Source organism: Crinia signifera, chromosome 5, assembly GCF_055691185.1.
Source record: "Crinia signifera chromosome 5, ASM5569118v1, whole genome shotgun sequence".
NCBI classification, from domain to species: domain Eukaryota; kingdom Metazoa; phylum Chordata; class Amphibia; order Anura; family Myobatrachidae; genus Crinia; species Crinia signifera.
In genome coordinates, this window is record NC_139221.1 from 200,090,837 (window position 1) to 200,379,194 (window position 288,358).

At 43.6% G+C, this 288,358-nt stretch overlaps 1 protein-coding gene across 2 annotated transcripts; it reads right to left on the bottom strand.

Annotated features, from left to right (window-relative positions):
- Nucleotides 1-10,047: 10,047 nt before the first annotated feature.
- Nucleotides 10,048-225,003, bottom strand: CTNNAL1 (catenin alpha like 1). 2 transcript variants are annotated; one of them, XM_083188427.1, is made up of 19 exons: nt 224,655-225,003; nt 134,314-134,503; nt 100,122-100,309; nt 95,413-95,532; nt 95,048-95,137; nt 92,023-92,193; nt 88,889-89,089; nt 77,134-77,220; nt 55,302-55,460; nt 54,626-54,718; nt 40,280-40,430; nt 36,944-36,981; nt 23,893-23,943; nt 21,377-21,531; nt 19,860-19,908; nt 19,096-19,152; nt 17,821-17,940; nt 14,761-14,844; nt 10,048-11,102 (listed from the first exon to the last, which is right to left on the bottom strand). In XM_083188427.1, the coding sequence occupies exons 1-19, from the start codon at nt 224,778-224,780 to the stop codon at nt 10,938-10,940; spliced, it is 2,295 nt and encodes a 764-aa protein (XP_083044553.1). In that variant the 5' UTR covers nt 224,781-225,003; the 3' UTR covers nt 10,048-10,937. The 2 variants fall into 2 exon arrangements, with proteins under 2 accessions (XP_083044553.1, XP_083044554.1); XM_083188428.1 differs by lacking the exon at nt 224,655-225,003 and adding an exon at nt 191,827-191,936.
- Between the last annotated feature and the right edge of the window lie 63,355 nt (nt 225,004-288,358).

Genomic DNA, 288,358 nt, shown 5'->3' on the forward strand with positions numbered 1-288,358 from the left:
TATTGTCGACAATACGGATGTTGACATCCAAGTATTGGACCTCATTGGAGCTTATGTTAAAGGTAAACTTAACCGGAGATGGAGACAAGTTATGTTTTTCCAGTAAGGAGACCAGTTGCTCCGGTGGACCAGACCAACATACAAGGAGGTCGTCTATATATCTAGTATACAGTAATAGCGAACCTCGGGTCACAGGGTCACAGAAAAATAGTTGCTTTTCAATCAGAAATATAAAAGAATTAGCGAACGATGGGGCCACTGAGGACCCCATCGCACAGCCACGGAGTTGCAAAAAATATTTGTTATTGAACAGAAAATAATTCCTTTTTAGAGTGAGATTTAACAACTGCAAGAAAAAAGGGATTTCTGGACCTGTGTAAAGGATATTATCCTGAATAAGGGTATGAACTGCCGCAATGCCAAGATCATGCGGGATACAAGTATACAAACTTGTGACATCAATGGTACTCAGTACACATTGGTCAGGTACCATCGCTATGTTGGATGATTTGGCCAACAGGGAATTTGTGTCTTTCAGATACGTGTCATTGGCTTGGACACATGGCTATAAAAAGTGATCAAGATAGATTGATACACACTGGTATAGCGAGCCCCGGGCCGAAATTATCGGTCGACCGGGGGGATGCTGAGCATTTTTGTGTACCTTAGGTAATGCATATAATACTGGTGTTATAGGAAACTTGGTACATAATGCATCACCAGTATTTTTATCAATAATTTTATTCACCACAGCACACTTAATGATATTGTCCAGTTCCATTTTGTAGGTATTGGTCGGATCGTTAGGGAGGTGAGCATAGGTCTCAACATCAGCTAGTTGACCTTCTAGTTCGGCGACATAGTCTGATGTATTCAGTACTACTATGCCGCCGCCCTTGTCTGCTGGGCGAATAGTAATGGAGTTGTCCTCTCTCAATGATTTGACCGCTGCCCATTCTGCCGAAGAGAAATTGGAATGTCCAATATGGTGTTTAGAAAGAATAGTTCTGGAATCTTGTTCCAATAATCTCCCAAAGGTTTTAATCGACGGGTTCAATGATGGGGGGTCAAATTTCGATTTTGGTTTAATTTTTGCAGGTATAGTATTGGGGGTTGCTTCAACTTGATTAGTTTGTTTGTCTTGAAAAAACTCTCTGAGTTTCAGTTGGCGTACTAATTTGAGCTGTTCAATCTTGACCTGTAGAGGGTCTGGTTTTGTCGTAGGGACAAAATTTAGTCCTTTAATGAGAACTTGTGTCTCTACTGCAGAAAGTGAACGACTAGACAAGTTAAATATTACTTCCTTGGATTGCGAGCCGGTTGGTATCTCGTTTTTGTGCCTCGACCTTTGGTTCTGGCCCCCACGTCTTGTGAACTGCCTCCTGGGTTTGAATTTGTAATCCTGGGGCGACCACCTAAAGGGGGTAATTGATGTGAGATATTCTCTCCTTCTCTTTCACTATTGGAGGATGCTTCATCTCTTGAAGATTCCGACTCCATACCAAAACGATTGGGGCGAAAGAGAGGTCGTCGTCGGGCTGGTTTACCACGAGAAATTTCACCACCGGTTAGCCATGGATACACAAGATGTTTGTGGTAACCCATGTTAACACGGTCTTTTTTATTTTTTTTGAAAGCTATGAGATCTTTCCTGTATTTGTCGACCTGTGTTGACAGTTTAGTAAGCCAATCTGTGGAAGTATCAGTCACCAAGGAGGCTTTATATGTGCCTTCAAATTCAGAGAGTTTAATGCGAATAGTTGCCAGTTCTTTGGTCACCTCCTCGATCACTGCTACCATTAAATCAAATGAGCATTTGTTAAGGATCGATGTCCAAGTCTTACAGAAAGGTATGCTATAACGGCCAATAGTTGGAACATTTTTAACTCTAAAACCACGTGGAATTTTTCTCTCCCTTACGTAGTCAGATAGGGTTGTGCCATGAAAGTGCAAGTCCGTCTCCTTACGTTTCAGGTTTAACCAATCATGGTATAATTGCACATTGTCAGGGGTCTCTGTCACCACAGTGGAATCTTCACTGAAGAGTAGTCTATCGTAGTCAGTATCAGAATAACTGAAGATCGCACCCAGCGTTAGTTCAACCCTTGTCTGCGAGGTTGAAGCGCCACTGTCAGCTGCAAGATTGGACTGCATCATAATATGGTAGGCTGGTCACTTAAGGTGTGCAAGGTGTACTCCAAATATTTGCATATAGCAAGAGTATATGCTCCACCTGAAGAGTGCAAGTGCAGGAAAGAGGTTTAAAACGTCTCTCAGAGTCCAAATAAGGTCCAATAAGGACTGAGTGGCTAAGGGTGCCTTCCAATGTGTGTAACTTCGATGTTGCACACAGCAATATAGATCCTGGAGGCGGCACTCCAAACAAACCAATTTCGCCAGCAAGGCTGATAATGACACTTGAAATAACTGGTGCCCTCCGGTAAGCTGGTTGTTTGGACGCAGCTAAATGTAGAAGTCAGACGGTGGCACTCAGAACAAAATGACACACAGGCTGGTTATTGCCAACGTTTCAAGGCCATTTGGCCCCTTTATCAAGGAAGAGAGATGAACATCGGACGCAGCCCTCTTTTGTGAAGGCACCGGGCGTATACCTGTTTTGGAACGAGTGCCAGCTACCCCCCAATTTGTATATATATATATATATATATATATATATATATATATGATGGGAAAAATCCCAATAAGGGCACTCACCAGGATTCACGTAGTGACAATTTCTTTATTGGTAATCCATTACCAGTTAGGTTATGTAGGTCTACGTTTCGGCCACTAGAGGGCCTTTCTCAAGACACCACAACTTTTGACGTCCACACAGCTCAGAGGTCAGGATACACTGACTCTGTTCCTCCAGCTCCCTTATATAGCACTAGTAGATAGTAGAATCTGATGCAGCTGTGTATGGAGGTGACGGAAGCCCCACAGTTACATATTAGGTATATCACATGGTATTCAGGGCACCTCTGATAGGTTAGATAAGCCGAGCTAAAATATCCAAAATGGCCGTGCGTTCCACCGGGTAAAACAATGGTGTATAGTTGTTTCAGGACGCTCTACACCACAGACATTGGTGGTGGATATAGCGCTTCCCCTCTGAGCATAATAGCTAGGGGTTTATTGTAATATAAATCACTGCATGGAATTCGGACACCAGGTGGCATCTATAAAATCAATGCTGATCGACCACATCCCTCTACCCCCAAGGGGTGGTGACAGAGTAAAGGGTCTGAAACAAAGGGAAGCCCAGTGGATCTATAACCTAGACACTGTGGCCCCAAGGGGTCTAAACGAAAATAACCCCCTAAACTGTTTTCTATGAGACGATCTATACAAAGATCCTTGCCGCAGATCATAAAGAACCTGTGAAAAATTCCTTCCTCAACATTTTCTGCCCCATTTTTTCGAGGATTATTGACCGTTTGGTGATCGCTTAAAATGAATGTGACTCGGAGGTACCGGTCCATGGTACATCTCCCAGGGTTGATAGAGTAATATTGCTTCTGATAATGCCTTTCCTAATTATCTTGCACTGTTTCCCTTCTCACCCCAATTCTGTGTATACATAAATTCTTTGTCTTGTGACTGCTACATGATTATATAGAGAATTACACCAACGCAATAGTAACCTAGGTGGACTGTACAGTCAATATAAGTAAGATTGGAGCAAAAATAAGGTCACATAGACCTCTGAGCTGTGTGGACGTCAAAAGTTGTGGTATCTTGAGAAAGGCCCTCTAGTGGCCGAAACGTAGACCTACATAACCTAACTGGTAATGGATTATCAATAAAGAAATTGTCACTACGTGAATCCTGGTGAGTGCCTTTATTGGGATTTTTCCCATCCTATATATTATTGGGACACATTGTGTTGCCTTAAAGGAGGCACCCCCTCAATTTTCAAAAGTTGGCCGTGAGTGCAGAATCTACAAAGATTATATATATATATATATATATATATATATATATATATATATATATATATATATAGCTTGTGGGGTTGTGGCCTGGCACTCTCCGATCCCTTAAGAGCTGCCCCGATGCATTCACATGTCATGAATAACAAAGAAATAATTGCCGGCACTCAGAGGTCTTTTTAAACATGTATTTGAGCAGGAAAAAGCTTGACGTTTCGGAGCTTGCGCTCCTTTTTCAAAAGCGTGTGGGTCTCACCCACACGCTTTTGAAAAAGGAGCGCAAGCTCCGAAATGTCAAGCTTTTTCCTGCTCAAATACACGTTTGAAAAGACCTCTGAGTGCCGCCAATTATTTATTTGTTGTATATATATATATTTATATATATATATGTCAATAAGGTGGTGGTACTAGCGCCAAGTGGTTCCTTATTTTTGTAAAAGAGTCCGTGTGGACTTTATCTGTCTGTTTTTTATGTGTAAAAGGCCCAGTTCCTCTTTCTTCTTTATAGAGTGGCTGCTCCTCTCCTGTTGGTTCCTGTTGAAGGGAACCTTATAATGAAGATCTAGAAAAGAGAGTGAGAGGGCGCCTACTGGTGCAGTATGTTATTAGTTATAAGCGGGTCCCTTCACATTTAGTTAGAATCACCCCAATTTGTACATAAGTACCGTTTTTAGTGGTCTCCAAACCACTCTTAATTAAGCTCAATTCGCAATATGTCCCCATGTTACTGGAATGTTGGGTCCCTCTTAGGCCCACAGATTTTCCACCAATCAACATGCCAAGTGTTAGCTCACCGCCTCCATGTGCTTATAGTAGTAGGTAAGGCTGAAAAAAGACTTGCGTCCATCTAGTTCAACCTGGTATAGATATCCATTGCTGATTTGGTAGGTTCTGGTATTTTACAGACAAATTATATTTCTTATTTGTACCCATGGATGTTTTTCTCCAGTAAATGTTTGTCCAACTTTGCCTTGAACGCATTTAATGAGCCAGCCGTTACCACCTCTCTGGGAAGAGAGTTCCAGAGTTTGACTGTTCTGACCGTAAAGAAATTCTTTCTACTAGCTGAATGAAATCTTTTTTCTTCTAATCTATACTCATGCCCTCGCGTACTAGTAGAAAAGAGGGTATGTGACAGTTCCTTATATTGGCCCTTGATATACTTGTACATGTTGAGCATGTCCCCCCTTAAACGTCTCTTTTCTAATGTAAATAGTCCCAAATTGCTTAATCTCTCCCCGTAGCTTAAATTCTCCATTCCCCTAATAAGCTTTGTTGCTCGCCTTTGGACTTTTTCTAATTCTATGATGTCCTTTTTATAGTGTGGGGCCCAGAACTGTACTCCGTACTCTAGGTGAGGTCTCACCAATGCTTTATATAGTGGCATAATTACCCTTGAGTCCCTAGTTTCCATTCCCCTCTTAATACATGCCAGAATTTTGTTGGCCTTTTTTGTAGCTACATTACAATGGGCACTACATCCTAGTTTGCTGTCTATTTGGACTCCTAGATCCTTTTCAAGTATGGAATTACCCAGTTCCTCTCCGCTAAGGTTGTAACTTACACACTGGTTGTGTCTCCCAAGGTGCATAACCTTACATTTATCTACATTGAACCTCATCTTCCATTTTTTTGCCCACTCATCTAGAATTGCAAGATCATTTTGAAGCATGGTGACATCTTCTGATGATTTGATGACTTTGCTAAGTTTTGTATCGTCCGCAAAGATGGATACATTGCTGAGTAACCCTATCCCAATATCGTTAATAAAAATGTTAAACAAAATGGGCCCCAAAACCGAACCCTGGGGCACTCCACTTAGTACCGGTATCATATCTGATACGGCACCATTCACAACCACTCTTTGTTCTCTATTACATAGCCAATTCCCTACCCATCTGCAGATATTTTCACCCAATCCTAGGTTCTCCATTTTATTAATCAATCTCTTGTGTGGGACAGTATCAAATGCTTTAGCGAAATCTAGGAAAATCACATCTACAGCATTTCCATTATCGAGGTTTTTACTAACCTCTTCATAGAACCCTAGTAGATTAGTTTGGCATGAACGATTTTTCACAAACCCATGTTGGTTAGCACTGAGTAGACTGTGATGATCTAAATATTTCTGGATACCATCCCTTAAAAATCCTTCAAATAGTTTACCCACAATTGATGTTAAACTAACGGGTCTGTAATTAGCGGGATCTTCCTTTTTTCCTTTTTTGAATATTGGCACTACCTCTGCTATTCTCCAATCTTTTGGTACTATACCTGACGATAGTGACTTGCTAAAGATATAATGTAGGGGGGTAGCTAGTTCATCCCTTAATTCCATTAATACCCTTGGATGAATCCCATCTGGCCCTGGTGATTTATTTGTTTTGAGTTTGCTTAGCCTCAGTATTATTTCCTTCGGCGTGAAATCCACAATGAGATCTGGCTTATTTGTCCCGTTTGTGGTAAATGTTCGTTCCACAGTCTGCTCTCCCTTAGTAAATACTGATGAGAAGAACTCATTTAACAGTTTTGCTTTTCCCTTGTCCTCAGTAACACTTTTTCCACTAGTATCAGTTATTGGGCCTTATTCCAACCTTAACTAAAATTTGCAATCTCTCTCTTGCTACTGGTACTTTTCCTTCTCTGCTCAAACATGCAGTGATTACTCCCATTCTAAAAAAAACACAATTCTGACCCTAACTCTCTCTCTATCGTCCTATCTCTCAGCTACCATGCCTCTCCAAGCTACTGGAGAGACTTGTCTACTCTCGCCTCACAAACTTTCTTAACTCTCACACCCTATTACACCCGCTTCAGTCAGGCTTTCGCTCTCAACACTCCACTGAGACAGCACTGACTAAAGTGGTGAATGATCTGGTAACTGCTAAGTCTAAAGGCCATTACTTACTACTTATTCTTCTAGATCTTTCTGCTGCGTTTGACACTGTGGATCACACTCTTCTCTTACAAACACTTCACTCCCTAGGTCTTAATGATACAGGCTTTTCCTGGTTCACATCTTACTTTTCTGATTGCTCTTTCAGTGTTCGCTTCTCTGACTCTACTTCCTCTTCACTACCTCTATCAGTCTTAGGTCCTCTGCTTTTCTCAATCTATACTTCCTCTCTTGGCAAACTAATCAGCTCTTTTGGATTTCAGTATCACTTATATGCGGATGATACTCAAATCTATCTATCAACCCCAGAGCTGTCACCGGTGGTTTTGGGCCGAGTCTCTTAATGTCTCTCTGCCATCTCATCTTGGATGTCTTCTCGCCAACTCAAACTCAATATTTCCAAAACAGAATTACTTATATTCCCGCCAACTAAGAACAGTTACCATCCTGACATCTCCATCGCTGTTGACAAATCGACAATCTACCCTACCCCACATGCTCCTTGCTTATTGGTCATCCTCGACTCTGAACGGTCCTTTCTTTCCCACATTCAATCTGTCTCCAAATCATGTTACATGCATCTAAAAAACATATCCAAAATACGACCCTATCTCACAAAAGACACTACCAAATCTCCTATCCATGCACTCATTATATCCCGCATTGATTACTGCAATAGTCTCCTAACTGGTCTTCCCAAGAACAGACTCTCACGACTGCAATCCATTTTAAGTGCTGCTGCTAGTCTGATCTTCCTTGCAAGACACTCATCATCTGCTGATCCGCTCTGTCAGTCCCTTCATTGGTTGCCTGTATCTTACCGTATTCAATATAAAACACTTCTACTCGCATATAAAGCTATTAACCATACTGCACCAGCATATATCTCTTTACTTATCACAAAATATCTCCCATCTGGACCACTCCGCTCTGCACAAGATCTGCGTCTCTCTTCTGCACGGATCACTAGCTCCCATTCACTATTACAAGACTTTCATCGGGCTGCTCCCATCCTATGGAATGCCCTTTCACGCACAATAAGACTCTCCACTAGCCTCCAAACTTTCAAGTGTTCCCTGAAAACTCACATCTTCAGGCAAGCCTATCATATTTAAGTTCTACACGCATAACCCTCTGAGGCACTTATATATTATATAGCTTCCCTTCTGGACTTGTAACTTGGTGGGACTGCTATAATATTATTGATGCCTGTCCTTGTGTTTCCCTCCTATATGCCTATAGATTGTAAGCTTGCAGCAGGGCCCTCTAACCTCCAAGTCTGTCTGTTGTTACCCAGTTTGTTTTAACACTGTCTACTATTGTAAAGCGCATCGGAATCTGCTGCGCTATATAAGAAACTGTAAATAATAAATAAATAAAATAGTAGTATTTGTATTAAATCAGAGCAAACATATTAAAAGTGGGTCGTTAACGTCGACAGTTTCGGGGTGTATACCCCTTCATCAGGATATATATATACATTCATTCTATCTAAAACAATATGGTTCTATTTTAGGTAACTCCTAAAGAAAAAATTATTGTACTTTCCCTTTAGAGTAATAATGTGTCTTGTATCCTGCAGGTGTCACTATAAGCACTTGTCTATGAGCATGGTATTCTTATTGGTCGCACTAACAAATTAGGGACCTCGGTAAACTCTAAATCAGTTATGTCAAACTCATGGCCCTTCAGCTGTTGTGGAACTTCACATCCCAGCATGCCCTGCCACAGATTTTATATAATGGCATGCTAGGACGTGTAGTTCCACAACAGCTGGAGGGCCTTGAGTTTGACACCACTGCTCTAAATAAAGATGCAATGTAACATATCTGTTATTGTAGTAACATTTCCTAAATTAAAAAAAAAAAAAAAATGAAGGAACTTATGTAATATCTGGGCTCCCCTTTTTCTTATGAGACCGTTTCCACTCGCGGGGCTCGCCAGGCTTCAGACACGGTGGCTGGCTGCGCTCGCCACACTATATAAAATCAACTCCATGCGTAGTTGGATAGTAGCGGTATGAAATTTTTTTACATGCATTTAACATGGGAGCCCAGATCATACATAAGTACCAAAATGAATTACTAAGTAGTTATAATGCATTATTTTAAAATAATTATGCTTCAAGGAGACTTTAACATAAAAGTACAATCCTTTAGTTAAACATATTCGGTACTTGTGTACTAGCACGGCGCCCATCGCATCGCAGACCATAAGGCATGCGATGGTATGCAATGCGATGTTATACAATTTTAAATTGTATACCATCGAATTGTATGGCATTGTATGCCATTCTATTGCATATACAATGGTATGCGATTTAAAATGGTATAAGCACCCTAATGGGGGCTTACAATGTTAAATGCACCCCCACTATGAACGTGAACCCGAAGCGTGGCGAGAGCAGCACTACCCCCACTATCCACGTCGGCATGGAGTTGATTTTATATAGTGTGGCGAGCGCAGCGAGCCACCGAGCCCGAAGCATGGCGAGCGCAGCGAGTCCCGCGAGGGGACGCGGAATACATGTAAAGTAATACGCGTCCCCTTGCGGGGCTCCGTGCGCTTGCCACGCTTCGGGCTCGGTGGCTCGCCACACTATATAAAATCAACTCCACGCCGATGTGGATAGTGGGGGTATGAAAAGGTCGTAGGGCGCGTACCGTCGCCCCTCGTGGCCTCGCTGCGCTCGCCACGCTTCGGGTTCACGTTCATAGTGGGGGTGCATTTAACATTGTAAGGGGGCTAATTAAACATCGTATAGGGGGCTTATACAATTTTTAATCGCATTGCATCGGGTGTATGCCATGCCATGTGATGCAATTATCGGGGGCGCGTGCTAGTACACAAGTGCCACATATTCTTTTTACTAAAAAATAATGTATACTTTTTAATGTAGGACACCCTCATTATAATACCAGTATCAGACTCTATGGGGGGAATCACAGATTAGGCCTAATTACCCATGGCAGTCAATTCAATTAACCTGTGTTACACATGTTAAAAAACAAAAAACGGTTTACCACACAAGGGTTAATTGAATAGCTCTGGGCATGATTGCTTGACCTATTCCCTGTACAGCAAACAGTGTAGATACTTGGATTCCCTTATATATTAATGTAAAATATATATCTATTCCTGAAAAAAAAATACACACTCAAAAGATTCATTCAAATTTTATTTTAAAAATAGAATCTTACATTGTAAATGTTAAATGTAAAAAAAACTACAATTTCCATGAAACTTAAATATGGTATACATTCTAAGATACATTTTTCTTTTACATGCATCTTAAATTCTACAAGTAAGAGTTAAAACTAATGGTGAGCTTAGCGACTCTACAAGATTGACAACACAAACCAGGGAAAACCTTCAATAAAAGTTCCACCTAGCCGCCATCCCCAGCAGCTAACTTTTCAGGAAGAACTATCTTCAAATCAGAAATCTTTATACATAACCAAATTAAAATCAGAAAATAGTTATCTGATAAAATTGTCTCCAATAAATTTAAACATTCCAGCAGCAAATTTACAGTTAAAACACGTTTATATTAAAACAGTCAAGAAACAGAGGTGCAGGTGGTAATAGTGGATAAATGTGCTGTTTATTCTGCATTGTGAATAGAACATAACGTCAGCCCATAAGACATTAGCTGATCAGTGCTTTTGACCACAAAACACGCCCCTGCTACAGGTAAACAAATACAACAAAACTGAGAAAAGCAAACCAGCAAGGATGACAAAACGTTGACAGCAAATTCAGAACATGGCAAATATAAATCTGAAATTTGCTTCTGCATATTACACGTGTACAAACCATAGCAGCATCTTTGGGTTAAGGTTTCCATTAAGACATTCACAACAGAGCTTGCTTCTGAAGACTATATAACAGTGCGGTGAGTGGAATAAAATGCAAACATTCACATTGACTTATTCCAACCTGACATAGCAAATTTGTATCAAGTACAATGGTACCGATAAAATGTTGAGCAAAAACACAAAAATATATACTTTATGTTGAGTTCATTGTTTATGTTTTTGAAAGATTTTGGGATATCAATGCATCCAACTTCCTTTTCTTTCATTTCTTCTGGTTAATACTGTGCATTGCTAGTTGCTCTCTAAAAATGTCAGATTTGCTACATGATGTTCCAGAGACTTCACCCCAAATGCTTCTACTGCTTTTCCTGCTAGACCATCTTCATTTGAAACATTCTGTATGCGGTTTTCCCTCCACGATGGAGGAGTTCTGTAGCATCCATTGCCTTCTTTACACTGCAAAATAAAGTGATCTTCCTTTAATATGGACTATTTTTGTAAAATGTTAAAACCAAAATCTTTAGAAGGAGGGCAAACCCTGTAATAGAAGTTTATCTTTATTGTACTATAATGAGTGTTTTAAAAGGAAAAAACATAGTATGTAATCCTCGGTTTCGGGGCCAGTATTCCCACCAGAGAACACTAGCCCTGACTAGCGCTAGCGCTGTGTGCTGAGCGATCATGCTGAAGCATTCTGAGCAATCTAGCATCGCTCGGAACACTGCAGTATCTCCCTGTGTGTAGGCCCCTTAAGAACTACATTAGAAAATGATTTGTTTATATTTTAATAGGGAAGGCTAGTGTTGACATTTTGTAACAGACTTATTAAAAAAGATAACATGTGAATTATAAATTCATCTGCATGGCCATTTGTGCCTAGGTTAAAGTGGGCAGATGTAAGTCTGTAGCCAATCAGATTGGCTGACCGTAATTAAGAGGATGAGTATGCTGACCTTATGACCGTCACACATATCAACTTGTAAATATGAAAGCGGGAAAGGTCTGCATGTGACAGGAGCAATGGGGCAGATCTATTAAGCCTGGTGAAGAGATAAACTGGAGATAAAGTGGAAGGAGATAACGCACCAGCCAATCAGATCACAACTGTCATATTTTAAACACAGCTGATTGGCTGGTGCGTTATCTCTTCCATGTTCTCTCCACTTTATCTCCAGTTTATCTCTTCTCCAGGCTTAATACATCTGCCCCAGTGTCACAATGTGAGGAGGGGAATGGAGGTAGAGAGGAAGACCTTGACCATTGCAGGAAAGAATAACTGCAGTTTTTGTTTTATATAGATTGTGATAAAATAAGTTTATCTGATGTTTAAATTGTCATAATATAAAGTAGCTATAAAGAAGCAATCCTCTGAAGATGCATCACTCTGCATGACTATCAATCACCCAAGTAACCTTCAGGTTCAGCCAAGGTCGGCAATCTGCATCATTAGACAGAATTACTGACTTCGGCACTCCCAGAAAATAGAGATCCCCACCCTCAATTGCCCTGAGCCTGTCAATCAGGCTGGGGCTTAGAGGGCACTGCATGTGTGGACGCAGAATGGGTCACCACCCACAGACTTGTATGCTAACCATTAAGTTAGTGTACAGTACAAGTATGAATAAGGCCCTATACCGTGGCAAGTACAGTACTTCTGTATCTTTGGATATTTACTTTAGAGTATGGTATGGAGAGACTGTCCAATGTTTCAATTCAGTTGTTTTAGGCGGGGGGGGGGGTAATTTGTTTTTAATTTTAACCTTATTTTTGAGCACAGAAATATATATATATATATATACAAAAAAAGACATACTATTAGTCCCGATAATTTTTTTGACAAAAAAAAAATTAGGTTAATATCACTATTCAAGCCTGATGGCAAGTATCAGGCTACCCGATTACAGATGGTTTTCTTTGTCCCAAAAATTTGCCACAATCTCCCAACAACACAGGATAATTTTTCATAACCATGTGTTATCATGGGTCTTAGGGGCTGCCTATTGGTAAGTGCCAGCATCAGAGTATCAGGACACTCACATTGGGACTAATAGAATAACCCACAGTGAACTCATGGTGTCAACCAATGCAATTGTTCGCTGAAGCCAATTAAGAAAATGAGAAATTCCAATGTAATAAACCAGGAATGCTTCCAAACTTCCTACAATGCATTCTCTTCCGTTAGTTTGTATAGACTATTAGAGAGATAACATTTTATACAATAACAAAAAATATTAGAAATCCAGCAAAATATGGAAATATTCTTTGAATTAAAATGTGTTATACTAATGTTATTAAGCTGCTGGAGTCCATACGTGGAGAAGTACATTAAAATCTACACAGTATGGTTATTACACATATAGCATGCATATTATATTTACTTACACAAAATTGATCAGTGAGTCTGGACTTTCTTTCGGCCATATTGGTGTTTAACGAATCTGCTTTAGCGCTGTTCTGCAGTTTGTTGTATAAAAGGTTATACTGTATACCTGACTTTAACAATCTGGTACCAAAGGTGTCACCACACTGGTACATGAATACTACTTTAATAGGTAAAGTTCATAACAAAAAATATCAACTTTTTGAATTGAAGAGATGGTTTATATCCAACTGCAAAATTCCTCAGAACTGGTTGCTTTTATGTGGTTAAAAAAATGCTTACATTTGAATACAATATTTTTTGTACAAATGTATAGATTGGATTACATATAATTACACACTTACTGTACATATAATTCCTTAAAAAGTGTATAGTAACCACAATAAGAACTAGATGTTCAGCAACCTTCTGTCTCACCCAGGTCAATACCCAGTCACTATAAGATATCCCTTTACCATTTGACTTCTACCCCTTTTACACCAAAAACGCCGCACCCAGGTTTTTGATCCCTGGTTCAAGCTGGGTGCGACCCGGCGTTTGGTCCATTTACACCGACCGCAGCCCCCCGCCGCTTGGAGATGACGTCATCTCCAAGCGCCGATCGCCACCGCCGGGACCCATACCACTGCGCTGGGGGAAAGCCCAGCACTAAGGTAATCTGCTGGGCTGCCCCCAGCCCTTGACCGGGAGGTGAATGGCTCCCGCACAGAGGCATCCATTTACCTCCTCCACTGCCACTGCTGCTTTCTGCAGCTTATAGCAGATAGCAGACAGCAGCGCAGGCTGTGTGTGCCCCCCCATCCAACCTGCGGACTCTGCGGTCCGCACTTTGCACGTCCCCCATTGATGTAAATGGGAGCCGGGTCGGATGACCCGGCTTCCCATTTACACCGCCCTCTACCCAGGTCCTAGCCGTGTTCTACCCAGGTCAGGACCTGGGTAGTAGTCCCATGTAAAGGGACATGGCGGGTCCCATTTACACCGCTGCTGACCCGGGTCTGACCGGCCAAAGACCAGGAGTTTTGCGGCGGTGTAAACGGGAAATTATTTAGGTGTGTATCTTCCATATAAAAGTTTACAGAATTATTGGGATATAAAAGTTATAAAGGTGATTTCACAGTTCCAGATTAATCCAGCATAAAAGCCACCAGATCTGCGGTTTGCTATTGCAAATACTGTACACCATCTCTTCTATCCTTAGTGAGGGTATCCTATTAGCAGCTGTACTTCACCGATGCTAACCGGGGGGATATCCTATAAGCCCCGATGCCAGGGTCCTTTCCAACAGATACCCGCTGTTATCAGGTATATTGCACACAAAGCATATTATTCAATAAGCAGCTGTCTGAACTTATCCCATGTGTTTTCGTTTGACTGCGGGTTTATAAAAATGGCAGCTTATTGAATACATCGATATTGACCAGTCAATCACCCATTTTTAGCGTCCAAGACGGCATTAGGGCTTATAGGATATCACCCTGCCTAGGGCCTATAAGTTGATTTATAGATTTCTAACAAGAATTCATTAAAGTATTTTTGGTTATGAACTTTTATCTATTTGAGTAGTATTGTTGTACCAGGGTGTGGACTATAAATCTACCCAGTAAAGCAAATGTTTTGAGCAGATTTATGGATGCATGCATACTAAATGACTACTGCAACTTTAAAGGGAAATCACTTGCTGCACTTATTTATTTATAAGATGTGAATATGATTTTTATATAAAATACTCACCTTCCGTAGCAGCTTGCAGCATATTGGAAGAACCTGGGATAAGATCACCATGATTGCCTTTGATTTCTGAATACATGTGTCAACCTGCATTTTAAAGCAGAATACATTGGAAAAGGCAAGTTATATTTACAGGTAATCAATCCCTGCTTCAACATTCTAAAACTATTTTAATATTGATCTGTCCTTATAGACCAGGGCTGGGCAACACCGGCCCTCCAGATGTTAATGAACTACACATCCCAGGATGCTTTGCATCAGTTTTGCTATGTGGCCATGCTGAAACTGATGCAAGGCATGCTGGGATGTGTAGTTCATCAACATCTGGAGGGCCGGTGTTGCCCAGCCCTGTTTATAGACAATACGCCAACAAACATATCCATATCAACAGTATCAAATAATAAAAACCTGCACTTGAGTAAATATAGCCCTGTAGGTGATGGCTGTAACTGCCTAGAGCTTAACACTTCGAGTGCCAAGTGAATTTGTCAAAAGGTGTGAAAATCAGCAAGCAAACATTTTTATTCATCTTAATGACCTGCATTGTTTACCTTATATAGGAAATATAATTTTTTTTTTTTTTTACAAAACATTTTTAATTTGAATTTATATAACAATTATGAGCAACGCTGGCATTTTTAGTGGATATGTTGTAAATTTCTCACAGAGATGTTGGCACTTAAAAGGGTTAAGTAGGTTGTTGTAGTGAATAAGAGGGCATCACAGGAAAAGTGTGAATGAAGAGTACTTTGGTGTGTAATTTTGTTTTAGGCAGTAGAATATCACTGTGTGTACATTATTCCACATACAGTCATTTGTTACATAGTTCAATAATGGTACAAAGGCACAAGACCACAGGCAGAGCTTTTATATAGATCAGAAACCTTCAAAGCAGATTTTAATATAATCTATATATATGTCTAATGTCCATTTGTGTGTCTCTAAAACACTGCCATCTGTTGGCAGCGAGTGAAACTATATATCTCTCACAGAGGCAACTAACTTTCAAAGCTTTTGATTTGAGTGGGCTTACTAGTTTATTATAATGTACAACACGTTATATTCCTTATAATCCACGTCTTAATAAAATATTAACATCAGAATCCACTGATTACACAGATATTATTTACAGAAAAAGTATAAATATATTTAGTGTTCCCGCTAGGCTTTTTTAGCGGGGCGCTGCGCCCTGCCCGATTTTTAAAGGGCAAAATGCGCCCTGCCCGTCTCGCAGCGCTCCGCTAAAACAGCCTCACGAGGAAGCCCAGCGTCGCCGTTGACGGCGATGCCTGGCGCTTCCCCGGCAGCACAGTGGATTCGGAGGGGCCGGGCCCGCCCCCTTTGATGACTGTAGCGGCCAGGCCCGCCCCCTTTGATGACATCGGCGGCCCAAGCACGCCTCTTTCATTGCGGTGGCGGCCCAGGCACGCCCCCTTCATGACGTCGGCGGCCCGGGCACGCCCCCAGCTGTGACGTCGGTGTGCCCGGTCCGCCCCCCAGCGCCCTGCCCGGTGTCACTCCTAGAGTGAACACTATTATTGTCATTTTTGTAGAAGATTCAGCAAACTTTAAATCTGCATTCAATATGGAAACTCAGTGTGCTTGATTCAGATCCCGAGGCAGTGGCACATAGGATGGAAAGTACCCAATGTTTGGTACTTTGCCCATGCACCCACCTTGTACTGCTCACTGGCCTCAATGACAGCTAAAGCAGCCAGTCTCTGTGACCTCAGGGTTCACTCAGCTAGTTGAGGATGTCACAGTTTATCGGACGTGGCACCCTGGATGGATGCAGCACAGATCACACATGCAGGCTGGAGGTGTCTACTTATCTCAGACACCTCATACTACATCACCATATAGAAACATTGCTGCTACTTACACAAAAGCAGCAAGAATGCTAAATCCATCCACATCTGATTCACGCCCCCTCCCCCCCCCAGGGACTCAATGGTAATTTCCAATATTCATAGTAATTTACTGATCAGTGGGGCAGATGTATTAAGCCTGGTAAAGTGATAAAGCAGTGATAAAGTGGAATATAATATTGCACCAGACAATCAGCTGTGTTTTAAAAATGACAGTTAGTAGTTGATTGGCTTGTGCATTATCACCTTCCACTTTATAACTTTAATAGGCTTAATACAGATGTAGTGGGGGGTTCCTGCACGAGGGTCCAAGAGAAAGACTGATTGTGTCTTTTAATACAGATGTAGCCCCTGCCATCCTTGGCCGGGGCTCGCCAGACCCTCCCCGCTGTCGGCAGGGGCTACACTGTCTCACGCGCGTCCCAGTCTCTCGGCGGGGACGCTGCATGTCCCTGCCCGTCTCAGCTTCAGGGAGACGGGCAGGGTTAGGGGGCGCTCTGGGTGGCAAAGGGGTACCTGCGGCGAAGGCGGGGGAGGCGGCGGGGTCTGAAAGCAGGCTCCGTTGCCAGGGGGCCCGCGAGCGGCTCGTGCGCATGCGCCCCCTGGCGGCAATGGCGGGGCTGGCGTTAGAAATGCCAGCCCTGCAAAGATGGGCCAAGCCCCATCTGTACATCTGCCCCAGGGTGCCTTATTACTATGAATATACAAGTTTTATACATACAGTTTTGGAATCATTTTTGTGTAATACAAAAATAATTGTGTCACTAGAGTAAAATCCGTACTATCCTGTAATCTACATATATTTGTAAATGTAACCATGATTCCGTATTTTTTTTTTTTATCCACATTCCTCTAAAATCTAGTAATTATTTATTTTCCTTTTTTAAATAAAGTTTTTTTATTATTATTATTAAATAATCAGCATCTTATGAACCAGCAGAACATATAGCCATTATTTACTAACCGTTTCTTAAGTAGCTCTTGATCTTTGAATTTTCGGTTATGAATTGTTACAATAAATCATAACAATTTTATGTTCTACAGTCTACACAACTACTTTAGATCAACACTTCAGTCTTCACCCATCTACTATATACTACTTATGAGTACTTCTAATAAAATAGTCATACTGATGTGTGCAGGTATTTAGATCACTGGCCCATGATTACACTGCCAGCATGGTACAGTAGCATACCTTGGTGAAAGTGGCTGTTTTACCCTGCACAGGAGTTCTGGATGTGATCTGAAGCTGCTGGCTCAGTGGAACAAGCTTCTCAATTTCCAGTAGGAGTAAAGGTTTGTCGTCATCTTCAAGCTGTGACAAATTGCAGAGGTTACAGATATTAAAGGAAAAATCCAGCAAATACAGCATATGAAATACTACTTCATTTTCAAACAAACAATATATAAGTATATGTGGAAATAAATAAAATAAAAAACTTATCCACCCAATACTTTTCAGATTATGGTGTCATTTCTCAAGGCAATTTGACTTCTTCCTCTGAAGCTTTATAAGCCCCAAAATGCAAAACAAAGTTTGTAACCTTCGTACATAGTGAATTTAGAAATATCCCTAGAAAGAGTCTTGCCTATGTCCCTGTAATTAACAAATTTAAATAAAATGTGCACATCAAAATAACAAAATCATGTACAAAATGATACACAGTATTTCAACTGTTGAGTAAAATCACTTGAGATATTTTACACAGTGTATGTCATAGGTCGTACAAACATAAGCAATTAGTATTGCAAAGGACAGCAAGGGGGGGGGGGGGTGCTGGGAGGCATCCAATTGGTTCCCCCATAGAGCACAGTATGGAAATACATTTATTGGCTTCCATAGGGTAACGCCAGCTGTACCTATTTTACCTCTATTACCGTATATCCCAACCATAGTGTGATGCTATATAAAAGAACATTGTACAACTTATGGCAGTCTATAAAATTGTATACTGCTGGCACTGTTGCTCCCGGGCTCCTACAAATGAATCTTAGGACATAATGTTCATTCTGCTAGTCTACAAGGACAATAATAAGATGTGTGGCATGTAGCATTTCTCACAGTCAATAAATAGACAATATGGTGGGGTTTTTCCCAGAAAAAGACTGATAGGTAATTAATTGTTATATCGCACCTGATCTCCCATCTAAATGATGGTAGAATGTAGGGCGATCTATTTCTTTGTGCGGATCCCACTCATTATGGTAAGGTTTAGCCACGTATTTGCACATTTCGGCTTACCACACCTGGGGATAGCAAGCTGAAATGCTGGTGAAAACCAATTGAATACTGCCCTAAGTGTCAAAACGTAGGTTCCTGGAGATGCACGTAGGGACATACCAGAAGCCTCCAGCTGCATAGCTTAGGTAAGAAATACCAAAGAAAATAATGTTTGTAACACCGCACTCTCTCAACTATTAGTTACTGTAGGTGTCCTGTATGTGTGCTGTCATTTTTCTAGTGACTTACCTGATTTGAAAACGCATGAAGAATGGATGAAAGCTTTAACCCAGAACCTGCAAAAACCTAAGAATGAAAAACACAGAATAAGGAAAACATTCCTTAAAAAATACCTTAAAGGCCAGGGGAACTTAAAATATCAAAAGTAACCAGTTATTTGAATGTGGCTATGATATTTTACCTTGGCTTAATGTCTCCCTGATGAGTTGAAGAAGGGCGTTCAAACGCTTAAGAATTAAAATAAAGAGATGGGTGCATGGCAAATTCTAATTTGGGCACATTTCCTATCTCTTCTTAGATGGTGCAAGGTACAATTAAATAGACTGTCTATGCCAGGGATAGCCAACTCCAGTCCTCGAGAGCTACCAACAGTTAACGTTTTCCATGTCTCCTCACAGAATCACAAGTGAAGTAATTAGCTCCACCTGTGAATCTTTTAAAATGTGTTAGTGAGTAATGAGTGCACCTGTGCAGCAGCTAGGTTGTCTGGAAAATGTGAACTGTTGGTAGCTCTCGAGGACTGGAGTTGGCTACCACTGGTCTATGCTATAGAAATATACAGCAAATAACATGTATATGTTGCATTTAAAGGCTGTCAAAGTGTACTCTTGCTATTCCTCTCAAATACACTGAGGCTTTCTATTGTTATTCATCAAATTGTTCAGGACAGGTCTTTCTTTTTATAATGTTGTGTTAGAGGTTCAATTGTTTGTGCAGCAAGGTGACTAATCCTGCAGTTCTTATTGTAATGCCAGAGACTAGGACAGACTTACCTCTGCTTGGTGAAATAAATCTTGAGTAGTCTTGAGCAAGCCTTCACCCCTGTAGAGGGAAGAACAAATATGATCAATGTTCAATATATACAGTCGATTTCTTGTCACATCTCCAAATGCAGTTCTTTTAAGCGTACAAATAAAACCAAAATCAGATAAGAAATTCTGGAGTCCAAGAGAACAGAATTGTGTTTTATGCCAACGGACCTAATACATTAAAAATCTTTAGTAATTGTGTTTTAACAGTAATTATTGAAATCCCTTAATCACATTTATTAGTGCATGAGGACAAATGTTCAAAAGAGAGGGTGTGACAGCAATGCTATTTCTGGTCTAAACAATACGGTGGCTGTGGCTTTTGTCCATGCCAACTTCTGATGTTCTTCATATATAGATTTGTACTATGGGCCTGATTCAGACCTGATCGCTGCTGTGCGAGCCCTGTAATCAGATAACCGCCACCTAGACAGCGTGAAATTCCACCCCATGCAATTCTGTGAATGAATTGCTGATCTGCAAATCCATTCACAACTCACCATCAAATGATTTTCCCAGTTTATGCAAGTATGTGCAACTCTGACCCTTCCACACCTCTGCGACAGACAGGCCGATCGAGGCCAGAGCTGATGTCACAGACCCTCTCTTAAAACGCCTATTCACACCTGCATTTTTGTCTGACCCTCCCAGTAAATGGCAGGTTACCACCCCTGAAACCCCAGCTTCCTGTCAGTCAAGTTGCGAGGGGATAAAGAAAAAAGTAATCACTGATTTTTGTAGCTGTTTGGCACCGCCTATGCGCGCTACGACCCATACATGTGAAGTCATTCGATAATTTGGACAGCAGCAATTAGGTCTGAGTTACCCCCTAAGTTGCACACAAATATACAAGTGTCCCTTATCAAATGAATCTGTGCAGTCTCATGAAGGTGCACATTTACCGTAAAGATGCTTGGAGATGCTGCCTCAAGCTGTATGGTGTATTGGGGCGAGGTATACAAGGACAAATCTATTTAGTCAGTTATATATGCACAAATTCTTCAAATTACGCCGTCTCAAGTCTGAATTTAAATAAAGTTTGTTCAAAAAAGGCCTATAATTTAGGCAGCTATCCGGACAATTTCACATTCTACATGTGCTTGGGTGGGTGCTCCGACAATTCAACATGTTGAAAATCCTTAAAGCGAAATTCGGGTCCAAAAACTCCTTGAGACTGCAGTGCCGCAGCTTTTCAACTTGCTGTATTTTGCCTATAACCCACAAGATTCGATCATAGATCCAAGTTGTCTGAGAATCAGAACTGGCATTGATAATTGCATGGATTTGAGGCTCAGGTGTATGGTTCGCATTAGCCCTTAGAGTCATTTTTCAAAGGAGAAAATAATTTTAAAATAATTACTACAGATAATATACAGCTCAATATTCCACGTTTACAACAAACTGGGCTCCTTCGAAATAAAAAAAAAATGTCTACCCAATCCTCTTTAGTATTAACATTAAGTTTATGTTGAGCAAGATACCTTGTAAACAAGTACATTGTGTAGGCCATGCTGGACATGGTTTGTCCATGCCTGACCAGCTCATTCTCTTGATCTTCCCATTTTTCAGTTTCAGAGTCCACATCTGATGTGAGCAAACGCAGCTCTAATCCTAATTTGGCAATTTTAGCTTGTTCCTGTAAGAAATACAATGGTTTAGCGAAATCAGTGTACAGCAGGGGACAGGGGACTTATTTGCCTTTTAGCCCAAAATATATTTAGATACACCAATGTTACCCCCTTCATTCGAAAGGAAGGAAATCTTAATTATAATACATACTGTACCCCCAGAAATTGATGATCTATGCTGCTAGTATGGTACACAGCCTAGCAGCAATTGATTATGATAATGATGATGATGATTACCATGTATGGCTGTGTGTAGCACAAAAATTGTACCACACACAGCTATACATGGTAATCATTATCATCAACAATGGCTGCCAGGCTGTGTGTGGTATAGCCATTGATAATGTGATGTCCAGACAACTTTTAGTGTAAGTATTTCAAGATGATATAGTGACAATCTGTGCAATTTAATTTCTCTGCAGCAGCAGTGCAGACTGCACGCTGCACATATGGCGCAGCAATTATTTGACTCTACTTAAGAAGTGGGCGGACTTGGAGGCGGGGCCCGGGGCATCATGCAGGGAAGTTAATTATACACAAGGGCCTGACGCACTGCGTCAGGTCCTAGTACACTACAGTACTGTAATACACACAGCTGGGCAGGCATGTATAATCTATATATAGATTCCATATGCATTGAAATTAAATTCCTGGGGGTAATGGACGTCTGCGCTGCCAAAACACAGCCGGGCATGCATATAGATTCATTTGCATGAACGGCTGTGTCTTGGCAGCGGGACCATCATTACCCCCAGGAATTTCATTTTTACCCCATTTGGGGTACAGTAATTACAAGACAAATGCTGGAATGCAGACTCGATGGCTTGTCCAGGAACCCCACAGTGAAGCTCCAAATCCCGAGTCAATACTTGCTTGCCAGCCAAGCTAGTTACTCTCAGTGTTTCAAACATCCTGTAAATGACGCTGCAGTGTAATACCCAAAGGAACAGGTAAGTTATCTACTGATGTGGATGCAGTATAATGCAAAATACAAAGTTAGGAGGTAAGAGAACCCAATACTAAACATGGAGGGGGTTGTATGAGAAAATAAAAGAAAAGATGAATAGTCCCTTCACCAGCGCTTAGGAAAAAAGAAGATACTTATGACTCTCCTTTTGGATCTTCCCAGATGAAGGAACTCCAGTACCCTTCCAACCATTCCACAATGGATTTGATTATGCAGGGAAAATTAGCAGTGCCTCCTCTTTAAAAGCCATAAGGTAGTTGGCAGGTGACAAATTTATTAAGAGGTGCGTTGGCTGATGTGCAGGACAAGGGAGTGCTGAAGGACGCGATCGCGGTCTTGGATTGGGACACCAGTAAACCTGCCCAGGAAGCTGCCGCCTGGTATTTCCATCCACCCAAGCCTACTTTGAACTGTTTTTCCTTACAGTTCAATTATATATGGTAAACACGCACTTTGCACTTTACTCTGCCTGTGAAAGTTTTAAGAAGTTTTATGTGGATCACGTACTGATTTTTATGTACACTATGTTATTCCGTTCTTTTCTCCTGCAAATTTTCCCTGCATAATCGAATCCATTGTGGAATGGTTGGAAGGGTAACTGGAGTTCCTTAATCTGGGGATATCCAAAAGGAGAGTCATAACTATCTTCTTTTTTCCTAAGCGCTGGTGAAGGGACTATTCATCTTTTCTTTCATTCTATACATGGGATTATAGAGGACAGTCCCTAGAATAGTCTCTGTCTGGCTGCTGGGTGCACACCAGTGTGATATTTTTATCTTTGTTTCTAAGTGTATGAGGAAATGTACAAGAAAGAGACAGGGGTAGTAGCTGGTAAACTTTTAGTAGTGTACATTCTAGCACCCGCCAACTTTGAAAACCCATGTAGTTCCTCTTCCCTGCCTGGGGTGTCACTGTCTGCTGTGGTGTTTCTAGCACAGGTCTGGTTTGCATATCATTGCTGATATACAGACCACACTGTGCTAGAAGCACTACAGCAGACAGCGACACCCCAGGCAGGGAAGAGGAACTACATGAGTTTTCAAAGTTGGCGGGTGCTAGAATGAACACTACTTTTAACACAAACTGCAAGCTCAATTCAAGCGGTTCTTGTTGAATACCCTCCTTAGTGTGGCACAAACTGTGACAGGTCCAATGGAGATCTACTTTCATATTAATACAGAAGATCTTATCATATAATCACCTATTGGGTTTTATAAGTATCAAAGCTATTTTTCGGACCAGACAATAAATTGCTCCTGGAGTCACAGTTGTAGTAATAAAAAATAAAGTACAAACACACAACTGAGACCTTGCATATGCATTCGTTTTTATTTATCACAACTTAATAAAAAATAAAAAAACGTAATATTTGGTGAAAACAGATTTATCATAACTGGCTTACCTCCCCATCAAGCTTCACTGGCTTTAACGTTTTCAAATTCCCACTATGTTTCTGAAAAGAGAATAATATTATTACATTCAAAAATGTTGTGTGCATTATTTCCAAAGATAAAAATGGTCGCTCGAAAAGAATTTTGCCCAAAAACAAATAAAAAATTGATTCCGGTTTTATTCAAATCAGCACTTTAAACAAAGTGATATCTACTGCACATAAGGAAGGTACAGGAATATTAGCTGAACAGCAAAATCAAAAGGTTTCTGCTGGGCATAACTCGTATCCAAGTCTAGCTCCAGTAGCTGCATGGGGCCTACTTCAAGATTGTGGTGATTTTAAGCTGCAATACTTTAAAAGCCAAAACCAATCTAGCTTTGACTTCGAATACATTTACACTTTAAATCTAGCAGCGATATCAACATATTGTCACAGACTACATGGTATCAATTAAATGCTGTTTGTAATTAAGCGCTATAATGTCTTCTCCATATTGAACATTAAATAGTAGGATATAACATCAACGTTAAGCATTTGTTCATCGTGATAGGTACAGTATGATATAGGACACTGCCTGCTCACGTCATGACACGACATCGCAGAAGAAGTGCCGTGAGCAGACAGATGATTGCCAATATCTTTTAAGAATGCTCTCTATGCTTTCCAGGTTCCCCACATGCTGGAATAGGCTGCAGTCAGTGCCGCACTCTCAGCTCTGTATTCCGGGCAGTGGCACCAGTTGCACACCCCTTATTACCACCCTAAGGAAGATTACCTGTTGTATTTGACATTATTGTTGGATTATTTATGAATAAGGGTCTGAGTCTTAATTGTCACAGAAATGTAGCGTGGGTATGCAGCTTGGTAGCGGAGCGATCACATGGTCAGAGGCAGTGTTGGAGACTTTCCCTGCTCATAGCTTGTCAGCACCCCCATTTAGAGTACACATTATGTTATACATGACTGTATGTGTCATATATAGGCTTCTCTTTATCCACAGGGAGTGCAGCTCTAGTACTGGTATATATGCTACACCCACCTGACCTCTGCTCCGCCTCCCCAGCATGTGATCACTTCTTTCTACATCTTCTTCTTGCATGCTTCATTTTTCCATTTTAAAGAACCTCTGCATCACCCACTTTTACTCCTCTCTTCAGTAACTCCCCACTTCCTTGTGCATTTTTACATGCATTTGCCCCCCATGCTAGCCATGACCCTTCCACTTGCACACTGTAGAATTGGAGAGGTAGCTTGCAATTGCTCTGGATGTTATACCTCTATGCCTGGCTGGCATAGAGGTATATATTTAGGAGGATGAATGTCACTTTTCTCATTGGGATTTTCAAAGCAGCAGATCTTTTTCCGTACCTCTCCCCAGATTTGTGCCTCGAGACAACACTGTCTCAGATATCTACAGACAATTCCTTTGACTTCATGCTTGGTTTCTGCTCTGACACGCACTACCAAGTGTGGGACCTTATATACACAGGTGTGTGGCTTTCCAAATCATACCCAATCCAATTAATTTACAAAGTTGGTCTTCAACTAAGCTGTAGGAACATCACAATGAAAGTTGAAACAGGATGCACCTGAGTTAAATTTTGAGCTTCATAGCAAAGGCCGTGAATACTTATGTACATGTGATTTCTTAGGTTTTTTTTTTTTTTAATACATTTGCAAAACTCTCCAAAAACTTTTTTCCGTGTGGTCATTATGGGGCATTGTGTGTAGAATTTTGAGGGGAAAAAATGGATTTACTCCATTTTTGGAATCAGGCTGTAACATAAAATGTGGAACAAGTGTAGCGCTGTGAATACTTTCCAGATACACTGTAAATTCATATAAAGATAGCCCTGAGCAATCCACAGTTGACCTACAAACTGCTTATTCATGCTACTGTAGAACCTTGCCACACTCAACATGGCATAATGTTTTGCAGGCCATTGCCCATTGTTTTCGGTCAATAAGGTGACAACACCATGTACAGTCAGAGCAGACACAATCCCAGGAAAGGATGAACACATGTTTGCATGCATAGCTGGACATGAAATATTTCACATGGTCTATGTCCTTGATATTTAGCACAGTCTGAGCTAGTTTTCTTGGTTACCATCCATTACACTCACGGAAAAGATCATTCACAAACCACAATGCAAATCCAAAGCACAAGCTCTTTATGTGCCATGCTCCTGCAGATTCACAAGCATTATACATTTTTGCACATGATGTTCTTCTCATAGATGGCAGATCCTACACAAGCCAGTAAATTTGTTGGTTTATGTATGTTCCTACAGATTCATTTGAAATGCACATAAAGCTATCTGAGCAGCATTTTCTAAGGAAAGAGTGTAAATAAATAACCCGGGTGGCCCTAACTGTTTAATGGCTTGAACTTTAATCTGGTGCAATCCTGTTCCTCCCCTTAACTGCAGTAAACATATATTGCTTTTTTTTTTTTAAATACGTCTGCAAATTTGCAATTGGCCCTTGGAGACCATACGGCTATTTTGTTCTTCAACAGGGTTAAAATTAGCAACTATACACAGTACTTAAAAAAAAAAACAACAACACAAAAACAACAACTCCATTGTAATGTGGTTAAACATTTGGTCGACAATATTACTTTAATTGTTCAGAAAGTGTCCTGTCTGAGTGCAGAATATCAATCGTAGAACATCATAAACTATGGATTTTATGTTCTGAAGATATCGGACACTGATTTTCTCCCACAACCACCGCAGTATGATTGATAAATAGGGCAGGAATTCCTCAGAGCGCAATGAATTAATGACAGTGATGTGCTTGGCTGGAATTGGAGTGGTCTACCATGAATCAGGATGATCTGCTTGTCACAAAAGTGCTAAGTTTAGTACTTTAAACTACAGTATTTAAATTGCTCAACATGAAATGCACCCAGTACAAAATGCATTATAAATTGATCTATATCAATGCATTCCACATAATGAAATCTGGGACAAATGAACTGTTAGGAGTACATACAAATGAACATTATGAACATGAATCTATTATCCGTGGTGAATTGTCTGTAGCTATACAGATATCCCCCCTATAACTGCATTTGCTAGATTTACTTGGAGATTTACTCCAAGTTTAACAAACACAGCAGTGGTCAATGGACTTGGAAAAATAATTGAAACACCAGCAGTAGTAACAGAATTGTTGAAGTGCGCTCAAATTAGTAAACACTAAATATAAATACTAGGGAGGCAAAGTCAACACAGCAGATGAATAGATGCTGTGCACATGCACACGGCATCTGTTCAGAGAGCAGGGAGAGCCTGGGGCAGCCAAAGTGATTCAAAGTGAGTATTGGACATGCCCCCAAAGTGATTCAAATGCTACAAGACTACACCCTTTCCACATGGCATAAAACATAAAATGTAAAATAAAACACTGTGCTTGCCTGTAAGGGAAAAAAGGGGGATTAGTAATAAAATGTTTACAGCTCCTTTTAGGAGTGGGTTTTTGTTTGTTGGTTTTGCGGATGGTTTCCGGGGATCACGCTTAAGACTAAGCACCTACACTGTCCCTACCAATACCTCTCCTTCTAGCAGGTTCAGTGCGGTGTTCGTCTTGATGTTATGCGGCGTATCCGTCTCCCGGTCCTCCGTCCGTCCGGCTCGTACTACCGGAAGTTCGGGGTAGCGTGTTTCCGGCTCACGCTCCCAGCAGCCAACGCGTTTCGAGCGGGTCACTCTTTGTCAAGGATCCTTTGTCAAGTACGAGCCGGACGGACGGAGGACCGGGAGACGGATACGCTGCATAACATCAAGACGAACACCGCACTGAACCTACCTAGGTATTGGTAGGGACAGTGTAGGTGCTTAGTCTCAAGCGTGATCCCCGGAAACCATCCGCAAAACCAACAAAAAAAAGCACAGTGTTTTATTTTACATTTTATGTTTTATGTCTTAACCCCTATCCCGCCACAAGCGCCTTAAATACCCTAATTAACTACCTAAAATTCCAATTAAGGCCGCTAACATATGCGAGCGCAGTTACCTAACCCTATTCCACCCTTTCCACATGGCCACACCTCTTTTGGGCAAAATCTTGAATTTGCACTATAAAATATGAGTAAGAGAATGCTTAGAATACTGCAATATATGGAAAGAGAATGGACTAATGTATAAATTGTATCAAGAAAAAGCAGGGACAATGAAAATAAAATAGTTAACATTTGCTGGATAATAAGAATTATGTCACAATGCCAGCTATTTCTCCTCCATTGTCCACACAAAGATTCTGAACATAAAGACTGCAAATAACACTGGATATTACCACAGAGATACAGCTGCTGGATCATCTAACTCGCCTCCTTAAAAAACTTTTATTTTTACAATTTCATCAAAACAGAATTTAAAACTATGGAGTTGAAAATGAACTGTTACAGTAACACTGCTTATTTTTACTTAGGTCATCATTTCAAGAGCAGAGTGTAGCTTACAATGACTTAAAATTAAAAAGTGAGCGTTTTAGGTACTGAGTCAGCATATACAATGGGCAGTATTCAATGAGAATACTGACGACGTGCAGCGAATCCTGTTTAGGATTCGCTGCACATTCGCCACTGCTCGCTGCGTTCCGGAGCCTCGCCGGCTCCAGTATTCAACGAGTCAGGGGCTCACTGCCCCTGACTGTCAAATTTTAACTCCTGCGGCGATGCCGCAGGGAGCCCGAGGACGGTGGCAGGCAGGGAGATGGAAGTCTCCCTGCCTTCCTCAGAACGTTTGTGGGGGAGAGGTGGGCTCCCCGGGTGCCAGGCAGCACAGGCTGCCCCCCGGGGGTGCCAGCAGGGGACCGGGTATATTCACTACACCCGATCATGCATATGTAATGATCGGGTGCAGTGAATATATGAATATCTAATGAGCGGCTCGGCTCCGGCCCCCTGCTGGCTGGTCTGTGTAAAAAAAAAAAAATATATATATATATATATATATTGTGAAAAAAAGCGTCACTCCAGGTACTAGTACAAAATGATGAGTTTACTGTAGGTCAACAGTGTTTCGGGCCGGAGCCCGTCTTCAGGACATAAACGTCCTGAAGACGGGCTCCGGCCCGAAACACTGTTGACCTACAGTAAACTCATCATTTTGTACTAGTACCTGGAGTGACGCTTTTTTTCACAATATCGATACAAGCGCTGGCAACGCCAGCACACAGCGGGCACCCAGGCCAAGCTATTTGAGTGGAGCAGGGGCAGGTGAGGAGTGCCGGACCTCCGAGTATATATATATATATATATACATATATATATTTTTTTTATTAAATATATATTCATGTGCTTACAGCACATGAATAAAAATAGCATTCCCCTCCTCAGAATAAAATTCCTGATTTTTTAAAACCAAATGTAAAAAACAAAACACTTTATGTTATTAAAAGTTCACATTCCACTTCACCATAAAAAGATAGCGATTGCTACTCGGTGAATCATGGTGAAAAAAACTTGAAATGTATTCGCCATCTGGTCATTGAATAGGGTGATTCACCGGTTTAGTCAAAAATTCGCCTTACAGCACAAAATCGTCATAAAAACATGGCGAATCAGCCTCATTGAATACCGCCCAATAAATCATGCTTATACACAGGGCCGCCGACAGGGGGGTGCCCTGGGTACAGCTGTCCCGGGCTTTGGCTTTGGAGGGGCCCGGGCAGCTGCCCAAAGGAGTCCAACATTCAAGACTGCACACTTCAGCTTGGCACTATGAGGGTAAGTCCTACTATACATATATGCTGAGTGTTAGTCTGTGGGACTGTGTTTGGGACGCAAGGCTCTTTGGGCTGCTGTTGCTGGGCTGTTCCATGGCATCATATCGTACCCTTTCCATAACCCCTTTAGTTTGTTTAGTAGATATGTAGCACCCTTCACATTTATTATTACCTCTTACTTAGGTAAGTCTTATCACATATAATTTCCCTTATCCCTTTTACTATTACTTTAATTTCACACCAATGTGATGCCATGGGCTGGTTCTGCTGGGCTGGCCTGGGGGGTCCTGTGCCCTGGACCGGTCTCAGAGTAGTGTTAGGGACTTGTCCTATTGAGGTAACCTGGAGCTCATAATAATGGCCATCATTATGCTAAGAACCTCAGAAATTCAATATAGCAATGATATTAAAAGGTCTAGCATTTATATTTAGTGTGCACCTGCAAATTCCTCCTCCTGCTTGCTGCACTACAGGTCTCAGCAGGTAGCACCTCATATGTCAGGGTGTACAGTTTAGGGCCCCTCCTCCTATGTGTCTAAAGGAGACAGCCAAAGAAAACCGTTCCATATTTGGGATTGCTAATCCTCCTTCTTCTCGTTTTAACTGTCATTTATTTAATGCAATTCTTGTTTTCTTTCCTGACCACAAGAATTTTGAGAAGGCCCTGTTGCAACTTTGGATATCTCCCTTTGAAATCCTCATAGGGAGCATCTGAATCAGATAGGATAACTTAGGGAATATCACTGATTGTATTACTGCAGCACGACCCAAAAGATATAAGGGAATATTATTCCAATCATCTAATTTTGTAACTATTTGTTTAATCACAGGGGAGAAATAGTTTTTATATACATCTGTTGTTTTTGGAGTGATTTTCAAACCCAGATATCTCATTGTCTTTGACACATACTTAAATTGTGAGTAGGACTTTTGGAATAGCTGTCCCTCCTAAGCTTAATATCTCTGATTTGTTTTGGTTGACCTTATAGCCCGCGAAGGCCTCAAACTGTATATATTTGGCAGGGAGACATCTGGGTCCGAAATAAAAAGTAATAAATCGGCAAACAATGAGATTTTGACTTTGTGGTTGTCTCATGTGTTTCTAATATACAGGATACTGGAACTATTCAGACATGACAAAACATGTAGACCTAAGGGGTTATAGAAATGCAATAGGAGGACCACCTTGAAAATTTGTCAGTGGCCTCCAAGCCTCTAGTTATGTCACTGCACACAAGATACAGTACAATCTGCTAACATACATATGTTCATCGCAACATCATCTCCTTGCTGTGAACTTCAGCTACAGTATGTATTTTTACTGTTATGTGGATCAAATATCATAAAAAAAACACCTTAAATCAAATCTTAAGGGTTAAAGATAAATGAATAATAATAATAAAAAAAAATCTCCATTCTCTACAGGTTCCATAGGCAATTACAGCAAACTTCCAGTGCTTACACTTCTAACAAGATTAAGTTGCAATGAGTAATATTTAATTTCCGTTGCATCTAGTTATCAGTCTTCCCCTTGGCAAGGATTAATATGCTCTCTAGCTTGTGCCGTAATCAGAGCTGACAAATGCATGTGTTTCCAGATGGCCTGGTTAACACTTGAAATCAACATTCCCCGTTGTTGTAATACACACATTTTTGCAACATGTCAAAGGACAAGCAAGTCTGCTGCTAGAAGCGCAGCGAGGAATATTCTGTTTGAAGTTATACAAAATAGTCACTTCAAAATTAAAAGGCTTGTTAGTGCATGAAAGCAATATTCAGTCTGCAATATTTCCGATTACAGAAAACTTGCTCTGAGGAAACAGGAGATATTGTATTAGGCCTGAGGTATACTTTATATCGTCAACAGCTTCATAAGGCTCTAGCTGGCAGAAGTGACTACTTTTCCCATACAGTGCCATGGTAGGAATAAACCTATTTGCCTTAAGTGATTCAGGGGCCTTTTTCGCCATCTTTTATGGGCAGTGACACATCAGGAAACACATGTTGAGGTGCCTCCTATGAGAAGTAGGTCCAGGAATGTGAAGTGATCCCGCCACCACCTCTGTGCTATGGGCCTCATTCAGATGTGCTTGTAAGTACGCCCTGATGTGCAAAGTACCCATGTTCAGTACTTTACGCAAAGAGGTCCTGCAGCACACAACATAGGGCTGGCTTCAACTGGCAGTGATTGGCAGTTTGCTGCCATTTGTGGGTGAGGAAGGAGTGGTGAAGGGCTCCATTTGTGAAAACTGAGTTGTGTGGCCTTGTATAGGTGGCGGGAAGAGGCTGGGTATCCCAGTTGTTGCACAGAGATTTGCTGAGCTCTGTAACAGGTGACTTGCAAATCTCCAAAGCTTGTGCTGGAGAGGATCCGATCAGAAACGCAGTAGGTGGTGTGACGCCATCTGCTGCATTACCATATGAAAGCTATCACTGCTACTTCTATGTAGGCAGCAGCAATAGCAACCCCAACCACAGTGGGGGAAGCTGCTTTTCAAAGCATTGGAACAATACTGAATTGTTTCGGTAGCTCAGTATCCTCCTCCTTTAAGTTCATATACTTAATGTATATTTCCCCTTAATTGGAGTAGCATTGTGTGGTTTATCAATATTTGTTTAAATTGGGACCTAGGTCATACTTGTCTACTTTTGAAAGAGCATTTTGGGGAGATAGTGAAAATAACACATATAAAGTGTAGATGTGCACTGCTGCATCTGAGGCGTCTCATAAACATGACATACATCCAAATGTGAATCAGCCCCAAAGCAGTTAGTAAGATCTACTGTTGACGAAAAGACATTGATACGTGTCAGCGCTTGCTTGTGTATTGTGATTCCATATACAGTAAGTGGCTAATAGAAACCTTATTTAAAATGCATGTGTCCATAGAAATCCCATTGTACCTTAAAACCAATGCATGGAAATGGCACTACTGATCCTATTGAAGTGTATATACGCTATCTCTAATTTAATTTTTCCCCAAGAATATAACCGCTACATACTGCAATCAGGGAGATTGTTAGACTCTTTATGGAGTCAGGAAGATTGCTGCCATTTCTGAGAGTCTCTCATAGTCAGGGAGAGATAGCATGTATGAACTAGGCTCTGGTCTACATGGCAGATTGGATTACAATGCATAAAGTAACAAAAGCATTCACAGTATAACTCATACTTACCTACTTTTGAAAGCTACTGTAGAATAAAGGCCCCCATACACCAGAACAAGATTGTACCCAAGCGTACAATCTTGATGGGTTGTATGATGGATTGCATGCAGATTGTGTGCACACAATTGTGCAATGCACAGTCCCGCAGGTCGAATGGTTTGTCCTCTGATCAGACAGTCGTAATTGTGACCAGATTACATGTGTTTTTAAGCACATGCAAGCGGTCATTTGATGGGTTCGACGCCTTCCCCACTGCCGCACTCCTCCGTCCTCCGCCTCCTTCCCCCACCCACCACACTCCTCTGCCTTGGAGGAGACAGATGTTAGAGATCATATTTGACCTCTACCGTCTGACATGGAGGACAGTGCTATGTGCCCCTGGCACTTCCGGGTAACTTGCAGCGCTGTGCTCCCTTGTCAGACACTAGAGGTCAAATATGATTTCCAATGTCTGTCTCCTCCGAGGCTCCAAGACTCGTTAGCAACGAGCATTTACCCCTTCGCAATGAGCATTCACCCTTGGTAACGAGCATTAACCCCTGGCATCAAGCACTGACCCCTTGGTTGTATTCAGCAACTGAATTCTACGATGGATTGTGTGCACATTTTGAGTACATTGTGTCCAAAAACCACCAATTTTGCAGGGGAGTTGAAGGGAAATCTGGACACAATCATAACTGTGAGCATGTCGTTCTGATGCATGGCCAGATTAAAGGAGATTACAGTAGGCCATTGTTTATGGTAAACATCCATTTGCAATGCGGCAGAGATATTTGGACGGTGGAGGGGCGTTAAATGGCCGATAAGCAGTGATTTATTTTCGCTGCTTAGCGAGTCAACCACAATGCTATTTGACATTAAATTAATTCTTCCCTAAGAATTTAATATTTAATATTTTTGGTGTATTAAATGTTATTTTATATTGAACACTGGATATCTGCAACCTATATTTATTGGATGTGCAGTTTTGTATTAAAGCTTCAGCCAAATCATTATGGACGCTAAATACTCTAACTAAACAAATGTGTTTGATGAAAGAAAGATTACTAGCAATAAATCTTAACCTCAATCACTCACTAGTAGCAGAAGCAGCAGCCTATGTGTCAGTGCACACCAGCACGGGAGACCCTGTGTGATCATGTGTGGTCTCTCTCCTGTTATGGGTTCCCACAAGGGGGATAATTGGAGCTGTCAGCAGAAACTATTAAGCAGCTACAGAAAATCACTGTCCTTGAAAAGAAACTCCTTAGTGGCACCCCTTGCAGAATCTGAAGAATCTGAAAGATTAGGAGGGCAATGCAGGGCAGCAAAAGATTTATGACTGAAACAGGTGCCTGCTGAAAGATCCAAGTGGGTAGGCAACTATGATATAACTACATACACCTTATATGTGGGGGTGATAAACATATTTGATTGTTTTGCAGCATTGCTGCCAATGTTTTCATAAAATGACAGTTCTCAACTACAACTTACAAAGACCAGCAGACATACAGTACATGTCAGTCATAACTACTTAACATAACCGCAGATTTATGCGGTTAACTTAATAAGTGGATAAAAGGAATGCAAACCTGTACTAAAAAGGGTTCCATCATAAACACAAATGTTTTTTAAAACATTCAGCTAAACAACAAATAATGATGACTGCATAAACACAAACATGGTAGTTATTAGGAATAAACACACACAAAAACACCAAAAAGAATGTCTAAATTGTGTTCCAGTCCACGCTTTATGGAATTTTGATATTGGCTCCACAACAAACTGTGACCGTAATAAGGGAGGCTTCGGGATGTATATTACATCATACGATACTGGACATTTCAGATACTGGGTTTATCCAGAGTTGATCGCTGTTTTGAGAATTCCCAATGCTATCGATAACTAAATGACTGCGCATGCGTACAGAATAGTGAGACTATCTAATCACAATCCCCTCGTAATTTGACCGAAAGGAAGCTTGCGTTTATGGGCGGTAACTTGCTGTTTTCTGGGAGAGTCAGAAAAAACACAGGCATGCTCAGGTGTTTTAAGGGAGAGTCTGTGACGTCTGATTCAGTCACAGAGTTGTGGACGGGTCAAAGTTACTCACATTTGCACAGACTGGAAAAATCATTAGATGGCGAGTGAATGGAATATGGAATTGCAGATGATAGGGAATGATGATAGGAGGCTATCTATTCACAGTTTTGCAAATTTGCAGCTTTGCGATCAACTCAGAAATAAGGCCCACTGGTCACTTATAAGAAAACTAGGTGATTCATCGCGCCCTACGGGGGCTCTTCACATCGGCGTAAGGGGCTGCGCCCACTTAATTTGTGAACTTTTGTATTGTGAGAAATATGGTTACAATTGTATGAAAGATGCCCTGTATTGCAACTTGAGCTATAGGTAAAATGTGTTAAATAGAGAGCATGTGATTTGGAAGGGGTGTGTATTGTTTTGTTTAATTAAAAAGCGGTTACAGAGTAAGATGTACATTGATATTGTGGAGGGTACAGTGACATTTGTGTGTGTGTGTGTGGGGGGGGGGGGTGCGTGTTGTTGAGGTGTGTGTGTGCAATAGTATAGTAGGGTGTTTTTGAGTCAGCGGCTCCTCACTGGTGGAGGTCACGACACAGGAAAACAGGAGGCTGGGTAGTGATAGGGGTGTGTGGGCATAAGGGGGACTAAAGAGGAGGGTGGGGGACACTGCAGCTTCTGCCAGTTGGTGAGGGTCCAGCATGCCAGCGCAGGAGTACAGGACGGTGTCCCTGAGTCAGTGTCTCATATTACTGGGTGGGGGTTAGGGTGTATGAGAGCAGAAGGCTGGGCGGTAAAGCATGATAGGGGAATGTGGGCAACACAGGGTGAGCGGATCCCCACTGGTGGATCCCCACTGATGGGGCAGGAGAACAGGAGACAGGGCAGTGATAGGGTTGTGTGAGCATGAGGGGTAGTAAAGGTTTTTGGCTGTTGCAGAGTAGGGATGGCCATTGGTGCAGATGCCATCAATGGTTGGCATTGATGGTGATTTTGCACCCTGCCATCGATCGTAGTAAAATGATACTTGGGGGGGGGGGGGGGGATGCTCCGTGTCCCAGCACCTTCAAAAAATTTGAAACTTGATCGGTTCTCCTTTGCCATCGATGTAGGGAAACCATCTGGTCCTCCCACATCGATGGCAAAATTATTCAACATTGGCCATAAACCATCGATGATTTGAAATCATTGATGGTCTATGGGCATCCCTAGAACTGGAGGAGGGTGGGAGACAGTATGCAGCTCCCGGCAGTGGGTGAGTCATTAATAAGACACTCACTTGATCAGATGCAAGTTCAAATTGTGGCATAATAAATCACAAGTGCCGTTCTGACAATGTACATAGCTTTTTTTCTTTAAATAAAGAATGTTTTAAAAAGTATACAGATCAGCTTAATAATACATGGTAGCATTCATGAAATATTAACATTTATAAAACCAGTTATCTTACATCGATCTGTGATATTTTACGTTTAAAAAAAATTGCTTCTGGTGAGGCATAACTTGCCTCTGTGATACCCGGTGTGGCAGCAGAAGCTAATACGCACACTAATCAGGATATGGTTCTGTCAAGATGAGACGTGGCCTCACATCCTAATCCCCATGTTAGTCATTTTGAAAGTTTGGGAGGTGCATCTGCCCCTGATTGCAGGGGAGGCAGTCATTTCGACTCCTACAATGTGGCAAAAGCCAGTTGCCTCATGAAATGTTACAGTGCAGCACTCCTGTCTTTGAGCATGGGGAATAGTTCTTAAGGTTACTGCCAGATGGCTGTGCCAATGTAACTTACAGATGGCACCAATGCCAGCTGGTCTCTCTAAAGCCAAAGTCTCCTTCACATGCCACAAGCATTAGATCATACATGTCAGTTGTATAACCTTTGCACATGGGCAGTATGACTGGCACTTCCCTGAGTGTCCATACACGTGTGTTTAGCAGAATTACAAGGGGAGCTACATGTGTATTAGCTTAGGGCACCTGGAACCTTTTCAGATGGCAGATGACACTTGGGTGTGGCCTGCACCCCTCTTGTTATGCCACAGCCTCTGGTCTAAACTTTCCTATGCAATCACCAGAGATAGGTTTACATGAATGTACTTAGGTTTGTAAGCCAAGACAAAATTATCTGACTTACCCCTGGTCTTGGAAGTGAAAGATAGGCACGTTTCTCTCCTAATAGAAAAAAAAATCCATGTCAGTGGATAAATCACGAAGCAGTAAAATACGTTATGCTTTGCATTCAACTATTCTTTACAACTTACCTATGGGACATCATAGAATGATATCAATACTTTAGGTCTGGATTTAATGTCAGCAATCCACTACACCCAATTAGACATGCAAAGGGCATACTTAACAAAAGGGCAAAATGGTTCCCCTCATCTCTAGGGCAAAATGGTTCCCCTCATTAGGGCCACATTCACACAATATATTTTCTTACATTTTTTAAGGTGGTTTCTAGAAATGTTCAAAAAGTGCTAACACATAACTGATGTCTCCTGGTTGTACCACATCTTTATTGAAGTGCATTATGAAGTGAAGAAGTGGACCAGTGTCCATGTTGCTCATATCTACCAATAAACTTCATTCTATAATTTTTATTGAATGAAGTTGAGAAATGCTACCTCAAACTGGACTGGTTGCTATGGTTATCTTCCTCAGTTGTCCGCTTGATATATCCACCCCTTAGCACCTCCACCTGGCTGCCGCTACCAAGGAAGATTTTCCTCCTTTCTGTGCCAATGCATACTGCATGCATAATGCGTAGTGCATCTCCCAGCAGAGAACAGGAAGGGATATAACTGCGCTAAAAATAACAGAGCTGAATAAAAAAAAATCTAATCATTTGTTGAATACAATATATATTTAATTTGAGATAAATAGTTAGAAACTATGGTGTATACAAGGATAAATTAATTGGAAAGTCAACTACTGCATCCACCAGTGCTAGGGAAATCCATGCTATTTCCTTATTATGGAGTATGGATAGGTATTGATAGTCCGCTCCCACTTTTTTCCCTGTTAACCGGGCCTTTAAGGAGGTGGCGTTCCTCATGAAGTATTCTTGCCGCAGTGAAGTGAATGGGGTCCTTGATGGTGAAAGCAAAATTGCGGTATGAGTGAACAGTAATCCTGTAGAGCATCCTCGGGTGGGTAGTGTGAGCTTTTTCAAAGCTGCAGAAGCAGAAAATCTCGTACAGTGTTTGCTGTAAAGTTTTTGCCAATATGGATTACCCACTCACACACCACCTCGTTAAAGGTGTGGTTAACAGGTAAATGAATTGGGAGTGGACTATAAATACCTATCCATCGGACTCCCATTACTCCATTATGAGGAAATAGCATTAACTTTCCCAGTACTGATGGACGCAGTGGGTGAATATCCAATTCATTAATACTTGTGCACACCATAATTTTTAACTATTTATCTGAAATTAATTATATACTGTATTAAACAAATTTTTAGATTCTAATTGCTGCATCTCTGATATTTTTTTAGCGCAGTTATACCCCTTCCTATTCTCTTTTGTACACTTATTGGGAGTGACTCACACACACTCATATTAAGGATTCAGTACTGAATCCTGGCGGTCGGGATCCCGGCGTTCAGAATCCCGACAGCCGAAATGCCGACAAGGGGGGACGTGGATCGCCCCCCCCCCTTGCGGGCTCGCTGCGCTCGCCACGCAGTGGGTCCGGTGCCTCGCTACGCTCGGCACACTAATTTATTCTCCCTCCAGGGGTGTCGTGGACACCCACGGAGGGAGAATGTGTCGGATTTCGGCGGTCGGGATTCCGGCGTCGGGATTCTGAACGCCGGGATCCCGACCGCCGGGATTTTAACTGCATCCCCATATTAAGCGCCTTACCTCTTTTAGTGCAGGATGTTCTAACATCCGCAGCCCAGCTCCGCCCCCCTTAACATACATAATTATCGCATATGCTCTAAAACATGCAATAATTATGGCAAAGGACATCTCTTGCGTTAAGAGCTGTCCTTTGCGGTGAGTCAGCGGGTCCCATCAGGTCTCGGCGGCTTCCCGCTCCCTCCCTTACCCGGCACTGCTGCTGCTGCAGCGCCAGGCTCTCCTCCTCCCTGCAACCGGAAGAGGATCAAAGTGCAGGGAGGAGAAAGTCACAGGTCCGGGCAGCACAGCTCTCTGCTGCCTGAACACAGATGAGGGGGGTCGGTGCGGGGCGGAGGTGGGTCACTGTAGAAGCCCATAGGCTTCTATGGGGCATTTTCAGATTTTTCTGGTGATGCCCCCCGTCACGGTAACCTGGCGGGGGTGCACAGTCTTGCAGCTGCCAGAGGGGGCATGGCCTTGTATTCACAAGGCCATGCCCCCTCTGGCAGCTGCAAGACTGCACCCAGCCTCTCCCAACACAAAATGAATATTGCGCAGCATTCATTCACCGCAGTGGTGATAGAGTGTCTGCCAAACTTATCCCTGCAAGACTGTGGTCCATTATTATTATTATTATAATTTTATTTATAAGGCGCCACAAGTGTTTCGCAGCGCCGTACAAAGGAACAATACAGGGAGACAAAGCTTGGCATAACACTGAATAAATAACAAGAATACAGTACAAATAAAGAGCGCCACAGTTCAATACACATTACAGCTTGGATATAAGTAGTGAGGACTCAATCAACATACAACTAGAGGCTATATGCCAATGATGGAGATGAGTATGCGGACAAAGATGGTCACTGAGTGTTGGAGTATAGGAGAGCTGTGAGTGACATGTGAAGAGAAGAGGGCTTTGACAACAGGAGGGAAGAGGGCCCTACTCGGAGGAGTTTACAATCTAGTAGGAAGGGGAGACAGACAGATTACAAGAGGTGCAAGCAAGTGGGTGGTGGTTAGATAGCAGGATGAAACAGGCAAGGGGTCGGAGAACCAGCTGGTTTATGCAGTGGAAGGGTACGCTTTGATGAATAGGTGAGTTTTCAGTCCATGGGTGGAGCAACTGGTCCATAGGTGGAGCAACCCATGAGTTGGTCCATGGGTGGAGCAACTGGACAGTGCCAGAAAATGTAAACAGTTCCACCCAAATCAGTACAATTGGGGGGAGGAGGGATAATGCTCATTGCAAAAGGTCCTTATCCAGAGTCCAATAATGATTGAGGATTACTTTCCTTCAGATTTACACATTACCAGTTATGCTTCATGCTCTGAGAAATCACTTATTGTTACCAAATGGGAAAGTGTGGTAGATCAATGTAAGATTTGTAAACATGAAAGTGAGGCTAAAGTATAACACAGAATTGGCTCTAAACTCCTGAGAGTAAAACTAAATATTTGTTTCGATATTTGCAGGCAATATGCCAGATTACACAGGAGTATGCTCAAAGTAATTAGTGCATGGAATAGGCAGACAAAATATTCTAATGTTGTACGTGAATCAAAGTTCTTCTCCAAATATTTAGTGGTTAATAGTTGTTTGAAAATAACATCTTTCTTACCTCGTCTTCCCTCAAACACATCATTAATTTCACGCACCAAAATGGACATGTCACTCAATTGTGACTCCCAGGCTTCACAAAAAACATCCAAGTTTTCTTTAGCAATCTTACTGGTTGGATGTAGAGCTAATGTTTCTGCTGCTGACATGATCTGGAAGTAACAGAATAACATTACAGGGTGAACAACGTTAACGTTAGCAAAATTTTTGTAACCGAAAACAAACCATTTCAATTTTCTCTACTACATATGACAATCTTCAGGCTACATAGATGATTTTAGTATAAATAATAAAAACTTAATTAGGAGAACAAAATGCTTTTAAAAATGTTTTGTATCTATAGCAGTGGTCCTCAAACTCGGTCCTCAGGACCCCCACTCCGTTCACGTTTTCCAGGTCACCCGACAGGCGCACTCATTACTAATCCACAGGTGGAGTGAATTATTTAACTTGATTCTGTGAGGGGACCTGAAAAACACACACGGTGTGGGGTCCTGAGGACCGAGGTTTAGAACCTGTGACCTATAGTATAGCAATCAGGAAACAACTGCAATGTCATGTGTTTTCAGGAGCGTTACAACAGCGTTGCCGTTTCCTGATACAGTAGTTGCCTAATTTAGTAAGTACAAGTTAAACACAGTAAGAACAATGGAGTGAATTCTGATGATTTACCAAACACGAATAACACAGCTACATTTTTATTTATTAACAGTTTCTTATATAGCGCAGAATATTCCGTTGCTCTTTACAATGGAGACAGTGATACAACAAACTGGGTATTTACAGACAGTCAAATGTATGAGGGCCCTGCTCGCAAGCTTACAATCTATATGTACAATCAAATTGCATTTCAAATGCATTTCACTAGTGTGGCTACCCCACCTAACAATTTCTCAAGACACAAAGGTATAGGACCGAGTTACAGTATGTAACAAACTTAGGGCAAGTGTGGCAGGTGTCCTGGACACTGCTGTACAGTGAAAACCGATCTGGGATCCAACCAGTCCAGAAAAAAGCTGTGAAGTTGTGCCTGAATCTCTGCTGTACCCAGCTCCTAGCAGCAGCTCTGCTGTACCCAGCTCCTAGTAATATAGTTTCAGAGGAGCCGTAACTCAGCAGAATAGCTGTGATTGTGTTACAGTGTATCCTAAATACACACCCCTACATATCCTAAAAACTTAAAAATGTTTTAAAATGTCCCCACTCATTGCACCATCACCCTGAGGGGTTTATTTACTAAGATGGGAGTTCTATTGAAGATGGGATGTTGCTATTGGCAACCAATCAGATTATATGATCTTCTAGAAAATGCTAAATAAATAAGTAGAATCTGATTGGTTGCCCATATCAAAATGCCATCTTTAATAGATCTCCCATTTTAGAAGAAGGCAAGCCACAATTGGTTGGTCAGCAGAGAAAGAGAAAGATGGCTCCATTTACCAGCTTTGGTCCTGATCGAGAGCATGTACATTAGTGAGTAAAAATGGTCTGTTGCATCATTTGCTAGCTCTGGATCTTCTTGTTTTGCAGGTAAAAAAAATAAATAAAGACAGGTGATGGGTTAGGAACTGTGCAACTAACAGAAATGCAGAACAAAATGTAAAAAAGGTTTCTGTTTTCTCTTTCTCTCTCTCTCTCTCTCAGGGGCGGATTTAGGGATGAGGGCGCCCCTAGGCACAACAATAATGTTCGCACCCCCCCCCCCTGCCTAATTGTATTCTTTTTATTGATCACTTATAAGCCCTCATTTGATAACAGCCAATATAATGGATTTATAAAAAAAAAGCCACTAACTGTGACATGTTCTTTTATTATGAATACATATTTACTAAGTAGGACAGGTTACACGGGCAGTATCTGCATGTCCCATCCATTTACACTCTATTTAAGATGGACTATAGTACAGTATAGTGGATATTTTGCCTAATGGGAAATTCGGCTCTGCTCTCTCTAATATATATATATATATATATATATATATATATATATATATATATATATATATATATATATATATACATACATACATAGAGTGTAAGGAAACAAACAGCGGCACTCGCAGGGAACTTTTCAAAACGTGTAATAAAGCATAAAAACCAATCCAACGTTTCGGGGCTACAGAGGCCCCTTTGTCAAGGTGTGGGTAACAACAGTGTACAAACATAGTGCTTACCTTATATGCAATACAAAATAAGTGCCAAATCAAAAACCACGCTGTATGCTCGCGCCGGGTCCGGGGCTGCCGGAAGTGCTGTGGCCGGAAGTGTCCCTCTCGGTGGAGTCTCCGTGTGTGAGCCGCATCGGGCTCTGCTCTGATGGTTTCCTAGGTTACCGGACGCTTGCGGTTCATAGCAATCTATGACACCGCTGCTGTAATGGGAAGCTGGCAGTTCCCCGGTCCGCGGCGTCTGCATGCTGCGTGTAACAAAAAAATGTGCAAATTACCTTCATATACATATATATAGCAAATACATGTGGATTAATGTGTGGGCAAAACTCCAGTACATGGTGGATATTGAAGTCCGTTATCACACGGCAATTCAGTGCGTGGGAACATCGGTCTGATAAGTGGTCAGCCTGCTCCCAAATACATTTATCAGTGAATATAATTAGTGTAATATAATAAAGGTGCTAAGCACGGGGGTGGGAATTAAAAAAGGTGAGCCCGTGTGGGGGACACAGTACTTTAGATCAGTTATGGATAAATGTCGACAATCTTATATGTCGACTGCTAGACTGTAAACAGGTTAGGGGCATAAGCAGGTTAGCATGCACCACGGGGTCTAAAAAGACCACAGGACGTCCCAGGGACCATCAATGTCCGGGTTGTAACTCACATATCAATAAGAAAATGTAAAGGGATAGCAAGAATTAAAGTCAAGAAGAACAAAAAAGAACACCAGTCTGTCGCCTGACAATCAGTCTCTATATCATAAGTCACAATGGGCATAGTAATGTTAGCTCCAATCAACTAGCTATAATTTTAGTGACTTGAGTGGAGTAAAGTACTAATCTATGATAAGAAAATGTAAAGGGATAGCGAGAATAAAAGCGGAGGAGAAGAAAAAGCACACCAGTCTGTCGCATGACAATCAGTATTAATATCATGGGTCCCAATGGTCATAGTAATGTTAACTCCCATCAAATGGCTATAATTTAAGTAACATAAGTGGAATGAAGTACTAACCCATAATAAGAAGATATAAAGGGATAGCGAGAATAAAAGCGGAGAAGAAGAAAAAGCACACGATTCAAAGATGATGGGCCCTCACATGGTAATGAACGCTGATTTGTATCCAGCATCCGTTAGTTGTGAGATGGGCCATCATACTGAAAGCTTACATACAATATCACAATCAGAAAAAATGTAAAGGGATAGCAAGAATAAAGCAGAGAGAAGGAAAAGCACACAATATATTGTCTCTAGACATGTCCGTTCAGCATGGGCTGTAATTTCTTTTTCGTTGAGCACCTTGTAAGTACTATCAGGGAAAGATACGGCCATCCTGGATGGATATAGAACCAACCTCTTGGGGTTGTCCGGACGGGGTCTGTCCCGTGCAGTCAAACCCTGGTGACCAGGGTATATACTACACATTGGACTAGACACATGTTCCGGTTATATCCACAATCTCTCGGAATGATTTATAAGAGAATGTTCAGAGACATCTTTTCATTCAGTCCGTGGGGGTTCATTGTATTCAGGCGATGTATCCACACAGCTTCTCGTTTTAACAATTTGCCATCTCGATCTCCTCTCCTCAAGCTGTCCGGGACATGGTCGATTATCATATGTCCCAGGTCTGAAAGTTTGTGTCCTTTTTGGGCGAAGTGCCTGGCCACCGGTTGATCGTTTTCTTTATTTCCTCTATTTGCTGCCAATGCTTTAGAGATAGCCGACCTGTGAAGGGCCATTCTGACTCTTAGGGTCTTAATCGTCTTCCCCACGTACAGGAGCTGGCATGGACACTGTATGACATATACCACATGTGTCGTGGTACATGTGAGGACATGTCTGATGGGGAAACTTTTATCAAGGCCCGGATGGTGGAAGGCTGGACCTGTAAGCATATATTGGCAGGTAGTGCACTTAATGCATTTATAGCAGCCGTTGCCCCTCCCCAAAAACCTATGGGGGTCATGTGTGATGGAAGTGAACCCAGTGATGTCGTTGTGGACAATATGATCACGTATATTTCTTCCTCGTGTATGGCAAATCATGGGCATTTTGTTGGCAAAGCATGGGAGATCTTTGTCGCTCTTTACTATAGGCCACAGAGCCCTGGATGCTCTGGGTAGTACATGGCTAGAGATGTTATATTTGGTGACAAACGGTAGGGCACTTTCTTTCTTTGCAATGTCCTTTACAGTCAACTTCCGTGGACCCAAAAGGGAGTCCCTCGGAATTTGCAGGGTCTCTTCTTTTTGTTTAAGTAGCAGTTTCTTGTCGTAACCCCTCTGCAGGAATTTCTCGACCATCTCGTCTAAAACTTGAGGCAGCGTGTCGGTCTCGCTCACTATTCTTGCTGCCCTAGTCATTTGAGATTTTGGTAGTGCTTTTTTCAATGGGATAGGGTGAAAGCTATTGGCTTTCAGGATATTATTTTTGTCCGTAGGTTTGGTAAAAAGTCGAGTGCTGATCTTTCCTTCCTCCATTACCACTAGGACATCCAGGTAACTGATACTGCTTGAGGATGATTGATATGTAAACTTAATAGGCGACTCTTCCAAGTTGATGTTATTCATCAGGAGTTCAAATTCCTCTGTGGTGCCAGCCCAAAGCATAAACAAATCGTCTATGTAGCGTGTGAACGCCACTATTTTCTCACGGACTTCCGGTTTCTCAAAAAACATCCTCTTCTCCTCCCTGAACATATAAACATTGGCAAAAGAAGGGGAGACATTGCTACCCATTGAACATCCGGAGAGCTGTTTAAAAAATTTTCCATTGAATAGGAAATAATTTTTAGTCAACGTCAGTCGTAACAAATCGATGAATAACCCCACATCCAGGGTTTGCATTCTGTTGCTGGTTAGAAATTCTTCCATTGCTGACAGACCCCCTTCATGGGGAATTGACGTGTACAAACTCTTGACGTCCATCACGCACATAATGGTGCCGGGTGGAAGGATGGTGATGTTTTTCAATATGTTCAGGAAGTCTGTAGTGTCTTTTATATAAGTCGCCTGTATTTTGATGATTGGCTGTAGGATGCTATCTAGAAACTGCGATATTGGCTGGAAGATTGAGTTTTGGGCGGCAATGATAGGACGGCCGGGGGGGTTTTCAAGGTCCTTGTGTATCTTCGGCAAGGTGAAGAATATGGGGACCACCGGGTGGTCCTGTGTGAGCGCTACTCTTAAATTCTCAGAGATGTGCCCCTGGTTCCGAGCCATTAGGAGTCTAATATCCAGCTCATTCTTGTATGTCAAGGTCGGGTCACTGGGTAGCAGCTCATACACTGAAGAGTCCGAAAGTTGTCGATTACATTCGGTCACATAAGCCGTCAGGTCCTGTATGACCAACCCACCACCTTTATCCGCTGCCCGGAAGATGACATCGCGGTACTTACTAAGTTGAGTCAGAGCTCTCTGCTGGCTCCGGGTCAAATTGTGGTGATTGGGATGGGGAGCAGCATTGTATCGAGCTATCGAGGTGTCCAGTAGCCGGGAATAGGTAGCAATAGAAGGGTTTTGCGATGTAGGATCAAAGTTCGATTTCTTCTTTGTCCTGATGAAGCTATGGTGGGGATCAACAATGGGAGTCTCAGGGCGATGCTGGAAGTACTCTTTCAGCCTTAAATTCCTGGTGTGTCTATGGAGGTCGGTCTTCCATAGGAGGTCATCAAAGGGTGTTGTAGGTACAAATGCGAGGCCTAGTTCAAGTACCTTTAATTCCTGTTCACTGAATTGTCTTTTGGATAGATTGTACACGAGAGTGGTTACTGGTTGGCAGGTTTTTTTGAGCCTCGAGTTTTGTCCGCCCCTGCGGGTGGTCTTCCTACTCTTCTTTTTGTAGTTATGATTGGAGTTTCTTTTGCGGGGGTCCCTAAAGGGATCAGTTGTTCCGGTGTGTCTGACTCAACTGCGAAGTCACTGTCGCTGTTGGAGGAGGCTTGTGGCTTTCGTTGGTTGGGATTCCGTGCCCTTCTGAACGGTCTCTGTCTTTGTGTATTGCCAGACTGGCGACCGTCAGGATCATTACCTGATAACCACCGATACACTCTATTATTATCATAGTCATCCTTCACAGTGAAATATTTATTGCGCTTGAACTTGATTAAGTCCCTTTGATAGTTATCAACTTGGGTCTGTATTTTAGTGATCCAATCTTGAGAGGGGTCATTCGCAAAGTCCTGCTTGTATTTGGATTCAAAGTCAGCCACTAGGGTTTTTGCTGCCTTCAATTCAATGCCCGCTTCTTCAATCACTAGAAGAACTAAGTCTTGGCTACACTTATTCAGTATGCCAATCCAGCGACGGCAGAAGTTGGGACTGTGGCGTCCTATGGTGGGTGTATTTCTCACCCTGAAGCCACGGGGAATCATCTTCTCTCTATGATATTCTGAGAGAGATACTCCGTGTAGCAGGTAATCTACCTCTCTTTTCTAAAGGCGATACCATTGCCTGTAGAGGACCTCCAAGTTTGGGTGGTCTTCCATCAAGTGGAGTCTCTGCTTAAAGTAAAGTTTCTCTGTGTCGTCTTCGGAAAAACTAAAGAACTCGCCTCTGTCGACCGTAATCCCATGGTAGCCCGGGGTGTCCTGTGCGGAGGATATTAGCCCATCTGCTTCAATGCGAGCAGTTGCTCCTTTAGCTTGCATATCTGGGTTGATAACCAGCAAATGAAGCAATCGAGAATCAAATAGCAGCAAAGTGTAGCTTGTGTCGACCTTCGGGGATCACCTTGCACTTGTAGGTAAACACCACACAAATAGTGGGGGTGCCTTGGCTCCTGAGGACACTGGAGTGTCACAATGGAATACTTCTTGTGGCGGCCCGGCACTCTCCTGACTTCACAACTGCCCCGGTGCCTTCTGGAGGCTAGATATAGAGTGTAAGGAAACAAACAGCGGCACTCGCAGGGAACTTTTCAAAACGTGTAATAAAGCATAAAAACCAATCCAACGTTTCGGGGCTACAGAGGCCCCTTTGTCAAGGTGTGGGTAACAACAGTGTACAAACATAGTGCTTAGTGCTGGTTATCAACCCAGATATGCAAGCTAAAGGAGCAACTGCTCGCATTGAAGCAGATGGGCTAATATCCTCCGCACAGGACACCCCGGGCTACCATGGGATTACGGTCGACAGAGGCGAGTTCTTTAGTTTTTCCGAAGACGACACAGAGAAACTTTACTTTAAGCAGAGACTCCACTTGATGGAAGACCACCCAAACTTGGAGGTCCTCTACAGGCAATGGTATCGCCTTAAGAAAAGAGAGGTAGATTACCTGCTACACGGAGTATCTCTCTCAGAATATCATAGAGAGAAGATGATTCCCCGTGGCTTCAGGGTGAGAAATACACCCACCATAGGACGCCACAGTCCCAACTTCTGCCGTCGCTGGATTGGCATACTGAATAAGTGTAGCCAAGACTTAGTTCTTCTAGTGATTGAAGAAGCGGGCATTGAATTGAAGGCAGCAAAAACCCTAGTGGCTGACTTTGAATCCAAATACAAGCAGGACTTTGCGAATGACCCCTCTCAAGATTGGATCACTAAAATACAGACCCAAGTTGATAACTATCAAAGGGACTTAATCAAGTTCAAGCGCAATAAATATTTCACTGTGAAGGATGACTATGATAATAATAGAGTGTATCGGTGGTTATCAGGTAATGATCCTGACGGTCGCCAGTCTGGCAATACACAAAGACAGAGACCGTTCAGAAGGGCACGGAATCCCAACCAACGAAAGCCACAAGCCTCCTCCAACAGCGACAGTGACTTCGCAGTTGAGTCAGACACACCGGAACAACTGATCCCTTTAGGGACCCCCGCAAAAGAAACTCCAATCATAACTACAAAAAGAAGAGTAGGAAGACCACCCGCAGGGGCGGACAAAACTCGAGGCTCAAAAAAACCTGCCAACCAGTAACCACTCTCGTGTACAATCTATCCAAAAGACAATTCAGTGAACAGGAATTAAAGGTACTTGAACTAGGCCTCGCATTTGTACCTACAACACCCTTTGATGACCTCCTATGGAAGACCGACCTCCATAGACACACCAGGAATTTAAGGCTGAAAGAGTACTTCCAGCATCGCCCTGAGACTCCCATTGTTGATCCCCACCATAGCTTCATCAGGACAAAGAAGAAATCGAACTTTGATCCTACATCGCAAAACCCTTCTATTGCTACCTATTCCCGGCTACTGGACACCTCGATAGCTCGATACAATGCTGCTCCCCATCCCAATCACCACAATTTGACCCGGAGCCAGCAGAGAGCTCTGACTCAACTTAGTAAGTACCGCGATGTCATCTTCCGGGCAGCGGATAAAGGTGGTGGGTTGGTCATACAGGACCTGACGGCTTATGTGACCGAATGTAATCGACAACTTTCGGACTCTTCAGTGTATGAGCTGCTACCCAGTGACCCGACCTTGACATACAAGAATGAGCTGGATATTAGACTCCTAATGGCTCGGAACCAGGGGCACATCTCTGAGAATTTAAGAGTAGCGCTCACACAGGACCACCCGGTGGTCCCCATATTCTTCACCTTGCCGAAGATACACAAGGACCTTGAAAACCCCCCCGGCCGTCCTATCATTGCCGCCCAAAACTCAATCTTCCAGCCAATATCGCAGTTTCTAGATAGCATCCTACAGCCAATCATCAAAATACAGGCGACTTATATAAAAGACACTACAGACTTCCTGAACATATTGAAAAACATCACCATCCTTCCACCCGGCACCATTATGTGCGTGATGGACGTCAAGAGTTTGTACACGTCAATTCCCCATGAAGGGGGTCTGTCAGCAATGGAAGAATTTCTAACCAGCAACAGAATGCAAACCCTGGATGTGGGGTTATTCATCGATTTGTTACGACTGACGTTGACTAAAAATTATTTCCTATTCAATGGAAAATTTTTTAAACAGCTCTCCGGATGTTCAATGGGTAGCAATGTCTCCCCTTCTTTTGCCAATGTTTATATGTTCAGGGAGGAGAAGAGGATGTTTTTTGAGAAACCGGAAGTCCGTGAGAAAATAGTGGCGTTCACACGCTACATAGACGATTTGTTTATGCTTTGGGCTGGCACCACAGAGGAATTTGAACTCCTGATGAATAACATCAACTTGGAAGAGTCGCCTATTAAGTTTACATATCAATCATCCTCAAGCAGTATCAGTTACCTGGATGTCCTAGTGGTAATGGAGGAAGGAAAGATCAGCACTCGACTTTTTACCAAACCTACGGACAAAAATAATATCCTGAAAGCCAATAGCTTTCACCCTATCCCATTGAAAAAAGCACTACCAAAATCTCAAATGACTAGGGCAGCAAGAATAGTGAGCGAGACCGACACGCTGCCTCAAGTTTTAGACGAGATGGTCGAGAAATTCCTGCAGAGGGGTTACGACAAGAAACTGCTACTTAAACAAAAAGAAGAGACCCTGCAAATTCCGAGGGACTCCCTTTTGGGTCCACGGAAGTTGACTGTAAAGGACATTGCAAAGAAAGAAAGTGCCCTACCGTTTGTCACCAAATATAACATCTCTAGCCATGTACTACCCAGAGCATCCAGGGCTCTGTGGCCTATAGTAAAGAGCGACAAAGATCTCCCATGCTTTGCCAACAAAATGCCCATGATTTGCCATACACGAGGAAGAAATATACGTGATCATATTGTCCACAACGACATCACTGGGTTCACTTCCATCACACATGACCCCCATAGGTTTTTGGGGAGGGGCAACGGCTGCTATAAATGCATTAAGTGCACTACCTGCCAATATATGCTTACAGGTCCAGCCTTCCACCATCCGGGCCTTGATAAAAGTTTCCCCATCAGACATGTCCTCACATGTACCACGACACATGTGGTATATGTCATACAGTGTCCATGCCAGCTCCTGTACGTGGGGAAGACGATTAAGACCCTAAGAGTCAGAATGGCCCTTCACAGGTCGGCTATCTCTAAAGCATTGGCAGCAAATAGAGGAAATAAAGAAAACGATCAACCGGTGGCCAGGCACTTCGCCCAAAAAGGACACAAACTTTCAGACCTGGGACATATGATAATCGACCATGTCCCGGACAGCTTGAGGAGAGGAGATCGAGATGGCAAATTGTTAAAACGAGAAGCTGTGTGGATACATCGCCTGAATACAATGAACCCCCACGGACTGAATGAAAAGATGTCTCTGAACATTCTCTTATAAATCATTCCGAGAGATTGTGGATATAACCGGAACATGTGTCTAGTCCAATGTGTAGTATATACCCTGGTCACCAGGGTTTGACTGCACGGGACAGACCCCGTCCGGACAACCCCAAGAGGTTGGTTCTATATCCATCCAGGATGGCCGTATCTTTCCCTGATAGTACTTACAAGGTGCTCAACGAAAAAGAAATTACAGCCCATGCTGAACGGACATGTCTAGAGACAATATATTGTGTGCTTTTCCTTCTCTCTGCTTTATTCTCGCTATCCCTTTACATTTTTTCTGATTGTGATATTGTATGTAAGCTTTCAGTATGATGGCCCATCTCACAACTAACGGATGCTGGATACAAATCAGCGTTCATTACCATGTGAGGGCCCATCATCTTTGAATCGTGTGCTTTTTCTTCTTCTCCGCTTTTATTCTCGCTATCCCTTTATATCTTCTTATTATGGGTTAGTACTTCATTCCACTTATGTTACTTAAATTATAGCCATTTGATGGGAGTTAACATTACTATGACCATTGGGACCCATGATATTAATACTGATTGTCATGCGACAGACTGGTGTGCTTTTTCTTCTCCTCCGCTTTTATTCTCGCTATCCCTTTACATTTTCTTATCATAGATTAGTACTTTACTCCACTCAAGTCACTAAAATTATAGCTAGTTGATTGGAGCTAACATTACTATGCCCATTGTGACTTATGATATAGAGACTGATTGTCAGGCGACAGACTGGTGTTCTTTTTTGTTCTTCTTGACTTTAATTCTTGCTATCCCTTTACATTTTCTTATTGATATGTGAGTTACAACCCGGACATTGATGGTCCCTGGGACGTCCTGTGGTCTTTTTAGACCCCGTGGTGCATGCTAACCTGCTTATGCCCCTAACCTGTTTACAGTCTAGCAGTCGACATATAAGATTGTCGACATTTATCCATAACTGATCTAAAGTACTGTGTCCCCCACACGGGCTCACCTTTTTTAATTCCCACCCCCGTGCTTAGCACCTTTATTATATTACACTAATTATATTCACTGATAAATGTATTTGGGAGCAGGCTGACCACTTATCAGACCGATGTTCCCACGCACTGAATTGCCGTGTGATAACGGACTTCAATATCCACCATGTACTGGAGTTTTGCCCACACATTAATCCACATGTATTTGCTATATATATGTATATGAAGGTAATTTGCACATTTTTTTGTTACACGCAGCATGCAGACGCCGCGGACCGGGGAACTGCCAGCTTCCCATTACAGCAGCGGTGTCATAGATTGCTATGAACCGCAAGCGTCCGGTAACCTAGGAAACCATCAGAGCAGAGCCCGATGCGGCTCACACACGGAGACTCCACCGAGAGGGACACTTCCGGCCACAGCACTTCCGGCAGCCCCGGACCCGGCGCGAGCATACAGCGTGGTTTTTGATTTGGCACTTATTTTGTATTGCATATAAGGTAAGCACTATGTTTGTACACTGTTGTTACCCACACCTTGACAAAGGGGCCTCTGTAGCCCCGAAACGTTGGATTGGTTTTTATGCTTTATTACACGTTTTGAAAAGTTCCCTGCGAGTGCCGCTGTTTGTTTCCTTACACTCTATATCTAGCCTCCAGAAGGCACCGGGGCAGTTGTGAAGTCAGGAGAGTGCCGGGCCGCCACAAGAAGTATATACATACATACATATACTTGTGGTACGGTCCGGCACTCCGTCTTCAGGGGCAACTGCCCCGGTGCCCGTCTCGGTGGACAGTAGAGGTGAAGAAAAAGACTGGCACTCGTGGGTCTTTTTAGAGATTGTATTAAACAAACAGTGGAACAACCAACGTTTCGGGGCTGCGCCCCTTTGTCAAGGTGTGTATATACACACACACACACACACGCACAATAACCCTTTACAGCAGCCCACTTACATTATTATTATTTATTATTAACAGTTTCTTATATAGCGCATACATATTCTGCAGCGCTTTACAGAGTATAGTTGAACATTCACATCAGTCCCTGCCCCAGTGGAGCTTACAATGTATATTCCCTACCACATATACACGCACAGACATTCTAGGGTTAATTTTTGTTGGAAGCCAATTGACCTACCAGTATGTTTTTGGATTGTGGGAGGAACCGGAGTACCCGGAGTAAACCCACTCAAACACTGGGAGACTATACAAACTCCGCACAGTTAATGTAACACTTAAAGAAATGAGTGAATGTATAAGGTGCGCACTAGCTGCAAGGGTGGTTATATCCCTAGGGTGTTTCTCTGGCACCCAAAAAACAATAGTGTAGGAAAGTGGGATTAACCTCCACCAGCGCTATAAAGATAGAGAAATTACTTCCCTTGTTATATGTCAGATTCCTCCTTGCGGGGTACCGGTAACACAGCTGTATCCTTCAGCTCTCAATACATGTGGAGAGAATACATAATCCACATAGTGTATACCAGTATTTAATCACAACATATAAGTACATCAACACGAAAAATACAATAAAATCAATGTATGCACACAATTTAAAATCCAAAGTGCAAGTGCAGAGTGGCAAGATACATGAAGGGAATTACCAGATGTAATGTGAACCATATGAAATATAGTTCAATCTGCGCATGTGTATAGTCACCAAATGGCCCGGGCACCAACAGGATCAAAACACAGGAGTAGGTAAGCGTCCTCCACGATCTGTCCAGTCCCCCTTGCTTGGCCGACGCGTTTCGGACCCTGTCTGGGTCCTTTTTCAAGGCCTTGAAAAAGGACCCAGACAGGGTCCGAAACGCGTCGGCCAAGCAAGGGGGACTGGACAGATCGTGGAGGACGCTTACCTACTCCTGTGTTTTGATCCTGTTGGTGCCCGGGCCATTTGGTGACTATACACATGCGCAGATTGAACTATATTTCATATGGTTCACATTACATCTGGTAATTCCCTTCATGTATCTTGCCACTCTGCACTTGCACTTTGGATTTTAAATTGTGTGCATACATTGATTTTATTGTATTTTTCGTGTTGATGTACTTATATGTTGTGATTAAATACTGGTATACACTATGTGGATTATGTATTCTCTCCACATGTATTGAGAGCTGAAGGATACAGCTGTGTTACCGGTACCCCGCAAGGAGGAATCTGACATATAACAAGGGAAGTAATTTCTCTATCTTTATAGCGCTGGTGGAGGTTAATCCCACTTTCTTTCTGCACAGTTAATGCCATGGTGGGTATCGAACCTATGACCTTAGTGCTGTGAGGCAGTAATGCTAACCATCACACCGTCCGTGATGCTATCAGTGCAGCCCATATTTTATTTATAAATAGGTTGATTGTATTCTATACTCCTATTCAATGAACAGTTTTTTTCAGTTCCTGTGACATCTTTCACCCCATTATAACTACTTCAGTTATAGTTTTTAGGTGGGTATTCAGATAAGTACCCTTTTTAACCATGCCTCTTCACTCTTTTTTTTTGGGGGGGGGGGGGGGGGGCGGGCGGCAAAATTCATCAAAAATGCCTGTAAGTTCTACAAAAAGTGCTACAAAAATGTGGGTCGGCGGCCGATCCACCTTGTTTTCTCCCTTGCTGGATTTTTCGACTAGACCAAAAATCAGCATGGGCATTTGATAGAGTAAATTTCAATACACCCTAAAAAGGCAGAACATTTATGATTGTTCCCCTGGGGAATAATCTGTCAATAATTGAATACCCTCCTTAGACAATTTGGCAGCAACGTTGTGCTGTAAAATTCTTAGTTATAATTGGGTCTGTAAAATCTCTTTTATTTACAGTCCAGTTGCTATATACTTCACAAAAAGGTTTTGTTTTTGCAGTTTATTTTTTAGTTATTATTACTATAGTTCTTATTCATCACAAATGTCACCTACTGTAAGCAGAGCGTTTTTTTTCTGGCTTCCACATAAAGTAACAGAAATTGGATTTACATACCTGAGGGCCAGTCACCTGAAACGTGTCTTCTGCATGAATACATGTAATTTCCAGAGGTTCTGTCCCCGAAACATGTCTCAACAACCGACACGTCTGCAAGCAACATTGTAAGTTCCTTAGTAATGAAATGGCACCACCATAACAAAATATTTCTACATGGTTATATTGTGATTCGGTACATTTAGATAAGATCAAAAACAGGGAAATTGTTTAGTTGTAGGTGGTGGTAATGCTAGTGTTCTTCTGAGGAGGTATCTTCAAATGTGACAGAAACAATATTATTTCATGCACAGCCTCCAAATGCCATTTCATAAAGAATGGTACAGATATCTCCTCCTACATCTTGCTGCAGTCACATTAAACAGCCCTTCAAATCACGCCATTCTGTAGCACTGAGAATCTTTTGTGTAACCTTTTCCTGTTATAATCTGTTTTATTTCCTTTGCTATGAAAACAGGATGTACAATACAAATAGATTTATTAGAACTACAGGAGTTGTCCTGGCCAATCTACTTCTGTCCTATACTTCTTACTGATGTCTCATGGACTGTGGGCATTTAACCACTTGGCCTGTGTTTGGCATGGATGCCAGTGAAGTCATCAAAGTGTCTGCTCTTCATCTTCCAACTACCTTACAACACATTATCAACAGACAACACAACAGCATTTTGCTCACTTCCACAAGTTGCTCCTTTTGTTCTGACAACTTGCACGTATATTCTGCCACCGTTTCCAGGTTTCCTTCCGCTCCAGCTATTTTCAGTGATTTTAGCACAATGTGATCGCCATGGAATTTTAGTAAGTCTGTTGCCAGTGTTGTTGCCGCATTATGTAGCTAAAGAGACATTAGAGACAAACATCACTACAGGATCAGCAAAAGAAAAATACATTTCAGAGTACAGTGATACAGTGCCAATCTTACCTTCTCAAAACATCATCATCAACTAGAATACTTTTGGCTTACAAACATTTAGTCCACAGCAGTTGGCTTTTAATGCAAGTACAACTTTGGGAGCTACCCTTATGTATTTTCGGCTGATAAAAATGGCTGGATTTCACAATTAGTGACCAATGGTCATTATCGTAGTATCCAATTAGTGACCGAAAATATATCAAGCGAAAACACATGGGATCAGGGAAAAGTCCCCAATCCTATGTGTTATCACGGGTCCCATCAGCTACTTATCAGGTATTATGCTTTATGTGCCTACACGGTAATAGTGGGTATCAGGGCCAAGGGACGCTGGTATCAGAGCTAATAGGATATCCCCCAGCAAACCCTTTAGTAGCAATAAAGACATGTAAAGGAAAAAACAAGTACAAAATACTTCTATATAAGGCACTATCCATCTACAGCAGTTCTGTAGTTTTGGAGCTTTCTGCCTTTATACGGTATCTGTTACTGTATTTTTCCTGAACCATAAAAGCTGTACAAGTGCATATGGTAGATTGCTTATACACAGAGAAGTCATTCTAGGAGTTGTTAACCTATATTTTTAGCATTCATCCAATAAAAAACAGTGGTCAATCAGAAAAACTGATAAACGTACAAACATTACTACAATGCTTTGTATTAGAATGCAGATAAAGATCCTATAAATTAGATTTCTGTATCCCAAAATATCCTATAAGAATTCATTTTATGAACTAGTTATCCAAAACAGATTTCGCAGACTAGACAAATAACCATTTCTGTAAATATTTGCTTTGATGTAGTTCTTGGTATAAAATACATTATTTTGATAAATAAGCTTTCAAATTCTCAAATTGTACTACTACAGCATCATACCTCCCAACAGTCCCGATTACAGTGGGAATGTCCCGGTTTTTGGGGACATTCCCACGTCCTTCCCGTGGCCGGCAGTGTCCCACAGCAGGGGGGGGGGGCTGTTGGGAGTCCCGCACAGTGTCTATTCCCGCAGCCAGGGGGGCTGGGGGCATGGCTAGAGACTCACAGAGCCTCTGGGTCATGCCCCCTTAGCGGCAAAATGGGGGGACGTGGCCTCACAGGGGAGCTGCAAGTATAGACCACGCCACCTTTTATTAGGCCACACCCCCTAAATTTTCACTGCGCCGGAGGTGCGAATCATTGTCCCTCCTCCGTCTCCCTTCAAGTTGGGAGGTGTGCAACATAGTTATTTCAAATAATAAAAATATCACAAATCCAGTTGTAAAAGTCTCATTTAACATATGAAAATATCTTAATAATAATAATAATTGTATTTATATGGTGTTCTTCAAAAGGCACTTAGGACAACTGAATTAATGTACTGTTTTTGCATCACTTCAACTTATCAAAAACAACTGCCAAAGGACAACTGCCTCATAATTGCCCTCCACTTTTCAAGATCAATTTTTGAGGTTATGGATCTGAAGGAAAGCTGTAAAAAAGAAAACTAAAGAGCATTCCAAAGAATTAACATATAAAGTGATGCAAATGTATAAAGGAGGAAAATATGCAAAACAATAGTGAAGTTTTGGATGCCACAGGGAGTACATCAAACTACCTGAATACTGCCCTGGAAATGCTCTACCTTAAGAACACTCTGTACAAAGGAGGAGAACTTGTAATGTAAACTGCAAAAAGACATCAGACACTTTCAGTGTGAGATGTACTGAAGCAATCAAATCATTTCCATTATGTCACAAAATATACTTTATATTATAATTGATAGCTACAAGTCAGTTGGTTGGTATGGGTAATCTGTTCCATTTAAGTCCCATTCACACTAGAGTTTATAGTAAAAGATATTGCTCAGAAAGAGCTTATCTTTTACTATATTTTCTGGTGTATACACTCAATATCTTTCATGAAGCATGCTCCGGTGCACCATTAATGACCCCTGCTGTCTTCTGAACATGCAGGCTATATAGCAATGACCTGCATGCTAAGCGTGTCCCAGTGATGTCACTGAAGGATATCATTTACTCATATTGTTCAGTGTGTAAACACAATATCGATCACCCGTGGACGCAGATTATATTGTTAACCATAATTGGCCACGGCCATCATCACCTAGTGTGTATGGGGCTTTAGAAGGTGTGATAGAGCTTTCGCTTAGTTCAGTACCAGAAACTGGCATAACAATATTAAGAGCTCGGTCTAATACTACTCGATGGAAGGGTGTGAGCTTTCTCCCAAAATATAGCAAGAGGCATTGGTTGGTGAAGAAGGATCACAGTGAAGATGAGGAGCACTGAAAGGGGCAGTTTGACCCTCCCAAACATTTTAGAGAGCTGCTAGTTGCCATGATCAATATAGCACCAAGTGAGTGATCCACATATTCCTTTAACCAAGTACACATTTGCAGCTCACATGCAGCCACACAACAGCCAGGTTCCACTACTTCCATCCTCAACAAACATATAAAAAAAAGCCTTCCTTCTGGCTTCACCAAACTCATTGGGAACAGTGCAGCGCAGAACTCAGAAGTGCAGCAAGAGACTGTGAGGAGAGAAAATATGACTGCACAGCACATAAATAATCCTAGGAGAGACCATGGGAGATGAACTTATCTTGAAAAATAGCGATTAGGAACATGGAATATCACACTGTATTTGCCCACACTCCCAAAGATCTGGTGACTCTTTCAGCCCCCAGAAGAGAGGGCAAGTCTCCTGGCCAGCCACCACCTGCCTGCTTTATGATGGGATTTGCAGTGAATCACGTCACCCTGACCCCGCCCTCCTGCCTCACAATGCCTGCCATCTGTGATGATGTGATTTTGCAGACACAAACCTCAAACCACCCAATACCTAACAGAACTCTCCTCTGCCACACCCCCAGTATGCCTCATACCATGCCAAACTGGATTATGCTGATGGAATAATGAATAATTTTAGCATGCATTATCCATAATATATATATATATATATATATATATTTTTTTTTTTTTTCTATTTTAAGTTGCCTTCACATTGGCCATGATATATTAGGATATGTACTACATACAGTAATAAAAAGGTTTTCTCTTTTTTAATTTTGCTTCGTTAAGCACAGCACATTTAGCACACACGCTAAACTGATCAAAGACATTATGACTATGAACCTTTGGCGTCAAATCATAAATTGTCATGGATACAATTGCATGTCACTGGGAGACTGGATGTCTGTTCTAATTCTGTCACAGGTTCCATCTGACCTTGGAGTGTTAAGGCTGCACTGTGTCATATTTCAACTTACTTAGCCAAAAAAGACAGGCTTGAATTGGTGGCCCTACTTACTTGCTGAAAAGAAATATAGTAGAATGGTATTTTGCCTGAATCAGCATAGAATCCTACATTACAATAATATTTATGGCAAAGTAAAATAAAAAAAACAGCAAAAATAACATTTACAGTACCATGAACTATTACATTTATAAAACCATTAAAATTGTTTCACACAGCGGGGCCCTGCAAAAGAGAGTTGTTTCCAATTTGTAGCAATGCTATTAAAATCCAAAAGTAATTTAATATTCCTTCCACAAAAAGAATCTTAAAAAGAAAGGTTTATAATAAATATGTAGTGCATGTGTATCATTGTGCATTAATTGCAGTGTGCAGTGAACACAAGCTTTTGATAAATGTACTAGTATCTGAACTATTGATCTGCTTTTGAACAGCGTATAAACATTGTTCTCATTATGTATGCTATATAATGAATAGATAAGCAACTAGGGAGCCCACAAACAGCACTGCTCGTACGTGCCTGTATTATATAGAGAAGCATTAGAAGATAAGGCCTTTGCACACTTGCCTTCTTTATGTGAGTCATAATCCAGGCATTGAGGGGGACAAAAGAAGCTGGGGAATGGAAGTGGGAATTGCATCATAGTAGGTAGCTCTGCTTCTATAATTATGCCACAGGGGGCAAGACATATGATACACAGAAAAACACATAGTTATGGGGGACCACTTCATTGGAGAAGTGTGCTGGAAACAGGAGAAATTCTGGCATCTTGCAGTTATTCTGGGAGAGTAGGAAAGTATGGGATATTGGGATGGGAATGATCATTTAACCCCTTCACTGCAGAAATGTGGAGGGCTCTGTCGGGTTGGGATCATTTGGTCTATTGCATTATGGTCGAAAGTCATTAGGTCGAATCCATTAGGTCGACATGCTAAAAGGTCGACATGACTCTAGGTCGACATGGGAAAAGGTCGACATGATTCTAGGTCGAAAGGTCATTAGTTCGACAGGTCATTAGTTCGACAAGGTCATTAGTTCGACATTGTCTATGTCGACATTCACAAGGTCGACATGGGGTTTTTCACTGTTTTTTTACCTGAATGTCAACACAGTCAACATGGACACAGTTTAAAGTGCACTGCATCCCCTCGCATCGCTCGCTGCGCTCGCTATGCGTCGGGCACGGTGCCTCGCTACACTCGGCACACTATTTTATTCTCCCACCACGCCCTAGTGGATGGTAGGGCATGAAATACCGCCTGTCGGCACATGTTGGCTCAAAAAACAGTGAAAAACTCCATGTCGACCTTGTGAATGTCGACATAGACAATGTCGAACTAATGACCTTGTCGAACTAATGACCTGTCGAACTAATGACCTTTCGAACTAGAATCATGTCGACCTTTTCCCATGTCGACCTAGAGTCATGTCGACCTTTTAGCATGTCGACCTAATGACTGTCGACCATAATGCAGTAGACCAAATGACCGCATCCCGCTCTGTCATAGGTGAATATATAACGGATGCTGGGTGTGTGTTGCTGTTGCATACAGTGCAAACCCCTATACCCATACATTATACTTAGCATTCCAGTGTCAGGTGCCTGCACTACAGAATCCACTGGGAAAATGGCACAATCAGCATTTTTCTACAGATTTGTATATGCACAGTAGAGAAGTCACTGTGAACATGGCATCGGTGTATGCCGCAACTGGGCTGGAGAAAGAGGAGACGCCCACATGGAGGCGGCACATGACCACCTCTTCTCTTAAACCACCCACTGGATGTCTCATTGTTATATATTTAAACAGTGGAATATTAGTTCCATTTATTACAACTTTAGGAAAATTAAGACCTTACCTCATGCCCAGCGGTGTAGCTAGGCGCCACGGTGCCCGGAGCAAGGGCATGCTGTGCACGCCCCCTTCCCCCCACGCCTGGGGCAAACAAGTAATTTGGTGCCCTGCTCTCTCTCTCTATGCTCCCCTTCCCCACACACACATAAAAAAAAAACCTGTTAACAGCTCTTAATAGATCCTGTTTGGAAATAAAGCTTGCCCATAAAACTACATATGGTGCAACATTCCCAGGACACTGCATATGCTGGGACATGTAGTTCTTCATGTTAAAACACATATACTGTATGAACACTGCCACCCCTATTTCAAAGGTGACTCTCATACAAATGTAAAATAAATATCCACTCATTTGATGGCTCCATCTCCCCCCCCCCGTGCAATCGTGTGGGGGTGCCATTAGGAGGTGCCTGTGCACCACTGGCACCCCCCGTGCGCATGCCTATGTACTAACTACTGCCGCCGCGGAAAGTGTCTTTCTCCGGATTTTCTCTTTGTGTTTGCATACCTTACCGCCTCCCCACTGCCCGCGCTGACCATCTGCATGTCCTCTATAGTCAAGGCAGTGTCTCTGCTACCGCCTCCTCTCCGCAGCGGGCCAGTCTGCTGCTGCCGTGCGCGATGTGACATGTCTGGCGCACGAGAGGGATCTAGTCCATGTCAAGCGCCGGGCCAGAGTGTGCATGTCTGGAGTTCAGGATGTCTACACATGCGGCCCACACGCTACATGGCGGCAGCAGACTGGCCCGCTGCGGAGAGGAGGCGGTAGTAGCAGAGATGCTGCCGTGACTATAGAGGACCTGCAGACGGTCAGCACGGTGGGGAGGAGGTGGTAAGGTATGCAAATGATCGCAGAGAAGGACACTTTCCGCGGCGGCAGTAGTTAGTAAATCTAGCCTTAAGCTGGCCACAGCAAACAGTTGGCGCCCGGAGCACAAGCTCCGCCGGCGCCACCCTAGCTACGCCTCTGCTCATCCCCACCAATAATATAGGGGATGGGAAGGGAGACTGTGAGCCCCTTATGTCTCAAACCCTGTCCTCAAGAAAGATGTCCACATATCATTCATTTACTAAGATGTGTATTCTACTTCACATGTGATGTTGCTATGGGCAACCAATCAGATCCTGTCTACTATCTTCTAGAGCAGGGGTCCTCAAACTACAGCATGCGGCCCGCTGAGGACATTTATATAGCCCGCCGGACTTCCTGCGCCTTTAAATACAAACACAGCCGCTGCCCATTTTATTTCACCAAAAATATGGCCACGGCTGCGCGCATGCCCGACTGCACGCAGTTCCTCCTATGGACCTTTTTCTCCTGTCCATGGGCAGGACTGCCCACCTGCGTGTGGTGTGTCGGGCTGCAGCAGGAGGCAGGGAAACAGCTCCTGCATCTGTTCCTGCCATACACAAGGCTACGCAGCCGAGCATCCCCGACGCTGGGCTGTATGTCTGGCGGGCTGCAGCAGGAGGTAAGAAGGGAGAAAGCTCCCATCTCCCTGACCCCCCATCATGAAGATGCGCTGATATATAGAAGTCGAGGAATGGTGCGCGGCCACATAAAAAAATTGCACACCAATTCCTCACTGCATCGGCGCAACCCCTCCCTCATGTTCTCCAGTGGCCACTGGCTGCTGCTGGCCTGGGTAGCCTTGGCAGAACAGCGCCAGGCTGGTAGTATGTGCTGGCGTGTTTTCCTCCGTGCTGTGGGCAGGTGAGGCAGAAAGGTCTGCGACTGTGGCGGGTGAGCTGTGTAACTAACTAGAGATGGTACACGCAGCTCCCGGCCACCGCTTGTGATCCTAGACATGAGCAAGTGCTGGGGTGGGAGAATGGGGCAAGGAGGCAGCAGTGCTGTTTCTGCTGGGAATGCAATGACCTGTCACTGAAACCGATGTGATTGGGCACTGGGCAGCAGATTCAGCACTGACAGTGACTGCATCCTGCTGTCTCTGTTAGTGCTGTATAGGCATTTAGCTTAGCTGCGGGGCCACTCGTACTTGCACTCAGCCCCGCCGCAATTAACTTTTACCCGATGGCAGGGCCTGCCAAACCATCACGCTGGTCCCGGACGCGTTGATCGCCACACTGGAAGGCGCAGAAAAGCTTCCACGCTGCCGCATTACAATTGCCGGGGAACCGGCTGCGAGTCAAACTTTGGCAGTGTGTGGCCCGGCTCCTTCTCTATGGTCTCTCCGGCTCCGCCCCCTGGCCCCTGGGGGGGGGGGTGCTGGACCGGAGCTAGACTCGCAGGGGGGTGGGGGTTGCGGGTGCCTAGCCAGGTGCCTCATCAGCTGCTGACCCCACTGCACACCACTAGTGGGCAGTGGTGCCGATAATATATACATTGCTGGCCTGTGCCAGCAATGTATATATTACTGGCTAATAAATACAGTAAGTAATCATTGGTGGGCAGTGGTACCAGTACTATATACATTGCTGGCATGTGCCAGCAATGTATATACTACTGGCTTATGGCATAAGCATATCATTGGTGCCCAGTGGTGCCCGTAATATATACATTGCTGGCTTGTGCCAGCAATGTATATACTACTGGCTTATGGCATAAGCATATCATTGGTGCCCAGTGGTGCCCGTAATATATACATTGCTGGCATGTGCCAACAATGTATATATTACTGGCTTATGGCATATGAATATCACTGGTGCCCAGTGGTGACAGTAATATATACATTGCTGGCACATGCCAGCATTGTATATATTACTGGCTTAAAACAAGAAACATTGGTGGCCAGTGGTGCTCACTGCTCCGTGTGGAGCAGGACGGAGGGAGGCGGGGGAGCAGGGCGGAGGGGGCGGGGCGTCAGCTGCAAGCCCCGGGCAGCTGAACATGGAGCCGGAGGACGGAGGGGGCGTCAGCTGCTAGCACCGTGCGGCTGAACATGGAGCAGTGGGGAAGGTGCTGGGGGACCAGTGCGGTGGACGGCGGGGTGAGTATGAAGCAGGCTGGGGCGGAGGGGGAGGGAGCGGGGTGGTCCGCTTGGTTGAAAGTGGCTAATCTTTCAGCCCGGCGGCCGTACACACACAGCGATGATGGATGAAATACCATTCATCATCGCTGCATCTGCTGGTAAAACCAGCAGATGAACCACCTTACTAGCGATGATGCGGGAGCGCGCATCATCGATAGTCGGGGATCGCTGACCCATACACACTGGGCGATTTTCAGCTGAAAATCGGTCAAAACGGCTGTTTTGACCGATTTTCAGCTGAAAATCGTCAAGTGTGTATGGGCCTTTAGTAAAATCCCCCCTCTGTCTAATGCTGCCCGAGTATTTTGGGTATTTTTACAACAAAGTTATGTGTGCCAGCTTGCAAAAGTAAAATAAAAAATATATATACATACACAAACATATTAATATAAAAACAATACAGTAGAAGAAAATTGAAATACTCCTGATCAGGAAGTGAGGTACCAGGCTCTGCATATGGTACACTGTAGCCATAGACGCTAGGGTTGACATCTGTTACAGAAGCCGGTCAGCGCATTCACACAGGATGCAGCCATGTATACATTATACACTATCTTTACCGCTTTCCAAAAAAAAAGAGGTTTCTTTACCATGCTATGTAAAGAGTAGCATTAACCACTACTGTATGTTGGAGCCTTTGATTTACAGTACAAAAGTCTGGCATTTGTGTGTAAGGCAAGCAGAAAATGATGCCTGGGGCTTGTAGAATATCATCATATACGCAATATTATTGTAATAAAAAGGGACCTGTATTTAATGTAATGTGCAATGCTTGCCTGGCATTGGTACATATAGTACATTACCTTTATGTGTACTGTACATTATATTCTGTAGTGCCATATACATCCAAACTTGTAGTTTTCATTAGAGAAGCAATTGCCACCCAGTGGTGAAGCAGTGTAATTACATGCTATGGAACATCTTATGACTTAACATGACATTCTTATGGCATGCCAGGGCATCTGGATGGCACGACTGGCACATGGCTGCATCTGTATGAATCTGGGATTAAATGGCAGCACATAGTGTTGCTATGTAGCAAAGGATTGATAAACTTTCAGTTCCTGTTCCAGCGTAGTCCCAACCCACTTAATTCTGAAGAGATAGAAAACCTTAACCATAAAAAGGTAGGAAGAGGAGGGTCAGGATGCAACCATAAAAGTGCCGCCACACTAACTGCCAGCAACAGCCTCCTGCAGCCCCAAGTTATATGAAAGCCCCATGGGAGGAATCCAAAATGTTCCCATTCCGGTGTTCTTGGTAAATAGCTGGATCTGTAATTTCCACTAATTACCCCTTTACTGCACAGATGGTGGGAGAAGGGGGCATTGGGCTGAATGAAGGGGCCCTGATACATTATTTCCAAGGTGGTAGAGGATGTTTAATATGCAGACGAGGGGTGTATAGTGGAGTGGGCTTATTATTCATAATTGTCTGGGGGGAGGACAGCTTGCTTGACTCCCGGAAATAGATTTCTTAGATTTTAATGGAATTAAAAACTAGAGAATCCCACCTACCAAATGGTATTGGGACTAGGGAATCAGAGTTCGGGAGGCAGAGGAATCTGCCAACGAAAATATAAAACAACATACCAGGTGTGTGGAGCTGGAGCAGTAACCAGCTACTAGAAGGCTGATATCTCTGGTTCTAGGAACAGTAGAGACAAGATACTAGTCTCCTTCAAAGGGGGGCAAGTCCCAGCTTTTGGAATATACCCTCAGAAAAACTCTACGTCAGACAGAACCTGAAAATTCTGACTGGGAAGAGCAATTAACAGGCTTGCATGTGGACCACTGATTTGAAGTCAGATATCTCCAGTTCCCAAGGGTCGATTTTTAAAATTCTTGTACCCATGGAAAAAGAGGACCCTCAGCTTTCAGACTAGGGCCCTTAGACTCCTGGGGGGGAGGGTTTATAGGTACTCAGAAACCCCCCTGCATGTGCCACTGCAGTTAGCAATAGTGATGCACGGCCCCGTGTGTCACTATCACCTGGCGTAATCCTGCTGAATCGTTCTGAGCTATCTAGCATGACTATGTGTGTAGGCCCCTTTAGATTTGGGTGGGGTGTGTTTAAACTGTAATCTAAATTGCAGTGTAAAAATAAAGCAGACGGTATATATCCAGAAACAAAATAACTCACCCAAATCTAACTCTCTGCACATATTAAATTTACCCCACCTGCAGTGCACATGGTTTTTCCAATTTTAAGAACAAATATAGAATGTAAGCTCTCACAAGCAGGGCCCTCTCTCCTCATGTGCCATTCTTAGAATATATAAACCACTGCCACCCTGATGATTGCTTCAGTGTCCTGTCCCCTGATGCAACTATCCATATTTACCATGTACTTGTCCTTAACGGTCTTGTACTGTAATTCGGTATGTGTTTTTGCTCATAACTACTCTCTGTATAGCGCTGCGGAATATGTGTGTGCTATATAAGAACCTGTAAATAAATAAATATGTCCCGGTCTGCATTAGGCCCTAAGTGCATTAGATCTGCATGAGGTGCACCACATTTAAAACATACTGTAGGTGGAAGATGGAGAGTCAAGTCAAAAACCTACTGTGCAGAAAGAGGTATGTTTAGAAACCTCTCCATATACATTTGTAACCCCAACTAAGGGTTAAACATTTATACTTCTGTACAAATATATGTGTGTAAATTGTATATGTAAATGTTAAGCTATTATATATTAACATTATAATTTGGATGTAAATTGGTGGCAGTGATTATAGGGTTATTTTCATGTATATATGCACATTGGTGGCCAGTGCTGACAGAAGGATCTAGAAGCCTCACGTGCCCTCAGCAGCTGACAATATAAACAGCTGCAGCTCGAGACAGAGGCGGGAAAGCTGACCCCTTTCTCACTGGGCCGTAGAGGTCACATGCTGAATGGAGAGGGCTATATAAGAGCTGTCAGCAGCAGCTGACGGGTAGTCTGGAGATCCCTTCCTCCAGTGCTCCTCCCCTGTGCCTGGCCTGCCGGAGCTGTAAACATCTGAGCTGTAGACAGGCGGCCAGGCACATGGGGGGAGGAGTCAGAGAGGGAGCTGGGATCGCAGCAGGAGCTGTGAGTCCCCAGCGCTGTGTGGGCAACAGTTCCGGCCAGCATGAAGTCCCCTGCTGGCGCTTACCTCCAGGTCTCCCTTGCTGTCCTTGGGGAGCAGCGGCAAAAGTGGGCGGAGCCATCTGCAAAAGTGGGCGGAGCCAGTGGGAAAAGTTTGTGGAGCCGCGACAGACGTGGGCGGAGCCAACTACACCGTGGGCAGGTGATATTCATTGGTGGTGGCTGCTCCACTGTTGACTTTCTGGACAGAGGTGAGCTGTGACATGGCAGCTGAGAGAAGTAGCTGGGGTACTTCTGCAATAGCACAGCCTGGATACACTGCCCACCAAAATAGAGACATTGAGGGAGGAGTCAGGGAAGTGGGCAGTCAATTGTCTTGAGGACTGGCTGAAGACTACAGGAGAGGTCTGTAATGAACAGTTCACACGACAGAGTGCAGACAGACACACCCCTCCCAAGTAACATGCAGGGAGCAATAGTCTGAAGCTGCAGCTTCAACCTGACTGTATATACACAGCCCTTAGCATAAATGTCATAAAGCCAGCATCGACTTGCAGCCCTCGTTAAACAGTGACTTAGCTGTAGATTGTGTATCTATTCTACATTTATCAGCTATACACAGCTCTATTTTTGTGACGGAACGCTCCGGAACGCCGTTCCTGAAGCTCTGATGAAAAATGACCTCATCAGGAACGGCGTTTTTGAAGTTCTAAATAGCGGCAGAATAACTCGGCTTACTCCACTAAAGTCGGGTTCTGGTGACCAGCCCGTCTACCTCCTACTCCATGGATGCATGCACATGATGTCACTGTGCAGTGCGCATCCATGGTGACACCCAGGCACGGCACCTGAGACGCGTGCAGGGGCGGATTGGGCCACCGCGAGAAATCCCGCTTGGCCAGCCCAATCCGCCCTCTGTCGGGCCGGCTGGTCATGTCTGGCGGCCGGCCTGGTTACTCAGTGGTCAGTCCGGCCGCCAGCAGTGCTTCCAAGGAGTCCTAACCCCTCTGGCCAGCTCACAGTGGCAGTGCTCCTGCTGCAACCCAGTCGGAACTAAGCTGCCTTACCGCGCGCCGCACGGCGCTCACAGCTGTATTCTGATGTGCCGTGCAGAGCCTAAGCCGTCTCAGAGCAGTCCGTCTGAGTCGCAGGCTCGGCCAGCATTAGGAGAGAGCCGCTGCGGGATAGGAGAAAAACATCAGCGGTGGGCATGGCTTCATTCCCACGCCACACACCAGGTCCACAGCAGCCTGGCCCTGCCGCCCCCAAGAGAGCAGGGAGCCGCCGACCCGCATCTTGGAGGAGCAGAAAGGACATTGATTGAGACATACAGTAGTATTTTTCAGGGGGAGGGAGGGGAAATATTTTCATATGCAGTGTGTATGTGTGTGTATGGGGGGGGGGGGGGGGGGTGTCTGTGTGCATATTTATAAAGTATGTGTGTGTGTGGGAAGGTTCATATACAGTTTATGTGTTTTGTGTGTGTGTGGGGGGGGGTATATGTGTGCATATAAAGTATATGTGTGTGTGTGTGGGGGGGGGATGTGTGCATATTCAGTATGTGTGTCTGGGGGGTGTTCATATACAGTGTGTGCACAGGGGGATGTGTGCGGTTACACTGTGTGTGGGGGTGTTCATATACAGTATGTGTGTATATAGTATGTGTGTGTGGGGGGGATGTGTGCTTATACAGTGTGTGTATGTGTTCATATACAGTATTTTTGTGTGTATATAGTATGTGTGTGGGGGATGTGTGCATATACAGTGTGTGTATGTGGGTGTTCATATACAGTATGTGTGTATATAGTATGTGTGTGTGGGGGGGATGTGTGCGTATACAGTGTGTGTATGTGTTCATATACAGTATTTTTGTGTGTATATAGTATGTGTGTGGGGGATGTGTGCATATACAGTGTGTGTATGTGGGTGTTCATATACAGTATGTGTGTGTATATAGTATGTGTGTGTGAGGGATGTGTGCGTATACAGTGTGTGTGTTCATATACAGTATATATGTGTGTATATAGTATGTGTGTGGGGAATGTGTACGTATACAGTGTGTGTGTTCATATACAGTATATATGTGTGTATATAGTATGTGTGTGTGGGGGATGTGTGCATTTACAGTATGTGTGTGAGGGATGTGTACGTATACAGTGTGTGTGTGTATGGGTGTTCATATACAGTATGTGTGTATATAGTATGTGTGTGTGGGGGATGTGTGTGCATACAGTGTGTGTGTTCATATACAGTATATATTTGTGTATATAGTATGTGTGTGGGGGGGATGTGTGCATTTACAGTATGTGTGTGTGTGAGGGATCTGTGCGTATACAGTGTGTGTGTTGTGTTCATATACAGTATATGTGTGAGAGGGATGTGTGCATAAACAAATATTTGTGGGGGATGTGCGTGTGTGTATATAGTATGTGTGTGTCGGATGGGGGGGTTGGTGTATAATATATACAGTATGTCTGCGTGTGGGGAACGCTAAGCAGAAGTGCCCAGCTCACTATTTTTGCTGTGCTGTGTCTCCAGGCTTCCTTGTCTTCCGCCGCCGTGTCCATGTCTGCCGTGCTGTCCGCCAGGGATGTTACTGGGAGAAGTGCTTGGATATCCGGGACAGATTAGCGCATCTGCTGTAAGGGACTCCTTGCCACATGATGAAACTCAAGCAGGTGCAAAGGGCAAGGTTAGTACACTACACAACACTACACTACATCGCCCCTGACAGCCCAAACCATATACCCCACAGCCTAACCCTAACCATACACCCCCCAGGCAGGTTAACCCTAACCATACACCCCACCCAGGCAGCCTAATCCTAACCATACCACTCCCCATAGCCTAACCATAACACCCCCACACAGCCTAACCCTAACCTTACACCTCCCCACACACACAGCCTTACTCTACCCATACATGCACACAGTCACAGCCTAACTCTAACCATACACAGTCACAGCCTAACTCTAACCATACACAGTCACAGCCTAACTGTAACAATACATACACTCCCGCAGCCTAACTCTACCCATACACACACTCCCGCAACCTAACTCTGCATATACAGACACTCCCTGCAGCCTAAAGCTGGCCACACATCTACAGATAGATTGTCAGATCTGGCTGGTTGGAACAAAATCCTGGTAATGGATGAGAGTAAATGACAGTTGACCATTTGCTTTGAAATGCTGGAATACTGACAAACCGTTATTCAGATATTACCAGGTTTTTGTTCTAACCAGCCCAACCTGACAATCGATCTGTAGATGTATGGCCAGCTTCATGCTATCCATAAACACACTCCAGCATCCTAACTCTAACCATACACACTCCCCGCAGCCTAACTCTAACCATACACACACCTCCACAGCCTAACACTGAATACTGACCATACACACTTTTTAAGTGTTAGATTAGAAAGAAAAGTAGAACTGTAATGTAGAATTAGTTTAGAAATATACAGTATTACATAGAATAAGGGAAGTACTGTTGCAAAATACATACTGTATTCTAGTGTAAATGTATCTAGTACAGGATATATGAAGAGGGAGTATACCCCCTGGCCACGCCTCCTCACGAGATCCTGCCGCCAAAGGGCTGCTTTAAGAAATTTCCCGGGCTGGTTTGAAATCCCAATCCGCCCCTGGACGCGTGCTCTGACTCGCTCCCGCCCGCCTGCCTGACCTGAGGAGCACACTCTCCTGACTGACTGCCTGCCTGACCTGAGAGGACGCGCTTCCCCGTCTGCCTTAGCCTGTGGAACCTTTCATCTTGCGCTGGATTCTCAGCCCTGCCTGTCTGGTACAGTGAGAAACAATTCAAATTCAATTTTTTTTTTCTCACTGCTGTAGTTGCCCGAAATAGTCTGGGTCCATTGATAGTCTGGGATGTTTAATTGGTTGCAGAAAAGACTGCTCCATTTCAAATATATGTGTGTATTTTTTTTTTTCACCATCCCTTTATTTCAACACCTATCTGCTAATCGCAATATGATAATGAGATTAACTATAGTAGATACGATGGGTGCCATTCATATGGGGCACAGAGGTTAGTGGGTTTACCTAAGTCTCTTATAATGGGCATCTCAGTGTGTGGCATATGTATAATGGGCATCTTGGTGTGTGGCATATCTATAATGGGCATTGCTGTGTGTGGCATATGTATAATGGGCATCTCGGTGTGGGTCATATGTATAATGGACATCACCGTGTGTGGCATATAGATAATGGGCATCACGGTGTGCGGCATATGTATAATGGGCATCATGGTGTATGGCATATGTATAATGGACATCACCGTGTGTGGCATATAGATAATGGGCATCTCGGTGTGTGGCATATGCATAATGAATGTCACGGTGTGTGGCATATGTATAATGAACGTCACGGTGTGTGGCATATGTATAATGAACGTCACGGTGTGTGGCATATGTATAATGAACGTCACGGTGTGTGGCATATGTATAATGAACGTCACGGTGTGTGGCATATGTATAATGGAGCATCACGGTGTGTGGCATATGTATAATGAACGTCACGGTGTGTGGCATATGTATAATGAGCATCACGGTGTGCAGCATATGTACAATGGGCATCACGGTGTGTGGCATATGCATAATGGCATCTCGGTGTGGGGCATATGTATAATGAGCATCACGGTGTGTGGCATATGTATAATGGGCATCACGGTGTGTGGCATATGTATAGTGGGCATCTCGGTGTGGGACATATGTATAATGGGCATCACAGTGTGTGGCATATGTATAATGGGCATCTCGGTGTGCGGCATATGTATAATGGGCATCACGGACTGCATTATTGGGGTCATATGTGTATCATGCCCCCATTTTCATTGGCCAGGCCTCATGTGGCATATGGTAACACCCAACACACAGTACCATCAGGTATTATTTTACACTTGCACCACTGGCTGGGCGGCATTGTTTATCTGGACTTACTGGGTGTATTGGGGGCATTGTGTAACTGGCACTGCTGGTGGCCTGTGTATATATGGCATTACTGGTGGCATTGTGCATTTATGGCACTGCTGGGGGCATTATGTGCTAAATAAAAAAGATTTTGCATGAATTGATGCCCCGCCCCTTTGGTAGCTCCACCCACATCACTGCCCACTTCTGCCCCGCCCACAGTTCCTGAACCTATTTTCCTACAAAAATAGCACTGGCTATACATGTAAAGAAAAAAATACATGCTACAAAAAGGCTAATAGACTTAAAAAGGAGAGAGCACTTATGATTGATTATCATAGGAGTACAAAGCAACAATCCTGCCCTTAGGATAAAATAACTACAGTAAAATGAGAATTGTAATACTATGAATTGAATAGCAGACTGAATGGAAACATATGTAACTACAGTACGTGTTGGAAATAGGATACAGAGTAATAAGCTAGGAAACAGTTCAAACAGGTAATCAAACCACAGCTAATATAAAGAGCACCAATAAGTATATTTCTGTTACAGGAACTATTCATATACAGCAGGGGTGTCAAACTCAAATTCATTGGGGGCCGCATCAGCAGTTTGTTCACCCTCAAAGGGCCGGTTGTATCTGTAGGACTATGTGTCCACTCTTTATTATCATAAATTATACCCCTTTTACACCGCTGAAAAATCCGGGTCAGTGGCGTGTCAGACCCGGACCTTCGGCGGTGTAAATGGGGTCAAGCCGTGTCCATTTACACGGGTCCTCTACCCAGGTCCTGACCTGGGTAGAACACGGTTAGGACCCGTGTAGAGGCCGGTGTAAATGTTCCCGCTGCGGGTCCAGGCACCCGCAGCGGGTCCGTGCACGGCATGCAGCGCTGGGGAAGCTGTCCCCAGCTGCTGCAGGAGGAGAGGGGTGTCTGCGGCTGCTAAGGGCCTGGGGTGAACTGTCAGGCTGCTGAGGGGGGGAGATGGAGGGGATGCTCCCCGCTGCTGTAACTCCCCCCTGCAGCCGCGGGGCCGGGAGTGGAGGCAGCGGGAATCAGCAGTGCAGGTGGGCAGGGGACATCATCACCTGTAGAATCATATCATCACCCCCCCAGCGCGGGGTCCAGCCTCCAGGCAGCGGGGTCCGGCAGTACAGGCGGGGGATCCATTCAGCGTATACGAAGTTGCCGGCGGGGTCCCTCCAGCGTATGGGAAGTAACCAGCGAGCGTCCCTGCGGCGGCTGGGAACTGCCGCTACTAGTTCCCATACACTGGGGGGACCCCGCCGGCAACTTCGTATACGCTGAATGGATCCCCCGCCTGCACTGCCGGACCCCGCTGCCTGGAGGCTGGACCCCGCGCTGGGGGGGTGATGATATGATTCTACAGTTGATGATGTCCCCTGCCCACCTGCACTGCTGATTCCCGCTGCCTCCACTCCCGGCCCCGCGGCTGCAGGGGGGAGTTACAGCAGCGGGGAGCATCCCCTCCGTCTCCCCCCTCAGCAGCCTGTGATTTGATGCTGCAGGGGGGTCATAAGGTGCAGGGGGTGATGCTGCTTCAGGGGGTGTGTGATTTGATGCTGCTTCAGGGGGGTGATGATGTGCAGGGGGGGGGGGGGGTGATTTGATGTTGCAGGGGGGTGATAATGTACAGGTGGGGGGGGGGGGGTGCTGCTGCTGCTAGGGGGGGGTGATGATGTGCAGGGGGGGATTGATGTGATGCTGCAGGGGGGGGGGTGATGATGTGCAGGGGGTGATGTGCTGCTGCTGCAGGCCATTTGTAATGACAAGGCAGGGCTGACCCAGGTCCAGTGTAAATGGTGCAGACCCTGGTCCGACCCAGGTCGAAGTGCTGTGTAAATGCAGTATAAAGCAGGGTCAGACCCTGGAAACTCCAGCGTTCAAAGACCAGGGTCGGACCAGGGTTTTTGGTGTAAAAGGGGTATAATTGTCACTGCATTCAATTATTGTATACTCAGCAGTAGCATTTCCCTCCTGCTATTGCTGTGAACTGCAGTGCATTAGGGCACACGCTGCCTGCACAGGGGCGCAGCACTCAGTCTTAGGGCATATGTCCTGCTTATTATCATGGGACACGGCAATTAATGATGGGCTGCAATGTGCCAGTGCACACACACACACACACACACACACACACACATAGGCAGAGAGTTTGACACTTACCCGCTCTGATTCGTCCACTCCAGTCTGAGCTGCTCCACCACCAAGGACACAGCTGCGCTCTCACACAGGCGCATTTCCCCCTCCCTCCTGTGAGTAGCACTCCTCGCATTATCTATCCTGGAGTGGGGGGCAGCGTGCTCCCGGTCACTGTGCAGTGCACACTCAGCAGTAAGTGACCTGGAGCGCACAGCAGCAGCAGCACCATTCACCACGACGGACCTGCTCTTTCCTCTCTCTGGCTCCTATACAGCAGGTGGGAGCGGAGGAGGGGTTGACGACCGGCGGCACTGCGCTAGAGGGCAGACGTTCTCTGGCTTGAAGGCTGCTGCGCATGCGCTGAAGAGGCGGCTTTCTTGTTTAAAAAAAAATAAAAATCGAGAATAAAAGGTGAAGGCTGGCGGCGGCTGCGGGGGCCACATGAAGAGGTCTGGCGGGCCGGATTTGGCCCGCGGGCCTTGTGTTTGACACCCCTGTATGACCCGGAAGGATTGATATGGAGGACGATTATTTAATATTGCTACAGTCTTCCTGTATTCTTTATAACAGATATACGCACCTGCACTATGGGTAGCTGGAGGGTTCATCAATTATATGGAGCTATAGGATGTAAGATATATCGTTGCTATGGACAGTTACGGCAGATTTCTTCTACACATTCTATAGCATTTATATTTGCCGGAGAACTCTGATTCTTTAATCAATTAATATATGTCTTTACATATACTTATTTTATGCTTATGGAGCCAAGCAAATACAGAAGGAAACATGATGTTTATAATATACAGTGCAGTTCATCCTACCTCAGCTACTAAATGTAACTACTTTAAAAGGGCCCCAACGTGTGCACTAGTAATAATACTGCAGTACGGCTTAGAACAATTAATACCCCGGTATTATTTTTATGGTTTTATTATATAGTATAGATAATTACTATAATTAATTCACTGTTATAATATACTGTATGTTACTTTGGGAAAATGTCATTAAAGTACAATTACTTTTCTTGTCAATAAGTGTCCCAAGATAATTTCTTAATGGAACCAGGAGGATGACTAGGAAGGCAGGTGTTTGAGTATTGTATTAGGGTGACCGCTATACACTAACTCCATATGTATATTGGCAAATTTACTAGATTATTCAATAGGCATCCCCAAGTAGGCCTACGGTTAATCCATACTTGGGTGGAGGCACTGATGATATTCAATAGGCACACCCCTTTAACAGCAGGTTAAGGGTGTGTTTACATTTTTTATAAGGTTATTGGTAACCTAAAGTCCCTTTAATTGTTAAAGGGTGGGCTACACATTGTTAAAGAAAAGGATTGGCATGACCTCAGATGAGCTTTAAGTAAGTCCTTAGTTTGTAAACCTGGACGCTATGAAGGTCAAACTGCAAGTATCTTTTGGGATTTAGGGTTTCATTCTAACATGGACATTTATGTAAATGAATGAGATTGCTCCTTTGCCAAGCGGCTGCTGCTGTAGCGGCGATTCAAGCGGGTTTTTGACAATCATTCGGGGAAATCTGTCTGGTAGCTAAGCAAAAATGTACTTTTATATGCCCAAAGCCTTCATCATTGTTTTTCATGACACAATAACACAGCTTTTAAACTTGGTTTAGAAGAATCTGGTAATAATCTATATTTTTTAGGCTTCTGCTGAAACCCTGTAGGTTCACCCATCAATCCATTTACATCTTCGCAAACTGAAAAGCAATCTTGCATGTCATAGAAACATTTAAGATTTTCACATTTTCTAAACACAGAAATACTTGAATACTTGAAACACGTTCATAGCGGCACCTATTTGAAGTATTTCAGCCTGTTGCTTTGAAAGTTTCCAATCTAAGTAACACATCTTTGTTTAAGTAAGAATCTTTATTTTGTCATGTTAGTGACTAACTGGAATCGCAGAATGTTGGGGGACCAACAGTGGGAACAGACAACTGTAGCTCTTATTCTGGAATGGAGCGTTCCTCCTAGTTAGATGGAGGAGCAGCAATTGGGAGTTCATGTGTATGTGGCACTAGTCTTATATTCAATGTTACCTTTTCTTTGAACATTCCTTAGTTTTAGTGTTCATCATGAAGACTATAGATGTTAGAAATAGTACAGACAGATGACAGCCACAAACAGACCAAAACTTTGCTAAATAAACAAATAAGATGTCGCAATTTCATAAGAATTTCACATGCATTAAAACCTCTACTAAAGTCTACCTTCAGTAAATGGGATTTTGCATCATACTTTGATACAGTCCACAGAACGGAAAAGACAAATGTGGGGTGCGTTATTATCAGCAGCTGGCTGGGGGGTTGTCAATCCCCTAATTAGCAAGAAGAGAAATATATATGGTAAGCCAGCGCTGGCTGAATTGTTTCAGACGGTAAAAAATTATAAATATTTATTAACTCTAATCATACAAAATGTAAGTCATGGGAAAGCTATACAGCAGCAATTAAGAAGATTTATGTTTAGTAATTGATACAAATGCTACCGTGTATTTTATGGCAGTTGTCGGGGAACCAGGTTAAATTACCCCAAATGTGGTAAAAATGAAATTACTGGGGATAATGGATGGTCACACTGCCGAGACACAGCCTGGCATGCATATGAATCTATATGCATGCCAGGCTGTGTCTCGGCAGTGCGACCATCCCGGCCCTACTTCCGCTCATCTGCATAATGTATATGAAATGAGCGGCTGGCAGGCGGGATGTCAAGCCGTCGCTCAAATATGCACAGGAGGTAGAGCACAAAGTATGTTGGGGCAGGACGAGTCTGATGATGCCCGAAGCCCACCATTACCACTCCTGGATGACTGGGACATTTAGTTTGGGCTTTGGAGACCTGCCGCTGCCCACTTCATCAATAAAAGCTTTTTATTTTATACTAACAGTAAAGTAAGCAGAAAATGTTCAAAGATGTTTCTGCCCCAGTCCCCAGATAAAGTGTACATATGTATATAAACAATATGTAACAAATATGAGTGCTGCTAATATATGGTTTCTCTCCTTTCAAATCAAGGAGGCAACGTCGGCGTATCTAAATATATTTTGGGTTAAAAGGTCAAAAAAAGTCCCTAGACCCCTGTTTTATGGTGTATTTAATTCCACTGTAATGTTTTTCAATACATGGAATTGTCTATGTTTTTGTTAAATTAACCCAGCCCCCTCCAAACACCCCTCCAAACAGTATAAAAGCAATATACAAATGTTCTATCCACTTTTGTGATTAACTTGTGTCAAAAACCCAATAAATTAAACTATACAGTAATAGCATCAACTTACTTCTCGTTTCAGTTCAGTAATGCATTGACATGTTTTCAGTATAGCCAACTCCAAATCTTCCACAACATCTTTTGTCTTTTGGGCTTGCTGCAGGAAAATAAAAAAAATATTTTTGTTAACACTCCAATCTTATTTATTTTAAAGTTAACAAATAAAGGCGGATATGTATCAAACCTTGTGAAAAATATGGTACTAACCAACTCCAATAGTTTTTCAGTCTTTAAAGGATATGTGGAGATAGATAAAGTGCCAGCTAATCTGCTCCTAAACGCATGTTACAGGCTTTGTTTGAAAAGGGACAGGATTGGTTGGTTGTTTAGCTCTCTCCACCTTTATGTAAAAAAGAAAAAAATTCCCACAAGTCCCACATAAATATTACCCCTGCACCCACAGCCTAGGAATGCTGTGGGTGAAGCTTGGAGGGACCTTTATTGGGGGGTCCTTACTCCCCCTGGGACCCCAACCAGGGCTGACTAGCCAAGGTGATAATACTTTGGGCAGGGGGACGGTGTATAACAAGTGTCCCCCGGCTGTGGCATTACACCACTGGCTGTTGGAGCCCAGTGTTGGTTCCAAAATACTGGGGACCCCTAGTCTTTTTGTCCCCTGTATTTTTGGAAACAGGAGTGGTCGAAGAGCCTGGGGATGGTTTCTTAAATAAGAGGAGACCCCAACACTTTGTTCCCCTGTTGGGGGGGGGGGGTGGGGGGGATCCCACCACAATGCTTTTTAATTGTTTTTTTTTTTTGGGGGGGGGGGGGTTTAATTTACACACTGTTTAGGACAGAAGCCGGTCTATTTCTTTGTAATTATTGGTATTGTTTAGTATTGAAATTGAACACCCTATTACATGGCACCCATTATGACTCTCAAGCCTCACAAGACGACAGCCTCTACTGCTATTATCATTAATGATATTGGCGGTAATTCCAGGCAAATGGTATTGTGCACACACACTGAACATTATCTGTAAATTATCTCATTGGTGATGTCACCCGCCGCACGCAGCAATGATGGTGTGCGGGGAGGGGGGGGGGTGTACTGTTAAGGATGTGCAGGTGCATGCATCATTAATAATATTGAGCATACACGCTAGAGATCACTCAGAAGGCCCGAAATGTGTCATGTATTTTAAAAAACAACAACTATCCAGTGTGTACAATATGGGGCTTTAGAAGGAGAGTGTTTATTACTTGGCACCACTTATAAGTTTCTGCTTAGCTCACATCTATTTATAGTGAGATTTTATCCAAGGAAATATCTCTCACTCTATATGGTGAAAGCTTACAAATTCACAAATGGAATCTACATTCTTTATAATGTTACAGCACAGAACACAGTAGTAATGTTTGAGAACTTCCATTAGAACGCAGATGCATCATTTATGGTCCTCCAGAACAGCTTCACTCTAAATATTGACGACCTGGTTCATGATAAGTAAAGCAAAAAAAAAAAAACAAAAAAAAAAAACCCAGTAATGTATCTTGAACAAACCATGTATCGCAATATAAGTGAAGCAAATACATTTGGATTTTTTCTGTGCATCATAAACACTGGCTGCTTCTGCATGTAGCCCTGAAATGTTAAGCCCAGTACACTTTGTGCTGTGCTAAGCAGATCGCTATAAACACACACACACACACACACACACACACACACATGCTATGTGCCAGAGAGGTTTGCTGAGCGATCTGTGCTAACCAGTGCTTTTTTTAGTACATGCAGATGATCTATTTAGATCTTGACTTCATGTGCAAAAGATCTGAATGGGTGGTGGCGACGCATGGGACTGCACATCTCCATCGGGCATGCCGCGATGTGTGCTTCATTTCTAAGCAATCTAGACAGATCACTTCGAAAATAAGGAAAATGACCCTGTGTGTACAGTATGCCCCCTTAAGCAGCTTTATTTTTAGATTGAAATTTAGATTTCAGTTTGAACACACCTAACCGAAATCTTGTTTTTTTTTGCTTTACTTACAAACATGAATCAGACCCAGAGTTACCAGATGAAAAAATTAAATTATTTATCACAGACCCTTATATTAAGAAATAAGCAGTAAAGGGGAAACCCCATACTATTACCATAAAGTGGGAATTATTTGCGGTAGCAATATGACTACCCATCACTGAAATAGAGTGGCCCATCAACTACGTGGTGTAATAACTTGCAAACTTATTTTAATGGAAAATAAAAATTGTGGCATAGTTGAATGTAAATTGTGTAGTGTCATTTTTTTTAAAAAAAAACAGCACACAAAAAATGCCACATTTAGGGCACATCGACTACGTAATAGCGAATACAGTAAGTGCCAGTATCTCACAAGACTGCATAAACATCCATATGCTTTTCACACGAGACACACTGCAAACTGCCACCAGTACACACTATGCATTAACCCCTGACAGTATGACCTGTTATATTACACCCCTCGCCATTATTATATCCAACTTTATAAAATGTTCTCTTACTGGGCAGGATATATTAATATACATCGCCGCCCGGCCGCCGCGATGCTAGCGCATATGTATTTACATATGCGTCTGGCATCGCACTGCGGTGACGGAGGCCCACTGCGATACCTGTAATGTGGTGTGTGGGGGGGGGGGGTCTCCGTCATCTCCCTTCCGCATGCCTCTCCCCTCATGCCGGGGACACCTAAGCAGGCTGTCCCCAACACCTCCTCCTTCTTTCCCCTGCAGCCGGAAGGACGTCCGGCTGCCTTTCTAGGGGGTGGAGGGGTTTACCTTGTGGGTCCAGGAGGACCTGGACCATGTAAGCCAGAGGGAGGAGGAGAGGGGGGGGGGTCGGCGGAGGCGGCGAGTTTGTATCTGGCGGCGATAGAAGCCCATAAGCTTCTATACCCGGCCACCGCGTCACTGCATAACAGGGTACCGCCAACTGCTATGCAGTGACGTGGCGGCCGGGTTTGCATACATTAGAAAATGCGTTAAAAACCAGAAAATGGGGGTTTTACCACATTTTCAGCTTAGTACATCCCGCCCACTGAGTAAGTTAGTTATAAATAACCAGGGCTTAAAGTGGTCATGCAGAGGTGGGGAACTTATTTCTCTATTCCCCCTCCTTCCCCTATTAGGCAGAGACAGGGCTAGTGGTAGGGTTTTTGGCATCCCCTGCAAACTGGAAAGCTTTTCTGCAAGAATTACTGGGTAAATGTGGAGGTTAAAATGTTGCACCTCACCATTACAGGTGGTGGAACCCAGTTCCACCCCATCCCCCCTCACTTTAACCTCTGTAAATATCTAAAGGGAAGGGAAGCCATAAACTGTGGAAAGGATTACATTAGGTTTGACATTTTCTTCAGCCAAGAAGTCCTAATGACCAGGTTTTTATAGATGGAAATAGTAAAGTTAACATGTATAATTAAGGCAAGCAACTTGCATTTTTATAGCAGGATATAACAATCCTGCTGTCAACCTTTACCTAGCCAAAAATATTTGTACAGAGGAAAATTTGTCATTTGGTTCTCCCAATCAAAGGGAACGGTTAGGTTAATCAGACTGCAGCTTTCTGTACAACTACAAGGTGATCATACTTCCTCAACACTTCTGTGAAGATGAGAAATATACCCAATGACATTTTTCTGCCTCCTCTGAGAGAGTCCAGGAGGGAACAAAACCTCTTTAATGGGTGGGGGCATGTTACACTGTTCTCGTCATTGTAGTCCCATATCCATTATTTAACGTTGCTATTCTCTGCATTTTACAGTATTAGATTGTGCCCGGATTATTCATACTCCTGGCCACCTGATTAAATAGCGTTAATTATAATTAAATAGGTCTCTAAAACTACAAGTAATGGAAAACAGGTATTGCTTGGTTTACAAAACTACTATATAATATATACAAGTGTATCATATTTTCAAATTTTTCCCCAGAGATGGAAAATGCATGTCGGTACTTATGTATTATCTGGGCTCCCATGTTAAATGCACCCCATTTTTTCATACCCCTACTATCCAACTACGCATGGAGTTGATTTTATATAGTGTGGCGAGCGCAGCGAGCCACCGTGCCCGAAGCGTGGTGAGCACAGCGAGCTCCGCGAGGGGACACGGTCTCATAAGTAAAACGGGAGTCCAGATATTACATAAGTACCTGCATTTGTAAGGGCTTACTGTGCAGTAATGCAGACAGTCAGCCAGATGCACTAAGCTTCAAAAGTGTGGCTCCCCCCTCCCTCCCTTAACCGGCGCTGCTGCTGCTGCTGAGCCGAGCTCTCCTCCTCACTGCACCCGGAAGAGGCTCATAGTGCAGGGAGGAGGTAATCACAGGTCCAGGCAGCACAGCTCTGTGCTGCCCGAACACAGGTGAGGTGAGGGGGGGGGGGGGTGTCTGTGCGGGGCGGCAGTGGGTCGCGGTAGAAGCCCATAGGCTTCTATGGGGCATCGCAAGATTTTTCTGGCGATAATTTTCACCATTTATTCTTTAGAACTCTCATAGTATACAGCAAGAATAATAAGAGTAACAAGGTTCATGAATATTGCACCTGACAATGATTATTTTAATTTAAGCATCAGATGATACAATTAACCAGAGTATTATATTCGTTGCATTAAAAAAAAAAATTAATGGATGTAAATTCTATTTTTATATCTTGTAGGCCTCATATAGCAAATTTGTATATTATGTTGGCTTTATTTTATTGCAACAAAAAAAAGCAAATATTTGTATAATAAATCACTGAGAATTTACATACAAATTAGGAACAAAGTATTTATCGTACATAACAAACAAGCAACACTGCATCATTACCATAAAAGAATGCTAATATGGCTTATGCAGGTCAATTCAAGAAACCATTTTTCTGCTTAAGCATGCAGTGAAAAGAAAGCACGTTAAGTATTATTATCCACATTTTGCATATTTTATTGCTTCGTACTAGTTACAGCATAATAATTATTTCAGTTTACAAATAGATTTGGGGCCTGATTCATTTACCCAAGTGCTGCCGTAGGCTGTGTCTATGTAATGGATTCCTCATGTTTATCAGATCCTGTGCCCTACACTATATGCTATTTTATAGAGAACTAAAAGTTGTACCACTGCTTGAGGCATATTCCCAGATCTACAACATGCTTCAAAGTTACCAAGTCAGAATAATTACTGAATATATGGATGGGTGATACACACTTACAGACTATCTATCTGGCAGTAGGCACAAGTAAGGACATGGAATCATCCTGAGTGGGCGTGCAGGGGCGTGTATGCTCAATCAGGTCATCAAGCCACCCCATCCCTTCAATGATGACATTGTAAAGCGTGTTGGGGGGGGGGGGGGGGGGGGTGTGCACTTTGACAGACGCTGTAGGGTTAACAGATGTATAACCCAGTTCTTGGGGCCCAGGTGAGCCAGGAGCAGTCATGACCGCTAGATGTTGTTTCATTTTATGAGGAACATGCTCTAATATTCAGACTGCCTTTTAATTTATCAGAAACCAAAATAGTGTGATATAGTGGTAACCTCAGTTAAAATACCTCCAACTGTATTAGTCACACCATAGAGAGTGGTCAACCATGCATAACATACTGTGTACCCTGTATCATTTCCATAGAACTGACTGATAGCTTAATTACATCTCCTACTTCATAAAAATGTTCATGCAAAGAACTTCAGCAAATCCCAGGCACTCCAGCTATTGCGAAACTAAAAGTCCCAGCATGCTGTGCAACAGTTTTAGCATTTTAGCACCCCCTAATAGCAAAACTGTGGCAAAGCATGCTGGGACTTGTAGTTTCACAACAGCTAGAGAGCCACAGGTTACCTATGCCTGGAATATTACAAACGTATCTGTACACTATAATTCCAAGTGTGGTGTTAATTTCCCTACAACAAAGTATAAATATAAACCCATTATGGGAATATATCTGGATTGCCCAATAAGGACTGAAAATAATGAAATGCCATAAAAACCACTACAAGAAAGAAAAAAGAACATTATATTGTCAAAAAACACATTTGCAAAGCATTTCAGCAAACACAACAAAGACCATGCAGTGACTGAATCAAATTACCTACAGTATGCTTGATATCACTCTGTTTTCCTTAATGTCTGTGCCAGTGGCGGAACTACTGTAAGGCAGCCCCAGCAGCCACTTGGGGGAGCAAGCAGCAGCAGGGTCTGTGTGGGCGCCGGCACCCTTTTGACGCTCAGACATGCTGCTGTCTGCCCACTGACTGAGCACTAGAGGCGAGTCAGCATTAGCGCGGGTGGGGCCATGGCAGAGATGACAAATTCCCCCACTTATTCAATTGACTGTACACAGAGCCGGCTATTGGCTACTGTGTACAGGATGGGCGTGCTAGGACGGCTTGGGATGCATCAGTGTATGCTGGTCTCTCTTCCTCTCTCCTTCTTCAGCTTCTCCTTTATGCATGTGACGTCATCACATCACACGCTGGGGAAACATGCTGAAGAGGAGCCTGGAGGAGGGGGGGGGGGGTTCGCCACACACTTTTTGGCAGGGGGGTGCAAAATTTATAGTTCCGCTACTGGTCTGTTTGCTAAGTACAAAAGTCTAGTGACTCCAGAGAGTGACGACGCATGATCTCCTGCTGGGCTACACTTTGTATATGTGCACATTGTGAAGATAGTAGAAGCCCTGTTATGTAGTAGAGATGACTTATTACAGGACATTTACAATATACTCCTGTCGTCAACAGTGTGAACAGTGATGCCAATTGGCAAACACAAGTCAGGAGTGTGCACCGCATGTACTTGGTTCATCTAAGGACATTTTCTAAGACACTAACAAAGTAGCCAAGTATGAGTTCATGTAATGTTCCAGTCATTAATAGAAAGCTAACTGTTTTAGTTAAAATGGTGATTACAAAACAACAAAGTATCTTTCATCTGGTTACATTCGGTCTAGGTTTAACGTTGTCCAGCTTCTTCAATTGCATCTTCTTGTTACATTTATAGTATATTAATATATAACATTGTATTGCATATTACATCATCTCATCAACTATCGCATACATTTGTGTTTCTTTTACTAAATAATAAATACCATTGTTCAGACATCGCATCCAAATGGGATTATTGAAAAGTAAAGGTGGTTATACGGTTAGGTTTGAATTTGCCAAAGTGGCTTAATAAGAGGCTGAACAGGAGTGCTGCTAATGAATTCACCTCTCATCAAACGAGGTCACTATTTGAATAATAGAACTTAGGTTAGGCCCAGTGATGTTATTATGGGTCAGTTCAGGAGTCTGATCAGCCACAATCTTTTCTATATGCACATGCACCTGGTTTGCATCTAACATGCACCCTGATGTTATTCCTACAGAGTTGCAGTACAAATGTAGATGCATAGCAGTAGAAAGGTAAGCACTCCTGGATGGTAACCGGGACCGGCTAATAAGATGCTCTGAGACTGCATTTTATAGAGTGCCAAGTGTGTAGATAAAAGCAGTTGTATACAAGGATGTACAACTGCTGGCATAGGTGACCATTTTCAGATGGAGAACATGCACCTACTATAGGCCTGCTGCACATTTCCATAGGTAGTGTAAAGATGCACCAGATGGTAATGTGGCATCAATGGACACACAAGATGTACACCAGGGAAGGAAAAAAATGAAATAATTTAAACTCCTTCCATTTGTCTAAGAAGGGAAGTCCGATTTCTATGTATGTGTCACCAAAGTGATCCTTTACTTACACATTCTCAAGATCAACAGTTATAAATAAATAAACCAAAAACATATATAATGCTGATCCCGGCGCTGAGCTGCAATGGTCCTACAGTATGTTTAAATCACATATATAAAATATAGCATACACATCAGAGGGTGTTTACATGGTTTGTACCAACTAGGGAGGCCAATCCCGGGATCGGGATCGGCGGGATCCCGGGATTTAGGCCTAAAATCGTCAGGATTTGAATCCCGGGATTGAAGGTTTCAATCCCGGGATTTCGGGATTAGTATCCCAGTGCTAAATGTACTTTTTTTTCAAAGCTGGGCAGCGCTGAGCACTTTAGAATGGCTCAGATGCTGCCCGGCTGTCTGCTCCGTACCCCCCCCGGTGGCCGATTGGTCCGCTCTCCGCTGTGTGCAGGTGCTTTGTGATGACAGGCATGAAGGCGCCCAGGCTGCGCAGCGTGACCCCTGACATCATGCCACGCTGCGCAGCCCGTCCACCGCCATGCCTGTCAGTGCACTAAATTCAGCACAAGCACACAATCGCTCAGCCGCCCACCCGCCCCGCCGCTGGATGGATGGAGGAACATCGCTCCTGCTGCTGCCTGTCACCACTACCTCTGTAAGTGACAGCGCAGGGCAGGGGGATGGGGAAGAGTGGCGGGCGGGCAGGCGGGGCGAAGTAAGAGGGCATTAATATTGATATTTGGGGGGCGGGTCATTTTTTTTTTTTTTATTAGGGAGGCCAATCCCGGGATTCCCGGGATTGAGCATTTTTCAATCCCGAATCCCGGGATTGAAAAAATGCCCCGGGATTGGCCTCCCTAGTACCAACTGACCAAATCCGTTGTGTAGTGCAATGTTATTTTCCTAACACATATCAAACAAGACTGCAGTTTACATGCTTTGGTAACCATTGCTTCCACATGCCTTTGGGGGAAAGGCGGATCACTTGCAGGGAATACGAGTTAATAGCTCATTCGGTATCCAGAGACAGCGCTATACTGCCAATGTCGCCATCCGCAGATGCTTGGGAGTTAGAGGAAACTGGAACAAAAAACATTCCACCACCATGTATATTTACATACTTTTCTTGGCATTAATATGCTAATTAAATAATACTTGCCAATCCTTCCACAATGCCAGGGGGTCACCACACACTGCAGCAAGCAATGTTGGCAGCTGTGATTATTAACCTGCAGGTGCCCATGTTACTCAATTACTCTCTAATATAAGAAAATAAGCTGCCAGCAGCCTCCTTAACCAACCAAACCCCCCCCCCACACGCACATGCACACATGCACACACACACACCGAGACACAATGCCATGTGTCACCTCCTCCTAAGACTCATTTTTGCCAGCTGTGACTATTACCCTTCTGGTGCCCATGTTAATCCATAACTGCTCTTAGTACTACAATTGGGTAGAACTAGACACACCTTTGGGTGGAGCATGATACCCCCTCAATAACGCAGCACATTCTACTACCAACTATAATCAACCTCGCCAGCATGCTTAAAGCATAGATTAGGATATGAGTGGGTAAAGGGACAACATTTACGGTACTTGTGTAATATCTGGGCGCCCGATTTTTCATTGTATTACATCGCATCGCATGCAATATAGTGGCATACAATTCATGCGATGCGATTTTTCATTGTAAAGACCCAATTTTTAATTGTATAGTCACCCATGGGTGATTTCATACCCCCACTATCCAACTACGTATGGAGTTGATTTTATGTAGTGTGGCGAGCCCGAAGCGTGGCAAGCCCTGCGAGGGAACGCAGAATACATGTAAATTAATCCGTGTCCCCTCGCCATGCTTCGGGCTCGATGGCTCGCTGCGCTCGCCACACTATATAATGTCTACTCCATGCTTAGTTGGATAGTGGGGATATGAAATCACCCATGGGTGACTATACAATTAAAAATCGGGTCTTTACAATGAAAAATCGCATCGCATGCCTTAAGTAGTGGCATGAGATGAGAAAATCGAGATAATACACAAGTACCAACATTTACCAATTATCTTAAAATAAGGCTATGGAGCTTAAAGAAATTTATAACAGACAAATGAAACACTATCCACCAATAAGCATGCTGATTGGCATATATGTATGTATGTGTTCCAGCTACAGTGATAATTTTCAGGTGGAATGCATATAAGCTCCCGCTAGATTGACGGTATTTTGGGGATGCATGAACATACAAACGTAATTATCCATCACACAATGATCATGAAAACAATGAGCTATAAACAAGGACTTAAACAAACAGTGCTGTAAACAACTGCAAACTAGGGATTTCAAGATTATCAATGTTAATCATAATGTAATAGAACAAATTATTTTGGCATAAAAGCTACTGAAAAGCTGTTAGGAGACTGCAGAACTGGTCTTATATCTTGAAGTGCTATTCAAAGTATCACATTACCCAAATGTGCCTTCATGCCTTGGTCTTTTGTTATGGTGATTGCAGACTCATCATCATAAAGTGTCACAGACCATAACTTGTCTCACGCTAACAGCCGAATCACTTTCATATGGTAATAGAACTGGTCACTCTTCAGTGGTGTCAGGATGAGCAAACTGTACTACTATAAGGATCAGCACAAAGACACTGCAGACAATAGGCCACTAATCTAAAAGGACAAAAGCGTAGACAACATGTACAGAAGAAGGGTTGTGCAAACCAACTTGCAGGATCACTAAATCCAGCCAGGATTCCAAGTAACTGATCCACTTTTCTTTTTCTACAAACATTTCTCATTATATTTGATGTTAATAATTCATACGGACAACAGAATAATATTGTTTAGCTCAAAGATTTCTATTGTGTAAGTTGTATTGGGTATTAGAGTCAGTATCATAATATTACAACAGTAACTTTCCACAACAACCATAATATTACAACAGTAACTTTCCACAACAACCATAATATTACAACAGTAACTTTCCACAACAACCATAATATTACAACAGTAACTTTCCACAACAACCATAATATTACAACAGTAACTTTCCACAACAACCACTATATTTTTTAAATGGGACATCTAACCAGTGACGTGCGGTGAGATCATTGCCTGGGGAGCCCCTGTCATTGCGGCACCAGTATAAGTGCCGCTTCCCCATTCATTTTCAATGGGCTTTTACAGCCCATTGCTGCACCCTGCCTCCTGCCCACCCCCCTGCCCGGAGTTTTAATGATAACAGCGAGAGGCACCTCTCCAGCTGCCTCCCACCCTCACATGCAGCAGTGTAAGAGGGTGGGAGGCAGCGGGAGAGGTAGAAATGATGAAAATAATAAAAGATATATAAATATCTTTTTTTTATTATTTTCATCATTAGGACAGGGGAGGCTCTGCATCTAACCCATAATCCTACCCCAGCCATTGGTTTTAAACACTCATACATCTCTTAAACCCCATACACACTACACAATAATAAAAAAAAATCTCTCAGAATTAGTCAAGGTGCTATGAAATGGGATTGACAAATGTAGATGGATGACTCTCAGAAATGGTTGCACTACTGTTTTACTACAGCTACATTTTTACTGAAGGTAAAATATGTTATCTGGTCATCTACCATAAACCCTGGAGGATACAGAGTCTTGTATTTAAAAGATCATCTGCTGGTTGCGGCAGAAGAAAAGATTACACTAGTCCATGTCCCTCACATAGCAAATTATTGCAGAGGATATAAGCATGTGCTTGATAGAATTATAATAACCAGTCAATTGTCCCCTCAGTAATACACAGCATTTGATATATGTTAAAATGAAATACTTCACTATACTAGAGAAGACAGCTTACTAAAAGGGGATATGTTTCAAACACTGTAAAAAAGATGAAGTGGAGAGAAATATAGTACCAACCAATCAGCTACAGTACTGTCATTACACAGGATGTGTTAGAAAAAGGACATCTCTCTCTCCACGGTTTGATACAAAACCCTCAAATCACCTTTAATTCTTCACTCAAAGAAACACCAGTTTTCCGGAAAATACAAACAATTGTAAATAGAATAGAAGGAGGATTTGGCAGAATATAAAAAGAATTACTTTGTTAAAAAGCTCTTACAGCTTGCATCCACATTGAAACCAGCTGTTCTAGCTCCATCTTGGCTTGGTTAGACAATTCCAGAATACGTTCTCTGTTCTCGTGGCTGGTGTATGCCGAGTCAGTAAAGTCTTCTGTATGCTCCAATATAACTTCTAACATAGTGGAAACATTCTCCTTGGAGAGGAAATACAGGTTATCTCTAAGTCCTTCAACTTTACTCTGCAAAATTAAAAAGGGAAAAAACTCATGTAGAATTTAAAGAACTCCAAGTACACTACATATAGGAACATACATATAGGAAATGTTTCAGGAAAGAAAAAGTTGATAATATTTGATATAAAAGATTTGTTTTGTGAATAAATAATTTTCGCTGCTTATTAGAATACGGCTTTGCAGTGCTATTAAGCTCTATACACACTATAGGATATACAGTAGAGATACAAGATATTGCTCAGAAAGGGCTTCTGAGTTAAATCTTTTACTATATCTTCTAGCATGTACACTCAATATTATTAGCGATGCGTGCTCCTACGCATTGTAAACGACAATTGTGTTCTGCTGAACATGCAGGTCAATTTGGGTATAATGATTGATATGTTCATTGGGTCCAGGGTAGGGTGGCAAATACCGGGATTGGGATCGGCTAGATCCCGGGATTTGACCCTAAAAACACGGGGATTTGTTGCTAATCCCAGGATTCCGGGATTGCCTGCGCATGGACAAATCTAATGCCGGGCAGCGCTGAGAGACCAGCTCAGACGCTGCGTGGCTGATTCTGATCCCGGCACGCTGCCATACATAGCGTGACCTGATGGCAGAGATCACGCTGCGCAGCGCACCTGCAGATCCGCACACAACCGCCCAGCGCCCGACCTCCTCACCTCCGCCCGGCACCCGTCCTCCTCACTGCCGCCCCATGCGATCCGGACACTCCCGCGACCGTGCATCCCGGACACCGCCGAAGGGCCCGGGCCTCCTGGACACCGCCACCCCATGCATCCCAGACACTGCCTCCCTTACACCGCCACCCGGGTACTGTGACAATGGTTTGGGGGGGGACAAAGTTTGTTATGAAATTGACAAACTCAATCTCGGGTATCCTGGCAATCCCAGGATTAGGCATTTTTCAATCCAGATTTCTGGGATTGAAAAAAATGCCCCAGGATGCGCATCCCTTGTCCAGGGTGATGTCAATGAACTATACCTTGTACCGATATCATTCAGTGTATACAAGTCAATATCAGTGACCCACTGCCAATATTATTAACTAGATCAGTGGCAGCCAGGGTCATCTAGTTTGTATGTGGCATTAGAAAGGCAGTCCAAGGAACAACAAACGCTTAATTATTAGCCAAATCTGTATTTAACGGATTAAAAACCAGTCCAACTAAAAGCCTAACATTAATGATTCAATTGTATTAAGGTGTCTACTTAAATCTAAAGGCTGAACAGAAACACGGTGTATAATTTTGCAGAGCATGTCACAGGCTCCATTTTGCCAGTCTGAGATCTCAGAGCAATGATACGCAGCAGCAGGCATCTCTATAGCGCATTCAACCTTCCAGACCTTGACTTGTGACTAAATCTCCTACCTGCTTTGTTGTCATTTTGGTTCTCTGGTAAAACTGTTAAAATGTCTACTAATAGGTTACTACAGATTGAGGTTTCATTAATTAAGTGATTTACTAATACAGGGTTTAAGAGAATTTGGAAGGATAGTGGGCCATCCAAAGTAGTTCCATGTAATAGGTTGTCTGTCACTGCACCTTATATCCACGACCTGAAAGTAATTTGCTGTGCATTAAACAAAGTTTGTGTACATTGAATCATCAGAAAGCAAAGGTGTCACTATTCAGTCAGGCTAAAAATATTCCCTCTATATAGATGATCGGCTATGTCCTGGAAGTACTGAACAGGTGCAGGCAGGCAAATCAGTGTGGGATTACAATGCCCTCACAATACAGTTTTGTTCCCAAACATTCCTCATGTAAATGGAGTAGGGTACTTATACAGGAGTCTCTGGAAGTTCTGAAATAGGGAATTTTTCGAGCCTGACTGAATAGTGACACCTTCGCTTTCTGATGATTCAATATACACAAATTTTATTTAATGCACAGCATTATTTAAAAAAAAAATTACTTTCACGTTGTGGGTATAAGGTGCAGTGACAGAATGTATTACTTTGAACTACAAAAAAAAAATTACTTTCATGTTGTGGGTATAAGGTGCAGTGACAGAATGTATTACTTTGAACTACATTGGATGGCCCACTATCTTTCAGAAGGGGCTGAACATTCTCTTAAACCCTGTATTAGTGAATCAACCCTGACAATGCAGTGAAATACTCCTGAAATGCTTTCGTCCTGGGTATGGTACACAAACATTATTATGTGGATTATGCTGCTTTCCCACTGCAGACCAGTTTAAAGTACTGGTAATCTTAAATGGTATTTAAAACGGTATTAGCATTCCCACTGCAGCAGATTACCGTTTTAAATACCATTTAAGTACCATTCCCATTGCAGTGAACAGTGTAAAATGTAGAGTGCCTAACCCCCCCCCCCAGTGTAAAGAGTGCCTAATCCCTCCCCCCCCACCCCAAGTGTAAAGAGTGCCTAACACCCCCCCCGTACCTGCCCTGTGCCCCCACCTCCCCTCCCCTTGCACTTACCTGCACGGGGATGCAGGGCAGTGGGGAGGCAGCGGGGGTCCATGCAGGGTGCAGGCAGTCCCAGTGCCTGATGAGAACGAATAGTTCTCACTTTGCGCATATGTAATGAGTGCACGTGCATACTAATGAGCCGCTCATTACATATGCGCATATGTAATGAGCGGCTCTTTATTATGCACGTGCACTCATTACACATGCACAAAGTGAGAACTACTAGGTGTCATCAGGCACTGGGACTGCCTGGAGGCTAAATAACGTTTAAGAGGCATTCCCACTGCCTCTTAAACAATATTTTAACGTGTAGGACTCTGCTTTAAAAACGGGTTGAAATACCATTTAGCTTTAAACGGTATTTCAACTCTGGCACTTTCCCACTGCAGCCTTAAACAGTAAATTGCACTGAAAATCTGCAATTTACCATTTTTTAGCTGCAGTGGGAAAGGGGCATTAATCTTCAGCAAGAAAGTTAATATTTACTCACCTTAAATTCTTTGATTCCAGTGTAAATACTGATCGGTGCAATTTCAGCATCCCCATTTGGTCTTGTGTCTGTTACAATTTCAATGACCTGCTCCAATGCCACTCTCATTCTTTGGAAGACGCCCTCTTTGTTATTACGTGCGGACTCACAATCAGGGTGCCTTAGGCAAGTCTGCACAGAAATAAAACACATTTCTAACTATTTTGCGCCATAAACGTGAATTCATTTGATCAGAAAATACATTTAAAAAAAGTTTATTTAGGGGTTGTGATGTTCCTGGGTAATAGTTTCAAAGATCACATTGGTGTAGAGATTGCAGTATGGCTAGGTTTCTTTAGATAGAAGATGAAAAATTATTTCTAATTACTAAACATATACATTTGGAACAAAGCTAAAAAACAGGACTGATAACACACCAGGACTACATGACAATGTTGGGAATTGTGTAAGGTTATTTGTTAATGGTTATTTACATATCTGTAATTCTAAATGAATATGTAAACTTATTGAGTTTTGGTTTTGTGAGACAATGCAATTTATTTGCAGAGAGCAGATGAAAGCCCTTTACTGGTTACCATAGACCGATACAAAACTGAAGCTTACTGGCAATAAAGTTTCAAGCAGATAAATACCCTTTCAAGTACAGGGTATTTACCGAGAGAAAAAGGAAGCTCACGTCCCTTTGAGAGGCTATTCATTTGCTTTAAAGTAATTTCATGCAATAGTTATTTAAAGTTCCTTACACAGTGGGCGATCACTCATTATATCGGCCAGTGTGTACTCACCTGCCGATGGATAATGTCTGCTCCTCGCTCCATCATCTGTGCACGTACAGACAAGGGAGCATATTGCTAAGCGTGTATGCACCTTTAATGATAACTAAAAACTCCAAATAATGGGTCTGATTCGGAGACGCACACAAAAGAACAGAGCAGCATGTATTAGCGGTCACATGTCTGCAAGTTTATTCAAATGTTGCTTCAAATTTGGTATACATCCATGCAGCGGAATGTGCAAGGTCTAAGAGGCCCACTTTACATGGCTCTGCATGCTGTAACACAGCGTGGTGCATTTTTATAAGCTACTATTGGTCGCACCATTGAAAATGACAGCAACACTTTGTCAGGTGCAGTTTTTCCATTGACCACAGCTTCCTACTGTTGTGCCTGTGCTTCTATTGTGCAGTCCCCAACACCCCCATAATATGCCTACTGAACAGACCATTTTTATGTGCACTACTTACCAACCCCAGGAACACCCACCACTTTTATGGCACCTTTCCGATCTTATGAATTGATAACAGCAGCGCCTTTATAGGCATGCATCGGAGGGGTTGGCAGAACATGCTGTCACGTGCAATCACTCAAATGTGTGTAAATCAGAATCAGAAGTATTCTATATAGTGTGTCACCTACTGTAAAGATTAGAACCATTTTTCCTCTACAATGTTATAGTAGAACTTCTAAAACCAAAGAAACATTTGCTCACATGACACTGAAAACATTATTATAACATCCCAATAATGTCTCTGCTGATTTCAGTTGTGTGACCTCTACAGGCATTAAGTGCATTCAATGAAATATACTAAAGTGTGCAGTCTTCATTTTAGATACACAGATCTCAACAAATGTGTTTTATTTAAAACAGTGGTTAATAAGGACCTTATTCAGAGATGGAGGCAATTTGCGTGAAAGTACAAACATAAAACACAAAGGAGGGATCCCATTTTGCCCATGGTCAGAAATTTTAGCTACACCTACTGTAACTCTGCATGGGTAGAAAATTGCACCCCTTCCTCACCCATGCAAGTAACAGCAGGGCCGCTGGCGGGGGCCCTGCTCCGACCTCCCCCTTTCTCCTCTGTCCCAGGTAGCAGCAGCACACACCTCTACAGCATGTGCTGTGCTGACAGAAGGCTCAGCATGAGCGGCTCATTGACAGCGTTAGAGCTCATACAGAGCCTGCTGTCAGCACAGAACATCCTGTAGGTGCGTGCTGCTGCTGAGGGGTGGAATAATAACACCCCCCTCGACTTTAGAGTGTTTTTTCAGCCCCCTCTAAAAATTTTGGGGGCATGGCCTAATCGCGGGAGGTGGCCATGCCCCGCTATTAGGCCATGCCCCCCAAATTTTTCCCGGGCCTGGCATACCTCTCGGCGGCCCTGAGTAAACAATAGCAAGTGTATCAGGAATGCAAGAGGAGGTGAGTTAGGCTTCACTCATAGCATCTTTTTCAAACACAGTAGGAAATATGTTTTCATTTTCAAAACTAAGTGCTCAGTCCATTGTAATGCTGCTATCGGATTGCACCAGCAGTATTTATATGACATGTACATAATTAGGTGCTTCTTATGGCAAATCAGATAAACTCAGCAGCAATCAGCATCATCGCACACAACTCAAATTAAGGCTGGTTAATCTGCAAGACTTCCCCATCCCTTGACCTCCACCTTGGGACATTTCTTTACTTTACTTTGGCTGCCCTCTTCAACCCACAAACCAGCCCACTTGGTACAGGGAGCCATAAGTGGAAAATACAGAAAATATGCCAGAGCAAAAGATGCCCATAGCAAAATGACGAGTATGCACACTGAGAAAAACAAAAGTTGCTTGGCCTAAGTAGAAGGGGGAGTTGAAACTTGTTTACAGCCAACTCTGTCCTATACTAGTTGTATACATTGCATTTATACAGTATAATGTACAAATCTAGTAAATATTAATCTAGTAAGCAAATAAAGTTAGCCTTTAATGCAACCTCTGACTAAGGAGGCAATCCTAACAGCGTCAATGCGAGATCAAGCACGTTACGTTTTTTAGCCACCGAGATCAATCCTTGGACTGAAATCCTTAACATATGTAGACTACACACTAGAAGGGAAATTTTACATTTCCCTGTATATTACAAACACATGTTTATCGGCAAAATAGCAAACTTCTGCATATCATTGTAAACTTTTGATGAAATAATAAATTTGCTTTATTTCACTAAATAATAAGATTTTTGGTTACAAATACAAAAGTCTTACCTTGGAAGCTGTGAGCAACATCATGGTACATTTCTCCAGCACAGCTCTTGCCGCTGCCATCCTTGCTTTTTTCTTCTCGCTCTTTAAGTCCTAGCAAAATTTATTAAAATCGTGATTTTCTGCACTGAGAAGCTTTCAGAATTAAGTAGGTTAAAATGGTGACTGGAATTTAGTTTTGCTACTGCTGCAAATGCACAAATAAGCGATTTCTCACATGCCACCCAAATTTCCACAGATCTCTTTAAAATCTTATTATGGTTCAAAATCCCACACAGATCAAGTCTGGGAGGTTTGCTAATCACTATGCGCCGTGAGCTGGTTCCCACGGCCAGTATAAATACTAATCTATTTTATACAGTACGTACATTTTGACGATCTCCGGTGAGATGAGCAAACTCCACCATTTCATTGCCAAACTGGCTGAATATCTGAACAAATTCTTGAAAACTGCTAACTTTCTCGAGGTGTTCCATAGTTGCAAGCACCTGAGGGAAAATATGAAGCACTTTATTGAGTTTCAAAAAATCCTAATTACAGACTATTCACACTGAAGATGCCTCATTAAGAGACACTGCTATTTTCACTTTTTAATCCATAGCATTGGAACATTTTGCTCACAAAACAGAGGCTAACACTTCTTAAAACACAATGGGGGAAATTTACTAAGAAATACGAATAAGGCCGATGCCAGGAATGAATTCATACGACCGGCATTGGCCCGTATTTTAGGAAAACTACAATTCGTAAATAGGGCAGATTTACTAATCTGTTGTATTTACTGGATTCATATTTTCTGATGTGTAGACGGCCATATTTATGGCTATTTGTATTTGGTGGTTGTATATATGGCCGACAAATACAAATACGAATCAGCAGCCTGCATGGATCAGTCAGAGCTGTGCAGGCTTCCCTGTAAAAAAATAGGAAAAGTATCTAGAACCATGACCAGTTCTTTGAACCCGGGGCTGGTTATAGCCATGGCGAGGGAGGGACGGAGGTGGGGTTGGTACACACCTTTTTTTTTTTTTTACACTGAATCCTGAACAGATCTGACTGATCTGTGCAGACTAAAGCCAAATTCACCTGGAAAATGAGAAAAAAATTTCTAGGCGTATTTTCGGCTCATTATTGGCCCTATATTACAGGCTGGTGGTTAGTCAATTAGTAATCACCATTCGCCAGAATGGTGATTCCTATTCATATTCTATCAATGGAAAATGCATTCATATTTTGAAATACGAATACAAATACGCCTGGAATACTAATGTATAAATCGGCAATAGAAAATTCTAAAAATACGTATTTACGGCTAGAAATGGCTACGAATAGGCGTATTCGTAGCCATTTCTTCTTAGTAAATTTCCCCTAATATATACAAGGTGCATACTAGCATATGCTTTCAAAACAGAGGTTTTTTTTTGGCCGGTTCCAGTTAACAGATCTATAGTAACTAGAGGTACATTCAATAGGACTACCCCAAAAAGTCAACATGCAATAAGACAACAGGGTGAAAAGGTCGACATGAAAAAGGATTGACAACATCAAAATGTCATACAGTATATATAGTGACAGATGATCAATTAGTTTAGTGATATCACTCCGTTGCATAAAAGGGATGGGCAATACTAAGTAAGAGAAAAATACGTTATTTCCCCCCGCACATTGAGGGCCTGATCAGAACTGTTCGCTAGGCTGCATATACTGCGCAGCCTAGCAAACAGGTAAATGCCGCTGCTGCCCTGAAAAATGCCTGCCCCCCCCCCACCGCGCTGCCCGGAGTCCACTCGCTAGCATGCAAGTGGATGTGTTTGCATACTCACGTGTGGGCGAACGGAAGAGAAATTATTCGATGGTCGCCCACAAATCACATGATTTCTCTTCAGTTAGCTAATAAAAAAGTCAGTCTAGACTGACTTTTATTTTGTCCAGAGATGGCCGAATTCGGGGTGGGCGCTGATGTCATGTGACGTCAGCCACCCACCCCAAACAGGCATTGACACGTTTGCAGGGGAATGCCCAGCATTTTCATGGGCGTGCCCATGAAACACTGGGTGTTCCCCTGCATACACCCCTTTCCCACACCCGTCCCCCCTTCCTGGAGCAATCGGCTCGGCAAGTTTGAAACTATTCACTCCCGGAGTTTACCCATGTGCATAAATCACCCATCGCAAACCCCGAGCATCGGGGACAAGGCCAAATTCGTCCCGTAATGAACGGGTCTAAATTTGCACCTGAATGACATCAGTAACCAGACATAAATACTACATAAGAGAATTCCGAGATCTTGACTACACATATTTGCACAAATACTGTATTTGAATAAGCCCCCATACCATCATAAGGCTCCTGTATATTGGGGGTCTATTGGGAGACAACCCAGAGGAATTCTGGATCTGTTAAAGGAAAGGTGAGAGCAACAACCATGCCAAAAAATAATCATTCAGTTTGTGTCCCAATTGTATCGCTGACTAAGGCAGATTCTGCCACTCCTGAACAAACAGATGGAAAGGGCACAGAAGCCCTTTCCTGGGGTGTCAGCCGGCCATCCTCGGTGGGCACTGGCCTCCCAGCGCAACCATGTGAACACCCAATGTTTTCATGGGGATGCCCATAATGCTGGGTGTTCCCATTGGAGATCTCCATCCCCATCGGCCTGCAGACCACCCCAATTCTTGCGAATGGCTCGGCAACTATGCAAGTAGCCGAAGCCCTTCGCAAAGGGGAGCTGCAACAGTCCCCAAAACATCGGGACGGGGCCGAACTCACTATAATGCGAGAGAACCAGAATGAATCCCATAGTTATAATGTCACTGCAGTCAAACAGTCTTTTAACCCAGGAGACAAGGTGCTAGTGCCCCAGGGCCATTTCTAGACAATTTAGCTCCCAGGGCGAAGAAATAAAAATGAGGCTCCCCCCCTCAACACATAACATAGCATCGAAGAAATTACACGTGCGCCAAAATATGGCATGGCTTAATTTAAAAAGGGGTGTGGTTTAATATAAGGGCGTGGTCTAGCAGGAAAACAATTACCCTACACTTTTGTAACCTGCATGAACAGACATTGGTTACCGCAGGAATTGTCATTGTCCTCCCGCACTTAAGTTGGCAGGCTGAAGGCCACACAGTGACATAAAACTATAAAAGCCCACACAGTGACGCCTCACAGATCAAGGCCAAACAATGACAGGCTACTTAAATCATTATACACGGTTTATCCGTGATGCCAATTACACATTACGCCGCACACTGTGATGAGAATTACACATTACACCGCAAACTGTGATGATCATTACATATTACGCAGCACACCGTGATGACAATTACACATTAGGTCGCACACTGTGGTGACAATTACACATTATGTCGCACATCATGATGCCCATTAGACCTCACACTGTGATGCCCATTACACCCCACACTGTGATGGCAATTACACAATACTCCCCACACCGTAATGCCCATTACACATTATGCCCCACGCGCCGCTGCCGCACAACTGATGCCGTTTACTAATATGCCCCCACAGTGCCATACATATATGCCCCCACAGTGCCAGCTATACCCCCACAGTGCCACACATAAATGCCCCCAGTGTGCCACACATGCCCCCAAAGTGCCAGAAGCAGCACAACTCACTGTCTCTGGGTCTCCCCCTCCAGTCCCCCCGCCGCTGCCATCGCTACTGCTGCTGCTTCCCTGGGAGGGGAGTGCATTGCGCATCTTTCCTTCCCCTTTACTGTGTAACTGAGCCGTCAGCCAATCATACCTCACGGGCTGGCTCCTGATTGGCTGACAGACCAGTGACACAGCAAGCGAGTGGAAGGAGAGTCGCACGATGCGCTCCCCTTCCCTGGGAAAGGGGAGAGGGGGAGGAAGGGAGGCGGCGGCATTGGGGGGAGCTGCCGGGTGTCCTGCCTGTTTAACAGAGGTGGTCAAGCTGTGCGGTGCCACGGGCTGCTGCACGGCTTGTCCGCCTCTAGAAACGGCCCTGTAGTGTCCCCTACACGAAGTAAGAAATATGCTTAATTCGGGGGTCCCTTTTGAGAACCCAACCCTATAAGGATCTTATCTTGATTTTGTGTTAAAAGGTAGTAATAAGCATTATTTATTTGCTTTTTTTTCATTATTCTTCATTTTTCCTTTTTATTCCATGACACTTTTTGGAGGGGTTTTAATTGATTTACTATGTGTGTCACTTGATAAGTTTTTTAATATGTTCTTTATATTATGTATTTATTGCTGTACTTACTGTATGTACTGGGACTTGGTTGTTATTATTTGTGTACAGCACTTTAGATGTATACTAGCTTTGGGCAACATGTTGGGGTTTGTCTCCATAGTAAAAGTACACTGTAGCCATCCCCTGACTGCAGGAGCTGGCCCTGGTGATGTCACTTCTGGTTCCGGGCACAGTGACTTCTCCTCCATGACCGGAAGTGCTTTTTGCAGGAACAGCCAAGTGGCAGAGGGGAGGGTAAGTTGAGCAATTATAATATTATTTATTTTTGACACGAAGTTGTTTCCGATGAAGGGGTAATTATCCCCGAAACACACACACACACACACACACACATACATACATACATACATATATATATATACATACACACACACACACACACACAAATACATAACAGGCGGACCTCCAACAAAAGCTGTTAATAACAGACAGTATAGAATTAGGTAGGCTCTGCTCACAAGTATAATTATAACTTGTATATTGTATTTATATTATACTTGGGAGCAGGGCCTTCCTACCTCTATTACTGTTTGTTATTACCAACTTTTGTTTTATCTGTGTGCTCAATTGTGAAGCGCAAAAAAAATTTTGTGCGCTACATAAGAAACTGTTAATAAATAAATCATTTCTTTCATATAGTTACTGATCTTTTCATATTCTTTCCCAAATGCTAGGAACAGAACTGTAACACCAATTTCATCATATAATTGCTTATTTGAATGCAATGATTGTTTACCCACAAAAAGCTATCATCTGATGTCATCGACAAAGTTACAGAAACACATATCTCTTCTGCAAATGGATTGAAACCATTAACAAGAACTGGAAATACCTTGTTTCGGGAAGTGATAATTTGTTTAACGACAATCCTGTCTGCCAGCACCAGCACCTTAGTAACGGAAGAAAGCAGGAGTCTGGCAGCTTTTACCACTCCAGTCTTATCGGTAAAGATTGTAGTTCTGCCATCAGGATCAGGATGTTCTCCAATGCTCATATCTGTCAGTTGTGCTATGGTCTCTCCTGCAAAATAAGATTTGTATTTAAAATCTATATTTCAGAATAGATGAGACATATTACAAATACCACAGAAACCAATTAACCAAGAGAAAAAGCTTTTTATCTTTTCATATCACACTTGTATCTATTTGCAAATATAAAGATATGACAACTTTAATGCGAGACAAAGCATTTGCATATAAAAAGGGAAAATATGCAGCAGTGTTTTCTATCTACTTTGCAAACATATGTAGCAAATATATGTGGATCATGTCTTCTATACAGAGGAACCCCTTTCTTGGAATACAGAAAGTATATCATCTATATATGTCTAGTGTCCGTGAGTCTACGAAACGCTGCCATCTGCAGGCAGATAGTGAAACTATATCTCTTTCCCACACATGCACAAACACAGAATGTAGCAGATTAGCTTTTGCTTCGAACGGGATTACTAGTTTAGAAATATGTATGATCATTACAGAACTACACACTGCATCATGTTATAAAACAAGTTGTCAACTGCATAATTAAGCACATATAGCTCCTCATTGGCTGTCCACAGCTCATGGGATACTTTTTTCAGATGGGCGCAGCAAAGCACTACACACTCATAAAAGGGGTGGTCGGATCTAAAAATGCAAATATTTGATTCTATGTGCAGAACTATGGAATTATCAATTTACGCTACATGTTACAGTTCTGTCTGTACTCCAATCTATGGGTCTAATTTAGATATGATTGCTGGGCTGCTGATTTTTGGAGTCCTGCAATCCGGAATACACCGGCCCGCCAGAGTGATATCCCGGCCTGTACAAGCCTGCAAATTGCTTACACGGCTTGCAAAAAAAAAAAAAAAAAAATCACAGATGCTCACTATCTAATGATTTTTCCACTATTTGCAGTCTGTGCGTAGCCCAGAACGTACTCAGTGGCTGTGGAAGTAACAGGCTGTTCGGGGCCGGAGCTCACATTGCATGACTTCCCCTAAAACACCAGGGAACGTCTGCGACTTCCCTGACACTCCCAGAAAACACCCAGTCACCACCCCCAAACACGGATCCCTCTCAATCAACTTGCGTATGGCCAGTTTATCGCAGGATGGCCTAGCGCATGGTACTGTGGGCTGTAAGAATGCTCAGTCTATCGATAATCACCTGGGGCCAGATGTACAAAGCTTGAAAAGTGATAAAATGGAGAGTGATATACCACTAGCCAATCAGCTCCTAACTTCTATGTTACAGGCTGGGTTTGGAAAATGACAGGTACGAGCTTATTGTTTGGTGGCTTATCACTCTACATTTGATCACTTTTCAGGGCTTAGTACACCTCGCCCCTGGCCTGCTAATTCTCAGTCATGCGATCATGGCTGAATTAGGCCATTTGTCATCTCCCAATTAAAGTAAGAAAACAAAAATAGAAAAATACTTTAAACCCCTAAACATGATACGTATAGCATGTATCACGGCACATAACAGATGACACAATGAGGGTCATTTATTAAACTGAAGTCTACAATACGTCCAAGACATGCCACATCAACCATTACTGGTGGAACTACAGTAGGATAATCTCATCTGTAAAAATTGCTAGAAATAAGTGATTTTTTTTATATATATATTATTTTGCAATCTTTGAATAGGATTTATCTTGTATCATGAATTTAATCAGGTCCGGTGCTACCCGTTCAGCGCAGCCTGCAAAGCAGGTAGGCGCCGGCCCTTAGAGGTGCTTCATCCCCTCGTGCCACACTGTAGCTGCTGGAGCCTGTGCCTGTCAAAATATATGACAGGCAGGGGCTCGTTTCACAAGCAGCCGGGCGTTGGGAGCACTCTTGGCTGCCCGCTGCCTGACTCCTCTTGCCGCCTGCGCTGCTGAGTGACGCCGCCTGACACGGTGCCAGAAGGACCTTGTGATTGCCTTACCTCTATGAAGCTGGGCAGAGGAGGTCATGACCCCGTCACTGCGCCCACACATGCATGCAAGGGGAAGAGCCGGTGGTGGTTTTGGGAGCCGCCCTGGACACAGTTAGGGTCAGGAGGCCATGCTGGAAGGCACTGTCTGTCCTCTGACATAGGTGCGTCTCATTGTAAATAAACAGGGCAATTATTCAGGGCCACTATAATGTTCACTGTGGCTTTCCCCCTACATGAGGAGTAGGGTTGCCACCTCTCCAGGATTTCCTGGATTCTCCCTGAATTGGTGGCAACCCTCCAGGACGTTTTTGCAGTCTCCCGGATTCTGGGATTCTCACGGAATCCGGTTGACTTGAAAGCTTCCACGGCCTCTCAACTGAGTGTGCACACTGTCAGGGGCATAGGGAGGGTGGTTTCGGTGGAGTGTGAGCTCCAGGCACCAGAAATGCCACAGGGCATGCACAGTGCATCTCCAGCACTTGCGAGTTGTTGCCCGCCCCACCGCTCCATCTACCTCCAGAAATATTTAAATTGGGCCACATGAGAGGAGAAGACAGAGGAGCACTGTGCAGCCAACAGCTTAGGATGCTGCAGCAGCGCTTTCTCCCAAACTGAGCCTCGGAGGAGAGATAAGCGGCTGCTACTGTGTATCAGTCACAGGGCAGTGCCGTCTGTGCTGTCAGCTGAGGAAATGGTGAGGCTAGTGTGGAGGGGGGGGGGAATTGTGTGTGTGGGCGGTCAGTGTTTGGGGCAGATATGCATGTTAGAGAAGTGAGGGGGTGTGGGAGGTTGCTGTGAAGTTGTTGTCACTGGTGTCAGGGTGAGGGGAGGATGCATGAGGTATCTCTGTGTAAGAGTTGTCAGTAGGGGAAATGTGTTATTAAATGTAACAATAGGGACTTCAATACATGTCTGTATTAGAGACCAGGCCCACTTTTCCGAAAAGGTCACATCCGTTTACAAAGCCACGCCCACATTTCCGGGAGCACACGCGCACATGAAGGGTGGTTAGTAATCTCCTGGAATCAAAGATGCCTGGGGTGGCAACCCTAATGAGGAGAGAGGCACCATCTGTGTTAACACAGACTTGGCAGTGGCACTTACAGAAATAACTAGAATTAGGTGAGATAGAAAATTGTCTCTGAGTGTTTATTCATATGCTTAATTCTGTAAGTGCCACTGCCCCCTCTGTGTTAATACAGTACATGTACAGTACAGTGGCATGTGCAGGGCTTCTGTGCAGGCGCCTTCACCACCTGCACAGTCAGTGTGATTCTCGCACAGGGGCGGTGGGCCATGGGAATGCCCACCAACCCCCTGTAAATGCATGACGGAGTGTGACACAAATAGGTCAGTCTCCATTGATTTCTCCTGCTGCGGGACATGTGAAGGGATGTGTTTCCATAACACATCCCCTCGTATGGTTGCAAGGGGTTATGGCGGTGGGCAGTGGCGTAGATAGTGTAAGGCAGCACCCGCTTCCGCTTGGGGGAGCGAGGGCTGCCTGGGCGCCGGCACCTGACCGGCGGCCGACGCAGTGAGTGTGACAAAGAGAATAATCTCTGAGTATGTCACACTACAGTACATGTTGCTTGTGCCGCGGCCGCCTGCTGCTGCCCGCACGCTTGCAGAGCACAGGCGAGTCTGCCGTAGTGCGGGCACAGCTATGACAGTGTCACACTGTCTGTCAAAAAAAAAAAAACTTACTTGAAGGGCGGGCGGGCTGGTGGGCTGTCCAATCGGAGAGAGGCTGTCCAATCGGGCTGTTCAATGGGAGCGAGAACGGGCTGTCAAATGGGAGGGAGCGCAGCCTGGATGGAGTGTCAGAGACAGCAGTGTCTGCTGTTCTCTGCCTCAGCTTCTCCTATGCGTGTGATGTCATCACATCACACGCTGGAGAGGCCATAGGAGAGGAGCCATGAAGACAGCAGGGAGGAAGCAGCAGAAACAAACAGTGTCCCACCCAGTCCCCACACCTGACTTGTTAATTATAGAGGTGCATTGTTATTTACATCAATATAAAGAACTATATTTAAAATAATTATCTGTATATATACTGTATATGTGTGTGTGTGTGTACAGATGGAGCGGGACTTATCTATCCAGGGGATGGCGATGGCGACGCCAGCCGCCATCCCCTGCCCTGCGCCAGCTGTATGCCAGAAGGTGTGTCTGGTCAACGCGCGTGTCGCTACCAGCTTCATCAGGACCTGGATCTGGTCCTGATGAAGCTGGTGGCGACACGCGCGTTGACCAGACACACTTAGGGTGTGAAATATCCCCATGTCCCCTTCCCCCATGAAATGTATTTTGATTGATGTATAGGGCGTTACAGTATCCACTCACAGAACAGAGGGCGCATCTGATAGGAGCTGTGGGGTCAGAACCTGACCACGGTCTCCCAAGACTCAGATGTGATTACAGCACGCCAGTGCAAATACAGCCCCCGGCCGGTGCGTCCCTCTGTTAGGCGCAGTGTCAAGTGATGGAGCGTGACGCGGGTCTGCGAGTTGGAGAATCACAGCCTCACCACTGACTGTGATCTCCCCACAGATACCGACGCACTACCAGCACAGACGGGAACAGTGGCATACGTACAAGCCACTTTCCCTGCGGAGAGGAACCAAACAAACGGCGGAGAACACTAACAGCCGATTTGTGTTCCCAATATCAGATCTAACGGGTACACTTTAGATGTGAAATACGGCACGTATACTACCAGCCGGCCCCGTAGTCTGTTATTATTTAAGAAACAAAAATTCCCAGGGCAAAAAACCAAGGGAAAAGAATCAGGCGCTTCACAGGATATGCTTTTCGGGGTGTTAGCTGCTGCTCAATGGGGGGATAGTCAGTCCCCACCGCAAGAAGACACAAAGACCAGTCACGCCGAAGCGTGTGAGCAGCGCTAAAAGAGGTACAATATAATATTTTACTTGTAAAAAATTAAACATATAATAAAGTACAGTACAAATTTACAATGTAAAAACAGTATAGGTACCATATGAGCCGATTCTTCACGTCACAAGCAAGGGTGGGCGTGACGGTTTTAAGTCCAGTTTAGGACACGGGGTACAAATAATGTGATGAATTAAGGAAAGGGAAGGGGGGGAGCATTTGATCACAGGTAAGTGCACTTTACCATTTGGTGGACGATCTGAATAGGACCACAGGTGATAGTTGAAATCCTCACCCTGGTATATGGTGATGAAAGGATGCTGTCTGTCGGCTTCCGCTTGAGAAGTTACCCCTTGTAGATTCTGATGATAGTTGAAGGGGAGGGGGTGAAGTACCCCGATGATTTTTCAATAAGCGGTGTCCGCCAAACACGACTGTGACAACTTGAAGAGGTGGTATCGGTTGGTGAAACAATGTCCTCCTTTTTTATGGCACGCTGGAATTATGCCGCTGGGTGTTCCAGGAGAAACCGTAACCACCAAACACAATGGAAAGGATGGGGTGGTGGAGAGGATATTGGAGCAGGTGAATCCGTGGGTGATGGTGTACCGACAAATGAGTCCAATCTGGGTACAGGATCCCACACTTGGAGTGAAGAACCGGAGGTCATGCCTGACGCGTTTCACTGCCAACTGCAGCTTTATCAAAGGTATCTAGCAGTGACTGAAGTGTGGGTATAAATACCCCTTTAATGAGCCAATAATCTGCAGGTGTGTGCACCAAACATCAACATAATTACATGAAATATACATAAAATCAACTAAAATAAATATTTCTAGGAGACAGACGTACTTTATAATTCATACAATATGTATATATATATAAAATTAATGAAGAAACAGGAAAAATAAAAAATGAATATATAATGAGATGGGAATCAGCAGGGTCACATGATCGCATTCAAGATCGAATATATATTAATAAAAACATAATTTTAATCTAAAAGGTAAGTGGGGGGAAGGATGAATAATAAAAGTAAAATAGGGAGAAGAATGAACAGGATAATACCTGTAAAAATGGTACAATTCAGCTGTTCTTCGGCTGTTGGAACGCAGATGCGTTCCAAATACCATGATGTAATAACTTCCGCTATCATATCGGAAGTTAAAGGTGGACAGCGGGGACAGCAATATGTGATGCAAATGTGCATCACAGATATACTTCCCGCCGCTATCATACCGGAAGTTGAGGGTAGGCGGCGGGGACAGCAATAGATGGTGCAACTGTGCATCAAGGAAATACTTCCCAACGCACAGTAATTCACTGTGCGGGGGTTCCGAATGCTGGTTATTGAAGGGAAGGGGAACAATAAAGACAATACGGGGATAAAGTTAGGAGGCGGTCACGTGGCCACACCAAACAAGTTTACATGTGTTACCAAGGGAACCTGGTTAGTAAGTCCCTTGATAGGGATGAATCATGATTGGTTTAGCATCCGATCATGTGACCGTATGGATCCCATTCAATAACAATAATAAATAAATAAATATTTAGATTTTAGTGGCCGTTTTACACAAAATTAAATCATAATAGAAATAAATATAAATAATTAAATATATATAAAACAATAATATAAAAATAAAGATAATGATACTAAAAGCGCTCATATCATAAATGGAACAGATTTATCTGCCAATGATGTTATAGAGGGAACAAGTGTAATTCATAATAACGGAGATTGCGATTCAAAGACTGATCATAAGGTGTTTTAACTGGTACTATGCAGTCATGTCGCCATTATACGAATACATATATATAATCCACATTGATACACAAAATCAATTAGCATATTGCAACTATTAAGATAAATCAGCATGGAGATGACAAAATGAATATAGAAAGAGAACAGGAGAGGTGCTTAAAGTACAATATTCAGTTCCATGGCTTCATTAAGACCTTTTGGAAATAGGCAGTCCATTTTAAAGGTCCAAAAAATTTCCTGCCTACATAAAGTGCGGAATCTATCCCCGCCTCTTTTGGTCGGGGGTATATGTTCCAGACCGATCAACGAAAGGTCCCTTGGATCTTTATTGTGACACTCAGAAAAGTGTCGAGAGACACTATGTAATAAGGAACCTTTAAGGATGTTTCTTCGATGTTCGAGGAAACGGGTCCTCAGGGGGCGTGTGGTACGGCCCACATATTTCAGATCACAGGTACATTTCAACAAATATATGGTAAATGAAGTATTGCAGTTAATGAAGCCGCGGACTTTCATGGTGTCAGTTGATGTATTTACCACTGTGGTTTTATTTAAAATATAGTTGCAGGTAATGCACTGTGTTCTACCACATCTATGGCAGCCCACTGGTTTGGGTGGCAGCCAATTTGTGGTTACCGGTTTTTCATTGGCCGGAAGGTCGCGGAGACAGCTGGGGGCAAGAAGATTTTTTAAGGATTTATTTTTTCGAAAAATAAAAGAGGGACGTGAGGGTAACACGTCTCTCAGAATTGGATCTTGTTTAAGAATAAAATGATTTTTATTGATAATTTTCCGTATGTCCATGTAATCCTTATTAAAGGTGGAAATAAAAGATATATTACTGGGAGTGTCCTTGGAGATTACAGTGTTTTTTCTATTGGGGGGCCTGTCACAAAGAAGGGTGTCCCTATCGCGCTCTCTGCTTACTTCATAAGCTTCCTTTACTAATCTTTCAGGATACCCACAATCCTGGAAAGCTTTCATGAGATGTGTGGCCTGTTGGTCAAAGGTTTCCAATTGAGAGCAATTACGTCTCAGAAGTAGCATCTGCCCCATGGGGATGTTTTTGATCCAGGGGGGATAATAGGCGCTTTTGAAATTTAAATAAGAGTTGGTGTTAACAATTTTTTGGTAGTTACTTGTCTGGATAGCTCCATCAATGGCGTGAAGAGTGATATAAAAAATTAATAGTGGAGGGGTGAAAGGAGTGCGTGAATTTTAAGTTGAAGGGATTGGAATTGAGGTGAGACACAAAAGAAGTGATAGAAGTGACATCCCCATCCCAAATAAAAATAAGATCATCTATATAACGGCCATAGAGTACCAGATTCGCGCCATAGATGGAATCCCAAATAAATTGGTCCTCAACCTCACTCATATAGAGGTTGGCATAACTAGGCGCGAATCTGGTCCCCATGGCCGTCCCCATCACCTGTAAATAAAATGTGTCCTGGAACAAAAAATAATTGTGTTTAAGAATGAAAGAAATAGCATCAATTAATAATAGTTATTATTTAAGACTGTGCTACACACTGCACAATATCTGTGCAGATACTAGGAGGCAACCCCTTTTTTTTGATGTTTAAAAGGACCCAACAGACATATTTACTTTGCTGTCCTAATTTATTTGCACAGTCCTTGGGAGCAATCTGTGTTATAAACTAATATTAAACAAAAGTAACTTAATTAAGTGAAAATTGTAACAGATTTGTTAATTTCATGAGTGGGTACACACTGTAAGATATACAGCAACACGCACCTAATCTAGAAATTACACTGGGAACAGGACATTGGGGTTCAATTTGAGAGGATCTACATCCCCTTTTTTAAAAACACTTTGTTTCTTCCTCTTTGCCTCCTTGGCAATTGTTTTTATATGTCGCAAATCTTAAAATAAACAATTAAAGGTTACATTTTATTATTTTTTCTTGTCCTAACAGTGCGTCACATACATAACAGTCTTTCTTCTCTTCCCTTGTTATTGCTCAAATTACTGTTGAAGTGACAGCACACCCCACATAATAAAGTCTATGAATATTGATTGAAACAATGGGTTACCTTATAAACACTGCCAGTGCGATTGTTCAACCACCCCCCCCCCCCTCTTTTTGTACCTACTTAGTACATACTAGGCTGCTATATCTAATTTAATTAAAAATAAAATAATACTTGTGCTGTGTGGGACTGTAAAAAATAATTCCATGCTGCTGGTGCACTGACGTGTGCCACTGAGTGCCACTGCCAAGCAGTACCTAATAATAAAATTAATTATTATAAATTCTGCTGGTGCACTGCATAAAGCTACTGGTGGTGTGTAATATAACTACCTTTTGTGGTGACCACTGGCAGTGCTACTGCCTGCCTGCCTACCTAGTAGTTTATTTTCTCTACCTACTAGGCTGCTATATTATTAATACTTAATTAATTGAATTATATATAGTCCACTGGTGCTGCCTGCACTGAATACTGTGAATAGAGGTTGCCAGTATTATTTACTCAGTCCATTGTTGCCACTGGTAGTGTTACTGCCTAAGTGTACCTACCTACCTACCTAATAGTACAACTACATACTAGGCTGCTATATCTAATTTAATTAAAAAATAATACTTGTGCTGTGTGGGACTGTAAAAAATAATTCCATGTTGCTGGTGCACTGACGTGTGCCACTGAGTGCCACTGCCAAGCAGTACCTAATAAAAAAATTAATTATTATAAATTCTGCTGGTGCACAATACTAGTATTGCTGACGTATCTACCGGTCTTGTGACTAGTACTGTCTTATCTACCTGTCTGGTGCCTAGTACTGCCGTATCTACCGTCTGGTCTGGGTCTCACTGCCTAATACTGCCGTATCTACCTGTCTGGTGCCTAGTACTGCCGTATCTACCGTCTGGTCTGGGTCTCACTGCCTAATACTGCCGTATCTACCTGTCTGGTGTCTAGTACTGCCGTATGTGGCATAATGTGTATAAACGGTACAAATGCCTGAAGTAACATGGATAATGGACTCTACAGTATTTTGTAACGGGAATAAGGGAAACTCATGTGTGGTATAATATGAATCAGTGGCACTACATGCGAATAACATTGTGCTACTGTGTGGTGTAATATTAGAACACATTCCTTGTGAGAACACAGCTCCTTTTTTGTGGCATGTACCTCTAGCGCAGGGGTGGCCAAACCGGTCCTCGAGATCTACCAATGGTCCACGTTTTCCAGGTTACCTAGCTGGTGCACAGCTGTAGTCATTACTAATTGTCACATTTTAAAACATGCTACATTGATTCCTACTATAGATCCACAGGTTGCCTGGAAAACATGCACCGTTGGTAGATCTTGAGGACAGGTTTGGCCACCCCTGCTCTAGCGTGTACTCTTTTATAAGGTATGGGAAGGCGCAAATTTAGAGTTTGCAGGGAGACGTTGAACACCCTAGCACCGGCCCTGAATTTAATAAACAGTATGTACAAGTATTATTTGCAATACATATTCTCAATGAACGTCAATTGACTACTGTAGTTAACATCTATTCTATTTGCACCATTTGCTATACCAACATGACTGTACTACCTATTAGTAACCTGTAAGAAACCTTAAGATCAGACAAAATACCTCATCACCCAGGCTCTGCCTCACGGCATATTCTTTTATTGTACACTATTATTCTTCTTTCTGTAAGAACAGAGTTTTTAAGATTGTAAATCTGGCTTTGCACTGTGGATACCTGAGATCTGCGTTCTACCCAGTAAATTGAAAAGCTTTCTCTCTGGGAAGTCTCAGCCTATTAGCTTCCAGCAGAGATGTACATATAATACACTTCTCTTTTACTCACGCACATAGCAGCATGGAGCATATAAAGCTACACTGAAAAAAAAAAAGATCTTGCCTGTATATCATCCACAATGAAACACACTGCATTATACACACACACACTTAATGATTTTATAGATTTAGATTTTTAGACAAATGCAGTAAATAGTATAATAAAGGATTGTTAAGGCCAGACATATTTCAAACACTCAAGGATAAAGAGCTACCAACAGGAAGCAGTACACTATACAAGCAGGAGAGGGAAAGCCAGGTGAGGGCAGCTTTTCTGTAGTAGTCCATTAGTCCAGTAGAGAGCAGCACTCATATCACAATATTGCATATTCCCGTGCCCACTCAGTAGAGCAGACACATAAGAGCCCATGTTATGTGTCCTTAAAGATTTTAAGCCTTCAATAGCAAAGACTGGTACTTATATGTTAGTTGGGCGCCCACTAAGCTATTTGCTTAGTTTTCCGCATCCGCTCGCCACGCTTCGGGCTTGCTGCGCTCGCCATACTATATAAAATCAACACCATGCCAACATGGATAGTGGGGGTATGAGCGTACTAACTATAGTGGGCGCCCAACTAACATATAAGTACCTATAGGCCTTATATTAGTGTGTACTTCTATATAATTTCTGTTTACTTTTTACTGACACAGTGTCAAGCAAAATGTTGGCATTACATGATTAGAGGTTAACAATTTAACCCTAATTTATAATCTTACTTTAATGAGTACACTATGCAATCCTGCATAAATGTGTAATAAACTGAAACTGTGTTTTGGGAATCTTTCCTTCCAGGAACTAAATACATTAGCGTGAATGCAAAACAAATGAAATATTAAATATTCATGTATCTCAGTAAGGTGATTAGACATTTCATTTAAATCATTGTTTGGCTTTTAAAGCAGCAATCCCATTTAATAGTATATTTGTCATTGCCTTGGTTTGCTTCATAAATATAGATCATTAGAATTTCAGAAAATTTACCACAGTGTTATGTTGCTACCATGGCAACACAATTACACAGGTCGCAATGTAGTGAGTGAGCAGAGAGGCTTTGAAACACTTCTATGAGCTCTGTTCACTGATATCTTCTCTCCCTGCTTTCACATGACACACAGACTCTGATAGAACACGTCTATGTTTGGCAAACTTATTTACTCCAAAGGAACTTTACTTTGAAAGGTAGAAAATTATTTGTAAGAGGATAGCTAAGAAAAAAAAAAGAAAAAAGATTGCGATGCAGTGAATGACAAGCCTGGTGAGTGATTCTTCAAAGATGATATCAGGGTAGGTGGAATGCTTCTTTGCTTAATGGCTACTGTTGGACAAGAAATTCCTCAGAAGAGGAGCACAAGTGACACAGATAGAGAATCTTTCTCATGAAAAGTATTTCTTTATTGTAAATTAAATCAGAGCCAGGTCAACACAAAACTACAGTATCTCAAAATAAGCAGGCAAAGTATATATTGAAAGGGTAGCCAGAAATCAGCAAACGGTAAACCTTTACAGTAGCAATATGGCAGAGTGTTGGGTTCTGGAAAAAAATCACTTAGCAGTGCCTACTAGGTTATTTCCCAATGTATAGCAGTTAAAAGAAGGGACCCAAGGCAGAGGATCACAGGCTTGCTACAAAATGAGCATCTTAGATTTAATTGATGCTCTCCCTGGCTAAACAGAAAATGGTGCTAAATGTTTGGGAGCCATAGTGTTTGGCTGGACTTTTAAGCATAGCTGCCGACTTTTTGGCAAGCTCAATAAAGCAGGGGGCGGGTTCATCGCTGGGAGGGGAAAGGGGGTGGAGCCACTGATGGGCTGACCTATTAGGGGCATGTGAAATAACAGTGAAATAAGTGCACAAATAAATAGTGAGATATGTCAATAAATGACAGTGACAGTGAAAGAAGTGCACAAATAAATAGGAGAACTTACCCCTGGGGTAAGTTCTCCTATTTATTTGTGCACTTATTTCACTGTTTTTCATCCTGACGAAGGGGACAAGAGCCCCGAAACGTAGATGTCGTTTAAAATAAACACAGTTTGAATTCACTGAATCAGCCTCCGAGTGCCACCTGATGCGTGTTACTATATATATATATATATATATATATATATATTCACTTTGGTGATACCCTGCTGCTGGCTGCTGTTCTAGGATCCCTGTATACTGATGAGATTATACATCAGGGCCATCTGTTGTGATATCAATTCAAATTGCCTGCTGTGAATTTTATTTGAACTACCTGCTGTGATACTTAAAAGACACTTCTGTTTGATTCCGAATATTGAAAAACCATCGGATTGTCCTATGAAATCTATGTCTTCAGATTCTATTGATATAAGACACGTATAGTGTCTACTGGCTATGCTATCTGCCCCTGATGAAGTCAGGAACTGACGAAACGCGTTGGGCTATTTTCTACTGAATCGAACAATATTCATGTGAACCTGTACAAGCATATGTGCCTTTTCCTGTATTAAGCAGTTTTATTTGTATGTGTATATTAGATGTATTTGTGATACCCCAATAAGGTTTTTTTTTCCACTTTTATATTAAACGGTAAAAACCGATCTGTACCTGATTGTTATTGGCTAGCGCCCTCTGGAAAACCCCCCTTTTTCCCATTTCTATTCTGGGTCTTGTCTAACAGAGGACCCCCCAGAGATGCTGCTCCCACTTTCGAGCGCAGAAAGGGTACCCCCATTTTGCTGTATATATATATATATATATATATATATATATATATTTGCTTCTGGCGGCCTGGCACTCTCCCCAAAGATTCAGCAGGCCCCGGTGCCCTCCCGGATGGGTATGTGTAGATAGGCAGGAATGGGCGGCGTGTGTGTGTGTGTTTTTGGGAAGGTCTTTGTGGCCGGAGACCTCCTTGGCCACATGGTAGATGCATAGTTACCTTCCCACCTGCATTCTCGACTCCCTGAAATAACTCCCTCTCTCCCTCATTAGTCTAGTAATCTCCCTCATTGCCTTTAGCCCACATTACACGGTTACATTTTTGGGGAAAAAAAAGGAATGAGAGATAGATACATTTACATTGAATCATCAGCACCATTTCCCAGCACTTTACCAAGTATAGTAGCTCTTACTAACTGCTTTGGGGCTCGTCTACATTTGGATAGAAGTCATTTTAAAAGCTTCCTCTCAGATGTAGCAGTACAGCCCCGCTCTTCTAGGTGCCACGTTCGTAATCGGTTTCCTCAATCTCTCCATATACTAGACACGCCCTTTGGATAGAGAATGACACGCCCCCTCAATGTGGCACTGTGCAATATTTTATTTCCAACTATTATCTCGCTGAAACTAGTTTTCAAAAGTAGGCAAGTATGTGTAGATAGCAGCCCCAGCACCATCCTGCTGGACAATGGGTGCCGTGGTCCCGGTCCCCCTCTGGCGGCCACGGCAGCCCTTCATGTGTACCCCAGGCCGCAGGGTGATGGCGGCAGCAATCAGCGAGCAGAGTGCCAGGAGCCATGGCAGCCAGCTCCCGGGCTCTGCTGGACTACTGTGCATTACAGCTCTGGACCTTCTGTGTGGGCTGTGGCCAGTTGAAAAAAGACCAGGCGGGCAGGCAGCATGTGGAGTTCCCATAAGAACGCTGGGCATTCCCAGGCTAATGAGGCTGTGACGGACATGCGGGGGGCGGGCAGCTGACATCACCTGATGTCAGCTACCTGCCCTGTCCTTGACTATATAGGTCACTCTGATATGTGTGCATGGGAGAAATCATTCGATGGTCGGCAGTGCACACATCTCCGGCACCGTGCACTGGGAGCCGAACTCTCAGCCACAGTGCCCGTCCGTCTCCAACTCCCAGACCTGCCGCAGCCCCCACAGGTATATAGGGGCTGCGGTGCATCCAGAGCAGGTCTGTAGGAAAGATGTATCAAGCTTCAAAAGTAGCAAATTGGAGATTGATAAACAGCCAGCCAATCAGCTCCTACCTGCCATATTACAGGCTGGGTTTGAAAAATGACAGGTTGGAGGTGATGGGCTGGCTCTTTATCACTCTCCACTTTATCGCATTTTGAAGCTTGAAACAGCTCAGTAATAAGTGTAATTTAACATGTATTTCTAAAAAGGTACAAATGCACTTACTTGATTGCGGTGTCCCAGGGGGACTCCAGATTCCTGTGCGGGCTGCCGGATTCCCCCTCCCACAAAAATGGAATGTCTTTCCAGGCAGCCTCCAAGCTGGGAGCTGTAGGGAACATCATCTTTCTAACAAGTTGAGTCTTTCCCTGGCGCTCCGTGGGCAGGATCAATGCTGCCCATCTCTGGAGCTCAAGTCTAGGCTAGAGGTGGTTAGCTGGTCCTCTGGCAGGCTCCTGGAAGTGCATTTAGGTGGGAAAACGTCCCCCCCAGCCAGAAAGTATGGTGCCGGGGTTGTGGGCTGTGACTCAGAGGAGGAACCATTCTCCTCGGTCCATAGAGGCATGCCCAACTTTTGCACAGCTCAGGCACTTAATGTGATTGGTTGGAGACCACAGGGTGGGCTTACCCCCTGTGGTATTGTGTATTGGAGTAAGATAAAAGTAGGGCATGTAAGCAGTGGCGTAACTACGGGTTTTGCTCCCCCCGCAACCCCCCCATGCCCACCCCCAAGTAAAGCTAACCCCCCCACGCCCACCCCCAAGTAAAGCTAACCCCCCGTGCGCGCCACCAAGTAAAGCTAAACCCCCCAACCTTGCCTTACCCCTCCGTGAGCGCGTCCTCCACCGGTCAGGTCTGCAGTCCCGGCCAGCGCTGCTCGTATTCCTCTCCTCCTGGCTCCTATTGAGGAGCCATACAGCAGACCATTTTTACGGATTCTAGGAGGCGGCCGCCACCTCCTCTAGCATCCTCAAAAACTGTCTGCTGTATGGGGGCAGCCATTTTTTGAAGGTCAATTTTCAATAGCAGGAGCCAGGAGGAAAGCCGGGACCGCAGATAATTAACTGCATGTGAGCCCTGAAAGTTGTACTTCTACCTGTATCTGAATGCTGATCCCCTAGCAATAGGGAACAGTTATTTTAAGGAGTTTGAGCAAATAAACATATTTTGCCTCAAGACGACCGTATTCATCTTGCGACCAACAGGCATACTTAAACAGTATTCCTGTTCTCTTCCTGTACTGGGTTAAAGGATCCACCATCTCCAAGTTCCACTCTGGCAGTTAACATTGCTGGTGGTGGCAGCGATATCCCCGCCCACTGCATAATGGGTGGAGCCAGTAACGGGCTGTTACTGACAATAACGGAATTCCATATTGGCCAGGTCCAGTGAGACCAAAAACCGCCATCTGTGAACCCGAAGGACGTAGCCAGAGCGTAGGGCAGGCGTCCGATCACAGTCTCCATATCCAAATTTGAGGTTATTGTTATGTGAAAAATGTGGGTAAAGTTTTTGGTTACTGTGTAACACCTTCCGCACAAACAATATGTTGTCCATAGCACAATGCACAGATGAAATGAAGCATAATTTGAAGTAAAACACATCCTCATTGCTGACTCTGTAGGCAGAAAGTCTCCCTTATACCAGACATTATGAGTCAATATGAATCAAAAGTATGAATCCTTCCGATGGGTTTAATGCAAGTCTAGATAAAGATTATAGAACACTGTAAATGGTGTTCATGTATCATGACTTCATGAAGAGGAGTAACGATTCCAGTAACAAGCCAGTTCTCTTTATCCTATGTGATGTCATATTATAGTATGTTCAGAATCGATTGGTGTCTCTCAGATACAACTTTTGTGTCTTTACCATTGTAGGAATACGTTTTTTGATAGGATGTCAAGGAGTCAATTCCTGAGATGATCGGGGCAACTACAAGTGCATACCTCTCAACTGTCCCGCTAAACGCAGGAAGTTCCCACGTCCCTCCCGCTGATGGCAGTGTCCCACTGTGGGGTGGCAGTTGGGAGTCCCCGCATCTATTCAAGGGCGCAGTGGACGAAAATGGGGACGCGGTCCTCATTTGCATATGTTGCACCCTAATTTGCATAAGCCATGCCCCCTTTTCGGGAGCTGAGTGTCCCTACTCTCACCATGGAAAAGTTGGGAGGTATGCAAGTGTGGTTTTTTTTTTTCTTGAGAATGACTTTGCGATAGTCTAAAAGGAACATAATTTGGAGAGCTGCTGTATATTCATTGTTTGGTTAGTTTGAAATTAGTATTGATGTCATTTAAAAAGCCTTTGTGCTTCTGTCAAGTAGACATTCTTATGGAGGATAACTTACAAACATTCACAGGAATATAATATATACAAAATGTATATACAAAACGCTTATTAACCTGAATCTCCCCCCACAGCACTAAGGAGTTATTATTTATGGTACTCTTTACCTAGAAGGGCGCCCATCGCGACCATCGTGACCATCGAATGCACTAAAAATCGGGTGCGACGCGATGCCCGCGATTTCCCATAGGGACCAATGTTAAAAATGAGATTGGACCCGATTTTAGTGTTCAATGCCTCAATGCCCGCGATTTTTACATAGGAAACAATGTTAAATGGGCCACAGAGCCCTAATAGTCACCGTGAACTCTGAAATGGCCCCCACAATTGTTAACGCCACCCCACGATCAACGTGAACCCGAAGCGTGGCGAGCGCAGCGAGCCCGTGAGGGGCGGCGGTACGCATCCTCCGACCTTTTCATGCCCTACTATCCACGTCGGCGTGGAGTTGAGAATAGAATAGTGTGGCGAGCGCAGCGAGCCCCGCGAGGGGACGCTGATACCTTCACAGCTATACGCGTCCCCTCGCGGGCTTCACAGGTGTCCGTGGCGAAAAGCGGACACCTGTGAAGCCCGCGAGGGGACGCGTTTACCTGTGAAGGTATCCGCGTCCCCTCGCCACGCTTCGGGCTCGGTGGCTCGCTGCGCTCGCCACACTATTCTATTCTCAACTCCACGCCGACGTGGATAGTAGGGCATGAAAAGGTCGGAGGACGCGTACCGCCGCCCCTCGCGGGCTCGCTGCGCTCGCCACGCTTCGGGTTCACGTTGATCGTGGTGTGGCGTTAACAATTGTGGGGGCCATTTCAGAGTTCACGGTGACTATTAGGGCTCTGTGGCCCATTTAACATTGATTCCTATGGCCAAATCGCGGGCATTGAGGCATTTAACATTAAAATCGCAGTCAATCACCGTTTTTAACATTGATCCCTATGGGAAAATCGCGGTCACCCGATTTTAATGTACCCGCGATTTACCCGCGATTTTTTACCCCCGACGCCCGCAATTCCAATCGCGGGCGCCCTTCTAGGTAAAGAGTACCTTATTTATTAACAGTTTCTTATATAGCGCAGCATATTCCGTTGCGCTTTACAAAGGAGACAGTGATACAACAAACAGGGTATTTACAGACAGTCAAAATGTAGGAGGGCCCTGCTCGTAAGCTTACAATCTATATGGCATTTATCAAAGTAACTCCGATTTGTCTTGAAGTATTTTTTTTATTTTGTATAGACATTTTAGCATTTGCAGTGGTGCAGGATAATTTTAAAAGAAGAACGTATTTCCTCCAATGCACTATAATCACTTTTGAACATGACTGACACGTCGAAAGTTTGTCTCTCAAAACTAGTGAATGTTTTAGTATATAATTACAGTACTACTGCAAAGTATTTACAACTTTTACTTTCAACGTACTTGCAATCATACTTATTCCACATATTCAACTGCAAGGAAATATTTCCAAACTACATAGATGAATAAGGATTACATTTTCTTCTCACACAACCAGCATTTCTAAAACTCAATCTTTAAAACTGGCCAAACACTTATAAGATTTGGGCCCTTTTGACCAGATTCTGACGCATTGGGCCAAGAAATCGGGTGAAAAGTGCCCAAATTGTATGTGCCTAATATCAGATTTTGATCCAATGATCGGTTCTGCACGCATCGGATGAGATCCAGAGATTGCAAGTGCTGTACAGAAGATTTTCAGATACGGCAGCACTGGCTGGGGTTGTATATGATACATTGTATGCTAAAGGATCGCATACAGGGGGTTATTTTGGTTCACTCGCAAAGTCAAATTCCTTCTCAAATGGACAAAACCATGTGCACTGCAGGTGGGGCAGATGTAACTTGTGCAGAGAGAATTAGATTTGGGTGGGGTTTTACATCAAAGTGAGATCTATATTGCAGTGTAAAAATAAAGCAGTCAGTGTTTTCCCTGCACAGAAACAAAGTCACTCACCAAAATCTAATTTCTCTGCATATGTTACATCTGCCCCCTGCAGTGCACATGGTTTTGTCCATGTGAGAAGGAATTTGCCTTTGCGAGTGAACCAGAATAAGGGCCACAATGTAATAAGCGGTTCAGCTGACAAGGTATCGCATGCAAGGCTGCAGGCGATACTTCGGATAAGTGTATGGCCAGCTTAAGACACTTTAAGAGCCTGGGGTTTTATGGATAACCATGCTTAAGCACAGATCGTAAACAATGAAATAGGCACTGATTTATCAATGCACTATTAAAGCTAATGTAGTGACCATAGTCACACCCCTGCACACCTCTTTGGTCATTTTCAACTAATTGGAATTGGCACAGACTTGCATATTTAGCCAGTGATGCTCGCAGACCCTAGTAATGCAGCTATTTTGCCCACAACTGCATACATTGTCATGCTGCTGCACAATGAAAGGGAACACCCTACAATGGCATGTATTCAATGCTCCTATGTCGCTGTAAATAACGGTGAGTGTGCATGTTTTTTGGAGAGTAGTGAACTTTTCTCTCCTATTTTGTGCTTCCCTGTATTCAGCTCTGTTGTTTCTCCAAAAATATTTTGCGAAGCTAACTCAGTTCACCCTGCACTTCTCCCCATGTCTGTTCAATGGGGATTTTAGTGTCTCTCTCCAAAAGTGTATTCAATGCACAAATTGCGAGTCCTGCTGGTTTCTTTTTTTAGAGATGTTCTCCATTTTTCCCTCGGCATCTTTTTTAGGTGAACTGTAGGGCTATCTTTGTTAAAGTTGTTATTTTTTTTGTTTTTTTATGGCTTATAAATTAAAAAAAAATGTACTCTAATGTATTTCTTGCAAGTGCCATAATGCTGTACTTCTATATTAATTTATTTGGAATTTAATAAGTTATTTTAATGGTAACCAATAAGAAATCATTTTGGAATGCTCCTAGTAATTTCCCATGCTTCCTCTCTTCTTCCTCACCTAACCCCCAAACAGGCTTTTAAACACGCTAACAATTATAAAAATTTAAATAAATTTAATAAAAACACAGGGCAAAGAAACAATGCTAAAAGCACAACACAAGGATAAAGGCCAAACAGAACAAAATACACCCGTCTGCACAAACCCAATTAAAATAGTCACACAGCCATTTGTTGTAAAATAAATACTGAACAAAACATTTACCTTTCTAAACCTTTGTAAAAAAAATACAAGTCCACAAATGTGAGGAACACGCTGCTGAGAATATCCCAGTCTGACCAGCTCACGTGGAGAGCAGGAGATAACAGATGTCTCCAGTTACAGCTCTCCCATTTGAACTTGCATAATTATGCTAAGTTCGCAAAAGGGGCCGGCGAGCTGGCCACACGTTGAATACTGAGGAAGTCAGAAATGAGGAGATAAGAAAAAGTGGTGAGCACTTCAGCGAGATCACAGGGACACAGAACAGTGAGCGGTGAGCCAGACTCTCAAAAAACATTGAATACTCCCGACTGCGCAATGATGATTTGCTTTACATTGTTAATATTTGTTGCTACTGACTGTGGTGTCTGGAGTAGTGTCCGATTGGCTGGGCCACCAAGGGAGTTGGATAAACGGGGCTAGATAAACATTGGGCCTAATTTGGATTTGTACACAAGTCCAATGTGTGGGAAACTGCGCATGTTCAGAACGAGTTTGGTTTGATCGCCTACAATAAGATTGTCATGGTGTGCGGTTGAGGGGGCGGAGGGGTGCAGTGACTGGTATATTACAAAACTGAAGGTTGTTGGCCCGTTTTGCTTGCCGAGCCCAGGGTCTGTGTCGTATGCAGAATTTTGATCTGTGGGCAGTTGTACAGTCTTTTTGGGAAATCAAAATACTGTTTAACACAAATATATATACTTTGGTGTGCAACACAGAGGCAACATTACCCTAATTCAGAGTTCATATGATTATTATTTATTACCAGTTGTTTATAGTGCACACCATCCATGCAAAATGAACATAATTAACAGATTGTGGTCAGGTGGGTTTAATTGTAAATTGGCAAATATTGGTTTTCTGATTAAAACCTGAATGTATAGATTTTTGGAGAATAATGCGAACACTGAAAATTTACGGGGTAAAGTTACTGTTGTATAATAAAATCATTTAAAATAGGCCTCTGTAAGCGCCTATGTGTACAGTATAGATCATCTGAACCAGTGTGAGGACTGTATTACTTCTGACTAGTGAACTACCCTTTAACACAAATGTATTTGGAAGTAATAAAGATCATCTTGCTACAAGACACCTGCATCTGCTTGTTGTATGCTTTAACTACTACAATAGTGCAAAACCCTGGCTGATACAGTAAGTGGTTGAGCCCAGTGTATCCAATTAAGCTCTTGGCCTGCTACTGTACAAAGCAATATACTAATTAATTAGCAGAGCTGTCCCTAGGCATAGGCTAACTAGGCAAATGCATAGAGCATTTTGATTGCCTATGGACATTCAGCTCATACAACTGAGCTAGTAGTGGCAGTGCAGGGCAAATAGACAATGAAGCTGTGGTGGGCAGTAACAAATATGTCCACCTTCTCTGGAGAGGGCTGCCATGCATGCCCAGTGCCAGCAACTCCTACAGCTCCTACTTCCAGCCCAACAAAATGAGCTTGCACTGACTGACTTCCCACAGCTAGCCCAGGCCTCAATATCTATACAGTCCAGGTAAAGTGATTACTGTACAGGTGTGTGTTTGTGTGTGTGTGTGTGTGTGTGTGCGGGGGGGGGGGGGTGTTTCTAAATATTTGTGGTATAAGTATCATTACTGTGAGGCATTATGTATTATGTACAACAGGGCATTACTTATGTGCGGTACACTATGTAAGATGCATTACTGCATGGCATTGTGTGTGTAAGTGTCACTATTACTGTGTAGTATGTGTATAAAGGGCACTACTGTGTGGTGTAGTGTGCATAAAGAACAATGTACTGGTAATAAGCAGAAGTATGGTGTGGTGTAATGTGAATTAGGAGTAATGGGTCAGGGGCGGAACCAGCAACAGTGCTAGGGAGCACCAACCAAAATCTTGCCGTGGGCCATTAAATTAGTTATGAGACACCAACCAAGGGTTGACAGAGCAGCATACCCACACATTCCCAATAGTAAAGGATTACAAGTGCCTATGGTAGGATCCTGGGAGAAATGGTTACAGGATCTGGGGTGAGCTCCAAGAGACACTGTACCCACATATGCTCACACGTCACAGCTGCCTAACAAAAGATGCCACTAGTAATACAATAAAGCTCACTAACCGGCAGCCACATTGACTAGCTGCGAGTCCTGATTGGCTTACGAGCCTGTGCCAAATTTGAAATGGCCACGGACCACAGGACAGGTGGCAGAAGCCTGCAATCTACTCTCCTCTCTGAGGCAGCAGCAATGGCGGAGGAGGCCACCCTCCGATGATAGTGTATAAATCGGCACTACAGAGACATTATGTATGATTGGCATTATATGTGTATGTGGCACTATTGTGGGCATTATGAGTGTAAGCAGCACCCCAGGGGGCATTATGAGCGTAAGTGCTGCTACAAGGGTCATTGTGCCTGTAAGCAGCACAACAGGGGGCATTATGCGTGTAAGCAGTACCTCATGGGCATTATGCTTATAAGCATCACCAAAATGCCATGGGGGGGGGGCAACATTTATAATTACTCCACTCTGTATAGTGGCAGCGTGACAGCATGATGATCACCAGACAGATACAATCTAGCCACATGGTAAGTGTTAAAATTGCATTTCTATATTAAATATTTATGCAATTTTTGCACTTTTGTATATTTAGAGAGACACTGGGACTTATAATGTATGGGTTCTACATGCCTACATGGCATTGGCCTCACCTCCTTCACTTCTCATAAGAGGCCCTTGAACATTTTCAGCTCCAGGCCATTTGGCCCTTAATCCAGTCCTGCCGCTGAGTGGGGGGGTCGTGGGAGTCTGGCCGCAATATGGGGGATTTGCCCCCTTTTGTGGGGGGCCGGGAGGTGGACCAGATATTCAATAGCCTCACAGCCATTCTGGGAGGATAGGCAGCCATGCAATGTTGTAAAAACATTTTATATTTTCCAGGTATACTTGCCTACTTTTGAAAACTAGTTTCAGGGAGATTATAGTGGGTAGTATAATTTTGCACAGCGCCCCATTGAGGGGGCATGTCATGCTCCTCCCAAAGGGCGTGTCTACTTCCATATATGGGGAGCAGTTAGTAAGAGATACTATACTTGCTAAAGTGCTGGGAAATGGTGCTGATGATTCAACGTAACTGTATCTATCTCTCCTTCCTTTTTTCCCAAAAAATGTAACAGTGTAATGTGGGCTAGGTGACATGAGGGAGATTGGTAGATTAATGAGGGAGAGAGGGAAATTGCTGTTATTTCAGGGAATCTCCTGCAGAATGCAGGAGGGTAGGCAACTATGCTTATAATGTATAGTGATATAAATTTTTCATTATCGCTACTGACAGGACATATCTGTGCTAAATGTTGAATGTGTGGAGTAAACAAGCATGCTGCCTATTGGAGCAGCATGGCACTAGACCTTTATTTGGAGTAGGAAAACTGAAAGTACACAAATGACAAGGAGTCACAAAAAAATATACCAAGAGCTGTAAATATGGCGTCACAAATCCCAGCTCATCATTCTGTCACAAAGAAAACTAGCCAAAACAATGTAATCCACAGAATATGACCAGTCCTGGCATGAAGCCTGGAAACACACTACCCTGAGGCCAGAGGCAGGGGAGGCTTTGAAATAGGCCAGCAGCGGAAAAAGGGATTGTTATTGTATGAAATCCTGACTGACACCCTGCTTGCTGTTGATGAGAGAAAGTGAACATGAGCCAGTGGAGTCAGCAGACCTCCAAGTTATCTAGGGAATGCAGCAGCCTGATTTCCGGACTCTACTACTGTAAGGGGAGTACTGAGGCAAGCAGCATTCTGGGGATTCTAGTCACAAATACACTTACATTTTTACTAGTTTAGACCTTCTTTGTGGGTAAAAAAAAGTGCAAATACATGCAATATGTTCACAGGCAAAAAATAGTTTCAGCAGCAGTTTTTCAACCAGCCCCCTGCTGGCTTGTCTGTGCGTCCTTCCTTCCAGACATGTTACACAGAATTTTCACATTGCCGTTCTGTTAGTTCCAAAGGCATTATTCTTAATATATATTTACAAGGTATTCTTGCAGCACTTACAGCTCTCTACGTCTAAGCAAACCCCATTCTCTCATCTTCCAGCTTCAGGTTATATCTACATGGAATTGTTATCAGGTTTTCTGCCAAGTGACAGGCAGGCTGCCATTCTTTTTACAGCATACATAAATATTTTGTTTTCTTTTTTAAAGAAATAAATGAAGATATTATTTATAGACCTATATATGGCAAGCTGAAAATAAGGTTCTTGTGGGGCATGTGGCTACCTCATATCCACCGTCTGAAGAGCCAAGGCCAGTACAAATTCGGAAAGGGGGAATGGCCACGCCCCCTTTCCTATACTTGGAAAGGGCAGTGTGAGACTCAAAAAAAAGGTTCAGACCATATAAAAAAAAAAGAAAAAAAAGAAAAAAACTGTACTGTACCTGCCAAAAAGGTACGAAATGGTATGTATCCAGATACATGTTGTTTGTGGGATGTGTGAACATTAGTATTTTCACGAGTCATCACATTTACATAACGCTATTCTACACAATCAGTTAATATATATTGATAAACAATAAAATAATGTTTACAAGGTACTACACTTTTAGACCAGCAAGCCCAGTTCGCACACAAGATTTTGGACTTGGCTCCATGCCGGGTGCGACCTGACTTGTGACCCTTTTAGTATTTTTCTACTATCATTGGTATTGATACACCTTATTTTTGGGGTTTATTATACACGGAATGTGTGTAGAAACATGTGTCTAGGGTGAAGACACACAAAAATACCTTGATGCGTATGATTCCATCTATAGGAGTGTGGTACACCATTGTGGTGAGTGTGGTGTGCCATTCATACAGTGCCCAAAAGAGACTTCTGAGCACATAGTGAGCTTGGGAACGGCCCTTCCTTCAGCTTTCTACATGGTTGGCACCATATAACTAAACCCCCGAAAGAGACCCTTACACATGGGTGATCACGGTGAAGCATGTGAGTGGGATACGCACGACTCCTTTTTTTTTTGGGGGGGGGGGGGGGGGTACAATGCACATGTATATGCAGTCCTACCATATATCCATAATCCAAGATTTGGTATCCTTAATTATATTAATAAAGATATAAATAGTAAGGATAATACACCATTTAAGCATCCATGAAAAGGTTAATATCTATTTAGAGAGATTTTTCGTAAGTGACCATGTAGTATTTTCGAAGACTTTCATAACAGAGCTAGAAATTTCTTCTGGTAAATAAACTAGATATAGTTCCCATTTATTGCTAAAGGTTTTAACCCCCTTCTCAACATCATAGCATGCAGTACATCTGTCATAATGGAGATATACCAATAACTCAGATTTCAGCAATTCAACAGATGGGCTTGTCTTTTCCAACCAATGCCTCAAAACCAATGACCTGGCCAGAGTGGTCAGTGTTGTTAAGAAGGGTAGTGATTTAGTTTGGACCATATCTGGGTGCCATGGTGTGAAGTCAGCCAATAAGAATGGTCTCCACGAAAATTGAAGTTTGATCTTTGTAATTGAATAAAATTGTGGACTTTATACCAAAAACGTTTTATCTTAGAGCATAGCCAAATGTTATGTATAAATGTGGCCGAAGAGGTAGAACACTTTGGACAAGTAGCAGAAGCAGAATTATGGCAATGACTCCATTGCGCCTGAGAAATATAGGCTCTGTTGAGAAACTTTACGTGTATTTCTTGTAATGTGGCCGACTTCGACACATTAGGGAATTGCTGGAGAACATCATCTGGTGATGGGAAATCGGGGAAATCCCGTGACGACCATAATCTGCCCTATCGTATTTTAAATTTTGTAATCTCTGCTGATTGAAATAGGGAATTTAAAGGGGTGGGGGTTATGCGGTGTAGTAGATCGTCAACATGTTTTGTTTTAATATTTTGTTTTATATATCACGGAATCCACTACATTCAACTGAAAAAGTGGAATCAAACAAGGATAATTTTCTTTTGGATACCCCAACATTCCTTAAGTCACAAGGAATGTATTGTATAAGAACCATTTATGTTAAAAGGGTATTAGAGAGTGTATATTTTATGTGAACAAGTATACCTGTTCCAAAATCAGCCATGCATTGGTCATAAAATGCGAAAAATCTGACATGTTACATTCTGGCTTTGAAAAATGACAGGAAGGAGCTGATTGGCTGAGTGTTTATCACTTTCCACTTTTTCACTTTTTAAAGCTTGATACATCTGGCCCACACTCACTACAAGGGGAGTTTTCAATCTCTGTCGACATCTTGATTTTGTCGAGAAACAATTATTTTTCGACAGAAAAAGTAGTCGTATTGCTTTAGGACACAGGTCTTCAACCTGTGGCCCTCCAGATGTTGTGGAACTACATGTCCCAGCATGCCCTGACAGTTTTGGCATGCTCTTATAGGAAAAAAATGTGGCAATGCATGTTGGAACATGTAGTTTCACAACATCTGGAGGGCCATAGGTTGAAGACCCATGCTTTAGGATATTCAATCCTTTATTTCCTAGCTGTCAAATCCACTTCGACTGTTTTTAATTTCTCTCGACTGTCGTTACTTCTTATTTTCAACTTTTTAACCGTTTTGTCAAGTTGGAATTTAGAAAATTGTAAATTTGTCTAATTAGATTTGACATTTTTTAGTCATGATTATGGCAATTTTAACTAGACAGTTTTTTCTGCCAGGAGCAGTCTACGTATGTCAACATTTTTTAATGATTTGTATTCTCTGATCTCTCCACAGTCCTACCCGGATCCTGGTCCTGGTCTTGGTCCCTGTTCTGAATCTAGTTTTGGTTCAGGTTTGACAGGTGACCAAAACAAAACCAATTCAACTCAAAAGTTTGGCAGCTTACGACCAGTATCAAGCCGCAAATTGCAGTGTGGTTGTTGGCATATCTACACAGTTACAACTCGCCCTCTTTGCATCTAATTTAATTAACCCCACTTTTTCCCCCATAGCTCATCTTTTATTCACTAATAATGTTATCTCTAATAAATTGCAACAATTTATATAGAGAATAATATTAATACATTTCATGTAACTCACACCTACAATTACCAATAAATAGGATAATATAAACTAAAGGATATAATACTAAAACAGCAGGTTATTAGTAACTTCTGAAACCCAGGGCCGGATTATAATGGGGGCACAAGGGGTCAGAACCCCTGCACCCCCCCCTCTATCTAGGGGCCCCCTGTGGTTAGCATGTATTTAAAAAAAATGTAGCTAATGGTTTTGTGCATGGAAGTGGGGTAGTGCTGCAGCTTCACCTATCTGCCAATGTGACAATGATTAATGGTGCTGAGCATAAGGAGTCAAGGCACACTGACTTCACAAGTGTGCAGTGCATTACTGGGAGTTGACTAAGTCCCATAAGACTTTGCACAAGAGGTCAGAGGCTGAGTGGCTTGTACTGAGCTCTGCTTGGTGGAGCTCATCACATGCTTCTCAGGCCCATGAAGGATTGCAGCAGTAGCTGCCTTGTTATGGGAGGGTTTTTAATCAGAGACAGCGCTGAGCCTATCAGGGCTCCAACAGAGTAAGGTACTGAGGGACCAACACATGCAGAGTGTGTGTGTGTATATATATATATATATATATATATATATATATATATATACATATACATATACATATACATATACACAAATACAGGGACTCAACACTCTCCATAATGAACTAACTCACCTTAGTATACAATTAATCAAATAAATAATGGGGTTTTAGTTCATGAATTGATCAATGCATTTAAGCTTGCAGCCCATCGCCAAGGGACCCCATTTCACTGCAAGTCCTACACTAGCATTTGTTTCTCAAGAGCCTGTCAACTGCTGACACATCATAGCTTAAGTAGACATGTGTTTTTTCCTGGTTTAAAGCTCACCTGCCAAGTGCCTTATGGCTTTTAAAGATGAGGCAGTCACCTAACACAACACCTGACTTAGAATTAAAGAAACAAATGCTAGTGTAGGACTTGCAGTGAAATGGGGTCCCTTGTCGATGGGCTGCAAGCTTAAATGCATTGATCAATTCATGAACTAAAACCCCATTATTTATTTGATTAATTGTATACTAAGGTGAGTTAGTTCATTATGGAGAGTGTTGAGTCCCTGTATTTGTATTTATTAGAGCATGTGGTCCCAGGCCACTTTCACCCCAACCTGGGAATGGCGAGTGCTGTTTGCACCCCATTCGCAGGGATGGCGAGTGTTGTGGTACTCTGTATGTGTGTATATATGTGGGTTAATTTTTATTAACCTTTGTTACTGTGATCATAGCTTTCTCTTTCACCCCAGATGAGCTAATTTATCTGTAACCTGTTACAGCTGCCCCTTTAATTCTAAGTCAGGTGTTGTGTTAGGTGACTGCCTCATCTTTAAAAGCCATAAGGCACTTGGCAGGTGAGCTCTAAACCAGGAAAAAACACATGTCGGTACTTATGTATTATCTGGGCTCCCATGTTAAATGCACTCCATTTTTTCATACCCCTACTATCCAACTACGCTTGGAGTTGATTTTATATAGTGTGGCGAGCGCAGCGAGCCACCGTGCCCGAAGCGTGGCGAGCGCAGCGAGCCCCGCGAGGGGACGCGGTCTCATAAGAAAAACGGGAGCCCAGATATTACATAAGTACCCACATGTCTACTTAAGCTATGATGTGTCAGCAGTTGACAGGCTCTTGAGAAACAAATGTTAGTGTAGGACTTGCAGTGAAATGGGGTCCCTTGGCGATGGGCTGCAAGCTTAAATGCATTGATCAATTCATGAACTAAAACCCCATTATTTATTTGATTAATTGTATACTAAGGTGAGTTAGTTCATTATGGAGAGTGTTGAGTCCCTGTATTTGTATTTATTAGAGCATGTGGGTTACAGGCCACTTTCACCCCAACCTGGGAATGGCGAGTGCTGTTTGCACCCCATTCGCAGGGATGGCGAGTGTTGTGGTACTCTGTATGTGTGTGTGTGTATATATATATATACACACACACACACACACACATGCATACATACACACATACATACATACACACATACACTTATTTTAAACCCCCCCCTGCAGTTGACCATTGACCAAGTTTATACTGCTCTTACTCTGTGTTTTGACAGTGTAATATTCCCCCTTTCTAAAGTGCCCTGGGCCCCCGGAGGCTTAATCCAGCTCTGCTGAAACCACATATGCACATGAGCAATACCAAGCTAACTATGAGCCACTACGATAAATGTGTCATTAAAACAATATGGTTTGGTGCTCAGTACAGCTCTTCATTTTTATAGTGTTCATTGGGTCACAAAGAGAGCCCAGCCTCCGGCTAACCCCCACAACCATCCATCCTCTCCAGGCATGAAATGCTGAAAAGTAATTCATGCAGAATGCCAGAGCTGTTTGCCTTAGAATTATCAGAAAAGCCACATCTTAGCTGTTGCATTAGTAATGAATGATGTACAAATAATAAATGATGGCACACACAGAAAGGTTTGCCATGGCTGTGGATCTATTTACACAAGCGCTAACAATGAAGGGAAGAGACTCTGATAAAGTGTTACAATACAGATGGTGTACTTGTGTTTAGCAACCTGATGAATACAATACTTCACAGGCCCCTCTCCTTTGCTATAAAAGGAAAAAAGAAAATAGACTACATTTACACACAATGATAGATCTTTTGCAACTGACTGCTGGAAGACAAGGTGACATGGGGCCATTACATTATACATTGGGCCAGATGTTCTAAGCCTTAAAAAGTGATAAAATGGAGAGAGATAAAGTACCAGCCAACCATCTCCTAACTGTCATTTTTCATACATAGGGCCAAATGTATTTAGTCTTTACAAAAGATAAAGTGGAGGGTTACGAGCACAGCCTGTAACATGGCAGTTAAGAGCTGATTTGCGGGTCCTTTATCACTCTCCACTTTATCTCTTGTTAAGGCTTCATATATCTGTCCCACATCCTGTAATATGGCTGGGTACATAATATGTAAATCTCCTCCACACTAGCGATTTCCTAAACTTCAGATCCTCTAAGCCGAAAACAGATCCAGAAGATTAAGAATCAGATCTTGTAGCCAGGTACTGCCACACACAGGCCACTGTGGTGCCTTAGTCACATACCTCCCAAATGTCCTGTTTTTTGCGTAATGGTCCCACGTCCTGCCCCAGGCCGGCAGTATCCTGCGGCGGGGGGTGGGGCAGTTGCAAGTCCCTCCAATGCGCACAGCGTCTATTCAGCGTCGCAGAGGGTGTAAAACGGGGGCGAGGCATGATAGTGGGTCATTTGCATAGGCCGCACCCTCATTAGCAAAGACCACACACCCTTTTCGGGCACGTGCGTGGCTCCGCCGCGCAAGTGTCCCTTTTTGGCTGCTTAAGAAGTTGGGAGGTATGCAGTCAGGATTAATGTTAATCATTGTAATACTGATAGGGGTCCAGAGCTGCTGCTCTCGGATATGGAAAATTGGCTTGCAGCAGCCCAAATAACACTGGTCCTCTTCCCATACACTCAGTTCTAAAGGGTTCATTTAAACTATGCATAAAGCTACGGTCTTTGTTCCAGCAATACCTTCTCCTGCCCTAAGCACAAGAAAGTGATCCTGAACCTTGCTGGGACCTGCTGGTTATTACTTAAAAGAAGTCCTACAACACCTGCACGGTGTGGGAGAATACTTTCTGTCTACAATACTAATAGGGTTATTTTTCTTTAAAAGGTAACCCAACTACATAGACCGGTATCTGGGAGCATGTCTGAAGCACATTTCAAGCAGTCAAATACTTCAAATATTTGTTTAGTTATAGATAAGAAGAAAGTACATAATGTCCCTTTACAATAATAATTACATATTGACTATAGGTGACCATGTACAATGGTATTTTGACAGTCAATAAGATCATTGTTCCCTTACCTGGCAGGAAATGGAAGTATCTATGGGCCCTAGTAAAGTGCTGATCCCTATCAAATTCCATTGGTGTCAGTTAAGATATGTAATACATTCTGTCAAATCTCAAACATCATTAATGGTGCTATATCAGATCTTTCATGGTTGTGTGTAGGGATGCCAATCCCGGGGCATTTTTTCAATCCCGGGAATCGGGATTGAAAAATGCTCAATCCCGGGATTCCCGGGATCCCGGGATTGGCATCCCTAAAAGAAAATCGCCCCTGTCCCCCTTACTTTAGTGCGGTGGAGCGGGCTGGCGGCGGCTGTCCCCCAGGAGTGGTGGAGCGGGGCTTGCAGCGGCTGTCCCCCATGAGTGGTGGAGCGGGGCTGGCGGCGTCTGTCTGGCGGCGGCTGTCCCCCAGGAGTGGTGGAGCGGGGCTTGCAGCGTCCGTCCCATGAGTGGTGAGCGGGGCAGGTGGTGGCTGACAAAGAGGAATGCTGTGTGCGGCCGTGGCCCGTGAGTGTGTTCTAGCGCCGGAGGTGCAGCACTGCGGCCTGCGCAGCGTGACCCATAGGTCACGCGGTCACGCTGCGCAGGCCACAGCGCTGCACCTCCGGCGCTGAAACCCGCTCGTCACCCCTCCCCTCCAGTCAGTGTCACGGACACTCTCCCCGTCTGACCCCTCTCGGCCGTACCCCGCGTCGGTAACAGCCGGGCAGCGTCTGAGCGTGTGCTCAGACGCTGCCCGGCAATAGACTGTACAATCCCGAAATCCCGGGATTGGATAGTCCAATCCCGGGATTCAAATCCCGGACATTTTGGGGCCAAATCCCGGGATCCCGCCGATCCCGATCCCGGGATTGGCCACCCTAGTTGTGTGTCAGAAGTGAATAATAAAAGCTCTGTGAGACCTATATTATGTGTGTATTACCTGACCTTCCAGATAGGAGTCTGTATCTTGTATGTTGTGGAGTTCCAAGCACCTTTAACTGTGGAATTGATTTTTCAAGACAATTTCTGCCTGTACCCTAAGCACTATTCTATTCTCTTGCAGTTGAACGCAGTGTCCCTCCATCCACAAACTCTCTGCTTGCTACCAGGGGCAAACTGACCGGAAGTGACACATTGTAAAAAGTAAGCTGTTCCAAGTACCAATGGCAGGATACTGCGAGAAGTGGTTATAGGTGCTGGGGTTTAAACAAGTTATAAAAGGTGCTGCCATAGGAGCCTTATGGTCATAGCGAATAACCCACCCAACACAGCAGTATGTCAGTAACAGGCAATTTCTGATTGCGAGAGGGAATACCTACAACCTAGGAGTGATAAGGTATGCCTGCTCAGTTTAATTAAGTAGAGTAACCTCCTTATTGTTGGAGTTGGAGAGTGCTACTGTGCATACTCCGTACTTCCCTACAGGGAAAACTCATATACCTAACCAAGATGTCCACAACCCTATTAATGCGCATGCACGGTGCCATCTTGTCACTTTGTTAGACTCCCGCAAGAGAAGATAAATGTTAACTTATCTTGAGGGAGACTTGTAGATTACTGATATTATACGGATCCCGATTGTTAAATGCCCGACAATTGAGATCTCTATTTACAGGGCTATTCATCCTCATTGGGGTCCACGACCCCCATAGAGGGATAATAGAACCTGCGGTGAGCGCAGCAAGCCCATCGGTCAAGATACTGATGTCCTATACTTACCGTCAGAATTCTCACTGTTGGACCAGCATACCACACCCATATATGTAGCATTGCACACCAAAAGAAGTGTGCATGTTTTCTTCCTTCATGAACCCATAATTGAGCTCACAAAAGGCCTCTGGAGAACCATGAACTTCTATGACAAGAGTGGTTGGTGACAACATGAGAGTTTGGACTGACTGAACTGCTTTTGGGGAGGGAGCACCACTTTGAACCACTTTGCAGAATTTCAGTGTGGGAGATGGTCCCTGGAAGATGAGTGCTGTGGTCGATCTACATCCAACATCAAGAGACTGTGGATTAGTCAGTCAAAGAGAAACCTCAACAGAAGCCATCCTCTTGATAATACATAAAAATCTTTGTCTGACTGAACAAGGTTTGTGTATAATGGGTGCCCCATCAGCTTACTCATGAGCAGAAGGAGGCTTGGGTGACTTAGTGCTGAAATATGATGTCCAGGCCTTATGGCAGTTGCTGTAGATGTGAGCTTGGTATAGCCAAGGAGATGTGGCGTTTTTTTTGTGTGGCCAAAATCACTAGTGCAGCAGCGCACCATCACTGGGTACTAGTATGTCTACCATTGCAGACATATTATTACCATTACCATAGCAAAAGTGCTGGAAGTCAGGCATCGTTCAATAACTCATGCTCATGGTGCCCTTCTCCGTCACGACAAAGCACCCACCCACAAGTCCAGGAAAGAGGTTGGTTTTTTAGGCCATGAACACATCCTTGATGTTCTGCCATACAGTCCAGACCTGGACTCCCGTGACTACTTCATGATCCCATAAGACGTGTGGGATTTGTTTAAGTCACCAAAAGCTGCAGTGAAGACCTACAGCACATCCAACATGTAGAAGACATACTGTACTTGCTTCAGACTGGTTTAGCTACTTCCCCAAGTGGTTTCAGCACATGCAGCTTTGCATAGACTGTCCTGGCGAAAATGTAATGTTAACTTTGTTTGTAAATATAATACTTTCTGTGCATCCAGAAACTTATTGCACACCCATTGTAGTTCCACCCATTACAGCTTTGTGTTCATGCATTCTTATAGTGAAATGCCCACTAAACACCTTCATGCATAGATTTCATAGGATAACCCATCCTTGCTGTACAAAATTACAAATATATGCCTGATAAGGTCTGTCCTTCTCTAACATTAACCCATCGAACATTTGCAATGCAATCAGCCGTTGAGCCTTTCTTGAGAATCTTATAGATTGGCAGCAAAGCCTTTGGATCTTTGCCTATTTACTATTTGTTGCATGAAATGATCTAATATACTTTTTAAAACCATATTAGAACAAAACGTTATTTTGGGATTTTTGCCTAGAAACTATTTAAACCATTGGGAAATTCAACATTTCTGACACAAAGCGTTAGTCCAAGGTAAATATGGTTGTTTTTTCCATGTGTTGTGCCCAAACCTACTGTAGGACTTTTAATAAAAAAAAAAATGATTCTGTCAACAGTTGATCACTTCTATGCAGAAGGTCTTTTATTACCAAAAGACCCCCTGATTCAAACAGCTTTTATTGGATTTGGAAAGTTGGCAGCTGTTCCTGGGTGATACATTTTATTTGATAACCACTTATTTGTAACAGCCTAGACTAGCAGAGCTATAGGAAGTATATCATACATAGCGATAGTGTCATCTTACCAGCTCTTGTTGCCTCACCACAGGCAAAACACATTTCTTCTTTGAGCTCTCTGTTCTCATTCCCTATGGTTTCTCCCACTGCCACAAATCTCCCCACAGCCTGGTTCACCGCTTGGCCGACACGTTGAATTGCCTGTAATGTCTTCTCAGATTTCTTTGGTTTCTCTTTATAGTTAATAAGGGTTGTTATCTAGGATAAAAACAAAAGTAAACACCTCAGGACAAGCAACATCACACAAACAATGTTGTTATCAAACATGTTCATGCGTCTCTATTAAAACTATTTGTATGGAGTATTTACTCACTACTACATATGACCTCATTTTTACTATTCATTAATTGCCACCAGAACTCCTTTGTGTGATTATGTTGTAACTCACTGCATCACTTTACTACTAAAAGCAGTCATAAATCATTTGCAAGATATGACAGTACACTGAACATAAGATTCCAAACAGCATGCAACGAAGCAGAAAATAGTTCACTGTACTAAAACATTTATCACTGAGCACATTTTTAAATACCTACAGATATGAGAAAAATGAAATAGCAGACTATTGGCTTCCGTATTTATAGATGTTAACTGACTTTGCTTATTAACTCAAACTTCAAGATACACTGATACATACTTCCCAACTGTCCCGCTAACCGGGGGAACGTCCCAGTTTTTGGGGATGTTCCCGCATCTCGCCCGGTGCGGCCTTTGTCCTGCAGTGGAGGGGGGGGGGGGGGGAGTTGGGAGTCCACCCCAGTCTAAAGAGAATAGAAGCTGTGCGCAGATAGGTTGAGCTCGATGAACTAACGTCTTTTTTCAGCCTTATTTACTGTTACTATGGTACTATGTATGCATGCGCACAGTGTCTATTCATCGTTGCAGAGCGTCAAAAAACGTGGCGTGGCCTTAGGACGCGTCATCCTGTGAGGCCATGCCCCCTTTTCACAGGCCGATCCTGTAGCAGAAAAAGTTGGGAGGTATGCTGATGCATAGCATAAATAATTGCATAGACTCTACAGTAAATCAGTACTTTCACAAGATGAGGAGACCTAGCTGTCCCTGAGGACTAAGGGCGGGATGTACTAAGCTTGAAAAATCATAAAATGGAGAGTGATAACCAGCCAATCAGCTTCTAACTGCAATGTCAAAGGCTGGGTTTGGAAAAGGACAGCCAGGAGCTGATTGGTTGTTGGTTTACCACTCTTCATTTTATTACTTAAGTCTTCGTACATCTCACCCTGCATTTCTTAAGTCCTTATAAGTTTCCCTTCCTACAAAGAAAAAAAAAAAATTTATTTGAAACAATAAGTTTTTTTTTTTAAGACAGTTATTTAAGGTGCCTAACGTCAGCCCTGCTGCATAGCTAACCAGGTAATCATCCTAGCAACCATGGCATTTGTAATGAAGGACTGAGCGATATGTCGCTGCATCCTCTATTACTAATACTGGTGTGTATCCAGTATCAGATATGTCGGCCTGCTAGCTGACATTTGAGATAGTTACACATCACGTAGTGTTACCAAGGGTAAGCACTTTCACACCTTTTAAAATTGCAATTGGGAAATGTAGTTCCAGGCGAAAGGTGCAAATTGCTGTTGCCAATGGCATTAAAATGGCACCCCATCTTGCACCATTTGCTTGGCCAGATATGCAGAAGAGTGTTCTCTATGCTCTGAGGCAGCAAAATATTTTATATGAAATCTGTGTACCATATAGTGCAGCCATTATCATACGGATTCAGCTGGGCAGACAATTTCGCCTGAAATTGAATTTTCCTCAATATATTGTAAATAATTAAAATATAAATAGTGGGAATCCACTTAAAGAGCGATTTAATAAAAGAAGTCCTTTATGATTTTGGTCTTGTAGTGCAACGGCTTCCTACAACGCATTCTGGATAGCCATCTAAAAACTGATCACATGATCTGAATTAGTGCACCTTTTACATTGCTACTGTAAAGAAATAAAAAGGCCTAGCTACTAAAAAATGTTTTTATTAATTGCGGTGTTCAATCAGATGAGGATTTGTCTTTTTTTTCTGGCAAAATGAAAAGCATTTAATGCAGGGAGAGAATAAAATAAAGATGCTATGCAAAAATTGTATTCCTTAAAATGTGTAGTTCAATGTTTCTCTTTATCTAAAATCAAAAGACGGACTGCATTGCAATTATAGGAAAGTATTATGTTTTCATGCTTCATTAGAAGGTGCTGATGCAATGAAATCTCTATAAAATACGGATATAAATAAGTTTTCTTTAGTAGACAGGCTCAGATTAAGGAGCCCATACTTTCCAAATTCTGTGTTTGTAATTGCACAGTGGAGGCAGAGAACATCTCTCAATCCCTTTTTTCATACTTGATCCTAATCAGCTATTATTGGGCTAAAAGACAGCAACGAAAGTTCCAATTGTCATTCCTGGTAGCATTGCACATATGATTCTTTAATCACATCCCTCTGCATGGATTTTGGTGGCTTCAAAGCTGGTAAATTATTGGTTTGCTGAGAAATATGAATCATTTTTCACCCACAACATCCATATTCCAGTGTACAAATAGTTCTATCGCTTCCGATGGAGCTATGAAAAATAAACAAAGAACTCAACAACATGGGATTTTTTTTTATTAAATGCGCAGATATGAGCCTATAAAAAGGTGCACTTGGATGTGATGACCCCCCACCAAGAAACTTTGGTATGTGGTTTGTATGCGATACTAGTCTGAACGCTTAGAAATGGGGATTAAACTGCCCCATTTGTATGCCCCTTTAGAATTAACATGCTCTTTTAGTTTTTGTAATGAAACCAACTTGACTGACCCAAGCTATAAACACTGCATTTAATTCTTACCATGCACACACAGCACTCCAAATGGAAGGTCAAAATTAAAGTTTTCATCATACACAAAAGAAGTACTAAAGTGTTAATAAGTCTTTGTTAGGGTTAAGAAGCCTTACCAAGTGTTAAGAAGCTTCTTAACTCTTACTACCAATTAACACTTTTCTTAAACTGTTGTGCTACTTTGAGGTGACTTATGATGATTTTTGGAGTGCAGCCTTGCACCGGCCCTGTCTATTGCTATATCTAGTTGCTGCTCAGCAGGGGGGGGGTGATGTGGCCGCTGCCACCGAGTTGGGGGGGGGGGTGTGAATCACCCACCGCCGAGTCCGGGAGTGGGGTGATGCGGCCGCCGCCGCTCCATGGGAGGGAGAGTTGAGCCAGCCGTGTCACTCTACAGGGGTGTGGGGGGATTTAAGACCAGCCCCACCGCTGCCACTCCCCTGGCTCCACGGGGAGGGGGGGGGCCTGCTCCCGAGTGCCACCCTCCAGTGGCCAGCATCCCTAGGCAAATGCCTAAAGCTGACTAGTGGTGGCGCCGGCCCTGGAAATAGCAAGCCCCAATACTCAGAGAAGCTTTGACATATGGTGTGGGGGCTTGCATTTACATATATAAGTAACCAAGATCTCTTAATCCTACTGCCATGTGGATTTTAAATCAGTTACTGATATCATTGTGTGCTGGCGGAAACCATTTTTTTTTTTTTTACCTCGGCATAACGCCTTCCTTTTACGCACCACAGTGATATCCCTAAACTGACTGTCTGTCAGGGCGGGATGTACTAAAGGGAAAATGCGGTAAAACAGGGGTTTTACCGCATTTTCCTATGTACCATTAGCCGTCCGCCCCGTCTCCGCCTGGCAGGGTATCGCCTCCCTCTGGGTGGCGATACCCTATAGAAGCCTATGGGCTTCTATCGCCGCCTGACGTCCGCCGTCTGCGTGCCCCCCCCCCGTCCTCCTGATCTCCTCCCCCAGCAGGTGTCACAGCCGGGAGTACATCTGGCTGCAGGGGGAGGAGGAGATACAGGGGGACACTGGCAGCCGCCGGGATGTGACGGAGATCCCCGCAGAACATATCAAAGGTATCGCGGGGGTCTCCGTCACCACAACCCGATGCTAGCCGCATATGTTAGTACATATGCGGCAGCTGCCAGGCGAAGGGCGAAGATGTATATTAATACATCCCGCCCTCAGTATGTACAGTATTTTGGTTTCTCACATCTCAAAAAAATAAGCAAAAAAAGGTTATCCATTATAACAGGAATGATGTGCAGCCTCACAACGTGGAAGGTTCAGACAGAACCTGGTGGCTAGCTAAATCTGTCCGTGTGCTGTCACCTTAGCCACCACCTGCAGACCTTCCTTTTCCAGTTCATATTCTTTGTTCCTGGTGCTCTACTCCAGGCAAGCTGTATTGGCCCACAGGGGTAAAAGGGGAAGGACCCAGTGGGCCCCACTGCCTGGGAGGCACTGGGGCACAGGGGAAACCCCCAGTGGGTCCCACAACCCTCCTCTAGGTTTCAGATTGTGCACTTGAATTATACAGATGTTACCTTATAGTATACCTGTACTTCACAGGACTATGTTGTAGTCTCTAAAGTCCATTGCAGGTATTAATCTTGTTCATTATGATGAATGGACTATCCATATTTACTATATATATTTATCAAGTAAACCTCTAAGGATGGGCCCCTACCACTGCAAATCCCGTTAAGGCCCTTGATGCCTCAGTCTGACACTGACTCCAGGTGCTTTGTCCCCACTTGGCGAGCCTCTCTCCCACTCTTGCCCTCCCCCAGAACACACCCACCCCCAATGGCTCTTTTGCAACTGCCTCTCCTGCTCCCACACTTACTCCAGCAACTAGTGTTCTCTTTGAGGTGTGTCCCTTGTTCACAATGGAAGCTATTTAGAATGTGTGCTCAGGCTTCCACTGCTCACGCACTGTGGAGGGGTTGGGATCGTTTGGTCTACAGCACGTTGGTCGTGACAAGAATTAGGTAGACACTGTTAGGTCGACATGGTTGTAAGTCGACATGGGTCTAGATCTACATGGGTCTAGGTTGACAGGTCAATAGGTTGACACAAGCATTAGTTCAACAGTGTCTAGGTCGACAGTCAAAAGTTTGACATGGGGTTTTCCCCTGTTTATTTTACCTGAATGTCGACATGGACACAGTTTCCAGTGCACCGCTTCGCGCTCGCTTCCATTACACCATTAGGCTTCAATATTGCAGAATTAATTTTTCAAAATATTTAGAAAGCCTGATTTAGGAGTTATTAGTTTTATTAGGTAGTTCTATAGCTATAAAGCCAGGGCATGTCAACAGAGTTTAGTACAATATTTTATAAACTAAAAAGTAAATTATATACAGTAGCTTCATTTAAAAGATTGTTATAATGAACAACATAAGCATGGACAATGGCATATAAATAAAAATAGGTACAAATAAAAACCTAATCAATACCGAGCCAATATCAAATCCAGCATAACATGGTAATGTGACATGTCCACTGCTTTGTTTCTTTAAAAGAAAAAAGTTTGGTACCGTGTTAGCCAGTTGATAAGAAAAGTTTTATTGTTCCTCAGTGAGAAAAACAAAATAGCAATCTAGCAAATATGATACCTTTTAATGGCTAACAAAAATAAATGTAGTTAAAATGCAAGCTTTCGAGACTTCTTAGGTCTCTTCCTCAGGCATGGTATAACAAGGTGTGTGAAGAACCACATATATATACACAGCAGAGTAGGAACAAGATGTGATAGATGGACATTCTTAAGATCAAAACAAAACAAAATAACAGAATGAGCTTGTAAATTGAGTCCTTAATTGGTTTGTAGATAAGTAGTGTGAAAGTTTTATTGTCTCTAAGTTGATGACAGACCAGAGTTAGAGCTCCGATGCCCTCACTCTCTCTCGCGGCCAGATTCCTCAGATGTTGTAGTGGGCCATAAATCCCTCGGATAGATTCAGTCCTGTGTTAAGGGTGTCAAACGTTGTCATTAATTTGTATTCCCAGACCCTCCTGTCTCTTTGTGATTTGAAATTTCCTTTTAGTATAATCACTTTCATATGATCCTGATTGTGTCCTGGGCTGCAGAAATGTTTGGCCACAGGAAAGTGTGTCTTTTTTTCCTTTATTGTGTGGCGATGGGACCTCATCCTTGCCTTAAGTTTTTGTCCTGTTTCTCCCACATACAGACCCCCAATAGGACATTTGGTGCACAGAATCAGGTACACTACATTGGTAGTAGAACATGTGAATGTCCCTGGGATCTTATAGTCCTGTTGTGTGTTGGGGATCCGTACACTGTCTATTGGTCCTGGGCTGCAGAAATGTTTGGCCACAGGAAAGTGTGTCTTTTTTTCCTTTATTGTGTGGCGATGGGACCAAATGTCCTATTGGGGGTCTGTATGTGGGAGAAACAGGACAAAAACTTAAGGCAAGGATGAGGTCCCATCGCCACACAATAAAGGAAAAAAAGACACACTTTCCTGTGGCCAAACATTTCTGCAGCCCAGGACACAATCAGGATCATATGAAAGTGATTATACTAAAAGGAAATTTCAAATCACAAAGAGACAGGAGGGTCTGGGAATACAAATTAATGACAACGTTTGACACCCTTAACACAGGACTGAATCTATCCGAGGGATTTATGGCCCACTACAACATCTGAGGAATCTGGCCGCGAGAGAGAGTGAGGGCATCGGAGCTCTAACTCTGGTCTGTCATCAACTTAGAGACAATAAAACTTTCACACTACTTATCTACAAACCAATTAAGGACTCAATTTACAAGCTCATTCTGTTATTTTGTTTTGTTTTGATCTTAAGAATGTCCATCTATCACATCTTGTTCCTACTCTGCTGTGTATATATATGTGGTTCTTCACACACCTTGTTATACCATGCCTGAGGAAGAGACCTAAGAAGTCTCGAAAGCTTGCATTTTAACTACATTTATTTTTGTTAGCCATTAAAAGGTATCATATTTGCTAGATTGCTATTTTGTTTTTCTCACTGAGGAACAATAAAACTTTTGTTTCTTTAAAAATACACATATATACCATTTCTGTAGGTGTATTTAATTACAGACGAGCCACCAATGATTCACCACGTGGGCACTACACAGCTTAATTGAAAGAAACATAGCGTACAATAGTCTGTATTCCATGATATTGCTATCCTAATTTCCATTCTTCGCTAACTATAATTTTGGTGGGCGGCTTTGTGATTTTATAACAGAACCATAATCATTTCTGTATATTCAAAGAAATTGCATATAGCTGGTGTTTTCATAGAGTAATTCTAAACGGAACAAGACTCATTATTATTATTATTATTATTATTATTATATTTTTTCAATTAGCATCCATCTCTAAAACAGGCCCAAAGTTACATATGTTATTATCCTACAGACAATAATGTAACAAAAATCGTATGTGTCATTTTAAAAAGACTACAGACTGCACTTGTTTTGGCCGATATTACGGAATTACAGTACAAATCACTCTAGATTATTGTCTCATGCGGCTGATAAGCAGTTACACTTAACACTATTTACTTCACCAGTAATATACAGTTAACAATTTCCAGGTTATACAATCCTGGCTTGGACTTTGTCCACTTAAAACTGGACAATAACGGCTATATTACATACATGCACTCAGACAACTGATAACCTTTATATGAACTTTCACATGTAGGCAAAGTTCTTCTACAGTAACTATTGATTACTGCATTTGTACCCATTTTATTAATTGGGGAATTAAAATAAAAATCTTTCAATGTAAAATGATCATTTCCAAATGAAGAACATTTAAGATTATATGCTACATACCCTAAAATATATTGACACCCTTTTTTTTCTATTTAGGTTGTTTGGTCATTTCAGCCACACTTACTACTAACAAGTACAGATAAATCTGGCTCTAAGTCATGTAGTCTTCGTAGACAAACATTAGCAGAAGAATGGTTTGTAATAAAGAGCTTAGAGACTTATGGTCCATACACTGGGTGATTTTGCCTAGCGTGTATGCTGAACGATAATGGGGAAAATTGCTGGGTTGAAAATTGCTCAGTGAATACATATTTTCCCCAGGGTTGATGACTTTCCATAGCAAGATGCTATGGAAAGCTGTCCACTCTGTTGCTAATCTGTTGGTAATACCAGCAGATCAGCGTCCGGGTCAGTGATTATGTCATTGCACACTGTACACACTGGGCGAGTTTCTGTGGCTCAATCGACTAAACTGAGCTGCTCTGGGCCATTAGCATCAGCTTGCCACACTTTGCTCTGTTAGAGCTGCACCGATAAACTATAAGTGCAGTTATTATGACTTAGAACATCAGCACATCTGTGAAATGATATCACTAAGGTTCACAATACAAGATGCACGAGTTCGAAGAATGGAAAAGTTATCAGTTCAAACATTCATTATAGAGTTCCAAACTGCCTCTAGAAATAATGTCAAAACAAGAATTAATTGACAAAAGCTTTGTGAATTGGGTTTCCATGGCCTAGCACGCACACACACACACACACATCCTATATCAGCATGAGCAATGCCAAACAATGGCTGCAATCGTGTAAAGAACATCACCATTAGACTTTGGAGCAGTGGAAACATGTTCTAGAGGAACGGATCATGTGTCACCCTCCGGCAGTCTAACCTGGGTTTGGTAGATGTCAGAATAGTCATGTCAAAATACACATTACCAACTATGAAGTTTGGCTGAGGAACAATAATTGTCTGTGGCAGCATTGTTCTGGGCCCGTAGATTCAGTAAAATGGTATCTTAATTCTATAAATGTACAATGACAATATGGATAATAGTGTTTCCCACTTTGAGGCAAAGCTTTTTTTGGTGGGACAATTCTCTTATGAGCAAAGCAAGGTTTGGAGCATGTGTCACAACACAAACTGTGAGCCTGTCATTAATGTCATACTATAAAAACCCAACCTAAATAATACTATTGTGACTGAGTAGATGTTAATACCTGCAGCAATGTTCCCAAATCTACTGTTAAGAATTCTTCCATAAGTTTAGAGGCTGTAGTAGCATCAAAGGTATAGTAAAACGTCTTAATAATGCCTTTGGTTCTGCAATGTGATGTTCAACAGGCATTCTGTATGGGTGTGATGTCTGGGCATCCACAAACCTTTGCCCATGCAGTTTATGCCAGTCTAACAAGGAGCATGCAAACCAGCAAAGTTCATTCAATAAGTAAACCAAGCAAAGAACACAAAACCTACATCTATGGATCAATGTTAAAAATTCAAGGCCAACAAAGATGAAAATGTGACTTTCATGAAAGAAGAAAAAACATGAAATAGCCTAGTACCAAGCATTATTAACATTAAAATGTATGACGCTGTGGGGTTGCATTGTATATTTGGCACTTGGATGCTTCAAACTTATTAACTCAAGCTTTAATTACTCTTCATACAAGAGAATTATAATGCAAAATTTAATTCTCACTATCCAACAACTAAAAGTGGTTTGAAAGTGCATCATGCAAATGGACAAGGATCCAAAGCACATCCGCAAGTACACAACTCAAAGGCTGGAAAAGAAAATAAAAAGAGCAAAAGTCCAGATCTACCCCTTTAAGATACTGTGGCAGAACAGAATAGAGGTGTGCATACACAAAAACAGTTAACCAATAAACCAGTAAAGTGGAGTGGGACAAACTTCTCAAATATGATGTAAAAGACTGATAAACTGATACAACAAAGGAAAAGTAATAATCTCACTTCGGATTGTCCAGTGTTAAGATAGTCATACACTAGGTGAATTATAGCAAAAACGTCAATAGGCAAAATTTTGTTTATTTATAAAAACAAAAAGTTTAAGCAGCAGTACTATGTAGTTAATGAGGAAGATGGATCCTGGGTATTAACCCTCAGCAAACATATGTATACAGGCTGCCGTATCCAAATAAAAACATGCACACTCATTTTTCTTTTCTACATGTATCGGCGCACTGTGGCATCTTTTTCAAGATAAGTGTTTTTATAAACAAACTAGAAACAGAAATACACATTAGAATGGTACTAAAGACAAGAATATAGGTACTTATATGTTAGTTGGGCGCCCACTAAGCTATTTGCTTAGTTTTCCGCGTCCGCTCGCCACACTTCGGGCACGGTGGCTCGCCACACTATATAAAATAACTCCAAACCGACATGGATAGTAGGGGTATGAGCGTAGTAACTATAGTGGGTGCCCAACTAACATATAAGTACCAGAATATATATTTAAAGATAATCACATAAATGGATCATAAATGTATATCTAACTGACCACTTCAATAAGCATGTTTTCATTTACACCATATAGTAATTGGTACAATAAAGTTGTTTAATAATGAGAAACCCCTAATGATCCCTTGCAAGTTTAAATAAGTTCTTATTGCCTAGTAACCACATATCATAAAATCAATGAGGTTTTGCTGACTGAAAACCCCAAAGCATTATGGTATTGTGTTATAAAATACCCCCATTCATCACAGTGATAGATATAGATATATAGATCCCACATAAATCAAAAAGCATTACCACCATTAGGGACACTATGGGTTAGATGTACTAAGCCTTGAAAAATTATAATAAAATGGAGAGTGATAAACCACCAACCAATCATCTCCTGTCATTTGTCAAACCCAGCCTGCAGCTTGGCAATTATGAGCTGATTGGCTGGTGTTTTATCGTTCACCATTTTATCACTTTTCAAGCTTAGGATATTTTACATATAGGGGCATATGTACTAAGACACAGTATTGCGTGGCTGCAACATACAAAGTGTGAGCATGTTCTAATCAGCACTACCATGCTTAACATTATTTCTCTCAATAGTAGTTCTACAAGCCAATGCAATCATGTTCTTGTTCAGGTTGGCATATTTTTTGTTGATATGCTATGACTTGGTAAGCAATACATTGCAAAGTATATCCATAAACGTAAAAAAACATAGATTTGAAAGAGTCTTTACTTCTGTCACATGATTGCATATGCATCAGCAACACCCAGTACAGTTTCCATAACAGTTACAGATAGTGTATGTTTGTTTTATCAAACAATTTTCAAACTTGGATCACAATGGGAGTGGATGCTTAAATTCCTGCTGTCAGCATTGACTCACTACTGTTCATGTGGAAGCGAGTTGTTTTCATCTCAGTTTACAAATTTTATCACCTTGAGCTCATTTTATACAGACATAGGAACAAAGATATTTACTAGTCTACGTGTCTGACAGACAAAAATATGTCAGGAATTTTAATGCCATTAGAAAAAAGGTGCGTACTGTCTTTGCTGTGGACTTTGGAACAACAGTAAAACTAGTGGAAAAAAGTATGTAAGTATTGTGAAACATTTCCCTAGAGTAGGTCTTCCAATATACATGGTGTTACCACCACAGCCACCTCACAAACACTTCCAAGACTTTGGGACATGCCTAATGATCTAACAATTATAGAGATGGAATAAAAATGTAAGTGCCATCTTTGTGTTTCTGTTACTGTGGTAAAGAAAGCCGATTGTAAGCTCCACTGTGACAGGGATGAAGGAAGCTAAATAAGGTTTTCAGAATGTACAGAGGAGTGGAGTACATTGACAACGTATTGGCAAATACATGGGGCAAGCCAATTCACATTGCAAGGTTGTAGCTCCCAGGTTAAGTGCTGAGCTATTTAATAAGTGACAGGGAACAATGATTTAATCCATCAAGACGTTTTCCAGTGGGACCAAGCCAAAAAAAGTTTTAGAACTTAACACTTGGCTGTGCCATAAAAAATGTAATATAGAAAAAAAAACACTTGTACACTTGTATGTGCCGAAAAATGGGGGTTATTCAGACATGACTGCTGCTAATTTACATGGCAACTGATTATCAAACGACTGCGCATGCATCTGGGCTTTAACGTGCATGAGCATTGCGCAACCCTAAACAGTGACAGGAAGTCACCATTTGTGGGTGGTAATTGGCCGTTTTCAGGGAGTGGCAGGGAAAACCCAAGCAAGCCCAGACGTTTTCAGGGAGGGTGTGTGATGTCAGCTCCGGCCTTGATCAGCACAATTCTGTCACACAGGCAGCGTAGGTTCTGGGTTACGCACAGACTGGAAAAATGAATTCAATGGTAAGTGAGTTGCAAATGGATTTACTGCTGTGCGATGAGTGGCGATATTATCACAAGCCATTTGTACAGGCCAAGATTACACTCTCCAGGGCGGTGGCTATCTGGCCGTAGGCAGGGTCAGATTAACAATGCGGCAGATGGAACTGCAGCTCCAGGCCTCCACTTAAAAATATGCCCATAATCATGACAGAATGAAGATCACCAGACATATACCAACTGCCCACATGGTTGGCCATATATCCAAACAGTTTGCAGCAGGATGGTGACAGGGGGTGGGGGTTTACATACTGCCTAGCCACAGCCACCAGACTTGGTCCAGGCTGTGGCGCACCTGGCCACCTACTTTGCACTGGGAATCTAGGCTGCTGGCCACCCAGCGTGCACCACTCATAGCCGTGCTGCCTGGGACCACTGTCTAACTGCGGCCAATAGCCAGCATGGAATGGTGGAGCTTTATAGCTTAGAAATCATTATGCTCTCAGTTCCCTGGAGCCTGGGATTGAAATATTAACTGCAGCTGCCAAAACTTCCATGGCTGCCATGCACAACATCTAATCTGCATTTCATTTCAACACCTGGCTCTGGTCAAAACATTTGACACCTAGTGCCAATACTGTAGGTCCTTTCCAATATGGTGCAGCAGCATGACTGTTAACCCCTTCAGTGCAGCAACTGCCAATCTGAAATTGTTCGGGGATTTGGTCTGAATATTGAGAAGAGGACACCCTAGCACGTGCAGCGGAATGATGCATGAAAATCAATAACAACAGTATAAAAAGTTTTCACTACTTCGTTCTGTTTCATCTACCTTTCATTAGAAAATGCCTTTGCAGTAAAGTGTTTCTGAGCTTGGGTGCTCCCTCTTCTCTGGATGAATAGTGGTTTAGTAACCACCAGGATAAATATCAAAATCTAACCATCATTTACAACTTCTATTAATTTTAAACCATGGTCAATATCATGCGTCTCACTAAATGGTCTGAAATAAAGTATTGCATTTTCATAATATACTTTTTTTAGCTAGAATACACAGTATTCACACAATGAAGGAGCATTTACAATACACAAATACATTGGCAAATATTATTTTTTTTTTACTACTTTGTAACCATAGATAACTGGAAGTGACTCATATAATCTAATTCTGAAATTACTATTCATCTAAAATAAACCGGCCTGTCAATAAGCCATCGCTTTAAGCATTTCAAATTTTCCGCAAGTGCAGCAATTCTTTTTTCTAAACAGCTGTTTCCACTTAAACGCATAATAGTATGTATTTGGCGAACATCTGCCCAATCTCCTTGAACCAGCTAAGCGCAAACTGCACCTGCTGTGTACATGCTATGTAACTGTACAGTCTGGCTACACGGGCTCAGGTGCCCTATGGCTTCATCTGCTCTGGACGTAGGTTTCAGCAGCAGGAAGAGGAGTGGGACTTCATTTATTTGGGAGTTTATAAAATAAAGAGTATCTATTGCTTGGATACGGTGTACGGAGACTATCAGTTTCTAAACAAGCACATATTTGACTTGTATTATCCCCATTGCTACTTTAAAATCTAATTCGAAGTACAAAAAAGATTTCTGATACTTTCCTTAACCATGCAACACATGATCACTCTGTATGATGGACATAAATGAATGCAAAACAAAGTATGATACAATTACTAAATAATTAACAATATTAAATAGCACAGTGAGCAAAAAATAAAAAATAATAATAAATTGAGGAGACCAGCAGCTATGGCTAATTAATGCCCATGGCCCATAATACAGACATATGAATTAAAACTACAGCTGTGGCCATATAAACCTTCTACCACCAGCCCACTACATAGTTCTCCACTGTACAAAGCAGAATATACACATATTAAGAGATTCGAAATGTTACATTTTCATATTGATTGGCAAAAATGAACAAATAAAAAAAAAGAGCAGACATTAACAGCTGCATATGATTGAACCAGGATTAAAATATACAACAAAACGTAATATACCATTCTGACTGGTTCCTATGCTTATAAAAAGGACAATGAATCACAATAACAAAAACTTACTACTACAACAACCAATACAACCCCCGTCACAACAAAAACAATAAAATAATCAGTAAATGCACAAGTTTTTGTTCTACAAATATCTAGTGTTATCTATTCAATAACGAATGACAAAATGTGTCAGAATATTGTATAAGATGATGTCATTTAAAAGGACCCCTTACATTACTCAACTTCTTTGGAGGAGAAAAGACATAGCTGAACCACTTGAACCGCCCAAGAGCTAGCCAGCCAGAAGGATCAGCAAGTGCTGCTGAAGGCTGTCCGATCCGACAGATCCTACGTACAGCACTTGTGATCATGGGGCTCCGATGCTCACGAGACCGCGCATCAGATTGGATCTAAAATACATACTATTTGCCGTTTTTCACCCAATTTATTGGCCTGGTGAGGCAGAAACAGGTGAAATCGGGCAAAAAGCCAGCTTTAGACATCATATCATGACCAGCATAACATCAACACCCAACCTGATTTTCATTTACAACTACAAATATGTAAATATAAATGGTTAAGAAGAATGGGGAAAAGACAAATTATACAAATGGTAAAGTCAAAAGTAGACATCTTTAAGAACTCATCCTAGTATGCCTTTCACTTGTCCTTCTACTGATGTTATGTTCAACAAGAGTTATAGACTTGAATATCTGTAAAATTAAGATAAAAATCTCAAAGGACTGACTTCTCCCTGTCTATTTGTTCAGGCAGATACATCACTGCACTTGTTGACAACAGTGTCTAATAAAAATGGACGTGTTTGCAGGGAGAACAGATTGTCAGTAAAAAGAGCAGAGTGTGACAGGAGGTGGCAGCAATGAAAACTGGCGGTACTTGTGAGTTATCCGGGCGTCCGATTTTTTGATTGTATGCCTTAAGTTAAGGCATACAATCAGATGCGATGCGATGCGATATCGCATCGCATCGCATCGCATGCGACCATCGGATGCGATGACCCGATTTTTCCATAGGAATCAATGTTAAAATGATTCCTATGGAAAAAGGGGTCCTTTTCATACCCCTACTATCCAAGTGGGCATGGAGTTGGATATAAACCTGTGGCGAGCGTAGCGAGCCACCGAGCCCGAAGCGTGGCGAGCGAAGCGAGCCCCGCGAGGGGACGGTATTCCGTGTCCGCTCGCCACGCTTCGGGCTCGGTGGCTCGCTACGCTCGCCACAGGTTTATATCCAACTCCATGCCCACTTGGATAGTAGGGGTATGAAAAGGACCCTTTTTCACATTGAATTCCATGTTAAAATGGACTCAGTCCATTTTAACATTGATTCCTATGGAAAAATCGGGTCATCGCATCGCATCGCATCCGATGGTCGCATGCGATGCGATGCGATGTCCCGATCCGACCCGATTTAAAAATCGGACGCCCGGATAACTCACAAGTACCAAACTGGCATTTGTTACCAACATATACAGCTTAGCAGTTAAGAAAGGCCATGCCAGCATTGGAGCCATTAGTTATTATAGCGTTTCAAGTTGCATGCCATCTCAAACAGAAGAAAAAAAAAGTTAAAACCAATTTTTTTTATAAAACACTCTGTTTTCTCTTTATTATGCTGTTAATACTGGAACGGCGCTGTGACTTCTTGCAAAAGCCTATTATACTAAAAAGAGAGTGTTTTTATTCAACACCCATGCCCATTGCTACTCCTTTTTTGTGTGTGTTTCTCTGAAAGATGCTTTTGCTTTTTCCATTATTTTGTAATACTATTCAGTTTTATTTAATTATAATAAGTAGGACTGATGCTTAACAATAACTTGGTATTCTTATTTTCAATGTCATCTATCTCGGAGTGTGGTTTCATTTAAAGACGTAAAATAAACCGCCTCAAAGCCTAATAACATTATTAATGTTAGAAAGCATTAAAACCTGGTTGATGAAGGTTTCTAATACACAAGTAATTTTTTACCCCCCATAAAAAGAAATAAAGAAAAATAAAAGATACATGTAACTTTTGTTTTTTGAAACAGACATACCCTCTTACTCCAATTTCTATTTATACTGTACATAAATGATATTCCCCCCAACCTCAATTTTCCCGCTTTGGGCGCGTCAGTCAAGCCCCCAGTATGATGGGAAAAAAGGTGGTTGTAGGGCAGGGAATGTATACAAGGCCATACCACCTTTTTGGGTGAGCACATTTGGCACACATGGGTTCCGATGTTTAAAGTACCAAATGTTGGTATGGTTAAACCCACAAATATTTTAGGGGAAAAAAAAGGTTTCAATTTGGTTGCCATTCTATAATGGCAGGAGGTTGAAATTTTACATGAAGTTTTGCACATAGTGACAATAGCAATTTTGTCATCCACACACAAAGTTCGGTGTATAGCTTCAAGACTATAAAAGTATGCATGCACCTTAAGGACCATATTCTGGTCCACACGCAATGCTGCACATTTTGCAGCGTTGCATGTAGATGTATTACCGCCCTCGGGTCCACCCGTGATCCCACGCACGGCTGCGAATGGATGTTTAGCATAAACACCCAGTCGCAGCCTTGTGTGTGGGGGACAAATTTGATGGTCGGTGACCATCTAATGATTTCTCCACCTCTATGGTGTCTTACATTTGCGATCGCCCTGTGCGGGAAGCAGGCGAGCGCCGGACATCCACTGACGCCAGCTGCCCCCCCCGCACCCACGTCACCGGGTCATTTGCATGGGAACGCCCAGATAATCCTGGGTGTTCCCATGGGCTCTACCCCCTTCTGTCGCACCACGCTGCCCGTTTGCACTGCTAAGTGTGAGCGGGATGGCGAACATACAGTTTGCCATGCCCACTCACACCAAGCATCTGCACATGTGGATGAATACACATGCACAGATGCTAAAAAACGGTTCCTTATGCAAACGTGCTGGGGACCAATTAAACTAGAATGAGCCCCTAAGTGCATTGAGCCAACCGCATACGCACCTGTGCTAGATGACCGTTTTGCTGCCTGCACCCAGTCTGTGATATAGTTGGGTTCTTCTCCTTATACTAAGACTTGCCTATTACATTTAGATTGCACAAAAACATAGAAAGAAGAACGTTAAAGAAACCAGCAATAGGGGATACATATGGATGATGGTATTTGGGATTCTGGCATTCAGTATACTTCCTGCCCCCTAAAACTTCTTCCCACTGCCCTACCCCCCCCCCCCCTGCTGCTTAATTCTACACCCTTGCTTAGTGCCTAGTCCTCCCTCCACACAGCCTATTCCTAACTTTCCTCCTGCGGTCAAACCATGTGTCATCGTCTCCCCCCCTCCCCCCCCTCGGTGCCTAAAAAATGTATAGTATTCAATACCAGTGGTTTCCAGCCTGGGGTACGTGTGGATATTTCAAAGTGAGAGGAGGGGGTACGGGATAAAAGGGGTAAGGGAGAGAATAAAGTTTGGGAACCGCTGTTCTATACAACCACCAGTCATATGGTTGGAGGAATAATTATTTATGTACATGGCAAGAAGAATATACATTTTGTGACCATTTATTCTAGGAAGAAAATGCTAAGACCCATGGTAACTATCATGTTTAGAGAGCAATGACAAAAGTGTGGAATGTGTGCGCCATATAAGAAACTGTTAATAAATCAATAAATGTACAGTAGGTATGAGATACATTATCTATAGTCCTTGAGATTTCGAATGTGTTGTAGTTTGAAGCACTATGGTTTAACTATACTACACTTACTGACCCTGCCATTGCCCTCCTCTTTAAATTATTTACCAATGTTCTTTACAAAGACGTTAAGAAGAGAAGATCCATAGTCATATTATGTCTAGAGTTATTACCAATCAGCAGTTTATGAAGTTTGTTTTTCTTTCTAGTTTTTGGAAAACAGGCTTCCAGATAACAGATCACACAAAGTATTTTCAGGTCCAGGTTTTTTTATCTTCTTTTAATAGGGATGTGAAAGTATAACTATAGAACAGTCGATTCTAGCATATAGTCTGTTGTAAGTATGGAGATAATTATATACACATACTATAGAGCATACAATATCTCACAAAGCAGTAGGAAGTTACCAATTGATATACTTTTCTGGATGCGTTTCTCCCTCCAAAACAGGGCATGCCTCAATATCGGTTCTAGAAAAATAATCATCATTCTGCATCTGCGGCTAGCCTTGGTTAAGTGTCTATTGAAGTCTAATGAGTGTACATCATTTCCTATCACATAATCAGCTGCACGTGAACAGAACATCTGTTCTACATCCCACAGTCCATTTGCAAATCACTGTAACAGGTTAAACGACTGGAAGAGTTCAACAATGACCTTGTTCATAAATTCTATCATTTCTTGAAAGATATAGTGACGAAAGTGTATTAGTAGCAAGTACTGCCTACTTATTTTTAGCTTGTAAAGTTCTGGCATTGAATGCGAAGACCAATGCTTGTCCTCTAACACATACAGTACTTTTTATGTAGGAGGTGTGAGGCATTGAAAATCATGTTTACAGCTTCTCCTGTTCAATGTTGCATTGCCATTAAGTAGCAGGGGTGTGGCCACAATATTGTAAGCCACCTCCAGTTATGTCATCAGCCACTGGACCACCCACTTTACTGCGGAAGATAGTGGGATCTGGGGGACAGTCTGCTCTCTTTATTGACCTGCCTGATATTTAGGGGTCAGTTACTAAGAATGATTTGGATAAATACTTCCTTTATTTACATTGCAGCTGAGTCATTAGGCAGTATTCAATGAGGATTTTCGGCATGTGCAGCGAATCCTGTTTAGGATTCGCTGCACATTTGCCATGTTCTGGAGGGTTGGAGCATTCGCTGCCAGCCCTCCCTGTCGCCCTATTCAATGTCGCAGGGGCTCGCTGCCCCGGATGGCAAATTTTAACCCCTGCACAAGCTGCCCCCGGGAGAGCTGGCAGGGGACGCAAGTAGGGAGCAGCTTCACTGTTCCCATTTGGGCATATGTAGCATGCCCCTTCACATGATAAAATTCCTGATATTTTTAAACCAAATAAAAAAAAATAAAACCATTTTAAAAGTTCACCATAAAAAGATGGCGATTGCTACACCATGAAGCACGGCGAATGTAACCTTGAAATAAATTACTATCTGATAATTGAAAACGCTCACGGCGAATGACAGTGAAAAACCCATTGACAAACCACAGAGAATTGTGGCGACTATCAGACGGCGAATTGACCGTCATTCACTGTTGACCGTCAGCGAATATTGCACATTGAATAGGGCGAATCGGTTTTTCAGTAAAAAGATCAGCACGAAAATAGCACACATTCGCCGTAGAACATGGCGAATCAGCGTCATTGAATACAGCCCATTGACCAAATCTCTCTTTGGGGCTGTATATGTGATTTGTGCGAAAACTCCTCAATTTCCACCAAAGCACACAGGTTTTTGTGACCAAATTACAGCATTTGCAGCGAGAGATAAGATGCACCAATAAATGTCAGGTGTTGGGGAAGTGACTGTGTTCACACTGTATGCTGTAAAAAACTCTGTCTTAAAACTAGATGTCCAAAAATGTGCAACAAATTCAATTAATGTTTGTAGACATGATTATTGAAGTGAAAGAAAGGGGTGGAGAAGGATTTGATTAAATTAGTATTTCTTGCTGAATAGAGTGGGCCGCAGCCAGGGCCGGCGCCACCACTAGGCAAGTCTAGGCATTTGCCTAGGGCGCCGGCCACTAGAGGGCGGTAGTGAGCCACAGCAGGAAGCTACGTTACCACAGAGGAAAGCCCGGAGCAGAGGAACTTTGAACTAGAAGCTGCAGTGATCGACTGTCTGCAGCAACAACAAGCAGGTATTGGGAGAGTTATTTGGATCCCCCACCCCTCCGGAGCCCGCCCGTGTACCTTGCTGCCTGCTGCTGTCTCTGACAGACAGTCAGACTCAGTCCCCATTCCTGGCTGCCACCCGCCACCCGATCATCAGCTGCAGCAGCCAGCGGAAAATGTCGGCGGCCGCACCAACCCTCGCTGGCAAGTCAGCCTCAATCCACTCCCCCCCCCCCCGTGCGCTGGACACAATGCTTCCTGAAAATCTCCGGCGGCTGCCCGCCCACACACCCGCCCGTCTGTACACCCACCCCCGCCCATGTGCCGAATGTACCGGACACTGAATCCGGCAGCTGGCACTGTCTTCCAGCCAGTGTCACCCTTCCCAGGCACGGACACCGGCCGTTGCCACTCCCTGCCTGCCTGCACACCCGCCAGCATGTATGAACCCCCACGCAGCATCTAGTGGAGAGAGCAACAAGGGGGAGGGGGGGATGGGTGGCTGACAGTTTGCCGAGGCTGCATTGGGGGGGGGGGGGGGGGCGGTGGCGGCTTAGTTTGCCTAGGGTGCAAGTAAACCTTGCACCGGCCCTGGCCGCAGCCATTTCTACTATGCCGGTGTCATTTATTGCACCAAATACTTCAAAAAGCTAATATTTTCTATGTCATTTGACTTATTGCTCATAGATGCTACAGTCAAATAACGGTACTTGTTTCCTAGCACGGCCACAATCGCGGCCATCGGGTGTAATTTTTAGTGGCCTGCGACGCGACCGATGCGATGCCCCCGATTTTTCCATTGAAATGCATTGAAAACAGTGAAAATCGCGTCGGTCGGGTCGTATGCGGCCAAAAATGCTTAAATGGTCCACACGCGATGGCCGCGATTTCCCCATAGGGAACAATGTTAAATGCCTCAATTTACCCGCGATGACCGCGATTTCCCATAGGAAACAATGTTAAATGGGTCAATTTACCCAAATCATCATAGGGAACAATGGTAAATGGGCCAGAAACCCCAAAAAACACCCCTGAACATTGACATGTCCCCCCAAAAGTATTTCACGCCACCCCGCGATCAACGTGAACCCGAAGCGTGGCGAGCGCAGCGAGCGCGCGAGGGGCGGCGGTACGCGTCCTCCGACCTTTTCATACCCCCACTATCCACGTCGGCGTGGAGTTGAGAATAGAATAGTGTGGCGAGTGCAGCGAGCCACCGAGCCCGAAGCGTGGCGAGCCCCGCGAGGGGACGCGGATACCTTCACAGGTAAACGCGTCCCTTTGCGGGCTTCACAGGTATCCGCGGCCCCGCGCAGGGCTCGCTGCGCTCGCCACGCTTCGGGCTCGGTGGCTCGCTGCGCTCGCCACACTATTCTATTCTCAACTCCACGCCGACGTGGATAGTGGGGGTATGAAAAGGTCGGAGGACGCGTACCGCCGCCCCTCGCGGGCTCGCTGCGCTCGCCACGCTTCGGGTTCACGTTGATCGCGGGGTGGCGTAAACTACTTTTGGGGGGACATTTAAATGTTCAGGGTTGTTTTTGGGCCATTTACCATTGTTCCTATGATAATTTGGTTAAATTTAGCAATTTCACATTGTTTCCTATGGGAAATCGTGGTCATCGCGGGTAAATTGAGGCATTTAACATTGTTCTCTATGGGGAAATCGCGGGCATCGCGTCTGGCCCATCGCACCCGATTTTTTAGAGCATGCGATGGCCGCGATGCCCACGATTTTACACCCGATGACCACGATCATGATTGTTGTGGCCGTGCTAGGAAACAAGTACCCAAATAACTAACATATTTAAGAAGATCATAAACTTCATATCACACCTAATTGACTAAACCAATTAAGTACCTCTATGGGGGGTATTCCACATGTGCCGTATTTTCGACAGTCATAAATATCTGTACTTTTTGAGAAGAGTAGGTCGAATTTACATCTGACCTATTCAATATTAAAAACCCATGGATCGGCTAAAACTGCCGAAAATTGCCAACAATGCAGATTAATCTTTTAAAATAGAGGAATCTGCATGGGCAAAAAGGAGTATCTATTGGCCAGATGTACTAAGCTTGAAAAGTGATAAAATGGAGAGTGATAAACCATCAACCAATCACCTCCTACCTGTCGTTTTTTCAAACACAGCCTGTGACATGACCAAATCGAATTCTCTCTCTGCACAGGTTACATCTGCCCATTCTGCAATGCAGCATGGTTTTGCCCATTTTGAGAACAAGTTTGTCCTGCTCTCAGGTCTGAATTAGGGCCATGGTCAACATGTTATGGTAAACTTAAATGGAAAAAAAAAATCAAACAATTTTGCTAGATAATACATGCAGGAATATTATATTACTTCACAATTCACGGTAAATTACCTCAGGGGGAAATGAGAGGGCACCAGAGCAAGTTTTGATACAAATCATGCTGGCTGGGAGGTGACCTGCGCATCTACTAGTGCCCGCAGCTTATGATTCTGGTGCTACCCAATTGCTATACCTCTGATTTTCAGTAAAACCAACATCTATTTATAATTACATAAACCAGGGCTCGACAAACCCCGCAACCAGATTCTGCTTCCTGGTGATTAGATTTTGAGGGGGAGGAAGCAGAATCTGGTCTTGGCCAGGTTGGGGGTGCAGTGCGGTCCTCAACCTCCCCCTGACTGTTAGTGTTCACTCTAAACTTCCTTAGCAGGGCACCATGCCTTGCCCGTTTTTTAAACATGTAAATGTGCCCTGCGGCTGCCCCTCCGCTCCCCCCTTCCGCTGATTAGAGGCGCCTGTGTGTAGTGCAGCAGAGGCGCAGCGGAAGATAAGGTGCGCTGGAGACAGTTACTGATGCTATGCTCTGCCGTAATGACAGGCACCAGCAGCGCTAGAAGTAGGATCCCCGCTGCCCGCCTGCTCCTCTCCGCCCACATATGCCTCTGGGAAGAGTATGCAGTGCAGGGAGGTTCCATGCTAAAGAGCTCTCCCTGCTCTGCTAGGTTGCTGCAGCCGTCTGTACTGGCTTTCACACAGGCAACAGCATCGTGAGCACAAAGCAGGCTTCAACTCAGTAGCCCCAGCAGTGTCGCTTTGGGGAGCTACAGTTAATCGGTGGGCCAGCCAGTCCCCCTTTGGCTTTCAGAGGCTGCGTCTCCCCCCACACAGAGATAATTCATTTATATGCAAACAGTGAGGGACCTGTCATACAGTGGCTTCAGAGAGAGCACAGTGACAAAGCCCTCCCTGCAGTCTGCTTTCCTAGTTCTACAATGCTCAGTCCGTCCCAGCCAGGTCTGGGGAGCAAGCCCCGCCCCCTTCCTCCCCTCAGACAGCCTAGTCACAGTTTCTTTGTACCGTGCACTTTCCCAGCCATATCGGGGTAGCAAGCCCCGCCCCCTTCTTCCCTTCAAGCAGCCCAGTCCACTCCCAGCTTTCCCTGTATTCTACCAGGTCAGAGGAGCAAGCCCCACCCCCTTCTCCCCTCTGACAGCCCTGTCCCAACTTTCCCTGTACCCTGCTCTGTCCCAGCCAGGTCATTGTAGCAAGCCCCGCCCCTTCTTTCCCTCAGTTAGCCCAGTCCCAGCTTTCCCTGTACCCTGCCAGGTCAGAGGAGCAAGCTCCACCCCTTCTTTTGCTCATCCAGTGCCCATTTTCCTTGACAATGAGCATGTTAACCCCTGGCAGACCATGGTAACCCCAAAGTAACAAGCATTAACCCCTGGAAGAGAATGTTAACCCCTGGCAAAGCATGTTAACCCCTGGCAGACCATGGTAACCCCATAGCAAAAAGCATGTTACCCCCATTGGCTATGAGCATGTTAACCCCTGGCATCAAGCATGAAACCCATAGCAATGAGCATGTAGGTAAGCGGAAGTTATGTGGCATAATATGTAATAACGGCATGTGGTTTTATATGTATTGAGCATTACAATGTTTGGTATAATGTGTAATGGACATTACGGCTTGTGGTATATGCAATTGGCATTATGGCGTGTTTACATTTTGGGGGCGTGCCTTTGGCACTCACTGTTCCTATTATTTTATCTGGCTCCTACATTTTCATCCTGACTCCCAGATTTTAAAGAAATTTGTCGAGCCTTGACATAAACAAACACTCAGGAAACATAACACAAAGAGCGCACTAGAACTATTAGTTATTAGTGCCCTTTTTCAAAAGTGGCTTTCAAGACTGCACTTAGATTTGATAGCAGATAACATCATGCTGGCAAATATAACTTGTCCATTAACCTTTCTGCTTTAAATTAGAAGTAAATAGTGGGTAGAAATGTTTTTTTTTTTTTTTTTAAATCAAAATAACCGTTATGCTTTACTGCTAACTGTCTATTAACAATATTTACAAGACCAGTTTGGGAAGACTGTTCTTAAGTAACATTTCTCCAAAGCTTTCAACTACTCAGCTGTAAGATAGGGCCTTTACAGTTTTCCATCTTTTAAAAATCTTTTAAAAGTTTTGCTTTTACAATATACAGCGCATAAAATAGCAAAGCTGCAGAAGATAAACACAGAGTGAACAAGTCCCATTCAAAACAGGAACCTTTCCCGTAATGTAACACATTGAAAACACACACACACACACACACACACACACACACATACACATACGAAATATAGATCTATATCTATATACACATGCACACAGTGCTCGAAGTGGGGCGGTATAGAACGGTACAACACAACATTTTTTCATTCCCATACGGATATTCCCAGACTTTGCACCGCAGAAATTATTTACAAGCTGAAACAGTCTCCATCCACCTGCAGGAACAGAAAGTGTTGTGGAAACACATCTAAACAGGAGAGATGAGACAGAACTACAGTACTTATGCACTATGATAGAATGTGAGGGAAACTGCTAGAACCGTTTATGGGTGAAACAATGTAGGCTACTGTAACTGTTGTTAAATTGTCAATTAAATGATACAAAGTTAACTCCCTGAAGGCTTAATCCTGCCCTGCCCATAACATGAGCCTGACCTGTGGTGTACAGGGAGCACTGCAGGCCTGCCAGGTCTGTAGGGCACTGATTGTCCACTCTGGCATGTCACAGCGGAGACTGCGTTTGCCTAATATTATGGGTCCTCAGTATGAATCCCATTCCAATTGTGTTTGTTGCCGCCATACTGCCATATGCAGGTTTCTGGCGGATGGCGATCTGGCGGCAGGAAACAGGACATGGATGCACAAGAGTCTCATATGCTTGTGCGTCCATTCACGAGAATACGGCATGAAGTATGAGGAGCAGGGGGTGAAATGTGAGACTTTAAGGAAAGGGGAATTATGATAGAAATTCTGTATGTTAAAGTATGTAAAATATTATTACAATTTCTAAAGCTTCTGAAGTTTTAGGTGCGTCTTAAACCCCTAGCCATGCTGTCCAATTTTTCACAACCCGACTTTGAACACATATAAAGACGCATAGATTACATATACACAGATACATTCATATACACACTGTACAAATACAGTGGGTCTGCGGGGAGGGGGTATAGCCAATATAAAGTGATTCGGTACTTATGTAGTATCTGGGCGTCCGATTTTGTGATTGTATGCCTTACCTTAAGGCATACAATCAGATGCGATGCGATTTTGCACAGGATTTAATGTTAAGAAGGTCCTGTTCATTTCCCCACTATATAAGTGGGCATAGAGTTGATTTTATATAGCGTGGCGAGCGCAGCGAGCCACCAAGCCCGAAGCGTGGCGAGCGAAGCGAGCCCCGCGAGGGGACGCATATTTCTTAAAAAGTATTCTGTGTCCGCTCGCCACAGGTTTATATCCAACTCCATGCCCACTTGGATAGTGGGGAAAGGAAAAGGACCCCTTTTTCCCATTGAATTCTATGTTAAAATGGACTCAGACCATTTTAACATTGAATCCTATGGAAAAATCTTGACCATCGCATCGCATACGATTTGGTCGCATGCGATGCGATCCGATTTCTAAATCGGACGCCCAGATACTACATAAGTACCAGTGATTCTATATGAGAGTGGTCATATTGGTTCCACCCCCTCAGCACCAACTCGTAAATTGGAGCATACAGCTCTGTGGAGCCTACCGCCAAAGGTAGGACCAGGGTAAAATAAAAATTGGTCCATTAGGGGTTTTCTGGGTAATAAAAGTTGGAATTTATAGCATAACATTGTCATCCCCAAAAAGGAATAGTTTGTAGATAAGCAGGCGAATAGCAAAATGTTGGAATATACTAATCACATAGACAAGTCCTGGAGCCAGAGTCCATTTGTTGCAGATCTTATTTATAATGAACTCTTGATTAGGGATGTTTGTAATCATTTATTCATTATTTAGCCTCTAGGGAACTTAGTGTCTCCTAATCAGTTTAAAGCCATCTGTTGGCTGCACTAAATGTAGAAAGAAGAAAAATAAAATATATTTGTATACACAGGCAGTAGAAGACGACGTATGTTTTTAGGGCAAGCAAAGATGTTTATTGCAAATGATCAGGAAAAAAAAAGGAGGTAATTACGTAGAAAAAAACCCCTGGAACTAATGCTGGGTAGACACTGAGTAAAAGAGATATACGTCTGAACGCCGGTCCAAGTGTTAAGAAAGCTGATCTAAACGTTATCTTTATTTAGTTTTAGTTTTCTTGGTTATAAAATTATTCACCCCCCTTCATCAGTAATTATCTTTAGCAGCTTTTGACACATCTACAGCAGCCAGATTTCTTTTTAGTTTAATCTTATTATTTTGAACACCAATGGGGGGTATTCAAAGTTTCCCAATTTTTCTGGATTCTCGGAAATAACTTGATTTGAGCATTCAAATGGATGTGTTTACACGGATACATATAGTTAGTATATGATATGAGTATATGATATAGGGATTATTTGGTTTGCCAAGAATAATACTGCAAGAGCAATATTATTATTATTATGTGGCGTAATGTGATTTTTGGCTCCTACTGTGTGGCATAATGTGTAAGGGGCATGTATAAGGGGACTATTGTGTTGCATAATATGTATAAAGGTGCGTACACATGGGGGGAGATATATTGCTAGCAATATATTGCTGAGCAATATATTGCTCAGTGTCTCATTTTCAACAAGCGACCAGAGATGGTCGCTGTTGAAAACGAACCTCTGCTGGGGGTGCCGCAGAGGTAATTAGCTGCGACCAGCGATTACAATGGGGCAGAAAACAGGAGCGCGCACCCGGCGATTTATCGCCGGGGCACACTTCCAATCACTGGCAATATGGTCGCCTGCGACCATATTCCCAGCGATTATAGCCCCTATCTCCCCCGTGTGTACACAGCATTAGGGCTATCTCGTGTGGTACAATACACTCAAGGCCACACCCCCTTTTTCAGAATTCATACTACACTTTTCCATACCCCTAATTTCAACCACTGGTCTACATCATATGGTCATGTAGATAAAAGGTGACTGCAATCCACTGGGAAGGAGGGGAGTATAATAAGTGTTTGCTCCAGGTGACAAAAATGCTATTATCAAATGGTACATAAATAAATACTGATACCCTATGTACCCCGACGCAAAGCCTTTACTCTGGTCACATGTAAAGAGTCTCTAATTTGGGATTCGGGCCAAAGCATATTGTTGCACCTGGGGCCACCACTCACTAGTTACTCCTCTAGGGGTCGTATGCGTAGGTGTGTGCACACTAGATGTTTTTTTCTAATTGAAATCGCTTATAAAAAATTGTGTAGTGTGTATGAGGCTTAAATTAATGTTCTAATTCACTTTGAGGATGGGTTTATATGCCTGGTGAGTAGAGTTTGATTTACATATTACACTACTTGTAGTGTTACGTGCCAAACAGTTAAGTTACAGTTTCTTCAGACTAGAGTTTCTGCCACATCTCTGTAGTATCATCTAGATGTTGGCTTGCAGTCTCTTTACCGAAATGGATGTGGTTTTAGTTTTTAGAGTTTTGTTGTCTTGGATACTCTGGGGCAGATTTATTACGCTTGGTGAAGTGATAAAGTGTCTGTTTATCATCACCGGCCAATCAGCTCCTACCTGTCATTTTTCAAACCAAGCCTGTAACTTCACAGTTAGGAGCTGATTGATTTTTATCACTAGCCAATCAGCTCCTAACTGTGAAGTTACAGGCTTGGTTTGAAAAATGACAAGTAGGAGCTGATTGGCCGGTGATAAAAACAGACACTTTATCACTTCACCAAGCTTAATAAATCTGCCCCTGTGGACCCATCAATATATTTCCATGACAAGCAATGACCTCTATAACTAGGTCCTTCACTATCACAGTTGTTCTTACCACAGCTTACCCTATAAGTGCTTTTCTATTCTGAAAATTAACTTTAGGGGGTAGCTTGATCTAGGCAGTGTGGCTAACTTTGTATACTTCCAATTATCATACAGGATTATAATGTTCACCACGAGATGTGCAGTACTGTATTAATGGTGCTGCATAGTGCTACCATACACTGTCTAATAGTCTGCATAGTGCTACCATACACTGTCTTATATCATTTTAATCCCGTTTAGAAATGTATTTTCCACCCTAATTCAACTCAATAAATCCAACATTTGCCAATGCTTTGGGAAGATACTATTTGTGAAGCTGTGGCCAGGTATGCCTCAAGCTAGATAAAAGCATAGTAATTATTAGGTTTACATTCTGAGTGATTTCTAGCATAGTATTGACCAGATGAGGAAGACTTCAGTGTGGCCAGCTTAACATATGGTGTATATCATGGAAATATAATTATTTGTCCTTTTTTTTCTCTAATATTTCAGTTAGCATTTTACAGAACGAAAAAGGGTGAATTTGTCAGAGCATTCCCGATGCTGGTGGCCCTGGTCTCCTGGGTCTGTAGTGGGTCAGCCACAAGTGGGTGGCCAACATAAGCATTGCAGACTGGCTGGTTTCCATTTTGTGGCTGGCTTCCTTCCCTGGTTATAGCATCTCCTTTACCAGTGGAAAAAGATGTCCGTAGCTCCTATGGCGATATGCACGCCACTCTGAAATTTTGAAGACCAAGTGCACCAAATGTAAAATGTAATTCTCCTCCCTACAAAACAGAGCCTCTGAATCATGACAGTAAGATTTCGAGATCTACAGCGAAACCACTGAACCAATTTCTGCTGGAGGACAATGCTGTTGCAGGTTGACAGCTCCTGGCCGAATAGTGCAAGACTGCGTTTCATTTTCTCTCCTCTAATTGAATAGCAAAATCTCTCTGCTGTTGAAAGAACTCTGCGCTGGAGGTTCTTTTAAATTTCCTGCCTCCATCCATCTATCTATTTCTCTGTACATTCATTATGAAAGCTCAGACAGCAATGTTGTAATGATTAAAACAAACAAGCATTGATCGTTAGATTTTAATTTCAGAGAACGATAATAGCATTGCTAGCTTACTAGTTTAATTAAGCCAATCAATTCTTTACTTAATTGGAGGAGGCAAAACATGCATTGGGCTAGGTCTTCTAGAAGTTCACAAATATATTATACTGTATACCGAGCAAATATGGCCTTTTCTGCAGAGTTCCCCCATCAGTTGTAATATGGCAAGTGACATGTGTCCATCACACAGCTCTCTTCTAGCAACAAGTTACCACAACGTAGTCAAAAGCACAACTTCTTTTGTTTTCTATGCAGCTACTTGTCAGTGTCAGGTTAACGTACAATCACGGTCAACAATGAAACCCAGCAACAGGTCTACAGCCTGGAAATATTTATTGCATTAAACAGCAGATGGATCCTGCTGGTACAAATGAAAGAAACAGTGGTGTAAGGCTAGGAGCAGGAATCAAGCAGAAAGCACCTTGCAGCTAATGCTACACAAACATGGTAACTCCACATGAAAGTAAACTGTATGTTAATATTTACTAAAGTAACTTAAAGTAAAGACAAAACAAGAACACATTCTGACATTTTTTCGTTAGGAATTCAAATATGCCTAATAGGAAAGTGGGAAAAAAAGTGTCAATTGTTAAGTATATTTGTCTGAAAAATCAGACCGCGTTCCCGACAATACAGACAAGTCTCTTGGAGCCACCGACTCACAGAGTGAAGAGGACAGACAGAAGCCTATGATGTGATTTGAAACGAATCATCATTGGGCAGTACGGATGGTGTAATGGTTAGCATTACTGCCTCACAGCACTGAGGTCAAGGGTTTGATTCCCACCATGGCCCTAACTGTTCTGAGTTTGTATATTCTCCCCATGGAGGTTTCCTCCGGGTACCCCAGTTTCCTCTGACTATCCAAAAATACCCTGGTAGGTTAATAGGTTCCAACAAAAATGAATCCTAGAATGTGTGTGCATTTGGTAAGGAATATAGATTTTAAGCTCCAATGGGGCATTAACTGATGTGATTGCTCAAATATCCTCAGTAAAGCTCTGCAGAAAATGTGTGCTATATAAATAATGATTATGGTATATTAGATCTACAATGACTAGGTCTACAATCATAAGGTCGACCACTATTGGTCAACAGGATGATAGGAGTTTTTAATTTTTTATGGTGTCTATGTTGACATAGCTCGGTATGGACACCATCTAAGTGTACCGTGTCCCCTACCATGGCTCGCTACGCTCGCACACTATTGTATTCTCCCACCACGCCAAAATGGATGGTAGGGTATGAAATACCGCACATGTCGTCTTATTTTTTTTTAAAACATGTCAACCTTTTCACCCTGTCGGTCAATAGTGGTCAACCTTGACTATGACTGTCTACCTAGACACTTGTAGATCTAATGACTGCATACCATAAATAATAGCTACGCCTCCACTGGTATTGTATAGCGGAGGGCATGGCCTCAATGATACAAGAAAATACAAACATTAAGCAGTACTCTAATGAAGGAATTAAAAAATGAAGAGTTTAATTGTTGAATAAAAAGAACAATTTAATGTGCCATATAAATACGGGGATCTCAAAATGGATATATTTAATAGTTATTTGTATTCAACAATCCCACTGTTCGTTTATTCATTCCATCATTAGAGCGCTGCTTAATGCTTGTATTTTCTTGTATCTTCAGGGCCTGACTATCCCTTTTTCAAGCAGCTGCTTGTGAAATTCTTACCATCTCCCTAGGATTTATCCCTTCTGGGAAAATTCCACCCCCATTTCCATGGCCACAATGATGCAATCTTACAACCACTCCCCCCATCACACACCACTGGAAGGGGGCAGCCATAAGGTTGAAAAGATTATTATTCGGTATTAACCTTGAATGTCAGCACAGCAAAAACAATGTTAAGTACTCTGCAAATCTTTGAAAATAGGTGATATTGTCACCTGTGATATTGATGAAGTATATATCCTTTACCTGTATGTGTATCAGAGAAACATTGGCTATGCATGTTTCGATGAATCCCTGTTCACTCCAAACTCTTCTGAACTCCAATAACTTCTGCTGGAAGTCCAGGAGGCTGGGATTGTACCCAGCCCCATATTTATTTGTCTGAAGCACTCCATAATGAGGACATATAAGAAAATGTATCCCTTTTGCAGGACAGAGATACCAAGCACAAGATCAAAGCTTATCAAACATGTTCTATTATCACCAAGTCAATGTCCAGACTTCAATTTGATTAAGAATTTGTGACAGTACTTGAAAATTACCGGCCACAAGCATCATGCAACCCAACTGAACAACCTGGGAGGAAAATTGCAACCACCCCCAAACAGTGTTCAAACCTGACAGAAACAATACCGACCAACATAGCTGTTCTAGAAGCAAAAGGGGTATTTTCTCCTCTAGTCTGAACGCATGCCTCTTTGTCCTAGTTTCCGACCTCAGAGTAAAGCGGTTGCTTGATAAGAAATATTCTAAAGCAACCTCTTTACTCTGAAGTCGGAAACTAGTACAAGGGGCATGCCTTCATACTAGAAGAGAGAAGATTCCATACCCTTAGAAGGAAAGGTTTTTTTTTACAGTCAGGGCGATAAAGGGATGGAACGCTCTTCCAGAAAAGGTGGTGATGGCAGACACATTGAACACATTTTAAATAAGTTTGGCTGTACATCTACTGGAACATAACACCCATGGGTGCAATTAATCACTATTTAGACATCAGTTGGAACAGATGGTAATGCTAAAATGGGGCTTTCACATCTAGTCAATACCACCTAGAGGGTCCTGTATAAAGTTGCCCTTGATGGATGCAAGTAGGAGATGACTTCTTATGGAAGCAGCTTTCTTTCCATTTTTAAAATGTGCAAATTAGGAGTTTCAAAAAATGACTTGAAGAGCGTACTGCATTACTATGACAATATTGTAAATATCTATGTACAGGGTGGCCATAATGAAGGGATTCACGCAAAAGCAATTTTGAATATAGAGTGATAACATTTTTTTTAAGAAAGGTCTTCTAAGATTACCTAGTAGATGACATTTGTCGTTTTTCCTCCTGAATTCAACACAAAAAGTTGTCCATGAGAAAAGCATACATTCTGTACTTAGGTCCTGTCTGGTCCTGTCAGCAGATAGCCTATTGTTTTGCTCAACAGAGGACTCTGCAAACTAGGAATGCTTCTGTCTGAAAAGAGACTATTATTTCATTCAGCAGTCGTTTAGAAGCACTGTTTTTCTGCCATTTGTCAATCGAGATGCCACCTTGGCATAATGGTAATACAATATTTTGCTTCAGTAATTACATTATAAGGAAATAAACATATAAGGCTAGCAACCTACAGGAATGTTATGTAGGTTCCTGTGAAGTTATGCCCTCTGGGTACGTCTATCAATCTTGGTAAGACTGATAAGCATTAGTTCTGTTAAGTTGAAGTCACATTGCTAAGCAATGGAGTGAGACCAACAGCAACTTAGGCTTTATGTCCCACAATAAGACTAAACTATCGCATGATCTCTACAATACAACTGGCTACTATTGTGCTGGTATTGCTGAGAACATAAGCAATAATGCACATTGTGCTTCAGTACTAAATATGATCTGTAAATGAAAGAAAAAAATAAATTTTCAAGAAGTAATATTCCTGACGCCACTTGTATTTCTAGAACTTCACTTTTTCTGTTAACGCAAATAAATTTATTATAAAATAATAGTAATAAAATAAATATAATAATGGTTTGAGTAAAGAGAATATATTGCTCTAGTGAATGTAATATTAGTATTCCATCAGGTATGTAAATCAGATACTGCAGCGAGAAGCTGAATTGATGTGCTTAAACTAGAAAATGCTGCAACTCATTATACAACACTATGAACATGAGTTAGATCTCACAGTAAGTAAGGCTGCAGTGAATTAGCACAAATGTGGCAGTGAGAGACTGGAGAGAAGGAAGCAGAATTATCAACATACAAGTAAAAGGATGTACATTCTCAAATAAAGGGCCAGATTCTCTAAGCTTCAAAAGTGATAAACTGGAGAGTGATAAACAGCCAGCCAATCAGCTCCTTCCTGCCATGTCACAGACTGTGTTTGAAAAATGCCAGACAGGAGCCGATTGGCTGGCTGTTTATCACTCCATTTGATCACTTTTGAAGCTTAGAGAATCTAGCCCATAATAAGCTTTTTTCGATAATTATTCTGTAGTAAACCACAGTCCTGTAAACACAGAGCGGTTTTACAACCTCATATAAAAAAGGATAACTAATGTGAATATGTGTACGGTAATATTTAAAAGAAGAACCAAGACCATCAGTTTAACCCTTCTATGTAATTGTATGTTGTAAAGGCAGCCATAAACCATAGTTGCCTACCCTCCTGCATTCTGCAGGAGAATCTGTGAAATAGCAGCAATCTCCCTCTCACAAGCAATCTCTCATTTCACCTAGCCCACATTATGTAGCGGTTACATTTTTGGGTTAAAAAAGGAATGAGAGAAATTAGAGATGTGCAGACTCGGATTCCAGAGATCCGAGCCCCCACGGACATCATCATTCCGAGCAGCGCTCTGAGATTCCCGCCTGACTCGGGTCCGTCCGCGTGGTCAGAGCATCATCTCCCGGCGCCGGATTTCGCGAGGCTTTAAATAGCGGCTGCTGCGCCCGCCATCTTCACTCCAGTCTAGTAGTGGGTTGGGAGAGGGTGTGTTGGTGCTGCTGCTGGGGCTTAAACTTGAGCTTGACCTTGAACGCAATATTTTTTATTCGCTGGGGCTGTCTCTCAGTGCTGCTGTGTAGTCTAACGGTGTACTTGTAGTACTACTGTCTCCTCTGTGCGGTCTACCTCTGGTGTGCTGTGCTGTAATTATTTTATTTGCTGGGGCTGTCTCCCTCAGTGCTGCTGTGTACTCTGTTCTCCTCTCTGCTTAGGGTGGGCTCTCCCTAGCAAGGAGGACAGTCTAACTGTGTACCTGTAGTACTACTGTCTCCTCTGTGCTGGGGCCTACCTCTGGTGCTGTGCTGTAATATTATATATTATATTAATAATTAATTAATTATATATATAGTCCACTGGTGCTGCCTGCACTGAATCTGCCAGTATTATTTAGTTAGTCCACTGTTGCCACTGGCAGTGCTACTGCCTACCTAGTGTACCTACCTAGTACATACTAGGCTGCTATATCTAATTTAATTAAAAAATAATACTTGTGCTGTGTGGGACTGTAAAAAATAATTCCATGCTGCTGGTGCACTGACGTGTGCCACTGCCAAGCAGTACCTAATATAAAATGTATTATTATAAATTCTGCTGGTGCACTGCATAAAGCTACTGGTGGTGTGTAATATAATAACTACCTTTTGTGGTGACCACTGGCAGTGCTACGGCCTGCCTGCCTACCTACCTAGTAGTTTATTTTCTCTACCTACTAGGCTGCAATATTATTAATAATTAATTGAATTATATATAGTCCACTGGTGCTGCCTGCACTGAATACTGTGAATAGAGGTTGCCAGTATTATTTACTCAGTCCACTGTTGCCACTGGCAGTGTTACTGCCTAAGTGTACCTACCTAGTAGTACAACTACATACTAGGCTGCTATATCTAATTTAATAAAAAAATAATACTTGTGCTGTGTGGGACTGTAAAAAATAATTCCATGCTGCTTGTGCACTGACGTGTGCCACCGAGTGCCACTGCCAAGCAGTACCTAATAATAAAATTAATTATTATAAATTCTGCTGGTGCACAATACTAGTATTGCTGACATATCTACCTGTCTTGTGCCTAGTACTGTCTTATCTACCTGTCTTATCTACCAGACGATATATACCGTCTGGTCTGGGGCTCACTGCCTAATACTGCCGTATCTACCGTCTGGTATGGGGCTCACTGCCTAATACTGCCGTATCTACCGTCTGGTCTGGGGCTCACTGCCTAATACTGCCGTATCTACCATCTGGTCTGGGGCTCACTGCCTAATACTGCCGTGTCTACCTGTCTGGTCTGGTGCCCACTGCTGAGAGTCATTCGTATGAGGGACTTGTCTTTTCAATGCATACAACTGATTGCATTCCACTAATGAGAGTAATTGATTGCTGCACCAATCGCCCACTGCTCCTCGGCTGCACTGTGTAAACAGTGCACAATCAAGCCAGATAGGGGTCTTGGTACTTGTTTTGAGGTTGTAGCAGGGGAGTGCAGCTACTCGTAAAACCTTGAGCGAAGATCAGTACTTCTCTACCGGCAAAGGACATCCTCCTCGACCGAGCGCACAGCTTCACGAGGGACGCATGTGAAGCAGTGAGCAAAGGGAACACCCGCCTAGCGAGCCAGATCACCTGAATCCACCCTAGTGATCAATAGAGTTACAGAAGTCGCAGCCAGATAGAAATAGAACTCTTCCAGCTGCCACCTAGTCATTGATTAGCCCCCTCCCCTCCACCCATTAGGCAATGATTGACGAGACAAATGGTAATAAATAATAAATGAATAATTAATAATCACAAAATTAAAAATCAGATGAAATTAATTAATAATAATCAAACAATCAAGCCAGATAGGGGTCTTGTTAAATATTAAACTGACCAAAACAGATACACACTCGCAGAACAACTAGTACTGCCTCATCTAACGGTCTGGTCTGGTGCCCACTGCCTAGTACTGCCGTATCTACCGTCTGGTGCCTAGTACTGCAGGATCTACCGTGTGGTGCCTAGTACTGCCTCATCTACCTGTCTGGTCTGGTGCCCACTGCTGAGAGTCATTCGTATGAGGGACTTGTCTTTTCAATGCATACAACGGATGGCATTCCACTAATGAGAGTAATTGATTGCTGCACCAATCGCCCACTGCTCCTCGGCTGCACTGTGTAAACAGTGCACAATCAAGCCAGATAGGGGTCTTGTTGGATGTTAAACTGATCGAAACAGTTACACACTTGCTGACAAACTCTGTGCTGCACGAAATACCCACTGCTCCTTGGCTGCACATGGTAAACCGTGCACGATCAAGCCAGATAGGGGTCTTTTTGAGGCCTAGTTTTTTAAACTGCCATCCTGTCTGCCGCTGCAGTGCCACTCTTACATGAAGCCACGTGTTTGTGCCGCTCACTTGTGTGACTTAGCATAGTTATCCAGCTACCTCGGTGCAACCTTTTTCCCTAAAAACAATATTGTGAGGTGTGAGGCGTTCAGAATAGACTGAAAATGAGTGGAAATGAATGTTATTGAGGTTAATATAGCGTAGGAGCAAAAAAAAAATAAAAAAATTCTGGGATTTTAGCAGTTTTTAACAAAAAAAATCAGAACCCAAAACCCAAAAAATCCAAACACAAAACACTTAGGAGGTGTTTTGCCAAAACCCAGTAGAACCCAAAACCTCAAGGTAATCAGAACCCAAAACCCGAAAAGTGGCCGGTGCACATCCCTAAGAGAAATATACATTTACATTGAATCATAAGGGCCATTTCCCAGCATTGGTGATAAAACACAATTTTCCCCTATGGCTACATGCATTTCTTGTGGCCATTTATATGGAACCATGTGTAAAACACAATAGATGAACAATCCCTGACTTTTCTTTAGCAAGTATAGTAGCTCATACTTACTGCTTTGCAGCTCATCTCCATTTGGATATAAATCATTTAAAAAGATTCTTCTCGGATGTAGCAGTACACACCCACGTTTCTAGGTGCCACGTTCACAAACTCTTTTTACAATCTCTACATATATGGAACTAGACACGCCCTTTGAGTGGAGTATGACACGCCCCCTCAATGGGGCACTGTGTAAAATTTTACTAATAACTATAATCTCCCTGTAACTAGTTCTCAAAAGTAGGCAAGTATTCCATAAACTTGTGTGATTTGGTCCTTTACTACACAATTTCGACACATCAGGCCAATAAATCATGTGAAAAAGTCCCAAATCGTATGTCATTTACTTACGATTCAAATCAGATGTGTGGTCCCGTGCACATAGGATCATATCTCGAGAGTGTCTGTGCTGCAAAAAGGATTTGTCGGACCCTCAGTGACCATACCCCCGGTTATTTTGGCTCAAATTGCCCCGTGTGTACGGGGCTTAAGAAGTATATTTATTTGTGTCATGTGTTTAAGAAATTGTTTATATAATAAACCAATATACTATGAGAACAGCTAAAGCCCAAACTGAAGAATGCATCAGGTCAAAGTAAAATACGTCAACAGTGTTCACCCAACATTCTACTGTAGTCCTGCTAGACAATGTCCTGAAGAATCCAATCACTGGAGATGCTAAGAAGTTCCCAATACTGTTCCATTAGTCCACCAATGAAGTTAATGATTTTCTGCTCGATAAACCTGCTAGGCTATCAGTCAGTCTCCCAGTTCACATACAGGTGTACCTTCCTCCTAATCACCTCAGACACTGCATGCATTGACAAGCAGAGCTTCCATCAGAAATTGTTGGGCCTCGGACTAACATAATAAGCAGGGTCCCCCTTCCCTTTCTCGTACACCTGGAATGCCTGGTGAGACCTGTGTCTGCAGCACTGGTCGCACTACTCTACCTCTATTGTATTCAACCTCATTTGTATAATTGTTTATGACCAATTATACTATATAAACTCCAGTCCTGGGCCCAGGACTGGAGTCACCGCAATCCCGCTCCCCAAGATGGCTGCCCTGCTGGCAAGCACTAGGTTACTTTAACGCAAGAATTCCAATAGTTATCAAATCGTTCCCTAACACACAAAAGGACAATGTTTATTACATTTTAAATGTATAATAAAACAATATAGGATAGTGGATATAGGTTATTAAAAAACCCCATTAAATAAATGAAAATTGCACATACATACAAAAGTAAAAAAAAAGGATAATCTAAGTATAGCATATGGTATGCCTGAGACAATGCAGAGTGAATCATAACTTACATCTTTTATTTCTTTGCTACCTCACAAAGACACGATTCCCTATTCAATGCACAAGGTCATAAGTTCCAACATTTTCACATATCTATATATATTAATAACAGAAAGGCTATTTTTTTCCTAAGATAGGCTTATCTCTGTGAGGCCTTTGCCTGAGCAAGGCACATCACATACCAAATTGAATTCATTGGTCTGTAGATGTGCGGCTTGAAATTGACATTGTAATCAATTGTTTAGTTTTGGAGTTATAACTTATATGGCATAACGACCACCACCAACGAGTTCTTTGAAAATCTGAGTTGCAAATATGTGGTCAACTCTACCTGTGCACCTGATGGGTGACCTGGAACATGTGACATGCCAGCTGGTCTGGTATTGACTCACAAGGGGGGGTCAAATGTTCCACCCAGCAAACCTATTCGTGGTTGAAACCAGGCATGTCAGGTAGTAAAATATGATCATTAGTCGTCATCAATAAACCTCACTACAGAAGACACACAAATAGGAAATTGCATGATTTAAATACCCTGCACAACACTTAATATATATTTTGTTTACCTTATGTGACTTCGGGCTCTGAATACAGCTGGCACACAGATTTCTTATCAAACTAATTTCAGATAGGTCTTCATACACCTTTGCTGCAGTCATGCCTAACAACCCCACTTGGCATGGCAGGTTATTTGATTTTGTCATTTATGCCTCTAATGCCACAGTCAAACCCTGATGCACAAGAAGACTCTGTTGATTAATTTTATGTAATACTTGTATATATGTGGGCGACAGAGTCTTTGAATCTGTATATTTAGTCATTATTAATTCTGCTCTGCTCTATAAACACTCAGTCACACACAATATACAAGAGTCATAGTAAATCAGCACAGTCATTTGTCCTAGTCACATTGCGTAGCGCCTAAGACTTTTCTGAGGGTAAAAACAAAGGGTGACGTAAGCAGAGCTGCATGGGAGCTGGTGGTTCAGTCATGCCAGGCAAATCACACTGTGTGCTGCATTAAGGGTAGAGACATGAGGGCATATCTGTATAGAGAATTGTGCTTTCAAGGTTCGTATTTTCCCTAAAAAACTGTAAGTGTATTGGCTGCTTGTACCGCTTTCATGCGTCTATTTTACATATGAACTTGACTAAGCTACTCGTATTTTGTAATTGGCAGGAATGACACCTGCTGATAACCATATACTTAGAGAAGAGATTACATTTATTTGAAATTCACAGACTCGTTGCCTGTCTGGCATATTGACACGAATATGCAAAGCTAATAACTTGACCAGGTGTCCCCTTTGTAATAGCCAACTCATTTCCTATTCCCTGGGGAGCTACTGGCTTCAGCAGCAATTGCTTTAGGGAAATCTTTTATAGATATATTTTAATGATTCTGTAATTGGACTCATCATTACAACAACAAAAAGGAACATGTGAGACTTCAAAAAATAGTAATAAAAAAAATCCATCAAATGTTAGCATCACCTAATATCACCTATTATTTTTTATTTTTAACAGCAGCAGGAACAGGAAAAGAAAAGGTGTGTGATATAACTCACAGTCAGTAGTTGGACAATTAAAAAACGTCGACATGAAAAAGGTTGACACAAAAATTTCAACATAGGTTTTACAAATTTTTTTTTGGGGGGGGGGGCGACATCTGAGCATGTGGAACCCAATTAGTGTAGCGTGTACACTCACATGGATCGCATCGCACGCCATGCTTTAGGTGCAATTTACTGTTCCTATTTCGGAGTTCATGTGGAAGCATGAAAAAGTCCCTCCAAAAAATGGGGGTAAAAAAAAAACCTGAAAAAAAAACTTACTTTGAACTTCCATGAACCTTTTCTTTGTGTCAACATTTTGTCAATGACAAACTATTGACTGTGGAACTTTTGATGTTGACCTATTGACTGTCTAGCTAGACATTATCAGTGACTCATCAAGATCCCAAAGAAATGTATCCTGGAGGGAAAAAAAGCATGTACTTACCTGAAACTTAGGACATGCTAAATACAACTCTATGTAAAAAGTTTCTAGATTAACAGGATGTGAGCAAAGTATTCTGTAGGATATTGAACCGTCAATGGGCGGGATTCTGTAACATAAATATGCGGTAAAAACCCCATTATCTGGGTTTTTACCGCATTTTGATATGCAGCAAAACCCGCACAGCAGATTTTTCCTGCGGGGGGGGGCTTTTGCTGGCGATACCCTATAGAAGCCTATGGGCTTCTTAATGCACCCACGCTGCCCCAAACGGACCCCCGCCGCCTTGCACCCCCCCCCCCTCACCTGTGTCCAGGTAGCACAGCGATGTGCTGCCCGGACCTGTGACCTCCTCCTCCCTGCACTGAAAATCCTGTTTCGAGTGAAGGGAGGAGAGCCCGCCCACCCACAGCAGCACAGTGTAAGCTGGGTAAGGGAGGGAGGAGGGAGCCGCCGGGACCCACTGGCTCGCCGTAATGGACAGCTCTTTTGCCATAATTATGAGAGCTGTCCTTTGCCATAATTATCACATATGTTACAGCATATGCAAAAATTATGTCAGCGGTACCCGGCGATGTGCGGCGGACCCGGGGTGTGGATGTTAGAACATCCCGCCCAATATGAGGTGATCATGTCCTGCCGTGCAACTTTGTACTTCTAGGGAGAAATTTAATAGGATGAGCGATTCAGAAAGTGAGAGATTTGGTAAGAAATTTCCAGGGTTTTTTTAAAGCGGCAATCATTTACACAGCAAAACCAGTTTATTAGATTTCACCCATAGTCTAGACCAGTGGCTGCCAAAACAGTCTTCAAGACACCCTATCAGTCCAGGTGTTAAGGATATCCAGGCTTAGGCACAGGTGTCTTAATTAGTACCACAGTCAGTTTGATTATACAGTACCATCTGTGTACAAGCAGGGATATCCACAAAACCTGGACTGCTGCTGTGCCTTCAGGGATGCACTTGGTAATCTCTGACCTAGGCAAAAGCAACAACAACTTAAAAAAATATTTATCTGGAAAAAAGAGACCACCCCAAAAGCAACAAAAACACTGTTGCTAAAATCCAGACATCTGGTAAGAAGACCTGCACCAAAAGCTCAACACAGCTCACAATACCAATGTTGGAATCCAACTGTCGGCAACCTGAACGTAAGTATGCCAGGAAGAGGTAGGGTTTTGGTTGCGGGCTGAGGGGGAAGGGGGGGGGGGGGCAAGGTTACGTTTAGGCAGGGTTTTAGGTAGGGTTTGGCTGCAGTGTGGGGGGGGGTAGAAACTAAGAAGGGAGGCTTAGGTATTAGGGGGAGAACAGTTAGGATTATGCTGTGGGGGGTGAGAGTAATGCTGTGTACACACTGTGGGATTTGGGCTGTCAATATTGACTATATATATGCTGTCAATAAAAGCTTGCACGGGTAGGAGCTAGCCCTAATGGAATCGGTCAGGGTAAGCTGTAGGGGAACACCGGATAGGAGGAGAGAGACATAGGAAACTTGACATTGGTGAGAAGAGTGGCTCCGGAACTCTGACACAATTCACAATACTGAGGCTGGAATCCTAATCATTGATATCCCGAAGGTAAGTGTACCAGGTCTGGTTAGAGATAAGCCACAAGGGAGGGTTGCGGTTAGGCACCAAGAAGGGAACGTTAGGGTTAGGCATTAAGGGAGTATAGTATGATTAGGCTGCAGGGGGGAAGGGGTTTGGATTGGGGGGCAGGGGTTAGGAAACTGACACAGCCGGAGCCAGTCTTCTGACCGCCGACATCCCAAGTGCCAGGATGCAGATACCATCCCTGAGATAGCGTAGTGCACCAGTTTTCAAGCTACAATAATTTCATCAAATTAAATAAGTGTCAAGTGCCACCTGGGTTTGCCCTGTAAATGTGGTCGCCTTAAAAATACAGGTATCCTCACACAAAGTCTTGCAGGCTGTTACATTTAGCCCTCTGTCTGAATTTTTACCATACACTCCGACTTCTTGATGGATTTGTATGTACAGTATATGACCTGAGCCACATGTGTTTCTGCATCAGCTAGCAAATAAATGGCTGCCTCAAACTCTTCCATGTAAGACCCTCCACTTTAAACTGGGAGTGGGGCCAGACTCTATGGGCAGTATTCAATGAGAAAGTTCTCCGTGCATGGAGAGCGTTTTATTTTGCTCTCCATGCACTCTCCGTGTTTTAGCGGAGATTCTCCCTGTTCCGGAGCCTCCTGCTCCCACTATTCAATGTATTTAAGACTCGCCGCCACTCGCGGTGAGTCTTAACCCCTGCAGCCGATGAGCGTCCGCGGCATGGAGCTTTCAGGGAGCTGGGGGACGGAAGCAGCCAGAGAGATTAAAGTCTCCCTGGCTGCTCCAGAGGAATGTGGAGGGGAGGTGGGCTCCCCTGGACCCAGGCAGCACAGGCTGCCCCCCCTATAGCCAGCGGGGGACCCAGTATTCACTGCACCCGATCGTGCATATTAACGATCGGGTGCAGTGAATATATGAATATCTAATGAGCGGCTCGAGCGCTCCAGCCCCCTGCTGGCTGCACTGTGTAAAAAAAAATAACAAAAAAAAAAATTAAAAAAAATATATATTTTTTTAAATTAAATATATATTCATGTGCTATAAGCACATGAATAAAAATAACATGCCCCTTCACAGAAAAAAAAAACTGATTTTTTTACACCAAAATTAAAAAAAAAACCCTTTTAGTTTAAAAGTTCACATTCCAGATCTCCATCAAAAGATGGAGAATTTCTACACGGAGAGAGACGGAGAAAATTACTTAGAAAGACGGAGAATATTTCACATTGAATAGGGTTGCTCGCTTTTGGAGAGCAAAATGCTCCGTCCAAGGCGAACAAAGCACAAATTCTCCATAAAACACGGAGAATTTTTCTCATTGAATACTGCCCTATATGGTCATGGAAAATAAATGTTTTTTGGGTACTTGTTTCCTAGCACGGCCACAGCGATTCTAATCGGGGGCATCGCAGGTAAAAAAATCTGATCGGTCGCATCGCATGCGTGCTAAAAAATCGCATGCGATGGTCCCGACGCGATGCCCCCGATTTCCCATAGGGAACAATGTTAAATGCCTAAATTTACCCAAATGAACAGGGAAGAATGTTAAATGGTCCAGAAACCCCCCAAAACACCCCAGAACAGTGAAATGGCCCCCCAAAATTAGTTAACGCCACCCCACGATCAACGTGAACCCGAAGCGTGGCGAGCGCAGCGAGCCCGCGAGGGGCGGCTGTACGCGTCCTCCGACCTTTTCATACCCCCACTATCCACGTCGGCGTGGAGTTGAGAATAGAATAGTGTGGCGAGCGCAGCGAGCCACCGAGCCCGAAGCGTGGCGAGCGCAGCGTGCCCCGCGAGGGGACGCGGATACCTTCACAGTTATACGCGTCCCCTCGCGGGCTTCACAGGTGTCCGTGGCGACGCGGACACCTGTGAAGCCCGCGAGGGGACGCGTTTACCTGTGAAGGTATCCGCGTCCCCTCGCGGGGCTCGCCACACTATTCTATTCTCAACTCCACGCCGACGTGGATAGTGGAGGTATGAAAAGGTCGGAGGACGCGTACCGCTGCGCTCGCCACGCTTCGGGTTCACGTTGATCGTGGGGTGGCGTTAACTAATTTTGGGGGGCCATTTCACTGTTCAGGGGTGTTTTGGGGGGTTTCTGGACCATTTAACATTGTTCCCTGTTGATTTGGGTAAATTGAGCCATTTAACATTGTTCCCTAGGGGAAATCGGGGGCATCGCGTCGGGACCATTTAATGCTTATTTAGCCGCATGCGACGCGACAGACGCGATTTTTTAACTTTTCAATGCATTTCAATGGGAAATCGGGTCCATCGCGTCGGGGGCCATCGCATACCACTATTAAGGGCACAAGATCAATGCGATTGTGGCCGTGCTAGGAAACAAGTACCGTTTTTTGCAATGCACATTTCAGCTCATATAGCAGGGGAAACCTGTATCAAATACAAAAGTGTGAGAAGAAATCTACTAAATGAAGAACAACTATCATCAGTAATGAAAGGGTAAATATTTAGTGACTGGGGTCATTAAGATTATTACTGCAGATCATTATAAAACATAGCAATGCAAAACGGTTTGAAAAGCATCATTAGGCAAATCAATTAGCTTAATGGAATATAATGAAGAAAAAAAACATGTATTTTGAATGTTTCACCACTAGCTTTGTGAATAGGGGGATCTCGGAGTCCAACTATGTAAGGCTTGATATACATAAACAATGAAAGCTTTCTTTACTTAAGCCTAAATATATGTATACATTTTAATTTTACAGAGAACAATTTAAACAAATATTCTCAAAATATATATTTTATTTGTTGATGCTGAAGGTATTTCTAACATTAACATTTCCTATACCAGCCTGCTTCTATGGGATTTACTTTTTAGAAGTGTTGATGTGTTACACCAGTGGTTCCAAAACTTGGTCCTCCCAACAGTTTACATTTTTGCGGTCATCCAGCAGGTGCACAGGTGTACTCATCAATCACTGATACAATTCCACAGGTGGAGCTAATTATTTCACTCGTGATTCTGTGAAGAGACCTGGAAAACATGCGCTGTTGGGGTTCCTTGAGAGTTAAGGAACTACTCGGTTACACAAATGGCTCAAGAATGTAATAGCTCAAAGTTTCAGCTCTGAAAATACCTTCAGACAAATCTGTACATTGTTTTTTGCAGAGATTATTTCAGTAAAAGATTAAGCCAACTGGAGACTCTACAGCAGGGGTGGCCAAACCTGTCCTCAAGATCTACCAGCAGTTCATGTTTTTCAGGCAACCTGTGGACCTATATAGTAGGAATGAATGCAGCATGTTTTAAAATGTGACAGACAGTAAGTTATGACTACACCTGTGCACCAGCTAGGGGATTTTGAAAACATGGACTGTTAGTAGATCTCAATGACCGGTTTGGCCACCCTGCTCTATAGTATGACCTAAAGAGAACCGCTGCAGAGAGTGGTCTATCTATAGAATCTCTGAAACCGAGGCTCTTCAATTTGTTGCTATGGGGCACACAAAGTTATAGTTATGTCCCCGTACCCGCTTTCATCTACACTCTCTGATCCCCTCTTTTCAGCCAGGTTACCCGGAAAAAAAACTGCAGCAGAACCACATTTATGTAAATATTTTCCAAGTCTTTCCAGCCTATCAGTTGTTAATGTGCACCTAAAGTGCCGATTGGATAAGCTGCAGATATCTGTTCTCATTATAAACCTAGTTAAAACACTGAAAATTATTTTCAAACTGTGAGAAATACAGTAATGCTAAATTAATTCTCACTTTTAGTTGGATATGCTAATGTAATCATATTATAACTTGTCTTGGAAAAAAAAATATTTAAAGTTGCAAAACTGTGTTCTTTACTTATGCAATGGGAGCTTTACAACGACCAAAATCAAATGTAAAAGTTGTTTTCGTTTTATACAATGCTCAGTATCTGTCCAGCTAAATGACATGATACAGCAGGAGATCAATTAAATGATAACTTTCCCACAGAAGCACAAAATAATTATTTATATTCTTCATTAATGCAGTCATGAATTCCACATTCTTTAAAAAAAAAAAAAAACTCACTGACATAATTGGCATAATGATTTTCCATTGCTGTACAACTCTCTTTGCCCGGGATAAGGATGTGCAGTCACACTCTCAAAGTACTTCAGCCAATTATATGGGGAGAGGGGCGCTGTGTCTTTATTTTGAGCAAGAGGAGTTATTGCATATGACCGTTTAATCCAGATAGATTTACACCTTGTAATAGAAGTGGTCATAATTGGTTGGAACTAAAATAAACACATTGCTTATTTATAGTATAGGAATGTCTCAGATATAACTGTAGCAGCTCGAACTATAAGCAACTCATATAGGATACAGATTTGTCTATAAATGGTAAACACAGATAGGAACAAATTGTCCCCTGTAAAATTAAGGCAAAGGAAAGCAGCTGTAAATTGGTTCTGCTTCCTTGCACTTGTGTATCATGCAAGTAATATTCCTTTCACAAAGCAAATTCTGGGTCGCAATCCAGGATTCTGACACAGGTCCGTCCCATGTCCGAGTGACCCGGCATTTGCAGTAAAATACAGGTGCTCACCAGGACCCGGCTTATTGCGGAGTTGCCGACGTCATCTGGGGGTGGGGCAGATCAGTGGAGTGTCAGGCAGGGGAGGAGGCAGCACTGAGGTGACGCTGCTGCCTCCTACATAGCAGTGAACGTGACCTGTTCACATTGCCCAGCAACCCGGGAATAACAGTTCTTTTATCCTGGGTTGGATTGCCTGGTTGCTGGATCTGGGATATTTGAAATGGCCCTTTCAAACCACATGCTGCCCCAGGTTATTTGTGTGGTGTGAAAATTTGTATGCCAAGGTGTAAACTGAAATAATCTAATTTTCTGTGTGTTATCATGTAACCATTAAAATCCACTGCTCTAATCAGGAACACTTCATAGTTAGATGAGGAACTAAAACAGAAAGCATTCTGTTGCTGTATATACTATGTTCACAGCGTCCTCATCATCATCAAATTATGGCTTGTTTACCATACAATAAAAACAGGAAAGGTGGCGGCCATAATTGTTTTGCCTAGGGGCACCCTGACTTCTACATCCACCTCTAATTACCATGGCTTGTCCTTCCCATTCCCATATATGCATGCATTTCCTCTGGATGCTCTGACTTTCTTAAAAGAACCAATGGAATACTGGCTGCTGGCAAAAATGGACTCCTAGTGCATGTTGTAGGAATGTAGACTGTAGTGGCGGGATGTAATGCCACCTGAGTTTGGTGACCATGCGGGATGCCAACTTTTTTTTTAAAGCAAAGCAAAACCATGCCTTGTATGTGATTGCCCCTTTAAAAAAATATATCGGAGTTCGGGCAGAGTCCCGCATGGCCGCCGAACTTGAGTGGCATTACATCCACTCTAGGGGCCTTATTCTGGTTGGTGCGGATATGTCCGCGTGCGTTCGTTCCGCCAATGTTTTGTGTTTGCGCATGTGCAGAGGCAAATTCCGCATGAATTGTTTACACTACGAACAGGGGGAGGAGAGGGGCGTGAAGGGCTGTTTGGGCTCATTACCATATGTGTACACCCCGCGTTTCATGGGCGTTCCCATGAAAACGCTGGGCGTACGTATGGTAATGCGGCCGTGACGCACGTGTAGGGGGCGGACATATGACATTGCCGGATGTCAGCTGCCCGCCCAGATCCCTGCTTTTGCACGGAGAAATGCCCGAGTGATCTGAGCATGCGGGTGCGGCCTGACCACTCGGGCCTGCATTCGATGGTCTGCGACCATCGAATGATGGGGGGGGTTCCCAGAGATTGAAGAGGTTTATACCTGAGAAATCCACTCGTGCTCCGTGCGGTCAGCGGCTTACCGCATTCGGACGCAGTGAGCGATCCGTACGAAAGGCGGGGTTTAGGACGCTTGGTCCTGGCTGCATATTCGGATCTGGCCACACCAACCAGAATAAGGCCCTAAGTTCCAATGGCGGTAAGGGAAAGATCTGAATGATGGAATATTTTTGGTATAGCATTGCATAACAGAATTATAAATACCGGACTATGATAGCATGTCTATTGTAATCGAAACGCTGTTGCAATGTAGCCTGGCCATTCTTGTGTGAATTGGAGGGCGGGCGCTAATGCCATGTGAGGTCATCCGCTCACCCCAAGCAGACAGGAGCATGCCTGCATTCGCAGGTGTCCACCCATTGTTTCCATAGGCGCTCCCACCATTTTGTGGGCATACCCATGAAATGCTGGTCGGGACCCAGCGACCACCCCCTGCCCATCAATTATTTTGCAAGTGTAAAACTTGCTCAAGGCTTTTGCTCATGACCACACCCTCACCATCAGATATGGGGCCAGAACCTGTATGAAAATGTCTGAATCGGACCCATAGTCAGAAAAGTTAGAACAACTGTCTCCAGCGTATACACAGCTTTGATTTCCTGCAAGAAGTAATGGTTGTCATATCACCACCAGGTCATCTTTATGACAAATGAGGAATAACCAAGCTATGTGGGCAGCACGGATGGTGTAATGGTCAGCATAACTGCCTCACAGCGCTGAGGTCATGGGTTTGATTCCCACCATGGCCCTAACTGTGCGGAGTTTGTATATTCTCCCTGTGCTTGCATGGGTTTCCTCCGGGTACCCCAGTTTCCTCCCAAAATCCTAAAAAATACTGGTAGGTTAATTGGCTCCCAACAAAATTCACCCTAGAATGAATATGTGTGCGTGTACATGTGGTAGGGAACATAGATTGTAAGCTCCACTGGGGCAGGGACTGATGTCAATGCTCAAATATTCTCTGTAAAGCGCTGCGGAATATGTGTGCGCTATATAAGAAACTGTTAATAAATAAATAAATGTGGGTGAAAGCTCCAATGTAAATTATGATGTACATTAAAAAGAAAGCTATGTAAAAGTAACATGTACATATAACAGATAAAACATCAAATGTATAATTTCTGTGACATAATAGAGTAAATGGTTTCCACCCTGTAAAGTTCATGAACTTTTTATGGTTTAACTCTTACTTTTGTTTCCTGTTAAAGTCATTACTTTCCCTCCTTTCCTGCCTAGAACATCAGTGTAACCTAAGTTCATGCCAAATGAGACTGAATATATTTGTAGTCAAGTACAATGGATTTTATTTTAAATCCCTTGTACTGGGTGAAGAGTTAGCTCGGCAGCTGAGACAAGCTATACAATAATGACAAATCACTGTAGATTTTTGGCAGGAAAGGCAAGTTCAATTGTGGCATTATTCATCAAATTACCCAGCACTCCCCAATGCTGTGCTTAGAGAGGGTTACTTTCAACATTGCTCTGCAATGTAGGAAATGTGCTAAAAACTCACTGTAATACTATAGTATGCAAATAAACATGCATAGACAGGAGAAATTGCACATGTTACCAAACCCAACAATTATGGTGCTAATATTCAGTGAGCACAGCCATCAACCAGCAAGGCCAGAGATGGTCATGTGACCAATATTCAGCAAATGATGTCACAGCCTAAATGCCCGCGGGAAGAAAGGCACTTTTAATAATACTAATACATTGTAAATATGGACTGTGGACATAATCAGATGCTCTGTGGTCTGTTTATGTCAATTATATAATCTCATCACATCAGCATATATTTTTGTACAGTCAGCAGCTGCAGAACTGCTCCTCTCTTGTATTCTGCTCGGTATAGCTCACCCTCACACTGTATTATCAGTAAATGCAGCGACAATCGTATGTTGCAGCACATAATTATCCTTAAAAATATAAGGAAAGGAAATAAGGAAAAATGGAGACCTAAATTGGAAATAAAAACTCAACTGCTGTATTAACATGCCCATATTTCCTTTCCCAATGAAAACTGTATATAGTTAGGGTACTCTGGGGCAGATTTATTAAATTTGGAGAAGAGATAATCTGGAGATAAAGCGGAGAAAAGGTAAAAGGAGATAAAGCACAGTCAATCAGCTGTGTTTGAAAGAGACAGTTGGGAGTTGATTGGCTGGTGCTTTATCTCCTTTTACCTTTTCTCTGCTTTATCTCCAGTTTATCTCTTCTCCAAGTTTAATAAATCTGCCCCTCAGTGCCATACACAAGTATACAGAGAATAACGTAGCAGTTCACAATGTTGTTTGATACACCAGGAACACTTACAAGAACTCCATTCATGCTTCTGGATATAACCCAGCCAGATATCAGAGGAGATAGTGAGTTAGGGTATTGCTGCCAGATGGATTTGATACTAAATTCTGCAGGCCTTTACTTCATAAGTTATCCATTTTCCTATATCAATCAGTTAAATAAAACATTCACTCTTATACCTAGTGCCTTCTTTTTTCACAGGTCTAGAATAGTAGATGCAGTCTGACTAGGGTTAGCACTGGTAGAGTGAAGGCACTGGGACTAACACAAGCCCCCACTATTAAGCAAGAACTGCCATAAGGCCGAATGGACTTCACTACTGGTAGTCGCACTTGTCGAAAATGGAGGTCCCGCCACTGGACCAGTTAAGAAGCATTCTGATAGAGCTGTGTACTACATTTGCATAATATGTCTGTACTGCGTTCTGACATGCCACCAATAAGCCAAAGTCAATGGGGATATTTCCAGGGAAAATAAAATCCTCACTGCCATACTTTTTAGTCTTCCGTTACAGGCTTTAATCTGGGCCATTTATATGGTTTTATACACTATGAAAGTGAAAACTACATAGGAAAGCTCAATATCTCTATGCACAAATGGAGCCAATGTTTGTTTTTTAGTCCAGCAATACTATATCCAGCTTGGGAACAAACTCTTGAAGCAGTGGCCTAACTATTAAATTTAGCTCCCCCATGCCAAAAAATTTGTGATGCGCGCCCCCCCCCCCCCCCCTTGTCCCTCCCCCCTTCTTCGGTAAAACCTGACAATGGTAGACTGGTTACCTGGGCCACGGTGAGCCGCCATGCGGCGTAACAGGGGGGACATCCCATCAGCGGCGCTGACATACTGTAGCCTTCCGTCACCAGGGGATACTAGCAAAAGTGTGTGTGGGTAATGACACGAGAGGAGGTAAGGAGACTGGGGAGGTGATGTCACCTACAGTACGCAGCTACAGTACACAGCCACCCACTACTACTGAGTGACAGCAAACTGTATTTGTACAGGACAGCCAGTATTTTGCAATGCGCCCCAAGACCACAGGCTTTCCCAAGCCACACCATAGTTACGCCACTGTCTTGAAGGTCTGCAATAGGAATATTGTAATTAAACTGTATTTCAGATCTGTTGTTTCATTGGTTTCTACACTGCAATTTATCACACAAGGTTTTGAGCCTGCTATACTATCTGCAGTGGCTTCCACCCCCATTGCCTAGAGCTGCCTCAATGGTACAAGCAGTTCTAGTTGCTGATGTAGGAGACTGGTGGTGGCAGTAGGAAGAGGTTTGCTCAGAGCACAGTGGGAGCAGTTCGCAAAAGGTAGTTACTGGTATTTATAAGGCATCCTTAGGAGCGCTGAAGTAAGCTTACTCCTATTGGTCAAGGAGTGACCTCCCTAATGAACAACAAACCTAGAAAGTAAGGTCATCAGGGCAGTGGGCATTATTGCGAGATTAAGCAAACCCAATGGTTTATGGACATCTCTAATGGACATGTGCAGATGTCATTGTGAAAGACTACTCGCAGTGCCCCCGAAACTGCAGCACATCTTTGTGGGCTGCATTTTTTTTTTTTTTAAACAGGGGTGTAGTGGCGCAATTTTTGAGATGTATCAAAGCCACGGTCTGCTTCTCACAATGAAGCTTCAGTGGCCCAAGAAAAAGTGTTAATATTTCACCCAACATGAGTAACCGGACACTCAGATGACAGAAGTTAAGGCAGATGATCCGATGCTGTGTTACTGCGTGTTTCTAATCAAAGTACCTTCTGCATCTTTTAGGTGTTTTAGCACAGCAACGGCATACAAAGAAGCAGTGGCTGTTCTACCAAGTCCATCTCTGAATCTACCCCATGGTAAAAGTGAAGTTTAACCATAACCCCACGCATACTGCCACTAAGAATTTTGCTAAATGAAGGATTTGGAAGAAATGAGGAAAATTTCTGTTCAAGACCAAAATTGAATAGGCTTGCTGATTTTAAGGATGGGTAACACAGTGGCAATTGTATTCAGAATTCACGGACAACAGCATATGGCGCACATACAATGCATGCTTACAGGTTTGTGTTTAACAAGGAGCCTTCTGTGTATTTAGTTTGTTTTCATATGCAGCCATGTACAACTAGAAGACAGATAAACTATATAGTAAAAACAAAAAACACACAAAAACATTGGTGACTGTTTAAATGGTAATGTGGAGAGCTCAAATATATATATTTTTTTAAGATAGGCCCATACACACTGGGCAACAGAGCTGAAAGCCGCTCAAAACAGCAAGTGTGGGTAATGACACCAGCCGCCCCTGGCGCAGAGGAGGCGAGGAGACGGCGCTACCATTTCATCGCTGGGAAAGCCGCTCATCTGCTGGTATTACCAGCAGATGAGCGACTGTGAGTACGGCTTTGCATAGGGCTGCACTATGCAGAGCTGTCCACCCCCGCTGACCGCGCCGGGCAGGGGGAAAGCGGCTCAGTGTGTATGCACTGAGCCGCTTTACCCCCAGCGATGACAACAGTCATGGCTGTCCATACACGCTGGGCATAATTGCCCAGTGTGCATGGACCTTTAGATTGCTGTAAAAGGCTTAACCCCTTGCGTGCCAACATCTCTATGAGAGATGTGAAAAATACTGTATCCGCTAAAATGCTATCGTCGCTCATATTTGCTATATAAATTCAAATAAAAAATGCTGTGTAAAAAAAGACTATATTACCTACATAAGGTAAACATTGCAGGTCATTATAATGAAGAGGTTTGCTTGACAATTTTCAAACCTATTTTGACAAATTCACTTGGCACAGTGTGTTAAGCCCCATACACAGGGGGCAATTTCTGCTTAGCCTACATGCTGAACGACATACAGTAGGCTAGTGAAATTGCCCCTGAGTGGCTATATTGCCCATAGACATGTAGCAATGTGTGTATGGGCGTCCTTTGCTAACTCAGTATTCTTTATGCACATGCAGGAGATCTATCTAGATCTTGACTGCATGTGCTAAAGCTCTGAGTGGGCGATGGTGAGGCGCGGGACCGGGCATCGCCATGCGGTGTACACATGGGGCAATGTGTGCTTATTTTCTATGCAATCTAGACAGATTGCTTAGAAAAGTACTTTCTGTATTTTTCACACACAGATCTTAAGTCGATATTTGCCGTTTGATTTAAGGGCTATAGGACCACTTCATCGGGCGTGTACCCCCGGTAAGTCTGAATTATTTTGTTCACAGACATATCAGCCAATGCCCATTAGATCTAAATGTATATCAGCATATCTGCTATATAGATGGACTGACATGTGACTAACATTTATAATGGGTGCCCACTTGTGATGCCAGGCACGACATACACATTGCATTGAGTAAAATGAAAGTCTTCAGTAAAACAAATAATTCCGCAGCATAATGCGGATATTTATTAAATATCTTGGCAAAGGACTTTATAATGGTAGTTTCTTATATAATCGGTTGAATGAAGTGTCTTCATCTTGTAGATTTATACCATGACTTGCAGATGCCTTGTGCATTTTAAATAGAATAACTTTTAAGTTCTCTGATATCAGATCATCTAACATAACTAAAGAGAAGCTCTGCGACTGGAGGGGAAAGTCGGAAATATACACAGATGGTTACATTTACAACTGGCATAGAAGCACAAATGTTAAAAGAAAAAAAAAGAAACACTGCATGTCTCAATTAAATTGATGGATGAACGCAGAGGAGAGAACATGATGCCGTGACTGTACACTAAAAAGAGGACATAAAAAATTAAAAGTGCTTAGTAACAGGTCTATTAATGACTATATTTTCCATTCTCAAAGTGTCTGGAGACAGAAATGTACGATGTACAAGATTACTCTTATTACCTAAAAGCATACAAGTTAATCAAAGTCAATCATCTACAGACAGTCTGAAAACTAAAATAAAAGTAGCAGGCCTTCATATTTACTAGCAATTCCAAAAAGACAACAAAAGCACAAACCTATGGGAAACGGAGCATGTGCAGGTCTCTGGGAACATGGCACCCATGCATTGTTCCTGGAGACTTCTCTACTGCATACAGTGTGTACAAATCTCCAGGAAATTCTCCAGTGATTTGTACTTCTGCTGCAGTTCCAACCAGGGACATTGAAGAGCACTAATCATAAGTGCAGGGTGAGCAGAATTATCTCCCCTGAAACCAGACACCCACTGCACCCATTATATTTATGCAATGCACAAATTACTTTGGTTGCTGGTTTGCAGAGAGGTAAATTTTTTTCTTGATCATTTTGAATCAGACAAAAGTTGCCCATACACGTTACAATTATTGTATACAATATTGTATACAATATCGCATCTCATTGCATCTTGGTTTTGTGATGAGATGAGATCTAGTACAAAAAGTATGTGCAGCACATACTTTTTGTACTAGATCTCATCTCATTGCAAAACCGAGATGCGATATTGTATACAATATTGTATACAATAATTGTAACATGTATGGGCACCTATATAGTGGCAGATGCTCAATTAGTTTAGGGCTGAAAGGGCAGGGTATACGGAGTAACAGAAATATACATGGTTTCCCTCCATCACACAACCAGTCACCAGATTTAAACACTATATAATAAAATCCAGAGATTTTTGTTACATATATTTGCGCAAAATGTATGAAGAATCACCCAAACCATTATCAAGGCTTCTCGGTGTATGGGTCTCTGCACATGTTACATTTGCCCCACCTGCAGTGCACATAGTTTTGCCCATTTGAGAAAGATTTTACATGTGCGATAGACTCTGAATCAGGCCCTAACCTAAGCTAACCCTAACTCACGGATATAGCCTTCACTATGCCTTGTGTGTCACAATATGCTGGTCAGACTATTTAGTATACAAAGTATTGCATGTAATATGCATGTTTTGGAATGTAGAATTGCATCTGAAAATGTAATGTAAAATTTAAAAAAAGTGAAATATGCATAATCTACATTCCAAAACATAAACCGCTTAAAAAAATGTTCTGGCTATGCATTCTGACGAACACTAAGGAGAGGGGAGGGCTCAATTATGCCAAATACATTTTCAACTGGAAAAAATGACCTTTACCCCATTTTCTTTTGCCACAAGTAAACGGACCCATTTTTGTGTGAAAACACTAGAGATGAGCGGGTTCGGATCCTAGAGATCCGAACCCCCACGGACTTACCTGATCCGAGGCCGGGTCCAGGGAGTTCGGTGGTCGCCGCCATCTTCCCGGGTCGAAAACGAGGGTGAAACGTCATCACCCTGCACCGGATTCGGATCTCTATATAAGATCCGGCGCCATCTTCATTCGGCATGTAGAAGTCAGACAGCACAGATGTGTCCGTGCTGTCTGTGCGCACAGGGAAAAAAAGCTATGGGGGACAATAATAACATAATACCACTGTGGAGGACATTCTAAGGGGGGAACTAATAAAAGCTATCAATTTATGGGGGCTGCTTAAGGGGGACAAATATATATCAGGAAGCAACAAAAGATACATTTACTAAGGGGGAACTACATGTGCAGGAACTGTTGTACATCTACTAAGGGGGAACTACTAAGGGGGAACTACTGAGGAGGAAACATAATCAGGTAACAGCTACTAAGGGGGCATTACTAAGGCTACTACTAAAGGGGGCTGTGTTATATGGGACCACTGTGGGGGACATCTAAAGGGATCTCTGATTTTTTTTTTTTTTTTTACTACAGGGCTGCCCCGAATTAGTCCAGCTGTGCTGCCCAGTGTCCCGTATCAGTCCAGGAGAGCTGCCCCCATTTTTTAATTGAAATAAAAAAAGGTTTTTGTTTTTTTTAATCTGCAAGGGGTGTTAAGTGTGCCACATCAGTCCAGCTGCTCTGCCCAGTGTCCCGTATCAGTCCAGGGGTGCCCGCATGTGTGCTGTATCCATCCAGGGGTGCCCGCATGTGTGCCATATAATTCCATGGGTGCCCCATGTGTCCCATATCAGACCAGGGGAGCTGCCCATTTTTTTTAATGAAAATAAAATTAAGGTGTTTTTTTTTTTACTGCAAGGGCTGTTAAATGCGCTGTAGTCCAGGGGTGAGCCAAGAGTGCTGTATAATTCATGGGGTGTTGATAAGTAAGGTGTGCTGCTCTTTTTTATAATTAAAAGAATACAATTTTTTTTTATACTGCAGGAATTTGTCTGCCGTATAATTCCATGCCTGCCGCCATGTGTGCCGTAACAGTCCAGGGGTGCCGCCATCTGTGCCGTATAATTCCATGTGTGCTGTATCAGGTCAGGGGATGCCACCATCTGTGCCGTATAATTCCTGGGGTAAGCCAAGTCTGGCATATAATTCATGGGGTGCTGCCAAGTGTGCTGTATTAGTCCAGGGGTGATGCTAGGTGTGCCGTATCAGACTAGGGGGGATGCTAAGTGTGCCATATCAGTCCAGGGGTGATGCTAAATGTGCCGTATCAGTCCAGGGGTGATGCTACCTGTGCCATATCAGTCCAGGGGTAATTCTAGGTGTGCTGTATCAGCCTAGAGGGTATGATAAGTGTGCCATATCAGTCTAGTGTTTGCGCCGCACACTTGTGTGGCTTATCATAGTTATCCAGCTACCTCGGTGCAACCTTTTGCCCTAAAAACAATATTGTAAGGTGTGAGCTGTTCAGAATAGACTGGAAATGAGTGGAAATGAATGTTATTGAGGTTAATATAGCGTAGGAGCAAAAAAAAAAAAAAAATTCAGCGATTTTAGCAGTTTTTAAGCTTTTTTAACAAAAATAAGAACCCAAAACCCAAGAAATCCACACTTTTGGCAAAACCCATTAGAACCCAAAACCTCAAGGTAATCAGAACCCAAAACCTGAAAAGTGGCCGGTGCACATCCCTAGAAAACACAAGATCCAGGTAAATTAAGCTGGCCATACATCTACAGAATGATTGTCAGATTGGGCTGGTTGGAACAAAAACCTGGTAATGGATGAGAGCAAATGACCGTTGACCATTTGCTTTGAAATACTGAACTGCCAAGTCACTCAGATATTACCAGGTTTTTGTACCAACCAGCACAATCTGACAATCATTCTGTAGATGTATGGCCAGCTTTACCTGATCCACATATTTTCACATCAGCAATTTTGAAAAAGGGTCATAAGTTGAAGAGAGTGTTTATGTGCGTGCCTGTTGCATTGCGGGCATACCATGGCATTCAAGAGCCGCCAAATTCAGCAACAAGGTACCTCTGGTAAATATAGAAGGTTTTAAGCGCCCAACAGTTAGGTACACACGAAGAGTGGATAATATAACTCTTACTTCTCAGTGTATATGTCCTCAGAGGGTCCAGAATTTTTCATACATTTTTCTCCATAGTGGATGTATATGCAAATAAGAAAAAAGGTAAAACAAACAATGTGAAGTCCAATTTTTACAGTACTAAAATTTCATAGGGGGTCCTGGGATATACACCCTTGATTTTCTTCCCTCCTTTTTTTCCTCTTCCCTTCAACGTGTCACCATAGGATCAAATATGCGTACATGTATGCTTACATGTGAACAAATGAGAATAAACACATCAGGGTTTCTTTAAAACTCATCGTGCTTACTTGTATGCTTACTTGGAAAAACGTATGACTCCTCCTATCAAGGTTTCTTTAAGTAAGAATTCTCCGGACATCGGGGTTGATAAAAACGGTAACTTTATTCATAAAACCAAGTGCAAATAAAACCAGTACAAGTAGGTATGCACACAGACTAGAGATATAACGAGGACACCTTAACTGGGCGAAGATGGAATAACAAAGCCCGGGATGCTCACCAGTATAGGAGGTCCAAGTTTTCACTCAGGGTCTGGATACCAAATTTTTTTGAAAGGTACCTCTGGTGGTGTGCACCTCGAATTTTTGGGAAATTTCACTTAGAAATGTAAAAAACACCAAGGTTCAATTTGCCATAATTGATGATCTGGAATAAAAAGACAGACCATCTGGGAAACCGAAGACAAAGGAACAACACCACACCGGATTTCATTGCGGTCATTGAGTATAGCTGTGTACACACAGTGCAATATATTGCTCAGTGTCCAGTTTCCATCAGCGACCAGAGATCCTCAGAGGGAAACAGCCGATCGCAGGAGCCAGCGACCATTAGGAGGCTGAACACGGGAGCGTGCACCCGGTGATTTATCGCTGCAGCACAAACAAAATCACTGGCAATATGGTCGCTCAGTGACCATATTGCCAGCTATAGTGCACCATGTATACTCAGCTTATGAATGCAAACATATTCTAACATTATAGTGGAGGCTTTCAACAACTGGGAATAATTGGGGAAATACATAGACCACACATCACACACACACACAGTACACTGCACACACCTATATACGTAGCACACCTCACACACTTACACATTGGACAGATACACACAACAAACACACACACACACATAACACACCACAAGCAGTACAACACACACCCATATAAACTACAACATACCCCAAAAAAGTACAACACACACACACACACACACAAACTTATACTCCTTTAACACCCAAAGTCCCGGATCCGACCCGGCATTTGGAACACGGATCCAAGCTAGTTCAGATCCGGGATTTGCACAGTTTACACTGTGGTGCCTACCTGCAGTGTAGAAGGAGGCGGCGCTTGAAGATTACATCATCTCCAAGCGCTAGGATCGCGATCACTCCTGCTGGGACTGCCGATCATCGTGCTGGGGGCAAGCCCAGCACCAAGGTAAGCTGCTGTGCTGCCCCCAGCCCCATGCACCCCCCCCCCAGCCCACGTCCAAGAGATGAATGCATGCATCTATTTACCTCCTACCTGCCTCCGCTACTGTCTGCAGAGTACAGCAGACAGCAGCAGAGGCTGTGTGCGACCCCCGCCCAACTTCGCTGCTGTCGAGGTTGGGCTTCCCCCATTAATGTAAACAGGAGCCGGTTCAGATGAATGTGACAGGCAGGGCTGCAAGTCAGGCGGTACGGGGTGGTACGGCACACCATTAAAACATATAGCGCCATGCCAAAAGCCGGGTAGCAAGGTCAGTGCACATGCGCAAGTTTGCACCGATGTCACGTGTACCTATTGAGCACGCCGCGGCGGCACTCAGATCTTCAGAGAATGAGGTGCCACTGGCAAGATGCTCTCATGCAGCGCAGCCTGGTGAGTGAGGCACTGCGGCCCAGCGGTAGCAGGCTTTTTCCAGTTGACAGGATGTGAATTTGGGCTCAATCCGGTTGGCATGATGTTAATTTTGCCTCAATCCATGTAGCATAATGTCAATTTTGGCTCATTCTATGTGAATTTTTTTTGCTCACTCTGTGTCGCATAAGGGGAATTTCGGCTCTTTCCACGTGGCATAATGTTTACGGGGCAAGTGTAAGGGGGTCTACTACTGTTATGCATAATGTGTATAAGGGGCATATGGCATGGTACACTCTTTTTCTGGAGTGTGCACATAACTTCAGCCTTCAATTTCCCATACCACCACTGCACACAAATATATACTGTATACGTAGCGCACCTCACACACTTACACATTGGACAGATACACACAACACAACACACTACACCACACACACCCACATATACTACAACACACACAAAAACCGTACAACACACACAAACACAGAAAAAAAATGCATCGTAGGTGCTAAATCTTAGGAGTTGATGTAGAATTCATCAACACACACAAGCTAGCAAGAGTGGTGCGTTTCAAAAAACACCACCACCACACCTGATTTCATTGCGGGCATTGAGTATATATGCAAACGCATTCTAACATTATGGTGGAGGTTTTAACAAATTACTATCTTGTCCCTCTGGCACAGCATAAGATTATATTTTACAGCAATTTTGGAAATTAGAAAAAAAACAAGGTTTTCCCGGGCGAGTCAGCTAGTATATAATATGTCGGTGGCAATAGAGTAACCACCAGGGGATCAATAATGTAATTACTGCATATTGGCTTGAGTTCCCCTGTAAATCTTAAACTTGCCGTGTTCAGTTTTTCCATGACACACATTTCAAAATTACTTTTGTAGATCAGAACTGGTCTTTCTTAGCTGCGATGTGATTGGTGAGTTGGTAACCTGGACCACCGCAGCAGTCGTGTCACCACAGGTCACAGATTTCCAATTACCAAGCACCAGAATGTCATGCTCATCTATCAGTTAAAGGGTACGGTGTGATTAACCATATTAATAAATCAATTTGTGACTTAATAATGCAGATTCATTTATATTTTCCAAATATTTTGCAATATACAAAATAGCTACAATCCATCAAATGGCATTCATCAAGGCCTGGTGCTCTTCTTGCAAATCAAACATGAACAATAAACCCATCCAACCATGCTAATCTCTCAAGAGATGAGTAGGTTTCCTCCTAAAACCACATAAAACCAAGGCAATCAATTAATCATTAAACAGAATTCATTTTATTTTGCTTTTATCCACCGACAACCAACATTATGTGCATGTCTGCACACAACACACAGCTGCCAACTATACATTCTCTCAGTGGCTATGGGGGTTATTCAGACCGGTTTGCTGCTGTGCTAAATTGCAGAGCCCTGCAATAAAAGGTATACACCACACAGCCAGTGTGCAATCCTTCCCCGTGCAAGCCTGCAAATTGCTTACGGTCTGTGTGCAGTCTTAACATAGTCCAGGACTCCAAATGCCAGCATCCTGTCAATCAACTTTCGTATGGCCAGCGATAAAAAAAATGTTGCAGAATTTTATTGTAACTTGACAGTCGGAGTTTAATATTCCGACTGTCAGAAAGCCGGTGGATCGGCGAAAACGCCCACAAATTGTGTCAAAATGGCCGTGAATTAGACAATCCGCAGCAGTTTAATCAATCAATGCGGTCGGTAACGGCAGCATTGAATAGGCGAGTGTCGCTATTTCCGCCAGCAGGAAAAGCGGCACACGTTAAATACTCCCCTTAATGTTTTGTTTCAACACGAATAGCAATTCGAGTTTCATCATGGAGTTTATAGAATATTATACTTATTCAGTGAATTTTACATTTCCCCTATGTGCACAATTGATTTCCAAATAATTTCCACAATATTCCATTGTTTTCAAGTCTTAAATTCTAATTATCGGTCTTAAATGATAAATTCAGAAATGTCCTGAAACACCTTTGCTGTGATGCAAGGATGTTGTGGCATGTGATTGCAAGCTCCTGTTATGCCTATGAAGTGGAAGGGAGCCAGCGTGTGCATGCACTCACCTCGCATTCAGTTCAGACATGTTTACTACGGTACAGATTTTTCTTAAGTCGAGAAGTTGCCCCCTTTGAACTCCCAGACAAACAAACATCATCATCAGTGGCCACATCCACTAGTATGCTGCTGGTGACGATACCCTCAGATTGAGCTGCATGTACTGATGATCGTGGAATTTGCTAGTGACTCATGGGAGTGAGTAAGAATATAGGGGGTTATTCTGGTTGGCTCGCTAAGCAATGGTAGTCTGCTGCTTAGAGAGCCTTCTAATGCTGCCTGTTGGGTGTATGAATGTCCACCCCCTGCTGCTATGTGAATATTCCCGCCACACTGTGAATGGATGGTCTGCATAAACATCCATCGCCGACCATCGAATGATTTCTATCTTGCTCACAAATCTAAGCCATTTCGGTGTCCAGGTCTGAGAACTGGGCGGGAGACGGACGATGCTGCCTGCATTCGCATGGGGATGTCCAGGGTTTCCCTTGTGGTGGGAACACCCCGGAAACACAGGGTGTTCACATGCGAACTGCCCCTAGCCACCTCCAACCCCCACCTGCAAGCGCCACAGAGACTATGCAAGTCTACTCATGCGCATAAACGCATGAGCATGCGCAGGACTTCTAGATCGGTTCCCGGTGCAAATACACCGGGGACCGAAGCGATTAGAATGAGGGCCTTAGTTCATACACACTGGTTGATAAACATAAAAATGGCACTATGACCAGTCGTTACTGTGAATATAGTTTCAAATGTGGTCTAGTATCTGAGCAAGTCATACATAAAATAAATAAATGTATGGGAATAAAGCTGGCTTTTAAAAAGCTATAAAACACTTCTGAATTGCACCACTTCAATGTCTATGGAGTGCTGTGAACAATTCTTGTCTGCAGTATATCGGCAGAATTACTATGGATTCCAGCGAATTAATGAAACCATTGATGCAGGCCATTCTATCCACTTTCGCACTTTCTATTGACAGGCTTCTTGGAAGCCTCGAGATGCATGCACTTTCCAGAGCCATATTATACTTTTGTTTTCACTGTTAATTAGCTTGTCAGCATCCTTTTAACCCTCACATGTCGATACTGAAATGAGAAAAGCTTTGCGGTTTGTTAAGACAGCTAATACACTGTATTAGGACATTGCAAGGGATGTATGGAATATATGTTGTTAATAAAGATAAATGTGCTGGCTTCAGTGATCCTGCTTATCCATCCTGAAATTGCTCAACTGCACCTGGCTGCCTGTGGTGGTGTGGAAGGCCTCCTGGCACGCTCTGGTCATCTTAGCCACTGAATAGAGCCATCCGCTGCTGAAATGTTATTATGCCAAAGTTTGGTGATGCCCTTTTAGCTTAGGGTGCCAAGGGGCTCTTCTAGAACTCTGTGTGACCATGTTACCCACCCAGTTTTGACATGGGAGAGTAGCAGTTGGCAACATAAGAGCTGCTGCTTTGCCAGGTCTGTTGTATCCCGGGAAAGTGTCAAAATAGAGTATTACACTCTTGCTGAGTATTTGAATTCAGGGAACACAACAGCATAATGTTTTTTATTCATACTGATTCATACTGATTTTCCAATAAATAAAAAAATATATGTGAAAACTTTTTCTAAGGCTACAAAATAATCTACAATATTTGTTTCAAAATCCCTAGACATACTCCAAGTGACATAATAAATGGCTATGCTGTATAACCATTGTGTAAAACAAAAAATAGTGGCTTGCTTATGTGATGGACAAGAATGAAGATGATGATGACGATGAATTAAAACAGACCTACCTTCACTATCATTCTTCAATCCAAGGAAGCCTAAAGTACTATGGATACCTCTATTAGGTCTTATGCAAAGTCCTCTCTATAACGCCAAATTCAGGTCATGTCTCCTGATGACAATTTAAAAACCACTGAGGCATTGTAAAACTATCTTCAGCTACCATTGTTAATGGACTAATATAATGTCAAGTATTTAGACTCAACTTTATTTATGTAACTAAACATATGAAGCCATCAAATCTATTAATATTATTACCTATTACTACTTGTAATACACCTGCCTTTTTGAATAAACTACCTTGCTTTTAAACTATGAACCCATTATCCACCCACTTTCAGATTTTAATATTTAACATTAGTATAGACTATTTTCTGAAATATTAGTACCTTTTTTGACGCACTTTTGTAAAATCATGATGATCAAAAGTTTTCAGTTTAATTTTGGAAAAAGTTTTCACTCACAACGCCTATTGTGTTGTACATCATAGGCAAGGGCATAAAAAACACAATTCCATGAAACCACCCCACCTTTCTATATACATACATACATACATACATACCAAATTTTAATTAAATCTAAGCTGGGGAGGTGAGATTTTAACAAAAAAGTGTTTATTTGACACTGAATGACCTGCAAACAAAACAGAGCAGGATAATTCAAAGCTTTATATCTCACCACTGTGCCAAGCTACCACACGCTCCATATGAATAATGCACTGATCCCTTATTGGAGGTACAGTAGGACACCTAAACGGCAGAACAGGGAATGTTTAGAAAGGAAAATGAAACTGATATTACTGTATAGGGAAAATGCTGGGCAATGCAGAGGTTTTCCAGGTAGAACACGTCATCCTCAGGGTTTTTTCGTCTGTTTCACAAAGAAATAGAAGGTTGTAAAGCACTGTAGAATGTCGGGTCCGCTTTTCATTTACAGTAAAACAGATAAGACAACCTCCTCTCATGGATCACAGGATCTTATAAAGGCATCATTTGTTTTGGCTAGGGAAGTAATTAACATAAGAATTGGGACTAAACAGCATTTGATTTAACTGATTATTAATTAAAAGGAAAGATGTCAGACACCTACTGTTTGGAGTGGTGGTGCATACAAATGAGTGATCCTGGGGAAATAGCTGTGCTCATGAAGACCACCAAAGTTTATAGCCTGAGGGCAGAGTGAGCACCCGTCTCACTCTGCAGTGTGTAGTCAGGATAAATCCATCCTTTGTGTAGATGTTTGGTGTAAACAGAGCTTGACTACAGTATGAACTCATTATATAATAATGTGCTTTTCAGCATAATGGGGCAGATGTATCATAGCAGCGCTTATCGCGCCGCTATGATACTTCCTGCTTCGCCTCAATAGCGAGGCGAAGCAGGAAGGGACATCGACAAGATGTATTAACATCTTGTCTGCCGAAGCGGGGGAGCGTTAACTCCCCCCTTTGGCGATGTCCCTTTCTGAAGATAGCGCATCAGTTAATACTGATGCGCTATCTCCTGTCCCCCGGCCGGCCGCACTGGGCATGCGCGGGATCTCGCTGTTCACGCGAGATCCCCAGCGCAGCCCACAGCTGACAGCAGGGACAGCGCTGTCCCTGCTGTTTAGATAGGGCTCCGCCAGCCTGCTGCTGGCGAAGCCAAACCCGGCTTCGTGCGGAACGGTCAGCGATGCTGACCGTTCATACATTCGGCCTGCTATCATTTTGATAGCAGCGCCGATATGGACAGGGGCGCATAGCGCCCCTGTCCATTACCGCATCCCGGCACGATCATACATGGGGGAGAAGCGGTATCAGTGCACATAACGTGCGCTGATACCCCTTCTCCCCCATAACGACGGATCATACATCTGCCCCTTAATTAGAAATAATGAGTTATCAGTGTTACATAAATACCATGAAATATATAGAGTACAATGTGAAGGAAAATGCAATATACTAACAGTGTCATAACTAGACATCTGGTTCCTGTGCTTTAAAGGGAATTGGTGCCCCCCCCCCCCCCCCCCCCCTCCCTGCCTCCAAATAGAGACAGTGTCCGTCAAAGGCCATAGTGCCATATGCATAATGTGCCCAGTAGTACCCACCACCTCTGCTGCCCCCACCAGCTCCTTCAAACTTTGTCTGAAGGAAGGCAGAGGTCATACTTCACCATCCCCTGACTACGGCGGCCATTTCAAATATGGCTCCTGCCCATGAGCTCATCGGAGAGAGCAATCTGCAATCTAATCGCTTAAAATATGTCAGCTGCAGCTGAGCGTCAGAGAGTGTCAGAAGGCGGGTGATAGGGTGGTGCTGCCAGATGGTGCGTCCACAGTGCAAACGCACTAGGGCAAGGCATTACTGGCAAACACTTAGTTATGGCCGTGTATACTAGTATCAAACATCAGCTGGAATGATAGGAGAATGTTGTTATCTAGTGCTATTGCCATATGAAAAGCAGGGGGAATTCCTTACCCATGGTGCACAAAAAGCAAAAGAGTTTCTAATATTAGACCTTTTACTTTGTACTACAGGTTGAGTATCCCGTATCCAAAATGCTCGGGACCAGGAGAATTTTGGATAACGGATTATTCCGTATTTCGGAATATTTTAATATTTCAATGATGTATTTTGAAGTATCTTGCATGTATGCTGTATAAACACATAAAATACACACAAATATATTTTATTACCACATAAAATACACACAAAAAGGTTTCAAAACATGAAACAAAATTTGTGTACTATCTCAGATATTGAATTTGAATGCCAAGCAATCATTGTCTTGCACATATATAGTGCCAGTTACATATCATGTCACCAGTGATGCTGTTACAAATGTCCCCAGTGAGTTTTTAGCAAAAAAAATATATATTTTTTCACTTTCTGGAATGTATGGTTTTCGGAATAATTCGGATAACGGATATTCGGATACGGGATACTCAACCTGTATTAGTACATAACACTATTATATACGTGTTTTTCCCCTCAAATTAGACCAACTAAGATTATAACCAAATTCTTCTATAGAATGGTACACACTAGATCAGGCATGTCCAAACTATGGCCCTCCAGCTGTTGTGAAACTACACATCCCAGCATGCCTTGCCAAAGTTAAGTATTCCCTAATAGCAAAACTATGGCAAGGCATGATGGGGCTTGTAGTTTCTCTACAGCTGCAGGGCCATAGTTTGGACATGCCTGCACTAGATGATATGTTGTCCAATGTGTACCTGTTAAATTGCCGACCATGCACGCTCCAGCACACACAAGGGCCATGCCAACTGATGCAGCATCACCGCCGCTCTGTTGATGCTGGAATCAGCAAGTCTGAATCCACTTGCCAATGCCAACACTTCTGTACATTGCCTAATATAACCAGCTTAATTTCTGCATTACACATAGCTTTTCAAATGACTCAGTCATTTGTAGTTATGAATCTCTAATGTCGTCCTTCCACAATAAATGCTAAAGTTTAACCCACAACAAATGTGTTTGACTGCTTAATTCTGTTCTGCATGTACTCTTAATTCATCACAATCAGATGCAGCTGCCATGTCTAGGAGTAAACACCCTCTCTATACTGACTACCTGCTATATAATATTGCTGATTGGATAAACTCTAGGTAAAAATATCTCCAAGGCACCCCAACAATACAGGTTTTAACGGATATCCATGCGTAGGCACTGGCGACTTAATTAGTACTGCCGTCAGCTTGAATATACCAAATGTGCACAAACAGGTACATCCCTAAAGCCATAGGCAGGCTGGGCCGGGGGGCAGGGTGCCATGTGCCCTGCGGGCCGCTTAGCCAGTCACTGTCTGCGGGCCACGCTGGATCACCATCCACCTCCTCCAGGCAGCCCTCCTGCGCTGACCCCGGCTTCCAGAACACGGCCGCGGCTACAGGAAAATGGCCGCCGGCCTTCTGCACTATGTCCTCAGTGCAGGAGGCCGGCGGCTATTTTCCTGTAGCCGCGGCCATGTTCTGGAAGCCGCGGCCAGCGCAGGAGGGCTGCCTGGAGGTGGTGGATGGTGATCCAGCGCGGCTCGCAGCCAGTGACTGGCTAAGCGGCCCGGGGGAGCAGGAGGGCTGTCGGGAAACCCCCCCCCCCCCCCCGCCCAGCTGCAGCAGCAGAGGGAGAGACAGCAACATTGGTGAGTTGCTGGTGGGAAATTCTGGCACTGTGGGGAATATGTGTTTCTGGCACTGTGGGGGCATTTCTGGCACTGTGGGGGCATATGTGTATTTGGCAGTGTGGGGGAATATCTGGCACTGTGGGGGCATATGTGTCTCTGGCACTGTGGGAGCATATGTGTATTTGGCAGTGTGGGGGAATATCTGGCACTGTGGGGGCATATGTGTCTCTGGCACTGTGGGGGCATATGTGTATTTGGCACTGTGGGGGCATATCTGGCACTGTAGGGGCATATGTGTCTCTGGCACTGTGGGGGCATATCTGGCATTCTGGGGGCATATGTGTATCTGGCACTGTGGGGGGAATATCTGGCACTGTGGGGGCATATGTGTCTCTGGCACTGTGGGGGCATATGTGTCTCTGGCACTGTGGGGGCATATGTGTATTTGGCACTGTGGTGGAATATCTGGCACTGTGGCGGAATATCTGGCACTGTGGCGGAATATCTGGCACTGTGGCGGAATATCTGGCACTGTGGCGGAATATCTGGCAGTGTGGCGGAATATCTGGCACTGTGGCGGAATATCTGGCACTGTGGCGGAATATCTGGCACTGTGGGGGCAAATCTGGCACTGTGGGGGCAAATCTGGCACTGTGGGGGCAAATCTGGCACTGTGGGGGCAAATATGGCACTGTGGACAACACATTGTGCGCTGTAATGGGCATCATGGCATGGGGCGTAATGGGCATTACGGTGTGGGGAGCATTGGGTAATTGCCATCACAGTATGGGGTGCAATGGGCATCAAGGTGTGTGGCATAATGTGTAATTAGCATCACAATGTGCAATCTGCAGGTACACAATACAATCAAGGTACAGACCACTCCCCCTTATGATAGGCCACACGCCTAATCTATTGATCCGAATGTCGACACAGTCGACATGGACACAGTTGGCAATGAGAATCGGACCCTCGCATCGCTCGCAATGCTTCGGGCACGGTGCCTCGCTGCGCTCGGCACACTATTTTATTCTCCCACCACGCCCTAGTGGATGGTAGGGCATGAAATACCGCCTGTCGGCACATGTCGGCTCAAAAAACAGTGAAAAACCCATGTCGACCTAATGACCAGTCGACCTTCCTCATGTCGAACTTTATGCAAATTTGACCTTAAGTCATGTCGACCTTGGCCCATGTCGACCTTAAGTCAGGTCGACCTTCCTGCCAGTCGACCTAGTGGGGTCGCCCTAATGACTGTAGACCTAAGTTCATTCTAATAGATGACCGCTTCCCATATATACACACACACACATACATATACACATACACATACACATACACACACACACACACACATATATTTTTTTTATTATATATACTGTATATACATACACACAGAATCTGGGCAGTATTCAATGAGGCTTATTCGCCATGTTCTGCTGCGAATGTGTGCTATTTTCGTGCTCTAAGGTGAATCTTTTTACTGAGAAACTGATTCGCCCTATTGAAAATGCTGGACAATTTGCTGTCTGATAGTCACCGTAATTCGCTGTAGTTTTTCAGCGAATTGCTTTCAAAGTGATTTTCGCTGTGTGTCACATGTAGCAATCGACATCTTTTTATGGTTAACTGAACGGTGACCCTTTAAAATAAAGTTCTTTTTTATTATTTGGTGTAAAAAAAAAAATCTGTATTTTTTTTCTGTGAAGGGGCATGCTATATTTTTTCATGTACTTACTGCACATGAATATATATATATATATATATTATTTATTGTTATTTTATTTTTACACATAACAGCCAGCAGGGGGCAGAAAGCTGCTTATTAGATATTCTTTTATTCACTGTTCCTGCTCATTACATATGCCGAGCGGGAGCAGTGCAGCGGCTCCCTACCCCAGTTCCCTGCCAGCTCTCCTGGGGGGCAGCTTCTGCCCCACAGTGTCCGGCGCAGACAGGGAGGCTTCCATCTCCCTGCCTGCCTGCCGCCCCCGGCTCCCTGTGGGTTAAAATTCACCGACAGGGGCAGAGACACCCTACAGCATTGAATACAGCAACAGGGAGGGCTGGCGGCGAATGCTCCAGCCCTCCTAAACAGGATTCGCTGCACATCACCATTATTCACATTGAATACTGCCCTCTATATTCCAGCGACTTACATTTTCTTTACATATAAACCCATTGTATTTTTTTTCTTTGCTAGTTAGTGTCCACTTAATTCAAAGAGACAGAAGCATGATTTCTTTCTGTTGTTGCCAAGCAGCAGCAAAAGAGACACGTGGAAACTGGAGACTGCTAAGCTCCTGTAACCTTACACTGCAATGGCATATCTTTTCCTGGTAAAGGATCTTGAATGCATTCTGCATTATTAAGGAGACGTCCACAGCAAACCGTGGTCCATAAAACTCTTTTTAAAAAACATATTTGAGGGAAAAAAAAAAAAATAACAGGAGCTTATTGGTTGATACTTCTATTTCTCTCCAAGGTTTCAGAAGTAAAGGGGCATACACACATTGAGATGTGTGCTAAGCATTTTTCTTAAGCTTTTAGGGCAGATGATTTCCCAGTGTCTAGATCACCCATACGCGATTTTTCTAAGCGATTCTGCAAAGCCAAATAAAAGTCGGAGCAGTGGTTCAGGGGGATGTAGATCTCTATATCGCTCATTCTGTACACACAGATTTGCAGTCGCTTGCTAACCAATATGACTAGATTTTGACTGCATTCACTGACTTAACTAGTGGACGATAGCGACACGCTGGACCGCGCATCGCCATCGCTCTGGAGCATACACACGGAGTGATCTGTGCTTACTAAATCGTTCCATGTGTATAAGTATGAAAAGGTTTTCACAAAAGAATACTTTCAGCTGCAACCTGTACCAAGTTCCCAATAAGTAAGGTAAAGAAAAACATTATTTTCTTGCACTTCATGAACATGTCATATTGTGGACTGAAACAATATTCATGAAACCTACATATTATACCACACAGTAATACAGATGCATCCTCCTACATCTGTTCTACAGTCACATTATACAGCCCAACGTGGCAGCGCCGAGTGTCCTGTTGTGCTTTTTTTTTATACATTGAAACAAACTATGGGACGTATGCATGCACAGTATCGAGAAACGAATGAAATAATTTTCTCCAGCCCTGTCACATGTTCCCCTTTACTGTATCTGAAATTGCAAACTTATTAGGTGGATTTTACAAGAGAATGGGTGAAATGTAATAGTATGAGAGATTTAGAATATTAGAGATGTGGTAAAAAATCTCTAGCTTTTTTAAAGCGGCAATCATTTACACTTCTAATCAAACCGGCATTGTAAATGACTGCTGATTTAAAAAAAAAAAAAAAACCCTGGAGATTTCTTACCAAATCTCTCACTTTCTGAATCTTTCATCCTACAGTATTAAATTTAACCCAATGTATTACTTATGGATTTTGCTAATTATTTTCTATAATAATTCAGTGACACAAGAGGAAAACATCCTGCAGTTATTAATACTATTTTGCAAGGCGCCTCTTTCAGTACTGTAACAGACTACTAAAGACATGTTTAAAAGGTTACATCTCAAAACAGATTTTTTACTGCCACCTTTTTAGGTTGTACATGTCTAAGATATATTTACTGTACATAACACAAACCCACTGGCCGGTGTCTTGCTTGCACTGGGCACATCCTTGTAATGAGAGAACTGGATACTATTTGTACGGCATGCCAAGAACTTTCATAGCCAATATTTACAAAGATTCATTGATGGAATGACCACAAGCAGAAGAGCACCAGACGGACCTGTCAAGCACACAAAGAGGCACCGTCTGACTTGAAGCATGCAAGTAATAAATGGAAGCGTTGCCTCTCAACAGTGCCAGCAGCTTCTCTTTCCAAACCACAAGTGCTCCTCCAACTACAGTGCAAATGCCATATTTAGCAATATAACCATAAAAAAAAAAAAAAAGAAGTTTCTACATGTATAGTACCTTGTTTATTAACAGTGCCACAGACTGGAGACCCTAAAAGTATTTACGTTAACATAAGAAATCAGCTAGGGGCTCATCAATAGGAAAATGTCACTCATTGCAGTGACTTCAAAATGTAAGTGTAAAACCAACCCAGTGGTGTAGCTATGAATTGGGCGCCCCCCCCCCCCGTCGTTAATGGGGGGGGGGCGCCCCCCTCCCCCGTCCGCAGCCTTACCTGTCTTGCTGGTCCCGGCTCCCTTGCTGGCTTCATTCTTCTTCTATGGAGACGGACCAACACAAAATGTCCGTCCCCATACAGCAGACAGTTTCAGAGAACTGTCTGCTATATGGGGCGGACATTTTATTGTGGTCCGTCTCACGAGCAGAAGAATGACCACCACTGAAGACAGGTAAGGCTGCAGGCTGCTGTCGGGCGGGCGGGAGGGGGCTAACTATAGCACCGCAGCCCCGCATGCACAGCGTCCCCCCCCCGCCACCGCGGGGGCTGCGGTGCTATAGTTACGCCCCTGAACCAACCCTTCCTTGTGCACAGCTAGGACAGGACAGGGGCACTCTACAATACTAAAGGTGACCCTACACCTACAGATTTATCTTCAGATCTTGCTGGTTGGAACAAACACCTGGTAATATCTGAATGACAGTTTGTCAGTTTTGCAGCATTTCCAAGCAAATGGTCAACTGTCACTTTCTCTCATCCATAACCATGTTTTTGTTCCAACCGGCCAGATCTGAAGATAAATCTGTAGGTGTATGGGCCGAATGGAGTCAAAATCCCGGCGGTCGGAATACCGACGCCGGAATCTGAACCGCCTCAATGCTGACAATTTCTCCCTTGCGTGTGTGGCAAGGCACCGGGCCCGCTGCGTGGCGAGTGCATTTTAAAGTGGCTCACCATTGGATCTGCTACTAGCACTAGGGCTGTTGAGCCAGACTAGATGTTGGATTTGAAAGTGTTAAAAAGCATCTCATCAAGTTCAACTAATTGATTTACTTATTATACAGCATAGTACTATGTAAAGCATAAAAAAATATAAATAAAAGCAGTGTACACTATGCGCTCACCTGATCTACTCTACAAAATATGTCATAGCTCCATAACACTATCATAAAGAGTTTACCAGAGGTACAATTATTAAATATGAATAATTTAGGACATGTGAAAGGCTTGAATTAGAACTTAGGGACCTATGACCTCATGCTCTCCTCCTAGTATTATCCCAGCAAGCATGCTTTGGCATTGCACTTTCTAGCGATATCCTCCATCCTCCTGTACATACAAATGAAGGAAAATATCGCTAGTGACCCGCAGGAGCATGCATAATTAACTATATAGTGCGTACACACTAAACATATGCACAAAAACATCTTTAACAATGTTCGTTATTGTGCACATCGTTATCCTTTAGTGTGAACGCACCTTTAGAAGCAGAATGGCTTGTACTTTATCTCACTCCATTGCTACTGTGCAATGACCACCCGGTCCATAGAAACATGTAGACACTAAACCAGGGGTAGCCAACTCCAGTCCTCGAGAGCTACCAACAGTTAATATTTTCCAGATCTCCTCACAGAATCACAAGTGGAGTAATTTTGGTATAGTGTGTATGCAGCTCTAGAAGGGCTAGTAGCAGGCAAGGCTGTGGAGACACTGCTTAGCTGATCAGGAGAAGTTAACCTGATCACACAGGGATTAAATAAGTGTGTGCCCAGTTTAATAAAAGAAGAAGAGCTGGTGTATTTTTTGGCATATACAAAATGCAAATGTTTAATAATGAATAATTTAATTTATATAGTGCTCTTTCTCCAGTAGGACTCAGGGTGCTTAACATATAAATTGAACGTAATACAGTGAAGTACAGAAAAGCTTTTGATAAACTACAGAAAGCATGGAGATACTTAAGGGAATTAAGGACATGCTTGAATAAACAGGAAAGTCTTGAGTCTGTTTTTGAAGGATTTTAGAGTGAACTTCTCTTGATCTATGTGGCAAAGAGTCCAATACAGTTGAAACCACATGGCTAAAAGCTCAACCCCCAGATGCCTTTTGGGAGACTAGGTACTGCTAAAAGTCTGCAGATCATTTACAGATCGGTATATCTATAGATCACAGTATTCGACAGTATGGAATTAGAACCTGCTTCAGGTACCTTGGGCCTTGGTCATGTAGGGCTTTAAACTCAGTGAGCTAAACTTAAAGAGGGTTTGCCATCTTTGAGGCAGCCAGTAGAGAATGGGTGGTAGCTGGCTAGAATAGGGCTGGTTGTTTACAGCCTGGCAGCTGTGTTTTGTACCAGCTGTAATCGGTGCAATTCTTTTGCTGGGAGACCAAGGTATAGGGCAGTGCAGTCATCAAGCTTTGTCAGATCTTTAGAGGGAATTAAGTGTTTGATTCTGGCTATGTCCCTCAGATGAAAAAAATTTGGATTTGATTGTGGTTGATATCTGATGTTTAAAGGTCAAGCCACCATCCAGTACAACACGAAGACTCCACACATAATTTTTTTTTAATTCTGTACCCTCAAGATGTCAGTCCAGTTGATTGGCTATGCCTCAGTCTCGTCCTTGGATGTTGAGGCCTTATCATAAAGGTGCTCTCTTTTATCAGGATTCAGTCTCAGCCAATAGACACGTACCCACTCCAGGAGCTCAACTAGACAGCCATTTAGGGTTGTTATTGGGTTTTCAGTGCCCGGAGCAAAGGATAAGTATAGTTGTGTATCATCTGCATAGCAGTGGTAGACTAGACCATGGAACCTAAATATTTCACCCAGTGGCCACATGTATACTGCAAAAAAGCATGGGAGATAGTATAGAACCTTGTTGGACACCACATGGCAGTGGCATGGATGGTGATGATATACTCAAGAGGACACTCGTGACCTGCTGGTGAGAAATGATTTGAACCAGCTTAGTACTGTGCCATCCAATCCACAGAAATTTTTCATGCGCTCAGTCAGAATCCCATGGTCCAGAGTATCAAATGCTGCAGAGAGATCTAGAAGGATTAAGATTGAACAGTCACCTTTGTCTCTTGCAATCAGAAGATCATTTAGCACATATACCAGGGCTGTTAGGTCTTCTCCTGTATCCCGATTGGAAAGGATCATACATATCATAGGTTGTGAGGCAGGTTTCCAGTTGATTTGCAACCACTTTCTCAATGACCTTTCCTAGAAAAGCAAGATTTGATACAAGTATGCAGGCGGTCACAGAGCTGGGATCTAAATAAGGTATTTACGAAGAGGTTTCACAATTGCTTCTTTTAGCGGTGTAGGAAAAATGCCGGTATGCAAACTGCATTGAACAATTTTTGCAAAGACGGGGCCAATTATATCATATACCCTATTAGGAGCTTGGTGAGACTTCATTGTATATCAAAATGCAAGGAAATGTGAAGTCCAACCAAATTATCTTGTTTTGCTATATATTAAAGTGAAACTGAACAAATAAGAAACAAGCATTTCTAAAAATCTATTTTCATTACAAAACATTTTTATATCTTTTTTTTTAAATTGGACAACGTGATTAAATGGCACCAAACTACCGTATTAGAGATAAGCCTGACAGGCGTGTAAACATCTGAATTTGTTCCACAAGTTTGTACAATACAAATGCAATCTGAAATGGGAAATACAAGATATGATATGCTAAGCAGAGAAGAGGTCTGATGATAATTCAATTTGACTGGTGTTCCAAGTTATGCAATTTATTTGTAGTGGAAGCACACAGCTGATGCTTACAAGTGGTCTTTCTGAAGCAGAGATAAAATAAAAATAAATAGTAAACCATGGATTACTATGCTATTCACCATTGCCAAAAAAACGTATCCTTAAACATTGGACGGTAAAGACGACCCCAGCTCTCATTCAGCTCCATTTCATGTTGTTGCAACAATTTTATCTTGACAAGAAAACCCTTCTGTCCCTATCCGCTGGCTCCTCCTCCAAGTTCCATAAGAAATGGGACCCTACATTTTCACATTGGACCTGGAGGATAGGGATAAACTTCTACAAGCCTCCAAATTTACCAAATGGTCTTCTCTATCACCGCCTCCTCCAGGCAAACCCCCCTCCCCCACTGGACCATTGAGCCCTTGAACTATTACATAGACCTCATGTCCCCCATTAAGGGTTGTTGTATGCGCCCATGACCATTGCACATTGTTGTTTACCTCGCCTTTTATTAGCAAATATATAACTTCATGCCATGTACTGACCTTGTTCTCTGTGAAGCCAGTCAACTCCAATTTATATGCTAACGGATGTTTGATAACATTGCAGGATCGATGTTCCCTCCACCTCGCTTTTTCTCTTTCAGATAGTTATACAATACATTGTTTGATTAATTGTATTAGTGTTCATTCTAGCACCCACCTTCTTTGAAAACTCATGCAGTTCCTCTTCCCTGTCTGGGGTGTCGCTGTCTGCTGCGGTGTTTCTAGCACAAGTCTGGTTTGGTTTTAGTTCTGATATAGTACGTCTCATGTACACCGTATAAACATCAGGCTATCTAAAGGCTATGGCCGTCGAAGTTGATATTTGTCGTACAAATATATGCTATGACAGATTTAAATATGTTTTTCCAACTGGAATGTGACTATCAGTGTCTATGGATTGAGTACTGAGCACCTTTCCAACATGTTCACTTTTTCATTGAAACTTAAATAAATAAATAAAACAACTTGTACTTCAGCTCAGCAAAATAAATGAAAGCGTTGCATGACTGCTCCTGTAATTTGTCTGATTATGAAACAGAAAACTACAGCACTAGATGCATTTTCAATGAAAAGCATTTAGAAACTGTTTTAAATTAAGGCATTTCTGTGGTAACCCCCTACCCAGTCTCTTCACAAAACGGTTTATATTTGATAAGTGAATAAAAATAGTTCTAAAAAGTTGCACTACTGCAAATTATAGTACAGCCATTTTAATTCAAAACTTTACTTGTGCTTTGCCCTTTACATACAGACTAACTATTCCACCTATATACTGTATGGCCTGGCCTTACTAGTGCAGTATAGAGGTTTTCACTTATGTAAGGATCCCTCTATTGTAGTCATTGATGGGCTGGGGCAGCAGGGTACCATCTGCCCCCCTGGGATGATATAATGTTACTATTCCAGGGCCACATGACTGTGGGAGCTGGGGCAGAGCATGCGCCTTCTCCATGGCTGCTGCTCAACTAGAGATATCAATAACAGGGCCTCAATTGACCACTGGGTAGTCAGGTTTCCTTTCTTAGGAACACAAGAGGCAAAAACTGACTCTAGCTTTCCTTACTACCCAATCTGCCTAACCATTTCAGTTTTGGTAATAAGGAAGTCACCCCTGGGGGTGCGGGCTGAAATGCCAGCACTCGAATTTAGCTACAATTGAAAAAAACATTGTATAGGTTACAGGAATTCTTTTCAACATCTACTCATCCTACACTACCCACAAACTAACCCCTTCTTAAAACTCATGAGCTTTTTACTTACTTCTCAACATGTACGCTAATATCCACAACTTGCCACCACACAAAACATTCGCAAACCTCCACCAACATTTATTTTGTTCTTCTGCTTTTATTAGCTGGTGAAATATACACAAATCCAGGCCCTAACCACCTGCCCCTCAACAACATAGCTAGATAACCTCATAAACATCACATCTCTCCCATCACCCTCCAAGTCAATAAAACGTGCCTTATTGAATGCACGCCCTGTTTGCAGCAAATTAAGAACGCTTTATCTCTGGCAACTTCAATTTGCTGGCTATTACAGAGACTTGGCTTACACAATCAGACACGGCCTCCTCTGCAGCACTGTCACGTGTGGTTTCCACTTCCAACACACAAATCCAGGCCTGGAATATTACTGTACCAATTGTGCACATACTCAGTCCTACCACTGGTTCCATCACTCACATTCACATATTTGAAGTTCCATCTGAATTAACATCACATCAATCTGAAGTTCAATCAGAACCAGACTCTACAAACAGCCCTTGAAGAAATTGCTTCAGCTACTTCTCACAATCCACGTAGGGTTAGATGCCAACCGTGGCAAGAGACCTAACGTACAAAAACTATCACAAAGAGTGGAATGTCAGTGGTGTAAATCTCGGAATCCAAGAGACTCTCTCACATTCAAGACTACCTACCACTCCTATCGTAATACTCAGGACACTGCTAAACAAACATATATTCAATCTCATCTCTTCTCATGCCACCAACCCCAAGCGACTTTTTAATACATTCATATTACTCTGTACCATCCACAATAGCTACTGTTAGTGCACAAGAACTGGCTTCCTTCTTCAAGGACAAGATTGATCAAATCCAAGATGAAATGTCAGGGTCTTCCTACCCCATTGACCTGCTCACTTCCTTTCCTGAGCCCATTGGCATGTCTCCTCTGCTTATCCAAAACTTAACCAAAATCTGTAACATCTCTCTACTGGTATGTTTCCTTCTCTGTTCAAGCATGCACTTATTACTCCCATTCTGGAAAAAAAATTCTTATCCAAACTGTCTAACTACCGTCCCATCTCTCAGCTCCCTTGCCTCTCCAAGCTACTTCAGAGACTTCCTATACCTGCCTCACAACTTATTGGACTCACTTCAGCCAGGCTTTCACTCTCAACACTCCAAAGAGATAGCACTGACTACAGTAGTAAATGATTTGGCCAGAGCTAAAGCCATTGTAGTGGAATTCATATTTTTCAAAACTGCATAACACACACATTTTACTTACACACACAAAAAAAACACTATATTGGATTACTCTGGTACAATAGCACTGTATCCATCAGCCCAAACTGAGTGGCGTTCCCTATCCACATCTATGAAAGGGTTGATTAAGATGACCCGAAAACAAAAAATTAGTCGATGGCCAGTGTGCTACTTAGTAACTCTAAAGGTCCATACACACTGGGCAATTTTGCCCAGCATGTATGGACAGCGATGATCGTGGTCATTGTCGGGGGGAAGCCGCTAAGTGCATACACACTTAGAAAAACTTTTCCCCTGCCCAGCACTGTCAGCAGGGGGTGGACGGCTTTCCATAGCGCAGCACTATGGAAAAGCCATCCACAAAGCCGCTCATCTGCTGGTAATACCAGCAGATGAGCTGCGTCCAGCAACGATGATGAGGGAGTTGCGCAGCAGCGCTCACCACTCATCGCTGCCCTATACACACTGATATTTTGTAATAACTTTTCCAACGTATGCAAAAAGAATCATGGGAACTCAAATGGAACAACATGAGCTGCCAAACTATTAGGAAAAGGATGGAAATTTAAAAGGAAATTACAGTACCACAGGGGAAGTTAACCAATATCTCTACTAATTAAACATTTCTCATCTCACTTCTTAAGGGAAATAAAAAATTGAAACATCCAATCGCATTTTCAAATAACTTAGCAAATTTTAACTTTTTTCCCACTTTAACCAATACAGTAAGTATGCTTTAGGTCCCTCTTTAATTTATTAAATGTAATTTTTTTAAATAGTTCTGCAAATGATTTGTCACTGTCAAGTCATGTTTAGCACTTATAAACACAATCATTTCCATTTTATTTGAGCAGCACTATTTCGCAAGTATTTGTTTTCAGTACATTTGCACTTGAGCTAAAAAATTTACTTTGTTAAATTTTGAGTATTTAAGTTATTGGTACTTGTGGATTATCACGGCTCCCATCGCATGCCATATATAGTGGCATGCGATTTTTGCCGTTTTTTTGTCAAAATCGCATGCGATTTGATCGCATGCGATTTTTAACTGAAAAGCATCCAAATGCATTGGAATTAGTATGAAACATGTTCAATGGCCCCCAAATGGCATTTTTGAGGCTGTACCACCCCCACTATCAACACAAACCCGAAGCGTGGCGAGCGCAGCGAGCCCGCGAGGGGCGGCGGTACGCATCCTACGACCTTTTCATACCCCCACTATCCATGTCGGCGTGGAGTTTAGAATAGAAAGTGTGGCGAGCGCAGCGAGCCACCGAGCCCGAAGCGTGGCGAGCGGACGCGTATACCTGTGAAGGTATCCGCTGCGCTCGCCACACTTTCTATTCTCAACTCCACGCTGACGTGGATAGTGGGGGTATGAAAAGGTCGTAGGACGCGTACCGCCGCCGCTCGCCACGCTTCGGGTTCGCGTTGATAGTGGGGGTGGTACAGCCTCAAAAATGCCATTTGGGGGCCATTGAACATGTTTCATACTAATTCCAATGCATTTGGATGCTTTTCAGTTAGAAATCGCATGCGATGTGATTTTTTCATGTGCGATGGCCATCGTGGGAGCCGTGATAATCCACAAGTACCAAGTTATTAACAAACCTAAGCTTCTTCTTGTTCACGATGGACTGGCTGGAAACTTCACTTCACAAAGAACTCCTCACCCCTAAACTATTTGCCTGTTGGAATAAATTCATTCATACGCTCCCTTCCCGCACCAAACAGGCCATACAGGGATGTTTCCAAAATACATCCTGGTACTCTCTTCAGCAACTGCAGAACACCCCACCAATTACCATAGTTTGATGATTAAAGCTCCTTTACACTAACCTAGAAACATACCCCTTCTCTCCCCTTTTGCTCTTCCATCTCCCTCCCCCTCCTCCTTACTACATATTCCTACTCTATACCTTGTTCATTTTTTTCTTATTACTCCCTATTCTTACTCCTCGACTTTTCTTCTCCTGACTTTTACGCCAAGAGGATCTCTCCATGGATGGGTCGGCGGTCCGGGACGGCTGCTGGGCAGGCACTAAGGTTCATATTTTTCTGGATGCCTGCCATGTTGGGGTAGGACCAGAATATACGTTTACATACTTTTTTCTTGATACTACTCACAGTTAATTTATTTGTTGTTGGTTTGTTATTATATATGACCTAGGATATTTCCACTATATTAATTAAATGACAAAAACAGGCTGATAAATGGAGAGTCTCTCCCAACACCATTTGTTAAAAACTTTCAACACCCTAGGAACTCGGGAGTCTACTCCTTGTCTCATGTATATATAGTGAACTGTTATAAATATAGAAAATGTTAGAAAATGTTTTGAATCTCTATTGATGTTACTGTGCCAATATCATCCGAATTAGGATGTGATGTATCAATGTTCTATTTTACGAGATTCAATAAAAATATTTTGGAACAAACCTAAGCTTGTGTATTCATAGGTTATAAAAACTAAATGTAACTTTTTTATGCACTTCCCAGTAAAATAATGATATTTTTTATATATTTAGGATTGATGTTTGGTATTACTAATGGAACATATTTCCAGTATTCCAACAACTTCTTTGGTTTTCTTGGTTGTGAAAAACAGTCTTGGGTGCTCTAACTTCATGCAATGTCTGCTTAATATGTGGATCAGACATCACCTGACTTTTTTTCTTGGACAAACTGTGGATTTAAGCTTCACCTCTAAAGGACGCCATACACTTATCCAACTTTTCTGAGGCACAAATTGGACTAAATTTCCCTTGAACTCCCCTGGCAGCTCCCCAAGAGGGCTTGTATCAGATTTGGCACTTAGAGGGTTATTCATGTTCCTTCGGTCCTCAGGACCGATGTTGTGTTTCTGCGCATGTGCAGACATAGGTTTCCCCGGGTGCACGGCGTGTGGGGGGCGCCAGGCAGACCCATTAACATATGGGAATGCCCAGCATTTCATGGGCGTTCCCATGAGAATGCTAGGCATTCTCATGGTAATCTCCCGATGTCAGCTGCCCACCCATTTCCGTCCCAGCGTACACGCATATGGAAGTAACTTGAAAGTCACTTTTATATGCGTGTACCTTCCACATCTTTCGATGGTCGGCGGCCGTCGAAACATGTGGGAGGTTACCAGCAGCATACAAATGGATGTTTATGCTACATTCCTAGCCTGTGCGGGCGAACCCGTGCTGTGAGGGTGGGGGGGCAGCTGGGCCTACATTTGCAGGGTGGGGTTTCATGGAATTGCAAGGCTGCTGATTCGAAGCCTTGTGAATCAACAAGAATGCTGTGCTGTTTTTTTTTCTTTTTATGTGTGATACATCACAAGTGCTAAAAAGTACCCGCAAAGTGCCACTGATCGCTCAGATTCCCTTTCCACAAGTCTGTTTGAAAATATGATAGGTTACGTCACTGCTGATTGGTTGCCATGGGCCACTTCTCCTCCCTTATCACTGCTTCATACATCTACTCCTATATTCTGTATTTATGCTGCTTTATTAATTTGATTGCTAAGCTACCAATGCACTGAATATAAAAAGCCCAAAACAACACTACAAAACTACTCAAGCAACTATTATTTCTGAGGAGCAATTTTTTAACAAAAACACAACTTGTAAGACTTTTGCCAACTGTTATAAACACAAAAATACCCATGGTTTCAGATTTTAAAACCCCACAAGGTCATGTAAATTATATATGTGCAGAAATAATTCACTGAAATTGTATTAATTGCATGTATAAATGTGATGTACCAGAGAGAGAACAGTAGTAAGAATGGTGTAATGGTGCTTCACAGCACTGAGGTCATGGGATCGATTCCCACCATGGCCCTAACTGTGCAGAGTTTGTATATTCTCCCCGTACTTGCATGGGTTTCCTCTGGGTACTCCCGTTTCCTCCCACAATCCAAAAATATACTGGTAGGTAAATTGGCTCCTAACAAATTAACCCTAGAATGTGTGTGTGTGTACGTGTGGTAGGGAATGAAGACTAAAGGTGCCCATACACTGCCTGCGACGTCTCGCAGCAGTGTACGGACACCCGATGGACTGCAAGCCGCCGGGACCTTCTGGCGGCAGGGACACATGTGATCCGTTGTGATGGATCGCATGCATCACTGCTTAGCGCCCGTCCCAGAACGGGTGGTCGGACGGCCAGCCGGTCCGACCACTTAGTCGGGTCCGATGCGCACGGGACCGCACATCGGACCCGACTACATGTCAGGGAGAGGCGATTTGGTCCGATTTAACGGGCCGATTGGTCACAATCGGCCGAAATCGGCCCAAATCGCCTTGATGTATGCCCAGCATAAGCTCCACTGGGGCAGGGACCTGTTGTTAATGTTCAAATATTCTCTGTAAAGCATGCGCTATATAAGAAACTTAATAAATAAAGAAATTCTCTACAATTAGAATACACAAAAAGTGTTATAATGCCTGAAACATTAATAGTTCATATTCAATTAGCCACAGGGCTTAATGCGGAAGACCTCAGATTCAATTTGAACGCTTAGAGCTATTCAATACTAAACATATTTCTTCCCATGGTAAACCACAGATTCCAGGATTCAAGTGCACATAGCTATGGATGGATGTTGCCAGGGCCGTTTCTAGAGGCGGACAAGCCGTGCAGCAGCCCGGGGCGCCGCACGGCTTGTCCGCCTCTGAAACAGCCAGGGCGACTGGCAGTCTCCCCCCAACCCCAACCCCCCCCCCAAAACCCTGTAGCCGCCGCAGCCGCAGCTACCATAGCCGCCGCAGCCGCCGCCGCTGTCTCCCCGGCCGGCCGGACTACACGCTGGAGAGGGGAGGGGAACGCATCGTGCGTCTCTCCGTCCCCTCGCTCAAGTCACTGGGCTGCCGCTGTCAGCCAATCAGATCTCGGGCGCGAGATATGAATGGCTGACGGCTCAGCTCAGGTACACACACTGAAGGGGAAGGAGAGAGGCATTATGCGCTCCCCTCCCCTAGGAAGCAGCATGGAAAACGAAAAAGTGAGTTTGGCACTGTGGGGGCATATATTTGTGGCACTGTGGGGGCATATGTGTAGCACTGTGGGGGCATATATTTGTGGCACTGTGGGGGCATATGTGTAGCACTGTGGGGGCATATATTTGTGGCACTGTGGGGGCATATATTTCTGTCACTGGGGGCATGTGTGGCACTGTGGGGGCATATATTTGTGGCACTGTGGGGGCATATATTTGTGGCACTGTGGGGGCATATATTTGTGGCACTGTGGGGGCATATATTTGTGGCACTGTGGGGGCATATATTTCTGTCACTGGGGGCATGTGTGGCACTGTGGGGGCATATATTTGTGGCACTGTGGGGGCATATATTTCTGTCACTGGTTGCATATGTGTGGCACTGTGGGGGCATATATTTCTGTCACGGGGCATATGTGTGGCACTGTGGGGGCATATATTTCTGTCACTGGGGGCATATATTTGTGGCACTGGGGGCATATATTTGTGGCACTGTGGGGGCATATGTGTAGCACTGTGGGGGCATATATTTGTGTCACTGTGGGGGCATATGTGTAGCACTGTGGGGGCATATATTTGTGTCACTGTGGGGGCATATGTGTGGCACTGTGGGGGCATATGTGTGGCGCTGTGGGGGCATATGTGTGGCGCTGTGGGGGCATATGTGTGGCGCTGTGGGGGCATATCTGGCACTGTGGGGGCATATCTGGCACTGTGGGGGCATATTAGTAAACGGCATCAGTTGTGCGGCAGCGGCACATGGGGCATAATGTGTAATGGGCATTACGATGTGTGGAGTATTGTGTAATTGCCATCACAGCGTGGGGTCTAATGGGCATCTTGGTGTGCGGTGTAATGTGTAATTGTCATCATGGTGTGCGGCGTAATATGTAATCGTCATCACAGTGTACGGCGTAATGTGTAATTGGCATCACGGATAAATAGTGTATAATTATTTAAGTAGCCTGTCATTGTTTGGCCTTGATCTGTGAGGCGTACTAGGTCACTGTGTGTGGCCTTCAGCCGGCCAACCTAAGTGCGGGAGGACAATAACAATTCCTGCAGCAACCAATGTCTGGTCATGCAGGTTGCAAAAGTGTGATATAAGGTAATTGTTTTCCTGCTAGACCACGCCTCACATTAAGCCACACCCCTTTTAAAATTAAGCCACACCCCCTATTTCGGCGCGCACCTACGACGCGCGTAATTTCTATTATCCCATGTTATGTATTGGGGGGGGGGGGCGCATTTTTTTTTCTTCGCCCTAGGAGCTAAATTGTCTAGAAACGGCCCTGGATGTTGCCACAGTAAAAGGCAAAAATATCCTACTTACAGCAAATTTCTGTTTGTACCTCAGAGCCTGTGGGCTTACTGCAGGCTGCAATTGAATAGCCTCAGGCACTGATAATAGCAAGAGGTAAACTCATGGCAAGTTGAAGCTGCCTAGAGACCCACCTCTATTTATACCTCTGCTCAAAACTTTTTTGTAAAATGTATACAGTGTAAGATCCCTGTTTTTTAGAATATTTCGGGGTTTTTGTTTTTTTGTGTGCCCCCCCCTCGCCTCTTTTTTCATACTCACCACGTCCCCGGCCTTCACGGCGGGGCTTCAGGATGCTCTTCAGAGGCATCTCCGGTCCTAGGAGTGCAGTGCGCGGGTGGTGTCACCATCGCGCCTGCAAACTCGCGCAATGCACCCCTGGGACCGCTGAAGAGGATACTGAAGGCCACAGTGGACACAGGGGGACCAGCTAACTTTATATTAAAAAAAAATATTCCAAAAACCGGGATAATCCCTTACCCGAAATACTTGTGGTCCGGAGCATTTCGGTTAAGGGATACTCAACCTGTACTACTTTTCAGTTAACGTAAAAAAAAAAAAAAAAAATGTAATTCAGCTTTACACGCCTTTTTCCAAACATAAATCAGGCAATGTGTCTATAACGGATGCAGCTGTGGAACAGGTCCAGCACGAAGGTAGTAAATATGCACAGCACCACTTAAGAACATTGGGTGAGTATTATTTACAGACTGTATGTACATGTCAGCAGCAACTGACTGGCTTAGAAATACAACCTGCCATTTATTTATAAGCTTGCAACTGAACTGAAATGTGCACATATCTCAGTAACTACGACAATTCCCTCCAAGAAAGCCTTCAGAAGCAAGGCCCATAAAACATATTTACTGCAGACACGGGAAGACTGCATGCTAAAAGTACGTATTATATAAACTGAACTTATACAGAATATATGGCATTAGGTGTCGGGCAGAGCTTCTTCTGGTAACCAGATAGCTATCAGAAACATTTTGGAAGTGAATTTATGGTTATATACACACAAAGTAATCACCAGACACACAACAGAATCAAATCTTCAACATTAACCTAAAAAGTATGTAACAACCGGCAGCCTTGCCAACTTCCCCTGCTTCAGGCAAAGGAATAATTTAGTTGTGTCTGAAATGTAAGTCAGAAGAATAGACTGATTGTACAGACAAATGTATTCCAGCACAGGACACTGTCATCCTAAAGTGTTGACAATAGATGATGAATAGGTTATTGCCATTGTATGAAAGCGGGTTAAAAGCTGCAACATCTAAACAATTGTCAGCCATGATCCCAAGCAGTGGCATTCTGGTAATAACCAGCAGATGAGCGTCCGGGCTAGCGATGATTAGGGAGCGCGCATTAGTGCTCACCGCTCATTGCTGCCCCATATATTCAAGCTGAAAGCAGCTGAAGAAAGTAATCAAAGCTGCTTTTAGCTCAAAGTCTCCCAGTGTGTATGGGCCTGAACACATATGGCTAAAAACTTTCTGTCTTCTGAATTAGATTCCCCAGTTCATATTAAAATGTTCATCCACAAAGACACAATCATGGACTCTGGCCTGCAGCATTATGTCAAGTCCATCGAGAACACAGCATGATCAGGTTAATGCAACTCATAAAATATTCTAAACTAAAGAACACCTACATTTGTATACACAGTGTTTTCCTGTTCACAGCTATTTATTTTATGGAGGATGATAGTAGATGCTCTTGCTGTATCTATCCATTAAAATCGATACAGCAAGAGCATATTCTGTCACCCTAGGGCAGGCATTCCCAACCACGGTCCTCAGGGCACATTAACAGTGCAGGTTTTAGTGATATCCAGGCTTGAGAACAGTTTGATTCAATCTGTGCTGAAGCCTGGATATTACTAAAACCTGCACTGTTGGTGTGCCTCAAGGACCGTGGTTGGGAATGCCTGGTAATGTATGATTGCCATCACCTGTGGGGAGCTAGGTAAAGGTGTCTCACCACAGGTGATGGCAAGTATGAGTTTACCTAGGTCCTTGTTGGGTAACCTTGACATTCCAGCTGTTGTTGAACTACACATCCCAGCATGCTCTGCATCAGATTTAGAATGGCCAAATAAAAAAACTGAAGCAGAGAATGCTGGGATGTGTAGTTCAGTGTCAAGGTTAGCCATCAAGGACCTAGGTAAACTCATACTTGCCATCACCTGTGGTGAGACACCTTTACCTAGCTCCCCACAGGTGATGGCAATCATACATTACCAGGGAAGTCCAGAAGCAAAGCATTTTCTCCCAAACGGAGAGGGTCAGGTAGGCAAGTATGGGTAAACTCTGTAGCTGTAACACTTAATATAGTTAACCCTGAGATGATTGTTTTAATCACACAGTGTAGTGCTCTGACTGTGCTAGGGGCTTGGGTATGGGACCCTTCATAAAATGGAAAGGATATGGTTTCTTCACATAACACAGAACCCTTTAATGGTATAATGTTCTCTATTGCATCATCAAACACAGAATAGACTTTGATATTCCTTAACCAAAGGACCGAAAAGTCCCTTAGAGAGGTGAAGATATTCAAGTCTACCACCATCTCCACCACAAAGTTTTGGCAAGATCCCTGAGGTTGGCCAAAGTTGTTTTGAGTGTCACAATCCTGCCTGAATCCTGTGCATCTGGCCTGTCATTCTGCCTGTCATTCTGCTATTCACTTCTGTGTATTCCAGCCAGCTGCAATTAGACTGCAATCATGCTTCCTAGAGAGACTAAAGGCCCCCATACACTAGGCGATTTGGGCACGATTTCACCAGATTCGGAGGAGATATTCCATCTGACACGATGCGTAGTCCCGTGCGCATTGGATCACTCTCGTGAGGTCGGACAGGCTGCACATACGATTTGCTAAATCTTATATGCAGCCCGGAGCCATGCGGGCGGTTGATGGCAGCGGGCGGGGGATGCCGGGCAGAGGAGGAAGCTTCTGCCGTCAGGTACTGGGAACACAAGCCGGGTGGAGGGAGCAACAGGGGCTGCGCAGGGAGCCGCTGCCTTCGGCAGGAGCAGGGGGCTGTACAGGGAGCCGGGCAGGAGCAGAGCACTTAACAAAAAAAAAACCATACAAAGAATAGGAAGCCATTGATTGTCTAATTTGCAACTCCACGTAACGTATTGCCCCTCTGGAGGTTATTGGCTCATAGACTCATATGGACTTCATCAGTGCTCTGCACTGCAACTGTCCCCTTGCCTCCATTATTACTGTTACCAATTAAATACGTTACCGTTTCATCTGTTGCCAAGTACAACCTTCTGTTTCCATCTGCCATAATAAAACTGGTTGTATTTTTAGGTTTGCCTGTTTCCTGTCTATGGATTCACTACGGTGCTTTTGCATGTACTAAGGTCTGCTCAAGTCTCCCCGATTTATATATTGGTCCGAGCCTACACCTGAGGTCCTCGTCAGTCTGTCTCAGACCCCAGGCATGACAAGGAGGAAGCTTCTAACAACTTAAAGATAGAGACCATTTTGTTTTTTAAACATAAATCACATTCTCAAAATTCATCACCAAGATACTGCATACTTTGGGCAGCATTCAATTTCCATATTTGTTTAATAACACATGGCATCTGGGATAAGTATCTGAACCCATGTGTTCTAGCGGCACTGAGGGCTAGTTATCAGGGATAATGCTCAGCATATTTCCAATAAATGCCAGCTATCCGTCCCCAGCGATTTGACAAGCAGCAGTAATTCAGCACAGCTAATTGAATACCCACTTTGGAGGTCAACTAAAATAGTAGCAAAGAAGCTTGCACATTCCAGGGTGATATACAATGCACACATCATAAAACAGTATGCAATATAGTTTGGGTTAGGCCAGGGGTAGCCAACTCCAGTCCTAGAGAGCTACCAACAGTTAACGTTTTCCATGTCTCCTCACAGAATCACAAGTAAAGTATTTAGCTCCAGCTGTGGATCTTTTAAAATGTGTCAGTCAGTAATGAGTTCACCTGTGTACATGTGAGGTGAGCTGGAAAACGTGAACTGTTGGTAGCTCTCGAGGACTGGAGTTGGCTATCCCTGGGTTAGAATTTTTCAACCAATATTGTTCATTTTGCCCTTCTGAATTGATATTGGTCATAATATCATCAACTGAGGTGCAAAGTTCAAATTATTGTAATTAAATCATTCATAATTTCTTACCAAAGTAGATTACCATTGTTCTAAAGTAATATACATATCTGACTGAAAAAGTGACAGACTAGAACAGTGGTTATCAACCTCCGTCCTCAAGTACCCCCAAAACAGTTCCCCTCTTCTAGGTCACTCAGCAGGTCCACAGGTCCACTCATTACTCACCGACACATTTTAAAAGATCCACATGTGGAGCTAATTATTTCACTTGTAATTCTGTGTGGAGACCTGGGAAACATGCACTGTTGGGGGTACTTATGGACCGAGGTTGAGAACCACTAGACTAGATGGACCAAGTGGATCGTATCTCATGTATGCTCAATATATGTGCTCCAGTGCAATTTGAATTATGTTAATAAAACAAGGTATTGCACACAATTCACTTTTTAAATGTTTTCCTTACTATTGCTATGCAATAGTATTAAAGTTCCTCAATTTAACAGTGGTGTATTTACTTTTCCATACAGTTATGTTGGACATACATCAGATCAACTTTCCTCCAAATGACCAAATTGTCTGTCCAACTAGTTCTCCACATACCTAGCCACAAAGAATTGTCTTTTGTTTTTATCAATTTTTGTCTCACCATTTCAATAAAACTGGATTTTAAGGTCTTTGGGTGGGATCCACTCAATTTTCACATGCAGTAAAGCTCCACCGCCAGGGCTTTGCCACCCCCTCACATCTGTCTAGGCAGCATCCTGATGTGCTACCTGGACCAGTGACCTCCTCTCCTCTGCACCTCTTCTGGGTGCAGGGAGGAGGTGGTGGAGCCTGGTAGCCCCTGCAGACATCTTAAAACAGTATGCAATATAGTTTGGGTAAGTTCTATGACAATCAGCTTTTATTTTTTAGAAAAACTATTTTTTTTTCTTGCAGGCTACTCTAGCCTCAGTGTGACTGTATTTTTTATTGCAAATTAAAGAACCATAGCAAATACACAAGCATCAAGCAATAAACCGATTTCAAGTTACCCAATTTTGGCTTACTCTGAATGCAGATAGATAACGATTTTCTTATCTTAGGCTGAGACATTTAAGCACATTATCATCACAATTAATGAATGTAAACTCTGAAGAAAGGGGGCAAAACAACTATTGTAAATATGTGCTGGACAACTGCTGTCATTCCCATTAGCAGTGAACTAGAAATTGTTATTGTTTTATTTTACACTTTTTTTTTCTTCTCTGCAGAATAAACCAGTGGCAGGGTGATTGCCCTAGAGTCATTCCGGTTTATTACACATCATGAGGGAACACAAACACAATATCACTTTGTTCATCATTGTATAATACTACCCACTAACATAACAGAATGTTCCTAGCTACAAGCTTCATGGCACTACAGTACTGTATGTCCTGCTTGCTGCACAGTCCCATAACCTTCTGGGTAGCACTGATGTCATAACTAATGTATCTGCTGTGTTCTCCTAATGCAACCATGACATACAAAGTTGCTTTAAAAACACTTTGCTAGCAACAATGTGTAAGAACCTCTAATAAAATGCCATCGTGAACATAGCCATATACGCCCTAATTGATAACAGTCTGCGGAGATTTAAAAGGTCTTGCTGGCAGGCAGATAAAAGGGATTTATTATGTGTAACCTGAGGTTTCTGATAAGAAAGGACCAGGATATAGCAGCTATATCTCAGACTACGAGGAACTCTGAGCAGTCATGCACTTGCTCCTTATACAGTAGAGGCACACACAGCCTGTGACGATTCCTGATCGCACTGATACATTGTAGCCAGGGAATACAGAACTACAAGACACAAGAGCAGGTACAGTACAGCAGCAATATACAGACCTACATATGCAGATCTCTCTCTATACATACCAATATCTGAAAGGCACTTGGATCTGCAGCTTAGTACAGAGGGGACACCAGATCGTTAAATCACCCAAGCAGTTAAAGAGACCTGGACCAGCCAGTGCGATCATAATAGTGTCATCATTATGTGCACATGTCCCTACTAAAGCCTGAGTGTCAGAGAAATAATACCGTGATTTTATAGGAATTCTGTGTCAGCCCCCAAGCTGCTCCATCCTCCCCCAACAATAATACAAGCACAGGGCAAGCCAGCCAGGGGCTCAGCAGTGGTGTTCCCAGGCTGTGGATAGCCCCTGTCACACAGCCAGGTTATTCTATGCAGATGAGGCTCCATGTGACGTATGTTACTGGTAACTTACTGCTCCGCATAATGTAGCTGAGATCAGACTGTGCTGGCTGTGACTGACCTGCGCACCACAGGCTGCAGCCGGCTACTAATGCAGGGAGTTAGTTCCCTCTGCTGCAAAGATCATTACCTGAGATATCAGGGGGACCAGGGTCTGCTCCACAGATTTGGTTTTGATTTCCAGGCCAGTGTCCATGCTGAAGCCGGAGGAGGAGGACGAGGAAACCCCGCTACTGCTGCATGGTGAAGTGGCCATGGCTCGGGAAGGCTCCCAGATCAGTCCCAGGCTCTGGGCGATAGTCCTAAGGTCTGCAGCTCCTAATCACTATTAGGAATCACTATATAATACGTCTGATTGCTGTTCTCCTGTGTTTCTCTCCAGCTCAGATCAGCAAAGCACTCCTCCAAAATGCAGAGAGGTACCAAACTACAAGTACATCACAGCAGGCACAGACCCACGCTGCACAAAGCACCACTCCAGTGTAGAGTCCATGTCAGTGACACCTCCCCCCTAAGTCCTCCTGTTTCCCCTCCCACATTCCATCCCACTAAGAAAAGGAAAACCTTCCATGTTTGCAACTTTCCCATTCTTCTCAGAACTCAGATTCCTTTCTGCTTGTCCTAGGTGAGCAAACACAGAGCTGGGCTCCCATATTCTGCCATCACAGACCAGGGGCCCAGGTCTTCCAGCATCCGGCATGTGCAAGTTAAACATATTCCTTTCATGTGACTTCAGGATACACAATAAAAGGCTTTCTAGATTTACAGAGCTTTTAAAAACCTTATGCTCATATTTGTTGTATCTCCTAGTAACCAGATTATGGTGTGGGTGTGTGCTCTGACAATGATGTACCTCCTCATAACATTGATGAGGACTTGGCCACGACTTGTTTAACCTGCTGCCACCAGGCGATATAGTGCCATACCTGTCAAGTCTACCAGAAGCCTTAAAAGTTTCTTCCCTCAGGCTGTCCACCTGATAAACAAATGACTGGATGGCTGGATTAACCCCACTGCAAAGCAATTTGCACTGTGTCCGTTGTTATATTTAGTGTATGTCTGTATATATTATTATTGTTTATTTACATGGCGCCACAAGGGTTCAGCAGCGCCAAACAATACATAAATGAGCAAAAAAACAATAAACAATTACAGTAGAAGACAATTTAGGACAAGTACATGGTAAATAAGGATAGTTACACCAGGGGACAATACACTGAAGCAATTATCAGGGTGGCAGAGATGTATATATTCTATCAAAAGTACTTCATGCTACCTACCAGGCTGTCATAATGTAAACCAGAAACAAATTTATAGTAAACACAAGTATACCTCGCCAATAAAGTTGATTCTTATTCTAATGCCTCATGTTTCTATCACTGCCCCAGCTAGATGCAAGTATATGGGATCAAAGGGGTCCTTTCCTGCACATGTAGGTCTGGCAACAAATATAAGGGACCTGAATTAGAGATGGCCCTAAATTAAATCACAAGCTTTTTTTTTTCTTCACTGCAACAAACTACTAAATGGATGTAGAACAACCTATGTATGACCAGTAATAGACAGGCATTTTAGCAAGCTGAGGTGTTCTGGAAAAATCAGAATCAGCTTTATTGGCCAGGTATACTTGCGCATACTAGGAATTTGGTTTGGATTGCTGTGCAACAGCCAGCTAGGTACAGTTAAACAGTTACAGTACAGATATACATAACACATACAGGTATATACTAGATGTACCCTGGGGGTTATAGATGCATATTTGTTTTGCAAGACTTAAGCCCCATACACATTAGGCAATCCCCACCAACACCAATATTGTTGGTGGCGAGGATCCGGCGGGGTGCCTGCATTGTCAAGTCCATACACACTTGCCAATGCCAGCAGGGAAGCATGCATGGCCATTGTTAAAAGGACCTCCCTCGTCTGTACATGTTAACAATAATGCTTGTGCACACTAGGGGCCAGATGCACAACGCTTCAAAAGTGATAAAATTGAGAGTGATAAACAGCCAGCCAATCAGCTCTTAATTTGCATGTCAAAGACTGTGTATGAAAAATGTCAGGCAGGAGTTGATTGGTTGGTTATTTATAACTCTTTATTTTATCACTTTTGAAGCTTAGTGTATCTTACATTAGATGAGACAGTAAAATATGACTTAAGCTGGATACATATCTATACAATCATCGTGCCGTTCTTTCGATCTGGGACGAACGGGCGTTCAATTGTATAGGTGTGTATGCTGTCCCGATTTCTGCTGTACGATCGATAAACGGGCAAAAACGGTCTTGTCTGTCGAAGGTTCAGTGCTGTTTAATATTCATCCAACCGGACGGGCCTATATCGAAACAAAAGTGCAGTATGTACGCACGTTCGATCGATATGCTGGACATTCTTGCGATTATACTCCCAAAGCTGGAACGCCCATGTGGACGTTGACTAGCTGCATGATCTCTCCTACAGCACAGCATGTAAACAAGAAGCGTTCACCTCTCCCTCATTATATCTTCCTTTCATCTTTATAGTGGTTTGCCGTACGTCTGTCCCTAGTCACCCCACCGGCTGTCTACATGTAGACGAGCACCCCATCCTTATAGTGGTTTGCCGTACACCTGTCCCTAGTCACCCTGCCGTCTGGTGGTATCCCTTATCTCAAAAGAATACAGGCAGCCTTTTTTGCGCAGACAAGTAGAACCCCACAATTTAAAAATATGTTTGCCGTACGCCTGTCCCTAGTCACCCTGCCACCTGTCTACATGTAGACGCGCACCCCATCCTTATAGTGGTTTGCCGTACGTCTGTCCCTAGTCACCCTGCCGCCTGTCTACATGTAGACCTGCCACCAGTCTACATGTAGACGCGCACCCCATCCTTATAGTGGTTTGCCGTACGTATGTTCCTAGTCACCCTGCCGCCTGTCTACATGTAGACGTGCCACCTGTCTACATGTAGACATGCACCCCATCTTTATACCAGTTTGCAGTACGTCTGTCCCTAGTCACCCCACCGGCTATCTACATGTAGATGGCCAGCTACACCGTTCTTCAGGAGCGGTTTGCTGGACTTAATTTTTTACGTGGCACTACAAGTACCTGTGCAGCAGGGGTGTTTATAGACTGCAATGTTGTGGCCATAGCAGCAAGAACCTTTCTTTTCCTCAAGGTCATGATGGGAGTGATAGAAAACAAACGGAATGAACGTACGTACTTACGTGCGTGTTCTCTGCACAGCCAGCACTGATGTAAAAAAATAAATCACTTTTGGTTTAGGTTCTGTGCTCACTCCTCTTTGTTTTGGTTTGCCCTTAACCCAACCCATTATGATAATGTTGTTTATATATGACGTGTCAATAGCCCAAATCGAGAGAGTGTGTATGGTGGTACAATCTTTTTCTTGCAATTGTTTGGATGGGAGTAGATTGGACGTCACAAGTAAATTTGTATAGGTGTGTACGCGCGTGTTGGCTGCTGTTTGTGGACGGATGATTGAGTGTATGGTTGATTGAACGCTCGCAAGAATACAGGGATTGTATAGATGTGTACCCAGCTTTAAGGCCCCCATACACTATGCGATTTGGTCCCGATTTCACCCGATTCAGATGGATCGGGCCAAATCGCAGGTATAGACACCCGGTCCGACCCAATGCGCGGTCCTGTGCGCATCGGGTCAGAGTCGGGAGGTCGGACCGGCTGCACATAAGATTTGCTAAATCTTATGTGCAGCCGGGCAGGGGACACAGGCGGCGGATGCTGGCGAGGAAGATGGGCAGGGGGAGCCGAAGCAGGGAGCTTCTAGTAGCGCAGAGGCAGCGGACGGGGGACACAGGCGGCAGTAAAAAAAAAGCCCATACAATGAATGGGCAGACTGTGATTGGCTGAGCGCTCTCTTAGCCAGTCAGCAATTGGCTGAGAGAGTGCTCAGCCAATCACAGGCCGCCCATTCATTGTATGGGCTTTTTTTTTCTCCAGCGTTGACAGCTCCCGGCTCCCCCTGCCTGCCTCTACGTTACTGCCGCCTGTGTCCCCCGCAGCGTCCGCTGCCTCTGGGCTACTAGAAGCGCCCCCCAGCCACCTCGCAGCATCCTCCACCCGCCACCTGGATGTCCCTTGCCCCCCTGCTCCCTCCACCTTGTAGCTCCCCGGGAGTTGCAAATGATACATCGCATGCGATGTATCATTTGCAAAACTTGGCACATCAGTGCCTAATCGTGTGTCCCCCTCCCGGGGAGCTGCAGGGGGAAATCAGATCCGACTTGTCCTTAGGACAAGTCGGACTAATGTAAGGGGGCCTTTAGGAAGGCCCTTCTAAATGACATATTTTACTTTCCTGTCTAATGTGTATGGGGCTTTAAACTTTTCCATAGCATAACATGACATGCCATGACATGACATGACATTAATACTATCTCGCCACGTACACTTGGATGACCCGACCTCTCTTGCTGAGCGACATGCTTAATCGCAATGTGTGCTGAGCACTCTGTGCAGAGCGGGGCTTTGCCTATTCTAGAAGAAAAGACGGTACTTGTTTCCTAGCACGGCGCCCACTAAGCAAATTGCTTAGCGGTCGATTCTGCGTTAGAAAATCGCATCAAATCGCATGCAGTTTTTGCGTGCGATGCAATCTGATGCGATTTTCCTATGTAATTTATTCACTGCTCTTTTTGCATGCGATTTTATAGGGTGCGATGCCATTTACTTTACTATACACTTATATGAGATGCAATGAGATTGAGGAACCCCCCACTATCCACGCCACCCCGAAGCGTGGCGAGCGGTGGTGGAACGCGTTCTCCCAACCTTTTCATACCCCCACTATCCCCATTGGCGTGGAGTTGATTTTATATAGCGTGGCGAGCGCAGCGAGCCACTGAGCCCGAAGCGTGGTGAGGGGACGCGGAATACATGTAACATAATCACTTTCCCCGTGCGGGGCTCGTCACACTATATAAAATCAACTCCATGCCGATGTGGATAGTGGGGGTATGAAAAGGTTGGGAGGACGTGTTCCGCCACCGCTCGCCATGCTTCGGGGTGGCGGTGATAGTAAGGGCGTCAGTAAAACCTCATTGTAGGTCATACAAGTATAGCTAATGGCATGGCATCGCACCCTATAAAATCGCATGCGATCACATGCGATTTTGCAGGAGGTGCGATGCGATGCGATCCCCTATTGCCAACAGAGCAGTGAATAAATTACTTTAAAAATCTCTGCGGGCAATGGCGACACACGAGACCGCACATTGTCCAGAGCTATAACATTGAGTGATCCGTACTTCGTTTCTAAGCAAAATTGTCAGACCACTTACAAATGGGGTGAAAATCCCTTTACACATTGCTTCTTAACTGAAAGTTCTCAAAAACAGCAGCAATTTAATTCTTTACAGATCTGTACTTTTGTAGCTGAAACACACAGCAGCTGCCTTCTGAGAGCCCCATCTATGGTAAGTGCAGAAGGAAGCATAATTAATGCCAATGAAGAAGAGCACAAGGAAGTGGAGTTGAACAGAGTAACTCCTAGTATTGAATTTATATAGGATTATGGGATTGCAGGATACAGTACGTACAGTTTTTGGGGCTGCCAGTATTTATTTATTAACAGTTTCTTATATAGTGCACACATATTCCGCAGCGCTTTACAGAGTACAGTTGAACATTCACATCAGTCCCTGCCCCAGTGGAGCTTACAATCTATATTCAATACCGGTACTTGTTTCCTAGCACGGCGCCCATCACATGGCATTGGGTACCGTTATTAGTGATGTGCGATGCGATCTCCATTTTAAATGCACAGGAGTGCTTGTACAATGAAATATCACATAGGATCGCATGCCAGCAAATGGCATGTGATGCGATATTTCATTGTACAAGCACCCATGCTATGACATGTGATGGGTGCTTACAATTAGATGTAACCCCCAGTATCCACGCCATCCCGAAGCATGGCGAGCGCAGCGAGCACCGCGAGGGGAGTCATCTGACCATTTCATACCCCCACTATCGACGTGGAGTTGATTTTAGATAGTGTGGCGAGTGCAACGAGCCACCGAGCCTGAATCGCGGGCCCCGCAGAATACATGTAAAGTAATCCGTGTCCACTCGCAATGCTTCGGGTTCGTATTACACGTGCGCTCGCCACGCGTCGGGCTCGCCACACTATCTAAAATCAACTCCACGCTGACGTGGATAGTGGGGGTATGAATAGGTCAGAGACCGCTCGCCACGCTTCGGGCTGGCGTTGATAGTGGGGGTGGCGTTGACATTGGGGGGGGGGGGGTGACATAAAATGATGGAATCACATAGTAAGCACCCATCTGTGTGCTTGTTCAATTAAAAATCAAATTGCATGCCGCAATATTGCGTGCGATGAGTTGACGTACAATGGAATCGTGGGCGCCGTGCTAGGAAACAAGTACCTCCCTCCCTACCACATATACATGCACACACAGACATTCTAGGGTTAATTTTTTGTTGGGAGCAAATTTACCTACCGGTATATTTTTGGATTGTGGGAGGAAACCGGAGTACACTGAGTAAACCCATGCAAACACGGGGAGAATATACAAACTCCGCACAGTTAGAGCCATGGTGCGTATTGAACCCATGACCTCAGCACTGTGAGGCAGTAATGCTAACCACTACACCATCCGTGATGCCAGTAGCATCTGAATCTGGACGGCTGTTTGCCGTGTGCAGCGGTTAAGTGTGTAGTGTAAAGTGTGCGGAAATATTAATAAGAATATTGGAGATATTCCGGAGATCCTTCACCTGATCTAATGCCCATCTTCAGTCCTCCACAGGTATATTGGATTATTATTCCTAACATCCCTGCATAGTGATTTTATCTGCTGTAACAAAACCCTGATGGTAAATTGGATAATGAAAAACGTACATTTGTAATTGTTTAGTCTGTATTTGGGCAGGAAAGGACATTGTATTAGTGGGGGGTGTATTGGACTTTCCCTATTCACAGCAGGAAACCTTTTGCTGTGGGTGGGGCTATCAATTAAGGCCCAGACACAGGTCTGAGATACTTCTATTTAATCTGAATCTGGACCGCTGTTTGCGTGTGTGGCTGTTAAGTGTGTAGTGTAAAGTGTGTGGAAATATTAATAACAATATTGGAGATATTCCGGAGATCCACAGGAGAGGACAGGAGGTCTACCATCTACCTTCTAATATCACCTAAACAGACTGCTATCAACATACAACAGTGAGCTAAGGACTTTCCCACCTCCAACACATACTGAATGCACAGCCTGGACTGCCTGCTCTCTGAGCTCCCTGCCTGCAGGTCTCCAAGACATATGCTCAGAGCCAGTACTTTCTTTTCAACCTAATATCACAAGTCATATTTTCTCTGTATCCATTTCAGTGTGCCATATTCCACATCAGTTCTCTGTGCACTATATATTTCCCTATACACCTGCTTCTCACACTACCTACCGTAACTCTGTACTTATCTTTCTGAACTACACTGTTGTACCAGAGCCATGGTTCCACAATCCTGGGCATTCCCTATTCACTTTCTGCCCCCTAGCAGGGTGTGTTGTGGCATGGGCCACCGTGCAGGGCTGCTAGGGGTCAAAGGTGCAGGTGGAGGGGGGAGAGGAGGATAGGAGGGAGATGACTACTTTGTCCATTCTCTACCTGCTGCCTCATCTCCTGACCCTCCCTGCCATGCTCACTTCTTGCCATCAGGTCTCCTTACCTGCACCTCATGTCACCTGTCTGTCTCCCCCTCTTTCTAGATTGTAAGCTCCTTAAGGTGGCCATACATCTACAGATCGATTGTCAGAATGGGCTGATTGGAACAAAATCCTGGTAATGGATGAGAGCAAATGACCGTTGACCATTTGCTTTGAATTGCTGTAAAACTGCCAAAAACTGTCATTGTTCCAACTAACCCAATCTGGCAATCGATCTGTAGATGTATGGCCATAAGAGTAGGGTCCTCTTCCCTCTAGTTCTCACAGCTGCCTTCTTACATTTCAACTACAGCTCTTATTACTCACCTACAATCTATACCTGCATCTCTTCTAACTCACGTGCCTATAACTCAGCTGTATTGTGTACTAAGCAAGCTCAACCGCCGTGACCTCCAAATTGAATACCCCCTAAAGGCCCCCACACACTAGAACGATTTTTTGGCCGATTGTCCGATATATCGGCCGATTTCTGCCGATTTATCGGACAATCGGTCGGAAATCGGACAATCGGCCAAAAAATCGTTCTAGTGTGTGGGGGCCTTTAGTCTACACCAAATATTGGGGTTTTCTGCTACGCTGAAACTTATCTCAGTGTCGTCTGCTGATGCAGCTATATTTATGTACCCTTATTCTATTCCACAGTGATTCCCCGCGGTGACCCGTCCTCTGTGCTGAGTGACGGGGTTCTGTGCTGAGTATGATCGCTCAGCACACATTGCGGTACACCTGTGATAATGTGTGCTAAGTAATTGTGCTGAGCGGGGCTTTGCCTATTGTTTAGAGGCAAAGCACTGCAATCTAGTAGGAAAACCAGTACAAGCACTGAATTTCCCGGTGGGCGATAGCGACGCATTGGACAGCGCATCACCATCACTGCAGGGCACACACACAGAGCGATCTTTGCTCCATTCCTAAGCGATCTAGTCAGATCATTTAGAAATGGGCTATAATTGCCCCTTAAGTCACTGTTTCTCGTTTTGAATATTTGTTTATGTTCTCTTATGCCGTTTTCACACACTGCCAGTGTAAACAAAACGGCTTTTACCCGGGATTTTAATCCCGGGGACTGCAGCACTGGACCCCATTCTCACTGCTTCGGCAAATTCCTAGGTGAAGCATTTCTGCCAGGTAATTTGCCTTTTAACGCGGGGTTTTTTGCAGTGTGAACGGGTCAACCCATGTTTGCATACCCGGGTCTCCAACCCAGGTAAAAAGCAGGGTTGGAGACACACACTGAAAAAAAAACCTGTGTTAAAAGGCAAATTACCGAGTCGACATGCGAGACCCGGGAATTTGCCTAGCAGTGAGAACGGGGTATAATTGGGCACTGCGGGTCCCTTGAGGCGCCATATAAAGGATGATAATAATAATTATAAAATACATTTTGATTTACAGCAATCATCTACAACAGGTAGAAGGTCCCTTCTGACCAATATCTTTTACTATGCCATCTAGTGTGTACAGACAGTGGAGGTCCTCGTTATTGATAGCAATGTTCCCGGCTTCCTTTTCCATCAGCATCGGAAATTGAGTATGCTTGCTGATGCCGATAACACCCCCCCCCCCCCCCCCCCCCCCCCCCTCCCGGGATTGCCTACTGTGAATGGGGCTTAAATTCCTGCAGTTCATGTTCTTTCAGTTTTTAAAAAAAAAAAAAGAAAAAAAAATAGAAATTAGAAAATGTATTTCAAACTTCTTTATTGAAGGTACCTTTTAATGCATTTTATGGCACCAAATGTTGCCCTATTGGCAGATTTTGGAACTACATTTTTTTTCTCGCAAATCCAATCCATCTCCACATGCATTGAACAGTATACGTTTATACTATGTGATGCTAATGGGGAGGCAAAGCCACTGAAAAACATAATTGTTTTTGTCATGAAATAAATTGCAACTTTCAGTACAATAATACATGAAATATAAATATCTATTCATTTAGCAGTTTATCAAAGTCCAAAATGAGACAGAATTGTAGAAGAGAAAGTACAAGCCAATCAGCTACTGGTTAAGTTTTCTAGTCGTGTTTGAAAGATTCAAATAGCTGATTGGTTGGTACTTTATCTCTCTTGAATCTTAAGAAATATCCCCTAAAGTTGTGTGGTTTTTCTTACACATTTATACCCCTTTCTCACTGCAGCTCTTAAACGGTAAATTGACGTTTTTCCCCCACAATTTACAGTTTAAGGCTGCAGTGGGAAAGTGCCAGAGTTGAAATACCGGTTAAAGTTAACCGGTATTTCAACCCGTTTAAAAAGCAGAGTCCTACACGTTTAAATACCGTTTTTAAGCAGTGGGAATGCCTCTTAAACGGTATTTAAAATACCACACTACTTCCCCCTCCCCTGGTACCTGCCCTGTGCCCACCCTCCCCTGATACTTACCTGCGTGGGGGATCCGGGCAGCGGGGTTCACGCACTGCTGGGGAGGCATCGGGTCCGGCATGGGCACAGTACTTCGGGTCCCTCAGGATGCTGGGCAGTGGGGACGCAGTGGGGACCATCCCACATGGGCACGGTGCTGTGGGTGCTGGTGGTGCAGCAGGGTCATTTCGGGGTCCATACGGCGTCGGGGCAGTCCCTGCAGCTGATGGGAACTAATAGTTTCGGTACTTATGTAGTATCTGGGCTGCCGATTTTTTGATTGTATGCCTTAAGTTAAGGCATACAATCAGATGCGATGCGACCATATCGCATGCGATGCGATGACCCGATTTTTACATAGGATTCAATGTTAAAATGGATTGAGTCCATTTTAACATGGAATTCAATGGGAAAAAGGGGTCCTTTTCATACCCCTACTATCCAAGTGGGCATGGAGTTGGATATAAACCTGTGGCGAGCGTAGCGAGCCACCGAGCCCGAAGCGTGGCGAGCGAAGCGAGCCCCGCGAGGGGACGGTATTCTGTGTCCCCTCGCGGGGCTCGCCACGCTACGCTCGCCACAGGTTTATATCCAACTCCATGCCCACTTGGATAGTAGGGGTATGAAAAGGACCCGATTTTCCCATTGAATTCTATGTTAAAATGAACTCAGTCCATTTGAACATTGAATCCTATGGAAAAATAGGGTCCATCGCATCGCATCGCATGCGATATGGTCGGGTGCAATGCGATGCGATGGACCCGATTTCAAAATCGGCAGCCCAGTTACTACATAAGTACCATAGTTTCCACTATGCGCATATCTAATGAATGCCGTGCATATCAATGAGCCGCTAATTACATTTGCGCATATGTAATGAGCGGCTCATTGATATGCACGGCGCTCAGTAGACATGCGCATAGTGGGAACTATTAGTTCCCATCAGCTGCAGGGACTGCCCCGACGCCGTATGGACCCCGAATGGACCCTGCTGCACCACCAGCATCCACAGCACAATGCCCATGTGGGATGGACCCCGGAGCGTCCCCACTGCCCAGCATCCAGAGGGACCCCAAGTACTGTGCCCATGCCAGACCCGATGCCTCCCCAGAAGTGCGTGAACCCCGCTGCCCGGATCCCCCACGCAGGTAAGTATCAGGGGAGGGTGGGCACAGGGCAGGTACCAGGGGAGGGGGGGTATATTACTGGTTAATTACCGTTTTTTAGCTTTCACAAGGGGTTCAATGTGAAAGGTACAAAAACGGTAATTAACCAGTAATATACAGTTTACTACATGCAGTGGGAAAGGGGTTAAACCTGCTTTGACCCGTTTAAAGAACCGTTTAAAAAAACGGGTCAAAGCAGGTTTGGCAGTGGGAAAGCAGCATTAATTATACAGATTTTATATAAACATTGTGTTTACAATTGTGCTTCATATCAGTACTGACAGTAACACACATAGATGCTTTAGCAGCAACTTCTAACAGTAGAAAAAAAATCCAATAAGAATATTATTAATATGTAAATTAGGAGCCACACACATATATTCTGCAGCGCTTTACAAAAAATATTTGTCTGTTCAAATCAGTCCCTGCCCCAGTGGAGCTTACAGTCTATATTCCCAACCACATGTACATACATTCATGCGGGTTACCCAGAGTAAACCCAAGCACACACATCAGCAAATGCCATTGTTTATATAATAGCAAGTAAGACAAGACTATTATCAAAACCTGTAACCTAAGGAAAGAAAAGCGATATAATGTAGCAGCAATACACAATAACATACCGGCGAACTGTCCTGATTTTCGCGAGACCATCACCGTTTTTCGGGATAATCTCACACCTCAAAAGAGGCCAGCAGCTTCCCGAAGTGGTGGTGCGCTCTGCTGAGCAGTGTTGAATAGATGCTGTGTGCATGCGCACAGTGTCTATTCACAGAGACAGAGGGGCTGGGGGCATGGCCTGCAGCTCACAGAGCCCTGGCCATGCTCCCATAGCGGTAAAAACAGGGCATGGTCTTATGGGCATGAGGCCACACCCCCTGATCTCTAGGCCAGGCCCATACATTTCAGCAGTCCAGAAGTCCCGACCTAATTTTGTGAGGTATGCAATAAAAGGTGTATACACACACTACATGATTTATTATTATTTTTTTTAAACCACATGCATTATAACAACATATTGTAATGGCATTATTGTGTATATCGCTTAGTGTGTATGCACTATATCGTTAACTATGCGTGCTCCCAACACATTGTCCATCATCTGTACATGCAGGATGATGGAGGGTATCATCAGCAATAGCCATACTGCACAATGCACAATGGTCCTCCCCGACACCCGCTTGGTATCAGCAAGTGTGTTTGCACACAGTGGGGCAGATGTATCAACTAGCGTTAAGTGCATATGCTATGTGGGGGGGTTTTACATTTTTCGAAACGTATTACTAGTGCACATAACGTGTGCTAGGGACAGCCCGCCGAGTAACGCTCCGCAGGGCTATCCCCTGTAAGCCCCCCAGCAATTAGTGGCCTTCAAGGTGTTAAGTCGCCTCGGCCACTTTGCAGCTGGGGGGGGGGGGGGGGAGAGTTTTTTTTCATACAATGCGCCTGTGCAGCACTGCAGGGGGTGCCAATAAGGAGAGCTGTGGGCGCTGGACATAATGGCTCTCCTTATCGGCAAAGGGGGGGGGGTTTAATACATGTAGGGCGGGATGTACTAACGGGAAAATGCGGTAAAACACCCGTTTTACCGCATTTTCCTATGTATCAATACCCGTCCTCCCCGTTTTCGCAAGGGAGGGTATTGCCACCCTCTGGGTGGCGATACCCTATAGAAGCCTATGGGCTTCTTTCGCCGCCCGCCGTCCGACGTCCGCGCGCCCACCCCCTCCCATCCTCCTTTGATCTCCTCCTCCCCCTGGTGTCACAGCCGGCAGGACATCCGGCTTCAGGGGGGAGGAGGAGATGCAGGGGGACGCTGCCAGCCACCGGGAGGTGACGGAGACCCCCGCAGCCCACATCACAGGTATCGCGGGGGTCTCCGTTACTGCAGCCCGATGCTGGCCGCATATGTTAGTACATATGCGGTAGCATCGCGGCGGCTGCCGTGCGAAGATGTATGTTAATACATCCCGCCCTCAGTCATAACGGGTACCTGCTTCTCTTCGTTATGCAGAAGAAGTGGGGAATGTTATTTTTAAAACATTAAACCAATATCAATACATCTGCCCCTTTGTTGCTAATGATGTTGTGCTGGGTGTACTGTACATTGTGTAATGTGCACCCATCCTAACAGTATCCTCAGACTATGAAAAACTCATATGAGGAACTCTGAGCAGTCATGCACTTGCTCCTTATAGAGGCACACACAGCCTGTGACGATTCCTGATCGCACTGATACATTGTAGCCAGGGAAGATAGAGCTACAGAAAGACACAAGAGCATGTACAGTACAGCAGCAATATACACAGATCTGTATCTATATATGTATTAGCCAATATCTGAAAGGCACATGGATCTGCAGCTTAGTACAGAGGGGACACCAGATCGTTAAATCACCCAAGCAGTAAAAGAGACCTGGACCAGCCAGTGCGATCATAATAGTGTCATCCTTATGTGCACATGTCCCTACTAAATCCTGAGTGTCAGAGAAATAATACCGTGATTTTATAGGAATTCTGTGTCCCCCAACAATAATACAAGCACAGGGCAAGCCAGCCAGGGGCTCAGCAGTGGTGTTCCCAGGCTGTGGATAGCCCCTGTCACACAGCCAGGTTATTCTATGCAGATGAGGCTCCATGTGACGTATGTTACTGGTAACTTACTGCTCCGCATAATGTAGCTGAGATCAGACTGTGCTGACTGTGACTGACCTGCACACCACAGGCTACAGCCGGGCTACTAATGCAGGGAGTTAGTAGTTCCCTCTGCTGCAAAGATCATTACCTGAGATATCAGGGGGACCAGGGTCTGCTCCACAGATTTGGTTTTGATTTCCAGGCCAGTGTCCATGCTGAAGCCGGAGGAGGAGGACGAGGAAACCCCGCTACTGCTGCATGGTGAAGTGGCCATGGCTCGGGAAGGCTCCCAGATCAGTCCCAGGCTCTGGGCGATAGTCCTGGTGTCTGCAGATCCTACTTGGAATCACTATATAATACGTCTGATTGCTGTTCTCCTGTGTTTCTCTCCAGCTCAGATCAGCAAAGCACTCTTCCAAAATGCAGAGAGGTACCAAACTACAAGTACACTAGGAGAGACATCACAGCAGGCACAGACCCACGCTGCACAAAGCACCACTCCAGTGTAGAGTCCATGTCAGTGAGTGACACCTCCCCACTAAGTCCTCCTGTTTCCCCTCCCACATTCCATCCCACTAAGAAAAGGAAAACCTTCCATGTCTGCAACTTTCCCATTCTTCTCAGATTCCTTTCTGCTTGTCCTAGGTGAGCAAACAAACACAGAGCTGGGCTCCCATATTCTGCCATCAGACCAGGGTCTTCCAGCATCCGGCATGTGCATGGTGCAAGTTAAACGATGTTCCTTTTTATGTGACCTCAGGATACACAATCAATTAAATATTTTTAATTGTATCCCCCAGGCACCATGTTATTGTATAGCCAGTGTGTACTCTGACAATGATGCACCTCATACTTCTGTTGGTGCCCTGCTGGGTGTGACCATTTATTTATTAATGTATTTATTTGTTACTATATATATATATATATATATATATATATATATATATATATATATACATATAGCACACACACTTTCCATTTACACCATTCTTGCCTACTTCTGAAAACTAGTTTCAGGGAGATTCAGTAGCGCACGCAGGGGGGGTTTCTGAGTACCCAGAAACCCCCCAGGAGTCCTTCAAAATCTAAGAAATCTATTTCTAGGAACTTGAGATATCTGCAGTCAAGCAAGCTGTCCTCCCACCAGAAAATTATGAATAATAAGCCCACTCCACTATACACCCCTCCTCTGCATATTAAACATCCTCTACCACCCTGTAAGTTATGTATCAGGGCCCCTTCATTCAGCCCAATGCCCCCTTCTCCCACCCCATCTCCCACCATCTGTACAGTAAAGGGGTAATTAGTGGAAATTACTGATCCAGGCCCTACATGCTGAGCGGTTGATATAATACCCCCTACCACCCGCGGGGCATCAAAGATTCCCCCACCCCTACCGCTGGAGGATCGGTAGGGGCCCCAATACATTGCTATGCCCAGGGGTCCACACTGCTGTATATATATATATATATATATATATATATATGTGTGTGTATATACAGTATATATATATAATTATTATTATTATTTTTATAAATTTGGTCTATCTATAATACTGTAACTGACCCAGCATATATTGGGTCACCTAAGTGTCCATCTCCGTGCTTTGCTCCGCCCCTCTGGAAACCCCCTTCTGAAAATCCTGCGTTTGCCCCTGAGATTATAGTTGGTACAGTAGTAGCATTTGCACAGTGCCCCATTGAGGGGGCGTGTCATGCTCCACCCAAAGGGTGTGCCTAGTTCCATGTATGGAGAGATGGCGAAAAGAGATTGTGAGCGTGGCACCTACTGCGCAGATGTTTACTTTTCCTTATGAGAGGAATATTGTAATATTACTTCTATCCAAATGTAGATGAGCCCCAAAGCAGTTAGCAGTTACACATGGTTCCATTTAAATGGCCACAAGAAATGCATGTAGCCTTAGAGATCATTGGGGCAGATTATTATTATAATTTTATTTATAAGGCACCACAAGTGTTTTGCAGCACCGTACAAAGGAACAATACAGGGAGACAAAACTTGGCATAACATTGAATAAATAACCCAGTGATTTTCAACCTTTTTACCTTGCGGCACACCAGGAGATTCCCACAGGGCAAACCACATTGGCCCCCACAGGAAAAAAACAAACCTATTGGCACCCCTATAAAAAAACAATCACACTGGACCCCACAGGTAACAAAAATAAAATACATTGGCTCTTTACATGAAAAGAAGAGACCAGTAAATAACACTTGAACTGGTGGTGGCTGTAAACTGCTTTGGGCATCTCTAGATCTGGGGGCACACTTGAGAACAGCTCAAGGCACACTAGTGTGCCACAGCACAGTTGTTGAAAAACAATGAAATAACCAAATAGAGTACAAATAAAGAGCGCCACAGTTCAATACACATTACAGCTTAAATATAAGTAGTGAGGACTCAATCAACATACAACTAGAGGCTTAAGGTCAATGATGGTGATGGGTATGCAGACGAAGATGGTCACTGAGTGTTTGAATATGGGAGAGCTGTGAGTGAAATGTGAAGAGAAGTGGACTTTGACAACAGGAGGGAAGAGGGCCCTGCTCAGAGGAGCTTACAATCTAGTAGGAAGGGGAGATAGACAGATTACAAGAGGTGCACAGTAGCGCACGCAGGGGGGGGGGGGGGGGGGTTCTGAGTACCCAGAAACCCCCCCTCCAGGAGTCTAAGGGCCCCAGGCTGAAAGCTGAGGGTCCCCTCTTTCCATAGGTACAAGAATTTTAAAAATCGGCCCTTGGGAACCGGAGATATCTGACTTCAAATCAGTGGTCCCCATCCAAGCCTGTTAATTGCTCTTCCCAGTCAGATATTTCAGGTTCTGTCTGTTCTGAGGGTATATTCTAAAAGCTGGGACTCTCCCCCTTTGATGGACACTAGTACCTTGTCTCTACTGTTCCCAGAACCAGAGATATCAGCCTTCCAGCAGCTGGTTACTTCTCCAGCTCCACACACCTGGTATATAGTTTTATATCCTCGTTGGCAGATTTCTCTGCCTCTTGAACTCTGATCCCCTAGTCCCCAATACCATTTGGTAGGTGGGATCCTCTAGTTTTTAATTACATTAAAATCTAAGAAAACTATTTCTGGGAACTAGAGATATCTGCAGTCAAGCAAGCTGTCCTCCCACCAGAAAATTATGAATAATAAGCCCACTCCACTATACACCCCTCCTCTGCATATTAAACATCCTCTACCACCCTGTAAGTTATGTATCAGGGCCCCTTCATTCAGCCCAATGCCCCCTTCTCCCACCCCATCTCCCACCATCTGTGCAGTAAAGGGGTAATTAGTGGAAATTACTGATCCAGGCCCTACATGCTGAGCGGTTGATATAATACCCCCTATCACCCGGGGGACATCAAAGCTTCCCCCACCCCTACTGATGGAGGATCGGTAGGTGCCCCAATACATTGCTATGCCCAGGGGTCTACACTGCTGTTGACGCCCCTGTATGTGTGTGTGTATGTATATATATATATATATATATATATATATATATATATATATATATATATAAAAATAATGTGTGTGTGTACTTTAACTGACCCGGCATATACTGGGTCACCTAAGTGTCCATCTCCGTGCTTTGCTCCGCCCCTCTGGAAACCCCCTTCTGAAAATCCTGCGTTTGCCACTGGTGCAAGGAAGTGGGTGGTGGCTAGTTAGCAGGATATAAACAGGCAAGGCGTCGGAGAACCAGCTAGTTCATGCAGTGAAAGGGTACGCTTTGATGAATAGGTGAGTTTTTAGTGCCCGTTTGAAGCTTTGCAAGGTCGGGGAGAGTCTAATGGAGCAAGGGAGTGCATTCCACTGAAGGGTTGCAGCACGGGCAAAGTCCTGTACTCTAGCATGGGAAGCAGTGATAAGGGTGGAGGAGAGACAACAGTCATCAGCCGACCGTAGAGGGCGGGAGGGTGTATGAATGGAGATGAGGTTAGAGATATATGGAGCAATGGAATTAGAGATGGCCCTGTATGTGAGTGTGAGGTGTTTGAAGAGGATTATGTAGGGGAATGGGAGCCAGTGCAGATTTTGTTGAAGGGGAGTGGCAGAATTAGAGCGGCGGGAGAGGAAGATAAGCCTGGCTGCAGAATTGAGTACAGATTGGAGAGAAGCCAGTTGGGATCGAGCAAGGCTGTTGAGGAGAGCATTACAGTAGTCAATGATCAGTGATATGACCAGTGAGTGGATGATAAGCTTAGTTGCACTCTGTGAGAGAAAGGGCCTGGTGCAAGCAATGTTGCGTAACTGGAACCGTCAAGAATGGGCCAGGGCTTGGATGTGGGGTGCAAAGGAGAGGGATGAGTCCAGAGAGACACCCAGGCAGCAGAGTTGGGGAACGGGGGAGATGATGGTGTTGTTAACAGTGATAGAGATATTAGTAGGGGGCATAGCTCTGGGTGGGGGAAAGATAATAAGTTCGGTTTTGTCCATATTCAGCTTCAGAAATTGCTCAGACACCCAGGAGGAAATGGCTGAGAGGCAGTTGGAAACCCAAGAGAAAACAATGGGGGACAGATCAGGAGAGGAGAGGTAGATTTGGGTGTCATCAGCATAGAGGTGATATTGGAAGCCAAAGGAGTTAATGAGTGCACCCAGAGAGGAGGTATACAGAGAGAACAGAAGGGGGCCAAGGATGGAACCCTGAGGGACCCCGACAGGAAGGATGGAAGGTGTTGAGGTGGAGCCAGAGGCAGAGACTGAGAAGGAACGGTTGGAGAGGTAAGAGGAAAACCGGAAAACCAGTTGAAGACCGTGCCAGAGAGGCCAATGTTTTGGAGTGTGTGAAGGAGGAGAGGGTGATCTACAATGTCAAAGGCAGCAGATAGGTCCAAAAGGATAAGCAGGTAGAAGTGACCCTTGGATTTGGCTGACAGCAGGTCATTGGTGACTTTCAGTAGGGCAGTCTCAGTGGAGTGAAGTGGGCGAAAGCCAGATTGAAGGGGATCAAGGATGGAGTGGTCAGACAGGTAGCTGGTGAGATGCCTCTAAACCAGCCGTTCTAGTATTTTAGAGGCAAATGGGAGAAGAGAGATAGGGCGGTAGCTTGTGGGAGATAAAGGGTCCAGGTTTTTTTTTTAAGAATAGGTGAGACCAGAGCATGTTTGAAGGGTGAGGGAAAGATGCCAGTAGAAAGATATAGGTTAAAGAGGTGAGCAAGGTGGGAGCAGCCAGTGGGGGAGAGGGAACTGAGGAGACGGGAGGGGAGAGGGTCCAAGGGACAGGTAGATGGGGGAGAGGTTGAGATGAGGGAGCAGACTTCCTGCCATGTTACAGGCTGTGTTTGAAAAAAGTGAGTAAGGAGCTGATTGGCTGGACGTTTATCTCTCTTTATCACCCTTGCATTTATCTCTTGTTAAGGCTTAATACATCTGCCCTATTGTGTTTTATCACCAATGCTGAGAAACGGCGCTGATGATTCAATGTAAATGTATCTGTCTCTCATTCCTTTTTTTCCCAAAAAATGTAACAGCTACATAATGTGGGCTAGATGAAATGAGGGCGATTTCTAATCGGGGAGAGAGGGAGATTGCTGCTATTTCAGGGGTAATAAAACTATGATTTACACATGGTAGTTACTAGTGGGCTAAAGCATATCACATACAGATGACACTTGAAGGCAGGTGAAGGAGCAAGGGAGTATGGGTCATAGGGTCAACAACAAGAAAATTGACAGTTAATAGGTCGACCACTATGCTGACAGGCAATAGGTTGGCATATGAAAAAGGTTGACATGTTTGAGGTTGACACAAGCAATAGGTCAACATGAGTTTTTCCATTTTTGTTGTCTATGTCAACATACGTCAACATGGACACCATATAAGTGTACTATGTACCCTTCGGGCGTGGTGCCTCTCTACGGTCAGCACAGCACACTATCTTCTATATCAGTGATTTTCAACCTTTTTACCTTGCGGTACACTAAATAAGATTTTAAAATTGCCAAGGCACACCATGAGATCCCCACAGGCAAAACAAACAAACCTATTGGCCCTCATATAAAAAACAATCACACTAGTCCCCACGTAACAAAAATAAAGTACAGATGGAGCCCCCTTTCTTTCATTGCCGGCGCTCACCAGAACGTACCGCTGGCGGAGAGGGACTCCATAAGGCTGGGACATGCATGCATCTCACACGCACATGCATCCCAGTCAATAAGGCGGCTGGGCGGCGTGACCCTGCCTGTCTCCGCTTCAGGGACCGGGCAGGGTTGGGGGGGGGGGGGGTTCGGGGCGGCGGCGGGGAGCTCCCTCGGAACAGGAGCATTTTGTGCACGCGCGTCTTCTTCCGACGGCTGGCCTTACAGCACTGAGGTCATGGGTTCAGTTTAAATCACATCCCTAACTGGCTCCTGCCAAAAATGGAACAAAAATAGCTATTTTAAAATAAAAATACCAGGACTTGCATCAGACTCTACCCGTAATTATTAATTGGGAACTTATTAGATTTAATTAGCTTAACTGAGCCGGGTATGGGTCATAGGTTCGACGCATAGGTTGACCACTATTGACCGGTAAAATGTCAACACATGGAACTGGTCGACATGTATTAAGTAAACATAGTCAGAAGGTCGGCATTGAAAAGGTTGTCGTGGAAAAGGTCATGTGATAAACCCATTCAGTTTAAAGTTTACATTCAAACAACATCCAGTTAAGATTGATAATATGGACTTTCTTCTCAAAATAGAGTCTGATAACAAGATCATTTTAAAAATAAACTTTAAGTGTACTGATATGTTTAATTCTTTCCAATAGCTGTCTCCTCTCAAGATGGAAGAAAAACATTCCATTGTCACAGTTATTTAGTATTAAGAACAATTATAGTGATTGGGAAGTTTACTAGGAACAGTCTGGTATGTTAATGGGAAGATTTTTAGATAAAGGATATGATAGGACCCAGCTAGAACAAGCAAGAAATAGGTGGTAATAAAGAACTAACCCTTGCAAAACCAGAGTTCTTTTGGATATATACAGGGCCGTTTCTAGACAATTTAGCTCCCAGTGCAAAGAAATAAAATTGCCCCCCCCCCCCAATACATAACATGGCATAGAAGAAATTGCGTGCGGCGAAGGCACGCTCTCAGAAATAGGGGGCGTGGTTTCTTTTTAAAAGGGGTGTGGCTTAATATAATATCAGGGGTGTGGTCTAGCAGGAAAACAATTACCTTACATCTCACTTTTGCAACCTGCATGTCCAGACAGTGGCGTAGCTTGTGTAAGGCAGCCCCCGCCACTGCTTGGGGGAGCGGGGGCTGCGTGGGCGCCTGCTCCCGCACGGAGAGGCCAGACAGAGAAGCCAGGAAGCTGAGCAGTCCTCAGTCCGGAGGGGGCCTGCTCATGATAAATATACACAGCCGGCCACCGCGCTGTGAAAGGAAGTCCGTGCAGCTTGAGGAGCAGGAGAGCCGTCACTCAGTCAGGGCTTCCTGATGCTGGCCCCGCCCACTACACTGATGGGCTCCGTGCAGCAGGCCTCAGCCCTGCTCTCCCTGCTCCTGTGACCGGCTGCCCTGATGCTGGCCCCACCCACCATACTGATGGGCTCCGGGCATGCATTAGGCCACAGTGCTCCTGTAACCTGCTGCTGCTGCCCTGATGCTGGTCCCAAACACTCACCACACTGCTAGCTCCCTGCACCTCCAAGGAATGGGCAAGCCAGGTGAGTGTTGTATAGTGGGGGAGTGAGGGGGCTGTGGTACTTTTATTACTGTGGTGCTGTGTGTGTACTGGGGGAGTGGGGTCTGTAATATGATGGGAATCTGTACTTTAGTGTGTGTGGGGGCTGTTTATAATGTGGAATGGACTGTGTATAATGCAATATGGGGGGGGGCTGTGTATAATTTAATATGGGGGGGCTGTGTATAATGTAATATGGGGGTGCTGTGTATAATGTAATATGGGGTGGGTTGTGTATAATGTAATATGGGGGGTGGGCTGTGTATAATGTAATATGGGGGGCTGTGTATAATGTAATATGGTGGGCTGTGTATAATGTAATAGGAGGGCTGTGTATAATGTAATATGGGGGGACGGTGTATAATGTAATATAGGGGGGCTGTGTATAATGTAATATGGGGGTGCTGTGTATAATGTAATATGGGGTGGGCTGTGTATAATGTAATATGGGGGGTGGGCTGTGTATAATGTAATATGGTGGGCTGTGTATAATGTAATATGGGGGGTGGGCTGTGTATAATGTAATATGGGGGCTGTGTATAATGTAATATGGTGGGCTATGTATAATGTAATATAGGGGGGCTGTGTGTAATGTAATATGGGGAGGGCTGTGTATTATGTAGGGGGGCTGTGGGGCGGGAAGCTTCCGGCCCGGCCAGTCTTTTTCAAGGGACATGGGTAGCCACAGAGAGGTAATGTGTATGGGGCATTATGGGGGGGGGGGCGCCTAAAAATATTTTGGCTTGGGGGAGCATAATTTATAGTTACGCCACTGTGTCCAGACATGTGTTACCGCAGGAATTGTCATCCCGCAAGTTGGCTGGCTGAAGGCCACACAGTGACATAAAAAAATAAAGGCCCACGCAGTGACCTAGTATGCCACACAGATTAAGGCCAAACAATGACAGGCTACTTAAATCATTATACACTATTTATCCGTGATGCCAATTACACATTACGCCACACACTGTGATGACAATTACACATTATGTCGCACACTGTGATGACAATTACACATTATGTTGCACACCATGATGCCCATTAGACCCCACACTGTGATGCCCATTACACCCCACACTGTGATGCCCATTACACAATACTCCCCACACCATAATGCCTATTACACATTCTGCCCCACGCACCGCTGCCGCACAACTGATGTAGTTTACTAATATGCCCCCACAGTGCCAGATATGCCCCCACAGTGCCATACATATATGCCCCCAAAGTGGCAGATATGCCTCCACAGTGCCACACATATATGCCCCCACAGTGACAGCTATGCCCCCACAGTGCCACACAGATATGCCCCCACAGTGCCACAGATATGACCCCACAGTGCCAGATATGCCACCACAGTGCCACACATATGCCCCTACAGTGCCACATATATGCCCCCACAGTGCCACACATATGCCCCCACAGTGCCAAATATGCCCCCACAGTGCCACACATATGCCCCCAAAGTGCTAAAAGCAGCATAACTCACTGTCTGGGTCTCCCCCTCCAGTCCCCTGCCGCTGCCATTGCTGCTGCTTTCCTGGGAGGAGAGCGCCCCGGGCTGCTGCAAGGCTTGTCCGCCTCTTGAAACGGCCCTGGATATATATATATATATATATATATATATATATTCAGAAAAAAGGGGGGTTGTGACCTTATCCTGCACTTTTTGGAAAGCAGCACTACTCTAGGGCCTCGCTGTTAATAGAGGTCCAATGGAAAGAGGTAAAGAGAAAGATGTAGAGGTGCGCTTAAATGTGTTTCACCAACAACAGACTTCTCTAAAAAATAGAATGTGTTTATTCCAAACAATAGAAAGATTTTCATTTTTCATATAAAATATATAAAATACAAAATACAGCAATTTTCCGGTAAGTATTTTCACATAGGTGTATTGATTCCTGATTTGACCTCAGATGTATATTGGTCTGAGAAACCCTACACATTTTGTCCCTTAGGGACTTCTTCAGGGGTAATACACCGAGATCATTCGGTTTAAGCGGTTATCACTCATAGATATACTGTGAGAGAAACCTCTGAGATGTACACGTTAAAGTGTGGCCGAAGCAGGTATTCGTGAGTCACGAAATGGCTGGTATTCAAATATCACGATATCATGAATATTGGCGTGGTCAGAAATGAACAATAATTGAACACCTCTCCTGCTGTGTCCCTTCCAATTCTGCGGTATATTCTGAGTTTTGGGCGTGGTACAGCTCACAGACAATATCTAGGTCAGGGGTGGCCAAACCAGTCCTCGAGATCTACCAACGGTAGTTCCAAAAGGTCTAATGAAAATATTGACATCGAGTGGTATGCACGCCACTAACATCCTCCACCACACATCGCCGCTGTTCACATTCTTAATCTCAGACTCAGTCACTGGAGTGGCGGCGGGGCATGCTGAGAGGCATCCGTGATGGATCCCTCAACATGCAACGCTAAGAGAAGCCCATAGTCTTCTATAGGGCAGCGCCAGCTTTTGCTAGTATTAATCTACATTGCGAAAACCCGACGATTGGGTTTTAGTGCATGGGAAAATGCGGTAAAACTCCCAAAAACTGGGTTTCCCTTTTGTGCATCTCACCCTTTGTCTCTTTCCTCTAGTATGTTTCTTAATGTTGTATAGCTTTTTATTATGTAAATTGCTGATGTTCAGCTTTATAATAGCTGGAGGTTACATACGTTCATTTGCACCCCAATTATTTTATAATCACTTTGTAATTAATATAGCACATATTTAAATATATTTGCATGTTAAGGACAACACATGGTTGAGAATCTTTGCATATATAATCAAAGAGGGTGCTGAAACGCAAGCTTAGTCTAGGTAACCAAGCAAACAAAAGGTAACCAAGATTAGTGTCATAGGTTGCACATAGGTACACATATGTAATGTAATCCTGTATTTCTTATGACACCATGGTGTGCAATAATACAACACTAGTGACACTCTGCAATGTTTTGCTTCCTTGGCACTGAATGATTGCTAACCTAGCCAATAATTATTCTATTAAAGTAAGATTCATTTTTAAATATGGCGCTGGAACGCAAGTTTCGCTTATTGAAAAAGAAATGATGCGCTTCCTCAAAATGGCGCTGGTATGGAAAAGTCACTCTTTGAGACATTTATAATGCACAACACGATTTGATCACAATTGCTGCCTTTTGAAATGCAAATGACACATATCCTCAAAAAAGCTCTGGAACGCAAATATCACCATATGAGAGACATGATGCATTATGTTACCTACGAATTTCCCATTGGTCACTATGTGGAGCATGTAGAACTTTGGAAAATGTTACCTAGAACAATGCATTGTGGGGCGTTGAAGATAAATTACCCCCCAAAATTATTAAACTATTCATTAAGAAGATTTTAAGTGAGCGATTTAGTAGGCAATAAATCACATTATTAAGAAACTCTGACAAGGAAAAAAATTGAAATAATAGGATATTTATAGTCTGTTGGTATCCACCAATAGAAACACACAGGAAATGAGGGCACACTGTGTCCACAATAAAAAGTGGCATGTTCTGAATCTCCATTGCACACACAGTCATTGGATCACAGTGTGAAATGTTTAAAGCTGGCCATACATCAGAAAGATCGATCTTAAGATCGATTGCGCTCATGATTGTGTACAATTTCCCTTGAAATCCCCGGCAGTCCTGGGTGGTTTTTGGACACACAATCTACTCACAATCCATCATACAATCATACATCATACATCACCAGGCACATTTCTCACAGCCTTCTAATATGCGAGACCATTATACTGCCTCAATGCAGTCGCTGATTTATGATTTGCAATCATTTGGAGGTATGAGATTTAGCACTATAGATGAACACATCCAAAACTCATATGGCTGAGTATCTAGTTGAATAATATGTATAAAACTCTTTTTCGCTAGGTACTCTTATACACACTTAACTGCCAGTTAATGTGGTCTTTATCAACACTTATGGTTACATACCTTAGATGTCATAGCCTAGAGCAGGTGTTCTCAAACTCAGTCCTCAGGACCCCACGCACGGTCCTTACATCGTACACCCGCTCAGACTTGTCACGGACCGAGGGTGCCCCTTCTAGTTTCCTTTCCCCCCCTCTCTACACATGGCACGATCTTGCCACAGATCCGCTTGTTTCCTAGCAACACCCGGCATACATACAGCTGATGACGGGTTCCCCGCAGCGAGCCAACCACTGGCTGACAGCACGGGGATTCCCGCTGTCACTCACCCCAGCGCCACCCGCCCTCTCCACCTGACAGGGCTCCCCTGACGTCAGACATGACACAATGAGGTCAAATGGTCCTCATTTACATCTATTTTGGCGCAATTTCTGTCTTTATAAACGGGGACTGCTGTATGTTCTGTTCCCCTGATGATAACTGGCTAAAGCCCAGTTGAAACGGCTGTTGGGACAGCCACTGTTGCTATTTATTTGCACAATGGAATAAACTTTTCATTCTTTTCATTTTTTTCACCTGAAATTCGCCTGAGTGCTGGTCTTCATCCTTCTGCGGGGGGGTAAGTGTACTGCATTTCTTCAATATAGACCTGGCACCGGCAAGTACGTTTCTTCGTGGAGTGCCGTCCTGCAAACCCACCATTATATATATATATATATATATATATATATATATATATAATGACTAATAATCCACTCACGCTATACAGAATAACACAACCAATCAGGGTTGGCAGCCTTACCACAGTGTCCCCAGAGGGTTGGGAGACAAATACAACAATGTTTCACCCAATTGTGGTATGGCGCCTAATTAATGCAAATAAAGCCCATAAATATGGTGATCCAATATCGAGTGCAGACATGATTTATATTCACCCATTCCCTGGGAATTATATTTAGTGTTTCCTGTGACAACTTGAAGAAAAATAAACAAGTTCTGGATGAATATAAGTCGTGGCTTCACTCGATATTGGATCACCATATTTATGGGCTTTATTTGCATTAATTAGGCGCCATACCACAATTGGGTGTAATATATATATATATATATATATATATATATATATATATATATTATACTGTAGAATAATCTACGTCACTCCAAGGGTCTTGGAGTGACGCAGATTATTCTACAGGGTCATAGGAGGAGTGCCGATTCTACAGACTGATATATATACATAAACTGTTGGTAGATCTTGAGGGCAGGTTTGGCCAGCCCTGCTCAATAGATCTGGGCTGCCTGTGCTGAGGAAGTACTCGCTGTGGAGTGATGCAAGCTTCTTATGTAGAGGAGTGCTTCCAGCGATGCTACAGAGATTAAACTGACCAGCCGGAATACAAGTTGCAGGTCTGCCTTTCTATGTTTTTTCCCTCGTATATCTATTACCTGGGGATATATTTGTGAGGAGAGAAGCAGATCACTGGGATCTCTGAAAAGGCCAGAGTAAAAAGTCGAATTAAAATTGTGCTCATATGACAGTGGTGGGAGGCCACTGAAAACGGTACTTCTCTGTGTGTGGGGTGCCGTTGTGTCATTTGTGTGGTGGAGGGACCGCCTTTGAAGTAACCAAAATACTACACTAGGAGGCTCACTCCATCTCACTCCCCTTTTTCTATATATATATATAGTTATATATATACATATATATATATAGGGGGTGGCGGCCTGGCACTCTCCCGGCGGTGGTCACGATACCCCGGTGCCCTTGAAGAGGGATGTGTAGGTTCTGTAGTAAATCACGGCACTCCAAGGAATTTTCAAAAAAGTATATTGAAGAAAACACACCAACGTTTCGGAGCTAGATGCTCCTTTGTCAAGGTGAAATACAGTGTAACATAGAACAATCAAAAATGCATACCTTAAATACAGTGCTGTGTGTCAGTCTGCCCTCCCTCGTGCATGGGACGCCGGCTGGGACGCTGCGCTCCGTCTACCGGAAGTTGTCGACCGGAAATGACGCATGGATGGGTTGAGAGTGGTTGCTGGAACGCAAGCTTGGCGGTGGTCATGGTAACTGGCCACCGTTGATGTCGGCGCTTGTCCCCGCCACACTCTGGGTTGGGGAGAAATGTGAAAAAGATACATGTGTGATCAACCATAAAATACATGTACTGCAATATAAGTGTACAATAAACGTATGTTAAAACGCAGTCTGCGAGTTTAAATTAAGTGTCAGGGATCGCGGGATTAGGGCACAGCGTCCAGGGTGTTAAACCCAGCCATTCGTCGCTGGTGAGTTAGGTGATTAAAAGGCAGGATATATCTGCGAATATAAGAAGGCTGTCAATGCAGCTTGTGTTATAGCACCTGGTGTTGTGACAAAACTTAATAAACCTGTACCGTGTAAAAAACATGATTAAGAATAAAGTTAAAAAGATGCTTACACTGGTGACTGCCTGTAAATACCTTCCACTGCTGGTCAAAAAGTAATGTTGTCTCGCTTTGTGTGTGCAGACACCATCTCATAGTGTCGACACACACACTGCGAGGCACGCTGACTCTCCAAGTACTCTCATATCGAGAACAAGTTATATTTTATATTTAGTTAGAATGAAGGACCGCATTAACGTGTCGACCACTGTAGTAGTCATACAGAGCTTCTATGTCGGCTCTTGCTAGATGTGTAGATTGTGATAACAGTATATTTCTCTGATAACAACCACTTGTTTTTCCAGAAATGGCAAGACAATTCTTCTTGTCGACATCTAGCAAGAGCCGACATAGAAGCTCTGTATGACTACTACAGTGGTCGACACGTTAATGCGGTCCTTCATTCTAACTAAATATAAAATATAACTTGTTCTCGATATGAGAGTACTTGGAGAGTCAGCGTGCCTCGCAGTGTGTGTGTCGACACTATGAGATGGTGTCTGCACACACAAAGCGAGACAACATTACTTTTTGACCAGCAGTGGAAGGTATTTACAGGCAGTCACCAGTGTAAGCATCTTTTTAACTTTATTCTTAATCATGTTTTTTACACGGTACAGGTTTATTAAGTTTTGTCACAACACCAGGTGCTATAACACAAGCTGCATTGACAGCCTTCTTATATTCGCAGATATATCCTGCCTTTTAATCACCTAACTCACCAGCGACGAATGGCTGGGTTTAACACCCTGGACGCTGTGCCCTAATCCAGCGATCCCTGACACTTAATTTAAACTCGCAGACTGCGTTTTATCATACGTTTATTGTACACTTATATTGCAGTACATGTATTTTATGGTTGATCACTCATGTATCTTTTTCACATTTCTCCCCAACCCAGAGTGCGGCGGACAGCGGCGGGGACAAGCGCCGACATCAGCGGTGGCCAGTTACCATGACCACCGCCAAGCTTGCGTTCCAGCAACCACTCTCAACCCATCCATGCGTCATTTCCGGTCGACAACTTCCGGTAGACGGAGCGCAGCGTCCCAGCCGGCGTCCCATGCACGAGGGATTGCAGACTGACACACAGCACTGTATTTAAGGTATGCATTTTTGATTGTTCTGTGTTACACTGTATTTCACCTTGACAAAGGAGCATCTAGCTCCGAAATGTTGGTGTGTTTTCTTCAATATACTTTTTTGAAAATTCCTTGGAGTGCCGTGATTTACTACAGAACCTATATATATATATATATATATATATATATATATACGGTATATATATATATATATATATATATATATATATATATATATATACTGTATGAAAAAGAAGGTGTAGAGGTGCGTTCAGAAGATGGTTTCACCAGTCCACAAATTGTAAAAGCAAATACAGAATATTTATTCAACACAATAAAACAATTTAAAATACATTTGTTTGGAATCGTTTACAAAGTTTTTCAGTGGATCATTGTAGTCCAATTCAAGATTTTGACCATAGGTGCAGATTGATCATAAGAGAAACCTTATAAATATATATATATATCTTAATCAGTGGCGTAGCTACCGTCAGGCAGACCCCGCGGCGGCTTGGGAGAGCTGCACCACCAGGGTCTGTGGTGGGCACCAGCACACTGACATTAGGCTGTGGGACATGGCATGAGTCAGGGGCTGTGTCGGGCAGGCTGTGTGGTGCGCCAGACTAGAAGGTGCTGCAGCTGCTCTCTCCAAGTGCCGGGTGCTCTGCTCACTGAGATTTTGTCACCAGCGAGCACCCCGCGGCTCCTTTACAGGAGGAGTAGTGTGTGTATGCTGCGCAGGGACGCTGGAGGGAGGGCGATACAGACCTCATCCTCCCAGCGCTGCAGAAAGTCTGATGACAGTGCCGCTGGGAGTGCACAGACCCGGATTGGTGCAGCGTCTAGAGTATGAGCAGGTAACTTGGTGGGGTGGGATGGGCGGCGGTGACCCTGTAGATATAGTTAACACTTTTTCACCCACCCCACCTGCAAGTGAGAGCCTGCATGTGCCTGCCTCCCAGCAATCTCTTCTGTGTCTACCTGCTACCCCCTGCCCTGTAAGTGACAGCCTGCCTCTTTAGTCTGCCTGTGATAGACTGCCCTCTGCTCCCACATGCATGTGCCCCCCACAAGTGACAGCCAGCTTCCCCTGCCCATGTGTGTGTATGCAACCCCCCATAAGTGACAGCCTGCCACTCACCTGCATGTGTCTGTTGACCCCCTTACATGAGAGCCTGCCCACCTTTCCCACCAAAACATGCTCCCCCACAAGTGACAAGCTTTGCCATCCTCTTGTGTGTGTGTGTTCGCAGGGCCCCTCCTATATATTATTTGGTCCACTTACATTTTCAGATTTTTGGGGGGGGGGGGGGGGGCATATTATATTGTCAATCTGGCCCTAGATATATGTGTTGTCCACATATGCCCCCGTTTTCATCTATCCATTTATGTACCCATGTAGTTCTCTTTCAATCCGTTTGTCCCTCTATGTCCTCACCCACATCCGTAATGTGGTGCTCTGTCCATCCATGCCTCCCCCCCAGTCTATGCTGCATTTTGCAATAGGCAATCTCCATCTACAGTTTCACGCCCTCCCTTTCGGGCTGGTTATGGCAATGAGAGTGTTCACGGAGGTGATAGCGGTCATGGCAGCGGTTCTCAGATTAAAAGGAATTGTAATTATCACGCACTTGGACGATCTCTTGTTCAAGGTGGAGTCAGAGGAGAAGTTGCCGGAATATCTACAGTTTTTGGGAGTGGTTCTGGATACACACCTACATCCATGTTTTCCTCCCATAAGCAAAGGCCAGAGACATTTGTCTTTTGGTGCTTGCCATTCTCCTGTCACCCAATCCTTCAATTTGGCAGTGTTTGAAACTGCTGGGCAAGATGGTGGCAACCTTTGAAACCTTACAGTATGCAAGGTTTCATTCAAGGCCCTTCCAATGGAACATCCTCTCCAGTTAGTCAGGGAATCCGAAATCCATGAAACGGGAAACCCTTCTTCTGTCTCAAGGGACGAGGGACTTGTTGATGTGGTGGACGGATCTGGAATCCCTTCAATTGGGCCGCTCCCTTTGGTCGTGGGATTGATTGGTGGTCACAACCGATGCCAGGGGCTGGGGAGCAGTGCCCTGAATTTAAGGTTACAGGGTCTGTGGTCCAGTTCGGAGTGTCAACTTTGCGGATCAATATACTCGTGCAGTTTGGAAGACACTTCTGTAGGCGGAGGAGTTTCTGAAGGGGTCTCCCATTCGAATTCAGTCGATTCGGAATGTGAAAGCGGACTTCCTCAGCAGAGCAGACCTGCTGGAAGGGGAATGGGCGCTACATCCGGAGGTGTTCCAGCACATTGTATCCCTTTGGGGGCTCCCAGAGGTGTATTTGATGGCATCCAGACACAATTGTCAGGTACCCAAGTTTTGCTCGAGAACCAGGGATTCAACAGCATGGGCAGTGGATGCCATGATGGTTCTGTGTGTTTCAGCCTCGCATATGTCTTCCCACCGTCTCCCATGATTGCTCAGGTCCTCAAGAGAGTGAGGACACAGGGGTCGAGAGTCATCCTGAGAGCTTTGGATTGGCCCAGGAGGTCTTGGTATTCTGACATATTGAGGTTGTTGATAGTGTCATGGCCTCTTCCTCTTCCACTGTACCTCCTCAAGCAAGAACCTTTTCTTCACCAGGACCTAGCTCATCTCAATTTGACGGACTGGCTTTTGAAACCTCCTTGTTAAAGAAGAAAGGTTTCTCGGATGCAGTTACCCGAACTATGATAAGTGCGCAGAAGCCTGTGTCGGCGGCCAATAATCTGGAAGACTTATATCAGGTGGTGTGAAAGACAGAGAGTTCACACTTCTAGATTTAAGGTAACTAGACATCTGGAGTTTCTCCAGGATCGTTTTTTTTGGCTGGTTTAAGCTTACAGTCCTTGAAAGTGCAGCTGTCTGCTTTGTCAATCTTCTTTCAAAAGAGAGTGGCTCTGTTGCCGGAGGTTCAGACATTCCTCCAAGGTGTTACCCATCTTTTTTTTTTAATTCCAGCTTTATTTTTATTTTTCAATTTTATCCATCAACAATACAGGATAAAAAAAAAAAAGACAATAACAGAACATTTATGATCATGCTTCATTTCTCCTATCGTACTTTCCATAAACGAATGCTTGCGCTTCCCATATTTTTATTGTATTATTACACTTTACTTTTTATATCGTCGAGTGAGCTCCGCCCCCACCCTTATAATCTCAAAGTAATAAGTTAGTTTCATATTTGTGTTCTAGCACCTAGTGAGTTAATTCTAACCTTAATTTACTCTCCCTTATCCCAATATTACCTTCTATATTTGTTCCTCGCTCATTTTCAGAGTAGGAAGTGCTCTTCCATCGGTTTCCTAGTGATTTCAAATTATCATAGTGTCAATTATTTTATTTTACAGTGCTTGTCAGGTTTCGACTTAATTATATTTACCTATTTATCTTAAGTCTTATAAATCCTGTGCTTTTACTAAGTGAACTAAAATTTAGTGTTTCAAGTTATCCGTACCCCTTTCTAGGGGAGGACAGAACTCACCAGACGATTTACAGTCATTATTTTCCATTTCTACTACCTTCGTTAGGAGGAGAACCTCAATGCATATACATAAACTATAAAACCATTAAGACATATTCAACTTTTATTTATTACCTTGCTCATACTCCCCCCTCCCCCCCCCCGTTACCCTCCCACCCCCTGTTAGTTTGACTTAACTTTCCATTTGTTTGACCTTTTTACCTCCTCTGTTTATACACTATCCCTCCAGATATTCCAAATTTTATAAAAGGTGGATTCTGTGCCCCTTGAAAGATGGATATATTTTTCGTGTGCCTTAGTTGCATTGACCAGAGCTTTCCAAGTTTCTGGTTCTGGCCCGTTTTTAGCCAGTCAGTTCCTAGTTCCTGGCTATGCAGATCTTGGCCAGGGTACAGGCTATGATAACAAATTGTCTTAGATACTTATCTATTGAGCCCCTCTCTATAATAGACAATATACATGCACCCGGTGTACAGATCTCCCTAGGGACTCCCCTGGCAGTTAACTCTTTAATCACCGCTTCCCAAAACTCTGCCACCTCTGGGCAGGACCAGATCAAGTGCCAGAAGGTTCCTACGTCATCTGTGCACCTAGGGCAATTGGCATTCTCTCTGCCTCCGATCTTAAACAAAAGTTCTGAGGTCATATAGGTTCGATGCACTATATACAGTTGGACTTGTTGGAATCGTGCTTGATTGGTTGCCACCCGGATATCTGCTAGAGCTCCCTGCCAATCTTCTCTGGATATTGGACCTACGTCCGCCTCCCATTTAGCCCTAAGTTCCATTAAGTCATCGTTGTGTAATTCCTGACTTAGAGCCCTATGCAGGAAAGCAATCTCATGTCTCTTAGGGCATCTTTTCATTAGTTTTTTAGTTAGTGAAGTTTCCAAATCTGGGATGCCTCCATTAAATTGTACATTGCAGGCATGTCTTAATTGAATATACCTAAATAAGTATTTATTTGGGAGGGAGAATTCAGTTTTTAATGACTGAAATGATCTAAATTGCCCATTATCGTATAATTGGCCCAGCTCTTTTATTCCAACACTCCCCCATACCTTCCTTACTTCTAGGTTCCCCATTTCTTTCAGCGTTCTTGTATTATGAAGTGGTGTTTCTGGGTCTATTCCTTCATTCCCTAATAGTTCCTCTGCCTGCTTCCAGACTAAACTCATTTGCCTGATTATGGGGGGCCACTTTTTTCTCATATTACCGCTCAGTAACATCTGGAGAGGGGTATGTCCCGGGGACAACAGCTTTATTGTCTCCGTGAAACTATCCATTCCACCTATTTCTTGGACCCAAGTTTTTATATGGGCCAGCTGCACCGAGAGGTAATATAACCAGAAATTTGGCTATGCCAGCCCTCCTTAATTTTTTGCTCTAGTGAGGGTTTTCAGTCTTATTCTAGGTCTCCTATTAGCCCATATCAGAGAGGATATCAGTCCCTCTATCTGCCTGAAAATTCTTCGGGGGAGATATAATGGGGAATGTTGTAATACATATATTATCTTTGGTTGCACAATCATTTTGACCAAGTTTATCCTACCGGTGACCGTTAGTGGGAGCCGGCCCCATATTTCTATCTTAGATTTTATATATTCTATTTGCGGGTTTATGTTTAATGCAGTGAATCTTGTGGTGTCCCTTGAAACCCATATTCCTAGGTACTGGAATTCCTTGACCCATTTTAAGGGAGCCTGGGCGTATTCTTTCGGGGGGCAAGGTCCCTCCAAAGGGAGGATGTAGGATTTATTCCAGTTGATCTTGAGACCCGATAGACCCCCGAATCTCTCCACCATTTCCACCACTACTGGGACAGCCTCAAGATGGTTATATACAAACAATAAAATATCATCTGCATACAACGCGATCCGATCTTCCTGTTCTCCTATATTGATTTCCCTTATCTCCTTGCTATCCCTTATGAGGCATGCCAGGGGCTCTATGGCAATGGCGAAGAGACCAGGTGACATCGGGCATCCTTGCCTCGTACCCCTTTTGATATCAAACTTTGAGGAGATATAGTTGTTAACCGAGATTCTAGCGACTGGGGACTCATACAAAAGTTTTGTCCAGTTGATGAATACGGGGCCTATTCCTATCCATTTCATCGTTTCCCATAGATAGCTCCATTCTATTGTGTCGAAAGCTTTTGCTGCGTCAAGTGAGATGACAGCGGCTTCATGCCTGTCCTCCTGTTGGATCTGAAGCTGTAAAAACAGCCTTCTTAGGTTAGACGTTGTGGATCTTCCAGGCATGAAGCCAGCTTGATCCCTATGTATAACTTCCTCCAGGACAAGGTTTAATCTTTTAGATAGTATTTTGGCCAAGATTTTGACGTCATTATTTAGGAGCGAGATAGGCCTATATGATTCTACTTCCTTAGGGTCTTTATCCTTTTTTAATATTACTGTTATCAGCGCCTCTGACATAGATTCAGGTAGGCTCTTGTTTTCATAAATTCCATTAAATAAGGCCAGAAACCTGGAGGAGAAGAATTTGCAATGTTTTTTATATAGTTCTTGTGGAATCCCATCCATACCGGGCGCCTTACCTGCCGGCATCGATGCTATTGCTTCTTCTATCTCCCCCAGGTTTATGGGGGCATCTAGGATTTCTCTAGAACTTAATGACAGTGTGTTATGGGTTATGGTAGCAAGATAATTGCAAATTTCTGCTGATGTATATGTCTGCCGAGACTGGTATAATTGATGGTAACATTTCCTAAATGTTTCAGCAATATCGGGGGTTTGATTTACCGACCTGCCCTCTTCTATTTTAATTTCAGTTACTGTATTTGCTTTTCTGTCCTGCCTAACGATGTTTGCCAGGAAGCTTCCCGGTCTATCCCCCTCCGAATATCTGGCGTGCCCGGCATATAATTGCCTATAAATCTCTTTTTCGGACAGGCATTTTTGCCAGTTTTCTTGGGCTTCCCTCCATCTCCCTTTATTTTCCACACTCGTATTCTGGAGATATTTTAGTTCAAGGTTACGGCAGCTCAATTCTAACTTCCTTTCCTTTTTTCTCAATGATGCCTTCAGGCCCGCTATCTCTCTGATTAATGTACCTCTAACGTTTGCTTTGAAGGCATCCCAAATTATTCCTGTTGGTGCTGAACCCCTATTAATCTCAAGGAATTCATTCCACATTACTTCCAATTTTTCCCCTGATCCCAATTGGGTCAACCAGAATACATTTAGTTTCCAGAACGAGAATCCTTTTTTCCCTCCCAGATCGATCTTAAAAAGCAACGGGGAGTGATCTGATATGCCCCTAGTTAGGTAATCAATTTCCTGAATACAGGGGATCAAGTCCTCCGTTACTAAGGCCAGATCGATTCTGGAGAAGGAGTTAAATGAGCTTGAGAAACAGGGGACTGCTGTTGGGTGTTACCCATCTTAAACCTCCGTATAGACAGCCGGTGGTGCCTTGGGATCTGTAGCTGGTGCTGTCGATTCTGAAGAAAACAACAGTTAAGGTCGGCTGACCTTAAGTTCTTGCCTTGGAAACTGATGTTTCTACTTCCAATCGCTTCAACGAGGTGTGTGTCTGAATTGGGGGCCTTGTCTTGCAAGTCTCCTTTTCTGGTGTTTCATGAGGATAGGGCTGTTCTGCGAACAGTGCCTACATGTCTGCCAAAAGTAGTGTCAAACTTTCACTTGAACCAGGAGATTGTGCTCCCAGTGTTTTGTCCTCTGGAGGAGGCAAGAAATAGGGACAAGCTGAGAAAATTGGATGTGGTACTCACATTGCGTGTTTATGTGGACAGAGTGAAGGATTTGTTATTGTAATGTATGACATACATAAGAGAGGGTGGGATGTTTCTAAGCAGACCATTGCTAGGTTGTTACTGTCGGTCATTGCCTTTGACTACACTAAAGTTGGCAGACCAGTTCCCTCCAGGATTACTGCCCATACCACTAGGTCAGTTGCTACTTCTTGAGCTGTGCGTCAGGGGCCTACAGCGGAGCAGTTATGCAGGGCTGGTCCTCTGTTCACACTTTAACCAAATTTTACAGATTTCATGAGTTTGTGTCGGAGGACGCTTCATTTGGGCGAGCAGTGATGAGAACTGTGGACCTGAGTGTACCCTTTCAAAGGACCTGCTCTTGAACATCCCAAGGTTGAGCTGTGTCACCAGGATGGACGAAAGAGAAAAGGGGATTTTTTTAAAGAACTTTTGCAATCCCTTTCTCTGAGTCCATCCTGGTGAAACAGCGATCCCTCCCTTATGCTCAGTAAGTGTATACCGTTTTATGTTAATTTATCATGTTATATAGGGCCTTATTCTGATCTGAGCTCAGTACAAATTTGTTCTTAAAATGGGCAAAACCATGTGCACTGCAGGTGGAGCCGATGTAACCTGTGCAAAGAGAATTAAATTTGGGTGGGGTGTGCTGAAACTGAAATCTAAATTGCAGTGTAAAAATAATGCAGCCAGTATTTACCCTGCACAGAAACAAAATAACTCACACAAATCTAACTCTCTCTATACATGTTACATCTGCCCCACCTGTAGTGCACATGGTTTTGCCCATTTTAAGAACAAATTTGTACTGAGCTCAGATCAGAATAAGGCCCATGGTTATTGTTTGATTGTGCATATTAATATGTTCCGGCGTTGTACTGAGTAATGTGTGTAGTGTAAGTAATGTATGTATAGTGTGCTCTGGAAGTTGAACTGAGGAATGCTGGGATGCATAAGGGAAGAGCCTGTCTCTCAAAGACTTAGCATAGGTGCCTGGCTCCTGCGGACCCTCCTACATCCCAAGGTTGAGCTGTGTCACTAGGATGGACTCAGAGAAAGGGATTTGACTGGTAAGTTCTTACAAAAATCCCATTTTTTATGTGACGAATGTATTATTTCTGCTACTCTGCTGCACAAATTCCTAGTATACACAAGTATACCTGGCCATTAAAGCTGATTCTGATTCTGAATAGAGAAATTAAAGAATACAGTATGTTTTGTTGCATTTTTTAAGCTTATTGTCTAGCAAATGGGTTGTTGAAGAGATCATTGATAAGTCATATGACTACAGACCAGGGAGGTCATTCTGTTCCATTTGCTTCCCTGAGTGTTTGCACAGGGAAGCAATGGTGTGTGACTGCGAACATGGAACGGGGGTCACGCCCATTGGAACGCCCATCGTTTCATGGGCGTTCTCATGAAAATGCTGGACTTTCCCATGTAAATGTGTACATGATGCGGATGTGGGCAGCTGATGTCAGCTGCCCACCTTCTTCCTTTACAGGGAACACACAGATCTAAGACAGAGAGTGTCTTAGATCTGCAAGTGCTTTCAAAGCCATCAAATGATTTTGTCCCAGCACACAAGGCTGCAAACGGATGTTTATGCTAAATATCTATTCTCATACGTGTGGGGATATTTGGCATGCGAGGAAGGGGGGGGGGGGCATTTGTGCAGGCGACGTTTAAAGGACAGACAAAGCTGCAAATTTCACAGTTTTGCATGTCAACCAAAATCACCCCCAGATGTGTTTAGGAGACTCACCTTTTGTGAGCTTCTGATTGGTGATCAGGATATTAATTGGCAACGAGTACAGAGGCTCCCTTTTGGGAATAATTCCTTGGTACCCTGCTTTATACAAACATTGCCTGATTCAGACCTGCTCGCTAAGCAGCATTGTTTAGCCGCTAATAAATATATTACAGATGGTACAAAGCAGGGCAACTAAAATGGTGCATGGTTTATGCCATAAGACTAAAAGATCTTAACATGTATAGTTTGGAACAGAGAAGGGAAAGAGGGGACATGATAGAAACCTTCAAATATACCAAGGGTATTAAGTTACAGCAGGGAAACATTCTTCACTGTCAGATGTGGTAGAGCAGGGGTGGGCAATAAGCAGCCTGCCAGCTATTGATGAAATACACATCCCAGCATGCCTTGCATCAGTTGCAGCATGGCCAAATGAAAACATAAGGCAAGGAAAGCTCGGATGTGTAGTTCATCAACAGCTCTATGGCTGCTTACTGCCCACCTCTGCGGTGGAGGCTAAGGGTATCAGGATGGCTCATAGACAATGTCTAGGTATATAGTCAATAGTTCGACACCAAAACAGGGATTTTTGTAAGAACGTACCGTTCGAATCCCTTTCTCTGACATGGTCCTGGTGACACAGCTCAACATTGGGATGTAGGAGGGTCCGAAGGAGCCAGGCACCTATCCTAAAGCTTTTGGACGGTAGGCTCCTCCCTTCTGCATCCCAGAGTTCCTCAGTTCAATCTTTCAAAGCCACTGGAATACATTAACTCAGCCTGCACATATTATATGCACAATTTCAAATTTTACTTTTCAACCAATTATAACATGAAACATCTGGCATACTTACTGAGCGTAAGGGAGGGATCGCTGTGTCACCAGGACCATATCAGAGAAAGGGATTCGAACGGTAAGTTCTTACAAAAATCCCTTTTTCTCTTTCAATGGTCCTTGTGACACAGCTCAACATTGGGACGTTCCAGAGTCGGTACTTTGGGTGGGTACGCTCAGGTCTGCAGCTCTCATCACTGCTCGCCCGAATGATGCGTCCTCCAACGCGAACTCATGGAACCTATAGAATTTGGCAAAAGTGTGAACAGATGACCAAGTGGCAGCCCTGCAAACTTGCTCAGCCGTGGCCCCATGTCGAACCGCCCAAGAGGTGGCGACCGACCTGGTGGTATGCGCATTAATCCTGGCCGGCACAGGCCTACCAACCTTAGTGTATGCAAAGGCAATGACGGACCGCAACCACCTAGCAATGGTCTGCTTAGATGCAGACCAACCAATCTTGTGCACATCATACAAGACTAGCAAAGTGTCAGTCTTCCTAGAACCCTCTGGGGGTTGGAACACAGGCAGCACTATCTCCTGATTTAGATGAAAAGCAGAGACTACTTTTGGCAAAAATTGGGGAACTGTTCGAAGAACAGCCCTGTCATCATGAAATATAAGGAAAGGAGATTTGCATGACAATGCTCCCAATTCCGATACTCTCTTTGCTGACGCAACCGCCAACAAAAATACAAGTTTCCAGGTAAGGAACTTAAAGTCAGCCGACCTTAATGGCTCAAAAGGTGCCTTTTGAAGGCACTCCAAAACCAGTGACAAATCCCATGGAGCCACTGGTTGCTTGTAGGGAGGTTTCAATCGAGAAACCCCTTGCAAAAAGGTTTGCACCTCCAGCAACAATGCTATCCTTTTCTGAAAATAAATAGACAAGGCCGAAATCTGCACCTTGAGTGACTGAAGGCTTAATCCAGATGAGAAGCCATCCTGCAAAAACTCCAGTAACTTAGAGAGTCGAAATCGTGATGTATGCGATTTCTGTCTTTCACACCACCTAATATAGGTCTTCCAGACCCTATAATAGTTTGCTGAAGACACTGACTTCCTAGCTTTCACCATGGTGTTAACCACAGCCTCCGAGAACCTCTTGTTCTTCAAGATGGCGGTCTCAATAGCCAAGCCATCAAATTTAGCCGAGCTAAAGCCTGGTGTAAGAACGGTCCTTGACTTAACAGGTCTGGCCTCAGAGGTAGACGCCACGAGTCCACAGACATCTCTGAAGTCTCGAGTACCAGGACCTCCTGGGCCAATCTGGGGCCACTAGGATCACTGGAATTCCTTGGGAGTGGACTCTCTTCAATACTCTTGCCAGCATTGGAAATGGTGGGAATACATAAAGCAGTTTCCCCTCCCAGGGGATAGTCATTGCGTCCACTGCTTCGGCTAGTGGATCTCTCGTCCTGGCATAAAACCTGGGAACTTGATGATTGAACCGTGATGCCATCAGGTCCACATCTGGAGTTCCCCACTTCAATGTGATTTGATGAAAAACCTGTGGGTTCAGGCTCCATTCCCCTTCCAGCAGCTCCTCTCTGCTCAGGAAATCGGCCTCGATATTCTCCACCCCTGGGATGAATATCGCTGACAAAGCTGGAACATTCAGCTCCGCCCACAAGAAAATGCGGGAAACCTCCCACATGGCCAGTTTGCTGCGCGTGCCTCCCTGGTGATTCAGGTATGCCACAGCCGTGGTGTTGTCGGTCTGAATCCCCAAAGGAAGGCCCTGCAATCTTTCTCCTGCAAGAGAAATCACCTTCCACACAGCCCGCAGTTCCAGGATGTTGATCGGCAAGGTGGACTCCTCCGAGGTCCATAGACCCTGAAGGCGTAGGTCCAAAACCACCGCCCCCCAGCCCCTGAGACTGGCGTCTGTAGTCACTACCAGCCAGACCCAGGACTGCAGAGACCGACCCCACTGAAGGGAATCCACCTGCATCCACCATTGCAGAGAAGACCGAGCCTCTGGAGACAACACTATATGCTTGGACTTCATGGTGTGAGTATTTCCTGACCAAGACGTCAGAATCTCCCTCTGAAACACTCAAGAGTGGAACCTGGCAAACTGTAGCGTCTCGAAAGTCGCCACCATTTTCCCCAATAGTTTGAGGCACCTCCAAACCGTTGGACTCTGAGGCTCCAGGATCTCCCGAACCAAGCTGGTTATGTCCCTGGCCTTTGTCCCTGGGAGAAACACCCGATGTAGATGGGTATCCAGGATAACCCCCAGGAACTGGATTCTCTGGGACGGCACAAGCTGAGACTTTTGTAAGTTTAACAGCCAACCGTGAATCTGCAAAAACTTGATGGCTTCTGCCAGGTGACTCTGCAACTTCTCCGCCGACTCTGCTTTGAACAGCAGATCATCTAAATACAGAATCACAGTGATCCCTTTCAGGCGGATAGCAGCCGCCATTACAGAAATTATCTTGGTGAATTCCCTTGGGGCTGTCGCCAGACCGAAGGGCAATGCCTGAAACTGTAAATGCAGGTCTCCTATCGCAAATCTCAAGAGAGCCTGATGCTCCGGATGGATAGGGACATGAAGATATGCGTCCTGGACATCCATGGACGCCAAAAATTCTCCCTGGTCCAAGCTTAGAAGCACAGAACGTAGAGACTCCATCTTGAAATGATCCACCCATAGATGGAGATTCAAGGATTTTAGATTAAAAATTGGTCTGAAAGACCCGTCTGGCTTGGGGACCAAAAACAGTGTGGAATAAAAGCCTTTTTTCCACTCTGCTCGAGGTACCGGGATCACCACACCTTTCTCTAAAAGAGACTGAGCCGCCCCCAAAAGAGCAGCTCGGAGTCGAGACTCCTTTGGCAGAGGTGTAGGCAGGTACCTTCTCGGTGGAAGACCCCTGAATGGAATTCTGTAGCCCTGGGATATAATGTCTAATACCCAAGGGTCCCGGTCCAACAAAGTCCATGCGTCCCTGAACCATCTCAGGCGCCCCCCCACCTTGACCACCGTCGGGATATCTCCCAGGTAGTCATGCTGAGGGTTTGTCCTCACCTTTGGTGCTTAGTTTCTTATTAAAGGAACCAAATTTTGACTTAGGGACCTTGCCCCGGGAGGACCAAAACTTTCCCCTGAAGGCTTGTCCACGAAATGACGCACCCCCTCTAGGGGAGGGCCGAAAGGACGGCCTAAAGGCAGAAAACCTTGAGGACTGCTTAGCTGCAGGGGCTGGCAGAAAGGTACTCTTGCCTCCCGTAGCCTGCTTAATAATTTCCTCCAGCTCTGAACCAAACAACAGCTTTCCTTTAAAAGCTAAAGCCTCTAAGGCCTTTTTTGATTTATTGTCCGCTTCCCAGGCTTTAAGCCAAAGCACTCTCCTGGCATTGACGGACACTGTGGAAATTCTGGAAGCCATTTTGAGAGCCTCCTACTCCGCTTCAAGCACATATTCTGCCGCTGCTTGAAGCTTCTCAGCAAGCAGTAACGCACTAGGATCAGCATGTAACAAAGTACAAAGCTCATTGGCCCACACAATCATGGCCTTAGGGACCCAGGCTGATGCAATCAGCGGGTGTACAGTGAAGCCCACCCCCTCAAATATAGCCTTGAGGTTACCTTCCAGCTTTTTTCCACGGGGTCTTTAAAAGCTGTCCCTCCCTGGACAGGTAGCACAGTGGCCTTAGACAGCCGTGCAACAGAAGCATCTACCACCGGGACTTTTTCCCAGAGGTCTGCATGCGCCTCAGGCATGGGGTATAGGCTTAAAAATCTTTTAGGCATCTGAAGCCTTTTATCAGGGGTTTTCCAGGCCCCTTCCAATAAATCCTGTAAACCCTCGTCTTCAGGGGAGGTAACAGTTTCCTTACGCTGTCTCTTAAAAACACCCTTTGCAGGAGTTTTATCCTCCACAGACAAATTCAATGCCTGTTTAACAGCAGTAATCAAATCCTCCACCCCTGAGGCTGAGGACTCTTCAGAATCATCACCCTGATCCCAGGGTAAGTCTGTGTACTCTCCTTCCTCATCAGCAGCTAACAATGGCACTGAAAAAGACCTTTTAGGGGTCCCCACAGAATCACCATCAAATTTGTCCAACAAATAATTAAATATGCTGATTCCCTTAGCAGTATCCTGCATGACCTGTAATAAGTCAGGATCTGTCTGGGTCAGAGGCAAGGAGCCAGAGGACTGCTGAGATAATGGCAATGGTCTATGGGAAGCTACCAGCACATCACTCTGCCTGTCCAGCAAATGCACCAAAGCATTAACAGACCTGCCCAGGGCACTGGCCCATGCAGGCTCCGATAGCTCTACCCTCTGGGGTTCACTCCCCTGGGGTTCACAGCAGCGCAAGAAATACACAAGCCCCCCTTGGCCATCTGCTCAGGGACAAATTTTAGTGTACAAACACTGCAAGCGCTCAATGTATCTGGGGCTCCCTCCCCCAAAACCACAGACTGATGCACAGACATGATGTTCACAAATAACACAGTCACAGCGCAAAATGTACAGGCATTTATACAGAGCCAATGTACTCAGTCACTTAGCTGTCTGTAGTCTTCAGAATGGGGAAAGCGATGCCCAGGAAATCCAATCACTCTGTCAGGATCTGTCAGCCAGCTCAGCTCCGCTGCAAGCGTTCTGAATGGCGCCAAAACCGAGTGAGGGAAGAGACCAAGTCCCTGCTGCTGCGGGGTCCGTGGCTTTTGGCGCCAACCACCCCCAGACAGCCGCTCCCACAGTAGGATCTCCAAGTTCCAGTGTCTCCCCCTCTACTGGGGACCACTTGGAACATGCCTGTAACACACTGCTGTCCTCTCAGTATAGGAGCTCAGTGTGTAAGCTCCGTGGAAAATGGCCGCCACCATCACGGAGAGCCTGTCCCCCATGATCCCCACCTACCGTGGAGCCGATTTCAGAGGGCTCCGGAGCCCAGGCAGCCTCTTAAAAGAGGCTGTAAGCTCTGCACAGGGAGACCAGACAGTGTCTCCCCTGTGCATAGTGAGCTGACAGGACGTGCTTCTGTCAGCTCCTGCTGCGCTTTCAGTGTGAGGATTCAATGAGAATCCTCACACTGTGCCCCTAAGCTAGTGTAAAAGTTAATAAAATAAAAAACTCCTAACTAACTCTAATCCTTCAGCTGCTCCAGCAGCCCTTTAGAATAGCACCCACTCCAGTGGGCACCTAACACGAACTGAGGAACTCTGGGATGCAGAAGGGAGGAGCCTACCATCCAAAAGCTTTAGGATAGGTGCCTGTCTCCTTCGGACCCTCCTACATCCCAATGTTGAGCTGTGTCACCAGGACCATTGAAAGAGAAAGATCAACATGCACTAGAACGACTAGGACGACATGGTTGTATGGTCGACATTCAAAAACAAAAGGTCGACATGGCAATATTCAACACATGACATGCATTTTTCATGACCCCCCCCCTATTCTGTGTACTTTATCATGCTTTACTATTAATTGGACTCTGATTGGGAACTGTAATGTGTGCCAAGTGCTGCAGTAGTGGAGCGAGGCACCTGGCTTTGCTCACCATGCGTGGGTAGGCACTACACTAATTGGGGTGTTAAAATTGACATCAAGAAAACCTGAAAAACTCATGTCAACCTTTTCAAATGTCCACTTTCCATGTCCATTTTTTGTCACTAAGGACCTAGTACATGTCAACGTTTCTTCATTGTAGGTCTAGTGCATGTTGACCTTTTGGCTTCAACCTATTTACTGTATAACAGCCACAGTTTGTTTTACCTCTGCCAACAGGAAAACAAAGTACAGGGAAACATATATAACTTTTGCATAACATTAGTAGAAATTTTAGGTAGTATGGTCTGTTTTTATTCTGCAAGAGCATAAGGATTACATACATATGGGGCTGCTGTCATCAGAGCGGCTCCCATCAAGACTGCCACCATCCGCCATCCACCAGAATGGGGTGCATGTCTGTCGAGATACTCACTTGCCCCATTCTCTGCAATGGATGCATAAGCATGTGAGACGCTCACGTGTCCACATCCCGTCGCCAACCGCAGAAACCTGCGGATGGTGATATTATTTGAGTACTGTATACCATAGGGTTATTCTGTTATTGCTCTGTGAGTTACCATGCAGGATTGTTTTCCTACTTTTTATAAGTTGATTATTACCATGATGTCACCTAAGTTGAGGTATATATTTTTTTCTATCTACCTACCAGTGACTGTGTGCAATGATGTGATTTCCATAGTGGTCAGTATTTCATGTTTATTGTGATATTTAGGACCATCTTCTGCATAGGGTGGAATTAAGTCAGCCGCTGGAGATTACCACAAACTATTTGATCTGCTGAGGTTATCCAATTAGACCCAAAGCCAGCAGTTATTAACAGTGGTGGTTTTTACCTATGGGTTGCAGGACTGCTTTCCCCCAGATGAAATCTGCTAGTGTGCTCAATAAAGTGAAGCCAGATGCAGTCTGTGAGACTGGCAGTGACTTCTTATTGGAAGTCCAACCTGCCAGTCACCCAAGGCATTCCCAATAGGAGCTGTTCCCTCCCCCTGGGATACCTCTTTGAGCTGCTATGGCTGCAGCCCTTAGAATCTGGTATATGCAAATATGGTATATGCCGAAGCAGCCCATAGAAGCTGGGGGCCCGCACATGCGCTGTTCACAGGACACTACTGCGAATGCGCCTGTCCCACGACCGTGGCAGGGAGCAGTGTGGGTGATAGCAGTGGGGACCAGTAGCAGGGACCAGCAGCAGAGGCAGTGGAGGGGGGCAGCATCGCAGCCAGTGGCAGACCCCTTGTACACTAAGGTAGGAGATGGTTATTAGGGTTTTTTTTGCCGCACCCAAATTATAGCATGAATTTGTGAGCTTTTTTTACAGATCATGTGCCATAATTCCCATTAACATATTTTAGCGATACACCTCAACCCCCTCCTAATGTCTACCCGCAAACTATGGCTAACTTTACATCATTCTTTCCACCTGAACCCAAATCATACTGTGCACCTGGCCCTTCTTACGAAACCCCCAATTCCATGATGGAAACGCTCCGCCCCTCTTTACAAGCTGGAGTAGGGTGGGATTAAATAGAGTTGGACAGCTGATGGACACACAGACTCACAAACCACTCACTTTCCTAGAAGCCTATCCAATAATAACTGCCCTAAACTTAAATTTTATCCAAGCCCAATCGTACACTGACAAAGTTTCTAAACTTTTTCCGGAAAGGGATTGGAATAATGATCTTGACAATGTGCATTTGGCTCCCCCCTACCTAAAAAAGCGATCTCTACTTATTATAAATTTCTCCACAAGACTATTGACTACTCATCACAACGCACAGGTCTTAACCAATGGCTAGAACACTTCCCTTCCCTAACAACAGACATTCTGTTAAAGACCTTACAGACCTCCATCACAACATTTCCTATGGCCAAATTTTCAGAAATGTACCTAAATATTTTCCACCGGTCATACATCTCTCCCTCACGAGGGTTCCAGATGCAAATTATAGATTCCCCAGGCTGCATTAGATGCAACAACCCCCAAGCAGACCTATATCATTGTTTCTGGGCCTGCCCACAAGTTCAGAGATTCTGGGCAGACGTTCGTGACTTCGCCAATGAACATTTGGTAAATTACACTCACCCCGGAGTGGGCCATATTTGGCATCCTCCCGGAAGAAACTAGGGCCCCCAAACCCATCAGGAAATTGATGTTGGTGATCTCCTCTGCCGTTCGCAAAACGATCCTCCAAGTATGGATCCAATCCCCTCCTCCAGCCTTGGCGATGTTCAAAGACAAACTGTTTTTCATTTTCCACATGGACTGGTTGGAGGCCTCCCTCCAAAAGGACTCCCGTAAGAAAACAGTTTTTTGCAACCTGGAACAGCTACATGGAAAGACTACCCATGTCGACAAAACAAACTCTCCATCAGTGTTTCCAAAATACCCGCTGGTACGAAGAACAAATGTTACTTAATGATTCTCCACTAGTCCTGGAATAATATGTTCACCTCTTTCATTAAAATTGATATTCTGTACACATGTTATAACAATAAGGAAACCCATGTTTGCTATATATCCCTATCTCATGTATATGACTATTTGACATATGACTTACATACCTGAATGTACAGCAATGTAATATGTTTTGATATGATGCTTTGACTCAATAAAAAAGTTGTTAAAAAAAACAAAAAAACTTATTTTAGCGCCTGTCAACATGGTACAATAGGATACGGGACGTTAATAATCTTCTTACAGTTTCTATGAACATTATTTTACATTTACTTACAATAACACTTTTGCTTACATTTCTAATTTCACTTACTGTTTCAAGTATTTGATCTCTTCAAACCTGCCTACTTTTTTCTATCTCTGGCTGCAATAAACTCCTAACTCATTCTTGCATTTTTTTTGTCCGTTATCTAGAGCTATGTTTTAATATAGCAATCTGATGCAGTACCTAGTTGTCCTTGTCTTGCGAGATAACCAAGTCCCTCTCAATATCCTGTGTCTTATATTTTTGTGTCTATCATACCTACATAGTCATTCCTTTATCATCAGAAACATATTATTAGTTTTCTTTTCCAGCAGTCATCATGGCGTTACAATATAGTTACAAATTATTACAGTTTGCTACTTACAATTCTATTGTTACTTTTACAATTTGCAGATCTTTGCTTTAATAATTAAACTTTTTTTTATTTCATACTGCCTTCAGATTTGTACCTTTCAAAAAGATCTGTCAAATTGGGGCATATGTACTTAGCATTGGAGAGTCATAAAGTGCCAAGGTACCAACTACTAACCAATAAGATCCTAGCTGTCATTTTTCAGGCACAGTCTTTGACATGAAAGGATCTGATTGGCTTGTACTTTATGTCGCTCCACTTTATCACTCTCCACGGCTTGGGGCCTGATTCAGACCTGATGGCACAGCTACGATTTTGCAGCAAGGATGTTTATCGAATGACATGCATGCGCACAGTACGCTGTGCGCAAGCGCGAACCATCCGTGTGAAGGCAGCCATTGCTGGCTGCTCGCAGGGTGATTGACATCCTGCGGAGTTACCCAGAAATGCAGGCATGCCCTGGGTACATCATCAATGGCATCTTTCTCCCCACAGCCATTGCAGCTGCGAACAGAGAGGAAAAACCATTAGATGGTGAGTGATTTTGAATGGATTTCCCCAAATGTGCACGGCTACGAACGCAGCCGTGCAAAAACTCACTGCCCAAGGATGAGGTCTGAATGAAACTGACAAAGTATTGGCCTTCCGACATTGTTTATTACAAATTTAATAGAAATAACACTTTTAATTAGATTTTTTAAATAAAATAAATGAAAATGGCATGCACAAAATGGTGGGACCTTTTATTGCACAAGCTTTAATAGCACTCAGGGGATTTTTGTAGCTATCAATGAGATTTCTGCACCTGTTAACAGATCATTTGGCCCACTCGTCTTTAGCTAATTGCTCCATCTGTTGCAGGTTTGATGTATGCCTTCTCCAGACTGCATGTTTCAGCTCTTTCCATAGATTCAACAGTATTCAGATCATGACTCAAAGAAGGTCACTGTATAACTATCCAGTGGCTTGTATTTATCCATTCTTGTGTGCTTTTCGCTATGTGTTTTGGTTCATTATCCTGTTGGAGGACACATGACCTACAGGTATGTCACTGAGCCATATGTTTCACTACAAGATTCCTTGATAATCTTGATTTATTTGTGCCCTGCACAGATTCGAAGCACTGTCATGGTCACTCGGTTTCTGGTCGGCACCAGGTGGCTGTCACCACCATCTTGGATATGGACAAATGTACCTTTGGCCAGTCTGCACTCCTTTCCTGTGTTTTCTGACTTTCAGCCTATGGGAGGTGAGTGCTGGGTATTTAGTCTGGCCTCTCTGACCAGCCAGCTGTCAGTCCAAAGTGTCTTTCCATCTGTGCACTACCTGGAGCCTACAGATCCCCTTAGGGCAGGGCTGGGCAACACCGGCCCTCCAGATGTTGATGAACTACACATCCCAGCATGCCTTGCATCAGTTTCAGCATGGCCACATAGCAAAACTAATGCAAAGCATCCTGGGATGTGTAGTTCACTAACATCTGGAGGGCCGGTGTTGCCCAGCCCTGCCTTAGGCCTATCCTGGTTACTCTGCTCAGCCTGCCACAGCTTTCACCTGAGGACCTTTCTTGCTACACCTGCTGATGATACCATCTCTCCAGTTGGTGTTAATCCCATCTGCACAAGTGGACAACCCAGTGCTACCTCTGTCCTTTTTGGCTCTTTCCCCTGTGTCTTTTTCAAGATATCTGGATTCAGCTAAGTCCCAGTATCATTGTTCTTCCAAAGTGAAAGCATATTAAAGACTGTCATTGTTCTTCTTAATGTCACAGTATAATCTTTCTTTCAAAGTCAAAGTTAAAGCATTACAGAGACTATCATTGTTTTCCTTAAATTCACAGTATCATCATTCTTTCAAAGCCAAAGTTAAAGCATTTCAGAGATGCCATAGTTTATCTTAAAGTCACGGTATCATTGTTTCTTCAAATCAAAGCATTACAGTGACTATCACTGCTTTTTCTTAAAGTCACAGTATCTTGTCAAAGCATTATAGAGACTGACATTTCTTCTAAGTCCAAGTTGTCTTTATTCTTCCAAAGTCAAGTATCTCAGAGACTATGCTTTAAGTTTGAGCTATCATGATTGAAGTCCTATTCAAGTTAATCTATTGCGAGTCAAAGGAATTGTTTCTCTAATTCCCATTACTCCTGCTGCATTACCGACTCCATCAAACACTACAGTTGTGACAGTTTGGACTGACCCGATGGATTCGGGCAGTGAAGCAGGAGCTACAGCTCATGCTCTACAGTATAACCTTGGCTGCCTCAGGCAGTTTGAGGATTCCCAGCGACAAATGGCACAATGCCTCCATGGTTCAGCCTTCTCCACCAGAAACATCTATCCCACCTGTTACCTCAGCAGCTGAACCAGCTTTAATTGCAGTCACCTCTGCACATCTCCAACCTTCCAACTCCAAATAAGTTCAATGGAACTCCTGAAGCTTGTAGTGGGTTTTTAAATCTGTGCAAAGTGCATTTTTCTCTTCAAACCTTCAATTTTCCTTCAGACAAATCTCAGGTGGTCATGCAAAAGCTGAGAGCAATACCCAATGAGACCTATGGTGCTCACTTATCAGTGGCGTAACAGAAAATTTTGCTCCCCCCCGCCGGGACAATATCGGCGCCCTCCCCGTTAAAAGACAAGACCCCCCCCAGGGAGCTGGCAGGGGGGTCCGTGCGGCGCTGGGGCACCTGTGGTCAGGGAGACTCGGGAGAGCCTGGAGGTCCCTGCGGCGCTGATTATGAGTTGCCGGGGTCCCTGCAGCGAAGTGAAAATACTGCGCTACCACCGTGCGGCGGCGCGGGAAGCACTTCTGACACTGAAAACACTGGGCGCATGCTGATTGGCTAAATCTCAGCCAATCAGTGTGCGGCCGCGGCCAGTGTTTTCAAAGTTAGAAGTGCTTCCCGCGCCGCCGAACGGCGGTAGCGCAGTATTTCCACTTCGCTGCAGGGACCCCGGCAACTCATAATCAGCGCCGCAGGGACCTCCAGGCTCTCCCGAGTCCCTGACCACAGGTACCCCAGCGCCGCACGTACCCCCTGCCAGCTCTCCGCTGCACCCACAAGCAGTGGGGAGCTGGCGAAGAAACAACAGCGCACGCAGACCCCCGGCGCCTCCCCGCCACCGCGGGGGCTGCGGCCCTTTAGTTACGCCACTGTCACTTATCTAGTTACAAGAACTTTTGTCACAGATGTTTCTGATAATTTCTGAGTTATTAAGTTGTAATCCTGATATTGTGGCACACACCACTTATAGCCCCGACATACAACTCCTACTGGCTCCCAGGCCATCAACAACTCCTACTGGCTCCCAGGCCGTTGACAACTCCTATTGTTTTCCAGGCTGTCAAAGCTCATCTCTGACTCCCAGGTCATCGACAACTATAACCGGCTCCCAGGCTGCGGACACTAATCTCCGGCTCCCAGGCCGTCGACAACTATCCCCGGCTCCCAGGCCATCGACAAACCATCACCGGCTCCCAGGCCGTCAACACTCAACTTCGGCTCCCAAGCCGCCGATACTTACCTCCGGCTCCCAGGCCATCAGCAATCATTTTTGGCTTCCTGGCCGATGACCATTGAACTATTTGTCTTTCTCAAGATCTTCAGTATCCAATTCCCAGTATCCTCTGTAACCAGACAGCTCAGTACCAGAGAACCAGGGCAGGGGCCGCGACCTGCTTGTCAGCCATGTCCAAAGCTCCTTGCGGGCTCCCTGCTGAAAACCACTGGTGAGTTAGACTCTGTTCCCCTGTTCCTAGTTCAGCTATTCCCTGGTACCCCAATGTATGTCCTCATCAAACAACCCTGTTTCCTGTTTCCAGCGCCCTCCTCTGGTCCACCCAGGTCACAGCCGGAACACAGAAATCCCCGGTGCTGACATCATTGCAGCAGCCAGGTGCCCCCCACAGCAACTGACTCCTCCATTGTCTACGGGAGTTCTGTCCCTGTGTATGCACATTGGGCCTGATTCAGCTTCAGTCAATTTTGCTTAAAAAACAGAACTGTGATTGTTGTCTCTAATATGCTGGGGGTGTCAAGTACAGGGCAAGGCCATCCATCATGTCTCTCCCCACGATGCCATTGCAATTTATATACAATTGCATCACAAAAATGCACTGCAATTATATTTTACTTGGTGAACCCTGCCTGTGCAGACTTCCAATGCCTCCTCACCGTCACTAAGACTGAGACTTGGTGCATGTTCGGAAGTACAAAATGAACCTAATATCGGTTTTCATACTTTTGCGGTTCATGTTAAATTGACCCATTCTATCCTATATTTAGTCTCCGCTTATGAATCTAGATTGGGTGTAGGGGCACACACTACTGATGCTGAAGCTGAACCCTGCTTTCCAGAAAAAGGACTGGATCAGTGTGATCGCATGGATACATATGAAGGAAATATACAGGGTGATTCTGATTTATTAGCTATATAGCGGGTTCGGCACCGTTCCGATGTTTTGGAGACTGCACATGTTTGCAGCTTACTGAGCAAACCAGAATCAGGCCCATAGTCCCGTTAGCATTGTGTTTTGCAGAGGGAGTCTGGAATTGCATTTGCATTATTGTAATCGCCTCGCTCCCCCAGGGGAGTGATCGCGAGCGGCTGCACATGTGCTTATACCGTTATGCGCATGTGCAGCCACTTGGTGCAAGCGGATGTGGTGAACTACTTGTCTGCCATCCTGTTTGCACCTAGCAGTGCGGGCGGAGGGTGGCGGCAACAGGCTGCACCCATAGGAATGCCTAGAGTTTCATGTGTGTTCCCATGAAAGCGCTCGGCGTTCCCATGGAAATTTCCCGATGGTGCAGGGGGTGGACAGCTGACATCAGCTTGCTTCCCGCACAGGGCACTCGTATATGTAAGATACCAGAGCGGTGTCGTACATCTGTGAGAACTGTAGCAATCATTAGCGGGTGGCGTTTAAGCCACACGCAAAGCTGCTAATTTCACAGCTTTGCGTGTGTACCAGAATAAGGTCCTATGTGTAACTCAGAATTAGATGCTTTGTCCTAAGGGCAGAGGAATCCAAGCTATTCCCTGTACACACAAGGAATGCAGAAGAAAATGGCAAATGGCAAATCGATAGAAATTCAATTGAAGACATTTACAATGCTTGAAATTAGTACAGTAAATTGTATTTGTTGGGCATCCATATTTAGATTTTAACAAAACCATGCTACAAAATTACATTTCAGGACATATATTGGGTATAATAAATAATTTGTACCAGATTTTAGCATTTTTATCTGCGATTCCAAAATACTAATATACCAACACTGTAAAAGACAAACCATTTTTAATTTACTCTGCATCTGCTGTCCCACAGAGCAACACAATGAAGACCCTTCTTTCTACCCTCATTGTATTCTCATTACATCACAGTAATGTGAATGCAAGAAGTAATGATTCAGACCAAGGCAATGGTGTGACTTGGGAAATTAAATAACCACCTCATGTAATGGTTTTCATCTGTGTGCAATATATTACCGTAAAATCATCAACCACATCTGCATAATCAGTCTAAAAGACATGATGTAGTTTACATTTCATCACAATGTGCAACAACAAGTTAGCATTTCATTAGGAGAGTCCACCATTAATAAACACAGAGTTAGACTATTGCTATTTCATTGATGAACACTCACAGACAGGAGATGAGAACTGGTTTGCCTGTGTTGTTTCCTCTCATTTTTTATTCATTTGTAGCTATCACTACATCTTGATTGTGTTTTTCCCTGGTAATTGAATGAGCTTCTGCATGAAACATTCGCAGGAGTTTTCCATAAAAACTGTCAAAAAAAATAGCAACTGGCAGACAACGCGTGACCTTATTTTGGTTAGCGACACCAGGGATAAAATGAAGGGATCAGCAAAAAATAGGAAGCCGCAATTCAGGGGACTTTATTCAAGCAACAAAAGTGCCTGGGCAGGCGACCAAAATAAGCTAGTGATGGCACATTATGTGCAAGAAACAAAACAAAGTAGGGCACAGAAATGATCTTTTATGTAGAGTCACACAAGTGTAACAGACGTATGCAAATTAGATTTTCTGTCCCATTACAATATATGTAGTCTACTACAGTTCTGCTATTGTGTTAAATATTTAATTGTAAAGGACCTCTGGCATGTACCTAAAAGGATAACATGAATAATGGGTGAATGCTCGACAGAGCATATACAGAAAAGAATACTGGGAACTGCATCTATGCTCGAATTGAGTATTCACCCTGCGTTACTTAAACTGGGCATGTGAATGGCCTTAGCGATCATTTTAGGATAAGTAATGTGATTTTCCTAACACAAATGCAAACATACATACAAGTAGATCTAATGATCTACTTGTATTTAGCTATTGGTAAGTCAAACTGGACCAATATGGAACCTAATTGTGGTACACACCCAAGTACCTTTGGTTAAATCAATAAAATAGTCAAATGCTCAAATGGACTTCACATAGGCTTTTATTTGGTCATTTAAGTCCTATTACAGAACTACCGTTTCGGGTTGGTGAGCAGGATCTTTCAACATTAGCTCTTGATCGTATAACCAACGCGTTTTGTTTTTAATCAGACTTCATCAGGGGTGCCTTAGATTCTGTGCTGATTCAGTTAATATGATATCCACATGGAATATTTGTAGCCTGGTTTGGATCCTTCAACGTATAGTCAGGCATTGACTAAGGATATAAAAACTCTATCCAATCTTTCATTAATGATGTGATAATAGCTATATGCTGGTCATTGAGAAAAGTGTGTACTGAGTACCATTGTTCCAGGGTAGGAGTATTCAATGTCATCCTCCTTGTGTTGGTATTGTTTTTATAGGTCATGTTTTATTTTTAAAGGAAGCCATTGGATCTATTTAAAAAGGGGCAATGTGAACTTTTTTTTTTTACAGAACACTGCAGGTAATTCTAAATCTTTGTACCTCACTATATGGAGGGTCACTGTATTGAAATCAGTTATTGGGTGGAATTCAATGTTGGTTCCAACTGTTGAAATGATTCCAACAGTTGCAACATCTGCCAATCCGAACATCAATTTAACAGTCGTATTCAATCTTCCGACTTTCATCAACACCCCTCCAGCTTCCAGGCCGTTCACAGTCTGTGTCAACGCCCAGGTCATCAACAACCCTCCGGCTCCCAGGACGTCTACAGTCCGTGTCGACTCCCAGGTTGTCAACACTCCTCCGGCTTCCAGGCCATCTATACAGTTCATGTCGACTCCCAGATCGTCAACACCTCTCCGGCTCCCAGGCCATCAACACACCATGTTGGCTCCCAGTCCACTGACTACTCATCGGCTCCCAAGCCACTGTCATCTCTCTGGCCTCCCAGGCCAATGCAGATCAAGTTCCAAGTTCCTCAGTTCCAAGCTCCAGCTCACTGCCACTAGTCACCGTACAGCTGCCGTGACTGGCCAGTTAGCTGTGGGGAACTCAGGTCAAAGGGCCGCAAACCTCGCCACCGAACTAAGCAGAGTCTAAAACCTCCCTGGTGAAAAATCTGACCAGAGTCTCATCAACTCCCCCACCTAGCTGTGCCCGCAGTGCCAGTGATCCTCATATGTACTGTCCTTGCCTCTAACCCCCAGTGTTCCAGTTCCCAGCGTCCACCTCTGGCCCACTGCTGCCACAGCTAGGAACACCAGAGACCCGAGTCCTGACAATGTGTCATTTAGAAAAAAAGATGAACTTACACTGTCTCCCACAAATTCAGAAAGAGTGAGTTCATCATTCATGGCAAGGAAGATCAAATGTCAGACGGCAACTCCTATAACAAGGAAGGTCATCCATTGATAATAATCAGAGTCAAATACTAACGCAAGTCTTCCTTAAGCATGGCCTCACAAAAGTTATTCAAAATGACACTGAGATCATCATCACTAACAGGAGTATCAGAGTTATACAGGTGAGCATGAGACAGAGCTTTAGCTACACAAAGTAAATTTCCACACTCACCAATTACATGTGATATAGATCTAGGTTGAGCGATAAACTTTGTATCAGATATAGTGCAACAGCTTGTCCAGTACAGTAATCAGTTTTTGATGGTCAATTTCAATGTACAGAGGTCAACCATACTGTAGCTCATCAAAAGTTTTTTTCAGTAATATCTTTTTCAATAACTTTTCCCACTGCCAACTTTAATGATACCCCCATTATGTCTTTATAAAGGGACCTCTACAGGAGCATGCTCCAGCTCCTAGTCTCCGCAGCAGCCCCGGTGCCAGTGTAAAAAAGACCTCCAGCTCCTCAACGTCTCAGCAGCCCCAGTGCCTGCCCCGGCGTCTGCCAGTAATCACCGGCGCTCCTGTAGCAGCAGTACAGAACTAGCAGCGCCGCGGGTACAGCCGCATGCATTGGGACCATTTTACCTTTACCCTGCCATCATTGTCAGCTCCCGGCGCCCCCCCATAATATCCATTACACATTATGCCACACACCGTGATGGCCATTACACATTATGCCCCACATCGTGATTGCCATTACACATTATGCCCCACACTGTGATGCCCATTACACATTATGCTTCACACCGTGATGCCAATTACACATTATGCAACACACCGTGATGTCCATTACACAATATAAAACACACCATGATGCCCATTAAATATATAGTGTTTATACAGTGTTTGTGTGTGTTCCACCATGCACACCAAGACTGAGACTCACCATCTATTAACAAGCAGCAAGCTCAGCAGACAGGTCAGGATGGAGGCAGGATTCCAGGAAGAAGAGGTCATCAGCCAGTTGGAGCTGGTCATAGCAGAGGGCTCAGGATCCCAGGCAGGGACAGTCAGTCAGGACTCTCAGAGCAGCAGCTGCAGGACACTCAATGGCTTTTCAGCTCAGTCAGCCTCCCCTCGCTCAGTAAGGACAGCAGGAGCAGAGAGGGGTCCTTTTAAAGGCAGGAGTGAAGTCTAGGGCAGGCACAGGGCTGGAGGCAGCACTGGACTGTAGTTCACTGTGGTGTAGTTGTGGCAGACAGGAGAGGCTGCATCAGTAGTCTGTCAGATACTGACTGTGGTCTCTGGGACAGCCAGCCAGTGACACCTGCTGTGGTGTCAGTGTCACTCAGCCCGCCCTGTGGACAACAGGCAGAGTAGGAGGGCCTGTTGCACTAGTGCAGTGCAGCAGGGGCCAGGGGGAAACTTGGGTCTCCTCAGAGACAGCCAGTAAGTGGCAGCCACAGGAGGGGGGCCCACACACACACAGGGCTGGAGCCTGGTGAGGCCCTGCTAGAGAACTGCAGCCTGGGCCCTGGGTGGCAGCAGAGTCCAGGGCGGACAAGAGCTCCTCAGACAGACTGCCCCATGGGAGGCTCACACACAACACAGCCCTGCACTGTGGGACTGGCTGGCTGGAGAGAGGCAGGGCAGGAGCAAACCTGGAGAGGTGACTGTCAGTGTGGGTAGCCTTGTAAAATAGCACTGGGTGCAGCGCCAGCATCGGGTCATGTCTGCTTTATGCACCGGCTGATTCACGGCATCGGCTCCAGTCCAGGAGGTGCGACACAGCGTGCTGCCTGTGCCTCACGGCCTTCTCCCAGTCATAACACTCAGCAGCCGCAGCGCCGACCCGACACCATAGTAACTGTGAGAGCCACACTTCCTGGAAATTCTGGTGCTCCCCACAGACCCCGGGGCACTGACTCCTCCATGCCACCGCGAGGTCTGCCACTGATCACATCAATTAGCATATTTGCTTGTTTCAAAAAGGTTTCCTAATTTCTTTTCAGGCAAAGCAATTGTTGTTGATGTTTTTTTCCAGGCTGGGTAGTGAGAACTTTGATAGTGTAAGAAGTTTTTAGTGCTAACTTCCTTTAAATAATTGCTTGTCACAAAAGTATTACTCACGATTTCCAGGGTCAGATCCAGGATGAGATCCAATTAGTGTTGAAACAATATGTGAACGGTAAATCATACAAATTGGGGTTCAAACGCTTAATGATTTAAAGTCCCAAGGTAAGATGCCCAAATAATAAAAATATCATCTACATAACAGCCATAGGAAAAGGGTTTCCTCCACCTCCCCCATGTAAAGACTGGTATCACCTAGCAGCAACCTGGTCCCCATGACCATAACCATTACTTGTAGATACACACCATTTCAAGAAATCTATATAATAAGTTGAAGAGTCTGTGTGCGTGTGTGTGTGCGTGTCCGTCGCATTTCGGACACACCGTGGCACTCAGAGACACCAAATTTGGCAACAAGATACCTCTGGACCCGGTGGTGTGCACCTCGAAGCCGTTTTTGGGAAATTTCACTTAGAATTTTAAAAAACACCAAGTTTTAATTTTCCTTCATTGATGATCTGGGGAAAAGATCGACGATCTGGGAAACCGTGGACGAAGGAACAACTCCACACCTGATTTCATTGCTGTCATTAAGTATGACAGACACATTCTAACATTATGGTGAAGGCTTTAAACAATTAGGAAATAATTGAGGATATACATAGACCACACATAATACACACACACATACACATTGTACACGCGCACACACACACACACACACACACACACACACACACAGTACACTACATACGCACACATAGCACACAACACACACATTTATACGTAGAGCACCTCACACACTTAAGCTGTGTACACACGGGGGAGATAGGGGCTGAAATCGCTGGAAACACACCGCATGCAGTACAATACAAATCCATACACACTACAACACACACCCAAAAACAGTACAACAAACACACAACTCCTGGCTTCAATCAATTCTATGGAGACGGACCACGATAAAATGGCCGCCCCATAAAGCAGACAGTTCTCTGAAACTGTTTGCGGTATGGGGGCGGCCATTTTATCGTGGTCCGTCTGCATAGAATTATAAATTGAAGCCAGGAGGGAAGCCGGGACGCGCAGACAGGTAAGCCTGCGGCGATGGGGGGGGTTGTGGCACCGGTGGCCGGGGTGGGGAGGGGGGGAGGCGCCCCCCATTAACAGCGGGGGTGGGGAGGCCGGCTGGGAGGGGGGGGAGAATCCCCCCCATTAATGGCGGGGGGGGGGCGCCCCAAACCAAGCTACGCCACTGAGAACACACACACTTAAACATTGCCAGGATATGCACAGCACACTACACACACATATATACATAGCGCACCTCACAAACTTACACATTCGGCAGATATACACACAACACAACACACACACACATAACACACAACTCACAGTACAACACACACCAACATTCACTACAACACACACCCAAAAACAGTACAATACACAGAACACACACTTAAACATTGCACAGATACACACATAACATACCTCTAACAGCACAACACACACCCACATTCACCACACACACCCAAAAAACAGTACAACACACACAAAACACACATTTAAACTTTGCACAGATACACAAAGACACAACACACACATACTATATATACATAGCACACCTCACACACTTACGCATTGGACAGATACATACAATATAACACACAAAACCAAATACATTACAACACACAAAAACAGTATGACACACACAAACACACAGAACACGTAAAAAATAATTTGCCATTTATTTAACAGTCTGTACCGGCAAATAAAAACTGTACCTAATGTACCATTTCTACTTTGTTCCCCATATCCGTCTCTTCAGTCCTCCAGTTGCACTGAGAAATCTTTGTCCTGGCCAATGCACCCATTGATCAATACAAAGTGGGTACACTGCACTCACCCTGTTAGTCAGTTGGATATCAGGCACTGCTCTGACTTAAGGGTTTCCCAGACTCTTTTGGATCATAGATAATGTTTGGTCGATGGGCATGAGCGCTGCATGCATTTGTTTGAATGTTATGAGTGTAAGAAGTTGAAGAATAAGACTGAGATGAAGATTTGTCATGTTATAGTGTGCAATTTACTCAATAAATCGTGAAAAAAATATGTGTACATAGAAGTACAATCAAGAAATGAAAGTAGGATTAAAAAATAAATTATGATTCAAACCGATTGTTTGGATGGTGGTGGGTTGCGAAACAAATCTATAGGTGGAGGGGGTATGGATATTGTGGGCATAATTGGTGTTTGGTACACCTACAGGGGGTACCCAGATGATGAGAAATTTTCACTACAGTGTCACCGTAGGGGGATTTCCAATTGGGGTTCAGGTGGTCTTTTAGGGACCCCTTTACATTTCCGTTGGTCTCTTCTCCTGGAGCCTATGGTCTCCCTCAGTGATTGACTATCATTAAGGGAGACTGTAAGCTCAAGGAGAAGAGACCTACAGGATTGTAAAGGGTCCCTAAAAGACCACCTGGACCCCAATTGGGAATCCCCCTATGGTGACAATGTGACCGTGACACTGTAGTGAAGATCCCATCAATTGAGGGCCCCATGTAGGTGTAACAAACACCAATTATGCCCACAATATCCATACCCCCACCTATAGATTTGTTTCCCAACCCACCCCATCCAAACAATTATCAGTTTGAATCAGAACTTATTTTTTAATCCTACTTTAATTTCTTGATTGTACTTCTATGTACACTTACATTTATTTCACGATTTATTGAGTAAATTGTACACTTTGTAACATGGCAATTCTTTTTCTCAGTCTTATTCTTCAACTTCTTACACTCAAACCTTATCAATGCACCCATTGATGATTGTGATGGCTGGATCAGTGGATTTGCTCGGCGGGTGTAGGGAAGAATTTGGCCCATTGCACCCATTCCCAATGGGGCATTACAGTGGTTCGGGTAGCGCTCGTCGCGTCATGACATCATGTGGCCAGGCCCGTGGACCTGCTCCCACACTCAGGGGCTGCCCCACTGTTTGGTAGAGATGCCCGGTGCATGTGCTTTACAGATCCCCAGACCTCAGAGACTGCTGCAGGTTCGGTGAGGGGAGTGGCAGTGGCAGGGAACAGTGAATTTTTAATTAATTATGGCGGGGTAAGAAACGCCCACCCCGGTCCCTTTGCACTCAGCGCCTGTAATTACACACCCTAGAAACTGTACAATTTGAAAGTATAGAAATGGAGGTGTGGCCACGTCCCTTTCTGATTTTGTACCGATTTCTGACCCTCAGATGTTGGATGATATGTCATACAGTAGGTGCTAAATCTCAGGAGTGGATGTGGAATTCATCAACACATACAAGTTATCAACTCAGGAGCGTTGTGTTTCAAACAACAACACCACATCTGATTTCATTGCCGTCATTGAGTATCAATGCAAACACATTCTAACATTATGGTGGAATCTATAACAAATTACAATCTTAGGTCTTTGGCACAGCATATTGTAAGATGACATTTTTCAGCAATTTTGGAATTAAAGAAACCCCAAGGGTTTCCCGGGCAACGCCGGGCGGGTCAGCTAGTACAAAATAATTCTGTTGGAGGATAAACATAATAGAATTAGTAACAACAGATATCCTTATAGCGCTGATCTCTGTAGGAAATAGCGTCCAGGGAATAATTATAATCAGGCTTGAGCAGCTCTCCTATTTAGGGCCCTTCCAAATTAGCCCAATCTGTAAAGCACATAGGAAAAGAAAAGGAGGCGCACCATAGTGTAGTATTTTAAGTTTAAAACAGACAATTCTTTACTGATGAAGAAATAAAAACTCACAAAAGTAAAGGTGTTATAACAAGATAACACAATTGCGCATAAAAACAGAGTGATCGAGTGATGCTTTCAAGTAGCAGACGCACTGTACAGCAGCCTTGGTACCCGGACCTCGCCTCGTCACCGCTTCACCGAGTCACAGCTTGCGTCCTCTTAGCTCAGCCGAAATGCGTTTCGTCCTACGGGACTTCGTCAGTGTGTGTGTCAGGTCATAGACCCACGTGCTTATTTATAGCAATATCAATTGGTGATTTTATTTAATCATTGTTAACAGCGTTGCTTAATGGGAGTCCCGGACTTACATCCGCTGGAGGCCAGACACGCTGTGCCCTAGATTTTTGCATCTCCGTATATTATCAATTAATGGTTACGGCGGCCATCTTTCTGGAGATTTAGTCTCCATTCTACATGGCAGCCATGTTATATCCACAATTCCATATTACCATAGCCTATCTGGAATTTTAGAACTTTGATAGTGTAAGAAGTTTTTAGTGCTAACTTCCTTTAAATAATTGCTTGTCACAAAAGTATTACTCACGATTTCCAGGGTCAGATCCAGGATGAGATCCAATTAGTGTTGAAACAATATGTGAACGGTAAATCATACAAATTGGGGTTCAAACGCTTAATGATTTAAAGTCCCAAGGTAAGATGCCCAAATAATAAAAATATCATCTACATAACAGCCATAGGAAAAGGGTTTCCTCCACCTCCCCCATGTAAAGACTGGTATCACCTAGCAGCAACCTGGTCCCCATGACCATAACCATTACTTGTAGATACACACCATTTCAAGAAATCTATATAATAAGTTGAAGAGTCTGTGTGCGTGTGTGTGTGCGTGTCCGTCGCATTTCGGACACACCGTGGCACTCAGAGACACCAAATTTGGCAACAAGATACCTCTGGACCCGGTGGTGTGCACCTCGAAGCCGTTTTTGGGAAATTTCACTTAGAATTTTAAAAAACACCAAGTTTTAATTTTCCTTCATTGATGATCTGGGGAAAAGATCGACGATCTGGGAAACCGTGGACGAAGGAACAACTCCACACCTGATTTCATTGCTGTCATTAAGTATGACAGACACATTCTAACATTATGGTGAAGGCTTTAAACAATTAGGAAATAATTGAGGATATACATAGACCACACATAATACACACACACATACACATTGTACACGCGCACACACACACACACACACACACACACACAGTACACTACATACGCACACATAGCACACAACACACACATTTATACGTAGAGCACCTCACACACTTAAGCTGTGTACACACGGGGGAGATAGGGGCTGAAATCGCTGGAAACACACCGCATGCAGTACAATACAAATCCATACACACTACAACACACACCCAAAAACAGTACAACAAACACACAACTCCTGGCTTCAATCAATTCTATGGAGACGGACCACGATAAAATGGCCGCCCCATAAAGCAGACAGTTCTCTGAAACTGTTTGCGGTATGGGGGCGGCCATTTTATCGTGGTCCGTCTGCATAGAATTATAAATTGAAGCCAGGAGGGAAGCCGGGACGCGCAGACAGGTAAGCCTGCGGCGATGGGGGGGGTTGTGGCACCGGTGGCCGGGGTGGGGAGGGGGGGAGGCGCCCCCCATTAACAGCGGGGGTGGGGAGGCCGGCTGGGAGGGGGGGGAGAATCCCCCCCATTAATGGCGGGGGGGGGGCGCCCCAAACCAAGCTACGCCACTGAGAACACACACACTTAAACATTGCCAGGATATGCACAGCACACTACACACACATATATACATAGCGCACCTCACAAACTTACACATTCGGCAGATATACACACAACACAACACACACACACATAACACACAACTCAGTACAACACACACCAACATTCACTACAACACACACCCAAAAACAGTACAATACACAGAACACACACTTAAACATTGCACAGATACACACATAACATACCTCTAACAGCACAACACACACCCACATTCACCACACACACCCAAAAAACAGTACAACACACACAAAACACACATTTAAACTTTGCACAGATACACAAAGACACAACACACACATACTATATATACATAGCACACCTCACACACTTACGCATTGGACAGATACATACAATATAACACACAAAACCAAATACATTACAACACACAAAAACAGTATGACACACACAAACACACAGAACACGTAAAAAATAATTTGCCATTTATTTAACAGTCTGTACCGGCAAATAAAAACTGTACCTAATGTACCATTTCTACTTTGTTCCCCATATCCGTCTCTTCAGTCCTCCAGTTGCACTGAGAAATCTTTGTCCTGGCCAATGCACCCATTGATCAATACAAAGTGGGTACACTGCACTCACCCTGTTAGTCAGTTGGATATCAGGCACTGCTCTGACTTAAGGGTTTCCCAGACTCTTTTGGATCATAGATAATGTTTGGTCGATGGGCATGAGCGCTGCATGCATTTGTTTGAATGTTATGAGTGTAAGAAGTTGAAGAATAAGACTGAGATGAAGATTTGTCATGTTATAGTGTGCAATTTACTCAATAAATCGTGAAAAAAATATGTGTACATAGAAGTACAATCAAGAAATGAAAGTAGGATTAAAAAATAAATTATGATTCAAACCGATTGTTTGGATGGTGGTGGGTTGCGAAACAAATCTATAGGTGGAGGGGGTATGGATATTGTGGGCATAATTGGTGTTTGGTACACCTACAGGGGGTACCC

Excerpts from the sequence above, each read along its gene's own strand:
- CTNNAL1 (XM_083188427.1), bottom strand. The coding sequence starts at position 224,780 with ATGGCCACTTCACCATGCAGCAGTAGCGGGGTTTCCTCGTCCTCCTCC. Across the intron at positions 77,221-88,888 it reads TTTCAATGTGGATGCAAGCT|CAAGCCCAAAAGACAAAAGA; the intron begins GTAAGAGCTTTT and ends ATTTTCCTGCAG. Across the intron at positions 19,909-21,376 it reads ACAATGTACTTGTTTACAAG|GGGTGAAGGCTTGCTCAAGA; the intron begins GTATCTTGCTCA and ends TTCCCTCTACAG.